At 44.6% G+C, this 285,437-nt stretch overlaps 6 protein-coding genes, 1 long non-coding RNA gene and 1 other non-coding gene across 21 annotated transcripts; 5 read left to right on the forward strand and 3 right to left on the reverse strand.

Annotated features, from left to right (window-relative positions):
- Window positions 1-1,121: 1,121 nt before the first annotated feature.
- On the reverse strand, window positions 1,122-32,633 carry LDLR (low density lipoprotein receptor). Its single transcript, XM_020791576.3, has 18 exons — window positions 32,286-32,633; window positions 22,336-22,458; window positions 20,498-20,620; window positions 19,483-19,851; window positions 18,146-18,268; window positions 17,445-17,567; window positions 16,693-16,812; window positions 15,536-15,661; window positions 13,358-13,529; window positions 12,015-12,242; window positions 9,975-10,093; window positions 9,686-9,825; window positions 8,901-9,042; window positions 8,495-8,647; window positions 8,096-8,305; window positions 6,664-6,741; window positions 6,195-6,352; window positions 1,122-4,926 (listed from the first exon to the last, which is right to left on the reverse strand). The coding sequence occupies exons 1-18, from the start codon at window positions 32,371-32,373 to the stop codon at window positions 4,891-4,893; spliced, it is 2,631 nt and encodes an 876-aa protein (XP_020647235.2). The 5' UTR covers window positions 32,374-32,633; the 3' UTR covers window positions 1,122-4,890.
- A 10,959-nt stretch (window positions 32,634-43,592) lies between these two features.
- On the forward strand, window positions 43,593-59,584 carry LOC144587141 (uncharacterized). The gene is made up of 2 exons (XR_013542332.1): window positions 43,593-51,154; window positions 53,778-59,584. It is a non-coding gene; the product is annotated as an uncharacterized LOC144587141 (long non-coding RNA).
- A 14,142-nt stretch (window positions 59,585-73,726) lies between these two features.
- RASAL3 (RAS protein activator like 3) lies at window positions 73,727-112,635 on the reverse strand. 6 transcript variants are annotated; one of them, XM_020791659.3, is made up of 19 exons: window positions 111,141-112,635; window positions 108,998-109,418; window positions 97,175-97,323; window positions 95,342-95,408; window positions 93,547-93,644; window positions 92,448-92,536; window positions 90,248-90,353; window positions 88,787-88,885; window positions 87,765-88,337; window positions 87,074-87,218; window positions 85,139-85,283; window positions 84,049-84,285; window positions 82,371-82,572; window positions 81,496-81,599; window positions 80,736-81,030; window positions 78,570-78,692; window positions 76,549-76,748; window positions 75,995-76,070; window positions 73,727-75,636 (listed from the first exon to the last, which is right to left on the reverse strand). In XM_020791659.3, the coding sequence occupies exons 2-19, from the start codon at window positions 109,416-109,418 to the stop codon at window positions 75,481-75,483; spliced, it is 3,285 nt and encodes a 1,094-aa protein (XP_020647318.3). In that variant the 5' UTR covers window positions 111,141-112,635; the 3' UTR covers window positions 73,727-75,480. The 6 variants fall into 6 exon arrangements, with proteins under 6 accessions (XP_020647318.3, XP_078242775.1, XP_078242777.1 ...); XM_078386649.1 differs by having other exon boundaries at window positions 95,324-95,408; XM_078386651.1 differs by lacking the exon at window positions 111,141-112,635 and adding an exon at window positions 110,203-111,095 and having other exon boundaries at window positions 95,324-95,408.
- A 9,924-nt stretch (window positions 112,636-122,559) lies between these two features.
- On the reverse strand, window positions 122,560-136,470 carry PGLYRP2 (peptidoglycan recognition protein 2). The gene is made up of 4 exons (XM_020791667.3): window positions 133,120-136,470; window positions 129,340-130,236; window positions 128,240-128,450; window positions 122,560-125,971 (listed from the first exon to the last, which is right to left on the reverse strand). The coding sequence occupies exons 1-4, from the start codon at window positions 133,178-133,180 to the stop codon at window positions 125,632-125,634; spliced, it is 1,509 nt and encodes a 502-aa protein (XP_020647326.3). The 5' UTR covers window positions 133,181-136,470; the 3' UTR covers window positions 122,560-125,631.
- A 20,849-nt stretch (window positions 136,471-157,319) lies between these two features.
- On the forward strand, window positions 157,320-186,981 carry LOC110078023 (ultra-long-chain fatty acid omega-hydroxylase). Of its 2 annotated transcripts, none has more exons than XM_020791721.3 (13): window positions 157,320-157,523; window positions 160,167-160,392; window positions 161,729-161,873; window positions 171,171-171,224; window positions 172,463-172,590; window positions 175,406-175,527; window positions 178,038-178,305; window positions 178,891-178,957; window positions 179,861-179,990; window positions 180,615-180,748; window positions 181,560-181,624; window positions 184,409-184,491; window positions 186,557-186,981. In XM_020791721.3, the coding sequence occupies exons 1-13, from the start codon at window positions 157,441-157,443 to the stop codon at window positions 186,732-186,734; spliced, it is 1,683 nt and encodes a 560-aa protein (XP_020647380.3). In that variant the 5' UTR covers window positions 157,320-157,440; the 3' UTR covers window positions 186,735-186,981. The 2 variants fall into 2 exon arrangements, with proteins under 2 accessions (XP_020647380.3, XP_020647381.3); XM_020791722.3 differs by lacking the exon at window positions 157,320-157,523 and adding an exon at window positions 157,563-157,765.
- A 7,852-nt stretch (window positions 186,982-194,833) lies between these two features.
- Window positions 194,834-212,876, forward strand: MCOLN1 (mucolipin TRP cation channel 1). Its single transcript, XM_072991619.2, has 15 exons — window positions 194,834-194,982; window positions 198,224-198,339; window positions 198,585-198,802; window positions 200,930-201,097; window positions 201,189-201,345; window positions 202,567-202,684; window positions 204,946-205,042; window positions 205,195-205,294; window positions 206,203-206,309; window positions 207,382-207,531; window positions 207,666-207,767; window positions 208,086-208,208; window positions 209,774-209,980; window positions 210,238-210,368; window positions 210,779-212,876. Exons 2-15 carry the CDS (start codon window positions 198,336-198,338, stop codon window positions 210,813-210,815), a joined length of 1,719 nt encoding a protein of 572 aa, XP_072847720.2. The 5' UTR covers window positions 194,834-194,982; window positions 198,224-198,335; the 3' UTR covers window positions 210,816-212,876.
- LOC140705161 (U1 spliceosomal RNA) lies at window positions 203,466-203,633 on the forward strand. Its single transcript, XR_012084655.2, has one exon. It is a non-coding gene; the product is annotated as a U1 spliceosomal RNA (small nuclear RNA).
- Window positions 212,877-219,109: 6,233 nt separating the features above from the next.
- On the forward strand, window positions 219,110-280,928 carry PNPLA6 (patatin like domain 6, lysophospholipase). 8 transcript variants are annotated; one of them, XM_072991624.2, is made up of 37 exons: window positions 219,143-219,258; window positions 228,894-228,975; window positions 229,747-229,815; window positions 233,648-233,735; window positions 233,857-233,939; window positions 234,908-235,002; window positions 236,644-236,784; window positions 241,262-241,421; window positions 241,710-241,790; window positions 242,939-243,067; window positions 243,941-244,021; window positions 244,279-244,429; window positions 245,582-245,665; window positions 245,767-245,861; window positions 246,402-246,593; window positions 247,141-247,218; window positions 248,923-249,128; window positions 249,793-249,924; window positions 250,329-250,452; window positions 251,306-251,419; window positions 252,208-252,283; window positions 252,464-252,604; window positions 252,692-252,755; window positions 253,873-254,041; window positions 254,977-255,159; window positions 255,672-255,790; window positions 256,213-256,369; window positions 257,267-257,383; window positions 258,723-258,792; window positions 262,474-262,590; window positions 263,110-263,226; window positions 269,238-269,386; window positions 270,991-271,143; window positions 272,122-272,238; window positions 273,062-273,158; window positions 273,943-274,058; window positions 278,382-280,928. In XM_072991624.2, the coding sequence occupies exons 1-37, from the start codon at window positions 219,158-219,160 to the stop codon at window positions 278,457-278,459; spliced, it is 4,326 nt and encodes a 1,441-aa protein (XP_072847725.2). In that variant the 5' UTR covers window positions 219,143-219,157; the 3' UTR covers window positions 278,460-280,928. The 8 variants fall into 8 exon arrangements, with proteins under 8 accessions (XP_078242785.1, XP_072847725.2, XP_078242781.1 ...); XM_072991623.2 differs by having other exon boundaries at window positions 219,144-219,262; XM_078386655.1 differs by lacking the exon at window positions 263,110-263,226.
- Window positions 280,929-285,437: the final 4,509 nt, after the last annotated feature.

A 285,437-nucleotide genomic window follows, 5' to 3' on the forward strand; every position in this document is an offset into this window, starting at 1 on the left:
ATGCCCCTTTTCAGTTTAGCTCTGGCCTCTTTATACTGTAGTACATCACCAGAATGAAAAGCAGCATTTCTGGCTTTTAATAAAAGGCGCACTTCTCTATTTAGCCAAGACTTGTTATTAGAAAACACTCGTACTTGTCTGGTGGTGGTAACAACATTGATGCAGTTTTTTATATAAAACAGTACTGTCGAGGCATAAGTATCAACATTGTCCTCCTCAAACAGTGCCCAATCAGTGCTCCTAAAGCAATCTTGAAGTTGCTCAGATGCATCCACTGGCCACACTTGCATTTCTCTAATTGATGGTCTGATTCTTTTAACAAGAGGTCTGTATGATGGAATCAAAAACAGAGATATATGATCTGACTGTCTCAAGCTAGGCAATGGCTTCGTCTTATATCCATGCATGATGTTACTATATACCTGATCCAAGGTATTTTCCCCTCTAGTTGGACAGTCCACATACTGATAAAAGTTAGGAAGGACTGTCTTTAAATTGGCTTGATTGAAATCACCTGCTACCACCAGCACTCCATCTGGGTAGGCCTGCTGCTGTTTGCTGGTAGCAGTTAACAAACAACTCAAAGCTGTGGTTGTGTTAGCATCAGGAGGTATATATATTGCTGTTATTATAACAACATTAAACTCACGAGGCAGGTAAAAGGGGCGGCATTTCACTGCCAAATACTCCAAATCAGGAGAACAGTGAATGTCCATTATTTTAACATCTGTGCTCATTGTTTGTGTAAACACAAACCCCTCCACCTCTGCTCTTCCCAGATTCAACAGACCTGTCTGCTCGATGTACTCTGCGTCCTTGTAGTTCAAGTTGTAAGCCAAGTACAGTACTCTGACAGCATGGAGTCCATGGAGATTGGCAGCACAGATCAAGTGGTCCTGCAGAGCAGCATTGCCTGCATAGTCAGGTTGCCAAGGTGCAGTCTCATGATGGCTGAAATCCAGTAGTGCATCACAACTAGAGTAAGCCCACCGAATCAACGGCACTTTCACATCCAATCCCCTTGATTCAATGGGCCCACTTTAGTTGCAACTTACTATTGGATTGCAGCCAGTGAATTAACAGTCCTTTAGCACTAGAGGGGAAAAAGCGACAGAAACATGTTTGGTGTACTGAAATATTTATTACATGTAGTCATAATCCAAAGAAAGATCCCAGCTTTTAACAGAGAACTTTAAAAAGATATTTTAGAGTTGACACCTCTCCTTTACTTTTCAAATGATCTGCATCATTCAGTTTTGGCAACTGGTTCAGCAGAATTTTTTCCCCTTAATGACTATTAGCCAGAAACAAAATTTCAATTTGGACATTAAAATGTTTCACCTCGATTCTTTTGCATCAACAAACCAGGGCAAAGCAAGAGCCTAAAGGAAGCAAGAAATGGACTTCCTGGAGTCAGAGATTGTCCTACCACTCCCCTAGGTGCTGAGGACCTTGCCCACAACATCGCTATACAATGGCTATGGCTCCTTTCCCTGCCTTCCCCCCCACCTTGTGGACAAATAATGTTCCACGAGCTTTTAAAGAAACAAAAGAAAAGCAGAGCAAAACTCTGCACCTTAAAAGATGCACTGAGATTTTCAAATACTTCCCGAAAGGTAACTAAGCTGGTTGTCCCCTTCTAATTTCAGTACACGTCATTCATTATGAATTCTATACTACTAATTCTCCTGTGATTCATTCCTGGGAAGATGCACACACCCCTTACAGGTCCCACCACTGGACCCCCCTAGAGTAAAGCAGCTGCAAGAGCAAGATGCTAAAAGCAAAATGCAGCTCTCGTTGCCTCTCTCAGCCACATTTTCCTTTCCAAATAGCACCCATTAATACTTGTACTGAAATGAGGTTTCCTGCAGCAGGGTTTCAGAAGCCGATAGACTACAAGCAGAGGCAAGCCTGTTGAAGTCATGAGGGTTTTTCTGTTTATTTTATTTTTGAGAAGGTCCAGTTGCACCCCAGCCAGGGACTTCCCCAAACCATTCTTTCTCTTCCAGTGAGGGAAAAGGCATTAAAAGCCACTTAAGCCAAGAGTAAACAGGAAAGGGATGTAGGTGCCACCTAATAAATACATTGGCCTACAGTAGCTCACTCGCTTCTGTCATCTTTACAGGTTAAAAACATGCTGACCCTTCTTTCAGATAAGGCCCCTGTGCCAAGTTTACATCTATAAAAAGGAACCTGGAGTCTATTTTGAGACACACACACTTTTCATTCTACGTCATTGAAAAGAACAAGAGAAGCAATGGGCTAGTCTTTCCTTAAGAACATTCTACATATGCTTAAGGCATGCCAATATATTAACATATAGAATTTTGTACAGCTTTATGACCAGCCTGTGCTTTTCCAATCAAGACAGCCACATACAATTCTGTTACAGTGATGCAAACCTGAGTTTTTTTTTAATTATTCCACAATGCAACAACAAAAGGGAGAAAAGAGACAAGGATAGCAAATAATTTCAAGCCCGCTCAGTGGCAATCCATCCTTACTGAATTGGCAGAAACATGTTCTGTGTGAGCAGATGATAAACACTGCTACACTATAACCAGTAAGCAATGCTGTGAAGAAAATGAGAGTCTAAGGGAAATACACTCCCCAGCATTTTGTCTATATGCATTAACAATATAAAACAGAAAAGACTAATTCTTCTTTTGGCTTCAGCTTCACATCCTTTAGACCCTGTTGTTAAAAGTACCACTAAGAGCAGCAATTAGATACACTTTATTAATCAAAGTATCAATATTGGTGAGGAAATCCAAATAGCTTGATGTAGCCGTGTATAAAACATTCTACTGTAGAAGTACACTTTGAGAGGTGTATGATTTACACTGAATTCACAGTAAGGCTTACTACAGATTAAGACTGCTCTTCTTAATTAATCTCAGTTGATCTGCCCCAATACATCCACACACATAAAACACACTTTTGCCCATCCATGTTTTCTTTATACATAAAGAGCAAATAAAAGGCATCATGAGAAAGCAAGCGCAATTGAAAAAAAAGCCAAATTACCAACCGCAAGAATATAAACTTATAAATAAATAAATCATATTTTATGAACATATGTACAAATAGACAAGGCAACCTTTTGTGCAAAGGAAATATATATGTATATATATATACCTCAACATTGTACATTATTTACACACTCTGCAATAGAAGACAAAGGTTGGACTCTTTCACAGCTTCAGGCTGAAAGGTTCCGAGTGCTTTTCCTTGGTATTTTAGTGGTTTGCCCCTCAATGGAAGGGGATTAAGGTATGCCAGGCCAGGAACACTTAGGTTTTGTTATTAAATATATATATGTATATATTTGGTGTTGAGAAAGAAAAGAGTGAGAGAGGATCAGTGGAAACTAGTCATTCATCAGAGTGTATTGACCAAGTCTGAGCTACAATAACTATTTTGAATTTTACACCCTGATTCTAATTCTTCATAAACTAAGGAGTCCTTAATTGAGAGTACTTAAAAAGCAGCAAATGATTACCCCTATAGAAAACCCACCCGAGGGGCTGAAGTGCATGTTAATTAGCATGTTAATTCAGGTGTTCCTGAAATGATTCAGGTCATTTCAGGAACACCTGGCAACCCAGCACTTCCATCCACGGAAAGGTTAAAAGGTTATCACATGCAAATTATTTCTGCCCAAAGTGTCAAATCAGTTTTCCAGCGGGAGGGCGAGGGACAGAGAAGCCAAGGAGATTTTCCTTTGCACCACTCTTCCCCACAAAAAAAGAGAGGCCTCCATTATTAAAAGAAGGCAAAATAGGGGTATAAAAGCTTGGAGACAGAAGAAGCTGTAAAAGATACCTGGCATAAGGAAATGCAGTATAAGGCAACTGTAAACCTGTGATCTGGAACCTGGAGGAGAATGGCTTCAATTTCCTGGTTTCCTGGCCAGCCCAATCTGCAGCCCTTTGTCAACCTGCACTCAAAGGCACAAACAGGGCATTGAGTAAAAAGCATGGCTTCCTCTCCCCCTTACAGCCAGCCTGATTTCTCATTGGTTTGTTTTCTCTGTTTCTTTCTTCTTTCGCCTTCTTTGCTCAAGTGGCCAGAGAGGCAAAGAAAAGAATCAAGTGCAAATACAGTTATTCGAGGTTACAGCTACACAGAACAGGAATGGACCAAGACATGGGGATCAAACAAAAAGTGACCAGAGGGTAGGTGGGTTTGGAAAGGTAAAGAAGAAGGCTCCACAACAGAAGCAGGTTTGTTTTTTTCCTTTGGAAGTTTGAGGACAAAGTCACTGTTTCCTGTTCATGGCACCAAAGACGGCAATCGGCTTCCAACGCTGCTTTGTTGTGGTTTGCGCTGAAGGGCCCCCAAAGCGATGGGGCCAAGGCGAAATTGGGGCTCTCTCCTCACCTAATGCTCCAGTAAGTACCCCTTGGTCTTCCAAGCTGCCTTTGTGCCTGCCTGCCGGTCTGTCTTTTAAATAGAGCAAAGGACAGTTTGCGGCAAGAATCCCCTTCAAGACACCGAAACATGAATCCAGAGTACAGCCATCTCCTCTTTGTCAAATTCTTAACTCTCCTTCATGTGTAAGAAAAGGGTGATCCTGCCAAGATTAAGGAGGAGGACGAGACCCAAGCAGACGTGTCACTGGATACAAAAATAAATATACACAAATATAAAAACTCATCATGATGGGGTCATGCTTCACTTGCTCGGTCCTGTGAAGACAGCAGCTGACCAATGCACTTTTTCTTTTTTTTTTTTAAAGGTGGAGGAGGGAAAAAACGTCCATCAAGTTGTTCAGAAAGTGATGTTGGACGGCTGAGGAGAACGTGATGTCAGGACATGGATGTTCTCCTTCCAGGAAATAAGCAGCTTAGTCTGGAGAAAGGCACCTCAGGTGCTGAAGTGAGATCATGCTGCATCATCCTCCAGGCTGACCATTTGTCTCTGTACAAAAATAAATAAATAAATAAATAAATAAATAAATAAATAAATAAATAAATAAATAAATAAAGGAAGGAAGGAAGGAAGGAAGGAAGGAAGGAAGGAAGGAAGGAAGGAAGGATCAGTGGAATTGCTGTGCAAGTCCTGGTTTCTGTAGCAAAGTTCTCTCTGCAGCCTTTGTAAGACTGAATAGAATCCCGTAGTGTTGCAGTAATTTTAAGAAAATGTAAATCATTCTCAAGTCATCATTTTGGCTACATGACATCATCACTGAGGGAAACACCAAAGTGAAATTAGAATAACAGACACTGTCAAAGTAAACTAACTTCCATTTCCCTTTGGTGAGGCTGTCCCACAGCAAAATCTATTTGCTCCCATAATGACTTGCTTCTACTAAAAATAAATGTTTAAAATGAAATGGGGCTATGGTGTCAATTTATTGAGGTTCCTAAGCTGTTCTGAATAAATGCAAAAGAGAACAGGTGAGAGGAATTTTTGAGATCCTATTTTGAATCTCACTGGATCTCCATATAGACAAAAAGGTCTGTCTACAAATATTCAGCACAACCCTATTTTTACAGAGAACCTTTAAAACAACTGCACAGCTCATTTCTACAATTACAGAAAAAGATGCCCAGCATTTATTTGGAGTCATGAATTTAAGTACACCCGTTTGTTTCCCTATTTAATCAAGAGTACTTCTGGGCCACTACGAGCCACCCAATGGGAACACTTCCTTCTCTTGGGGATGTTCCAGCAAAGACAGAAGCAAGCTCAGAAACGGAGCAAAACTGTGATTTTTCAGGGTGGGGGAGAGAAACTACTGTCATCTTAGATACCTAGTCTGTTTCAAAATGTCTTAACAGTTACCTCAAACTCTGGATACTTGACAGCTCATGCCCTTTTAGGTGTTCCACTGAACAGACAGTCCTACCAAGCACAGTAATGAGAGCAGGAGGGGTTCCCTTCACTCGCAGGATGGCAGTGCTTACACAAGCAAGACACTCCCACAGAACTATGCTGGCTGGACTCCCTCCTCAGTAGAAACTCTACAGGATACTGGCCACTCTGTTTGCACAAACTATTTCCTGGCAGTGCTTATCCCAAGATACCCCCAAAATATTAAAGCAATCTCCAATGGAGGGGGGGGGAAGACAGCATGGGGGGGAGGAGGAGGCAGGAGTCTCCTGGGTGTTTCAAAACACTGTCGAGTCTCACTCTCCCAGCACTGAAGACACCCAGGATTCCCTTCCTCTTGGGCGACAGCTTACCGATGGATAGGTGTATCCTTCCTGACTTCGGCAAATGTGGATCTCATCCTCAGTTGTTTTCTGATAGACAGGATTGTCAAAGTTGATGCTGTTGGTGTTCTTGAGGCGCCAGTTCTTCCAAACAAGGAAAGCCCCAAAAGAGACTAAGCAAATCACCACTGGAAAAAAAGAGAAATCCCCATAGACAAAGCAATATTTTAATCAGCCTATCACAGCAACTGAGAGGAACATAAAGTTTGCCACAAAATACAGAAACTAGAATTTTGCTGTTAAGTGAATAATGCTGAATTTTTTAAAAAATGCAACAGTGTGCCTTATTTATTATACTACGATAATATGGTTGAACTCAAGGGCACCCTGAACAGAAAAGCATTATTTTAGCCATTAACTGATACTACTAGTGTTGGATGATGGAGAAAATCCCCTTCCTATCCCCACTGCCTACAACATTGCCTTGAAGAAAACTTACCCAGGGGTAAAACAATTGAGAGTGCTCGTGGGCCACCGTGTTTTTCCTCGCCTCTTTCTGCAGCAATACCGTTTGAAGCTGAGGAGGGAGAAAAAAAAACACAGTCAAATTGGAACTGTCTGCCATCCCACTAACAAATCACAGTAACACAGTGAGTTGACTGTTATACAAAAAGAGAGGTTAACAACCTGTAACTCTGGAACTTCGAGTGGTCATCCATGAATCCGCACAAATGGATAAGGTCTGCACCTGTGCAGGAATCCTCAAAACTTTCTAGAACTTTCAAGTCATGCATTCGCTAGGACATTCCCTCCTAGTGAGCATGCTTCGCTCATCTAAAGAGTCCCTTAATCACAGAGTGCTAGTGAGCGTTTCACTTCAAGGGTATGGAGCATGTGTTCCAAGTCCGAAGAACAATGTTTTAAGGGAAAGAAATTTGTGATGAGTAGTGGCCAGAGGCTCGAAGGGTTAGATGAGTCAAATGGCAGAGTATGAGCTGTAGAGACCACTGCAGGGTTGGAGGTTTCGGGGGGAGACCGAATGTTCCTTAGCCTTATGAGTCTTGCGCAGGTGCAGACTTAACCCAGTCGTGTGCATTCAGAGACCATGAAAACGAAGAATCTCTTATGCTCTTAATCTTTGAAAATCCATGCTACAGAGTAGGAGTCAACATCATTTTGCACAATTTGCATTAACCTTGGAATTTTATTCAATTGGCATAAAAACTGTATTCATACTCTTCTTGAGAGTGCTCTAGAATTTCTCACTCTGTTGCAAGGCATGGAGAATAATCTTTTGGTGCCTCATCTTACCATGGAAAGACAAGTGTGCACTGATATGTCATCGATCGCCTTGAGAACACCTCAACTGAGTACTAGAGATGTGGGTATTTATATTCAAATATGAGTATCCCCCCACAGGTGCAGATAACGAGAGTCCAGCCCCCTGGGGCCAGATGGACCACTCACCTGTCCACCACTGCTTCAGAGATCATGATGGATTAGCCACTATTCAACCTGGCAGAGAGGCTCATCCTCCCACCTTCTGCCAGGAGTGGCTAATCCATCGCAAGCTCTGGAGCGACGGAGTTCGGAGCCTGCAGCAGCAGTAGAATTGTGAGTGGTCGGTCTGGCCCAGGGGTGGGGGCAGACCCTGGTTATCTGCACCTGTAGGAGTATATTCGTAATCGAATACCCCATCTCTACTGAGTACCATTCAAAGTTTGATGTGAATGTCTGACAACAGTTGCTGCCATACAGCAGGGCAGACAAAAAAAACCCAATGAACAGAAGAACAAAATTCTGGAGTCACAACTACCCACCCAATACGTTTCCCTTAACAGGGTAGGCGCTTAGGTAAACAGAAATCTAAACAGCAACACCTCATTGAAGGGCAACACCAAGACTGTCTGTCTCCCATGAAAGCCCCTCACCTTGCTGGGAGAGGGTGACCACTGGCAGTGTGGTATGTTCAGGGATGCCAGGAGTGGGTTTATTCAGCACAGTTGTGGCTGCAGCAGGTGGATGTTCAGGTGCCTGCCTTTGACGACCACTGGCTGTAGAAAGCAGCAACAAAGGTGTGGTTCTTCTGATGGATTCTGAGGTTGTGGCAGTAACAGATGTTGTAGTGTTAGAGACGGCACCTGTCAGGTGGAGAGGACAACAGATCAATGCCTGTATCAAAGTGAGCATACTGAGTTTTCAAAAGCAGGAGTAGGCACCTGTTTTGACACACACATCACACCTGAAGCCACCCACCCCAGTCCCAACCCAACACTTGGCCCTCCCTGTACTATACTAGAATGCTAGCTTTCTCAATTTTCTGTCCATACCTGTGATGCAACCTTTCATGCCTGCATCCAGGTGCATGCCATCTGGACAGGCACAGGTGTATTTGGCAGAGTGGAGAGTGATTTGGGGGGCAGGAAGGCACAGATATTGGCAGCCTCCATTACGGACACCATCTTTTTCACACCAATTCTCTCCTGTAAAGGCAGAACAAGAAGCTCATCTTCAAAAAGTAGATCTGGAAATTTCACTGGCATCAAAGTATGAAACATTAAAGGCCTACTAGGATTTAATGATTAACTTCTTCTAACACTTGTTTTCTGTCCAAAGGTTGTGTTTGAAAGTGCCCCAAGTGCCACCTTTGGGCTTGTACTGCAAAAGGGAAAAGGTATGGGAAAGGAAGAGGGGAAACCTGCCTAGAGGTGGTAAGATGGAGACAAGAAGAGGTACCTTTTGGCTGCTGCACGGAGTGGAACAGAACCAAATCCTCCGGTGAAAATAGATCCTGCGCTACCTTGACAACATCTGAGCCAGTCAACCGGTTGGCACTGTAAATCGCTTCATTTATGACATCTGTCCAGAATACCTTGTCCTGGGTGAAAAGTCAAGGTTTGGAAGAGTGAGAGCCTGGCTTATTGCTTTATCCCATCCAAAAGCAGCTAGAGTGTCACTCAGCAGCCATCAGAGTCTTTGCATGAGTCTTTTGTTTAAAGAGGAAAATACAGAAGAAAAACCCCTGGGTATCCCACAAGGGGCATAAGGGAAACAGCAACATTCCCACATGCCTCCTCAAAACAGGCAACACAACCTATTGCTTAAAAGCTAGACAAGCACGGAACAAATTACTTTTTAAGCATAATGTTCTGAGCCCTCCTGAAGTGCTCTGATTCTTGAAGGCTCCGAGTGTCTGCAGTTTAAATCCTGCTAATTTTCTACTGAAGCTGGTAGCAGCGGTTTGCAAGTAACCAGGCAAAAGGAAAGGTTAGACTCAAGGGTTCAGAAGATTCAGATCCACTTCCCTCCACCCAAAGAAAGCAGTTGTTGGGGGGGAGACAAACAAAAACAGTTCCTTGATTTGTTTTAGGTGGGGGTGGGGCGAGCTTTAGCAACAAATAGAAAAAAGATGGTTCAAAAACCCGAGTCATTCGCCGTTGTAACGCCTCTCTGAAGCGATAGCTCCCAACTATGTGGCATCCCCATAATACATGACCATACCATTCATGTTCCTGCCTCACCTCAAAGACTGTGATGCCAAAAGGATGAGTCAATGTCTCCTCATTCACAAGGATGGTCTTCCTGTTTCTCCCATTCACACTAATGCTGGAGACAGAATGATACTTGGAGTCTACCCAGTAGAGGCGCTGGTTGACCAGATCTAGCACAGAAGGAGATGTCTCAGAGCACCATACAGCAGACAATCGTATAAGTTGCAAGGAAGTCAGCAGAAGCCCAAGACAGAGGGCAGAACTCATAAGCTAAGGGTTATGCTATACAGCAGGCTCTCTCCAGCCACAAAGGACTTACCAAGTGCTATTCCATTAGGCCACTGAATGCCTTCTGTCACTAGCGCAAAGCTGTCAACTCCATTCAGGCCACTTTTGGCAATTTTAGCTGACATCCCCCAGTCAGTCCAGTACATGAACCTAAGAACAGGAGACAGGAACATGCACAAAACACAAGGAGAAGCTCAGTTTAAGCCAAATGTGACAGAAGACAGAATTGTGATGTTTGAAAATCAGCATGGCCAATAACCACTGCCAGATCCTCAGAGCTACACAGAAAGCTGTGTTATAGCTATACCATATTTTCTCTCCACTAACTGGTAGGCCAGATGCTGAGACAGGGGTCTCTCCCAGGCTCACCTGGAGATGCCAGGGGACCTTCTGGATAAGAAGCATCCCTTCTACCCTTGTAGTGATGGGTCCTTCCTCTTAACAATTCTTGTTACCAACCCTCAGCCAAAAGCCCACTTGAGAAGTCAACCTTGTTCACCAAGGTTGGAAGCAATGGCTAGAATCCTATTGGCCTTTGTGTAAGGTTTGCATATGTTACCCCAGCTAGTAGTGGCTAACATATAAGTTACTGGAAGGCATCTTAGTTGTGCAGTCAGGTGTGTGTCTACGCACACGACCAAGATGTGTTCTGGCACTTCATCCATTAGCTGTGCCAAGTTACATAAGCCTTGGGTGAAAACCAAGAGGATTCTGGACATTATGTTACAAATACTTGCAACATGTTAACGGTTTGAAACAAGGGGTATAACAATGTTCCTTTCTGCAAGTAAGGAATGGTAATATTTAGTAGTACAGTGGTGCCTCGCTTAACGATTTTAATTGGTTTCAAAAAAACCATCGCTATGTGAAAACATCGTTAAGCAAAACACCATTTCCCATAGAGATGCATTGAAAACCGGATAATCCATTCCAATTGGAACGGATTACCATCCTTAAGCGAAAATCCCCATAGGAAAAAACGTTAAGCGAAACCCACTGAAATGCATTGAAGCCTATTTCAATGGGGAAAAAAATTCACAAAAAATTCAAAAAGACTCAGAACCTAGCCAAATTAAGTTAACGAAGGTTTTATTAGGTGCACTAACGATTCCAAGCATTTTAAACATTTTTTAAACATTTTAGAATATTTTAAAAATAGCAAAAACAGGGCTGTAAAAAAAACGTTAAGCGAAACAAGGGGACCTAAAACTGTCGTCGTTAAGTGAAGCATGGTCCCGAAATCGTTAAGCGAAAATCGCCCATAGGGAAAATCGTTAAGTGAAGCACAAAATCGCTCTGAAAAAGCCATCGTTAAGTGAATTTTTCGTTGTACGAAGCAATTGTTAAGCGAGGCACCACTGTACAGTTGTTGCCTCGCATAGCGATTGCTCCGTATAGCGATGAAATCGCTTTGCGATAGACTTTTTGCCATTGCAAGAGCGATCGCTTTGTGATGGCCCCTATGGGGAAATTTCGCTTTGCGATGATCGCAGGGAAGCGATCATCGCAAAGCCCCCATTTTCAGCCAGCTGATCGGCAGTTCCAAAATGGCCACCAGGTAAACAAAATGGCTGCCCGCTGTTTTGCCTCGCTTTAGAGGCACCGAAAATGGCCGCCGCAATGGAGGATTTTCGCATAAGGTTAGTTTTTAAGCCCATAGGAACGCATTAAACACATTTTAATGCGTTTCTATGGGTTTTTTTAAATTGCTTAGCGATGAAATCACTTAGCAGCGATTTTTGCTGCACTGATTAACATCGCTAAACGAGGCACCACTGTATTTTTGAATGCAACAAGGCATATTCACTATTTACTTTTTCTTGTCCCCCCAACATACATAGATAAGAATAACGTAAAGAGTATGGTTAAAAAGAGAAGCCTACAGATGGATCAATTAATTTTGTTAGGGTCTCCTAGAAATAGTGGCTTTCCCTGCTCTGGCTCCTTCAACACATCTTGTTTGACTTTTCTAGAAGCTGCAACTGAAACACAAGGCACTTTTGCACATACAGGATAGTATCCTTACACTTGTTCAACCACATTTTAGAGAGGGTGAGGTAAAGACACATACCCATTGACTGGATCCACCACAATGGCACGCGGCTTGGCACCAACTTCCCTGATCAGTGTCTTCCTCTTTGAGCCTTCACTGCTGGCCACAGAGATGGTGCCCAGGCCAGAGTCAGTCCAATAGAGGTTGTTGTGCACCCAGTCCACAGCTAAGCCATCGGGGTGTCTGATGCCACTGCTAATCACAGTGGTGTGGTGAGAATGGTTGTGAGCCACAGCTATTGGGGTGCTGTCAGCAAGAGACAAAGAGAGAAGCCCCAATGAAAGGAATGCAGGGGGCAGGCAGAGTCGCGGGGTGGATGAGCCGATGTCATTCTTCAGCTCTTCCTTTCTTTAAAATATTTTAACACACTGCTCTCCTTAAAAAGGACTCAAGGCAACTTATATCATTAAAAATGCAACATTCAAAAGCTAAAAACAGTAAGGATACAAATACTAAAAAAGATCAAACAAGTATCACACTAAAAAATGATCATCGAAACCTACCCCCAAACTGCATTCAAAGCAGTAAGACACAACAAACCATTTAAGAATCCCACACAGGCAGCCAGTCACTGAGGGGGGAAGCTTGCCTGAAGAGAAAGGTCTTTGTCTGCTTGTGGAAGGACAGCAAGGATGGGACCCGTCTGGCCTCCTGAGGGAGGGAGTTCCAGAGTCTGGGAGCAGCAACAGAGAAGGCCCTCTCCTGTGTCCCCAACCAAGCGCACCAAGAGAAAGACCATCACCTGATGATCTGAACACCTGAGCTGGCTCACAGTGGGAGACATGATCTTTGAGATAGCTTTGACCCAGGCTGTTTAGGGCTTTATAGATTTCTGATAGAACAAGTGCCTGACTCAATGCTTAGGTTACCTAGGCAAAAAAAGACTCCTTTTTAAAATGCTAGTCAGAGCCAATGCCCCACTGTGGCTGTGTAGCCCCGAGATAACTCCCCAACGTTCCCATTACCCAGAGGGAAGCCGTGGTCAAGAGGGCAAAGACCGGCCCGCAGCCACCTCCAGGCATTTGGATCTGCGCTGACCCTGCTGAAATCACTTGTCTTGCATGGCCATGCTCTGGAAAGACTCACTAGGATGCCCACAATCCACAGGAATGTGCTGAGAGGAGACTCCGCTTGCTGATCTGCCACTGAATGAATGCAGGATTCACAACTATCTACAGAACCACTTTGGGTCATTTCCCTTTTCTAATACGTTAAATATGGTTCTGGAGTCAGCCAAGCTCTCAACAGGGGGGTTACTCAGTGACACACACACTCTCTCTCTCTCTCTCTCTCACACACACACACACACACCCGTGGCAAGGAAGGAAGCCCAAGTACTTCAACACAGACACTGTGCTTACCTGAAGATCTTCTTCTGAGAGCTGTCTGACCAGTAGATTTTGTTGTTGGCTATTTCCATATCCAATGCCACAGCATTTTTCAGTTTGGGGATCAGGCTGGTGTACTCGCTGTGGTCTAGGGTCATCTTCCTGACCTCATGGCGATTGGTAAAGAAGAGGTATGGCACAGTGCCTGGGAAAGGGGGAAGGAAAGGGGCACTGAGAATCGGAGGCCTCCTGGCACTTCCTTTCAATTCAAGGCCACAACGCTTAGGCCTCCAGCCCAAAGAATGGCACTGTGATTCAAACCTGTCCTCCCCCAGCCCAAAGATGTTTTCAAGGTTTTATAAGTGACAGAAAGTTAGTAAGACCCAATACGGTTTTTAATCATCATCATCACACAGCACATGAATAGAGAGAGTGCACACAAGGTAGGGTGGAATAATGTAATTGCTTGCAATGAAGACGAAGGCATCAGGGGTCCCACCTAAAGCCCTTCACATAATGAAAAACAGGTGCCAAGCAGTTACTGTGCATCAAGGTAAGATTCACAGTGTACTCTTGGAAGTCATATTTGAGGCACCACTAAATGAAGAACAACAAAGCATACAATATTCCTTAACTGTCCTGAGTCTTTTAGGTGCCAGGTAAGGAGCAGGTTGGAGTTGATGTGGGTCACAGTGATATGGCTGTTTCTACACCGATGGCTGTCGAAATCGAGCTGGATAGAACAACTGGTTGATTGGCAGTTCCAGTTTGTCCAGTTGGGCAAATAGCAACCCGGTGAGAGTGCTGAATGCGGGTCTGAGCCTCTCCCAAGCAAAAAAAGACACTTGGCGTGGCTGTCGGAGAGTGGTATTTTGTTATTACAGACCACGCAGTACTTAAACAGGCCCAAAGGGGCCATGAATAGGAGAAAAATAATTTGAGGAGTAAAAACGATGATTAGGGGGTGCTGTGGCCAGAGGCCGAGTGCAGTAAAAAAGAAAAAAATCTCTGATAATGAATTTGATCTAAAAGTTTAAAGGAAAAAAGACTGATAACAGGAAGGAATCAAGAGTAAATTCTCTTTCTCTTTTACTCACAGAAGCAGAACTATGAGGCTCTCAATGTGGTGGTTGAAAGAAACTGAAAGGGGAGCCTTGTTGCCAAGGTACTTATACGAGGGGGGAGGGGCCTTATTCTAATGTGTTTTTTGCTACCGCAGAAGTTCTAAAACATTACGATGAGGCTCTGCACACGCGTAGATCACCCAGGGTGTGATTCAAAGAGGCCATGAAGAATATGAAATATGCTACATTATAAACAATAAATTTAAGATGGCTACTCAAAGGATGTGTTTGAAGAGAACCAACGTGATTTTCTCCTCTCAAAAGCTGGGTATATCAGAGGTGCGGGAACTTTCGGCCTTCCAAATATTTTGGATGAAAATGGCTCAGGTAACTATCACTGGCCCTGCTCATGGAATTTGTGGGCCAAAGTATCTGGGAGGTAAAACGTTCTCACTTATGCTATATTAAAAGTCTGAAGCCCAGTGATGAATATAAGTGGATTTTTTTTTTCAAATACACTGCTGTTTTATTTTAAAAGAGATGGTCCCATTTTTGTTTTTTTAAATATTTGACTTTATGTGATCTCATATTACGTCACTGATGAAAACATTTGTGTCAACGCACATCTGGCTTATCCTGCAGTACATTTTGTAGGTTTGCTTATATGCTGTTAAAGGCATTGTTAGTTCATGCACAGAGTTTGCTTTTTCCTTATACAATGAATTGAGAACATGGAAATCTAGCATCTTAAAACTGGTACCCAAGAAGATGGAGTAAGGAAGATCTTGCTTCCATGCTATTACAATTTAAAATAGTGTGTTTCCCCCTTAATTAGGCAAATACAAGAGAGGCAAAACAGTGGCTACAGCTGTCCCAACACTTTGCAGAGAACATCTAAACCCTCCCCATCTCAGACCGATGCAGTCTGTCTGGCAGTGCCATGCACAGACCAACAGTGTTGTTCAACCCAGCCTTTGATACAAAGCAGTACTATTCTTCCTAAGCAACCATTCTGCTGTGCAGTTTGTGTGAAGGGAAGTGTGAAGGGCAACTGAGAAATGAAAAAGCAGAACAGTCACCAAGAGTTCTTGATTACTCTGACGACTGATAACAGAAGCGTAATGAGAGGCAGGCACCCTCCACTTACCAATAGCTTTGCATGCCTTGGTAGTTGGGTCCATCTGATAGCCTTCCTTACATTCACATTTATAGCTTCCTTCCAGGTTGACACAAATTTGGCTACAAGTATCAGGGTTGAGACACTCGTTGATATCTATAAAACCAAGAGAATATCATTTAAGCCCCTGAGGGGGGGAAAAGAGCTGTCTTTTCACAGTCTACACATTTTGCTTTGCACATTAAAAATTGTTAAAGGATCCTTGTTAGGCTTGAGACTCATAAATGGCACCTCACCGAACGAACAGAAATTAGACATGTCCCTATATTGGGTTTGCCACTCTACCCTATTCAGGCTTCTCCTTCCCTCTTTCTCACAGTTGCCAACACCCACCAGAAACATTAGCTCTCAAAACGCTTATGAAAGACTTCCTGTGACAACATGACAGGGTGGGAAATACTTGATGCAATTTAGGAGCCAGATCACATAATTCCATGTTAAAAACTGTGAAGAAATAAATCCTCCACGGGAAGGTAACCAAGTCCCCTTTCACAACCTCCTCCTCCGCTGTCCATGCTGTCTAGGGATGATGGAACCTGTAGTCCAACATCTCTAAAAGACACCAGTTGGGTAAAGGTTTTCAGTCTACCATGAATTTCCAGGAGACAAAGCTCTGTCAGAGAGAAGGAATGTGCTTCCACAACCACAACTCCCCAGATAGTCCCCCTATTTTGAACCTGTGATTCAGTGCTTCAGCAGATCAGGCCCATAGGCATCTCACAAGCAATCCAGATTTTGCACCCTGCCTCTTCCCTCAGGTGCCCACTCAGAGGAGGCAGCAGGGCAGGGAAGCCCGCAGCGCTGCTTCTCACGGGACAACTACAGGAGGTGGAATGTGGAATCTGGATTGTCTGCGCAACATCAGAGGGCCTGATCCACCAAATCACACCAAAGCACTGAACTCATCATGGCAGTCCCAGGTGGGCAGATCCAGCCAGGACAGCATTTGAAAATTACACTGCTTGAGTGAGTCTATATGACAATCATGAGATCCAACAGAGGTAACTAACCCAGCAACCCTACCCTGGCCTACTTTAACTTCCAATAAAATGACAGAAAAGTGAACTCATTAGAGATACATTAAATCAAAAATAATACATCAATAAAAATAGAATTCAGCCATTTACCTTCACATTTTCTTTGGTCAATAAGCTGGAATCCCTCTGGGCATAAGCACTCATATCCAATTTTGAGGTCATTACATATGTGGGAGCAGCCACCTTTGTTGCCCAAACATTCGTTTGTTCCTGGAAGGAGGTAACCCAAAAGGGCATGGTGCCATTAGCCTCAGAAAAAAAAAATAACTTTCAAGGACTTTTTATGGTTTTTATCATTACATTGTTGCATTTTGTGGTTTTTTTGTGGTCTTTGAGGGCAACCTGAAAGGGTTTTCCACAAAACGCAATTTATCTTTTATTTAAATACATAACTAAAGGGCCTAATCTAGAACCTCTCCTCACCAACTGTGGCTAGTTAGGCAGCTGCTAATCAGAATTAAAAACCTTATCTTGCTAGTGCTTTATAACCTCTAGTCTGTTTAAATGATGTCTTATCACTACAGTAGAACCTGAGACTGTGGCTTGTCTCTGGGTTGCTTCCCCAGTTTCTTCTGATAAAGCGAGAGCTGATGTAGCAGGCAGAAGACTGAAACCAATCTTCTGCCTGTTATAGGCAGTATGGCTTAGTATGAAGGACTGGCTTTATTCAGAAGAATTTTATATACTATCACATCATGCATAAATCCTAAACAAATATGCAGTTTCTGCTTCTTATTTTAATTACACAATCACCTGCTATATCCTGGTTGTGCTGAATGACAAAATATTACAATGCAAATGCAACAGCACACTATAGTTAAAACAGAACTAGAAATTCTTACGGCACTCCTTGAGAGGCTCATCAGACCAATCCCTGCAGTCTTTCAGTCCATTGCAGACTTTGTCCATTGTGATACATTCCCCAGAACGGCACTTAAATATGTTTGGTCCTTCGCAGGTTGTCACTATCAAAAGTAGAATAAAGTATTGCTTTAAGTCTTTGCAACCTTTTGAACTGACTTTCCATTTAGTTGTTTTAGAAATGTGCTACACAACCAAAATCAGGCTATGACAATACTAAGATGAAGGAAGCAGGGCATTTAATTCATAAACCTGCTCTGTGCTTTTTTTTTTTAATCATCCTAATTCCAAGCCACTATGGATCACAGGACAGTGTACATGTTTTTTTAACAAGCAGATTTCAAATCACTGAAGAACAAATCAAAGATTTAACTGTGCCAACAAACATTAAAGTGACTTTAAAAGGTCCAGACACATAAAAATATCTTGATCTGGGGAGGGGGGGGGAACAAGGCTGGTGGGGAAAGAATACAGAACTGGGACCACCCCCACCTTCTTTTAGGAGGACTGCAAAGCCTTTTTCAAATGCATAATGCACTTATCCAAGTGAAGTAACCCGGAGAAAAGCCCTTGTGATCTTAGCACATGACAGAACTCTATGCCCTACCTGTTCTAACAATGCCAACAAGCTTTCAGTCTAATGCATACTCGGTGCCCCACAAAGTCAGCACACGATGCTCACCATTGATACAGCCAACCTCATCACTCATGTCTTTGCAATCGCTCTCCTTGTTGCACTGCAGGCTCCCATGGATGCAGGTCCCATCATTACACTGAAATTCATCTGGGCGGCAGGTCACCTTGGCTAAACAGAAAGGAAAGCCATTTAGAGACAAGACATCTCAGCAGCCGGTCTGAACATGCACAGTCCAAAGCTTAATGATAACAACAGGATCTGGCTGAGTGGAGAATGAGCCTATACCTCCCACTCTCCTGCACAACCTATGAATCAGCGGCCCTTCCAATAGTTTGCAGTAAACAGAAAGCTGCAAAGTATCATCACAGCATTATTAATGCCCCAAAGGGCAAAGAGAGAGATTCTCAATCCCTTCAAAGCAAAGTGAAGCCTGGAAAACCAGCATCCCTCCAGATGCCACTGGACGTCAGTCCCCACAATGCCTGGCAGCCAACCAGCCAGCCTGGCAAATGGTGCAGAACAAGGGGAGAGTTGTGTTTCATCAAAATCTAAAAGCTCAAAGGCTCCCTTAGCTCTCTGCTTAGTGTCCAGCACTGGAGTCAAAGAACTGAAGGGTAACTAACCCTTGCTGAAAAGCTACCGTACCCTTGTAAAAGAGTTAGCAGCAGGTTGGCTGCATCTGGTGCCACTTCACTTTGGCCAAAAATGCAACCAATGGTCTTTGATGAGCTCAACTGTTCCTCAACTCTGAAATAATAGCAACAGTCAGACCTACAAATGTTGCCTCGATAATCCTACAGGAAACTGCTCTAAGGCACTCTAAAACACTACAAACTTCAACAGCCGATACATAGGTATACTGGCTAAGAGACTGAGGACTGCACTGAAAAATTCCTTGTTTGAATCTCATTTCTGTTATGAACTCGGTGGGCTGTCTCAGACATGCCACTTCAGCCTCTTCATCCGCAAGGTAGGAAAGATACTGAACCTGCCCCACGTGCCCTATTACCCTTACAAAAGTATATTATGGATTCACTGTTTTGAATACTCAAAAAAACGTACAATACCTGCCTTGAGGACACTATCTGTCTAACATAAAGTGAATCCTACATGTTCTTTTCAAAAGAGAGACTTAGCCACCTCTCTCTAGATAGTTTGTTTCAACTTCTTTCTCCTTTTGAGAAGTGCTGCTTTAAATTTTTGAGAAAGGAAAAAACCACCAAGCAAACCCAAAAGGCTTTTAGCCCATTCTTTACCCCTAATGGCTCCCAGTGCAAAGATGTACCTAGTTTTCCACCCTTCAAGAGAGACCTGAGATAGGCCCACCCTACCTCCCCAAGAGAGACAGCCACCTGTGCACACCACACTTCTAGTGAACTTACCACACTTTGCCTCATCTGATTTGTCCTTACAGTCAAAGCTACCATCACACTGCCAACGCTGGTGGATGCACTCGCCGCTCCCACAGCGGAACTCCAACGAGGAACAAGGACTGGCCCCATCTCGGTCTCCACAGAGCTCAGGGGATTCATCCGACCCATCCTTACAGTCCTGATCAGCGTCACAGGCCCAGAGTTTGGGAATGCACTCCGAGCTGTTGCAGTGAAACATCTCAGGGTTGCAGGTGGGGGGAGAACACTTGGCTTCGTCACTCCCGTCCTCACAGTCACGGTCCTCATCACAGACAAAATCCAGAGAAATACAGTTCCCATTGGCGCACTGGAACTCACTGTCAGCGCAAGGCTTAGGGGCTGCAAGAACAAAGGACAAGAGAAGAAGTCACATTCCCCTGCCTGCAAGACGGCACACCAAGACAAACTTTCCATAAGCAGTTTTGAGCTCGTGGATGTTGATTTCATGTCGCTTTGGGCTGGCAGCTAAGAATCTGCAGCTACAAATATCACATTTTCTCAGCCACCTCCATACCAGGAGAACAAAATGTTTACATTGCTGCATCTCTCACCTTAGAAAGTGACTAAGCAAAGCTAACCCAAGCTTTTAAAATGGAATCCCGCAGGGCATACTAAAAAGTCGTGTTCTTGAGCAAGTTAAAACAAAACAAAACAAAACAAAACACACACACACACACACACACTAAGCCCAACAACAACAACACAATCTTTCAAGGAGAATACTTGCAGGAATGGGGCATAAAAAATAAGATTCTCCTATTTGCTACTTAGATTACTGGGCACAAGGAGTGCTCCAAAGGAACTGTGTAGGTTATTGATTCAATTACATTTAATTAGTTCACGCAGAGAAGCCAGCCAATTATCTCAAATTTCAAGCGTTCTTACAGAACCAGCTTTTCGCAGTGCTGAGCTCCAAAATTGAACTGATCAAGTTTGATTTTGTGTCTGACCCCAAATCCACTCTGTCCCATATCGCCTGACTTACGGCAATCCTTTTCATCAGAACCATTTTCACAATCCTCTTGGAAGTCACATCGCCAGGACATATCGATGCAACGATTAATGCGCCCACCACAGCTGAACTGATTTGGATCACAGGTCACAGATCCTGGGAGAAAGAAAATCCAACATTAAAATGCCACCTCAGCATCTTCACAGGCATTTAACAGGGGCTCTGTGCTGGCTCACTCAAGAGACATTTACTTGGAGCATTTGCGGCACAGAACTGACATCTGTCGCACAGAGCAGCCTCTGCCAGGAGCAGTCATTTTGCCTCCTCTTGGGCACTCTGCGCTCGATGGCTCAGCACACAAACACTGTGTGAAAGACAGGAGGCCAGAGGGCAAGCCGAGGTTGGAAGAAACAGTGACTGCCTGATGGCTGCTGCTCCGTATCACTCCACCTCTATACTATGGTGCACAAATAAGAGCAACCGACAAGAAGGTGGTGAGCTCACCTGAAGGAGAGGGAAAGGGTCTTACAACGGGAAGCAATAGGTCTCAGGCCTAAGCAGAAAGAGATCGCCTACTGGACCACTCTTTCTCTTTTTACCAAAGCCTCAAGTGGGAAACCATTTCGCTACTTGTCAGGGTTTCTGCATCCCTCTTTCAGGAATTTTAAAACTTACACACAGAGACATTCAATCCATCTCCACAGTATCACCTGACGGAGAACCACCTGTGGTAAGAACTACCTAATCATGTTTTGCTGCTCACAAGGCTTCCACACAAAGCACTTAATAAAATTTGGGCTCTCTGCTCCCTGCTCTGGCCCCAGCAGTTGGGCGATGCAAAAAACAAAAACCAGAGGGTCTTGTGGAATTCTGAAGAACACCATCATCATGCATGGATTATCTGGAATCTAACAATACATAAAATGCCAACTGAAGTCTTGTTGCTTAGAATAGTGAGTCACACTAAAGTAGGCCCAATGAATCCGTGCAGGTTTGCAAGTCATCTCCTCTGAAAGATCTTGGGAGAAAGTTTCAATTATTCATGGGCATACTCTAGGTTGCAACCTACGTTGCTAAAGTTAAGTCACAACTACAGTAGGCCCACCTGATTCAATGGAATTTACATGGGCGTAATCTAGGGCAACTTATGCTAACGAACAGGATTTCAGCCACTGTATAAGTCTTTAGGGTACTAAAAACATTCTTTTATTTATGCAATAACAGGTTGACATGGCAAGCCACTGGAAACTGATCTAATTCTGAATGGCTGCTCTGTGCAGTCGCAAAACCTCAACTGTGAGAATCACAGTATACCATAAAGAAAAAATAGTTGTCTCTTGACAAGAACATGCAGTCCATGACTTCTCTCAAAGACCAGAAATCATGCTTGTTCATAATGTAGCAAGAGTTCGTTGATTAGATTTCTCTAAAAGCCTGGTCTTTAGCACTAATTACTATACTCCACATGCACAACTGCAAGGTTGATACACTTTTTTATAAAGTTGTTTCCAAGCAAAGCTCATGTATCCTATACAAAACTAATAGAAGTTGATGGGTTTCTTTCCACACGTCAAGATGCTCACTTTCAGCCAACAGTGAGCCTCCCAACGACCACACTTGCAAAGCAAGCAGCTGCTCTGCAACAAGGCATGTTCTCTCCCGCCTGTATCCCATGGGGCCATGCAAAAGACCACTCAATAGAATTGTAAGGTTGGAGCATCATTTAACAGACTATGAGAAAAAGCATTAGTTGTAACAATGCTCTGGAAAACTCTTTATGTATTCACATTTGCATAGATGCTTGCATATAACTCCTTCACGTATGACAATGGGGTGGAAGCAAGGAGAAAAGGAAAGGCTGGCCAACTTACTGCAAGCATCTGTAGATTCATCGGTGCCGTCTTCACATTCAGCTCTGCCATCACAAATCCATCGGTAAGGGATGCACTGTCCACTTCCACACTGGAACTCGTTTCTTCCACATTTAGCCTCGCCTGCAGAACACAAAACAACATAAGCAAATGAATCCCTTATATCACAACGCCAGACTTAAATAATGCAACTACATCACATTTGTCTTCAGTTAACAAGATGGTGATTTTACTCACTTCAGTATTTAGATCATGTATCTTTTAGAATTCATTTTAAGGAGACTTGCCTAGGTATGACTCTGAGGATGTTCTTAGCACCAAAGTAGACACAGATGTAGGTGTCACTGAGGTAACCTGAGTTCTTCTGAATTGTTCCTCAACACACATACTTAGGGGGGCATGCACACACCTGAAAGCCTAAGATGATGTTTGATAACCTAAGCAAGATATGTCTTCTATGGCTGGTCGACCACTATACACTAATCTTTTTGATTTTGCTGCCATTAACAGAAAAACCAAAGGGAAGTTAAAACACTCTTCCTTCCTTGGTGACTGGTCTTCCTGCCAATTCTACCCCAACAAGGCTTCATAGAAAGCTGAAAGAGTAATAAGAAGCTGATTTCTCACCAGCCAAAATGCCTCTGTGCCGAGACCAGTTTTGGGTTAGGCATGAACTGCGGGGATAGTCACAAAGTCTGTTCCCTAGAGTCTTTTTCAACACCTGGGCTCAGACTTGGAGCTTCCTATTCCTGAAGAGACAAAGTACTTGTTGTACCAGGTCTGCTCCCTCACTGCCATTAACCACTGACAGCATCCCACATGTATGCCTTAGAGAGGACTGGAGGGGGTTGTTCCCAATGTCGCTGGATTGCAACTCTCATCACCAGTTCACACCAGCTCTGGTGTAAGAGCAGTTCCTGATAAAAGGCTGCAATCTGGTATTAACATGAACAGTCAAGAACTATAGAGCTGCTCTTCCATGTGCTAAATGTAATCACAGCCAGAAGTCTATGGCCATTTGCAGACTGATAGGCATGTACAACACCATTACAAAACCAAGTGATCTAATTTATTTGAGAAATGGACAAGACACTTGGCCGCCATTAAAATACCTTTGAAAAGTGTAACTTTCAGAACTATGAAAATTCCCACCTTAGCAAAATATAAAATGTTAGGTGCCACCAAGTTGCTTTCAACTTAGGGCGATCCCAGTAAGGTTTTCAAAATATTAAGATATTCAGGAGGTGATTTGCCAAGCCCCTAATCCAACCCAGTGAGCTTCCATAGCAAGTGTGAGGATGTGTACCTAAATCTCCCACATCCTAGTGTCCACACCCTATCTTCTATATACCACAGTGACTCTCCTATTGCTTAATATACTGAATTTGGTTATGTCCTTCCTGCAGCTTCTGCATAGAAGAGAAAGTAAGGAAGCAGCACAAACATGGGCTGACTTTTTTAAAATGGGCTTGTATCGCAGCTATAATTGTAACTTTTCAAAAACGATATGGTTTAAACTGAAATACCAGCCTCATGCACACAAAATATCTAAAAATATTGTCATTTTATGGAAGGCTCCTTTTCTTCTTGAAAAAATGAAATGGTGAACAACTTTCTTCATCAACCATCACCCAGCATACCGTGTTTTCCTGAAAATAAAACAGGGTCTTATCTTAATTTTTGCTCCAAGAAATGCAGTATTTTCAGGGGATGTTTTTTTTTTCATGTACAACAATCTACATTTATTCAAATACAGTCATGTCTTCTTCTGGTTGCTGCACAATGGTGGAGGGTGCGGTTTCACTTATCTAGGGCTTATTTTTGGGGTAGGGCTTACATTACGAGCACCCTGAAAAATCATACTAGGGCCTATTTTCTTATTTTTGGGGAAACAGGGTAGCAGTTTTATATATTACAACTTTAACTGGAATATGAGACTAGCAAGTAAAAATGCTAAAATCTCAGATGTCAATATATCTGCATTTCACAAGAATCATCAGCTGACTCCAAATAAATGACCCTACATTTTATATTAATATTTTATGCACAAGTATAAGAGGTACCATATTTTCAGCTCTAAGTTATTATGTGTGACTCTATAAAGCAAAGTTAATGTCTGTACATGAGCACAAATATTTACTTCATATCTTGGAGAAACACTATTTTGCTTCCTATTTTGTCCCATTTCTAGAAATGTTGGGATCTTTTTTAGAGACCAAACTGATATATACTTAACTAAGAAACAGAATTGATTCTGTGCAAATGCTTTCCAAATGAGAAAAAACTGGATGCACGTTATTTTTAAGTTATTTTTCTAAGCATCCCGTCCATGTGGATACTTTGTCTCTAAACAGACAAGTGTAAAATGCAAAAAGTTTTATGAGGTCCACAAGTTAAAGGTTTTGCCTTCTGCCTTTGAGTTCCTACAAACCGATATGTTGTAACTGTTGGATCAATTAGTTGAAACGCCTAATTGATCAAGGAACAGGCAACATTTTGAAAACAGAATAAAGATTTTTTTAAAAAATTCCTCTATTGCAACTTCAATCTATCCACACTGCAAAAAGGTTAAGTTAAATTAAGTTTTAGTCAAGCTACAAGGGATTTTCCTTGATCCAACTTACGGCCAACCGTTCCCAGAACGCACCACTTTCCCCACCAAGCTGTTTTGTGGAGTTGTGGTTTCTTTTTGTTTTGTTTTTTTAAAAAACTTTTCATGATTCTGCTTTTTTTCCCAGAGAGAAGAAACACGTTCAAGGTTATCTATCAGTGTCAACCACGCAAGCTGCAAGGAGGAGCTCGAGTCACACCACGGCCTCTCCTCTGCATTGCTATTCGCACAGAAAGATAATCAACTGAGAAATGGGAGGTCCCAACACAGTCTTTCAGATTATTTGCACAAGGCTCCACTTAGCAAATGGAAACCACTATCAGGCGATTTAACCATGGCAATATGATTCATCCTAGAAGGACAAATAAGGATATCCTCTCCATGAGTAGCACATACTATAATACAGCAACACCCTGTTCCTTATCCCGCCTCTCCCCTTTTATACCGTAACAGAAGCATCAGTGGTATGAAATTCAAGAACCCATGATATCACATGATTTTTGCCTTAAACAGACAGACAGACAGACAGACAGACACACACACACACACACACACACAGGTTTGTGCTACTTTGGGTTGCCTGTATCACATGCACTCAATTCTTTTTCTGCTCTTATTTCTCTCTAAAGGTCAAATGCAGCCTAATTCCAAAAATACTTTCAAGTTTATGTATTCCATAAAGATGCCTATATATTTACTGACATTATTGCAAATAGGCATTATTTATAATTGTCTGCAAGCATTGAAATGTTTCAGAAGTGTAGCTTAGCTGGCAGTCTTCCTAGTTTAATCATTGGTGATATCTTTAGGAACTTGTATAAAATGTTACTTATTAACTATGTAAATATAATAATTTCAGTACAACCGTGATTAACAATTTTTATAAAAGGAAAAGAGAGCTAGCCATTAGAAGCAAGTCTAGCACTGTGTGCTAGAAAGCTCACTGATACAACAGAGCACTGTCTGAAAGTAAACTTAACTAAAATCAGCATTATATTGCCAAAAATGACAAGTAACTACAGGTTCTGAAACTCTCACTATGCTAAAATAAGTGGAAGTGTGCCTTTTACTCTCCAGATAAGAACAGGTTTAGATTACACAGAAGCCAAATTGCAGCCCAAAATAAATTCCCCCCAGGTCACAACAGTTGTATAGCTGAAACAATTTTTCACAAAATGCAAATTGGACACCATTCTGGTTACAACAGAGAAACAGGACTGGAAGCCATAGAATTATGGTGCCTGAAGGGGCATGTAAGGCCATTAAGCTCAAATCCCTGCTCGGTGTAGGAATCCAAATCAAAGCAGATCTGAGAGACGGTTGCCTAACTTTCTTTTCTACGCCTCCAGTGCTCACCACTTCCCAAAGTACTGCTCTAACAAGTGAGAGGTTTTTCCTGTTATTCAGCTGAAATCTGATTTCCTGTAGCTTGAGCCCAATATTATGTGCCCTGCACTCTGGGATGCTTGAGAACAAATCCTGCCCCTCCTCTGTATGACTTACCTTTCAAGTACAGTGGTGCCTCACTTAACGGGCGCTCCGCTTAGCGACGAAATCGCGTAGCGACGACTTTTTCGCAGCGTTTTTGCACTTTGTTTAGTGATGGTCCCTATGGGCAATTTTTGCTTAGCAATGGCTGGGACCATGCTTCGCATAGCGATTAAATTTTGGGTCCCCTGTTTCGCTTAACGATGGTTTAAACAGCCTCATGTTTGCTGTTTTTAAAATGTTTTTCTGTTATTTATAAAGTTTACTGTTTAAAATGTTTGAAACCATAAAGTGCACTTAATAAACCCTTTGTTAACCAAATTTGATGACTTTGTTCTGACTTTTTAAATTTGTTGTTGTATTTTCCCCCATTGAGATGCATTGAATAGGTTTCAATGCATTTCAATTGGGGAACCATGTTTTGCTTAGCGATGTTTCCTATGGCGATTTTCGCTTAAGGACGGCAATTTGTTCCTATTGGAAAGGATTATCCGGTTTTCAATGCATTTCAATGGGAAACCGCGTTTCGCTTAGCGATGAAATCCCTTAGCAGTGATTTTTTTGGAACTAATTAACATCGCTAAGCGAGGCACCACTGTATTCGAAAAGTGCTACCATATCTTTCCCATCTTGTTTTTTTCAAGTCTGCACATGCCCAGGTCTTTCCTCAAAAGGCTTGGTTTCCAATCCCCTGATCATCCTTGTTGCCCTCCTCTGAACTTGTTTCAGTTTGTTGGCAGCCTTCTTAAACTACAGAATCAAAACACAGCGCTTAAGATGAGGCCTAACCAGTGCAAAATAGAAGGGAACTAGTACCTCACAGGATTTTGAGATTATACATCTGTTAACGCACACTAAAATACCATCCGCCTTATTTGCAGTCCATTACAACATTGCTTCATATTCAGCCTATGATCTACAACAATTTGGAGACCCTTCTCAAATGTAGTATTACTGAGCCAAGTCCCCCCCACCTTGAAACTGTGCATTTGGGTTTATTTTTCTTTTCTTTCTTTCTTTTCGCAGTCCAGTGCTCAAGCCTATGAAGATCTTTCTGAATTTTGTTTCTGTCTTCCAGGGTATTTGCTATTCCACCCAATTTTGAGGACCCCTTCATCCAAGTAATTAATAAATATGTTGAAGAGCAAGCACCAAGCCCAGGACTGAGCCTTGTGGTGCCCACTTGTTATCTCCTTCCAGCTTGAGAAGGAGCCATTGACTCTCTGAGTACTATTCTGTAACCAACTGTGTATCTATCTACCTGATAGTTGTTCCATCCTACCTATACCTAGTTAGTTTGCTACTCAGACTATAATGAATGGGGCACTTTGTTAAAAGTTTGGCTGAAGTCAAGACACATTATGTCTACAACATAATAGACAGCGGTTCTGAAAGTTCTTCAGCCAGTTCCTTCAATACTCAATGCAGTTCATTAATCCCTAGGGATCTGAACCAGTTCAACCAAAGTAATAAGGTATTCCCTGACTTTTTGTTTATCAGTCTCAAGTTGCAATCCTTTCCCCTCCACTTGTATTTATACATTTTCCTGGAGGGTCATACGTTGCTTTTTGGGAGAAGCACAAGCTAAAGTAGGAATTAAGCACTTCTGCTTTTTCTTCCTTGTCTGTTATTTTTCCATCCCCAATGAGTAGCTGAGCGCTATTTCTTTTCCAAAAAGAAGAGCCTGAGATTATCAGAAAAACTGCAAAAGTAGCCACAGACTTTCTGTAGGAAAACAACACATGAAGCAAAAGGAATAATTTATAGAAGTGCTCTGCGCAACTACAGTAACAGAGTCATCTTCTCTTTAACCAGTACAGTGAGCTGAATAAGTGAAACAGTTTAGCAAGCAAAAGGAGATCAAAGGCAGAAAGATGACAATGCTTCAATTTTTCTGTATGACACAATGATTCAAAATTGATTTAGATTAGGTTAAAGATTAGCACAGTCTATTGGAGGAAACCACTTCTTTATGAAAGTTGAAAACAGTGCATAAAATACAGAATCTATTTGAAAGTACAGCATGGAGGGAAAAAATCTTCATTTGCTTAGATTTGAGAGGTGAAACACAACATAATGCTCTTGAAAAATACATGGAGAAGCCACCTGCACCATCCCACCTTCCACTTTCTGTTGCACAAGGCTAGAAACTTATTAGGCAGACAAATGATAGGATCAGCTAGTACGATGCCAAATGCAATTCTGCAGATTTAAGATGCCTTATGAAATTATTAGGGCTTCTATTACAGTCCTTTTTGTTTATATTATTATTAGGCATGCACAGCCTTCACAACTATAAATTATGATTCTGGGGCAATCCATGTCTGCTCATGATTCCTAGAAATCTGACTGTGCAGTGGCATGACACAAGGAGCGATACTGAACAAGAGCAAACATTTTCAGCAGAAAATGTTTTCCATTGTCTGGTACACACCCTAGTCCAAGCTTACTGTCTTGCTCAGACTATAATGAATCACCCAATCAGAATTTAGAAGCCATCATTGGAGTGTCAGCTCAAAGTGCACCTAATCCTCCTTGATGGAGTGTCAGCGTTGATGGAGTTGCATCATGATGGCCTGACTCTAACCGTGCTTGTTCAGAAGAGACTTACTTCTAAGTGAATCCAGTTAGCTTCACAGTCTTACAGAGTTCATATCAATGCACAGTCACATCAAAGCTAGCATAAAGTGTAAACTTAAAGCTTACTCCATGAACAAGCAATTGGCCATGGAATGCTTCAAGTGCAACAACATAAGTTAACCTCAAATATTTCTAGTTGTCTTCCCCATCAGTCAACACAATACTGAAGGTGGCTACTTACTCCATGACCAAAGAAAAAGGGAGTAAAAGAAATACCATCCACAAAAATATGAGAAAGTAGAGGGACAACTATGGCCAGCTTGATCTGTGTGCCAATCAGCTGCTCACAATGGGCAAGCAACTTCAAGTTCTCCTTATGTTCTCTCTTTTCCTGAAACAGCACTCAGGTCAGATCTTCCTTCCTTCAAAAGGGTGAATGTTCTCAAGTAAAATAAGATCCACAATGTAAAAACATCATGAAGGCTGTCTCCAAGAGATGGGACACAGCCTTACCCCCTTTGAAGTCCAAAGACTGCATCATGAGATTTAATCAGGACCTACTAAATGGCTTGACTTTATCAACTGGCCATTTTCTCCTTCCTCTTCATGGAAAAGAAAATAAGGTCTGTTCCTTAAAAGCTGGTAGAACCAAAGCAACAGGTGACAGATTAGGGTGTGGAAAAATAATTTATCTTGGACAATTAATATGCAACTTGTATGTAAGTACAGAAATACAAGATTTAATTCTCATGCTTGCAGACAATCCATGACAGAGCAAAACAGAGAACCAAAGCTCTGAGCACACGATACAAATGTGTGCCACTCAAACACCCTTTTACAGGCATGGAACAACAGTATTTTTAAACAAGAGGAAAGCAAAATTAGAAATTAGGAGTTATTCGATGAAACCTTATTTGGTGAAGGATTTCCAGAAAACTGACGACACCACTCTGGTACACGAAAAACAAATTCTGGTGCTATTATTAATAGCTTAAGAGGAAATAGTGTTCACAACTCTTGCCTTCAACAAAATGCTAAGGAAACTGTGCCCTATGGCTGCAGCTTAACTCTTTTTAGAGATTATAAAATGGGCATCAAATAAAGCACACCCGATTATCAATCCAAAAAGGTCAAGAGCCTCCTTTTGTAAACATGACTGAAGTTCACTTTAGTCTAGTAGTCTGTTTAAAGCAAATACCTTTGACTTTGTTTTAGTTGCTTTTACTGTCCAAAGGACAAAATAAAATACACAGCTGTAGCAATCGCTCCATCATTAATGCCTATGTAATACAACATATTTTCACTTTAAAATATGAATGTGCAAGAGACATAACTTTGCATAAGGATTCTAGAATGCACTACTACTAGCTAGGTCCCTCAGACTTGAGTAGAGCAGTTTTTGTTTATTTTTAAAAGGCAGTGTTAACTAAATGTTTTAGACAAGTTTCCCATTTTTACCACAAAATCCACATGTGAGAATATTTGAAAGTTGTGCTGTCTTTATCAAGAAATTTTATTTTAACATTTATCTCCTGTCACAAGAAAACACACAGAAATATGCTGGAATTTCAGATTGGCCAAAGTGAATCTTAAGGAAGAATTGATTGGCAATTGGGCTGTAAGTCAGGACCACAAAATAAGCAAGCTAAAAAAACAAATATTTCAGATCAAAGGGACTTTAGCACATGTTCAATAACAGCAGAGTCTTCTAAATCAAAGAATGTGGGTGTTCCTTCCACAATCGCCTATTGGTTGCTGTCAGAGAATGAGCAGATGGCCCGTTTCCTGCACAAGCCAATAGATAAGCCGAGTGTGGCCGGAAGGGCTGGCAATAGGCGTGACCAGAGCAGTGGTTGGAAGGATTCAGTGCCGCCACACAGAAAAAAGGTACCTCTTCTACAATCTTCCAGACCAGCTTCCTTTAAACCTCTCTGGTGTCCGAGGCTGCCCATCCAACACGCTCCTTGAATGATTCCTTCTCCCATCACTCCAGGTGCAATATTCAATACGGTTAATAGCACAAATAATAAATTTCAAGCATTCTGAAATATACACTCAAAGCAAGGCGCCTTTGCCTCATCCAGTTCCCCTTCAAGTTAGATAGGATAGATAGATACTGAAAGAGGGTGATCAAAAGATGCCAACGAGCCAAGGGGTGGCTTTATTCTCTAGCACCACACCCACCAAGGGGTTTTGCACAACTTCAGCCAAAGGGCACTGAGCCTACACTTTTCCCTGTCTTATCATCCCAGCGGCCCAGGATCAAGCCGCCCTAACAAGAGTTTCCCAAGTCCAGGCCCGTCCCGTCCCCCACACACACCTTTTCCGGTTCTGGCTGCTCCTTCCTACCCCTTCGCGGCCCCCGCGGGAGTCTCGGGGCGCCTGCGACTAAGAGATCCCCGCTTCCTGAGGCGTCAGCTGGGAGGGAAGAAATCGGCACCTGTCCTGGCCCGAGTGGGAGGAAGGCGTGAGCAGCTTTTCCTCTCGACCCCCTTTAGGGCCAAAATGAAAAGAGCCGGAGAATCCCCGGGGATTCCTCTCCCCCCCCCCCGGCCCGCCCTGCGGCATCCAGGAGCACTTGACTCGGGCGGGTCCGAGGGCGTCTCTCTCTTCACGACAGCCGCCTCTTCCACTCCCCCTCCATCTTCGGGAGGGAAGGGACCCTCTGTCTCTCCCCCTACTCACTCTCTCACACATACACACACACACACACACACACACTCTGCGCTCAGTTTCAGTCTGCAACTCCTGGAGGCCGAGCCTCTGAGATCGGGAGAGTTTATCATCCTGCAAGGAAGCGCCGTGGCAGAGAAAGGGACCCTTCCCGGCCCAGGAGGGGCGTGAGCTGCTCCCTCCGGTGCCCGGGCAAGGGCGGGGTGGCCAAGCCCTCTCTCTCGGCCGTGGGGGGGGGGGACCGGGCTCTGGGTGCTAAACCGCGAAAGGCCACTACCGCCCCAGTAAGAGGAGAGGAAAGGTCCGAAAAGGAAGTCCAACTTCGAGGTCCGGGGGGGGGGGCGCCGGGTGTTTTTTAGGAAAGGGGGGGCGCCTCGCACCGGGCGCCCCAGGCCGAGTATTTGTTCAGGGAAACACCCTCTTCTCCCTCGCTCGCAGGACGCCGGCAGAGCCAAGGGCGCGAACTTCCGAAGACGGGACCGGGAAGGCAACTCAATCTCCCGCCGCCCCCCCTCTTTTCCAGAAGGAGCGCCCAGAGGTCGGGATGCCGCGCCTCCCCGACCCCGAACCCCCCCCCCCCCCAGTCTCTCGCCCTTACCGTTCCCCGCAGCCGGGCTGAGAAGGTGGCCGAGGGCGAGCGCCACCCACGTGGCGAGCACTCCTGCTCCGAGTCCCCTTCGGCTCATGGCTGGCTGGCTGGCACCGTCGCAGCTCGCTTCTCCCTCCGGTCGGTCTGTCCCCGAGGTGGGTGGGTGGGGGGGCGGCTGGCCAAATACTCCGGGGCACGAGACCGCGCGCGCGCGTAAAAAAAAAAAGAGGCAAGTTGGGCGAGGGCGGCAAGTGTCTGTTTGGGGCTCTCTCGCGCCTAACTGTCTGAGTGAGCGCACCCGGCGGCCGCCAGCTTCATGTGGAGGATTCCCTCGCGCTCCTCCCTCTCCCGGCAAGCCGAGGGGAGGGGCTTCCTATGGGGTGATTTTCAAACCTCCCCACATCAGAGAGGGGGGAGGAGGAGCTACAAACGCATGATGTGACGTCGGCGATTTAACCCTTGCCGCCCCCCACCCCACCCCGCCGACCTTTTTTTTTTTAAATGTGTTTGTGTTTTTTTTGTTTTCAAGGTGTACGCCCTTTGACGCCTCAAGAATGGGGCCAAGGCGCCGCCGGGCTGGGCTGGGCTGGGCAGCAGAGTGTGGTTCCCCTTCTCCGGATGGACGGGCGCTGGCGAGGCAGGGGCAGGGGCAGGACTTTGCCGACCCCTCCCCAAAACGTCCGCGGCTCCAAAACCGCCAAGCCCGGTGGCGTGATGAGGGGTCCCGGGGGAGGGTGCTTGAAACGCTGGGAGCGGGTGTCGTGCCTAATGCACGTATGAATGGCCGATTTCTCGTGTCGGCGGCGGGCTTCGGGGGGGGGAGAAAAAGCACTGGGCGGGTGTCCTTAGGGGCTCTACGAGAGAGGAGGGCAAAAATACACCCACCCCACCCGCTCTCTTGAGGCTGCTCTCCCGCCTTCCAGGGCGGGAAGATAGAAAGGGGGAGCAGACCTGAAAACCTGCCATTGGCAACCCCCGCGGACCCCCCCCACTATCCTCGCGGGGGTCCCTTGGTGAGGGGAGGAAACGTGGAGCCTCGGCACCGGGTCGCCTTACCAAAGCCTCTTACCGCTCCTTAAAGGCTCCCGGGGGGCACTTTATTGTGGCATGAAAGTGGCTAGTTCGGAAGGGGCAAGCAAGGGGGTCTCCCGGTTCGTTTCGCAACGGCCGACGTAACAACACGCTTTCGCCGAGGCCCCTTTGTAACAACATCCTGACCCACGATGGCCATTTCCTTCCCTGTCGGTCGTGATGCCCTGTGAATGCCCTGCCTTGCCCTGCCCTGCCCTGCCCCTCCCGACTTCCGTGGGGTTTGTTCGTCGATGGTGGCCTCGCCCGTAGAGCCGTCAGAAAGGAGAAGAGTGCAGATGTCGTGTTTCAGGAAATAAACACAAGGCATTTTTAAGCTAAAAGTCACACAAACACACCCCAAAAGAAAGCTTTTTCGCCTTCCTCAAAAAGAAATTCACCCTTTATAAAGTGATGGGATGTGTACATTCGGGCAAAGTGTCCCTAAAGGGAAAATACGAGGCTTAGGGATCCCTCATCCTGCATCGCTAAATGCCTACAGCTGATGAGTGAGGAGGGCAGGGCAGGTTCAACGGTCCTCAAGGGATTTCACGCAGACTACATCCCGACTGGGTTCACTGTGACTGATAAATCATTATTCTGATCGGGACCTACACAGAGGTGGTTCTTTTCGCTTTGACAGGCTGGGGAGGAAAACGGATGTGGGAGGTGGTTGTGCTTTAGCCTTGCAGAGTGTTGTGTTAGAAAACATATTGCAGAAAACTTTGTTCCAGTAAGGGACTCATCAAGCTCTCTGCTTCATCATGACACTTCCAAACTAGCAAGAAAGGACAGCTCAGTGTGGTTTCTGACACTTAGTAGTTCCCTATTGGGCAATGTCTCAGTGTTCTGGGGTGTGTGTGTGTGGGATTTATGTTGTGCCTAGTGCTGTGATGGCATGCTTCACTGATGTGCCTCATGAGTTGCACCACCTCTGTGAAGGGACATCCTCTTCCTGAGCAGATCCTCATTTGTACTTCTCCTCTGCCTGGCTAATTTCCTCCACTCCACTTGCTTCACCCTATTGCAGCGAAATTCTGCTATGAGGTCTGGGACTTTCATAAAAATTTTGGACTACAGTTTATAGAAACCCGCAGGGATTATCTTTCCACCCCCGACAACATTCTAGGGGCTTTAGCAAAAAAAAAAAAAAAAAAGTATTTTTAATCACCTATAGCTGAGAAATAATGGCTCTGTCTCAGCTACGCTGAGGAAATGGTGGGTGGGGCTAAGCTCTGTGGGAGCTGCAAGGCATTAGGAGTCTGGTAGTTTTCCGAGAGGCACCTACAGTACCTATCCCAAGCATAATGGGCAGAGGCCTTCATGTTTCTGGCTGGGGGGATTTCTGGCTGGGGGGATTTCTGCAGACCTCAGGGAGCTGTAGTATAAAAGAAATACAAAAGTCCCATGCCTGTCTTCTGTTTCATGCTCAATGTGACTACATCTCCAGTACAAATGTACTGTTATTCTTTCTCCTTGGCACTGACAGTGTGTGATGTCATGACAACATACTGATAAAGGAACATGAAAACCATGAATGACCTTGGAATGACACAGCATAAAGTTCTCCCCTAGAACCATATTACAAATAAGTTGTTTTTCATCCCTGTCCGTTTTCCTCACTGTCCAGTTTTCACATCCATACGTAGTACCGGGGAATACCTTGGTGTAAGATTGTCTTTGCTGTGGTCTCCATTGACACATCTTTCCATTTTCAGATCTTTTCTAGTTCCTTCATAGCTGCCTTTCAGAGTATCAGTATTCTAATTTCTTGGTTGCAATCTCCATTTGGATTGATGATTGAATCAAGCTATGCAAAACACTTAACAATATCTTAAAAATTCACCTTTATATGACACCTTAGCTGATGAGAAACCATTGTGTTTTTCCATGTCTGTTTTTACTGTAATTTCTTGTTTGGAGTATAGGTTACAGATCAGGACAATCAAATTTTGAAATGCACCCATCTCTAATTTAGGTGATTCATAGCTTTTCATAATTCACTCAGTCAAAGGGTTTGCTGTCATCTATAAATAAAGCATTTAAACGGTCGGAGACCGCAAAATAAAGATTGATTGATTGATAGATAAATAAATAAATAAAGTACAGGCTTACTTATTTTTGAAATTCTTTGATGTACTCCAGTAGCCAACATATATTTCCTATCTGATCTCTAGCTCCACTTCCCTTTCTGAATCCAGCTTGAACTTCAGAAACTTCTCACTCCATATGCAGTAAGTGTTCTTGTTGCAGAGCCTTGAGCATCACTCTGATTGCATGGGAAATTAATGCAATATTCTTATGGTTGCTGCAATCTTCATTGTCACATTTTTTGGAGATTCAGGCATAGCCTTAGTGGGGAAGAGTGTGGCAGGAGGTTGACTACCTTTCACCCTCTCCCACCCCCCTTCCCACCACCGCTCCCTGCCCCCACTACAAAGAATCCTGAAACAGCCTCCCATGCCAAACAAGGAAAGACACTGATTGGGCTACCAACCACCTCCCCACCCAGAAGCAAAAGAGGACAGGGGTTCTTTATCTTTTACAGTGGTATAGGAAAGGGATTTTCAGAACGTGTAACGTCTTCTACAAGCTGCACCTGCTTAATTTCCCTTTTCTGTATAACTGTTGAAGGTTCAGGAGCCCCATCCTCTTTTGTATGTGGACATCCCAATCCATATGGCATTCACTGTGTGTGTGTGTTTCTGTGTGAGAGGGAGGGAGGAAGACACGGAAAGAGACAAGCTCAACCTGTATTTAAAACCTGAGCATACAATTCTGTTGTTCAAAGGTCTGGTGACTTGTACCATAGAAGAGGATCTTTGTGGTAAACCATGCATATGTTGCAAATGTTTTGCACTTCCCATCTTGAATGTGATAGGATGTCACGACACGTATCTAACGCATTTGATTACTTTCTACACTGTAAGCTCATGCCCCCAAATCATTCAAACTGTGATAAAGCTGTTATCTGCTTGCTTTTTCCACATCCTCCAAAGGGTTTGGATAGCAGCTTTAAGATTCCAGATGTTGCTGCTCCTACTTCTTATAGAACAGGCAACACACATGTTGACATTTCACCGGTGGCACACTTCTATATACTGTTCATAGTCCTGCTTTCCTCTGCTTCCTCTCTCACACACCATTAGTGTACATGATAGAAGATTTGTTCCTATATGCTGTCTGTGGTGTAAATGTACAGGTACTCTGCTACTACACTGGCTTCTGACTGTGACTGAGAATACAATCCTCAGTCACAGTCTGTTCTTAGAGCTACTTAGCTAGAATACTTTGGAATGCTCTAGCTAAGCAGCCTTAAGAACAGTAGTGTAGTATATCTAGCACACATGGGTTCAGGATGTTTGTATCATTTGCAGCCACTCATTCAGATTTCCTTCCTCCCCTCTGCAGTCCTCCAGAGGGAGGGGGTTTAAAAATAAGGTTTCTAGGTAATAATGTATTGCCAGGAGCTATACCTAGGCACTGTAGGTTAAACCACAGAAGCCTCTGTGCTGCAAGGTCAGAAGACCAGCAGTCGTGAGATCAAATCCACGTGACTGAGTGAGCTCCCATTGCTTCTCCCAGCTCCTGCCAACCTAGCAATTCGAAAGCATGTAAAAATGCGAGTAGATAAATAGGTACCACCTCGGTGCAAAGGTAATGGCGGCGTTCTGTGTCTAGTCTCACTGGCCACGTGACCACGGAAACTGTCTTCGGACAAACGGTGGCTGTACGGCTTGGAAACGGGGATGAGCACCGTGCCCTAAAGTCAGACATGACTGGACTAAATGTCAAGGGAAACCTTTGCCCTTTACTTTTATTCCTGTTGCACTGCAAAATAATAATAATAATAATAATAATAATAATAATAATAATAATAATAATAATAATAATAATAATAATAATCATCATCATCATCATCATCATCATCATCATCATCATCATCATCATCATCATCATCATCATAATGGTGAGGCTTACTCTAGAACAGGCCAATAAGATCCATTACCTTTACAAAAGACTTGCTTCTGGTGGAGAGGAAAACTGCTAGAACTCATTGGTTGATATGGACCAGTGCAGCTGCCCTACATTTTTGACTCGCCTTGGGAATATGGCTGTTAGGGTTGTCATAATGAATGCTTCTGTCTCAAAATTTTCCACTACCTATCTGCTTAAAAAAGGATGTAGCAAACTGACACTTACATGAGCAAAACTCTTCCCAAAACCAGAGGTGCACTACACTGTCATGGATACTCTGCTAGTGAAGTTGTGTAGATGGAAGAGGCAAACACTGGGCATGGGATGGGTATGATCTGGATGTGAGAGAATTACACTTGATCCTGCATCTGAATGTTGGTTACGACATGTCCAGAGAAAGACTAAAACTTTACCCCAGATCTAGAAATGGTATAAATCATTTCCCTCTCACTAAAGCTACTCAGAGAGGCAAAGACTTTTGAGAAAAATATCTTCCACCAGCATTCAGGATGTGAAAATCAGCACCCAAATACGTTTACCAAAATATACGTAGATTCTACACAGGCCAAAAAGGCAGGTGAGATGGCAGGGAATGGGGGCTACACGCCTCTGGTATGACATTGCACATGCTTATAGCAGACAAAAAAGGAAGTATATTATCAGGATACAATGAAGACAATGGGCTTTTCACAAGAAGGAGAGTGACCTGCTCTTAAAAGGGGCCCTTGCAATTAACATTAATATTAAGGGACTCTGCAGAATATGGGCTCCTGGGAATATTGCCAATACTTCTCTCCACACAACCCTTCCGACAGTTCTGCTGTGTTCTTAACAGCAGACATCAGCAGGCAATACTTAACAGGATGGAAACCAATAATTACCTGCTAATGACACCACATGGAGCAGCTATTAAAGACACAGCTGCTGGAGTTAGTTCAAAAGTTGGCAGCACAAGGCTTATTTAACCCAGATCTCTGTTTGATGTAACACAATTCCTTCAGATCTGTCCTGCAGGGATTCTCGGCAAAAACACCCGATACCCTCTCCACCCAGTACCCGAGGTGGTGCAACAGAGAGCGCTTGCCCCATACACATAAGCAAGGGCAGGGAGAGAGTGACAGATGCAACCATTGCAAATGAGCTTGTCCTCTTGTTGGGTTTGTTCAACTTTCTTGACACCTCCTGTCCGCATGATACAAGACTGAAACCAGTATCAGTGGAGCCAAAGTGGGGACAAATAACCTTGCTTTCTGTTTGTTTGGGCTTTTTTAATACCATCAGCAACGGTGCTGTATTTTTGTGTTCCACGTTGCTCTGATTTACACCAACGCGTAATCTATGCTCGTTGACCAGAAGATGCTGAGTTGAACTAGTGATATTGCGATGTAACAAATAGATTGAGAAGGAGGGGTTTGATACACCGGTTATCATTGTGATAAGAGAGATATGGGAAGATGGAGAGATGGAATAAGAGGAGGCAGGAGAACCTGGGAGAGCTAGAGCAGAAAGAACAGGCATGGGGGAGGGCATTATGGGTTGGAAGTTTGGTGCTGAGGGACAATTCCTCGCATGCGTGGAGAGGATACACCAGAAATCCCAGCACATTCAGCAACAAATACCCACCAACATTTGGACACAAATGCTGGGATGGCAGTCAGTCACTAAAGAAACTGGAACAGCCCAGAATGATATGGGACCGTGGCACTGTGTGGACAAGGCCAGTGTAGCCATTCTCTCCCCCATCCCTTTGGAATAGAGAGGGGCATTGACCAGTTCCTCCCAGTTTGTAAAGGCCGCAGCACAGGAGCTGCTGCTCCCTTCCCCAGCCTCCTCTAGCTCAAACAGCCACTCACCAGGCCCAGCTTGCTAGTTTTTCCCACCTCCTTGGCTCATCTCCCAGTCACGAACAAGAGCACAGACTTCTCTGCCCCCTGCCTTTTGTCTGAGTAAGAGATCAGTCAAGAGGGCGGGACAGAGAAGCCCGAGCTATTGCAGGGACTGGAAGATCAGTTGAGGAGGTGCGGGAAACTTGCACAATGGGCCTGGTGAGTGGCTAATTGAACCAGCGTGGCCAGTTGCTTCACCTGCCTGTAGCTGATCTGGCTGAGAGATTTTGGAAGCCATAGCCACCCCCCCCCCCAATGAAGTAACATTCTGAAATTCTGACTGAAGTGCAAGTAGAGTAGGGTGACCACACGAGAAAGGGGTCCAGGGCTGTTGTACATTTAATAGGGAATGTCAGCAGGCATCTTCCTATTAAAGGTATAGAAGCCCTGTCTGCCTTTTGATGCATCCACTCAAAGCAAAAGCAGCACAGGTTGCTGATTCAGAAAGTCATGTTTTTGTACTTCCCTCCACAACAATAAGGTTGATCATACAGAGTCTTAGATCTGGTCAAGGCCACTGACTCATCTTCACATCACTGAAAGCCTTGGTGTGCAAAGTAAGGATTGGTTCAATCCCCCTTCCCTAGACCTTGAATTGTTTGTCTTGTTTTCTGAATAAGCTGTTTCCAAAATTACTGCAGTTAAGGAAAATACGTCATTGTGAGTAACACAGGGAAATCAAAGTGTTGTAAATCTCCATTTATAAATGCCTTTCTCATTGAAGTTTCATTTACTCAACCCCAGCTATAAAAAAGTCTGTATATAATTCAAGTTATGCTTCAATATTTTATATTTGGTTCCCCCCACAAACACACTTTATTTTTAAGCATATCTATCCCACCACAGGACGGTTTATGGTGATGACTGCACATTAGCCCTTTTCCCAGTCTGTGCCCAAATAAGGATACACAGACAGTTGCATGTGCCAGCTTTTGCCCTTCTGGAGGCATGATATCTACAAAACAACATGTTCCTGCAAATGGAGAAAATACAAACAGCTGTAACATGGACAGTGTCATTAATTTTGGGAGCATATTTTCCTTCTGTCCATAGTGGAGATGGAAAAATTCTAAAACATCTCCATTTTTTCTGGGGGGAGAGGGGAACAAGGGGAAAAACATTTGTTTCTCAAAAACTTCCATTTGTTCCAGGAAGGAAAAAAATGTTTTTCCCTGTTTTTTTCCTGGAAAAAAAGGATTTAAAAAAACCAGGGAAAAAGGTGTTTTTTTCCTCAGGAAAAATGGAATTTTTTGGAAATTTTACACCTCTAGCCCTTAGACACCCTTCTAACTATTGCACAAAGTCCCATAGGCAGTGGAATTTGCAGAATGATGATTTTTTTAAAAGGTGGAAGGAGGAAGGAGGAAAGACAGACCCTAGAGCACTAAGACTAACCTAGCAAATCAAAGAACACTCAGGAGGCATACAGGCATTCATCCACAATCTCTCTCACACACTGAATTCTAGAAGTAAGCTATTTAGTAAACTAATAAACTAGATAAGGAAAGAAAAAAAGAAAACAATAGAACCTGAATCCGATCTAGCATTGATGACACAGGTCTCTCAATTTACTATGCAAAACGGCAGGTAGTAGAGTGGGAGCAAACAGATATATAGCATTTGGTCTATTCAGTCTGAGCTCTCCCGGGTGCATCAGTGGCTGGAGTGTCCAGGAGCGATCTCGGGCTGGCCTCCTCCCCATGGAGGCGTCGCTTTGGCTTGTGGGCAACCAGTGGCTCCTTGTTCCACCTTGTCACCTCTCACAATTATACATGTCCTCCTGATTCAGTCTGATCTTCCACAGTTGTCCAAAGATACGCCTACTTAAAACATATCATAAGGCAATGTCCAACATTTTAAATCACAAAAATTAGTTCAATACATGGGAACTGGGATTCTGTTCAAAGCAGTATAAAAGCAACCCGCTGAAAGTGGCAAGAGGGCAGGATTGGACTAAACCATCTCTTAGGAGAAAGAAATGCCTAGATTTGTAGATGCAAGCAGCATCTCCAGAGATGAAAATGATCTTCAGACGCTCACAAAAAGAGACTGAAAGAGTGAGGGCTGAGAAGATTTCCTGAAAAGAGAGCAAAGCTAGGATGCAGTGGTGTCGCTTTGCAGCTTGCGTACAAGGTGGTGAGTTTGTAAGTTAGAGAATGGTTGGCTTTTTTCTTTTGGCAGCAGAGATGACTGACCACTAGCCAGACATGGCTCTAGCCTGCCCTTTCTTGTTTCTCGCCATTTTAGGTGTTGCAATGAGACTTTATCCCTGGGGCTGTCCGTTTGCAACCTGGAGATGAAGAAAGTCCAGTTTCTCAGGGTGGGCCCTTTCATCAGCCCATCTTCTCCCCCATTCTGGTATGTGGAGGGTTGCTTGGTGGAGGAGAAGTGGGCCAAAGGAGAAGTACCCATTTGCCTCACACTTCTCCGGCCATCCTAAAGGTTCAGAGGGATTATCACCTCCTGGCTAACAAACCTACGCAGCATATCTGCAGATGGACTTAGGAAATAGGATTGAGGAGTCGCAGTTGAGTTTTCCCCTCAAAGAAACATGCTACTGTATAAATTAAAAGTTAGGTTGCTAAGAAAGAGCTGAAGTGAGTACTGGAGGCACAAAGAAATCAGGACCCAAGGTGGAACTGGAGTGGCCAGATGCCAAAGAGGACAGGGCTCCTCTTGTACCTTTAATAGTTCTGTAGGAGAGGGACTTTTACCAGGCATAGTTTCTCTCCTGCAGGTTTTGTCTGTTGGAAACTGTCCCTTCTGCACCATCATTAAAAGTAGAGGATCCCAATTCTCTTTGCATCTGGCCACTCCAGGAAGAATCACAACTCTTGACAAAAATCCTGTGTGTGGGACCAGGAAATGAATGGAGCTGTGAGCCAATAGCTGAAAAGAAGCGCACAGGCAACAGAATCTAGGTTTCTGTGGCCAAAAAAGTCAAGGAGGCTTAGATTTGGAACATCTGAACAGAGAAATTACATTGAAATGAAATTAAGATATAAAATTAAAAGGAGGTGAAATAACCAACATAGCAAAATGAGGAAGTAACTTGTTTGTAGTTGAGAGGCATCTTAAATATTTTAACTACTTTTTATATTTATTTTGGTTTTGGGGGGGGAAGTATGAAAAGCTACGCTTTCCCCATTAGGTCACAACCCCCAGCGAACTGCAGCCTCTGAGAGACCAGGTTGGAAAATGGCCCTGACATTTCTGATGTTTCCATTCCTCCTCTGAGAGTAGAGGGTCCTGTTCTTTTAAGACTGACAAATTATGCCTGGTGTTGCTTTCCCTCTCTTTCCAACACTATGAAGAGAGTACAAAGGCCTTGGGGCCCCAATCCCTTCTGTGCAACAAGGGTCGGAATTAAAGGTGTCCTCTCAAGGTCTGGGCAAAAGCACAAAGTCAAGCCTTTCCCAGCCTGGTTCCTTCAAAATGCGTGCAACTACCATTCCCGTAATATATTTATTTATTTCATATGCTGTTCTTCTCTCCAAAGAGACCCAGAATGGCAAACAACACAAAAACAACATACCATATAGTGTATGTATGGAATAATAGAACAATTCACATACATGATGAAATGCAATAAACAGTTTTATCTTACATACATCCCCAGCCAACATAGCAGTAGCAGTTGTGGTAATTAGGTTGCATGAAGTTGGTGTAAAGGGTGTGTGTGGGTGTCAAAGTGCACAGAAGAGCTGATCCCCACAGATTACTTTGAACTAACTCCACTGGGAGAAGCCGCCTGCAACTCTCCGCAGCTGTGTAGCCTATAACTGCTATTAGCCTTAGCCAGGATAACCAGCAGGGAGTTGCGGTCCTCAACTGTAGACTTTCAGTGTGGTGTAGTGAATAGAGTAAAGAACTAGGATTCTGGAGACCTGGTTTCAAATCCCTGCTCAGCCATGGAACTCACCAGGGAAGGTGGAACTGATAAATCCACTCCTTAAATATCTCACTTACCTTGAATGCCCAACTAGAATCCCCATAGGTCAGTTTTGACTTGATAGCACAGAACAACAGCAACAGTCCTCAAAAACCTCTGAAGGGCTAGAGTTGCCCACCTTTGAAACAGATGCTGTGAAACAAGATGACCCCATGAAACACAGGAGAAGGCTCCTGTGCCTTCGTTGTGGAGTGGACTCTTTCCACAGAGTCAGGGAGTCATGCAGTCCCCTCTTTTGCATAGCAACGGAAGTTAAAGGCTGCTCTCTTGTTCATGTAGCCACTCTTCTGAGAACAGGGATCTCAGGAGGACACTCTTGATGGGCTCACTGAGTGGGCAGGCCACCGTAATGGCACTGCGGCTTCCTTAATAATAATTTTGATTGTGGCCGCAGTGGCAGTGGCCATCTTGAGGGGATGAAAATGAATTTATTTTATTTTATTTTATTTATTTTATTTTATTTTATTTTATTTTATTTTATTTCTACCCCACCCATCTAGACCAAAGGTCTACTCTGGGTGGTATTACAGATTTAAAAACAGTTAAACCAATAAACATGCACTATAAATCCAAGATGGTAAGGTGGGAACTTAAGATACAGCAGGAGGGATAGCCTGCCCAAATAGCCAGGTCTTGAGTTTGCTTCCGAAGACACCCAGAGAGGGTGAAGGTGCCATCGCCAAAGATTGGGGGTGGTGGTGGGGTGGAGGAAACCAGTTCAAACTTTTTTCCTGAGCCCTTAACAGTGGCCAGATTTCAGATAACAGCAGCGTCTACTTGTCAGCTTGGAACTATGTTATTATCTGCTAAAGGGGACAAATCAAATAGCTATTAAAGCCACAAGTATGGGACTTAATTCAAACCTTGGTAACACAAGGCAAAGGATAGCCCAGATCTTCATCTGGTGTAAGATCACTCCTTCAGATCTTGAATCAAATGGCTAGCTCCCATTTTAAAGGGGCTTTTGAACAGAAAAAGGTTCTGAAAAGGTTTGGCGAAAGATGAGTTTAAGCCGCATGCCTTCCTTTTATTTGGTAGCCTCTGTTGTTGTTGTTTTTTTCTGAGGAGTCTGCTTTCACTAAAACTCCAACATTAAAATTCTCTCTGTAGGCCACATCAAAGTCAGGGAGTGGGGCAGGGTGTGTTTAGCCTCCAGGTGTGGCTGGACTGCAATTCCCATCATTCCTCACCACTAGCTGCCTTGGCTAGGGCTGATGGGAGCTGTGATTCAACAACCTCCGGAGGCATGCACACCAATCACCAGGCTTTATTTTCTCAAGAGATGGAGACAGAGTTGTCCAGCTGTATGCCCCAAGTCGGGGCATCTGGTTCCCAGAGTGAGGCTCAGCGGGTCATCTATGACTGGCTGAATGGGTTTCAAGCGTGTCATCCACAGTAGCAACCGTTTCAGTCCTTCTGTTCCCTTTCATTAGAATGCTTGAATATCAGCACTGCAGGTTTCATCACTATTCCTGTAGGCGTAACATTGTGCCACCTTCAAGAGCGCCATCAACTTCTAAAGGAGCATAAGGTTCTGACAAAATTCTGCTTCTCTGTGGCTTCGCCGTAAACCCCAAATGCTTCCCCTGTTTCACAGCTGCTGCCAGGCTGCCACGACAGCAGAATGTCACGGCAATGCAGAGATGCTGCTGTGCCAGCCTACCTAAGTTCATCACTGTATTTTTGTATTGCACAGACTTTTGGGTTTTAGCAGCAATCCTATGGGCTTCTGTCACTGCACCAAATCCTCAGGGTATATACGTACCCACTGGATTGCTCCCTATCAGTATCTCCATGGAAAAGTTTCGATTTTTCATATTTTCTTTTCTTCCTTAGTTGATCTCCTGTGGTTTGAAGACAAGAGATGGAATAAGTGATAAGGAAAAACAAAGGCATTACCACTCCATCATGTAATCCTCTGGATTCTCTGTAAGATTAGCAGGACACATTGAATGTGACGGCACGTTAAAGATCATCTCTGGAATCTTAGTCAGTTTCGGTGACCACCTGGTTACACAAATACCCCTGCATTTCCCCCTCAGCTTTGCCAAGCATACTTGGAGAGTTCAAAACATCCCTTAGGGTGTGTCTGTGTGAGTTTTATTTTTCCAGTGCTACCTCCCAGACGCATCCAGGTAGCGGGTGGCAGTCTGTAACTGGGATACCATGTCATAATCTTGCGGTCCCCACCCTTCCATTCTATTGCAAGGCCATTGGTACCGTATGAAAAGGATCCCCCATCCCCAGTCATGCTTGCAATATGTGGCAAGACACCAGAACAAATACAGATCTCATCAGTTTTACTGCTTACCATACAGAGTGGATTGTTTCCTCATAAATACATTCCTTGGCAGCAGGCACAACATCTGACTTCAGCTTGGTAATGTGTGGGGGAGCCATTCCTGGGCAGCATGTCTCCTTTTGCAACTCCCACATCAGCCAGCTCAAGCCAGAGGCTGGAGACACACACACACCCCGCCACTTATCACTGGAGCTATTCAGGCAGACATAGTCCCACCACTTGCAGCTTGAAAACAGAGTAACGAAGTTCAATGTGACAGCCTATTAGCTAGTTGAAGAGTACTGTCACCCTCTTCCCTGCCCCATCTTGTCTTCCTCTGGCTAAACCGGTTGTTTGCTCATGTTTTTTTTCTTTCTTTATTCATGTCAGAGTGTTGCACAATTTAAAATTATGGATGTATATGAAATATGGGTAAAATTACAAACAAATTAAAATGTTAAGATAATTAGACTGTTTTTGACCAGAAGCAGGCTATTTCAATAGTGTTACCTTGGCCATTTGCTAGATCTTTATTTTTATTTTTAGTATATGTGGCAGGGCATATATTGTATGCACATAAGTGCTACATTGATTGGATTTCTCCACAGTCTCAGAAAATTTGTCTTCTGTCCAAGTAGCTCCATTTCACTTGACTATTCTTTAATCTTCCTGCAGTATTTTGCTTCAAAGTCTATTAAGTGACATCCAGATGGTCCAGCTAGAGTCACGCTTCAACAGTCATCCATTCAGCAAGGTGTGTTGTTTTTGTTCACCATAGGTTTAGTTTAGTCTCTTTTGGTTTAATATTTAGAGCTTGAGATGTGCACAGAAAACTTTTCCTCAATTTGAGTCATCATCTAGGGGGTTGGTGTCCGTGAAGTAGATGGGCTTGGTGTTGTATCACCTTATTCCCTTCATTATTTGCTAGTACCTCCTGACATATGTCTAGAGGGGCAATACCAGTCAAATAACAGCCTTTTAAAATGTGAGTATGTTTTAGACAGCCGGTAATAATCCTGCATGATTCCTTAAGAGCTACAACCACTTGTTTGGCATGTGCTGTTTTATATCATATGGCACTAGCATATTCTCCTGTGGAGTAGCACAGGGAAAAAGCTGTTGTTCCTATTGTTTGTGGGAATGCACTCCAATCTGACCCAGGAGGCAACCTTCTGTTTGGTATTTAGATAATTTTTTAGGTCAGGGTTTGATCCAGAGCAATGCCAAATATTTTTGTTCCAAAATCTTGCCTTCCCAGCTGACTCAGGGCTTCCTCTCTGTTCCAAAATCCTGCCTTCTCAGCTAACTTGGAGCTTCCTGTCCAGAAGGCACAGTTCTGTGTTTTTAAAGGGGTTGGTGTCAACTGGTTGTTTTTATAGTACAAGGAATACAAGGAAACATCTTTTAAAGCAGAGGTCAGCTGGTGCTTGATGGTCTCAGTGGTTTTCCCCTGGACTGTCAAGGCAAGATCATCAGCATAGATGAAAACTCCTGGAATACGAGAATGTTGATCAATGATTTCTATAAATCTTAAAAAGTAATGGTGCCAGGATGCTACCCTGCAGGACACCACAATTCCTTTGATTTCTCCAGCAACTGGGCCTCCCTTGAATTTCAGCAGAGAAAATCCTTCACTTCCAGAAGCTGTAAACTTACTGATGAGCAAAGGTGAAAGTGCATAGAGAAAGTGCATTCTCTCTCTCTCTCTCATAAAAGTGGAACCTGGGGTCAACAAATGAAGCTCAGTGGTGGAAGATCCTGGACAGATAAAAGGAAAGACTTATTTCCACAGGAGCTAATTGTTAAATGATGGAATTCTCTACCATGAATGAAAAGAGCTTTAAAAAGAGGATGAGACAAATCCATGGAGGATAAGATTATTACTGGCTAGTAGTCAAGATGGTATATACCCAGTGTGTGTGTATGTCTCTCTGTCTCTCTGTCTCTCTCTCTCTCTCTCCTGATGCCCAAGGCAGTAAGGAGCACAAAGACAATGAGAAAAGAAGAAGCTGCAGCTGCTGCTATAATCATGATCTTCATTTCTTCCATGAACACAATGCTGGGCTCAACAGGTGTTTAGTCTGATCTGTCATGGCTGTCTGTATGTTCATATTGAACTGCGTGCTGGCAAATAAATTTGCATGCTTAGAATTGTATCTGGAATTTGCCACATTGGAAAGAAGTGTTGACAGACACTGAGTCTGGAAAGCACAAGAGGGATCGGTGACAGAAGAATCGACTGTACACCATCAACACTCAATCTGCAGGATGCTCCATGTGTTGTGTTCTACTACGTGTCCTACTGTCTAGTGATGCCAGTTTTAATTCATTTTCAGTTATATTTTGTCTACACACAGAGGCAAGATTCACCTTCAAGTTCTTCATAGTTCTTATGAAATTCTGCTCCTCGTGGAGCAATGCAGCTTCCAGTTCTTCCAAAGTTCCCAACTAAGGACACTGAACATTTTCCTATTTCTTTGTAAAATGTCTCTCCAGGCCTTACAATCTTTCACTGCCTAGCCTTCAGACTGATACCAAGGGCACCCCTTGCCCTGTCAGACAAGCGCTGTTTTACAACACAAGGCAGTAGAATGTATCCGAACACTATGGTAAACCCACTGCTGTGCAGTCACTCCAACTTCACTCTTCTCCTCTCGGACCTTGTGTGGCCACGAAAAGGCTTCTTAGAGTGAACGTAATGAGAACGTGGAGTAGGAAGAAGCCCTGCAGTTCAACGGAACAATTGCCCAGCCAGATAAATTTTTACCAAGTTATCCTGATGACCAATAATCTACTTTGCTAGTCTAGAAGTATCTTTTAAGAAGCAAAATAAATGAAAGTTGTCTAGGAAAGTTTGATGTCTTGAGTTCCTCGTTAAAATGTGGATGTGTTACTCCTTTGTCTTTTTTGCTTAGTGAGGAGCACTTGTTATGCTGATTTAGGGAAGTTGTTTTTTGGGGGGTTTTTTCATTTACTACAACTCTCAAAATCCCTCCCCCCCCCCGGGCAGCATGACCACTTAAGCATATAATGCTTTGAGAAGTATGTATTGCTGGACACGTTATAAAAGAGGAGATGGAGGAGACCAAGGAAGAGTAATTTTGGGTGGGAGTTCTCTACAGAAATATCTAAAGCAAAATAAAAGTTCTGTTTTACTCTGTTATGTGCTTGTATAGAAAAAGCTACACGTTCCAGCTCTAAATGGTGTGAGAAAACATTGTTCTGCAGAAGAAGGAATGCACTGTCTAGGACAGGAATTCAAACATGCCCACAGTAGCAGCATGCCTGCTTCACAAGTCAATCCAGCGCTTTGTCCTTATGAATGTTCCCCTATATGGGATGGGCTGTCGTGATGTCTTACAGGTGGAAGACAGCAAAGGTTAGGAGAGAGCCTGAACTGCTTCTAGGCCAGATGGTTGTAGAAACACTGTAGATATAACAGGAATGTTGATGAATGGGCCCAGAATCCAGGTAAAACCCAAATAACTTCAGAGCCTATGGAAGGCTCATTGCCATCCCACGGTGAGTCCCCATCCCACCCCCGCCAAGCCCTGCACCAACCCCGTCTGGGCGTGTGCAACAAAAGCCCCAGTAGTCACAACACTGATGCTCTTTTCCCAGCCTTTCTTCAAACAGCACAGAATCCAAGTGTGTGCGCCAGTTGTTTCTCTCCCCCAAATCCCACCTAAGAAATGTGTTAGTGCTTCACATTAAATGAGTCAAGGCTGGCACCAGCTTGGGAATGGAACCCCTACTCATAATCCTTGAAAGAGAACTCTCCTTCTCAATGCTTAAGAGGGACAACCGTCTCACAACCAGGGACCTTCTCCTGGGGATTGGGTGCTCCTGTGTATTGCATGGGGACTGACTGTCATGTGAATCAGACCTGCAGAAATGTCTGCGGTTCCGGCACCACCGTTCTTCAAGGATCACATCCATATATACATATAGATCAAGAGTCTTTTCCCTTCAGGACTCTCATCAGTAGGCCTGCTTAAATCATTATTGCATGCCTCATTAAATCAGCTGAAATATCAGGGCTTACTACCTCAGTATTTCCCTCCAAGACTTGTTTTGCCTCTTTGGACTTCTTAATTGCAAAAACAAGTGTTGACCTCTTCATTTCTGATTTTCAGAAAGAACCACAAAGAATATGAAAAGAAGCCCTTTGCAGAGTTGCCACTTTCTGAAAGTCAGGGGAATGGATGTTAGTCAAGGAAAGTCAGGGAAATTGGTTGGAAATCACTGAAAGTCAGGAGAATTGTGACTTTATTAAATAGTTGATTTCTTATACAGTATGTTGGTGCAACAGGATATTTTCCGGGCAGGTGGAGCACAGAAGTAACACTCTTCTTTGGACTGTCCAAGCTCTCCCTCTTTCCCAGTTTTCTCTCTCTTGTTCCAGCAACCATCCCAATGTCTTTATTGAGCTCTGTCCTTGCGCAAGAGGGACAAGGGGGTAGCATTTGAAAAATCTGGCTCAGCTTTCTTTCAGCTTCTCTTCTGAAAATCGGTTATGAAAACAAACGCAAAAGAACCGATGCTGTTGATGAGGGTGCATCCTCTTCAAAGCAAAATGAAGCTCCCCCCCCCCCGTCATCTTAAAAAGTGTTGTCCTTCTAGCAAGGAATATCTGTCATGAGAAATTTTAAATAAATATTTGATGCATTTTAGGGTTTTAAATCTTGAAACATGTCCTGGTGGTCCACGCCAACAAAAGATATTTAAAGGAGACCCATGCACTGCAGGAATAGGCAATTAAAATACATTTTAGAATCTTCTAAATAACAACTAGAGCATTTAAAATTGGCAGCAATCTTTAATGTTTTGGCTATAGCAAATTAGTAAATATTAAATAAGATGGGTTCCATAGGTGGCATATATTGAAATGCCTGCTGAAAGAACCAAGTACCCAACAAGGAGACCAGATGAATGCCAGATGATGGCTGAGTGCAGAGGTGAGGAGCGACTGCAGAGAAGGCCCGATTTCCTGTTTTTTTCTTTGCCGACCTCTCTCTGAATCAACATCCTCAGCCGTCCTGCCTCTGAGCAGCCCCAGCTGGGAATACGCGTTCTGCCAGGTACTGTGGTCCCAAGCTTTATAGGTTAGCACCATTACTTTGAAGCTGGGACAGAAACAAGCAGGTAACCAGTGTAAGGTGGCCAGAACTGGGGAGACATACTGGGTATCTATTGGCTCCCCTTGGCAACCTGGCTGCCATGCTCCAGACCTGCTGTGGTTTGTGCTGCAAAATTTACTTCTCGGTTGTCATTATCATTCCTGGGGTGGAATGATAATTGCAACCAATTTCTGGAGCGGGGGGGGGAGGGGCAGGGAGCGAGTATCTTCCTTCAGCAGCATCTGCTAAATGATAACAGCTTCAGCCAGCATGCACAGGCTCCCGTTCCTAATGGTGCAAAGATTATGGTGAAATCTTAGGACCTGCCACCCACCCCCAACTATTTTGTATGTGTTATTGATTTTTATCTGACATCTGGACACAAGTCCTCAGAGGAAAGGAAGCTTGATTTGTCTCAACCTGCCCCTACTTTCTGTTTGCGTCCAGAGTTCAACTTGTCTTTATTTATTTACACACAATCAAAGATAGGCCTGTCACTGCGTTGGCCATATTTTGCAGTTGCCATTGGGCATATGAAGTCTGCAGGAGGCTGAGGAGCAGCTATAAATTCAGAAGGAGCCTCTCTCCCTCAGGTAAGCCCTGGAGTTTTTTCCCCCCTTTCTTCAGCAGTAGCACTTGGATGGCCACTGACTTCTTTTAAGATCTGTTTCCAATAAAACAAGGTTCACTTCATTCCAAAAACTGTTGTCCCATTCCCTGGGAAAACCCAAACCTGTGAGGGGTGTTTTCTGGGGTGGGTGAGTGGGGAGACTTTAAAGATGCTCTGCTCAAGATCCCCTTGCATGGATATTCGTAGATGTAGGCATTTAAACACTTTAATTCCACCCTGTAGCTTAAGATCTGAAAGTGGGTCGAATCAGTAAAGCAATCTTAAATCAAATTAACAAAACCAAACAATAACCTGCCCTACAAGAGACCCAAAGCAAATGATAACAGAGCCTCAAACCCTCAGTGAACAACCAACTTTTAGTATAGGACCAAAAGGAGGCATTTGGGACCCCATTAGCCTGCAGCAAGACAGCAAGCTCAGCTGCTACAGCCAAGAGGGCCCTCTCCTGTGTCTCCAGATGCTTCGTGAGTCCCAATGATGAGGCACGGAGGATAGTCTCCATTCTTTATAATCAGGCTGGTATGTATAGGGAGCAATGTTACCCTGGAGTTCATAAGATTTCTACACAACGATCCAGGCAACACGGTATTTACTGGATGTTGTATTAGCTGCAGCATCTGTGATACCTTCAAAGACAGGCATTAATATATGGAATCCAACAACTATGGTTAGGTTTTTGTTACATGGCTGGGGCTTCCTGCAACTGTGAGCAGCTTTTGACTCGGAGATATCACTCAGACGTTGGGTCTAGAATTCCTCCCTTTCTTAAACCTGAAACTTAGATAACAGTGTGCTGGACTGGGATAGTTTGGACTTCCTTTCTTCAGTCAAAGCCAGAAGCAAGCAAGCAAGCAAGCAAGCTAGTTAGCTAGCTAGCTAGCTAGTTAATTAGTTAGTTAGCTAACTAACTAACTAATTAGCTTGCAAAATAAAATATTTTTACCCCACCTTTCTCCTTAAAAAGGACACAAGGTGACTTACATAACTGAAGGACAATACTGTATTTAAAGCCAAAAACAAGTGTACAACAGTGGCTTTCATCATTAAAAGATGATTTTACATGATTAAGAGACAATATTAAAGCTAAAAGAAGAAGCATGCAGATATTAAAAAGGAACAAATACCACTCTGAGAGACGGTAAACAGAAGTAGCACAAGTAGTAGAAGTAGTAGACATTGCTGAATAAGAAAGAAAAGATCTCTCTGGTGTTCCTACCGTGTTCTTTTCTACTTTATAAAGTGTGGGTTTGGGTGTAGGCGAGTGTGCCCGCATGCACCTTGTGCGTACAGGGCCAAGGAAGAAGTGGGTATGCATGTGTACCACATTTTTTTCAGGCTGGTAGTAGAAACAAGCTCTCCGTGCTTGTCAAAGCAGTCGTGTCCATGTTGAGCCCACTGCCACCCTGGTGTTTGGGTGCCCATTCAGACTGACACCCTTCTGGAAGAGGATGGCTAAGCAACAGAAAAAGCCATTGCGCATGCTGATCCCTTGTGATTTGAAGCTAAGAAGGTTTGGGCCTAATTAGTACTTAGATGGGAGACCGCCAGAGACTAGGAAGGGCGTGCAACAAGAGTTAGGACTGGAGTCTGCCCGACTGTGGAGAATCATGGCTACCAGACCAAATGGGCAGTCGTGTTCCAGATGGCACAATGGCCTTCACTCATTATACAGCAGCTTCCCGTATTCCTATGAAGAGACACTTTAAAAAGGGAAGCTACTCACCAAGCTTGGATGAACAATCAGCTGCTTCCCAACTTCCTGTATAAGAGTGGGAGAAGGAGGGAGTCTCTGTTTGCATCTTGTTGCCCTGCGTGATGTAATGAGTAAGTAAGGGGCCTGTAAGCATGACCCCCACACACACTGTAACCACCATTGGGCTGTGCATTTATAGATAATCTGGTTTCAAAATGATGTGACAGTATAATCTGGTTCTATGAGCTGCATCATGAGCGGGCTACAAAGTTGTAAGGTGAAGAGAGAGGATATGATGGAGACATTGATTGTAATGGTTGATCCCCCTTCAGTGCACTGTTTCATTAGAACGCAACCATAAACTTTAATAGAACAATGTAGTCGATGAAAGGTCATGGCACAGTGCATTTCCTTGTGTTTTAATGTGTCATGGGACTCTGTTGGTTTTTCAGCTCACACAGGTCAGCTCATCAGAGAGCGGGAGCAGCTTCAGCCCCATTGGGCTCTGCGCTGCTCCTCCGCCAAAGTTCCCTTTGGGAGCCATATACCACTAGGCTTGAGTCAAGATTTCTCCTTTTGCAAGTAAAGATTCAAATAAACTGAACAGAGAAATACTGGAAGAGAATTCACAGAAATGAAGTTGGCTCCCACCCACCCCCACCCTGCCACAGTCCTTGGGAAGCTGGCAAACATCCTTTCCACATTTTGTTTTGCCCTTGATTACCATTACAGGGACTTTGCTTGCGTTCCCAACGACCTTCAGCCGACTATATTGGGGCCACGGCCGTGTTCATATGAATGCAACTGGACAGCTTGAGATACATCTGAAAGATTATCCAGAGGAAAGATAATTTTGTCTCCTGTTTTTTGTTTGTTTGTTTTTTGTTTTGAGAAATCACTTTCCTGAACCAGATGCCACCAGGTTTTGTTTCTCCGTGGAAGAGTTGTGTTCATCGATGCCATGCGAGAACAGAAATATTGCAGAAGAACATGTCAAAACAAGATGCCTTGCAAAGAGACAGAGAGAGTGTAACAATCATCTAAATACACAGATTCTTGTCTTCCCTCGTTTTCTCTTGCCACCATTCTCAAATAATGGCCTCTACATTAGGACCACTTCCCCAAAGGGATGGTTTCACACAAAGGCAGTGAAGTTCAAAAACTGATTTCCACACAGATAGCTTTGGTTTGGAAATCCCCCATGTAACTGTTGTTATTCACAGGAACCCTTCATCTTTTCTCAAGCAGGCCTGTCAGGTCCAAAGAGCAAGGGAAGAAGTGCTCCATCTTCAACCCTTCTCTGAGGGTAGGCCTCTCATCCAACATTCTCTCTAAGCCGCGGGGCCGGAAAGCGCGCCGGAAAATTAGAGGACTGTTGGTCTCATCTCAAGATGACCATCTGGCCTCCGTCCCATTTCCTCAGTCATAAGGAAGACTCTGAACACTTTCTGGGTGTTAGAGGCCAGAGCAATGGAGAGGGCAAAAAATACATTATTATTTATTGTTGAGGTGAGAAGTGTTTTGCCTTAGGACATAACCATATCCAAGGCAAACGGTCACCCACGAGGAGTCCCTTGGGCAGCAAAGGTGACTCTCCATTCCCTTACTTTGCTTTCAACTTAGTCAAAGGAATCAAAAAAGGAAAGAAAAGGAAGTTCTGACATAATGACAAACATAATGACAAAATATATAGGAAACTACAGAGCAGTCAACTGATGTCAGGGAAATGTTGGAATGGATTACTAAGTGTTTAGTAAGTGCATTGCTTATATATTTATATATGTTATTTACTTGACACCTTTCTCCCCATAGAAGATTCAAGGCGGATCACAGTCAATAAAACTATGCAATGATTACCATTAAAAGCACCACAAAAACAACAATTAAAAATAACATATAACAATATCAAAAACACAACAGAACAATATTAAAACTTTTTTAAAAAACATGTCTAAATTCAATAAATATAACATTCCTTAACCCCCTTATTGTTTAAAATGCTTGCCTGAAATGGTAGTTCCTTGCCTGACCAAAGAATGGACATCTGTTGACAATGCATTTCAAGGCCTGGAAGCAACCACTGAGAAGACTGCCTCTCATGTCCTCACCAAACAGTTCTGTGGAGGTGGTAGGACTGAGAGAAGGGCCACCTCAGAAGATCAAAAGCCAAGGAGACTCATATAGGATAATGTAGTCTGGGCCCAAGCCAGATAGATCTTTATAGAACATAACAAACACTTTGAATTGGACCCAGAAATATACTGGCAATCAGTGAAACTGTTTTAACAAGGGAATGATATGCAACATGTAACTAAAGCAAGGTGTGCTGCTTATATACCACTCCACAGCACTTAAAGCACTGGTTTACAAGTTAATTATGCAGGCTATGCATCCCCCACACACACACACACACAGCGAGCTGGGTCCACATTTTACCAACCTCAGAAGGATGGAAAGCTGAATGAACCTTGAGCTGGCCGCCTGGGATTGAACCCCAAGTCATGAGCACAGTTTTGTCTGCAGTACAGCTGCTTAAGCACTGAGCCACAAGGCTGTTTACCTGTAACTAGTAACAACCAACAGTCTAGCTGTAGCATTTTGAACCAGGTGAAGTTTTTGAACACTCTTCAAAGGCAGCCTCACATGAAATATGTTGCAATAATCCAGTTGGGGTGTAAATAAAGCACATATCACTGTAGCATGATCAGACATCTCAAGGAACAGGCATAGCTGGAGCACCAGCTTTAACTGTGCATATGTACTACCTGGCCACTGCCAAGACCTGTGCATGTTGGCTCAGGGTTGAATTAAGGAGCACACCCAAACTGATGATTGAATTAAGGAGCACTTAATCTAAATCAAAGCAGGTCTGACAGATGGTGATCCAATTTTCTCCTGACTGCCTCCATCATTGGAGCACTCAGCACCTCCCATGGTAATTGGTTCCATTGTCATACTGTTCTACCAGTTAAGACATTTTTCTTGATTCAGCCAAAATCTGGCTTCCTGTAGCTTGGTAGCCATTACATACCCTCCTCCCATTATACTATTTGTGTCTCCCAATCCTGTATCTCCCCCATTTACTGTAGTTGTAATGGCTGCTCTCTGTTCCTCCTCAGCATTTCCACTTCTTTGAAAACACAGACCTCACTTCAGCAGACAAAGTTTGGCCAGGTGCATGCCAGTCTCTTCCTCCTCCTCCTCTCTCACCCAATGTGTCTGGTGCTCAGCCTTGCAACTCCCAAAAGCAAGAATGGTTTGTCAGGAATAAATCATGCAAGACTGACTTTATCTTCTTCTGCTTTTTTACCAGGTTAGTAGCTAAAATGCAGTGGGCACAGCACATCTGGATTTTAGCAAAGCGTATGATGAGCTTTTCCATTAAATCCCCATTGAATAGATGGGGAAAAAGTGGACTGAATGATAATGTAGTTAGACAGGTCCACAGCTGACTGAGTAACTGAACTCAGTGGCTCAAGCATCCTTTGGTCAAGGGATTTTCACACGTTTTTTCACCTCCAGCCCTCTCTCTGAGGCCCTGTGTTGTACCACATGTTTATAAATGGCGTGGATGTGAGTGCAGAAGGGGCTCCTTTTCATATCTTCATATTCCACTGAGTTGGGAGGGAGAGACAAGACCATAGAAGACAGGATCCAGATTAACAGGCTGGATCCCTGGGCTGTAATTAAGAAACTGAGATACAACAGAGATACATGTCAAGTCTTACATCAGCATACCAAAAAAAAAAACCAAAAAAAAAAAAACACCTAATCATAAATATAGGATGGAGACACCAGGCTTGGCAGAAGATCATATGAGAAGGACCAAGGGTATTAGTGCCTAGAAGCTGAACACAGGCCAGCAAGGAAGATTATGAATGTGGAAAGATTATGAATATGGAAATATTATTAATATCATTGTAGGCTGCACTAACAAGAACACTGACAAGTTAGAGCTTGTCCAGAGAAGAGCAACCAGAGTGATGAAAACTAAGTCCTGTGAGAACCACTTGAAAGAACTGGGAAGACATAAGGATAGCTTTCAAATACGTGAAAGGTCATCATGCACCAGATGAAGAAGACTTGTTCTCTGTTGTTCTCTACAGCAGTGGTCCCCAACCTTGGGCCTCCGGATGTTCTTGGACTTCAATTCCCAGAAATCCTGGCCAGCAGAGCTGGTGGTGAAGGCTTCTGGGAGTTATAGTCCAAGAACATCTGGAGGCCCAAGGTTGGGGACCACTGCTCTACAGGGTAGGGCCAGAATTAGGTGGTGGAAATTTCAGGGAAGCAGATCTTGGCTACACATCAGGAGGAACGTTGCAAAAGTGAATGCTACTTAGTGAAGTGGTGAGTTCTCCTTTGTTGAAAGTATTAAAGCAGAGGCCATGTGGCTGTCCAGCAGGGATGCTGGTATTGTACCCTGTACTGCAGCGCCTTCACTGGTAGAGGGCTGGGCCAGTTAAAGGGTCAGCAACATGCAGACTGCACACATTTCTCTGCCATTTTTTTTCCAGTAGCCTCCAGGGTCCTGCTTCCTTGTTTTTCTTTTAGAAAAGTCACTTCCGCATTCACACCAGGACCCTGAGCCTTATCAGCTGTTGAGGGTTTCTATGAGGTTTCCAGCAGTGCCAACTGGCTCCTTGAAAAGGCATGCTATCTCAACAGCTCCCCTACCTGCCGCTTTGGCTGAAGGTAAACGTAAAAGGGGCGCCTTGGTGGTGGTGGTGCAAGTGTGCCTCTCTGGCACTGAGCTATGGCTCACTCCTGGGTTGGATGATCTCCAAAATCCTTTCCAGCTCTGATTCTAATGCACTTCCAAATGCACACACACACACTTAAATACACAAAAAAGAGCTACTGTAACAACCTAATATCTATCTATGTACGAACCATAATACTGAAGTCAGCCTATGCTCTGGAGTTGAGTTGCTGTTGTTTAGTCGTTCAGTCGTCTATCTCCGGACTAGATCAGTCGGAAAGCTCTTTAATCTCTCTAGATTGAAAGCAAAGACCAAAGTCCAACTGAAATGCATGCGGGACTTCCTCTTCGCAGATGATGCAGCCATCGTTGCCCACTCTGCTGAAGACCTCCAACAACTCATGAATCGTTTCAGCAAGGCCTGCCAAGACTTTGGACTAACAATCAGCCTGAAGAAAACACAAGTCATGGGCCAGGGTGTGGACTCACCTCCCTCTATTACCATCTCCACACATGAATTGGAGGTTGTTCATGACTTTGTGTACCTTGGCTCAACCATCTCTGACACCCTCTCTCTAGATGTCGAGCTGGATAAACGCATTGGCAAAGCAGCTACCATGTTCTCTAGACTCTCAAAGAGAGTATGGCTCAGTAAGAAGCTGACGACACATACCAAGATCCAGGTCTATAGATCCTGTGTCCTGAGCACACTCCTGTACTGCAGTGAGTCCTGGACCCTTTGTGCCTGGCAGGAGAGGAAGCTGAACATCTTCCATATGCGTTGCCTCTGACGGATTTTTGGTATCACCTGGCAGGACAAAGTTCCAAATGTAGTCCTAGAACGAGCTGGAATTTTCAGCATGCATACATTACTGAAACAGCGACGTCTGCGTTGGCTTGGGGACGTCGTGAGAATGGCTGATGGTCAGATTCCAAAGGATCTCCTGTATTGAGAATTAGTGTAGGGAAAGCGCCCCAGAGGGAGACCACAACTGCGATACAAGGACATCTGCAAGCGAGATCTGAAGGCCTTAGGAATAGACCTCAACAGATGGGAAACCCTGACATCTGAGCGTTCAGCCTTGAGGCAAGCGTTACATCACGGTCTCTCCCAATTCGAAGAGACCCTTGTCCAGCAGGCCGAGGCAAAGAGGAAGTCACAAAAGCAGCAAAACCAGGGAACTGGACAGGGGACAGATTGGATTTGTCTTCAGTGTGGAAGAGATTGTCACTCTCGAATTGGCCTCCTCAGCCACACTAGACGCTGTTCCAAGTCCTCCATACAGAGCACATTACCATAGTCTTTCGAGACTGAAGGATGCCTACATGTCCGACTCTTCGTGACCCTATCGCTTTCCTCCCAAGAAGCAGGTGTCTTTTAATTTCGTGGCTGCTGTCACCATCTGCAGTGATCATGGAGCCCAAGAAAGTAAAATCTGTCACTGCCTCCAAATCTTCCCCTTCTATTTGTCAGGAGGTGATGGAACCAGTGGCCATGATCTTAGTGGGGTTTTTTTATGTTCAGCTTCAGACAATTTTTTGCACTCTCCTCTTTTGCTCTCATTAAGAGGTTCTTTAATTCCTCCTCACTTTCTGCCATCAGAGTGGTATCATCTGCATATCTCAAGTTGTTGATATTTCTTTCAGCAGTCTTAATTCCGGCTTGGGATTCATCCAGTCCCACCTTTCACATGATGTATTCTGCATATGAGTTAAATAAGCAGGGAGACAATATGCAAGGGAGATAGGGAAAGTTACAGAATAGTGAATGCGGACTTCCAAAGAATAGCAAGGAGAGACAAGAGGGCCTTCTTAAATGAACAGTGCAAAGATATAGAGGAAAATAATAGAAAGGGAAAACCAGAGACCAGTTCAGAGACACAAATTAAAAGACGCCTGCTTCTTGGGAGGAAAGCGATGACAAACCTAGACAGTATCTTAAAAAGCAGAGACATCCCCTTGCTGACAAAGGTCCTCATAGTCAAAGCTATGGTTTTTCCAGTAGTGATATATGGAAGTGAGACCTGGACCATAAAGAAGGCTGACCACCAAAGAATTGATGCTTTTGATTTGTGGTGCTGGAGGAGGCCTTTGAGAGTCCCCTGGACTGCAAGGAGAACAAACCTATGAATTCTGAAGGAAATCAACCCTGAGTGCTCACTGGAAGGACAGATCCTCAAGCTGAGGCTCCAATAATTTGGCCATCTCATTTGAAGAGAAGACTCCCTGGAAAAGACCCTGATATTGGGAAAGTGTGAAGGCAAGAGGAAAAAGGGACGTCAGAGGATGAGATGGTTGGATAGTGACATTGAAGCGACCAACATGATTTTGACCAAACTCCAGGAGGCAGTGAGAACAGGTGGGCCTGGCATGCTCGGGTCGATGGGGTCACGAAGAGTTGGACAGGACTTAACGACTAAACAAGAAGAAGAAGTCTTTTTAAAAGTTGGTGGGCTAAAATCAGTTTTTAAAATGAAGTCATAGTCCTGACTTTTGTTCTCTTATCTCTTATCTTTCTTAACTCTCTAATTCCTAATTCTTTAACAGTCAGGACAGTTGTGGGCAATAGTGGGAAGAGATGGGGTTTTGTCACTAATAAAATGCACATACGTAAAGCTTTTCTGGAGGCATTGTTTCTCTCTCTAAGCTATAATCACCAATTATCTGAAGGGCTTCCATTCCACCAGAAGCAGAGAATGCTTTGATTCACACTGTAGTATCTTCTTCTCCAGGAAACATATCTTTTCTGATCTTGGCTTCCTGACAAATTCTTCCACTGGAAGAAAGAGAAGCTTTTACTCTGTGCCTAGACTGATCCTGAGTCATGTGAAAGCAATGTGATTGTGTATCCTTTCTCATAGCTTTCTCTCTATTCATTAAATACAGTTACAAGGTTTGGTGGTGATTTTCAAAACTGGGAAATATTACCTTTTGGGGTTGAAATTCTCACAACTGCCAGCAGGTAACTTTCCCAAGCTTTGGTAAGTTTCAAGAGGGAACATCTAGAGATGTACGCTGCGTGATGTAATCTTGAAACGTTCCAAATCAACTTTGATGATGAATGTGATTAGTGCCAAGGTAACAGCACAAACGTCTTACAATCTTACAATAACAGCAGAAACATCTTGCAATGGTCTAGTGCAGAGCAAGACAGAACCTCAAGCCTAATGTCAATTCCCCATTGGTCGATCTCTCTGGATATGCTTATGGTAGCGAAGCAATAATTTGGGGATAGAGTTTGTTACCTTAGGTCAGAGATAAGAATGGCCTTTGTCCTATTGTTTAAACACTGGTTGTGTTCAGTACACGTACAAGAGCCCTAAATCTTTTTCCTTGTAACTCACTAGGCAGGGAGGAATAAGGGGAAAGAGCCAGACAGAATGATGTGGCAGGGAGCAAGAGAAGGGGGTGGTCTTGCCGACTGGTGGCTGCCTATGCCCTCCTTCACTGTCAGCTTCTGTCATTAACTCCTTGTGTCAAATTATCTCAGAGCGGATGAAGTCCTTCACAGAAGGAAGCTTGCCCTCCTCCCACCATCTACAACCACCATCAAAGCTGTATCATCAAAGCTCTGCTCAATATTGAATATTGTGCCAACACCCTTTTTTTTCCTGGGCATTCACTGAACAGGTATAATTCGTGGCTTTAATAATAGCCTTTGAACGGCAGAGCTGGAAGGGACCCTGTGGATCATCATGTCCAGCTCTTGTCAAGGAGGCTCAGTGGGGAACTGAACTCCCAACCTCTGGCACCACATCCAGATGCCTAAACCCCTGGGCTTTTAAGTTAGTATCATGCCCAGAACTGGAACAAAACATTTTGATGCCTGAGACGGAGCAGCAGATGGCTCTCAACCAACTCCAGGAGCATAGTCTCCAAACTCAGCCAAGATCCTGTGGGTATAAAATAGAAAATTGCACAAGAACCTCTCCCTATTCCTGGCAGTAAAAAATAATTGATTGGTTGTTTGGTTGTGTGGTTGGTTGGTTGGTTGGTTGGTTAAACTTATACCCTGTCCATCTAGTGGACAAGCCACTATTCTGGGCAGCTACAAAGAAAGTAACGTAAATGTACAAGTGAAATTTTCAATAATAAACATGCAAAAAAAAAAATCCAAAAACTACTCTGTCTAACAAGGATTACTAAAGCTCAAGATGGTGAATCTAAAACAACTGGATCAAGGATTAGAGAATGGACCATCATCATAGGGCTGTCACAAAATAATATCAGAATTAAAATTTTAAAAGAAGCAAAGATTTCAAAGGCCTGGGTAAAGGGCCAGGTTTTCATTTGTATCCTGAAGCTCTGGAGGGTGAGGCCTGTCACACCTCCGCTGGGAGAGGGTTCCAAAATGAGGCAGCCTCTACCAAGAAGGCCTGGTTTCTGGTTGACAACTCCCACGCCTCCTTTGGAGTGGCCACCCACAACATGAAAGACCGGGAGGTGTGGGTGGGATGGGAGGTCAACCTGAGAGAGAGGCTCTCCAACAGGTAGCAAGGTCCTAAACCATAATGGGCATTATAATTGACCACCTGCACTTTGACTTTGGCCAGGAAGCATACTGGCATCCAGGACAGGCTGAATATGGTCAAATTTAGATGTATCCCTGACCAACCTGGCTGTAACTTGCTGAAGCTTCCAAATCAGCCCCATATAGAGTGCACTGCAATAGTCAATCCTTGCGTGAACCAGTGTTATTAGGGACCTCCTGTTAAGAAAGGGGAAGAGGTGTGCCATCTGCCTTAGAGGTCATGGCCAAGATCTGATTTTTCATTGAGAGAGCCAGGTCTAAAAGGACACCCAAATTACAGACCCAGTCTTTCAGGGTGTGTGTGAGTCCATCAAGATCAGGTAACAAACCCCCTAACCAATCAGGATGCCCTCCTAACAACAGGATAGCTGTCTCCTCAGGATTCAACTTCAGCCTGTTAGCTCTCATCCAGTCCATAACTGTAGCCAGACGACACTCCAGGGTCTATACTGCTTTCCTCCCTGAAGAGGAAAAAGAGAGATAGACTTGGTTGGTTTGACCTATTGGGAAATTTTCATTTCAGATTGTTTTCCAGGATATACTTTTCTACACAAAGTTGATATCACAATACAGATGTTGTGGCTTGTTTTTATGACTCCTCAAAGTTTATCAAATTTGCAGATGACACAAAATTAGGTGGAATAGGTAATGCCTTGGAACAGTTAATACCCTGGAAGAATAAAATTCATAAAGAGCTTGATATGCTTGAGCACTGTGGTTAAAAACAACAGAATGAAATGTAACATGGATGACTGTAAAGTTCTACATCTGAAGGGGGGGAACAAAAATGCAGCTACAAGATGGGGAATACAGGGTTCAATGATACTATGAGTGAAAAGGATCTTAGAATTGTTGTAGATCAAAAGCTGAATATGAGCCAACAGTGCAATGTGGCTGCAAAAAAAGGTAAGTGCAATTTTAGGCTGCATTAACAGAAGTACTGTATAGTCACATCCTGAGAGGCGTTAGTCCTCCTCTATTCTTCACTTGTTAGTCCACAGCTCGAGTAGTGTGTCCAATTCTGGACACACTTTAAGAAGGATGCCAATAAACTGCAGCAAGTTCAGTGAAGGGCAACAAAGATGGCCAGGGGACTGGAAATCAAGCAGTTTGAGAAGACTGAAAGAACTGGGCATGTTCAGCCTTAAGAAGGCTGAGAGGAGATATGAGGGCACTTTTCAAGTATTTGAAAGATTGTCTTAGAAGGTCTGTTCTCGATTAGCCCAGAGTGCACAACATGTAATAAAGAGGCTCAAGTTATAGTAAGCCACATTTGGGCTGAATATTAGGGCGGGGGGATGTCTTAACTGTTAGAGCGGTACCACAGTGGAACCAATTATAATGGGACCTAGTGACCACTCCCAACGCTGGAGGCATCCAAGAGAAGACTGGACTACCATCTGTCAGATCTTCGTTGATCTGGATTCCTGTCATTAGTGGGGGGGGGTTAAGACTCCATGGCCCTAGGGGCTCCTTCCAACTCGAAAAACTCTTATGCTTCTGAGCTTTGCCTTAGCCATGGCGCTAAGCAAGCCCAACCCCACAGCCAGAGAGCTCTTCATCCCACAAGGCAAACGGAAAGACCCCCTTCTCCACTTTTACAGGGAAAGTCATTCTCCATGTGGGAATAAATGGAGGATGCTTTCTCTCTTCTTTTTTTCTTTGTACTTCATTTTTCATTCCCCCCCCATCTTGAAGCTTTTACTATTTAATGTAATAATTCTTTTATCATTATCATTATCATTATCATTATCATTATTATTATTATTGTATTATGATTTTGTAAGCCGCCTAGAGTGGTCATCTCGACCGGATAGGTGGGATATAAATAGAATAAATAAATAAAATAAAATTGAACGCCTTTCTCCAAGCAACAGCCATTACCCGCACCGAACAAAAGGCACCCGCCCAGGGCCAAGCCCATCGGCGGTCAACGAGACCTTGGCTTTAAAGGGCCACTCCCCCCCCCCCCCGTCCCATCCAGACCGGCCGAAACCCTCCCTGATACGTAACGTTGGTCCAATCGGATCAATCAGACCACTCGGCGGCCCCGCCCCTCGCTCTAGCTGTAAAGTGGCAGAAGGGGAGGGAGGGGGGAAGAGGAGGATGCGGAGAATGCGTGGAATTAAGCCCCGCCCCTTCCTCCAGGCGCCGCGGGTGTGGCGGGCGGCGGCCTCATGCACCTCGGAGGGTCGTGGTGTGGGAAGTCACGGTACGAGGAAGGGCGCCCGTGTGAGTGGGCAGGTTAGAGCAGCAGAGTTAGGCGATGCCCAAGGCGGGGGGGGGTTTGCCCTTCGGCAGATCGGACCCCCCCCCCCCGGGCTGTCTTTTCAGAGTTCGTGCGCTTCTGCCACACACAAGCTAGTTATCAAAAATATGCCTTTTTCTTCTCGGTGATTTACACACCCCCTTCCTTTATGCATGGCCAACAGTACTAACAGTATTCTTTAAAAACCTTAAATCCACCTTAAAAGCGTATTCATTTGAAGTCGTTTTACACACCAAGATCCGTCCGAAACTATGGCAGGTTTGAAAGCTCATAGGCGATGGAGACTCTGTGCCTTCCTTGGGCAGAAACTTCTGCAATGGAGGGCCTGCTGGAAAGCCCCGTCTTTGCAAATATGGACTGAATTTCAGGACCCAGTTTCCCTCCAGATTTCTGACGCTAGGCAAACTTAACAGAAGGAGGCGGTCTTTCAAATGGTCCAAACCTCTCTGGGGCACTGGAAATGAAAACCAGCAACTTGTCCAGAAGAAACAACCAGAAACCAGCACAACTGGTTCAAGACTGGTCATAATATGATCTCTGGAGCAGGTCTGCTTACTGCATTTTGCACTGGCTGTAACTTCCAAACACTTTTCACAAGCAGCCTCACATACAGCCCATTATAGTTGTCTAATTCGGAGGGTAACAGAGACACTGTTGCCAACTCCAACTTTTAAGGGTACACCAGCTGATGTAAAGCAAGGCACTTAAAGACGCATGGCATCAAACTATGACTTCAGAGTGATCAAATGGGCATGTAAGATCCCATTTTGGGACCATATTCTGCCTGTCCTGGACAGTTTGCACTGGCTGCCAGTATGCTTCCTGGCCAAATTCAAAATGCTGGTGTTCACATATAATGCCCATTATGGTTTTTTACTACCTGTTGGAGAACCTATGATGATGGTCTATTCTCTAATCCTTGATCCAGTTGTTTTAGCTTCACCATCTTGAGCTTTAGTAATCCTTGTTAGACAGGGCAGTTTTTGGATTTTTTCACATGTTTATTATTGAAAATTTCACTCGTACATTTACATTACTTTCTTTGTAGCTGCCCAGAATAGTGGCTTGTCCACTAGATGGACAGGGTATAAGTTTAACCAAACAACCAAACAACCAAACAACCAACCAATCATTTTCTACTGCCAGGAATAGGGAGAGGTTCTTGTGCAATTTTCTATTTTATACCCACAGGATCTTGGCTGAGTTTGGAGACTATGCTCCTGGAGTTGGTTGAGAGCCATCTGCTGCTCCATCTCAGGCAGCAAAATGTTTTGTTTCAGTTCTGGGCACGATACTAACTTAAAAGCCCAGGGGTTTAGGCATCTGGGTGTGGTGCCAGAGGTTGGGAGTTCAGTTCCCCACTGAGCCTCCTTGACAAGAGCTGGACATGATGATCGACAGGGTCCCTTCCAGCTCTGCTGTTCAAAGGCTATTATTAAAGCAGCGAATTATACCTGTTCAGTAAATGCCCAGGAAAAAAAGGGTGTTGGCACAACAAATTAGGCATCGCAATAGTTGCTTGAGGATGATGGTAGTTATGCTGTAGCGCACATTGATAGTATCCCATCCCTACCCTGGCAATTGCTGTGCTTCAATATTGAGCAGAGCTTTGATGATATAGTTTTGATGGTGGTTGTAGATGGTGGGAGGAAGACAACCTTCCTTCTGTGAAGGACTTCATTCGCTCTGAGATAATTTGTCACAAGGAGTAAATGACAGAAGCTGACAGTGCAGGGGGCCACAGGCAGCCACCAGTCGGCAAGACCACCCCCTTCTCTTTCTCCCTGCCACATCATTCTGTCTGTCTCTTTCCCCTTATTCCTCCCTGCCTAGTGAGTTACAAGGAAAAAGGTTTAGGGCTCTTGTATGGGCACTGAACACAACCAGTGTTTTCAGAATAGGTGAAAGGGCATTCTTACCTCTGACCTAAGGTAACAAACTAGGCATGTACGTACCTCTATCCCCAAATTATTGCTTCGCTACCATGAGGATATCCAGAGAATTTGACCAATGGGGAATTGACATTAGGCTTGAGGTTCTGTCTTGCTCTGCACTAGACCATTGCAAGATGTTTCTGCTGTTATTGTAAGATTGTAAAACGTTTGTGCTGTTACCTTGGCACTAATCACATTAATCATCAAAGTTGATTTGGAACGTTTCAAGATTACATCACCCAGCGTATATCTCTAGATGTTCCCTCTTGAAACTTACCAAAGCTTGGGAAAGTTACCTGATGGCAGTTGTGGGAATTTCAACCCCGAAAGGTAATATTTCCCAGTTTTGAAAATCACCACCAAACCTTGTAACTGTATTTAATGAGAGAAAGCTATGAGAAAGGATACGCCATCACATTGCTTTCACATGACTCAGGATCAGTCTATGCACAGAGTAAAAGCTTCTCTTTCTTCCAGTGGAAGAATTTGTCAGGAAGCCAAGATCAGAAAAGATATGTTTCCTGTAGAAGAAGATACTACAGTGTGAATCAAAGCATTCTCTGCCTCTGGTGGGGTGGAAGCCCTTCAGATAATTGGTGATTATAGCTTAGAGAGAGAAACAATACCTCCAGAAAAGCTTTGTTGTTGTTGCTTAGTCGTTAAGTCGTGTCCGACTCTTCGTGACCCATGGACCAGAGCACGCCAGGCCCTTCTGTCTTCTACGGCTTCCCAGAGTTGGGTCAAATTCATGTTGGTCGCTTCGATGACACTGTCCATCCATCTCGTCCTCTGTCATACCCTTCTCCTCTTGCCTTCACACTTTCCCAGCATCAAGGTCTTTTCCAAGGAGTCTTCTCTTCTCATGGGATGGCCAAAGTATTGGAGCCTCAACTTCAGGATCTGTCCTTCCAGTGAGCACTCAGGCTTGATTTCCTTCAAGATGGATAGATTTGTTCTCCTTGCAGTCCCGGGGACTCTCAAGAGTCTCCTCTAGCACAACAATTCAAAAGCATCAATTCTTTGGTGGTCACCCTTCTTTTTGGTCCAGCTCTCACTTCCATATATCACTACTGGAAAAACCATAGCTTTGACTATGCGGACCTTTGTCGGCAAGGTGATGTCTCTGCTCTTTAAGGTGCCATCTAGGTTTGTCATCACTTTCCTCTGAAGAAGCATAGCTTTGACTATGCGGACCTTTGTCGGCAAGGTGATGTCTCTGCTCTTTAAGGTGCCATCTAGGTTTGTCATCACTTTCCTCTGAAGAAGCAGGTATCTTTTAATTTTATGGCTGCTGTCACCATCTGCAGCAATCATGGAGCCCAAGAAAGTAAAATCTGTCATTGCCTCCATATCTTCCCCTTGTATTTGCCAGGAGGTGGCGGGACCAGTGGCCATGATCTTAGTTTTTTTGATGTTGACGTTCAGACCGTTTTTTGCACTCCTCTTTCACCCTCATTACAAGGTTCTTTAGTTCCTCCTCACTTTCTGCCATCAGAGTGGTATCTTCTGCATATCGGAAGTTGTTGATATGTCTTCCAGCAATCTTAATTCCGGCTTGGGATTCATCCAGTCCAGCCTTTCTCATGATGTATTCTGCATATGAGTTAAATAAGCAGGGAGACAATATACAGCCTTGTCGTACTCCTTTCCCAATTTTGAACCAATCAGTTGTTCCATATCCAGTTCTAACTGTTGCTTCCTGTCCCACATATAAATTTCTCAGGAGATAGATAAGGTGGTCAGGCACTCCCATTTCTTTAAGGACTTGCCATAGTTTGCTGTGGTCCACACAGTCAAAGGCTTTTGCGTAGTCAATGAAACAGATGTTTTTTCTGGAACTCTCTGGCTTTCTCCATAATCCAGCACATGTTAACAATTTTTTCTCTAGTTCCTCTGCTCCTTTGAAGTCCAGCTTGTACTTCTGGGAGTTCTCGGTCCACATACTGCTGAAGCCTATCTTGTAGGATTTTTAGCATAACCTTGCTAGCATGTGAGATGAGTGCAATTGTACAGTAGTTGGAGGATTCTTTGGCACTGCCCTTCTTTGGGATTGGGATGTAAACTGATCTTTTCCAATCTTGCTGGCATATTGAGTATAGCACCTTAACAGTGTCATATTTTAAGATTTTAATAGTTTGACTGGAATGCCATCATCTCCACTGGCCTTGTTGTTAGACAAGCTTTCTAAGGCCCACTTGACTTAACTCTCCAGAATGTCTGGCTCAAGGTCAGCCACCACACTATCTGGGTTGTCCGGGATATCCAGATCTTTCTGGTATCATTCCTCTGTGTATTCTTGCCACCTCTTCTTGATGTCTTCTGCTTCTGTGAGGTCCCTACTATTTTTGTCCTTTATCATTTACATCTTTGCACAAAATGTTCCTTTAATAGCTCCAATTTTCTTGAACAGATCTCTGGCTCTTCCCTTTCTATTATTTTCCTCTATTTCTTTGCACTGTTCATATAAGAACGCACTCTTGTCTCTCCTTGCTATTCTTTGGAAATCTGCATTCAGTTTTCTGTAACTTTCCCTATCTCCTTTGCATTTTGTTTCCTTTCTCTTCTCTGCTACTTGTAAGGCCTCACTGGACAGCCACTTTGCTTTCTTGCATTTCCTTTTCTTTGGGATGGTTTTTGTTGCTGCCTCCTGTACAGTGTTACAAGCCTCTATCCATAGTTCTTCAGGCACTCTGTCCACCAAATCTAGTTCCTTAAATCTGTTCTTCACTTACCCTTCACGGACTGCTGCCTTGTCGTGGCGAAGGGTCTTTGGTAATTCAGAGAAGCTATGGGCTATGCCGTGCAGGGACACCCAAGACAGGCAGGTCATAGTGGAATGTTTTGATTAAATGTGATCCACCTGGAGCAGGAACTGGCAAGCCACTCCAGTATCTTTGCCAAGAAAACCCCATGAACAGAAACAAAAGGCTAAGGGATAGACAGTACCAAATGTTTAAAAAAAGAAAAAGGAAGCCACTTGAGGGGCTTCCAGGCAAGGCTGCTGTAGGACCTTGCCTTGTTTGGAAATTTTTACAGGGTGGTCTAAATGATATCTTTTTCTGGTTTCCTGTTATATCTGGCAAAGTGGGCTGCAATCCACGAAAGCTTTTTCTAATAAGATTGACCGATCTTGTAAGGTGCTACAAGGCACTGTGGATTTTGCAGCAGCAAATAACGCAGCTCTCCCCACTGTTTTCCACTCACTTTTGTTTGTTTTCTAAACTACAAAGTAATCTGCTCAGGAGGCTAAGACCTAGGAGCTGCACAATGCCTGGTAGCACTTAACAGCTGGCAGCATCCTTAGAGAGATTAAATGTGGCTTGGCAGCATTGACTCATCTGGGAAGGTGCCAAGCCTTTCAGCCCCTGACAGATTTGCCAACACTGGAGAGAAATAGTAAAGGATTACTTCATCCAAAAGTCATGGAGGGGTGGGAAGGAGGGCCTGGCGTGCTCTGGTCCATGGGGTCACGAAGAGTTGGAAGAGACTTAATAACTAAATAACAACAGGGAAGGAGTATTTCCTGCTTTGGTTCTCCTTCCTTTAGACCAGTGGTTCTTAACCTTTGTTACTTGGATGTTTTTGAACTGCAACTCCCAGAAACCCCAGCCAGCACAGTTGGTGGTGAAGGCTTCTGGGAGTTGCAGTCCAAAACTCCTGAATAACCCAAGGTTACGAACCAGTGCTTTAGACTGTATGTAATATATAGGCAGTCATACAGATTTTCCCCATGTTGCACACAGAGCTTTCTTATACAACCCATATTCTCTGAGTCTTTCAGGAAGTTCAGAATATGAAATACAATGGCTGGGATTCTACTTGTTACACTTGTCACTGTAATGCCAGGAATGTACTTTCAGCAGTGAATTGACATATGTTGTCTGTGTAAAGATTTCCTGGACCACACAGTTTTATGTCTCTCTGTATGAGGGGAATGACTACACTTAGGTACTTAACTTATGGCAATTGGCAATTGAAGGTTATGCTGCTGTGGAACTATATGACAGGATTGTAGCCAGTATTATTTATTTTCCAGTATGACAAACCGCCCAGGGACCTTGTGAGCCGCCCAGGGACCTTTGGGTAGAGTGGGCGGCATATAAATTAAATAAATAAATATAAATTAAAATAAATAAACCATATTGTGGAGGAGAAAAAAAATACAAAACAAGAACACAGAGGAAAACAGCTGAGCTAAAATATATAGACCTGCTGGGCACCAATCTCAGAGACTGAATATCAGCCAGGGTTTCTTAAGCCATTGCCAAATGTGATAATTATTTTGTTTTCTACTATTATTTTCCTTCCCAATTCACCTTTTCAGAACAAGGTTCATAAAGTACATCATTCTCTAGCTGTTTCCTTTTGCTGTTTCCAGAACCAATCTCCAAAAGAAATGAATACCAAACTGGAGCCTAAATAATTACTAGGCATGAAATGCAATCAAACACCACTGTCCCTTCATCTTAGAGCCATGCATGAATGTTTTACCGCGTAGTCTCTGTATTCTGACTCTTATGTCCAAAAAAGTAGACATTTCCCACAAAAGCTTAAATTAAAATATAACCATCTTTAAGGTGCCACAATGTCTTTTTGGCTTTTGTTTCGTTTCATATTCATGGCATATGCTATTATATGTCATCGCTAAAAGGTTTTTATCAGTCAAACCCAAAGGCAGCTGAAGCAGTGAATGAGTGAATCATAATGTTAATGAAATCTGAATTTAAACAAATCCGAAGTCTTCTTCTCAGTTACCAATTAAAATGAATATGCAGTGGTTTCAGCAAAGGAAGGGGTATGTATTCTGTTTGTTCCATTTCAGCAGAGCATCTGTACTGCAAAGCTAGCAGGCTTTGTCCTTTTTCTACATTTGATGCTGTGTTTGAACGCTGAAGGTTAAAGCAGTAGTTATATCTTCCTTTGAATGGAAGGTAAAAAGGCAAAGCCTGCTGATCTTTTCCTATAAAAGGATGTCAAAGAAGAAACTCCCTGAACCAAGACTTTAGCAGAGCCAGCCTGCCTAGCCTTGGGCAACTGGCGCAGCCCCAGGGCTGGCCCAGAAGAAAGGAATGGGAAACCCTTCCTCAGTCTCCTCTACCTGGAAAACCCTGGAAAGGGTCATCATGGTAAGTCAGAATTGACTTGATAGCATGTGCTTATATTACCTTTCTTAGAACCTGGGCTCCCCCTGGTGTCCAGAAGGGGCTTTGTGTGACACAGTTTGGGCACATTGGTTCCGCACCTAGCCTAAGAGCCCTGGTGGATTAGACCACAGTTCCCATACTAACCACCATAGGGGAAGCCCATTAGCAGGATGAGAAGGGCAAGATCCCTTTCCTGCTCGTATTGACCAGCAACTGGTAAACAGCAGCACACAACTTCTGAGACTGCGGGAAAACACTGTGGTCGTTCATGACTAGTAAGTAGGTACGAATCGCCCCCAGCTTCCATGAATTTGTTCAGTCTCCTTTTGAAGCTTTCCGATCTGAGGGACATCATATCTTTGTGGGGTGCCAATTTACCTTGCTCTAGCCCTGTACTGCATGAAGACTTTCCTCCTTGCACCTGCCCCAAATTTCTCACCATTCAGATTCAAGGGATGATCCTGTTGGGTTCTAGTATTGCTGAAGAAGAAGAAACATGTTCCCTTTTCCTCTTTCTCCTCATCCCATGTCTTCTTCTTCTTCTTCTTCTTCTTCTTCTTCTTCTTCTTCTTCGTAGTAGTAGTAGTAGTAGTAGTAGTAGTAGTAGTAGTAGTAGTAGTAGTAGTAGTAGTAGTAGTGTTAATCTTAGAACTGCGGAGCTGGGAGAGACCCTGTGGATCATGGAGTCCAGCGCCTGCTAAGGAGGCCCAGCCTCTGGCTCTGCAGCCAGAACCACCTAAACCCCTCAGCTGCCCAGCAGTTGCCTCAGTCCTGTCTCTCCAAGTCGTCCCCCCCCCCGTCCTGAGCTGAACAGTCCCAAATGTTGCAGTATTCCATGGCAGAGAAGTCCTTCCAGCAGGTTGACCCTTTGGGTTGCTCTCTTCTGCACCTTTCCTAGCTTGACAGTATCTCCGCTGAAGTCCATTGACCAGCTCTTTATGTAGTATGTCGAGGAGGTTTGCACCACAGATTTATATGCAATAGGTTGGCAGAGTTATTTGAGTCCAGTTCCTTTTCTAATTGTTCAGTGTGGAGTTTTGCCCCCTTTTTACAGCAATGTTTTCATTATTTTATCTCATTTATTTAGATTTCTGCCCCACCCATCTAGACCAAAGGTCTACTCTGGACGGCAGAGTATTATTCCACCACAATCCCAAGATCCTTTGGCGAAGCCCTTTCTGAATCAATCAGGGCCCATTACAGATGTCAACAGCATATATGTGAATTGGAGAGAACCCAGTCTTCCACAGATGGACATCTCTTTACGCATGCTCACTCTGAAACACACATGCACCTCCATGAAGTTTGGGGGGAAAATCATATTGGTAAAGGATGACATAAAAAGAGGGTCACCTTTAAGTGAGGACTGGACAATTTCATAGAGCAGTTACTAGGCATGCTGGATCCAAACTCCCTCCAGGACCAGAGGCGAGATGCCTTTATATGTCAGCTGCTGGGAAGCTTGACATAATTTTGCTGGTAGACTTCCTAGAGGCACCTGCTTGGCCATGGTGCAAAGGAGATGCTGGACCAGAGAGAGGTCTTTGGTCTCATTTAGACACTGGATTCTTCAGTACGTTCTCAATTATTACGCTTTACAGCTGGGCTTGGTCACAGGGCTGGGCATTTTTGAAAGAGCTCCTGAACTTAAAAAGACCTTCATGATGACTGCATTTGAAGGACCAATGAGCCTGTGGCAAAAAGGTTGCACACACATTTTGTGGGAAATGGAATAATGAGCAATGCTTCATTATGAATTGAACACCCCTACAATAACTCCCTCTTTCCTAGCTCTCGAACCAAGCTGGACAAAGGCCACCTTAAAACTGCATTAGCAGTCAATTTGTGACCAACAGCCCCTTGTTCTGCAAATCTTACCATGACCCCTTGACAGAGGGCCTTTATTGTCACTGGGGTGTTTCCCCCCTAAGGCCCCATTTATTTAATCCCACCCATCCACCAAAGAAACACAGAGATGAGTTTTTTTAAAAAATTCTTTTTTCTGTTTTTTGATGTTTAAAATGCGTAGGCACTAAGAAAACATTACACTCTGTGGCAAATTAATTTGAAGCCTAATATATTTAGCACCTCCACCCTGCATCTGCACAACTTTGGACAGGCACTGGATGGGAGCTGGTATTTTTCTGGGGTGGAGATCCCAACTGTAGGGTGGGACACAGGTTAGAAATACTAAGCAGGAGAGAGAAAAGGCATCTGAAACACAACAGAAGACATCAGTGAAGAGTAGGGATTCTACCCCCTGCTTACAATTGATTCACACACACACACACACACACACACACACACACACACACACACACACACACACAGAGAGAGAGAGAGAGAGAGAGAGAGAGAGAGAGAGAGAGAGAGAGAGAGAGATCTTCTGGTCATCTCCCTGCCCACCCTGTGAGGCTCTGATAGGAAGTGACCCTCACTGAGAGAGAAACGCAGAAGCAGAGGATGTGCAGGAAGATACCCACTAGGCAAAGAGGTGTTCCACATCCTCCCCTATATTCCCATTCATGCACACACACATATTAGGTGTGGCTTGAGCCTCTGTTCAATGCATGGGAAGAAATCCTGAAAATTTGGGGAAATAGTTACGAGAAACCATTGATCTCAGAATAGGGCTGGCCGATGGAAACAGATAAGCCATTAGACAAAAAGGGTCAAAATGGATGTTTACCACATACAGTACTTAGAAGCAGTGCATTTGTTTGTCTTAACATATGCTTTCCTTCTGTATGTTGTACTGCAACACACTTGAGCTTGTAATTAATTGGTCTTTAGAAAGTAAACAGTGGCTTAATGGAAATCTGATGATTGAGGTGTGCCTTTAGGAGGACGTCCCACGGCCAGAAGAAAAATGGACTAATAGTGAGGCACAGACAATCTCCTCAATAATTTGTTTGGCCTCCAGGGCCTGATCAGATGGGCATTTGTCCCACGTTTTGGTGCGCTGCGGGAGCGGATTACGTCACTCTTTTTCCCACCAATCAGACAATCTGATCACTAGAGTGGACCAGTTTGCCCGTGCCTACCCATGCCTTTTTGAGCCCCATCAGGGATTTACACTTTTTCCCTTGTGCAGTTTGGTGCCCTCTAGTGTGGTCTGTCTCCAGTATGTGCAATTGCTGGGAACAGATCAAAATCAATTTGTAGAGCTGTCAAAGCTGCCCAGGCTCCTTCTACTCTCAGTTTCTGCTATTGTGGTTTAACAAATAGGATATCAGCACATTGAACACTTACCTTGCTCTCAGCTCTTTTTTTTTTTTTTTTTTGCCTGTTCCAGGCCATAACTGATGCACACAACCACGTAAATGTTCAAAAATATTTTTTTTCCTTTGCCTTTGTGTGAAGTGCCAATTAAAACCATGGCTGTGGAGTTTCTACATCAGCACTACATATAAGGCAAAGAAAAAAAAAATCAATTTAATCTAAGTGATTCAACACATCAGGAATGATTTACGGGGAATCACTTCCTCTGCTCCTCTGCAGAGCACTGGGTTGTGTTTTTTTTTTAAAGAGAAGCAGGGGAAGTGTTCAATTTGCCAATATCCTGAAGAGGCTGACTTATTTAGCCACTTCATGATACCAGAAAAAGGGTTTCTTGAGGTCAGTGTGCTATTTGGATATAAGGACTGCACCATGGCATTCGACCCCAAATGACCCTTATTTAGACCACCTCAGTCCACATCAAAAGGGCCAGTGGGTTTGCACCCTCTGTTTCAGGAAGAGCTGGGGTGAAAGCAGCAGCAATGGCTGTGTAGCACAGGAGTAATTAAGGCACAGGGGAATGGCAGGGAGAGCCCGGTGGCGCTCGCCCTTGAAAGACCCATCAGAGCAGTGCACAGAAGAGTCCCTGGGGAGAGGCAGAGCCTAAGGAATGGTGGAAGACTCAATGCATCATTGGAGGCTTCTCCAAAAACAGTGGTGGCTTTCCTGCCTGTAAAGATCCTCAAGGACCCGGAACAGATGCCCCTGCTTTCCATGTGGAGATTTAAAGAAAACTTGACTAGGCTTCCTCCCCATTCTCAGTCCTATTTACCCACACAGGCCCTGAGAATTCATGCTGCAGTAAACTGAACGGCTTCTCTCGACGTCCCAGCATGTGGCTTACAGCGCGGAGAAGTTGGTCATAGTCCTTCTCCATTCCAGACAGACGGCGCTCCTGAAAGACCGACATGAGAGGTTTAGTTGCTTAAGCACCATGCATGGTACATTGCAAAAAAATCAAGCAGTAGGGAAATGGCTTGCTCAGTGGCATGCTATATAAACCACCCGGTAGCCATTTTGTAGCTTGCCTAGTGGCTCCCCTCTCACCAGAGTGAAGTGGGGTTTGTGTGTGAGTGTGGGCATGTGTTTCTGAGTGTGAGAAAAGTGAGAAACAGATTGCCGTTTGGTTTATTCATCAACATGAGGCACAACCGCTGTAAGTAGGCTTGTGAGTGCCCCCTTCTACTGTCCTAAGCCTCTCTCAAACATTTCCCATTTCTTCTTCTCCCCACAGCCGCTGAGACAGTCCTTACCAGACGACTGGCCTTCTCCTCGGTGGTGCGAAGTTTCTCGTGATCCTTCTTCCAGCTGGCCTCTGCACCAGAGACTCTGGAATGGAAGAGGAGCCAGCCTGCTTTACATCTTGTTTCGGGGGTTCCCACAGCACACACACTCCATGCCACTGATTTACTGCCCCCCCTGGCCTGTCACCATCACTCAGCCTTGGCCCACCCCCTGCAAGGCCTCAAAAGGATTTATGGTACAAAGCAGTGGTCTCCAACCTTGGGCCTCCAGATGTTCTTGGACTTCAACTCCCAGAAGCCTTCACCACCACCTCTGCTGGCCAGGATTTCTGGGAGTTGAAGTCCAAGAACATCTGGAGGCCCAAGGTTGGGGACCACTTTAAAGGATGCAATAAAAAGGATGAGGGTTGGGCTTGACTCAGGCAGGAGGGGGGCTTGCTCTTCCGGCACCCAGATGGAAGGAGCTCCAAGATGTCAGAGCTCACCCCTCCACACTCTTCCCACCAAAGCAGGGAGAAATGAATCATAGGAAGCAGCTTCCAGGAGCTCCTGGGCTCACTTACCTACTGCTTAGCTGCACAAGGCCGCTCTCTGCCTCCTCCAGCCTCTTGCAGAGCATCTCTCCTTGCTCATGAAACCGGGTCTGCTCTTCCAGGAGCATTTGATTCCGGGCCCTCAGTTTCTCCAGTTCTTCTTGAAACAGTGTCTGCTTCTCCTTAGTTGTTGTCAGCTCCGCCTGCAGCTCTTCCATTTGCCTCCCGTACTGTGCAGCAAACAAGGTCGGTGGTTAGAGCCGCTGGAGACCGACTGGCAACCGGGAAGTCTCGGTGTGGGTTGCCCTCCCTAGAGGCTGGGAAAGGGAAAGAGGCCAAAGAGGCAGGACAGGCACCTCTAGCTGAAGAAGGGGAGCAGCTGCCCTGTAAGAATCCTAGAGAGGCACCAGGAAGGGCCTGCTTGGAGCCCCTTTCCTTCCAAATGAGGAAGGTGCCCGGTTCTGGTGCTTCAAGAACCTGTTCCTGTCCTCAGTCCCCCTGAACCCTCCTACCAATGCACGCTGTACTCAGCAATAACTATTTGCTCTGCCCCAAGTCCTCATTTTTGTCTCAGGAAGCTCCTGTTCTGTCACATGGATAAACCACTAGGACAGTGGTGGCGAACCTTTTTGTGCTTGCATGCCCAAATTTGGGGGGGGGGGGGGCGAACAGTGAGTGGCGTGCCACCGCCGCAATAGCCTGACCTGGAAGACCGGAACCGGAAGTAGAGGTTTAAGGGGAAATCATGGCGACGAACCCGGACCTGGAAGTGGCAGTAGAAGGGGGAATCCTGGCTGCAGCCACCTCATGAGGTTTGGCTGTGCGGGGGGTGGGGTGGGGGGAAGTAGCGGCCTATGGCTTGCGTGCCAGAAGAAAGGGCTCCACGTGCCAACTGTGGCCCGCGTGCCATAGGTTCGCCATCACTGCACTAGGAGGAGTCTGAGTTGCATCCAGTTTTCAACTCAGTGAATATATTTCAGGGTCAGGAATGAGAAACATTCCCCACAAGAAACTTGGTGATGCACAATATTTTCCATCAAATATTCATAAAATATTGTGCAGGGTATGACAACATTAACAAATGATGTAGGAAACGCTCCAGGATTGGGATAGTCTGATTCTTATTGATTTCCGCGGACTACATGATATGCAAGTCAGTATGGATTAGCCTCTTCCTACTTTGTTCTTCTGCCACTGAGGCTTCCACATTCCTTCCAACAACGTGATCGCTTGAGTCGATGCAATGGGTGACCAGAAGCTGGCTCTCTCTCAGCTTCCGCGTTTAAGGTGGAGAGAGAGAAACAAAGGGGCACTCGTGGGACCATCTGTTCCCCTCAACTGAGCATCCCATTGTCTCAAATTTTTTTTTTAAAAATGTATTGTACCAAGACTAGTGTGCTAGAGCAGCTGAAGATCAAGGGGGGGGGGCAACAAGAGGAGGAAATGGGCAGCCAGCCCTTGTCTGTATCTTGTTAAGGTAGCTCTGTGATAGCTGTGCCTTCTGTAAATCCGGAGAGCTGCAGTAAAGAAGCTTTAACAGGATGCTAAGAAGTGCAGACTGGCAACTTCCTCTGCTCTCTTAAAACAAATTTATCCCTGAGAATTTACCTAGGGAAGCCCGTGTTCCTGGGTACAACTTCAGAGCAGATCACTTTCCCCCCTTTTTTTCCCCTGCTGTGAAAGTGTACTCTTAAAGGGATATGAATAGAAGTAGCAGAATTGTTCTCTATAGACAGGCATTTTCCAAAATTGAAATAAACCCCAATAAGCTTTTAGAAAAATAAAAACAATCTGATGTCAGGGGACTATCTGAATGTTCACTTAGAACTATTGCCTCATAAAAGTTTCATTTTAAACAAGCATATTATAGGCCTCATTCACTCTGAGGGGGGAAAAATATAGAACTGCAACTCTGTTTCATGGGCAAATGGGCATAAGGACTAACCTCTTAATGAACATATTTTGATCTTAGCCTCTTCTAAAGTCTCCACAACAAATGCAGTGGGAGTGGTGACCATTCAGGTCCTTCTCAGGAGGGAATTCTCCATTACCTGTTCCAGTGGTTGCATGGCATACAGGCCACTCTGTGTCACCGCCTCCTCCTCAGAGTGTCGTAGCCATGGCACAGTAGGTTTCCGCGGCAATGATGCAAACGGGCGGAGGTTTGAACATCCCTAAAACACAGGCAACTTTACTGGGGGAGAGCTGAGGAGGCCCTTCAACCACAGAGATGGTAGGCGCTTAACAGACCCCGGTCTAGCCCAACCCTCTTCCGTAGCTGAATATACGACCAAAAAAACAGAATGTCTCTGTCGGGCAGCCACAACAAGGCGAGGAGGACACCTTTCTAGGGAGCTTGGTTTTATGCCTGTGAGGTAGAAAAGGAAGAGTGGATAGCTTGATGTGTCAGGTCTTTCTTAGGGTGCAGAAAACAGATGCAAAGGTTCTAGATTCAATCCCTGGCATCTCTAGCTAGACTGAAAAAAAGATTCCTGCCTGAATCCCTGTAGACTCAGAGCCCCTACCAAGCTGGACCCCCTCCTCCTTGTCAGGCAAATACCTTCCTTTTCAAGCAGGCTTTGAAGCAATGGGGGAGAGGTTTCAGGAATGCTATATTTATTGAATTTAGAGATTTTAAAATGCTTTAAAAGTGTTCGTGTTTTAAGGGGTGGTTTCAATGTTGATAAATGTTTCATTTTTAAAACATGGTTCTTATGGTGTTTTAAACTGTGATCACTGTAGAGTTTTAATTGCTCACGAGCTGCCTTAAGTCCCCAATGGAGAGAAAGGTGGCATGTAAATAACATGAATGAATGAATGAATGAATGAATGAATGAATGAATGAATGAATGAATGAATGAATGAATGAATGAATGAATGAATGAATGAATGAATGGTGTTCTACTTTCCTTGTGGACTTGAGTGACACTTCTCAGCCGGAGCTGGAGACAGTACCAAAACAACAACCCAACAACAGGAGTAACAAGGCAGAGAGCATGGTGCTATCCTAAGCAAAAGACGTCACCATGATTATGTAACAACCTTCAAACTGCACTCTCTCTACAGCCCTGTGAAGAGATTAAAAACCTTGGGGGAAGCTGAAAAATGAAATCAATCTTCTGGACTTTTCTGTGTGCCTGTGCCTTTATGAGAACATAAACTTTCACAGAGATGGCTTGTTCACACCTCTTCCATATCTTCTCTGGCAGAATTGCTCTGTGTGTGTGTGTGTGGGGGGGGGGGGTTTCAAAGAAGGACTGAGCTCAGGAAGACTTTACAGCAGAACCTAACACCTCAAAACTTTACCTTTATATATTAGACACTCACTGTTTATATCTATGAGTTAGGTGTGCTTCTCTGCAAGAGGGTATCCAGATTTTAAAGCTGGGAAGGAAGCATGTAAGAATGATTTAAGCCCTTTAAGAGTAATTATGTGATGTTCAGCCCAGGTGTTAATAGTCCATTCATTTGCATAAAAGAGAATTGAGAATCTGAGTCTTTTTGAAACTCAGTAGAGCTTTAGGGAGGTCATGTTTCATTTTGCAGTGCTAGAGTTACTCACAAAGAGACCTGCCATATATGGCATGTGGTGGGGAACACAGGGTGGTGTCACCCTAGATTTACTCCATCGTTCTAGTTAGGTGAGATAGATAGTGTGAATTAGTCTTTGCTGTTTTCTGGTGTGTTTCTCTTTTGTATGCTCTAATCCTGTAACCACAATTTGCTTTGGTATCTGGAACTATTTTCCTTTTTTAAAAAAAATTAACCTCCACCCCAACCTCTCACTTTTCCTTTTTAAAATAAACTAAAACCCCATTCAAGCTAGTGTCTGGAAAGTGACTGAGAGGGGAGATGTGATACCAATTTCCCAACCTTTAGTCCTTGTCAAGCTACTGAAATAGATGGGAGATGATGGCAGCCTATCACAATTTTTTATATAGAACCTCTGTAGCACATGCTGCCTCAGATGCCGAAGGCATGTTGAAGGGTGAAGAGATCCCAGCTAGAACTCATAGTTTCCCCCTGCATGCTCTCTCTGGATGCTCCCATTCAGAAAAATCAGGAGGCAGAGTGGCTATAGTGAAGAGTCTGGCCAGTGGATTCTGTAACAAGCCCATACAAGCAGATTGTGGGCCTTACACCCCGTCCAGAGCACTGAAGCTTGCATCTAAATCCATGACTGAAGGGTTGGGAGCCCAGCCTATGGCCCAAATTACCTGGGAAGCCCTGCTGTCACCCCCATCTGGGAAGGACATGCCTGGTTCAGGCTTACTGTCCATGACATGTTCTGTGCTCCTCTGCTTTTGTAGACGCCGGGCTGCCTTGCTCTGTATTGGGACGCTCTGTGTGCGATGCACTTTGCTCCTGGTTTTGACTGGGTGCAAAGGGGCCAGTGGCTCTTCCTTGCCTCGGCCCTTTTGAATGCTGGTCATGGACTGACTCTTGATGAGAGGGCTGTGTTTGTCCAGCTCTCTGGGAGGCACAAATCCTGGCTTCTGGTTTTCTGTCTGCCTGGAACACAAAGATGGGTGGGACAGGGAAAGCAGTCAGCTCCTGAAAACACCCATTTTGTGAGTGCGGAGGGAGCTGTCAAAATCGTCTAGCGAAAATCAGTTTGTGGAGCAGGGACCAAACATTGTCCAGCGAAATTCCCCCATAGGAATTACTGTTTTGCGCATCACTACAGCGATTGCAAAAAGTCAATGTCTAGCGAAAAAGCTGTCATGCGCGGTAACTGTCTAGCAAGGCACCACTGTACGTATACGGTATATTTTAGTCATTTTGAAGGTTGCATTGGGAAGAAGGTGTGCTAGAAATGAAATGAAAGGTGGCCAGTTCAATCCCGAGTGTGATCCAAATCCAGCTGCTGCATTTTCTAGAAGGCTGACTTTCTTCCTCCTCCCAAATGCTGGCGCCTCCCACTCCGCCATTCGTCCCTATGCACAAACTGGAACCACAGATGCAGTTGCTCCTTACCTCTCCTCTGTGTTTGGCTCAAGTCGAACAGAGACAGGTACCGGCGTTCCCTCTTGGATGGCGCGGAGGATGGTGGGCAGAGGCTCCAGTTTCTCCTTTGTCCGCTTATGGGCATGGAGCAGAAAGAATCAATGTAAAGTTCCTTCTTTGGTTGCGAGGGGGAGACAGCAAATGGGCTCTGTGTCCCTGGCCAGGCTGGCCCTCGGAGGTGTGCTTCCCCTTTGGCCAGTGGGCGCAGAGGCTCCCACTCACAGCCTGACCCGCTGTGTTTGACTACCGCTACAGTTCAGGCAGACGCATTTGTGTGCACGTCCCTCATCTCATTCTAAAAATGCCTCTTGCCTTGTGCAAATTCGCGAAACCATTATCAGCAAACGACAGTATAAGTATTATTGCAAAAAAAAAAGTGCTCTAAGCCCTAAACCCAATAACCATCTGCTTTTACCCCTGCCCTGCTGAACACAACCAACGCCTCCCCTCCCATGTCTGCCTAGTTCTCAACCAGGCCCCATGTTGTTTCCTTTGCCAAGCCCCACTCCAAGGGAACTCTTCTCCTCCAGACTGAACTCAATAATAACAGCACTGGCCAAGGAGTTAGCAGCACCCGATGCTGTGAAGGAAACAGTGGAAGTTGTTGAGCTGAGCTGCAAGGCAGCCAAATGTATGGGATCCCAGTCAGCTCCCAGGAACCTTGTGGTTAGACTTGGAAACAGGCAAGCCCCCTGATTACTCGGGCCCCCTTCCTTCAAATTGCATCCCAGTCATAAAAAGCCCTCTGGTGTCTTGCCATTGGGGGGATTGGGGGGGGGAAATACGAGACGGGAAAGGCAGAAAATCAACGGGTGGTGACACACATGGACAGACGGAAGTTGTACCTCTTCCAGGGAAGAGAAAATGTTACACAGCAAGGAGTGCAGGATGGACAGTTCCAGGGCGAGGTCAATGGAGTCCTCGTAGGCAGCCATATGGATGGCACTGCCAGGGCTCGAGACACTGGTGAGGAACGACTTCATGGTGCCCCAGTTGCGCTCCAGAAACTCATTCATGAAGCTCATGTAGGCCTCCTTCTCTCCAAACCTGTAGGAAACCAAATGCCAGGGTAATGTCACCGTGTCCAGTATCACTGGGGCCTGGGGAATCACGTGCTAGCTACCAGAGTTCACAAGGGTTGCGGATCAAAGGTGGGAACGACACCATTTCTGTAGAGCCCTAAGCCCTACATGTACACCAAAACTTTTGATCTTCCTGCCCTGGCAAATCCATTAGCCCCAGAGAATCAATCCGGCACCAGTGACTGTTATGAAAAACCAGAGCTGTTGTCTTCCCTCATGATGGGCAGTTTGTTGACGGAGGAGGTACCACCAGGTAAGGACCACCAAATCTCTTCACCACCCTGCTTTTAAGCTGCAACCCCAGGCCACTCAGCCTAGAGTGGTTCATACACTAGTTCATACACTGTTGTCAGAAACCGCAACACTTCTGTCAGAGCACACCTGGGCTCATCCTGCCCACTTCCTGAAATTGCAAAAGGATCACAGTGGAACTTCAACCTCTGGACTTCAGCCCAGGGGTCGAAGTTCCGCTGTGTTCGAGTCACAGAAGTGCTGAGACGTTTTGCACATGCTCAACCTCTAAGAATGGGTCCCTGCACAAGAGCTATTAAGAAGGATCAGGCCAAAAGTTAATCTGACCCACCATTCTGTTCCCTCTGTTTGGAGAGAAGGAACCCCCCCCCCACCTCCCAGACAGCCTAGAAGCAATCCTACTCACCCCCTCAGCTTTCCCAGCCTCTGGGCAAGATAATAAACCTCACTGAAGGGAATGAAATGCCAAATGGTCATGTATGGCCCTCTGCCAGGGTGAATTAGTCTTTAATCCCATTTTAAAGCCATAGAAAAGCTGCTCTGAGGACCAATGTAAAGAATACTGCACAGCACTTGTTCCTGTTTTGTTACCTGTGCACTAAATCCTTGGCTTTGCTGGCAAATGGATGGGATTAGTAACTTTTTATCATGATTATCCTCTTTATCACTACCATCAGAATTGCTGAAAATAACATATGGAGGACCTCAAACAAAAATCAGACCCTATTTCCATCCTGCAAAAGGGGAAGTTGATAATTAGAGGGGATAAAGTACAGAGACCTTGTCCCACTTACAAATAACTCCCCCATCACAACAAACATTAACCAAGTTCTTAGTTTGATATTTCTAACATGAGTAGAGTGAGATGGTTCTGTATATTCAAATTCTGTTATGCCAAAGAAACGAATACATATTTGTTTCTGTTTATTTTAAAAGTTTTTTTTAAAAAAATGACCAAAAAAGCCTTTTAAATGAAGTGAATAAACCTCTGAGGAAAAGTATAATGACCCTTACCTGCCATGTGTTCTGTGCATACAGAGAAACCTATGCCAACCAACTGATGCCAGTATTCTGAATACAAATCTGCCAAGTTTCCTTGAAGAACCGCCTGCAACAGTTTCCCAAGGCAAAGCCAAGAATGACATCAAGCCACTTTTCCTGGGCACAGCCAGGAACCCCAATTACTTACGTAGTGAAGTTGGCCAGATTCTGGATAACTTTGGCCACCAGGGTGAGCGTGCGGGAGGTGGTGTCATCTGGGAATGCCTGGGTGAGGCCAAAGAGGCTGGGGGACATGATGGCCGGGCAGAGGAAGCGCAAGAAGAGGGAAGCCGAGATGAGCCGCCGGCCAATATTGGCTTTGCCCCGCAACTGGCACGCCTCCTGCCAATTAGCGAAGACCTCACTGAGCTCTGCTGGAAAGGAGCTGCAAAGAGACAGACGAGGAAGATGAGAGAGCCGGCCTGAAAAAAAAAGCTTCATGGTGCAATGCGCTGGGGAGTGATCCAAAATCAAGCCACAAACATATCGGAGCAGTAAAATAACAGACTCAAAAAAAAAAAGGCCTCCTGGCTACTGTGGCGGTCCACTGCAAGGACTTGCCCGCAGCTAGTGAAGGGAAAGGAAATGAGCTGCCCCGGTCTCTGACACCCAAGCCTCTGCCAGCAGATAAATGCCCTCCACTCCCCCGACCTCTTCCCAGGAGTGCTGCAAGGAAGACCAGAGAAAGCAGGGGCAGCAGCTGCCCTCCCAGAGCCATGGGGCCAGGGCTCTGCTGAGCTGCTTTTGTGAATGCTGTTCCCAAGGGGGTCCTCAGAGTCGAGGCCAGGGAAACCTCAAAGCCTGTCCTTCCCATCGTGCCTGGTTTCTGAGGACTCCCGAGAACTGTGGTCCATCAAAAGGGGCCCAGTCTTCTGGAAGCCCCACCACTGCCGCCGCCTCTTCTGGTGTGCTGTAGGAAGACGTGATGAAGGGAGGCATGATTGCTGAGCTCAATAGGGATGGCATTTGCTTCCGACTGCAAGCAGACTTTGGTTGCCCCTAAGGCTGAAGCCCTGACGCCTCAGAGAGAGAGCCCATACTCAGATGGAGCACTGCTGTTGGCCTTTTGCTTTCGGCTGTAGGGTTAGGGTTAGGGAGGGAATGCTCTTTCCTGGGTGGGATTTTCCTGGCCCAGCCGTGCAGAAATGAAAAGCCCAGCTCTCCTCATCAGAGGGAAAGCACAGAGACACCCAGTGGGGAGAGATCGCCTAGTGCCCCCCCCCACTCGATACACTCACAGGGTGGAGTCCGCAATCTTTTGAAAGACCTCTTCGCAGAGACGCTGCAGGCTGCTGCGGTTGTTCTCTAGGTCACACGGTGCGCATTTGCTGGGATCCACTTCGCAGCTGTCCTCCGAAGGGCACAGCCGAGCGACGGTCTCGCCTGCAACACAACCCCACGCGCTTGAGCTGCAGCCAAGCTCCAGCAAGCTACTTGTGGACTGCAATGTGGTCCTCACAATTCTGGGTCAGATCAAAGGCGCCTTTTCAGCGTGGCCCTGTCTCCAGCAGGAAGCACATCTAGATCCTATTGAGGCTTGTTAGGCTTCCATGGAGATGCTCTAGATCAGTGGTGTCGAACTGTGGCCCTCCAGATGTTCTTGGCCTTCAATTCCCAGAAATCCTGGCCAGCAGAGGTGGTGGTGAAGGCTTCTGGGAGTTGAAGTCCAAGAACATCTGGAGGGCCACAGTTCGACACCACTGCTCTAGATACACTACACCAAAACCCATGGATCTATCTATGGAGCCAGCTTGCCATTAGATTGTTTTCTCAGGTGGCGGACAAGCTGGCTATGCAAGTGCATGTCTTCCTTCTGTGGCTGCTGCCGCCATCGCTGCCTCAACACCACCCCTTCTGCTTTTTTTATTTTATTTTATTTTATTTCTTCTTTCCTTATCCTACCCCATCTTGGTAACCCTTTCTTAAATTAATTGTTTTTAACTAATATAGTAATTGTATTTTTTATGATTATATATATTTTAATATTGATATATTTTATGTTGTAAGCTGCCCCAAGTAGACATGGTCTAGAGGGGTGGGGTATAAATGTAATAAATAAATAAATAAATTTGGAGAGCTGTGCCTGAGGACAGCTCTCCAACGCCTCTGGGCTGCCAAGCCAGAGAGGCGGAGACATCCCTCCCCTTTTCAATGGATGCATCAGTGCCTTCACACCTTTCCCTGCCTGCACCCTGCCACTAAAGAAGGATGAGTCAGTATTTAGCCCGAGTTCTCATGCTTACAGAAACTGCGACTTTTAATACACCCCTTCGACCATCTCCAGTTTTAACTGGACCTTCAGACTCAATTGCTCAATTGTTCTTTAAAAGATAACTCTTTTTAAACCACAGCCATCTGGACTGATTGCAAAGAGGAAGAAAGTAGTTAAAGACCTCCTTTCTCAGAAGGACACTGACTAAACAAGAGGCAGTTACTAGGAGCGAACAGGAAGGAATTAACCGAAGAGACCGTATCTCAAAGAAGCTTCAGTAATAAAACCACATGTGAATGACCTGCGCAGCAATAGTTAAAACTATGGCATCGGGTTTCTGGGTAAAACTCGAGTGAATGAAAGGAATGAAAAGGGTGGGTGGAGGACAAAATATTTTTGACCCTTTCGAATCCACGTTGGTTTCTGTGTGAACTTTTATGGATCAAAATCCACTTCTCCAGACACATCATCAGAGTTTCCTTGGAAACCTGTTCTTACAGAGTTACATTTAGGCCAGAATAAAAGTGCTGTGCCCACTTACAGCTCTTTCTGCTGAAAATTAAATGCATTTTCTATGGTCATGGGCTGTAGTTTATAAGAGCAAGTCATACCAAAAAGTAGTTCTAGTGTGGCTACTTTGCCTGCCCCATGCTCTCTCACCATCAGCTACAATGGCTGGGAATTCTGGAAACGATAGAAGGGAGGCCATGAATACTGTCATTCTCAGAAATCAAGATTTCTTCTGGACGATGCCATTCTGGCCATCAATATGTCCATCAGCAGATGACTGCACCGGTTAGTTTATGAAGTCAGTGATGTGGACTCTGGAGTGGCCTTCAGCTGCAGGGATCGTGATACTTTTTATGGCAGCAACATAGCAACAACAAAGCAGTGGGGCAGGGGAAAAAAGTCTAATGGGTTCTGCCCAGAGACCCAACCAGTTGACTGCCACTCAGCTTACCCAGTGTGGCCAGGAGGTATGGCCCTCCTACCAGCTTCATATATTCATCGATGGCCTTGGTGGCAAGGGTGTTCTCGCGGAAGATCAATGCTTCCCGCTCATCAAAGCGGTCCAGCTCTGCCACTCCCAAGTCAATGAGAAAGTCCTGCAAGGTGGGAGGGGAAAAGAAGAGTCAGGGAAGGAAGCCCTGCCCTGACTTGAGAGTCCAGCGACATTATACCCTTGGCACACTTCTGGGAGAGGTGCTCCCTCCACGGGCGAGAGATGCCTCTTTGTTGTATCTTGCATTTAGATGCTTTGCTTTATGAATAATAAGCATGGACTTAGAGTGAAAAGTAGATTTTTGTAATTCTGATCGCTGAGGCATGTATCACCGAGAAAATCCCATTGTGAGAGGGAAAATGTCTCAATGGGGTGGGGGTTGCAAACCTCCCTCAATATCTAGTTTGACCCCAGAGAGCCCCCATTGTGATCCAGGCCTCCAACATTCACAGTGGACAAGGGCAGACAAAACAGAGTTAGTCTCTCCGTTGGCCTGCTTTCTGAGAGTTGGAAGGGTCCTCCTGCAGGGCCAAACAGAAGGAAAGCAGCAGAACCGACACGAGAGCAACTGTTCAAGGGGACAACCCGTATGTTGCAAGTGCACCGTGAGCAACAACCCAGGCCCTCCTTCCCAGCCTAATGTTTCTACCTTGGCTTTGCCTGTGCTTTGCAACACGCGCACCAGGACACTGGTCAGCTCCTCCTTGTCCCTGGCACTGAGGCTGGGCTCCAATCCAGCACACAGCTCCCGATAGTGGAAGGTGAGATACTCAGCAAACTCTTTGTATCGGACAATGGGCAGCACGTGGATGTTACAGTAACGTCCTCGTAGCCGGAGGGCGGGAGCGTGCAGCTTGTCCCTGCCCAAGGGATACCACTTCTCCAGGGGCTGGCGGACATTAGCCAGCTCCTTTAGCAGGAGGGCCAGGATGGCCACGGGAGTGCCTCCCTTGGGCAGCAGCTGCTTCTGCTGCTGCTGCTGCTGCTGTCCGTCCTCCTCCTGCACCAGGCAGATCTGCAGTTCCATGGCCGGGGGCAGAGTCTTCAAGTCAAAGTGCTCTCCCCAGAAGATAGTGCCTGTGGGGCTGGCTGGTTTAGAGGTAGTGCGAGCATACAAGGTCCCGTCCAGTTGCAGTTCACAGAGATAGCGCTTCCTGGGAGACAGGTCGCGGGCTTCGTACACCCAAAGACTCAGCATGCGTTCGGTCCGTTCACAATTGTCCTGAGGAGAAGGTTAGGAAATTGCATGTCGGGCAAGGCAAGGAAGAGCGGGGCATGAGACCATCAGGCCATAGAATGGAGCAGCTGTGAGAGACAGGGGGTAGGTTAATGGAAGAGAGAGAAAGAGAGAGGAGATAAAGGCCAAGGCAGAAGGAGGATCAAAAACATAAATGCCAGTGGAGAAAGGGAACAGGCAAACTGGTGAGATTTCAGGAAGGAATTCAGGGCCGGCCTTTGCCTTTAAGCAGATATCAACTCCCTTGAGATATTCCAGCAAGAATGCTTCACAGGAGTGCAGACTCAGAGTAGAGGGCAGAGGGCAGGGTAGGTGGAATCATATAGAAAAGGGGGCAAAATAAAAATGAACTTGGTTGGTGGGAGGAGTGAAAGGGCAGTCAGGGTTGCTGGCCGCAGCTCCTCAGTTACAGACTTGAACGTTGCTGCTCTTACCATACTGGGCTGAACAGCTCGGCGCCAGTCTTCCATCCAGCGACTCCTCTCAGCAGCAGAAGCACACCTGAAGCATCGCCGTCCACCAGCACTCAACACCTGAGAGAGGGAAGAACATAGCTCAGGATGGCCCTTATGCCGGCCTTCCATTTGCTGTGACTGACCTTGTCCTTTGACCACGGAAACAAAGGAGAGACAACAAGGAGGAGGAAGGGTTGAGACCCAGTCATAAACTAGAACAACATGGCTATACGGCTTCCTCTTACCAAGGATTACCAAACGAGCGCACCGGCTGCGCTTGTTCCTGATGAGGCCTGACCTGGCCATGGCGGCACATGCCTCAGTTACATCCTGGCTGGATTACTGTCATGCACTCTGTGTGGGTCTGCCCCTGGAAAGTGTTTGGAAACTACGGTGGATCAAACATGCTGCAGCTGCTGTGTTATAACTAGAACAGGTTATAGGGATCACATAACCCCCTGTTACAGCAGGCCCACTGGTTGCTGATCCATTTCAGGGCACAATACAAAGTGCTGGTTTTGTACTGTACTCTAAAGCCCTAAACAGTCTGGGTCCAAGCCATCTCAAAAACTGCATCTCTTTTTATGAGCCTGCTGAAGTGCTAAGATCATCAGGGGAGGTCTTTCTCTTGGTCCCACCAACTTTTCCAGGTATGTTGATGAGTAAACGGGAGAGGGCTTTCTCTGTTGCTGCTCCCAAACTGTGGAACTCCCTCCCATGGGGGGCCAGGCGGGCTCCAGCTTTGCTGCCCTTCTGCCAGCAGGCGAAGACAGGCCTTCCCATAGGGAGTGGCTGTCTGAGAGGGTTTTTTAAATGTACTGTTGTGTCTTGTTGCTTTGTATCTGTTTTTGTTGTTGGTTTTGTGTATTGTTTTAGTATGGTATTTGTTTGATTCTTTTGTATTATTTGTATACTTACTGTTTAAAATATTGTCTTCTACTGATGTAAACCTTTTTTGGGTTCTTTTTAAGGTGAAAGGTGTAGTAAAATATTTTGAAAGACAGGCAACTTCCTCCGCTCTTGAACCCTAGGTCTTTTAGGGGATCCTCCCCTTCTTTTACAGGAAGTCTTTCTTTCCTTTCATAGAAGCCTGGTCCCAATAGAAGAGCTTCTCACAGCCCTTCCTGTAACCAGAACACCCTTATGAGCAAAGGTAAGAGCAGATGAATGAACTGTAAACTCAGGACAACTTGGGAAGGCTGGGAAGCAGGGTTTCCGCCCCCCACATCTTGGACCAGCTGAGGAAGAAGAGAGAAGAGCCCTTGAAGGCACACCGAAGCCATTCTTTTGCCAACAGGGTTGGAGGAACACCGTTGGATGGTTAAGGGAGTGTAGCTTTCAGTCTGACTTGAGCCCCAGCATCTTTTTGTTTCTAAAAGGTCTGCTGTGTGGGGGGGGGATGATGGCATCTTAGTTCAAGGGTCATCAAGAAGTCCTTACCTCAAAGCAATATCTCTCTCCCAGAAGGCTGCTGTGAAGTGGGCGGATCAAGATGTCCTTCTCATTGTCCAAGTCCAGGAGGACAGTCGGGCCAGGCAGGGCCTCCCTTAACAAAGGGACAGAGGGGCCAGGATAGTATAGGAGCACACAGAGCATATGGACATCCCAATCCATCTAGCACAGGCCCAGCAGCAACATTACCATGTATTTTCAAAAGGCGGCTTGTCATTTTTTGCCTTTATTGCTTTAAAAGTTTGCCCCACATCCAATTTCTTAACTTTGTCCCCATAACTTCCTATCTCCCAGGTTTTAATATCTCTGGACTGATCATGCAGCTTAGCAGCAGCCTCTGACTGAAGACGTTGTCAAAGGCTTGCCTCTACTTTAGCTTCTAACGCTCCACAGTGAGGGAAATATGAAGTCGCAGGGCATTTGGGTTTCCCCAGGTCTATTCATGTTAACCGGTCACACAGGAAGGAAGAAACTGGCAAACCAGGCTTGTTTGCAGCTTGTTGAAGTAACCTTGCAAGAGGCAAAGTTACAGGAGAACTACTTCATATGCTATAAACAAAGGCCGAGTGGCAATTTCTTCCTCTCATTCTTTATTTCTTTCTCTTTTTTGGAAGGTGTCTAGGTGCCCTAGTGCAACAGCACTGGCAACAAGCTGTTTAAAAACAAAAGCCGTATTTCCTTCCCACAGCCACCACGCCTTCACATCAACCATAGCACTCACTTTTCTGCCTTGGTTCAAGCGATCACATTGTCCAAACCAATGTGAATAATTCCACTGTGCTAAAAAGTATAAGCCCCAGCAGTGGAGGGGAAAAAACTACGGGTGGTGGTGGGAAAACTGGGCTGAGTCACATTTGCCTTTATGTCATGTGGGCAACATACAAAAATGTGAATCAAACTGTCCCAAATCCTTAGCATTCCCTGCATTTTTGGTCAGTGTATTCACAGCCTCTGTCTCATGTCCTGTTACCTTCCTACAGGGCAAACTCAGAAATGGATGGGACCTCAGAAGATGGTCCTTTTGGAATTCAAGAGGAATCAGTGAATATTGAAAATCTACCTTGTTCTGATTTAAATGTGTAGATCATTATGAGCTATACGTTTTTTCTGAAATATATTACCATCCCACACTTGATTGTCTTGATGAGTAACACATACTCTTGACAAGAGGCTAATGTTAGGACAGAATAAGGAGAAAGAAAATGGTTTGCCATTGGCAAATGTGTCAAGACAAAAATATTTTTATTATCTCCTTATCAGTTCAATTTATATGACAAACATATAATATGAAAAGCTAAGTTCCAATTAGATGAATGAAGACTGAAAAGTGGCAGAAGAAACATCAGTAATTTAAAATATGCAGATATGTCATTGCAGATGAATATTGCAAGAAAAAGCAACAACTTGAAATCACTACAGATGAAATTTAAAGGAAAGGGTGCAAAAATAGCATTGTAACTGAGCCTTAAGGAGACAAAAGTCATGATTACAAAAGAATTACATAATTCTAATCTTGATAATGAAAACATCTGAACTGCTAAAGCTTTTCTGTATCTAAGTTTAATTGTTAGTCCAAGTGGAGACTATAGCCAAGAAATCAGAAGAAGACTGCGACTCAGAAGGGGAACAATGAAGGAATTACAGTAGAAACAATCCTCAGGTCTAAAGATATGTCACTGGAGACCAAGGCCAAGGTCATCCATACAGATGTGATGTATAGATCACATATACAGATGTAAAAATTGGACAATGAAGAACATTGGTGGGGTAAAAATGGATTCATCCTAAATGCAGTGTTGGTGGAAAGCTTTATGGACCACCAGGAAGGCAAATAAATGGACTTTAGACCAGTTAAATTTGAAATCGAATTAGAAGTCAAAATTATAAAATGAAGCTCACTGTTGAGCAGGGCTGATGACAGCTGCAGCTTAACGAGTTCTGAAATGCCCCCACTTTCCCTCTTTTATCGTAAATGAAGAAAAGTCTGAACAACTTTAAGAAAACAGAAGATGAAACTGTATGTCCATATCCTTATAGTCAGGATGGAAACCTTGTGAGATATTAACAGGGAGGAGAAGGAATGGCGCTACCACAACTCAAGCAGTGCATTTCAATTATGGAGTCAATAATGAGGGAGGATAGAGAAATCGTTAGAAGCCTCGGTTCCGACCAGGCTTCAGAGCCTTACCTGTCACCATTTACAGCAAGTTCCACTGTGGCCTCCGACTTGCCCTGGACCTTTCCCTTCCGGTCTCTGATCCGTCTCCACAGCATCCCCTGGAGAATCAAAACAGTAACAGAGGAGGCGGTCTTGCTGTGGCAAAGCAACCTCTTTTGACACAGCAGGTCAAGGAAGGGTCACTGGAAGGAGCCACAGATCCCCAAAGTGGAGCTTCGCCAAGGTACACGGGCTCCTCCAGCTCTTCATAGCCTCACCCTGAACAAGGCAGACCATACATTCCCAGAGGCTGAGAGCAAAAAGGCGATCAAGCCACACTCTTTTAAACCTTCAGCAATGGAGTCCAATGACTTCCACATGGAAGCCAAGCCACATGCTAAAAAAGAAGGGACAACAGCTCCCCACACAGCACACCACTGCTAAATACTCAGACTCTTTCCTGCAGCCATCATCATTGGGGAAGGGACCAAGGAAGAGGGGGAAGGGGAGGGATGCTTCCTATCAGGACAGCCAGAACTGAAACAAGGCTGGAAAAACAGCTGCAAACACTACTACTTTTTACTGCAGAAAAGATGGTGTTTTGAATGCAGTTGTTCTGAATCACATGATATCCTGGTTTTTTTCCTCTCTCATAATTCTTCCCTGTTGCAGTGAAAGGCAGCCTCTGGGCCTCTAGAGGTTTTTGAACTACAACTTGGAATATAGTCAAGCACCATGGGTCATGCAGGCTGAGGCATCCGGAGGATCCAATGTTCCACATGCCTGCTCTACTCTGCGAGGGGCCCCAGTCAAGCACCAGCCATTGGACTTACGAAGCTCCTTCTACCAAGCCATGGCATTCACAGTTTATCTAGCCTGGACTGGCCATACGCTCTGGCAGATACTTGCAGGTGTTCTGAGTGCCAAGCCTGAGCCATCAGAGCAGAGTCTGGAAGAGTTACCTTTTGGGGGCTGTAGCCAGAATCTCTCGCCAGCTGTGCTCCTTGAGAGCTGAAATCCAGGAGCAACGTTCCCAACCAGAGAGAATCTCCTTGGCCCTCCCCTCTGACTGCCCATCCCTCTGTTAAGCACCCCCCTGAACTGGCAAGAGGCAAAAGGGCTTTTGTACCTTGACATTGCTCAGCTGCTTCCCAGAGGATGCCTCCTGGAAGGGCCTTTTTTCAGGGGTCTGAGAGTCTACAAAGTTTCGTCCCTCGATGGTCATTTCTGTTCAAAACAAAGGGAATGGAGAATATGACAGCGGAGTGTCCCAGGAGTGTGCCAAATGCGCAGGCAATTCCTGGAAGCCGGGGCAAGTGGACCAGCACACACTGACCCATGTGACTCACTGCCACCTCTCTACCCTGGGCGGCAGGTAGCCTTTGCCGGCTGAGACCAGTCTTATGGAAGCCAAAGCCCAGATTCCATGGGCGAGAGGTTTTAAGGAAACATCTCCTCATGTTAAGGAGAACTGGGCCCAACACTCTCTCATGAAAGGGTCGCATGGGGCCAAACCGCCTCTTCTGGGTACATCCCAACGGGCTGCTGAAGGACCAGCTTTCTAGTGGCTGGCAGGACTTTGTGTCTAGTGCTCTGATTGTATGGCTTCCAGGTTTAGAATTGTTTCGCATTAGTCATGGGAGGGGGAATCCCTCGGCGTGGGACTAGACAGCGCTGGGATGAACATAATGGGTCACAGGGGGGAAAAAGACAACAAACCTGACAGGGCATGGAAAGCCTGGGCCTGCTGGCAATGGAATCAATTGGATCAATAGCAAAAGTGCAAGGGGGTGGGGGTGGGGAAAGCCTGCAACGTCTTTGCAGCTGTGGAATTGGTATCAGGCCCGCTCCATGGGCAGTCATGAGATGCACATTCTGCATCTGGAAATGACACACACCCTCAGCTGGCTCTTTGTCTTACAACAAGCTTGCCTTCGGCACATTAGCTTTCCTTGGTTTTATAACCGGTCAGTTTTGAGATAGGAGAGCTTTGTTTGCACCTCTGGGTCTTTCTGTCATGTAGACACTTAAGAGCCTGGAGGGATTTTATAAACTTCCTAGAATCATGGGCCCTGTCACTTGCTGCCCTCTAGTGGTAGGCAGACCCTGCATGCCAAGGTCTTTAACAGCTAGAATCGTACTCGTTTTTTTCAGCTTGCCTTGAGCCAACCTGGGTGGCCTTGGGGCAAACTGTACGGCCCTAGGTTGCCCTCACAAGAAGGGAAAGGTGAACTGCTTCTGAGCATTTTCTACCTGGACAACCTTGGGCAGGGTCACTATAAGCTGGAATCAACTTGACAGCAATTATTATTATTATTATTATTATTATTATTATTATTATTATTATTATTATTATTATTATTATTATTATTATTATTATTATTATTATTATTATTGTTGTTGTTGTTGTTGTTGTTGTTGTTGTTGTTGTTGTTGTTGTTGTTGTTGTTGTTGTTAAGTGCAATGGTGCAAGTCACAAGACCCAATTGCCACTGGTTAATGAATCACTGCTTGTATTCCACAATGTGCACAAGCCACGTTCATTGGCACACCACGAAGAATACAAGTGGCAGCATGTTAGCCAGCAGCCATTCGCATTTGTGATTTCTACCACTGCACAAATAACCAATGGAATTCCAGCCGCTTTGTTTATAGGTGAGTGTATATGCAGTGTTGCTACAGCCAACAGAGGAAGGTGTCCTAATCCAGCAGCTCTGCATTAGAGAGATATTTGAAGTGGAGAAGGCAATTCTGTAACGTCAAAACAATGCACCTGAGCTACCAGCACAGAGCTCTTGGGAGAATAAAGCAGAGAGGAGGGCAGCCATATATGCTACCCTGAGCTCCCTGGAAGGAAAACAGGCTATAAATATAGGTAGCAGATGAAGAGCACTTTCAGGACTCACCACCGTCCCTCAGGCTACCTGATGGATAGAGTAAACTCATCTCTGAAACGCAGCTCCCAGTCCGTTTCCGATGTTGGAGCAGACCCTGAAACAACATACAAAGTTTCATGGAGGGGTTTGTTTATGACTATTGTAGTTTAACTTACTCTCTTCCCCATTCTGCCCATTCTGCCGTACTTCAGCCTGTGACACGGTCCAGAGCAGCTCTTGAAGAAGACGCTGCACTAGGCTGTGCCTAGTGCAACAGCAAGAGACAAACGTTGTGCCCCTGAAAGCCTAGCCGCTATATTTTAATGTGAGCTTTTGTGGATTGAGGGATGTGGTGGCGCTGTGGGCTAAACCGCAGAAGCCTGTGCTACAGGGTCAGACGACCAAGCAGTCCTAAGATCGAATCCATGCGACGGAGTGAGCGCCCGTTGCTTGTCCCAGCTCCTGCCAACCTAGCAGTTTGAAAGCATGCAAATGCGAGTAGATAAATAGGGACCACCTCGGTGGGAAGGTAACAGCGTTCCGTGTCTAAGTCGCACTGGCCATGTGACCACGGAAGATTGTCTTCGGACAAACGCTGGCTCTATGGCTTGGAAATGGGGATGAGCACCACACCCTAGAAGTCGAACACGACTGGACAAAAATGGTCAAGGGGAACCTTTACCTTTACCTTTGTGGATTGAGTCCAAGGGAATGAACTTGTTCTATGAAATCTCATATTAGAATACAGCTGTTAGTCTTTCAGGTGCCACAATGTTTATTCTTTACTGATTTGATTGTGGGTTTTGCATGGTATTGTTTTGTCTTATAGCCTGGAACAGCACTCATACCAGAGAAAGGAGGGGGGAGGAAAGGCCAGCAGAGTTCTTGCCACCCATTCTGGAAACTCTGAGAAGGAATCTTTAGCAGCATCTGACAAATTAATACTAATACTCCGCTCGACTCTGGAACAAATTGCCCGTAGAGATCCGCCTGACTCCCTCTCTGAGTGTCTTTAGAAGTAAACTCGAGACATGGCCATTTAGACAGGCTTTCCCTCCTGCTGTATTTTAATATCTACACTTTTACATCTTGGATTTTTGCATGTTCATTGGTTTTATTGTTTTTAAATTTTGTAATGCTGCCCAGAGTAGTCTATCTGTCTAGATGGGTGGGGTATAAATCTAAATAAATAAATATATACAGTGGTGCCTCGCTTAATGAGCACACCGTTTAACGATGAATCCGCATAGCGATCTGTTTTTTCAGATCGCTAATGCGATCGCATTGCGATGTTTTCAATGGCAAAACAGCGCATTGCTTACCGATCTTCGCATTGCGATGTTTTTTTGAACAGCTGATCGGCGGTTCCAAAATGGCCACTGGACACCCAAAATGGCTGCCGCAACAATTTTCACGCCCTGCCCTCGCTTACCGAGGGCGCGAAAATGGCGGCGCTATGGAGGAACTTCGCTGAATGGTGAGTTTTGGGCCCCATAGGAACGCATTAAATGAAGTTTAATGCATTCCTACGGGGCTTTTTGATCCGTTTAGCGATGTTTCTGCATAGCGACGATTAATCCGGAACGGATTAACGTCGCTATGCGGGGCACCATTGTAAATAAATAAATAAATACATAAATAAATAAATAAATAAATAAATAAATGTTGGCTGTAACTACTCCCATCAGAGTCAGGCACCCACAGCCAGTATTTTCTTTAAAAAGAGCTGACCTCACCAGGCATTAAGCCTGAAAAGAAGATGGCATGTCCTTGGCATATTCTGTGACCTGGCTGGATGTGAATCCCCAGAGGGATTCCGCCCCCCCCACCTCCATATTCACCTTCCCTCCCATAGTTCTGAATGCCAGACATTAGCCCCACCTCTTCCTCTCTGCTCAGGACCACCAGCTGTCGATCCAGCAGAGACACGCTGGAAACATCCCAGATGTGAGCATCAGGGGTTGCACCTGGAGCCGCACCTGGAGTCACACCTGGAGTCAGTCGTGTCAGCTGAGCAGCAGAATCACCACCTGCAGAAAGAAATGTGGAGGCATGGTGGGAGATCCATGGAGAAACGTTCAGACCCGGAACACGTGTCCTACATCTTTGAATATGTGGATAATACTTTTCCTGCCCAATAAATAAACACAGGACATCCCTGTGCCCTTCCCTTTTCTGCTAGATCATGGCTCTAATGGTATTTCTTCTCACTCTGTTTCCTGCTTCCCCTCACCCTTCCACTGGCTCTCTCGTGATCCATGCTAGGTGTCCAAGAAGAAGAGATTCCTGCTGTCCCTCCCTGTCACACGCCCATTCATGTCTCTTGGCAGCATCCCATAGGGTGGAACGTCTGAAACAGGGGTTGCTTTGTAGCAAAAGGCTGTAGGAGTGGGGTGTGATACGTCTGTTGACAATCTGCTCATTCCGTCAACGTGGCACAAGAACATGGTGACAGCAAAGAAGACTTACAGAGGTCATTAACTCAGTGAAATGGAGGCGTGTTTACTGAAGGCTTCCTTAGAGATGGCATGGTAAATGTCTGGGTTTTTTCCCCCCATGCTCATTGTCCTTGCTTGTGAGGCGTTATAGCATGGGTGAAAAACCTGCCATTCTTCAGAGGTTAACTGGAGTGCATCCCCCATCAGTCTCAACCACCAAGGTCATGAGAACGGCAGTCCAACAACTTTGAAGAGTCATCTATTCCCCACCTTCCCCAACGGCTTGGATTATGTGAGCTGAACCGTGGGCAGGTGGAGAACCCACACTGGTTGGCTCCTGGAGCTTAGCAACATTATCAGGGGCTGCCGATGAACCAGATACTCTTTGGCCTACGGCAGGAGACGTATTGCCAGCAACAGGTCAGTCTGGGACATGGGCTGGCACAGCCACACTTGCGAAATAAAGAAGAGGAATGAAGAAGATATATGCGCCAGGAGGGTCAACCATACCATTAAGCAGAGAGGGGCAGCTATCTCAAGGAGCAGATTTTGAATGTAATGGAGGGGCACTAAAATTGTTAACTAATCAATTTATTCTCATTGTATTTTTATTGGGGTATTTGTGTGGAGGGGGGGATTTTGGATTCCCTGCCTCATGTACCAAAATAATTTGCCGTATTTTGAGTGCTTTGCGCATCTACGTAGACATGGGGCATCATTTGCTGCCCGAACTCAGGGAGTAAAATGTTTGGGGGCAGCCCTAGCTGTGAGCACTGGAAAGTCATGTTGGCGGACTCCTTGTCTGCTAATGATAGCAACTATATTCCCCCTACCAGAAATTACTACAAGGAGAGGCCAGAGGAGGAAGCAGAAGGTGGCTGCCAAACCTCTCCAGGCCCTGTGGTGAATCCTGCCTGCACATGTATGTTTTGTGTGCAGACAAAGAAAATTGAAATCGATGGAGCCACCAAAAAGCAAAAGGTGGTAGCTTCCACCCTCATCTCTGGACATATCCAGGACTGCGACAAAGCTTGCGCTTCACGTGTCTGCCTGCACTGACACTCAAATAAGCAAGGACAAATCTTTGAAGGTCATATCTGCCCCTATGAGCAATTCACCCACCCTCTCGCTTGAGTAACACTTGGTAAATACTTGACTATATAATGATCCCAAACAAAATGTTCATATAACATAATCTGAGTTTAGCCAGATTGGGTGCAATTAGGAAAGGGGCATGGGAAGGAAACCAACTTTCTCCCAAGGCAGAAACACATCCACGGGGCTCAGAGTAACATTTGAACGTAACACTTGCACAGATTGGCTGACTTTGTGAAACACCCATGTTATTTTAGGATTGATCCAGAAGGAGCTCAGCTTCTGCTTCCTCTGGGCGTGGCTGGGGTGTGAAGGAGAGAGGGGCTGACCAGGATGTGTGTCCAAACAGCACAACAATAATTCATTTGCTTCTCCTTTAGGAAATCTTTGAAATTCCTCTATAAAAATTTCAGAACTTACAGTAACTTCCCTGCTGAAACTTTGCTTCTGGGGCTTTTGTTTTTCCTCGTCATATTTCTGGGCTAATTGACATTTCAGATCAGGAGCCTCAGATGAGGAAATTAACTTCCCATTGACCAAAAAAAAAAAAAAAAAACCAAGGCAGGGAAGAAGGTGCAGAATTCCTTGCCTTGTTGGAATGGCATAAAAAAAAGAAAAGAAAAGAAAACAAAGCACAAAAACAAAACAAAACCAACCAAAACACCCAAAAAGCCCAAACAGTGCAAAATCCAGTACTTTTACAACAACCTTTGTCCCACATGGAAGCTCCCTCAGTCTGCTTTAATTGGTTCCATATATTCTGAGTTTTGTCAAAATAGGGGCATTTATTTCTGGTAAAATGCAGTGTAGGGACAAGAGAAAAGGAATGACAGGACATTCAAGCAAAGTCACAGGGCGAATGTTTTAGGGTAAATACAGCAATATTTTGGTTGGTCAGTTGGTTGGAAATATTTTTAGCAGATGGCTTAAAGGTTTTTATGTATTTGACTGTGGGAGTTGGGAGTTCAATTCCCCACTGTATCTCGTGTGAGTAGCAACAGCCTGTATGGTCTTGGACAAGCTGCACAGTCACAGGATAGCCCAAAAGGAAAGAAACGGGAAACCTATGTACAGTATTCTGTTACACAGAAGACCCTGGAAAGGGTCACAATGAGTCAGCATTGACGTTGATGACTGATATTTCTCCTTAAAAAGGACCCAAGGTGACTTACATCATTAAAAGACAATATTTAAAAACTAGAAACAGTAAGTATACCAATATTTAAGAAGAATCAAACAAATACCATACTGAAAATGGTAAACAAGATCAACATTAAAAACAGATTCAAAGAAACAAAGCACAACTACTGTACTTTAAAAAAACCCTTTCCAGACAGTCAATCTCAAAGGGAAAGCCTGTCTGAAGAGAAAATATACTATTTAAAGTAACTAGGATAGTGGAAGAATAGAAGGCACTAGGCACCTTGGCCTCTCCTAGTTTTCCATAAAGTACTTCTTGCGTGTTGTTGTTCTTTGATCATTTTCTCTTAGAATCTAAGGCTGAGATCATTTCTTCCTTTTTCAAACTTCCTTGTAATTTAGTTATTTTGTTCTCCTTCTTTTGTAGTGGAGGACCAGCCATGGAGGTGCCTCCACGTCAGCGGTCAGCACACTTGCACACATGGAGTCTACTAGGTTTAGTGTCTTCTAGATCTGGGCCCTTCTAGGTTTTAACCTGTTTTATCCTAAATTGATTTATTGGAACAAGGAAAGTAAAAAATTTTCACCCCGGTTTATGTTACTATGAGAATGTGAAGTCCTAGTTCATAAGTATAGCTTCATCTTTACTGGCTTGCTGCACTCTGCTCACAGAATAATCATAACGTCTTATCAGTGTTGCATAAGGATGTGATAATTGGACCACCAGAGAAGAAAAGAAGATCTGCCAAATACAGGGCCTCTTTCATTTGTCTCTCTGGCCATTTGAGGCAACTTTTATAAACACAGACACTGGCCAAACACTTCATAATACACCTCCAATGCTACGTGTCCTGAAACACATTGGCTGAAATACAGTAGTAAGTCACAACTAGAGTAGGTATATTGAATCAGTGGGGATATATGATGAGTCAACACCTATGTAAATTCTAGGGACTCAGTGAGCCTACTCTAGCTGTGATTTACTACTGGATTTCAGCCAATGTTATATGCTCTACTTATTCCGATCCAGTTCTCCATCTCCCTGCCCCTATTCTGACATGTTACCGCTACATAGATTTGGTCTTGACAAATCCCAGTTTTGCTCAGGATGTCTGTTTCACATGCTTATTTTCAGCCCTGACCTTAGAGATCAAAGCTCATCCTCATATAGTAGGAATGATAAAGAAAAGTACTGTATCTTTTGAGAACTCAGTTACAGTGCTACCTTTGTGCAGCACCTTTGTACAAAAGTGTGCATGATTTAAATACTATCTTAATTGATCTTAAAATACTATTCACCGTAAATGAAATCCAGCGGGGCTGTGTAGTCTAGACACTAAAAAGACATCACATTCTGGGTTACAAAACTATTGGATTCTGTGCCTAGTCCTGCATTCCCTTGTTTTCTCTATATTTACATATAATCACAGTAGCTAGTCAAGGAACATTTTGCATAATTTCTAAGCAGGACAAGTTCTCATAGTTCATTATAGCTCATCTGGCATTTTGGACACCAATGCTCAAAAAGCATTTTGCCTAAAGGAAGAATATGAAAAGGAGAAGATGGCAAAGAATCTAGAAGTGAAGCAGAATAATATAGGCAGGAGGAATAAAGAACACTAAGCCTCCTAATCAGAATGGATAAAGGATCTCAGAAGGTAGAGAAATAGCCATTGTTCATTTATTTCTTGACAACATGTATGTTCCACTTTATTCTGCCACTGAGAACAAAATAAGCAGAAACCAAGGAGATCACGATTTCAAGAAATAAATAGAAGATTCCTCAAGTGGTGGGTTCGATCCTTGCATCCAAATGGCATACAGATCTCAATCAACCCTATGTGGTCTGCAGTAGCCTGTTATCAATTTGCCATTGTCATGAAGTGGATTCCGAAGAGAGACTGTTCACATTATTGGCAGATTAAAAACACTTCCTCAGAAGGGCCAAGGAAGTGAAAAGAAATTGTGTGCATTGCAGCACCAAGTATGCCTTGCCTAATACCCATACCTAACTTGTAGTATACATACCTAATGCTGTTTTTAAAATGATGCAGTGCATATTCGCTGCTCTAATATGCACTTTTTTTTTGGTTCATTCCCAGCAATCACATGTGCTGGAAAGGGAGGGAAACAGGGTGCTCCCACCCACACCAAAATTGTTTGATTCATTGATTGACTGATTGATTTATTGATATACCACCTCATTAGTGCTGAAGCACTATTCTTGACAGTTTACAGAGAGTTAAAACAAACTACACAGAGCTAAATACATCATAAATAGCAAAAATATAGTCTAAAAACTTAAATAAGGGTGCAACCAATTTTCAGAGCGAGGCAAGACTGGAGGCCAAAAAAAGTAGAAGCCCCTGACAGGAGCCAGAAATATACTCTGAGGACAAGCTGGTTCACTCGGGCAAAGATGTCATCTGATCATCAAATCACAGAATCATAACTGAGTTGGAAGGGACCTATAAGGCCATTGAGTCTAACCCCCAGCTCAAAGCAGGAATTCAAATCAAAACAGATCCGGCAAATGGTTGTCTAGTTTTCTCTTGAATGCCTCCAGTGTTGGAGCACTCACCACCTCCTGAGGTAATTGGTTCCATTGTCATACTACTCTAGCAGTTAAGAGGATCGTCCACTCTGGGATGATCAAGAAGAACACCATCTTTAGGAGCAAACTAGCCCATCTCTGCAGCAGACCAAATAGCAGGCTAAATGCCTGTGTAGTCACCCTCTGATTTAAATTAATTTGTAATCAGATTAAGTTTTCTTTTAAATCAGAGCTCCTAAAACAGCTTCACGGTGTCCATAAAATGCAGCAGGAGGCTTAGAAAGGTCTTTTTGCCTTCCTATCTGCTTCCCTCTCATAGAAGAGTCGGTCCCACATAGGCATTGTCATGCTATTCAATAATTTTATTGAAGTAGATCTGCATTACAAAGAATCAGCATAGACTGAAGGCTTAAAACTGTCCCGTCCTGTAGCTTGTCCTGTTGGAAATGGTTAGCTCTTTCATAAATCAGGTAGAGAGTTGTTAAGACTTTGGGTCCTACTAGCAAGATACATTAATTTTCTGGGTTGCTGGTTACACCACTAATGACAGCAATAATGGGTACTGTTCAACACCATAACCTGTCTCTCCTAAGAAGCTGACTTTCACTGATCTTGGATTCAGACAGATACATGCTCTCCTAATGACATCTCATTAGGAGAGCAAGATGCTCGCTCTCTTAGGCTGTTCTCACTGCAATGAACTCTGCACACATGCTCTAGAAGCCAAGATCTTTCTCCAGCAAGTAAAAACATATGAGCAAAGATTGACTATGGGTTTTAATTTGGAATTCTGTATGTATGACTGCTATATTCTTCACCTTCTCTTTTGCTTTCCCTCCAAATAAAGTCCTTGTTATATGTGATCATTTGATTGCATAGTTTTAAAAGGGAACTTCTCGTTAATATCTTTCACACGTGCAGGACTGGAATATTGGAATATTCCAGGAGATATTGTTGTATCATTTTGAAACCTGGGCAAGAAATCTCAAAGCACAATCCCTTTTAATTTTGCATCCCAAAGCTGGGCTGAAAGGAGAGGCCTTTGACATAATGATTTAGAACTCTACAAAAGAACAGGCTCGCATGTTTAAGCATGGATTAACCTGTGGCGACAACCTATAAGTAATTTGAGAGCAACTGTATTCTTGTAAGAAGGAGCCCACTAGTAGGTGACAACATCCTTTTCGTCCAAAACCATAAAACTAGGCAGCTACAAGATGATATTATAAAGCCACCAGGAGGTGCTGATGGGTTTTAGAGCTGTGAATGATAGACTTGTGAGTTCTCATTAAAGCTGTAAACAAGGGGCAACAACATGCAATGGGTGACATGGGCCTTTGCAGCCTCCCATCCCTACTTCCAGCAAGCACCAGCAAGAAATTTGCTGTTGCCATACATGCGCAAACACATATGCAGCCTCCTTTCATAGTGAAAGTAATGACAGGCTTTTTATTCTGCTAGTTAGCAGGTGGCTATGCCATATGTTTGCAGCGCCTGCATTGGAGGAGGGACCTGTGGTGGAAGTACTCGATTTTTGGCAGTGGCAGCAGTGGTACAGCCTCGAAGAGTTGGACAGGATGTAGCCTCGGACACTGGGAAGCCTTGCTTTAATCAGCGCTGGGCTAGAGGTTCTTCTTGCTTCAGCTCAGGCTTCTTCCCCAAGGCCGAGTGGCACAGATACTCATCAGAGACTTGAGCATTCATAAGCCCAGTATTTTATGCAAAAAAACCAGAAAGAGCCAATTTGGCTTCATCACACAAGCACCGTATTACTATTAAAAATAGACACTGCTGTGAGGAGAGGTGGGTGGGAAGGAGGTGGTCGGAAGAACCTCTGCAGCTGCGCTGGAAAATCTGCCCATGTGCGTCTGCGTTCTTGGTAGACATTAACGTAAGCGATTGCTCAGGAAGTCTTCAGGCGCTAGTTCTGCGACAGTCTGGCAACTAGTCTAGAAATGACTTGAACCATCTCTCAAATTATTCATTTCCTATTTGAACAGATCTACAACACTCAACATCATTAGCATCATGATAACTGCAAACCAGAGTTAACAGGAAAGCATCTCAGAAGCAACCTTCTTTATCTAGAATACTTTCTTCCAAAATGGAGAGCCAATTGTGGAAACCCAGAGCACAAGCACTGATGATGCCTGGGTGGACTGCCTTTTGAGGCAGGCTGAGAAGGAGGCATGTCAACGGTGTAGTGCTCTCACGATGCTGTAGGTATGCTGCACGCTATGGGAGGGCATCATATACATTACCAACTCCTTTCATAATCACTTGTGTGTCAATAGCAATTATTTTGCATTACATATTTTGTGTCTTGCAAAAGTGGAAAGGCTGTAATATTTTGTGAGCTGTCCACATGAGATTTCAACCACTGGCCTTCTGGTTTACAGCTCAGTCCGGTCATCACAACGCTATCTATGCTCTCAATACATTGAGATTTCCAAACTTCACTAATGGCATTCTTTTATTTCTGCTAATTTCTCAATTACAAACAGTAGACAAAAACGGATCTGAATGACTGATTCCCCCTTCCCAAGGGTAGCCTTCCCTTCTCTTATCATAAGCCATCTAAGGCTCTTTTTCTCTTATTCTGAAATCCAAGTCTCCCAAAAAAGAGCAAAATTGCAAAGCAGTCCCCTTGACAAGCATTGCAAATCTCAAATTCTGCACGCAAGTGTCACTGATCAGTCTCAGAAATCATTTACTACTGATAGGTACACCTGCTGAAAGGGCTGGCAAAGGCCATAATGGCAGCCCAGCTGGCACTGTGGCAATAAAGAGAGTAACAGCACCTCTTCTAAGACAGTGGTCCCCAAACTTGGGCCTCCAGATGTTCTTGGACTACAACTCCCAGAAGCCTTCACCACCACCTCTGCTGGCCAGGATTTCTGGGAGCTGAAGTCCAAGAACAGCTGGAGGCCCAAGGTTGGGGACCACTGGAAGGTACAGTACATCTATCTATTAAGCAGCCCTGACAAACAATGTAACAGAGAAGAGATTTTTATAGAAAGAAAGAACATTTGAGGCAAAGCTATTTGGCCTCAATTTGAAAAAGAATAGTTAAAAGCACCCTCCCCCCCCATAGGAGTTATACAATGGGAGAGGTTATCACTCATCACTAACTGTGTTTTAAATTTAAACAATATAAAATACGTGACACCTACACTCACACCCAGGTCTCATGCAACCACATTCCACAAAAGTGTTCCTTTGAGGTAAGATGTGTGGGAAGACAAATGCAGATTTAGGGAACATTAAGACCGCAGGTGGACAGCGAATTTCTCACAAAGAGTGGCAGCTGAACCCATCGCTGGCAGAACACTGGGAGAGCACAAGATCAACATGGTTTTCCATGAACATTTTGTGGTCCAGCTGGACAATGAAAACAAACCATATGTCTGATAAGTGACTTGGTGCATGCGCTCGTAGTCTCAAGATTAGACCACTGCAACGCGCTCTACGTGGGGCTACCTTTGAGGCTGCTGCGGAAACTACAGGTGGTGAAGAATGCGGCGGCCAGGTTACTTAGTGGAGGGAAAAAATACCAACACATTTCACCCACACTGGCCGCACTGCATTGGCTGCCCATCCGATTCCGCATCGACTTCAAAGTGTTGATGCTCACGTACAAAGCCCTAAACGGCTTAGGGTCTCGATACTTGGTGGAACGCCTACTCCCACCAAGGTCTACCCGTGTCACTCGTGCGAGCCAAGAGGTGAGGCTGAGGAGCCTAACGCTGAAGGAAGCCCGGAAGGAAAAGACAAGAAATCGGGCCTTCTCGGCGGTGGCTCCTCGCCTCTGGAACAATCTACCTCCTGAGATTCGCGGGGCTCCCTCGCTGGGTATCTTTAAGAAACAATTAAAGACATGGATGTTTCAGCAGGCCTTCCCATCAAATAATTCCTGACGCCTTTCCTCTCTTCTTTCTTTATTTTTATTGTTTCTCTCACTCTATGTATTGCTTTTATTATTTAAATTGTTTATATATTTTCATTGTATTTTTATGATTGTTAGCCGCCTAGAGTGGTCCTGACCCGATCAGATAGGCGGGATATAAATGAAATAAATAAAATAAATAAATAAATTGTGAAGGTCAGGTCTTTTCCCCCAAGCACCCTGAAGGGTTCTCCCAGATATTATTCATTGATGGTATAAACAGTCAGAGTCAACTGGAGTTTCATTTGCAGCTCAAGAGCTGAACTGAACCAGAGAGACCACACTCCATAAAAACTAAAGATATTAGAGATCAAGAGTTCTGTTGAGTTCAGTAAAGGTCTCAACAGGCCAGGATCACCATCCTACCCTAAATACACCACCTCATCTAGTTTTGGAAGCTCACTGTGGCCACACCTGGTTATTCATGGACAGAACAGCACAAGGGAATCCCAGGAATCTCCAGCTTAGACTGAGAAAGAATTCTGCCTGAAACTATGGAGGATCATTGCTGCCAGCCAGAGTGGACAATACCAGGCTAGATGGACCCCACAGTCTGAGCCAGTCTAAGGCTGCCTCTCTGTTCCTGGCCTGCAATCAACTCTTTTAGCCGAACTCGCCCAGCAGCAAATCTGTCTGGAACCCAAGGTATTGATTTAGAGACCAAAGGTGACCGACATCTAGTCCACAGGCTGCATGCAAACGTTGGAGGTCAAAATGTAGCAACTCTCCCTGACAGGGCCCCCATAACCTCAAAAAATTGTCAAAAAGGTTTTCAGAAGGCTTGAAAAGAGCCCTCTAGGGATGTGTGGAATTTTGTAATGTTTGGATACTATTATTTCCTGAAATGAGCAGGAAGAGAGGAATAGAGCTTTTGAGATCTTGGGGAACACTATGACAGTACAGTGGGGTCTCTACTTAAGAACGTCTCTACTTAAGAACAATCCAACAAGAACAGCTCCATTTGCTAAATTTTGCTTCTACTTGAGAACAGAAATCCAAGATAAGAACAGGAAAAAAAACCTTTCCTGCTCTTTTTTTAAACTTAGGTCATCTTAGGTTAAGAAAAATTCTCCCCCTAGTGGTAGAGTACGTATTAACCAGCTTTGCATTAGTTCCTATGGGAACTAATGCTTCAATGTACGAACACACATCTACATAACAAAAAAACAGCCAGAATGGATTAACTGGTTTTCAGTCCATTCCTATGGGAAATTTTGCTTCAACTTAAGAACGTTTCAACTTAAGAACACCATTCCAAAATGGATTAAGTTCTTAAGTAGAGGCTCCACTGTAGTTTCTATGGACGGAAAAGAGCAGATACAGATTAAATGGTTTTCAATGCATTCCTATGGGAAATGCAGATTCAACATAAGAACTTTTCAACTTGAGAACCAACTTCCAATACGGATTAAGTTCTTAAGTAGAGACCCCACTTGTACAGGCACCGTCTCACAAGCACAACATTCAGAATGTCTATCCCCACCCTAGTTCCTTTAGCATAATAACCTAACTAAAACTCTGCTTCAGGTTCTGTGGTGGATATTGAAGCAATGGCCAGGTGGACAACAGAAAAGTATGAGGCTGTCTCCACGGGTGTTCAGGCATCTGTTTGGTCTGCTGCAGGGATGGCTAGTTTGCTCCTAAAGACAGTCGCATATTGCGCCTCTACCCATCCTCAAGCGAGCCTAATAAGCCCATAATAGCCCACTCCAAAAGAGGTCCTGTAAAAAAAGCTCTATGTCTCGAACCATCACCATGTCCCATACAGATAAGTTTAGTACTTAAACCCGACTAATTTGGTTACTTCTGGAGAATGGAAAGATGAAAAATTATTTTAACAGTGAAATATAACAGCAACTTGGGTCCGTTGTTGGAAGAAATGTGGCATACTAATACAATTAAAACTAATTAAACTAATAACACTAAAACTAACAACAACCAGCAATTTTTGAATGGCCTTGGAACTGTACGACTGACCAATTAATTTTACAGAGTACATTTCCATTCCTTTTAAATAACATATTTTAGAACAGTTTAGGGGTGAATTAGCGCAGGAAAAAAAATCCAAATACCATCACATTAATAAAGTATGCAAATTAAACATATTTCCATACAATCTACTTGTGGAAGGTACAAGAGAAGGAGATCCGCAGAACACTAAAATCCAGTCCTTTCCGTATCCTTGCACCAGTTGCTGGGGTTTTACATAGCACAGCCTGCCTATTTTCAAAACACATATTAACCAAAAGGCCTGGAACTTTGCTTTAAAAAGGGAAAAAATGTGAAGGGCACCGTGTTGCTTTGGGTACTGAATTCAACGCCAGGTACTACATTCTGCATATACAGTTGGATTGTGGGTATACGGAACATACCTCCAATCCTATTCTACAAGAGTAGAAATAAAACAATATGTTTACAAGTTTTATCAGTTTCTTAAATGGTAACTAGCCCTGCCTTGGGGTTTAGTTTTGAGCACAGCGGCATCCCTGTTGGATCCATCGCAAGACTGCTGTGGTTCAGCGTTGTCCTACCTTTGGTTACTTCCAGGGTTTCTTGTTCTGACCGGGCAGCCCTCTCCTGGTTCTTCCTGTGGGACATGGAGCGTAGATACTTCCTTAGACTCAGCTTACTGCTTCCCTCGTGGGCCTTGGGCATCTTGGCAGGAGTGCTGAAAGCTCTTTGGAACACAGACCTCTTAGTGGCAGCTCTGCTGTCTTGAGAGGCTGTCGGAGGTGGCTGTTCATGGCTGGGCTGAGGAAGTTCACTCTCTGGCACGCTTTGCGCTCGCTTCCACTTCTGCAGTTTGCCCCTGCGCCGACCGCTCTCTGATCCGTGGTGATTGGGACCCAGCTCCGTCTCCTTCTCCCCATTCTGTAGAACTGTCTGCCACTTGTAGGATCTCAACAAGAATGGGTCCTCTGCTCCCGAACTACGTTTCTGGGGATCCTCCATCTGTGAAGCAAGAAAAAAATGAGAGGGTTTCAGAAAAGGATATTAAATAACAATGATATTAAGAGCCTCATAGCTCATGCAAGATTTCACGACACCTGCAGCCAACTCAGCAGCAACCCCTACTACTGCCTAACCTCTTTCCTGCCTCGGCAATTCGACCAATGCTATGTGGTCAGGAATCCATCTCCTGAACACCAAGGAGACCAAGAAAGACCTGCCTTCCAGGCCATGGAAGAATGCCATCTCCCCTTCTATCTGTCCATCCACCCTAGGACCCAGAAGACAGGCTTTTTGCTGTCAAGGAACATCCTTTTCTCAGAGGCAGAGCTGTGTGGCAGCAGTAACACATCTATACCTTGACCCTATCCGTTCGAGGAGCACACCTGGGGGAGCTTTGCCCATGAAAGATGCTAAACTGTGCAAGCTAGTTCTTCATGTAAAAGCTAGCCAGCCGAGGCTCCAGTGCTTTTAACAGCAGAAACAGAAAATGTGTGGGCAACTCCAGCTGCACTGTTTTCCAGTCACATACCCAAACATTTCCTACGTCGAAAGAGCTTGCACCGGAGAGCTGCTGCAGATGTGACTGGCAGACCTAGTGCTTCCAAGCCTGAAAAGCGAGGGAGTGTCGTATCATGGGAACTCTCTTGCCTCTTCTGAAATCACCACGGGCTCTTCTTCGAAACCTTGCAGGCCATGGCCTAGCTCCAAAGATCCATGGGTGGAGCATTGTGGGGTTGGCCTCTTGAGCAACCGGCTCTATCCTGGCACACAGAACCTGTCTTACCACATCTCTTATGCACTGGGAAACTCCTGAAAACCTTCTGAGAAGAGGAGCTCACTTCTGTTGAGAGTGCTGGAGAGATTATGGGTACCAGTATTTCATTTCCTGCCCTCTCAACTGGTGTGGGGGTTGTTTACAGCCAGACGGCTAACCACATATCCCCTCTGGGTTTGCAAGAGGCTCACTCCTGCAGACAAAAAAAATCTTCATTTAGGGCTAGAAATGGGAGTAGGAGTCTCATCGTCGGCACATGTTCTTGAAACTGTAGGAGAAGCATGGCTGAAAAAACACCTGCTGAGCAAAACGTTTTGGGGTATCTCCGTGCAAGATCTTGCTTCATGTCAGTTGCGTTTTGCTGACTCTGTGTTGCATAGCAGAACAGGGAATGTACTGAGGTTGGATGGCGAAGAACAGTGTAAAACCACCACCACCACCACCAGCAAGAATGCAACAGGCTTTTTATTCTGGAAACGGTTTCTGCACTACTAGGTGCCTGCTAAAAGTCTAAAACCAGGTTGCTCACAAATGGGCATGTCCTTAATTCTCAACCAGCAGAGAAGTGGAAGAAGGCCTCCACTGGAGAACATGCTTGTCCTCCAAATCCTTGGGATCTTCTACTTGGGCTTGCCTAGTGACGCCAACCCAGGTGCCTAAAGTTCCTCTCAGAAGCATGGAATGACAGAAAGCCCCATTGGGTATGCAGGTGCTAAGCCAAAAAGATTGGGTTTGAACTCTTACCCACCCTTCCCTTGCACTATTCCATCACCCTCTAGTCTTGGCCCTCCATGCTTCAGCCCAATGAACGCCCAGCTCTAAGGCAGCAAAGGGCCACAGAGATGCTCCCCTTGCTTCAGCTCTCCCTTCCTCATCAGCCCTCCTGCAAGGCGTCCCAACAACACGGCTCCCCCTCTGCCGAGACCCAGAGCCCTCTACACAATTACCTTGGCTTCCTCCTGTGCTTCTTCTCACCCTACTCTGTCTTCGCCACCTCTCTGTCTGACTGATTTCCTCTCCTGCTTGTGGCCTGTGCTGTGCAAGTCCCATGTGATCTGCAGCAAGATGATAATCTCACCTCACCCTTCCTGAGCAACACCGTGGCTGCCTCTTGCAGTGTGGGTGGCTGAAGCCATATTCATTCTCTCTCTCTCTCTCTGTTCTCCTCTCACTGGAATGGAAGGTGCCACTCTTCTGTTCAAACACAGGCTCAGGCTATGCAGGCTAAGCCAAACCTCTTACATAGTGGAGCCACTGTGCTATAGGAGACTATATACACATTTCACACCAGTGCTTTCTTTTCCCGGTTAAGACTCACTGGAAAAAGGCAATAATACTGGGGGGAAAGGAAGGTGGCAGGACAAGAGGGAGACCAAACAGGAGATGTGTGTCAGCAGCAACAAAAAGCATCTTAGAAATCAAACAAATTTACTTCAGCCTGAACTTTCATGGATTTGCAATCCACCTCTTCAGATGCATCTGAGGAAGTGGACTGTAAACCAGGAAAGGCTATGCTGAATAGTTGATGGTCTTTATGGCAATACAATTCTTTTTTGTTTTTAGTTTTATTATGTGTATTGAAACAGACTAACACGACTACCTCATTGAAACTGCTAGTCTGAGATGGATTGACTCAGTAAAGGAAGCCACAGCTTTTAGTCTGCAACACGTGAGCAGGGCTGTTCATGAGAGGATCTACTGGAAGACATTCACCCTTTGGGTTGCCATAGGTTGGTACATAACACCATGCAACAGGTGATACTTTTGGGTATTAATAGTTAGAGCATGTTTTGTTTTGTTTTCCTTATTCATTGATTTTTAATGAATGAAAACAAAAGAAATACGTTAAGTAGAGAGATAGAGGAAGCCTGCACAATCTGAGCAGGCTCCCACCTTTTTGGGAACAAGGTAGGACACTTGTACAATAAGAGCCGTTTTTAGAATCACCTGAGCTCTTTCAAGAACTACCAGTCCCGGAATGCCTTGTGATAGGAAGAAGATGGCTGATGGAAGGGACAAAGCATTCAGGAAGAAGAAATCAAAATGAAATTTAAAGTGTACAGAATAATGCTTCTACCAGAACCTTTAGATTTAGATTAGATTAGGCATCCTTCAGTCCATACAGAGGTATGGTAACGTGCTCTGTATGGAGGACTTGGAACAGCGTCTAGTGTGGCTAAGAAGGCCAATTCAAGAGTGACAGTCCCTTCCACACTGAAGACAAATACAATCCGTCCCCTGTCCAGCTCCCTGATTTTGCTGCTTCCGGGACTGCCTCTTTGCCTCAGCCTGCTGTACAAGGGACTCTTCAAATTGGGAGAGGCCATGATGCACCGCCTGCTTCCAGGCTGAACGCTCAGATGTCAAGGTTTTCCATCTGTTCAGGTCCATTCCTAAGGCCTTCAGATCCCGCTTGCAGATATCCTTGTATTGCAGCTGTGGTCTCCCTCTGGGGTGATTTCCCTGCACCAATTCTTCATATAACTTTTGGAATCTGACCATCAACCATTCTCACGACATGCCCGAGCCAGCGTAGACGTCTATCAGGACCAAGCAAATACAACATTGTTAAGCCAGCAGGCCTTTGCATGATCCTTTTTAGAATGTTATGTTACATAAAAATTGGCTGTAGCATGGGAGCATGATGTAAAATCCCCAGTGTGATCATGATGGCATTTTGGAATTACGAAAGAAATTTTAGTTCTTGATCCATGAGATTATGTGCATGTAAAATGTGACGTTATTAATTATCATCTTGATGGGTGAGATTTGGAAAGGGTGTTGGCTACTTATATTAGTGTATGGAAAGATCAATATGGCAGAAAACACTTCTGCAAGTTGAATCTCTGCAGCTATTTAATTTGGGTTGCCATATTACCTGTTTAGTCAACGGTTACCTTTATTTTAGCCAAGCACCCAGTGCCTGTTTAGAGAATCAGCTGGCTCAGATTAAAGATACAATCAGGTGCAATAAGGAGAGCATTTATTATTTTGTCCACTGCAGGAATGGACTGGTTCACTTCTTTTTCCAGTGATTAGATGACATACCATATTTTTCCGTGTATAAGCCTATATTTTTATCTATAATCTTTAGACTAAAAATTGAGGGTTGTCTTATACACAGAAGTAACCTGAGGAGAGAACAAAAACAAGTGGAGGGGAAAGCAGGGATCAAAGCGATTCTGCAGCGCTTTTATCCCTTTCCCCCTACACTTGCTAAGCCCCACTTAGATTTCTTAATTTTGGATTAGAAAAGTGTGTGGGGGGTGTCTTATACATGGGGGTGTCTTATACACAGAAAAATATGATAATTGCTGGATCAAGCCAGCCTTTCCCCAGAGCATTCCTGCCGCAACATTTCTGGATCCCTGTCAGGGGCTACTACTTTTTTTGGTACAGGTAGGATCACTCAATTTTCATTCATTTCCGGCATGTGTGATCGCTGGGGTTGAACCAAAGTGAGCTTCCTGGTTTAATTTCCCAGCTGGTTTCAATACCGTGTTTTCCCAAAAATAAGACAGGGCCTTGTATTAATTTTTGCTCCAAAAAACGCATCAGGGCTTATTTTCAGGTGGTGTTTTATCTTTTTCATGTACAACAATCTACATTTATTCAAATACAGTCATGTCATCTTCTTCTGGTTGCTGCACAATGGTGGAAAGCGGGGTTTCACTTAACTGGGGCTTATTTTGGGGGTAAGGCTTATATTATGAGCATCCTGAAAAATCATACTAGGGTTTATTTTTGGGGAAACAGGGTATCACCATGTCATTAGTGGATTAAACAGACATGTTAACTACTTAATGATATGGGGAAACTGGGAAATTCAATAGGGAAATTCAAAACTTCCTTCCTCTGCTCTCCCATGAAGCAAAGGGAGGAAGCAAAAAAAATTTTTTTAACCGGTTCAGGCAGTGTTGATGCACTGCATCACTTGGATAATTTTTTTAAAAAAAATTGAGTCTTCCTCCCAGAAGAGCACCCAAAATCCAATGAAACAAAAAAAGGAGGAGGGAACAGGAAGTGGCAAGGATGGAGCTTGACTTCAGACACAATGACTCATGAGGAAGCCCTCACTGTGGGCAGTGAGGCTTCCGCTCAAAGCGAAAGAGAGCGAGTGGGATACCAGCTTTGATCCGGCCTTGTTATGGCTCTGTTTTAGCTGGGCTGTTAACAGAGGAGTAAAACCCATAGAAATACAGTGGGGTAGAATTCTGCCGAAACAGGTCATGGGGGGGGGGAAATGCCATCATTTCCTCACAAGTGTGACCTTCACCCCACCTCAGCCCACCTTGGGGTGCAGCTTTATCTGGGCAGAGGCACAAATGATGCTACAAAGGAAGGCAGCTGAGTTCAGTCAGGCCCAGCTCAACCATCAGCAGCCTGGGACAGCTCACCATCTTCCAGCCCAGAATTGAGTGGTTGAGGGAGGTAGGCCTGATCTCCCCCTGCTGGGCTGCTTCCTGTCTCCTTAAGCTTAGCTTGGCTAGCTGTGCCAGTGTAATACCCACCTGACACCAGCAACCCTTGCAAGCCTCAGTTTTCAAAGGAGCAGGCTCAAATAGAGGTGCTCGAAGCGAGTATGCCATTTGAATCCAAGGATCATACGGCCTACTGGGCCTCTACCTGATATCAAGCGACCCTATTTGGCCCACTCCAGCTCAACCTATATGTAGACAAGCCCTTATGACTCTCTCCCAATTCATGGGTAAATGTTGCCCTTGTGAGGTGGCTTGCTCCCAGCTGGTCTGCAGACAGCAGACATCTTGTTGTAAAGCTGCCTGCAAAAAAACTGCACAGAAAGCAATGGAATGAGAGGAATGAACGCTGCCGGCTGTTGAAACCAAACCAGCGAAACCAGCTGGGTGGCGGGTGGTAGTTAGGAATACACTTTCTGTTGAGGAGAAATGGCAAAGAATGTTACTTCCTAGTTATCATAAAAAATTATCTGAAATACCTTGTTTCCCCGAAAATAAGACCTAACCTGAAAATAAGCCCTAGTCGTATGAATTTTCAGGATGCTTGTAATATAAGTCCTACCCCCAAAATAAGCCCCAGTTAACTGAAACCCTGCCCTCCACCATTGTGCAGCAACCAGAAGAAGATGGCATGACTGTATTTGACTAAATGTAGATTGTTGTACATGAAAAATAAAAAATAAAACATCCCCTGAAAATAAGCCCTGATGTGTGTTTTTTGGAGCAAAAATTAATATAAGACCCTGTCTTATTTTTGGGGAAACACGTAGCACCTTCTCTCCCCCCACCCCAATTTCTAAAGTTTCCCCTTAATTTTCCTCCACATAATCCTCCTTGTAGAAGATTCCTGCAGTATTGGGGACAAAATACTATTATATTTGTTCATATGTGCTAACAAAATACTAGATTGTACTTACATGGCTCACCTTTTCTTATTTTATTTTTAAAGGAGCTCGGTATGGTAGCTATGTTACCAAGGCCAAACAGTAAGCTTTTTGACAAAGCTGGAATTTTTACTTTGGTCTGATGCATTAGACTATACCATTTCAGTTCTCATATCAGTGATCTCTAAATGATGTCATGGCTGAAATATATTGGAGAAAACAAAGCAACAATAAATCATCCTACTTTACATACAATATAAACCTCGTGACTTGAACTTGGAGAACTGGAATATTATAATCCTGTAAATATTTTAATTTTTCACAGGCATACAGCACCAAATTGTAAGAAGAACAATTCTAATCAGGAAAATAGGATAAGAAGGGGCTTAATTTTTACCTCCCTGGCCATTTTCGTGACCAAAGGGATATTCTTTTAAAAAAAACACCCTCCAGTTTATGTATGTGAAATGTTATGCTTTTGTACCCATGATTCAAAAAGCCATGGAAAGGCACAATATTGCTCACGTTTCCAGCACGAAAAGGGAGGATTAAGTTTTATTTTTTAAAAAATAGTTGTTTGTAAACCATCTGCCTGAACATCTCTGAATTTGGCACAGAGCAAGAGTTGACTGCTACCTCTGTGCCAAATGTGGTGCTAATTTGAGATACCGTTTCAAAGTTATACGTTTCTGTTTGGAGTGCCTCCCTTTTTTTAGTTGCTTTGTAGGATGCTGAACTGTGCTGTTGCACGATATCAATTGCTGCACTCGTGTGCAGCAATAATACACTGTCACCATCACATGAAAGAATAGTATAAAGCCTGAAACATTTCTTCAAGATTCCTCTAATAATGCCTTGAAATGCCTCTAAAACTAACTTTTTTAAGTACCGTATTTTTCGCTCCATAAGACGCTCCTTTCCATAAGACGCACTATTTTTTTAGGAGAAGAAAACAGGAAAATATAATCTGTTTTCTTCGCTTCATAAGACGCACAGACTTTCCACCCCCCTGTTTTGTGGGGGGAAAGTGCGTCTTATGGTGCAAAAAATATGGTAATTAGGTGAAAAATGTGGGTTACTCATTACTCGCAGCTACTATAGTTACTATATTAGAGGTAACTGCATTACGTACAACTATTTGCTTCTAAGCCCTGCCCTAGACATGTGGGACTTAAAGCAGCTGCCCAAGGGCCTCTGCTCTTAGCTGTGCCCACCTCACCACTGTAAGCACTTTTGTTATTGCTGTTGCACAAAAGGAAAGCCAATGACTTTTCTGTAAAGCAGAGCACCAGGCCTTTAGCCAAAGGGTGGGAAATGTGCAGGGTTTTTTTGTTTTTGAGACTTGTGGCGAATGTCTGGCTGCTTCTGGTTCTGAGTGTTTAAACAACCCATGCATTTCTGAGGTATGCAGCTTATGGCTCTTGTCATTGCCACAGGGCTCCACCACAACATGACAGAGAGAAGAGTGTCAGGGAGTTAGAGGACTGAAATGGGAACCGTCTGGTTAGGCTTTAGCAAACCCCTGGAGCCTGCCCACACTCATGCTTCACGGACACACGCTGGATGGCATCGACATGGGGGACACCTGCTTTTGTCTGCTGCATTTTGAACTTTGCCTTCCTGTTGCTGCTCCTGCCGTTTCTGCTGTAGAAACCCCGGCTCGAGGGCAAAAGAAGTCGAATGGCTCTCAGTTCTATGCACTTTTATGTCGGGAATGGAGTACCATTTGCCTCTCCGTCTCAGGCAGCAAAGTATCCTGGGCTCCGCTTGGGTGGCAGCTGTATCTGAGTCTCGTGGCCCCCGGCTGCAGCCGCTTGAAAGCAGTGCAAATCATGAGTCGCCTTCTTGGCACAGCTTTCAGGATCGGGTGTTTCTTTAAACATTTGATGGCAGGTGGTTAAAGTTACACTTAGCCAAGCAGCGAGAAGCCTGTGATCAGCACCATTGGCACAGCCTTCCGAAAATCTATCCTGGCTTCATGTTCAAAGTGTCATTGCATGGCTGCCATAATTGTTGGAATGCAAAATTTTCTGCACACTCAAAGAATGGCATTTCTTAAAGCCTTGTTTGCCTGCAAACCACATCCTCTGGTCTACAAGCCCACTTGCGCATATCAAATAAAATAATGGCAGGGGTCAGTGTAACTCTGATGAGGCAAAGGCCCCTGTATCATTTATAAGCCTTCACCACATGGAATGTATCAGCTAGGATTATCTGTTCTCTGAGACTGCTGGGGAAGCCACTAACAAAGAGTGCGGCACCTTTGCCAGAAGGCACAGGCACCTCCTGCCAACCCTATGGATCTCCTCCAACCCCCAGGAAAGCAGGCCTTGGCATGAGATGACACAAGGAAGGAAGCAGAATGCTCTCAGCTGCTCTCCACAACGATCACAGAGATACTTCAAAATGAGTTCAGTTCAGCGATAAAGACATGTCTTTCACCCCTCGGCGGAATGCACTGCATGGTTAATTCACGTTGTGGTTTCTCAAAATAGCTATGCTGTCTTATTTCCTCTAACAACTTTAGTGCTGAGATTAAGAAAGCAACCTGCTTGCTCCCAGCACAAGTTGGTGGGGCAAAACTTTAAACACCCTTTTCTCAGCCTTCAAATTGGCAACTACTAGACCAGGGGTGTCCAACCTTTCACATTCCCTGGGCCACGTTAGAAGATGAAAATTTGGTTTGGGCTGCATGGGGGGGGTTAGCCCTAGCCGTCCTCCGCAGCCCCGCTCCAAGTGCACTTACCGGCAGCTGGATCTCAGACAGCAGAGGCTGCCAGCTTCAACTCCGGCAGCATTATGGGGCTGGGAGGGGGTCCACCTATTGACGGGGATGGCGCAATGGAGTCACACAGCCCCCTTCTCCCCTCTTGCTCCTTCCTTCCTTCCCTCCCCCCCACTGTTGTGACGTGCCCCAGCTGCATTCCAGCAGTGTAACTTGAAACTTTGGTATTTCTTTAAAAATAAAAAATTGCACTGGGCCGCATTACAAGCCGACCTGGGCCGCATGTGGCCCTCGGGCCGCAGGTTGGACAAGCCTGTACTAGACAAAGGGATAAAAACGTTTTTAGATCTGTCAGTAGACTAGTATTTATTTTTTTAAAAAAAAACTTTTGGAAACATAGTGATTTCTTTATTTGTTCATTTTGTTACATTGGTAAAGAAGCAAACATTCATACATAACTAAGGAGAAATCCAGCAACACCATTCATTACAAAGTAGGCACAGAAGCACAATCCCATCTCATCCCCTCCAGAGAAGCAAAGGCTGGTTGTCATGGATATTAGAGCGGGAAAGGGGGGTTAATATTACTTTCTGGGGGTTAATATTGCCAGTTTTCAGAAAAAGAATACATTTCAAGAATTAAAAAGAGTTGAGAAAAGTTACTGATAAAACCAGCTGAGAGATCCTGAGATTTATTTATTGTTGTTGTTGTTGTTGTTGTTGTTGTTGTTGTTGTTGTTGTTTCTTACTTGCCTTCCTAGAGGATTTAAGGTGGCTTAAAATATTAAAACATCCAATATTTATACAGTACTTTTAAAAGTATAATAAATTACTATAATGTTAAAAAAGCTATTAAAAGCACTGTCCTATTAAAACTAGCGCCTAAAATAGTTCAAAACAATTCTGAAAGCATATTAAAAATATTTTTAAAATGCAACCTGTTCTCTCACAGGCAGCCCATTTAAAAAAGAAAAGCCCACCTGAGGAGAAAAGTCTTTGCCAGCTAGCTGAGGGAGAGCAAAGAGGGGACCAGCCTGATCTTCCATGGAGAGGGGTTCTGCAGTATGGGAGCAGCAACAGAGAAGGCCCTCTCCCACGTACCCACCAAATGCACCTGTGAAGGTGGTGGGACCAAGAGAAAGGCCTCTTCTGATGATCTTAAAACCTGAGCTGGCTCATTTAGGGAGACACTGTACCTTTTCTTCAGGTAGCTTGGACTATACAGTAATCATTTGAATTGTACCTGGGAATAGGCCAGGTAGGACAGTAATTTAAAATACTGGAAGATCAAGAGTCGTGTTGTCAAAACTGCTGTTCAAAAAATTACCCATGTGTGACATTGCAACTGACCTAGAAGACTTCTAGTAAAAGTCTTGTCAGATCTACTCAAAACTAAATCTTATCCAGTTTTCCCTATGTAGAATGTGGAGCAGCATGGTGGATTTACCCACTCTGTTAGCAGAGGAATGAAGAAGTGAGTCTTTGATGTTGTGGGGGAGGTTGCTGAGACTGGCAACAGTGCTGCTAGAGTAGACGAAAGGGGAAAATAGCAATTGGATTTTTAACAACTCTTGCTCCTGTTCGGGTTCACTAGATGTTTTAACAATGGGTGGTGATACAACAGAGGACAGGCTGGAAAGTGTGAACTCCCAGAGAAAGATATCAGTGATGCCTCACCTGATATCAGCTAATCAGATTCACTGAGGGATTTTTAAACTGCCAGCAAGAACTGCCTTTATCTCCCTTTTGGTTGTTCCTGTCTCTTTAGCTGGTCATTTGGGAGAGTAGATTGTAGGACAATGGAAGCAGTGAGTAGAATCAGAGTGTAATGAGCTAGTTTTCGTCAAGGATTTTCATTCTGCTTGGATATGCTCCTTATCCCAAAATGATTGCATGTATTCTCTTGCTTCTTGTACCGTGTCTGGTTTTTTAGGCTTTAAGTGATGTGTCCTGTGTTGTTGTTGTTTTAAACCTTGCATTAATTTTTGCTTTAAATGTATTGTAACTTTTTCCCCTTACAATGTAATAAAGTTCATCTCCTTCTTAGATAGGATCTGGCCTGCCCACCCATCTGCTTGATTCCCCACTTAAGCAAGGGAAAAGGAAGAGGTGGCAACTACTCACTCAAAGTTGTCGTTTTTGGAAGAGGTAACTGTGCTACATATCAGGCAAAATCCAAAAGGGAAAACAAGACAAGACAAAAACATGTGGCACCTTAAAAACTATTACATTTTAATATGAGAAGTGGATGGGATCCACAAAAGCTCACATTAAAATATAAGATTCAGTCTTTAAGATGCCATATGTTTTTACGTTTTTATCTTGTTTTGTTTTGTTTTGTTTTTCCTTCGGGATTTTGCCTGATGTACTGATTCAAAGTGATATAAAAGTAAGCTCCACTTTCAGATCTTCATAGAGGCTAGCCAGGGCTTAAGTTTTACAAAAGCCTGCCTGTAAATGAACATGTGGTTGGTTGGCAGTGTGCTACCCAATTTCTGTGAAAAGAAATTATTGTTTCCCAAAATGGGTTTTAACTCACTGACCACACCGGTGAGTAAGCTCAGCTGGAAGCTATAGTTAAGAACAAGTGATGTTCTGCCAGTTTCTCATTCCAATCTGTCTTATAGTAGCTTGTTACTGCCCTTGTCCTGTAAATGTGTGTGTGTTTTTTCACCTCATTGTATAAGTAATGTTAAAAAATGCCTGACGTAAATTATTTTCTTTTAAAATCTCCTTTTTTTGCTACAAGAGCCACTTTGGAAACAGTGAGAAGAGTGTCCTTGAGTCTCTGTCTCATGGATCTGAGCAGATGCTTACAGCCATAATTTTGTGAAAGGTCAGGGATAAGAATGTAATTGTCACATATAGTACTTTCTGCATACAGTTTTCTTCTGATCCCAATGCTTACCACTGAACCCTCGGTCATGGTTTTTCTGGGAGTGTGGTATACAAAGGTAGTTGCTCCATTCACACAACAATCTGCTGTGTGAGTGGTTCGACATTTGACATTTGAAAAGAGAGCTTAAGGATGTCCCTAGTCCCTCATTATGTAAGTTGGTTTCAACCCTTTCGGTTTCAACCTTTGTGCTCTCAGGCTGCACAACAAAGATAAAGCAGAAGTGTACTGGTGCTGCATTATGTTGGGCACCCAACAGGATTCTGTCCAGAGACATTCTGGATTACACTGCATGCCTCCGAAGAAGTGACCTACATTCCATGAACTCTCATGCTAAAGACGTTCACTCTTTAGTGCCACAGGACTGTTGCTCTTTTTTTTTTTCCTAATAAATTCTAAATTTTCAGAAAACAGCTTTGTTACTGTATGTCCACTTTATTTTAGAAGTGAAGTAAGAAAGACTTGTTTTGTTTGTTATGTGCCTTTAAGTCAGAACTGACTACTAGACACCCCAATAGGCTTCCAGGATATATGAGATAGTTAAGGAGTGGTTTCCCCGGTTCCACTCCCCCAGTGAGCTTCCATGACTCAGCAGGATTCAAATCCAGGGCTCCTGGGGCCTTGTCTGTCACTTTATCTGCACACCAGGTATCGAGAAAGACTTAATGGTGCATAAACCATGGAAGGTTTAGTAGGTTGATAGTTGATACATAATTATAATGATTTACACATTTCAGGAGAAATGCTTTTTATATGTCTACAATTCACCCTGTTTTTATCCATGAGACACAGAGAAGCAAGAAACTGCTGGATGGTGTGGTAGAGCATGAAAACTCTCCTTCAGATCCACCCACCACCATGCTGTCCTTGTAGTCAAAGTGGTTGACATACCAACATCAAAACTGTTTTTCCTTTCTATGTGTAGCAGGACATAGCACACTGTTTTGTACCAGTGCTGTAAAATGTAAATCTGACACAGTGGATGTTTAATGGGCATGTCCTTTATGACATCTCTAGTGATACACAGTGGACTTTTGATGAGCATGTTGTATGACATCTCCTGAGACAGGATCATCTTCTGGAGTGCAAAAAAAACCCCATGTTTAACAAATCCTTTTTAATTATTATTTTGTAATGAGATTAAAACAAGAGAACAAAATGGCTGAGTGCTAAACTCTTTACTCTTACTGACCGAGTGATGATTCTATAGCATCACACATCAGATCATGTTAAAACTGTTGCAGAGTTTCGAATTTTGGTTAAATTCTTTTAGCTGCACACCAGAAGTGCAGGGACTAGCAGAGCAGCTTCAAGTTCAGTTTCATCCCTTTTCCTCATCAACTAGCGGTTACAGTCTCAATAACTCACTCTGAGGCATTGGAGAAAGAATATAAAGGTGTCATTTACTTACAATTGAAGAAATCACATAGCAGACTAAGAACAAACTGACTGCTTGCAACAACAGGCCTCAACAGACTAACTGACTGCTTTGACTGACTCCAACAGACAAAGGGGGGGGGGGACATTTGCAGAAAAGTGTGGCTCTCCTTGAATTCAGAGGCAGTGAAGGAACCATTGGTTAGCCCTGTTAGAGATTGACAGTCACCCCAGCCCATAAAGGCCCTTCCTGGCATCACCTACTAGAGGCAGCATGCGAGGCTGCAATAACTCCAACAGAAACAAAATTAAAAGGGGTAATATTTTAATTTTTATGTAAACTGGCAAACTTGCTCTCATTAACCTGGTAGGCTACAAGGAAGTAATCATTTTAGTGCTAGACCTGCGGTAAAACATATTTTTAACACAAGGGCTTGGCAGGAATAAATAAAAGGAAGTACTTGATTGTTCTCAAAATTGTAGTTTGAAATGGCTGGTTTTATGATCAGAAGGGGGTGCACGGAGGGGGCAGCAAATATGCTGGGAGAGTGTGTGAAAAGGGCAGAGGGTTAGGGTGGAGAGGTTGACAGAGAAGAGGGTTGGGAGAAACGGATGAGGCATTATGAGAAAATATTGCTGTTTTTATCATCCGTGTGGACAAGGACATCAGAGCATCCTGGAATGAAAAAACCTTGAGTGTATGGCTGTGTAGTGCAAATAGGACCATTATGAACCACAAATACAGGGATTGTACAGTAAGGTGTTTCAAATCACTATGTCTAGATTAGTCCTTGCTTCTCAGTTAATGTGCGTTTATGTGACACTGGCACAAGCATGGGAAAGGGCTGGCCTTGGGGTCAATCCGGTCTTAAACATTTGCAGAGGTGCATTTCCTAGGCCTGTCGACCCTGCAACCCCGCTTTGTTTTTCTTTCAAAATTGAGCAAGCAGGTTGTTTCTGTTTTCCTTGCTCGGTCCTCTCTGTGGGCGAGCTCAAAGGGAGATGGTAACCAAACAGGGAGAAAGCACCATTGGCCATTTTGCCCAAAGGGCTACTGAAAAAGAGATAGTAGGGACCCCTTCGACTTTACAGTGTGCTCTATTTTGTTATAGCTTAACTTCCTTTCTTTCCCCTGTACATTCAAACTTCTCACTTCCCTTTCCCTGTTCTTTTTTTTTCCTTTTAAAAATGTTTAAACAATCAGTAAATCAGATATGGAAGTGGTGACGGTGAATGGTTTTCTGTGAAAGACAAAGGGATGGACAGACTAGTTCCCTGAAGGGAATGGCAGAGGAAGAAAACCAGGGGACATGAACGCCTTTCGTCATCAGCAGCTGTAAAATTGGGAAGGAAGGTTAAAAAAAAAACACCCCACATTTTCTGTAAATAATAACAACAGTAGAAAGACAGTATTGGGGGGGGGAAGGAGACCCCAGTGAATCCTGAGGCTGACAGAGCACCATTTCTTATTGTGTTTCTGCTGTCAGGTGTGCAACAGACTTTTCCACACACTTGAGGAGAAATATACTAATTTCTCTCAACATGGCCTCTCTCTCACACTAATGGGCGAAGCTTAGCTGTGTAGGAGATAAAAGGGCAAGCCCGAACTTTTGCCTCCACTTTAAGGAGGAAAGGAAGCCCAGAAAAAATGTTTCAACCCAGAGAAAAGTAGTTAATGAGCTCCCTTGGTTAATTTTTTTTTTATAAGCCAGTAGCCCTCTTCCTTTCTGTCTCTGACAGGAAGAAAGGAATTCCCCTTTTTAAAACTGAGCTTCTTTTAATCATGGCTTTATCTTGCCCCCTCATGTGACATTATACAGTACACCGGAGCCCAAGCTCAACAACCTGGTGCTACAGAGTGCATGTTTTATTTGTCCCATCATTTCTTCTGAGGTGGGGAAACCTAACTATTTCTTCTTTTTTATGTATATTGAAATAATCCCTAAAAAAGGTAAAGAAAAAAAAATCAAGGGTATCAATAATTAGAGCGTCTTCCTCATGGGAGCGAAAGAGAGGCTACTCAGTAGATAATCATTACAGTAATTTCCCAAGTGCAATCAACAGAAAGAAATGGCTTGTACAATGTTTGAAAAGGGGAACGATTTGATGACCTTTGGGAAGATACTTTGCTGGTGAATAAACATTATGGGGAAATGAGCCGTACTTTTGCTTAGGCTGAGAATTACAGGGGTGCCTCACTAGACGATAATCCGTTCCACTGAAATTGCTGTTTAGCGAAATCATTGTCTAGCGAAAAGCATTTCGCCATTGGAATGCATTGAAACCTGTTTAATGCGTTCCAATGGGGAAGAATCGTCGTTGTCTAGCGAAGATCGGCCATAGGAAAGCCGCTTTGTGAACCGCCGATCAGCTGTTTAAATCACTGTCTTGCGAAGCTTAGGTCCTGAAAACACCCGTTTTGCGAGCGCGGAGGGAGCTGTCAAAATCGTCATCTAGCAAAAATTGGTTTGCAAAGCAGGGACCAAACATTGTCCAGCGAAATTCCCCCATAGGAATCACTGTTTTGCGAATCACTATAGCGATCGCAAAAAGTCAATATCTAGTGAAAAAACTGTCATGCGGGGTAACTGTCTAGCAAGGCACCACTGTACTTTTTTTTTAGAGAGAACAGGAAGAAGGACATAAGCAGGTGCCTTTTAAAACAGGCAGAGTAGATCAACATTCTGCCTTTGGTTGCCTTTAGCATTGTACAAAAACGTGCCATAGGAGCTCAAGGAGCCATCTTGCCTAAACGGTTAGCTGCATAAAAATTGGGGCTAGCCACTGGCTTTCTGCAGTCTTGTGCCTCCAAATGTCTTCCCCCACTCCTTTCAGTAACCCCCCCGATAAATGCCCCCAACATTGTTCCATACATCTCTGCCCAACCACATACTTTTAAATCAAGGAATATCCTGGCAGAATTTTGTAATTTATTTCATCCCAAGAAGTGTCATTTGGCTGTTGGTTCTTTGCAAATGCTGCCCCCTGGTGTTCATCTGGAGGACTGGTGGCACTCTCCCATTTTGTAGGATGATGTAGTAGACCGTTCTTTCTTGTATTTGAGGCTCCATGCTGTATATTACACACAGTGGCGAACACCATGGTTCAGGAAACACCTCACCCTGAAATCTTTCCATGTTTCTATCTCTTCAAAGAGTCTGTCTCCTGGGCATGAGGTGGTCAGTACCATCTGACGGTGTCCATGGATGGTGTAGTTGGCATGCAGCTTTGAGCCCCTCACTGCACACCGCAAGAAATTGTTCTTCATCAATTCCAGGTCATAGGCACCTGGGAGGGCCTTCATGTAGTTCCCAATGAAGCTGACGCCATAGCCTTTGCTGTTGTAGCCCAGAGTATGAGCACCAACCCAATGCCAACCTCGTCCTTGGTAGACGTACCCGTCGCCGCCGATAACAAAACTGCAGGAATAAAAAATGAATGTTGAAGGAAAGATTGTGGTGGAAATGGCTAGTGGGATTTATTTTATTACGTTTACTCTGGATTTTGGAACAAAGATTTTTCTCTGGGGAAAAATAAAGATTTATCATCTGATCATGGAAGGATGTATGATTTCGCTGACTTTATTTTTTTCAAATGAACAGGGCTTTTTGTAGATTAATTTCTCAGGTTACCTCTTTCACAGAAAGTAGCAAGACACCTTCCACTACAATGAGACGTGGCAGCTAATTGCCTTTAAAGTATATTTCCTGAAAAAAAAAGAACAATCTAGAATTTATAATTTTGTGCTGAGAAAGCAGACCTAACTATTTTTTAAAATAAACTGAGAGCCAAACTATACATTACAAAGACCACATTGTGTCCCTTCATTTGGGAAGATGTTAATATCTGAGAAATCAGTCTCGTAAGCAACATCTGCTCTAGCTCCCGAAAACCAGCCACAAAACAAAGCGAACAAGCTTGAAATGAAAAAATCTGCTGTGAAACAACTATTTTAGCACCCTAGATTCTCTCTTCTGGATCTTATTGTTCAGGGCACAGAGGTGGAGTCAAACTCCACTGGACCCAAGGAGAACTACTGCTAGGTATGATTTTTCACTGCTGCATGGGAATGGATAAAACAGTACTTTTTCCTATTAGCAAGAATTAAATTAGAATTTTTTAAACACTGTAAAGCAGGCTTGTCCAACCTGCGGCCCGAGGGCCGCATGCGGCCCAGGTCGGTTCATAATGCGGCCCAGTGCAATTTTTTATTTTTAAAGAAATTCCAAAGTTTCAATTTACACTGCCAGCACTTGCAGCCGGAATGCGGCTGGGGCACGTCACAACGGTAGGGAGGGAGAGAGGGAAGGAAGGAAGGAAGGGAGGGAGGGAGGGAGGGAGGGAGGAAGGAGCAGGAGGGGAGGGGAGAGGGGGGCTACGTGACTGCATTTATTTATTTATTTATCTATTTATTTATTTATTTATTGCGCCATCCCCGTCAATAGGTGGACCCCCTCCGGGCCCCATAATGCCACCGGAGTTGAAGCTTGCACCCTCTGCTGTCTGAGATCGCAGCTGCCGGTAAGCGCGCTTGGAGCGGGGCTGTGGAGGATGGCTAGGGCTGCGCCCCCATGCGGCCCAAACCAAATTTATGTGCGGCCCAAACCAAATTTTCATCTTCTAATGTGGCCCAGGGAAGGTGAAAGGTTGGACACCCCTGCTGTAAAGTTTTGCTTTTGAAAAACATGTTTCCATAAGACACAACTTTCCCACACAAAGCAGAAGGTTCTTTGCATGCACACAAAAATGCTACCATAGAATTTTTCACTAAAGTCTTGAAGTGTGAAAAATGCACAAAAGGTTTGTGTATTATTCTATTCTACTTTAATATTGTAGTGCAATGACTGTGCCATAAACATATTGATAACTCTATAGCGCTAGAGAAAGTTGCAGTTTTCTTTACCCATTAAATGTTTTGTTTTTCAGTGAGCTCACATCTGCAACTAAAGTGGTAGTGTCCAGATTAGAGATGTGTGCTTCGTATTCATAACCAGGCAACAAATATAAAGCACAGCAGCACAGCTGCCACTGTGGTCCAGTCCCACCTCCCAGCTCGGTTCACTTACTGGGCTCTTCGGTGTGCATGCGTCCAACAGTGACAACTTATAGGTTTTAAAAAGTAATCATGCAAGTGATTCTAACTGATTTGTAGGCCATCTCATATATATATATATATATCAAACACACACACACACACACATATATATATATGAAACTTTTATGGGGAAGAAAATGGAAGAGGTGTTTCTTTCAGGGTACATGATTCATGTACTTCTCTTGCTTTCCAGAAAAGAGCCTCTGAAACATTATTAACAGAAGAGGGCTACAAGTACGGTAAGTTTTATATTCTTTTGTGTTTACTACTTCCATGTAGCCATCCCTTCATCCTGTTGTGTGTAAAATCACCTGGGCAGTGCCTACAGTGGCCCAAGTGGAGAGCCAAGAAAGAAGGATATCTGCCTTTCAGGCAATGTGTCCCTTCTTCCTTCACCTTGGAGGGGAGCCCTTCTGTCTGATGGGAGGAGGCTCAAGCAAAGCAGGACAGACAGTGTGAACAGGAGGAAGGGAGAGAAGAGAGTAAAAGGGAGGAGGAGGAGGAGGCGACAGCGGTGGTGGAAGTGTCAGGTCAGTGATGGTTGTCCTCACTGGCCAGAGAGGACCTGAAATAGCTAGATTGCACTGCTCACCTGTAGCCAATGTCATCCCAGCCGCGGATATCCTGGTGGAATCGCTGCATGGAGCGCATGTCCGCTGTACATGCTGAGAAGGTTTGGCATGGCTTTGAAGGGGTGCTTGTATGGTGGATGTATACAAAGTGTAAGGGCAGCTTGAGCTGGGTTGGTGTTCCTTTGTAGGGCCGAGCCCCCCACATGCAACGAGGGATGACTGCAGGACACTCTGGGGTGGGGTGGGGGAAGGATGGAGAAAAACACACAGGTTGAGGAGCAGAACAGCACACCCCCACACCCCTGCCTAGCATAGATGCAAACATGGCCAAACGCTCCATTGGAGCACAGCATTCAGGTCAGATCTAACTGCATACAATTGCTGAGAGGTGTGGAAGGAGCCCCATGCAGGGCACAGAGGGGCTTTTCTCTGCATGCATTTCGAGTTTAAACTCTACATTGGTGGGATTCTAGGGTGGGTTGGTTTTTGTTTTGTTTTGTTTTGTTTTTGACTATTATATACTACATTCACAGTAGCGTCTATGGTTCAGGAGCAGATCAAAAAGTGTTTGCTTGCATCCCAGACGTGCCATTGTTAAGGGAGACCTGCTGGGCACAGCTGTTCTCAGTTGCCCATGTATAGGAGCAAGGAGTGTCTTCCAAACATATAGACACTGTTTCCACATGGCAAGTATTTTCGTGTGGGGTGTCCTATCTCATGCTGTGCTCTGAGCTCTACTGCAGAAGAACCAGAAGTGAGATATTATTATGATGGAGTGTAAAGATGGCAAGCATAATGGGATCAGGCCTTGTGGCATCATCTTTTCTTGATCCCTTTTACTGCGCTTCTTCCTTTGCGTTTTGTGTTCCCTTTCTTCACCAATCTCTCTGCGTTCCATCTAATGAACTGAGAACTTGGGGACAAGTACTCATATATCTGTTACCAGTGCAGCTACTGTCAGCTATCCTGAGTTCTAGATTAGAACGGACTGCACGTCTAAATGTGGTTTGTTTTGAATCAGTGCAGTGCCAGAGTGGGGTGAGGACACGGCAATCGCTCCAAGCCCTTAAAAGGCAGCCAAAAATAAAAAATAATAAACAAAATCAAGAGTGAGACATACCTACATACAATGCCATGAACTCTTCCGCAGCCTGCCTTGCAAGTAATGACACTTCTTCACTCGTCATGTTTTCAAAGAGGGATGCAGTTTCATTCTGCTGTTGAAGTAGCTGCAGGGAACTCTCCACTTGCTCTCTCAGCTTCGCCTCGTTCACCAGAGCTGCAAAGTTTTTCCTTCGGAAGTTGCTCCGCAACTGGTTTTCTCCCTCCACACCTTCTTCACCATAGTAATCATTCAGCAGGGCACTGAGGTTGGATGGTAGGCCAGCTTTTTCTGCCACATAAAAGCCCAGAATAAGGCCATCCATGGCACCGTTGATAAAAGCATCCGTAAAATGTGACGGAGGACCCATCAAAGTGAACGTATGGGGTGCTGAGAGGTTATCCCAGCAGCCGTTGGGACCTAGGGCTACCTGGCTCTGTTTAGCGTGAAAGAGGAGAAAGGACATGGCGAGGTCCATGGCGATTGTTGTGGCAAAGAGGGGGTCTAATGCGAGGTGAGGCTTTAAATGAGAGCTGTTTGAGGGGCCAGTGTCCAAAGCCATGGCCAACCACGGCCTCTCCTGCTTCTTCTTGGATCCATTTGCTATTCCAACAAGAAGGGGCCGGGGTGAAATTGTAGTGCCATCAGGAGCCAACACCACTCCATGTTCTACCAGTGAGCCATCAACTGTCTGATTCTCCAGGCGCTTGAGGAAAGTCTTCTGCTCCTGGCTCAAGAAAGGCAAATCCAAGGGCATCAAAGTCATTGGGCCAGGAAAGAACTGGCACTTCTTACTTCCACAATATGCCAGCTCCTGGAAAAGGTCAACCACAGTCACATTTGGGGTGTCTTTCAGAAAGAATTCCAGATCTTCCAGAATTCCAACCACTGAGTCCATGTGGAATGTCAGATTACCTGAAAAGGGCAGGGTGGAAAGATCACTCTGGCTTCTGGCAAGTAGGCAATGTGATAGATCAGGCAAAAGACAAATTCTTAAAGAAAGCATGCTGCTTATATACCACCCCTTAGTGCTTAAAGCTGTCTCTGGTTGGTTTACAATTTATTCATGCAGGCTACACACTGCAGCCCCCGCTCCCCCAGCAAGCTGAGTATTCAATTTACCGACCTTAGAAGAATAGAAGTCTCAGGCAACCTCAAGCTACCTGAGACCGCGATTGATCTCAGGTTGTAAACAGAATCTTTGCTGCCGTATTGCAGTATAACCACTGCGCTACAAGGCTCCAACAACATTTGAGGCTAAATTCTTATGTGGAGTGTACAGATGACAAGTGCTTGGAGCACAAACAGCTTTCTGGCATATGAGGCTTGTTTGCAATGATTTCAGCCCTATTCTTATTCTGTCAGGTACCTGAGGGTGAAAAATATGATGAGCTACCATGTAGAAAAAAATGAACGTAAGTGTGTATGTGTGAAATTCCTGGTAGTTTGAATGATGTATACACCGCAGGCCTGGTGAAGTATGGCCCCAGTGGATAAAACTAAAAGCATTAGCAAAGAAATTTCATTCCCCTATACCATTTTTTTGGAGGGGGGGGAGAATATGAGATGTCTCAGCTCAAATATATCCTTTCCAAAATGATGAATTTCCCTATTGGGTCTCTCTTAGGATACAGCAAACAAAATCAATCAATATTTAAAACTTGCTAAATGCCAGAAATATTCAGGTCCAGAGGAAACCATGTAAACAAATATTTATTTAACAGCAAGTGGTATAGCCCTTCCTATATTCTCTGATTGTAACTACAGTCCTAATTTATAAAGCCAATGCTGAGGGAAAATATGAGCTGCAGTCCAGCAGTGTCTGGAGAGCCATATAGTCCCCGGCCCCATTTTAAAAGAGAAAACTGGATTGCCTTTCTCTATTTTAAAAGTAAAAATAGTACATGTGTTTCAAAAAATAGGGTACATAGGATAATTTTCTCCTGCTTTCCAAAGCCACAGTCATTTAGCCCGTAGTAACCTTGATTCACTTCACAAATATATGCCGTTCAATTGCCCTTAATAGGACAGAGGCTACAGACATATTCTCATTTATCTGGGAGTATGTCCCAGACAAGAGGCTTTTGAAATATTTCAAATATCTTTTTTGAAAGATCCACTGGTTGCTGGAGCATGGGATGGGAGAAATATGGATCCAGATAAACTGGAAGCTGTAAAGCGAAAAATTGAATATATAAAACATTGAGGTGCTGGGTGCCGGCAAACTACAATGGAATGGAACAGGATATTTTCCGCCAAACAACTACAAATTGTTCTGCTCTGGAAATGACAATTCCAGAAGAAATGGTAAAAGGTAAAGGTAAAGGTTCCCCTTGACAATTTTTGTCCAGTCGTGTTCAACTCTAGCGAGCGTCGCTCATCCCCGTTTCCAAGCCATAGAGCCAGCGTTTGTCCGAAGACAATCTTCCGCGGTCACATGGCCAGTGCAACTTAGACACGGAACGCTGTTACCTTCCCACCGAGGTGGTCCCTATTTATCTACTCATATTTGCATGCTTTTGAACCGCTAGGTTGGCGGGAGCTGGGACCAGCGACGGGCGCTCACTCCGTTGCGTGGATTCGATCTTACAGCTGAAGATCTACAAACCTTACAGCACAGAGGCTTTTGCGGTTTAACCCGCAGCACCACCACATCCCTTGAGAATAAATGGAGTGGCTCTAATACTGAGGCAAGGCATGGGGCAGACAGTTAGGGTCTATAGCACAAGATCTGACCGAATAATGTCAATCACATCCTGTGGAAAACCTATCAACATAACCATAATTCAAGTCTATGCTCCAACTAGCAATGCTGAAGAAGATGAAACTGAAAGTTTTTATGAGTTGCTGGATAACTCAGTGACTCAGAGTGTGGAGCCACAGGTTAAGAGTTCAGTTCCCTGCTATACCTCCTTGACAGGGCCTGGACTTGATCATTCATAAGGTCCCTTCCAGCTCTGCAGTTCCAAGAATGTTGTTGTTGTTGTTAATTCAGGAGGAAATTAATCACGTACCAAACCAAAACATGCTTATAATCAAGCTTGACTAGGATGCAAAAGTAGGGAACAAAGCAGAACCAAATGTTGTTGGAAAAATTGGCATAGGGGACAGAAATGGAGCAGGAGAACAATGTATAGAATTCTGCGAAGCCAACAATCTGTTTCTTGCAAATATATGCGTCAAACAACCAAACAGATGGCTGTACATGTGGACATAACCGGATGGCCAATCTAAAAAGCAGATAGACAAACCTTCCCAGAACTCATCTACACCTTAATGTCCTGTCCAGCTCTGGGTCTGAACGGATGACACGTTTGTCCTGCCCTGCTCTAAACCAGCAGAGTAACCCAATGCCAGTTAGCTGTGATCATAAGGGAGACTGAATCAGCCTGTATACCTGACGAGAAATGTTGTGTGTAGTCAAACGAAGCCCCCAACCCTTGCAATTAGGGATAGCTGGACCAGCACAGGGAGGGGACTGAGATAAAGAGAGAGGGAGGGAAAGAGAAAGGAAAAGAATGTCACTCTGTTTTTGGTGAGGCCGAGTCATGTGCAAGCCATGGAATTTTTCCTACAGTGCTAGAACCAGATTTCTCTGGTCTTACCAGAGCAGGAAACTTGGACTCTTGCGATCTCAAATATCATCCCCCCACCACCTCTGTTCCTATCTCTGCTGCTCTGTCCACCTGTTCTTTTCAAGTGCACTTGTTTATCCCCCAGGAAGCTTGATTAACCCCATTTGACCTGGTCCTCAGGCAAATAACCCACACTCAAGAGAGGGTGCTGATCATGCCTTACCCACTCTGGCCACAGAGGCACAAAAAAGTGCAGGCAGGAGTCCCAGCCCGATCAGGAACATCTTGTCAGCAAGGTGAAGAACGGCCTCTGATAGTGGAGCCAGCTGGCACCTGCGACTGGCAGGGAGAGAGGGAGGGGAAAGCAAAAAAACAAATCAATGACAAGGGGGATGGGCCACTACAGGAGGCCTGAAGGCCAATGGGGAAGGGAGGAGGAGACCTGTGCAGAGCATCTCCCCCCCCATACACACATACAAACACACTATCATGAGTGAGGAAGCCCGTTGGTAAGCAAAAGAACTGGAACCCCGAGGAGCCTCCTCCTTTGAGCAGCAGTTGTGCACACACTGCCTTTTCAGATACTTGCAGGTAGGGTTGTAGAACAATAGCGGAAGGCAATTCTATTGGTCCTGCCATGCAAATCAGGCTTTCAGGTTCTCATAGCATCTGAAGCGGAATATGCAAAACTGACATTGTTGCTCTGTCAGACACTTGGCTTGCTTTGCTGCAATAGATCTGTGAATATACTAGCGTGGTGTTGGTGTACACAAACATTGCCAAAGAGTACTCTACTGTTGGACCTGTTTTCATTCTATTTGGGTGAGAAAAGATACGTTCTTAACCACATGGGACTGCTCTCTAGCTTTACTCCTCTACATTCACTGGAAAAACACTAGACGGGTATTAAATAATGTTATTGTTGTTCAGGAGTGCAGTAACATTAATGTGCAGCACAGCAAATCGACATTCTACATGGCAATTCAAAAAATGGGGGTAGCCCAAATTAATAAATTATAATGCATTAGCGAAGGCTTATAACTTTGAAACTGGAATTCAGAATTTGGCACAGATGTAGCAGACAGTCTGTTCTTCCTCTGTGTGAAATTTGGGGGAGTTCGGGCAAAGGGTTTTTGACTTACGTTTTTTTTTTAAGTAAGTGTTCTCCCATGTGGAAACATGCGACCCTAAACATTATCTTCTTTAAAATAGCTCATACAAATTGAAAAGACCAATCTTGCTTGTCTCGAAAGGGAATGTTTTGTCCCACCCGCTTTTTAACATTTTGAAAGAAACCAGGCTGAAGGGGCTGAAATATTTATCCCAAAAGCCCACAAAAAACAGAAACGCTTTTCAAAAGGGAAAAAACAACCACACAGACCGAAATTGGGTGCAACTGGCTTGCCAGAAAGAGGACTCCATAGTGGATACATTGTTGCAGGATCATGAGTCTCCAAGGGAGATGTTTGGAGAGCAATGAGATATCACAGAAACAGTCAAAAGATGGGTTGGTGGTGTGGTTTTTTTTCCCTTTTTTTTTTTTTTTGAAGAGTTAAAAAAACCCAGACTTGCTTAAAAAAATAATGGAGTGACAGTCCTCCAAAAAGGGGAGCATTTTGCCATACGAATCCAGAGAATTAGCATACAATTTTGGAAGGCATGTTGCTGCTGCTGCTGCTGCTGCAGTTTTCATTTAAGCACTCTCTGGGTGCTTTATGTTTGCAACATAATTATGCAAGGAACACCTTGGCCCCCAGGGAGATGGTACTCATTTTACTGACCTCAGAAGGATGGAAGGCTGAGTCAGTCTTGAGCCGGCTACCTGAACCCAATGGGATCAGGTCATGAGCAGAGTCTTGACTCAGTACTTCTGCAGCATTTCTGAATTACAAAAGCAGTTTTTCTGAGTGCTTTCAGTAAACATTCTCTCAGGGTTTCTGAGACGAGGCTCCCGACACAAGTCTTCAAAGGGGAAATCAACACCAGATTGGGGCTATCTGAACATTTGACTCTGTCAGGCAGACCCAAATAACTGACTTTCAGGGGGGAAACTTTTTAACTCCTTTCTAGCCATTAAAGGATTCTGTGTCAGCCTGTAAAAATATTTTAAAAGATACTGAAAATTCAGAAGCTCACTCGTTTAAACTGTGAAATTACAATTTTTCGCTTTGAAGCTGGGAATGGTCTTACTCGATGTTAACAGATATCCTATATCCTGTCATACCTTCAATCATTTTACCTGTCTCGTCATTATACAATTGATAATTAAGACACCAATGATGTTATATGCCATCATGTCAATATGTGGTGATTGTATGAGTTGTGTTAGGCTGTTCTCTCTCCTTGTTGCTCCCATTCTTAACAATATTGTATTTTCCATTAAGTTGTCTCAGGTCTTGCAAACTAACAGCTGTGTCTTCCTATACTGAAAGAAGGATATTAGGTCTTCTTTTCTTCATACTCCCCCCCCCAAGTCACTTGCCCCAGCAATATTGTTTTTTCCAATCAGGTCTTTATTGTCATTTTATGTACATGGTAAGACAGACTCAGTTTACTCATTTTTGCTCTAGTGAGAGTTTAGGCTTGGCTTGGCTTGGCTTGAGTACCCAATTTTTTTTCTGGCTTTCTGTGGTATCTGTAAAGCTCTCCTCCAACACCAGATTTCAAATGAGTTGATTTTTTAACTCCATCTTTCTTCACTGTCATTCTTTCACATAACATGGATGTTTTTGATATTGGTTTCCAGTGACAATCTTTGCTAACTCCCAGCTCTCCCTTCTATTATGTCAAAAGGTATGGGGATATCTTTTAGAAAACATGCGTGCAGCATATTTGTAGAGCTTTTGTTATGATATAGCTTTTCTTCCTCAGCTTGCCTAACTCAAAGAAAGAGTTTGGAAATTGGAAGATAGCTTTCAACTCTGGATTCTGCAGAGCAGGCATGGTTACATCAGTTTACCTTAGAGGCTCAAGGGTGTCTATGTTTCATTCACTCACACTTTTGCTTCACCATTACATTAAGTTCAAAACAACCCTTCAAAATATTTTGGCAGAGAGAGACAACAGCCACATCCCAACTGTTCTTGCTTTGTCTTCCTCCAACAACCATGGCACAGATCATGTGCTCATCTTCTGGAGTCCTCTATCACTGGGTATGAGCACATGAGGGAAGTTTCTGTTGGAATTTGTGTGTAATGCAGGTAAACTTAAACTTCCATTTTAAAAAGCCAGGAAATTCAGTTGTTCCAAAAGAAAGAAAGAAAAGAAAAGAAAACAACTCCAGTTTGTGAATGTGGGATATTGTGCTTTTTTGCCCATGATTCAAAACTCCAAGAGATGGCCCAATATTGCTGCACAATATCATGCTCACATTGCCAGCAGGGGAAAGGATGCCGAGCTTTACATACCAAAGGACAGCCTGAATGTTAGCAACATTGATGAAGGAACAACTTAATAAAGGAAAAGCAAATATAGCAAGTCAAGATGGTTTACAGCAGGGATCCCCAACCCCCGGTCCACGGCCTGGTGCTGGTCCGTGGGCTTCCTGGAACTGGGCTGCAGAGACGGATATCCATCCCCACCCCCACCCCCACACATGGTGGGCATGTCATGCTTGTGGAGAGGTGTGTCACGTTCGCAAAAGGCATGTCGTGCCCGTGCACATGTGTACAAGCACGACACTCCCACCCATGGGCGTGACATGCCCACCCGCGAACGCAGGGGTGTCCCCGCAACCCACACACACAGAGCCTGCACCCCCCCAACCAGTCCAGGGTCTCCAAAAGATTGGGGACTGCTGGTCTACAGGATGCCCTCTTGTGCTCACTACCTTTCACAAAGTGACACCAAGCAAGGGAAGATCCCAAGCTGATTCCTTTTTTCATCAGTTAACCACTTCTCATTCAGACACAAAGCAATTATCCTGTGTGTGTGTGTGTGTGTGTGTGTGTGTGTGTGTGTGTGTGTGTGTGTGTGTGTGTGTGTGTGTGTGTGTTTTGGACACTAAGGGGCAGCTTGTGGTAGAATCTGGACAGGACACCCCAAAATGTGAGTGTGTCTCCTTGGCTTCACACAAGAGCTACCTTGGCTTTATGCCAACCCTTCATTCTAGACACACCATTTGATGGCCTCAGCTAGTACTAATGGAACTGCCCCACCAGCAGCTTCCCTTCCACCAAGCATCTGATAGAGGGATTTATCCTCCGACTCCACGTAAGAAAGCAGTCGTTCAAAAAAGATGAGTTCGACTATATCTTCTGGATATATTTTTTTTTGAAACTCTGCCATATCCTACCTCATTCTCCCAGGGAACATTGCAGGTTAACATGGTAACAAAATAGAAGAACTAATACATTTGTGTACATTGGACTAAATCCATGGACTTCTTTTGTTAGCTACTGAATGGAACAAGAGAATATACCGCAATGCATATGCTGTAACAATGTGTTTTCTGTAGTGTTTTGTCTCTTGTCTTTTTTAAACTTTGCAAGGATCCACAAAGGCTTAATAGCAGCATGTTTTCTAAGAACTTCATGACTCAGATCCATATTGTAGTAAAGCTATTAAAATTAATGGGGCTTACATTAATCATGACTCTCATTATTGAGTTGAATCTCATTAATTGAAATATGTCTATGTCTCTGGATCCAACAATATTTTAATTTACTTTGAAGCGAAATGAATGAAATGTGCCAGAGAAAGAATTGCCTAAATGTGTTCTTATTGTTGTTATGTGTTGTCAAGTTGCTTCCAATGTATGGCAATCTTAAAAACATTTTCAATGTACAGTACGTGAGATTTTTCAAGAAATGTTTTACCGCTGCAATCTCCAAGCAAATTTCCATGGCTGAAGAACAATCCAGGTCTTCTAGGGCCTAGTTTGATCTTCTGTCCACTATATCTCACTGGCTCTCTTTTTAAGAAAGATCTAAATATGATTTGATAACAAATATGAACCAATTTCCCCCTTCTCTTGATTTTCCTTCCTTTCATTCTATCTAAATTCTGCTGTTCTGAGATTTCACCAGACATGGCCTATGAATTTCCAAGACAGGCCAAAATCCTGTTGCATAAGTTACACCTGCAGTAGGGTGATGATGTCACTGGCACTGGACAATTTTTACTAATTAAAGATTTCCTATTTCTTTCCTGTGGCTTTTATAATTCCTGTATAATTAGTTTCATGCTTGCAAGCCATGAGAGTCCTGGGATGGAATCAGCAAGTCTTTAACTACCAAAAATCTTTCCCCCTGCTTTTAACATTATCACTGTTCCACGGGCAAAATTTACACAACAGGATTTCAACCAATATCTCATAAGGCCCAGAAATTTGCCTTTTAATACAAAGTATATTCTCTTCTGTGGTGCAATGGTAAATGCTTACAATACAAAGAGAATATATATTATTTGAATAAGAATATTTGTTCTTATTTGTTATAATACATGCTGCTTGTTGGATGGAGGGATAGTTGCTCGGTTTGGTTTGGGTTTTTTGGACAGCATCTCCAGCCTTTGTGGTATTTCTCCCTCTTAAGCTCAAGGTAGAGTACCCGGGGTGGTGTAGTGTCTACTCTAGTAATGGACTAGGACTAAGGATACCTGGATTTGACTCCCCAGCTCTGCCATGGGAACGCACTGTGTAGAACTGGCAATACAACTCTTTAAATGCCTCACTTCAAAAACTCTATTAGGGTAGCAATAAGTCAGCTCTGACTTGACAGCACATAGCAAGGCTCAAGGTGTTTTTTGTTTGGCCTGCTGGCACATTCTCTGAGACAATAACGTATCACAAACTAGAATTCTACTAAACTATGAATTGTTGGAGGAAAGGTTGTGTGCTGGCTCCTGCTGTCAGACTTAGGGCTGCCAGGTCTCAGGTCATCAGCTGAAGTTTCAGGGAACTGCTAATTCACAGTGGGTCCACTCACTCTAAGATGGCAGCTGAGCTCACTGGTTGAGTACAAAGGTGTTTCCTGAGACAATTCTGTGCTTTTATAAGGACTCCTCCATGTGACAAAGATGTGATCCTTAACCTGAACATCTCTGGGAGTGGGATGCTGCTAATCTGGCAGTCCTGTGCCTTATCTCTTCAGAGGCAGCGAGAGTGGTTAAACAAATTGTGTGGACCAAGGTTTATTTCTCAAGCTTGGCAGGAGTTGCCACCAGGTTTAAATACCATATGAAACAAATCATGGACCATTAGATTTCAGTTTCTTTGGTCCCTCCTGTTGGAAGCAGAAGCAATCAAGGAACGGGATCCAATATATTGATTCATCTGCTGTAAGCCCAGGTTCACACAGAAATCCAGAATTTAAAAATGTACAAAGGTGTCCATACTGCGGATTAGACATTTATCTGGATCAGTACATGGCAGCTGTACAAGGCGTGCGGCCATGCACAATTTTACACAGATTTTCCAGTAGCTAATTTATAGCAGTTGCCTAAGAAGATCCATGGGCAATGTCAAAAAGAGAGAATTCATTCTGAACTAGCTTGTTTGAAATACTGTACAGGTGGTCTCTCTTGGCCAGGACACTGCTACGTACCTTCTGAATTGTGTGCAACCTCCTTTTTCTTCTCCCTTTGAAAAGGCAGAACCTAGCTACAGGTTTGCCTCAAGTCAAGGCAGTATTTGAAGTCCCAGGAATCACTATGTTTCTCCAAGTCTCTCTGTGGCAAGACACAGTTCAAGTTAAGTGGTGCTGGAGGAGGACAAAGTCTAGTTTTTATTGCACGCGGTGACTTTTAGTTCCTAGCACCCGTCTCCTCACTCCCGGCTGGTACTCACTAGTTTAGTGCAAAGGTGCCTATATATTGCAGAAATATTTGTTTAGGGGGTGGTGCTGGAAATCTGCAGGGTCTATCTCTCTCCTTCTCAGTCTCTCTCTCACTGTCACAAAGAGAAACACACATGTATATATTACTTTCCAGTTGTTACACCAGCGGCTCACTCCTTGTCTGAGGCTTGGGCCCAGGGTTATTCCAGAGGTTTTACAGAATCAGAAACGGCTCATTTGACAGCCTTACTTGGCTGTTACTTCCTATCCCATATTCTGCCCCCTAAACATCCAGCAAAGGTATTGGGACAGTTCTTTGAGATCACCTAGACCCTGGGCCAGAGTTACCATCAATATATATGTGACATCCAGTTCTATTTCTCCTTTCCCCCAAAAACTGAGTGACGCGGTAATGGGAATTCTAAATGTTGCTTAGATGGGATAATTTATAGCTATTAATGAATGGCTCACCTACCAGCTGAGAGCCGATAAGTCTGTCCTGATTGAGGATGAGGGGTTGTACTCTCCTCAAAGAACAGGCTTACAATTTGTATATGTTCCTTATTCCATCATTGGTACAAGAAATAGAGAGCGCCTCTGTTGCTTGGAATGCCTTCAATCAGCTTAGGTGGTGGAAATAAGGATGTTGTTTTTTGCATTCCATTTTTCTGAAGAGAAGAAAGCAAATGGGGTTGGGGGGCTTAGAGCCAGAAAGGGAAAGCTTACAGAATGCTTTTCCTCTGAGAGGATAGTGGCCAAAGTAAGGCCAGCAAATACAGTGGGGTCTTGACTTGAGAATTTAATCCGTATTGGAAGGCAGTTCTCAAGTCAAAAAGTTCTCAAGTCAAATCTGCATTTCCCATAGGAATGCATTGAAAACCATTTGATCCGTATCTGCTCTTTTCCGTCCATAGACACTAATGGGAGGCTGCTATTCCGCCTTCGACCACTAGAGGGGGATATTTTGTTTCTTTTTTTCTTAGGTCAAGAAAGGTTCAGGGAAGGCAGGGAAAATACAGTCCAGGCAATACAGTACCAGGCAGTCCGAAGACTGTCTCCCAATCCACTCTCTAAACGCTGGGAGGAGTGAGGAAGCAGACAGGCACCCTTTTCACTGGCCAACAGTTAACTGAAAGTTCACATTTTGCACTTTCCCTGCCTCCCACGTGGGTTTTTTCAGTTTGTAACGCAAATCTAAGTATGTAAGTCAAGTCAATATTTTCCTATGAGAGCGGTTTGTAAGTCAAAATGTTCCTAACTCAAGCCGTTCTTAAGTCAAGACCCCTCTGTACATGGACAGATCACCTTACGCTGTTAGAGAGGAGAATGAGACAGGCCGGCATGCAGGCAAACAGACAGGCTCTCTTGAAACACGGCCATCGTCAAAGTCCTCTCAGTAGCGCCAGGAGAAGAACGAGAACACTTACCTCTATCCTGCAAGAAAATGGATGTCCTGGTGCTGCCACCTCTTTGAGTTTTGAGGGACCTTTTATAATTCCCTGTAGCTGCCTGGCATTACACAAGTGACTTCCCCGTTCTCATGACAGATGTGGTTCTCCTTGTCTCTGTGCCACTTGCAAACCTGCTTGGCTCTGTCAGTGTTAAGTGAGCCACCCGGCCCCATGGAACTGAGGAATTCCCAGCACTCCCCTTTGATCTCATTGACCCTGTTGGGGAGATCCCCTGGCTGCTCAAAACAAGAATCTGGCACTGTTCTGCTGTGAAACCCATTACTGACACCAGGAACTGAAGAGATTATGGGATCACAGAAATGTACACATCCCTCTGAAGCGGATAAATCGGGCCAGCAGGGTGGTGGTGGGGTTTCATTCCCTGTACATCTTCATATTGTCATAAATCATACCAGATATGTTAGTGGATATAACTCTCTTTATGTTCTGATACTGGGCTTATCCCCCAATATTTCTGTGTGAGGGAGTTCGGCTCAAACCCTTGCCTTCCTAGACCTTTTGTATGTTTTCCTGTCTAGCACAGGAGTACTGCTTTTCACACAGTGTAGAAATGATTCTATTAAATGATTTTATTATATTTGTTTCAAGTCCCCAAAACTAAAACAACACAGAAATCTTATTGTATTCAGAGAGGGGAAATATTTACCCCGTGCAGAGCATGTGTGAAAGGAAACTCACTGCCACTTCAATGGCTCATTACTTCATAGAAAAGACAGGCTACGGGGGGAGGGGGCAGCTGAGTGTATAGCAATAAACGAACTCTGACAGAATTATGCGGCTCCCTAAGACATGAACTTTATTTGCAGGTGCCCCCCCCTTTGACAAGGAATTCCAAAATACAGGTCACACACACAAAAAGGGGATTCAATGTCTTTTCTTAACATTCCATGGGTGGGGCATAATAGAACTTTAAATTTGTGTTAAGCCCCTAAGGATGGAAGAGTTTAAGAAGCTTTCCACTTGAAATGTTGAATTACATCAGTGGAAGAAGCCAGCGAGATGGTCCTTTAGGGATCCATTGAAGGGAAGATTCCTAAATTGTTGTATGCCAGAACATTAGACAAATGTATCTCTGGAAAATGAAGTTAAACAACATTTATCTTAGCCTATTGGGGACAGATCCTAATTAGATCAGAACGCCATTAAATTAATGGTACACATGTAAGTTTTGATTTAATGAATCCCATTTGTCAAGTGGGTCTACTATAGTTGGGATTAACAATTGGATTTAGACTGGGGTTTTGCTTCCCCTTGTGAGCTTTAGCAGTTCTCGCAGTATTTAATTCAGCAGCAAAAAACTAGGCTTAAGGTTTTGTATGAGCTTTGCCATCATATGCAAGTTTAGACCTCTTAAAAAGATTTTTTAAAAACTCTGAACAATAATGGCTCAGATCCTGATATCCATGAACAGAAGAAAGAATGGACAGAATAGCTGCTTCTCACCTGTCTTCACCACTGGCAAATGAAAGATCTGTCATCACTCCTATTCTATACACATCTCAATAGGACTGATACAGTACATTTATCAATGCAGGTATTTCTACACAATTGTTACTGTATATGAGATTGAACTAACTGTGGTATTTATGAAGATAATAAACATGTGAGTGTAAATGTGGTTATCACATACATATTCACTGCAAGCATTGTCTGTTTATTTGTACATGTGAGTTAGACAGTACAGGTTAATTACCACAAATACAGCTGTTACCTCTGCTGACATGGTGATACTGGAGACCAGACACTCTAACTGTTGGAGTTTGTGCTTTTTTCATTGGTAACTAGATCTATATTGGCTGAGAGCAGAGAACCTTGCAAGATTGAAGGCATATTGCCTTGGGAGACATGTTATATTGTTTCCTGAATTCTGAAAGTATAAATTACAGCCTCAGGTATAACCTAGCTCTGTATGTCTATAAACACACTATACATGATCGTTAAGCTATTCTCAACTCGTAACATTGACTTGGCCTCAGCCCACCTACCTTTCTTCCTTCTTTTCCCCAAACTGGCCACACGTCTTCTGAGCAGATGCTGCATGGCTTCTGTGATTGATACTGCACTTAGCACATTTTTTAAAAGTCCTAAATAAAGTTTTTTAAAGGACTAAGAGTACAAATACGCACTGTGTGGTTACATACATCACAGTGTTTTCAGCAATTTATATTGGATTTCTGGTCTTTAGTGTTCAGAAATGTAGGAGCCCTTATTTAATGTAGGGCACTATGAGGAAATAAACAAGGAGCAGGATATGCAGGCTTAGATGTGTGGTAAGAACGGAAAGCCCCAGAATGCATGGGTGGAGAGGGCAGAAGTCAAGAAAGATGGAGTGATGTTGCAAACAGGAATTGCGAAGGTTAAAAGAAATGCTGAGAGGATTAACAGATTTTTCTAAACTGATTGCTACAGAATCCAAGCTTTGGCCTTACATGATAAATTTCTTACTATATTGCAGAGGAGAGGCAATTTGAAAAGCCAAATGTCCCTTGTCTACACAATAACTACAAGCAAACAAAAATCTTATTCATTTATTGATTGTCCTACTTTTCTGCCTTGCAAGGATCGAAGATGGCTGTCAATTGCTGAAAGACTAACCATGCCTTCTGTACGGCAATGAAAGACAATTTAGTAAGATCCTATTTAATTGCAAGGAAGTTCCACTAGGATGTGGCTAACAAACATCTAGTTCATGTGTGTGAGTAAAGAAGCAATGCCTCCAGTATAGATCCTCAGAATTCTCCATTCTTTCCCATTCTGCTCACCTGTACGAACATTTTTCATTAAAAAAAATTCATACAATTTCGCCTGTAACAAAATTATAACCAATTTTCACCCCATAACATGACATGGAAACTTGGCCATCATGGGTCTCTCTGATAAAAAAAAATTCTGCCCAAATTTGTATTGGTTGCTGGACCAGTGCGTCTGTCAATACCCTCAGAGAAGTTTAAAAGGGTTCTAGAAGATGGATGGTGCACCCTTCCCTTTGCAAAAGCCACATTTTCCTTGGCAGAAATTATTTTTTTCCACATCAAACCCTTGCCCTTCCACACATGGAAGCCTCACTAATGGTTCACACCAATTTCCCTAGACAAAGAAAAATTAGTCCAGAGACAAGTCTGCATATGCTGCCACGAGGGGGCTCTAGAAATATATTCTCTGCCTAGCATAAGCAGAAAGAGGAACCTTTGGTCTAAATTAAATGGAGCAGGAGTTCCCTTTCCCTCCCCCTCTTCTCCCCTGCAGTCCTTCAAAGCTGTTCCAGAGGGAGGGGCACTCGTGAAAGACTGCGGGAGAAAAGAGGAATACACTGTGCTCTCAGTGTCAAAGGGCACGTTTGACATTTTATTTATCTCTCCCTTTCCCGGAAACAAAACCCTTCCAGGGTGGCATGCAAGGAGTACAAAGACATATTCATACAATCACAATGTACATATGTATTTATAATGTAAATCCAAGGAATTTGAGGAAGTGTACACAACTGTCTTCCTCCCCATTTTATCTCCACAGCTACTCGGTGAGGTCAATCAGGCTGAGAGTGACGGGGCTTCAGATGAATCTCAAGGTTCATTGGGAATTAGAGGCAGGGTCTCTCCTGCTCCCATCCAGCATCTAATCATAACCAGTTATAGAAATGTAACTGCCCAAAAGAATCGTTCTTACATTGAAGGTGAAGGTAGGAAGCCATGGGAAAGGAGGAGGAAAAGACGAGCAGGAGCAGGCTTGGAGGTAATCTTGGCCTCCCTCCCTTTCTTTCCTAGAAAGCTTGAGGGAGGGCACCTACATGTCACTTAAACAGAGGACAAACAAGGACACTGTTGTTTTTTTTAAAAAAAAGTACATACACTGATTTATATGTACAGGTGCAAGCTCAGGACTGATGTTTTTGGCTTAGGTTTCTGGCTGCAGAGCCAGAGGCGGGGAATTCAATTTCCCACTGGGTCTCCTTGAGTGAGGCTGGACTTCATGATCTATAGGATCTTTCAGCTCTGCATTTCAAAGGTTATTATTAGTAGCAGCAGCAGTTTTCGTTTAGTCGTTTAGTCGTGTCCGACTCTTTGTGACCCCATGGACCAGAGCACGCCAGGCCCTCCTATCTTCCACTGCCTCCCGGAGTTGTGTCAAATTCATGTTGGTTGCTTCGCAGACACTGTCCAGCCATCTCATCCTCGGTCGTCCCCTTCTCCTCTTGCCATCACACTTTCCCAACATCAGGGTCTTTTCCAGGGAGTCTTTTCTTCTCATTAGATGGCCAAAGTACTGGAGCCTCAGCTTCAGGATCTGTCCTTCCAGGGAGCACTCAGGGTTGATTTCCTTTAGAATTGATAGGTTTGTTCCCCTTGCAGTCCAGGGGATTCTCAAGAGTCTCCTCCAGCACCACAATTCAAAGGCATCAGTTCTTCGGCGGGCTGCTTTGTTTATGGTCCAGCTCTCACTTCCATACATCACTGCAGGAAAAACCATAGCTTTGACTATTCGGACTTTTGTTGGCAAGGTGATGTCTCTGCTTTTTAAGGTGCTGTCAAGATTTGTCATCGCTTTCCTCCCAAGAAGCAGGCGTCTTTTAATTTCGTGGCTGCTGTCTCCATCTGCAGTGATCACGGAGCCCAGGAAAATAAAATCTGTCATTGCCTATAGACTTCATGATCTATAGGATCTTTCAGCTCTGCAGTTCAAAGGTTATTATTAGTAGCAGCAGCAGTAGTAGTTAATTAAAATTACAGTACTGTGCATCTCAAGGAGAAGAAAATGGGAACCCAGAAGTAAGGGGGGGGGCAAATGAACATGTTTTTACTTGCTCTATTGGCAACCACTTGACAAAAAAACCCCATGATTTTTAAGTGGCTCATTGGGAGGTTAATTAAACAATACATCTTGTAAAAGTGGGCATTCCCTATAAAAAATTGTGTAAGGTATTTGTAGAATTATGAAATAAATAAAACAATTTACTAGACAGTTAATTTTTTGTTGAGGTGGAAGGTCAAACTTTGAATTATGAATTCAAAATCTGAAATAATTATGCACCTGGAACTGCAGAAAATGACATTTCTGGTTTAATTTGGAAATATCCAAATACTTGGAACGAAGCAGGTTTTTAATTACTGCAGAGGAAGAAAGATGCACACTCTTACGGAATTCTATAGAGCTGTACCGTTGTTGAATCAGGACCACAACACCTTCAAAAGTGTTCTAGTTGTGATATCACAGGAAACTACACACAATTGAGTTGAACTGGCTGTATTCCTGACAGATTGCTCCGAGATCATGTGGCTCATAAAAGGAAGTTTTGAAAAGAGAAGGCACTAGTGTTTACAGCAGCAGAAAAAGCTTTTATTCATGACAAAGGGAACTCTTTATTTCAAACCATATGGTTTGCTTAATATTTGGAAACAACCTACTGAATTGTAGGGAACCAACTTATAAAACAATAATATTTGTGTCCTGTGCAGCTGATTCCAACTTAGGGTGACTCTCCCACAGTTTCTAGGAATACAGGACACAGAAGTGGTTTACCAGTCTGGGGAACTGTCAGATTACGCGGCTTATCCATGGGCCACAGAGATGGTAAGGCATGAGATCCTGTCAGACACACATATAACCGTATCAGCTCTGGGTGATCTCCCCTTGAGAAATATAGCCAGTATTTGAACTTGTCATTTCTGGCTCCACAATTAATCACTCCAACCCAGAAAGCTATACGTACCAGCGGTCAAGTAACCTCTAGCAAAACTGTGATTAATAAGCGAAAGGTATCATATCAAGAATATGCAACTTGATACTGATGTTTTCTTTCTAATTAATTGTTGGCAAATGTTCAGCCAATTTATAGCCCAATAAGATCCAGAAATATCTGACTACTGTAGGAAAGTGGGAATATAAAAAATCCCTTGTATGCAGAAGGTTCGATATTCTGATTAAAAAGCATTATAAAATTAATCTCATAGGTTGGAGTCCAAAAACAAATGGCACAATCCTGTTATCTGGAAACTCGGGAAAGCACCACAACTCCCCTAGATTTTCATTAGATCCTCTTTACAAACTACAGGTAGTCTTAGTCATCTAATATCATAATCACCTTGTAGCAAAATTACTGCCAACTTCCTGTATATTTAATCAGTAAACTTCTTTGCACAAAAATAGGTTGAATTAGATTACTCAAGGTGAAGAAAGATTTGGAGAAGTAGTAGAACCAATGGCCAAGATTCTGTTGCTTAGTGTAGTAAATCACACTAGAGTATGCCCATTGAATAAATGGGCATTGAGTCAACTCCTTCATAGGTTCCATTGATTTAAATGAGCCTGCTGTAGTTGGGACTTACTTTGGCATATTTGTGTATTTATATTTATTAAAACATTTCCAACCTGCCCAATATCAAGAGATGTCAGGGTGGGTTACAGGACAGATACATAGGATTCTCCCCAAAGAGTGGAAAGCATTGTGTCGACAGTTGAGCATCTCCTAAGCAATGGCGTGCAGCTGGCTAATTTTTTCTATCCAGAAGCATTGCACTGTAAACTTGCTGATGAGCAAAGCAACCCAACAATCTTCTTTTAGGACCACAAATTACAGTAATTTATATTAATCTAGAAGGCATCTCTTCATCTAAAGAGGAACTCTTAGTTTCACTTTGCAACAGATAGAAATGTGACATCCTTTGTGTCCATGAAACTCAGAGCACTTGGTTAGCATTCTGCCTCCTAACAAAAGATCACAGTCTAATCAAAATGATTGGTGTTCTATTTCAGAGCTGAAGATTCTTTGTTGAATTTCAAGGGAGGAATAGTTGCTGGAGAAACCAAAGGAATGATCTGGCACAGGGTAGTCACCATAAGAACATAAGAAGAGCCCTGCTTCCTTGATCAGGCCAAGATTCAAATCCCCTTTTAAAGGCATCTAAGGGAGATGCCATCACCACATCCTGTGGCAAGGAGTTCCACAGACTAATAACACACTGGGTAAATAAATAGTTTATTTTTCTGTTCTCACTCTCCCAAACACTCAATTTCAGTGGATGTCCCCTGGTTCTGGTATTGTGTGAGAGGAAAAAGAGCTTCCCTCTATCCAATTTATCCATCCCATACTTCTCACTATAGCCTTTCCTCATAAGGGAGATGCCCCAGCACAGTCATCATTTTGGTCGCTGTCCTCTGCACCTTTTCCAGTTGCAGTCTTTTTTGAGGTGTGGTGACCAGAACTGTACACAATACTCCAGGTGCAGCATTGCCAGCGTTTTGTATAATGGCTTTATTATGTTGGGTGTTTTATTTTCAATCCCCTTTTTAAGGATAGCTAGCATGGAATTGCCCTTCTTCTCTGCCGCCACACACAGGGTTGACATTTTCATCAAGTTGTCCACCAGCACAACAGAATCTCTTTCCTGATCCATCACGGACAGCTCAAAACTCATTAGCTGATAAAGTTTTGTATTCGCGAAGGCTTTCACGGCCGGGATCTAATGGTTGTTGTGGATTTTTTGGGCTTCTTGGCCGTGTTCTGAAGGTGGTTCTTCCTAACGTTTCGCCAGTCTCTGTTTGCTGTCCTCTGAAGATGCCGGCCACAGAGACTGGCGAAACGTTAGGAAGAACCACCTTCAGAACACGGCCAAGAAGCCCGAAAAACCCACAACAACCAATAAAGTTTTGATTTTTTTTTTTTTGCCCCAATGTGCATTAGTTTACATTTTCTTATACTGAAATGCATTTGCCATTTTGCCACCCATTCTCCCAGTTTGGAGCTCCTTCTGGAGCTCTTCACAATCCCTTCTGGTCTTTACCACCCGGAAAAGTTTTGTGTCATCGTCTCCAGGTCATTTATGAACAGGTTGAAATGCACCGGTCCCAGGACACATCCCTGGGGCAGACCGCTCTTCACCTCTCTCCATTGTGAAAATTGCCTATTGACACCTACTCTGTGTTTCCTGGTTCTTAGCCAATTCTCAATCCATAAAAGGACTGTGGAGTTTTTTCAGCAGCCTTTGGTGAGGGACCACATCAAATGCCTTCTGAAAATCCAGATAGACAATATCGGCTGGTTTGCCCACATCCATATGCCTGCTGAGCTTTTCAAAGAATTCTAAAAGGTTTGTGAGGCAAGACTTACGCATACAGAAGCCATGCTGATCTTCTCTCAGCAAGGCTTATTCTTCTATGTGTTTTGAGGTTTTATCTTAGATGAGGCTTTCTACCATCTTCCCTGGAACAGATGTTTGGCTAACTGGCTTGTAATTTCCTGGGGGGGGGTCCTTCCCTTTTTAAAGATTGACGTGACATGTGCTGTCCTCTTAGGGTGTCCTCTGGCACTTTGGCCGTTTCAAGGGACAAATTGTATATTTTAGTTGAGAGATCAGCGATTTCATCTCTTAGTTCCTTAAAAACCCTTGGGTGGATCCCATCTGGGCCTGGTGACTTATTGATCTTCAATTTATCGATTAGGTCTAAATCATCCTCTCTTTTAACCACCATTGCTTTTTAATATTTACACAAATGGTCAACCAACATTCCCATACTCTAGAAGTTTCATCTATGCTGATGATCTTGTTTTGGCAGTCCAGAGAAAACCTTTGAGGCCATTGAGCGCCAGCTTACCTCTGTATTAGAGCTTTCATTATATTATAGAAAAAATCAGCCTACACTAAATCCTTTGAAAACTTATGTCTGTGACTTCCACTTAAAGAACAAAGAAGCAGAGAGGAAGCCCTGAGTTAGCTGGGAAGGCAAGATTTTAGAACATTACCTCATCCCAAGTATCCCAACATTACCTCATCCCTGACCTACAAAAAAATTGCCTAAACACCAATAGAAGATTGCCACCAGAAAGAACTAACTTAGGAAATTGGCTGAGTCAAATTAAGGTGTACAGCCACAAACAGTAAGAACAACAGCTTTGTCCCTGTATTACTCCAGAGCAAAATACGCTGGTGCTATACGGTATAAATCAGCACATGCCAAACAAGTGGATGTAGCTCTTAATGAATCATGCAAGATTATTACTGGCTGCCTGAAACTTATCCAAACTGAAAACGTTTAGCTGGCATTGCCCCTCCAGAAATACATCTAGAGGTTCTAGAAATTAACAAACAAAAGACGGTAATACAACATCAGACTCATCCACTACATGGACACCAACCCCCCTTGGCTACAGCTAAAATTGAGGTCAAAGTTTTCTGCACACCTCTCAAGCTCTAAATATTAAACCAGAAGAGGTTCTAAGTTAGTTAAACAGTTTAAATACTTTTCAAGTGTTTCAAACGTATTTAAACACTTTAAAAAGACTTGATAGATAAAATAAATAAAAACAGACTGCAGGATTAAGTATTCAAACATTAATTGTTGAATGCCCAAGTGAACCACCAGGTTTTAATCCTATGCTAACATAAAGAGAGTGTTGTGCCCAGTCAGGCTTCCTGTGGGGTGGGGGGAGCCATTCTACAACTGAGGCTCTACAGGGGAGAAAGCCCTTTTCCATGTCTCCATGTGACATACTGGCTGAAATCCTGTCCACGCAAGTTCTGCAGCATAAGGCTGATGTCATCAGCCAAGGCAATTTTTTTGACATTAAGCATCTCTTCCACTACAAAGCCCCTGTGGGCCATGAGCAATCCCTTTCCTTGGCAGGAACCTATGGGGTCCAGGGATGGAAGGGGGAAGTCCTTTAATAACCAAAAATTTAAAAAATGTCATTGACATACATCATAGACTACATACACTATGCCGTGTAAGACCAGGAAAGTGCCGTCTCTAAGAAGGGCTGCATAGTCTCTCCTAACTAGGTTTAATAGCAAAGACAACCAGGAAGGCTTAGGCATTTTCCACAATGAGAATATCTTAACAGGGCATTGTCTGTTAGGGTCATTCACCCAACCCATCACCGTATGTGAAGGAGTCTTAGGGGAGAGTGTTCTGTCACCTGAAGATAAAGGCAAGGAGGGCGTGGGGGGGGGAACGGAGAGTGAGCAAGGACAAGAGGACTAGATAGAGAACACGGCTACAGAGGCAAAAAAAAAAAGAGAGAGAAAAAGACGGGAAGTTTGAAGTGAGCTTGGTGGAGGAACGTGAGGGAGCGAGAGGGGTGGAGCAAGAGTTGTCCGTTTGGGAGGAAAGTATAAGTAGCCAGGCAGAACGCTGATTCGAGGTAGAACTAGAGCTGTGGGAGGGGAAGAAGGAGATAGAGAGGCTGAGGGAGTACAAGAGGGTGAAGACACAAGAGCTACTGAGGGACTTCCCTAACCTAAAACTAGGAGGGCTTCTTCCAGACCCTATGCCCAAAGACAGTAGGGAAGTGAAATATGAGACTCTTGAATGGTCCGTAGTGGTCTTTCCCAAGAACAAAGGACCCAGACGACAGGTAATACGACCAGACGCATGGCATAACAGCCCTCCGTTGGAAGGTGATTGGGCAAGGCATCCATGCTGTGGCACCATTTGCGCAGTACAGATCGCACCTCTGAGGAAGCCGTCAGATGCTGAGAGATTTGGCCCAGCACCCCTCTAATTTCAGCTGATGGGAGACCTGATTATGTGATGGACAGTTATGGCTTGTTGCCCGAGTTGGGTTTCTTTGACCCAGTGATGAACAACGTTGACCTTCCTGTTGTTAATAAACATGAAGTTCTTAAGGTTAAGAAGACATCTCCTGTGGTATTTGCCACGCAAAATGAGGAGTTGCCAAAATTTGAAACTGAACCCATTCACACCGTCCAAGATCTGAGCTCTCATGTGAGTTCCAGCACCTGCTCCTGCTTCAGTCCTCCACTTCTCTCCCAGAAATTCTGAAGGGGGCCTATAGTCTCTTCAACCCACACTTTTACTTACGATGGGTGATGTTATTTCCTTGGTCCTGGACTCTCAACCAACGACTGTGGAAACACCACTGTTCTATGAACTCACAAGGCCCTCGTTTCTTCCCCCAGGCAGGTGACCACTTTGGTGCAGACCCAGCACTGGAACTTCTATACTCTTGGTCTCTCTTGAGAGTATGGGGCCCCAACTTCTCTTAGCTGTCTTGCAGAGGCCACGGCTGGTCATACATCTTAGGCTGGATCAGCTTCTTTTGCGGGACCAGGTGTTTAAGCTCCCTCCCTCTCTCTCTTCCCAATGGTATGCTTGGATCCATCCACGGTCCTCCTGTTTGAGCATGGTCTTGTTCTTCTTGTAAATTAACAGTTTAAGACAATTAAAAAAAAAAACACTGACCTGTAATTCTGAATCCATTGATGAAAATATTAAAAGAACAAAGGGGAAATTGTGCAAAATTTATTCTCTGTTAGTGAGAGGGATATATAAGTATCATTACACAGAAGTGCATTGTATGAGGGGGTTACCTTGGCACCCCTGGTGGGCTGTCTGGCCACATCCCCACAAGCCCAGGGAAGTTCAGAAGGAAGAGGGTCTCCCAGGCAGTTACAGGAAGCACAGCCACATCTGGAGGAAGGGCTGCAGCCTAATGCAGAGCAGCTGGAGGGGAAAGTGACTGCAGGGATAAAGGGGCTGGAGTCAGAGGACTCAGAGCGGTCGTAATCATCACTGGAGGAGGAGACATGGAGGGAAATGGTCAAGGTGTGGGACGCCCTCTCCTGTGCCTCCATGGAGATACAAGGTGGGGTAGAGACCCTGTGGGGCCACCTCCTCCCACCCAACCCATTTAGCTGTGGAAGGGGCTGGGGACCTGGGGACCCTACATTGCTTTGGTGCCCTTGTTGCCTGATGGGAGCCGCCACACCCATCCTAACCCACCCGCGGTGCCGGAAGTGCAAGTGCCAACAGGAGCAGCAAAGAAGGCTCTGTGAGGAATGACTCCATGGGCCTCAGTCCCCTTCACCCAGCTCTACCAGCCCTCCTTAAAAGGACTGTGACCTGGACCAGGTCTCATTCGCCCTTTCCCCCCTTTTGCTGGACCTGGACTTTCAGTGGCTCCAGTAAAGTCAGCTGGAACCCCAGTTGAACAGACTGTATCCAGGGAGTTAGTACCAGAAACTCAACTCCCTGGGGGGGGGGCATGGGAGAAGGGACACTTGGTGCAAGTGATGCTCCATTAACGAAAGCTGTCAAGATTCAAAGATCCAAACTGCAAGTCGTCGAGTCTCCTTGGCTACTGGGCACCCAGGAGGTGGGGCCAGAGGCACTCACAACATATTCTGATCCTGCAGCAAGTTTGGCTTGTGTCTTAGGCCATGCTTGCTTGTGCTTGGGCAACTAAGTGAAGAGAACATGACATCCTTCCTGTTCGGATTGAGGCTGAAGCAAGCAACCTTACGTCTCGCTCTCTCAGCCTACTTCTATGCCTCTCTGTCCCTAGACCCTGGTCAATATTTTCATGGATTCCCTTGGACTCAGTCTCCCAGAGGGTTTTCAATGTCCAGCTACATCAACCTTGGCCATATGAAACATTTGTAAGGTCCCCACTAAACAAGTAAGGGCATACACCTTCATTGAGGACATCACAGTAAGGGGAGGGGCCTCAGCTGGATAGTGTTTGTTTTTTGTCCAATTATTCCTCATGCCCTCTCATTCCTATTGGCCAGTCTGCTAGTCAGTCATTTATGACACTGAGGTAGGGCTATTTGCATCTGAAAGGTCTCATGACTGATGGTTATGGCTACACACAGGTAACAGATGGTAAAGTTGTGGTTAGCTTAGGATTCCCATTTAAGAAAAAGGTACCAGGGTGAAGATCAGGGAACACACGTTCAGTAAGGTGGTAAAGGTAAAGGTTCCCCTTGACAATTTTTGTCCAGTCGTGTTCGACTCTAGGGGGCGGTGCTCATCCCCATTTCCAAGCCATAGAGCCAGCGTTTGTCTGAAGACAGTCTTCTGTGGTCACATGGCCAGTGCGACTTAGACACGGAACGCTGTTACCTTCCCACCGAGGTGGTCCCTATTTATCTACTTGCATTTGCATGCTTTCGAACCGCTAGGTTGGCGGGAGCTGGGACAAGCGATGGGAGCTCACTCCGTCACGTGGATTCGATCTTACGACTGCTTGGTCTTCTGACCCTGCAGCACAGTAAGGTGACCCAGCACAAAAAGAAACCCAAAGACTCGCCCTATTACTCTTTTTCTGATTTTTCACTGGCTAGTAAGTGCTTGGAAGTCCATGCAGTGCCCCGCCATGATCATGGATTTTTCTGTCTCAAACAAGGGGGATCTTTTCTTCCTGTGGTAAGAATCCCAGTTTTTTACCCCCAAAACGAATCACAATGTAGGCAGACATTCCACCTTATGAAGCTATGATTTTACTTGGTAGCTCATTTCCTTGCAGCCTCAAGGTTATGATTTGCTTGTACTAACTATGTGGTCCATTTTGCCTTCGTGAAAAAAATACAGGGACTTCCCGATAAGCATGAGCAAAGGACAGAACAATAAAGGAAACTATGGTTCCTAAAATATGAAGTTGGCCTCACGAGAACTAATTATGGCTTTGCTTGCCCCAAGATTGATGCCCCAAGATCACTGCGACTACTGGGATTGGTGTGGCCTCGTCTAGGATGTAAAGCCTACACTGATTAGGATTTTATAAGTACGTTCAATAAATATTCCATCCTCATTCTCTCCTCAACGTTCTGTTGTGAAGGACCTCTCCCTTTTCTTGAGAGGAAAACATGATTCCGAATAGCACTTGCTGGAGAACGTGAGTGGGAGAGTATGTTTGCCCTCCTGCCCTGCTCGTGGGCTTCCCATAAAGGTTGGCCTTTATGGGAAGACAATGCTGCACTAGAGAGGATTTTGCTTTCTTCCCAGAGGAATCTTCTTAGGGTCTTACGGTGAACCCTGAATTGAGCGCTGTTTGGCCTACAGTATTGACATAGCTTATGTAAGAAACAAACCTACATTATAGTCAAGGGGTCATTATCCCTTCTGTTGCCCATGCCGACCTCCAGCAAGATAACCGTATTCTCCAGCACTTGTTTTTAAACACTGAAATAGCATCGCACGCACACTGCCTTGAACTTTTATGCTTACTCCAAAGCCTTATGCAATTTCAAATTGGCAGAAGGGGGGCCCACTCTAGTAAAAAGGGTTGCTGCCAAGTTTGTTGGCGTTGAGCCTTCCTCATCTAGTTGAAGCATCTTCCTCATTAGGAAAGAGAGATTGAAGTTGACACTGCTGGACTTGTCCTAAAATGACAGCAGGACTTCTGGGGAAAAAATGAATGCATACACTACATTTTCTCTAACCAAGGGCCTGTTTAGCCCAGTAACCCAATCAGATGCTTAGGTAGACATAAGATCATGGTGCCGTCTCACCCATATTCCCAGCAACTGGTATTCAGAGGCACTGGGGTATGGTATAGACACCTTAACTATGTCAAATTAACAGGACTGCTCTTTTTCCCCCCACCAGAGTGGACTGCAGAGTCTGGAGTAGCTGTACCAAGTGGCTGAACAGAACCTGAACCCCTTTTGGTATTCTGCTGCTTCACGTTTCCTTGGAGTTAAAGGAAGTCACTCACTACAGGCGTGTTTTGGAATGTGGAGAAAACACAGCTTGCATAAATAGGAAAAATGGTAACTCCACCCCTGGACTTTATCCCAGCCACCGGAGGTCAAACCTCAAGGAAGCGGCCTGGTGATCTCTTACCCTCAGACACCAGCCTTGTTGATGCCGCCTCAGTTCTGCCCATGTCCTGCTCAGAGGAAGACTCCTCTTCCTCCACTCCTTCCAGTTCCCCCACAGTTCCTACGCTCAAGAGCATGAATTCAACTCCTACACAAAGCGGTAGCTCCACAGCCGGCTCCCTCAGTGATGATGCTATTAGCTTGAAGACAGTAAGCAGCCTGGAAGCCGAGCCTTCGGGCCAAAAGGCTAAGCCACAGGAGTCTTCCTTGCACCTTCCTTCATCTAAAAGAGAGAGAGGAGGAGGCTGTGTCCTTCCTCATTTTCCTGAGGATCTAATTCCACCAGCCAGGCTGCCTTGTCCAAGGGCCTCAATGTCTGCAACTCTAGGGGCTGCCTGCTGCACACGACCCAGCATGCTTCCTGAGTGTGAACAATCCGCCTGCAAGCCACATCTTTTGCAGACCTTTGAACCTTTTGGCTTCAGCCAGGGGAAAAGGCAGGTGGGAAAGAGGAAAAAAAATATACAGCAGAAGCTCTCCAGCATGGAGGCTAGGCTGAAAGCTGTGCAGGAACAGCAAACACGGTGGCTGCAGGAGCTTGCCCCCGCTGTGTGGTATGTTCATTCAGAGCTTGCCAACATCAGCCAGAGCTTGAACAGGCTAGTGCAACTTTTTGAATCATCGGCACTGGCCTTTCCGCAATTTCAGGAGAAAGCAGCAGGCAAAGCAGAGGGGAAGAAGGCAGGAGGCAGTCAAGAGATCCATTCGGCCATACCCTGTCACCTGTGCCGGCGACTTTAAAGAGAACTATTAGCTTGTGGGGACTCCAAGCTCAGATCCTTGTGTATCCAGGGTGGTCTCAACCATATGCAGAATAACAGATGCAAAACTCTTGCCTGTGTTTTTGAGAGTGTCACTTGTATCTTAGATCTCATCCTCTAGGAAGGAGCTTTTTCAACAAGAAAAAATGCAAGGAAAACAGGGAGAAGGTTGAAGTTCCACACAGAGATGTCTCATTTTCAGTAAGATTTAGAGCCACCATCCAGTACTGGAGGAGAATGGGAGCCAGGTCTTGATTTGGCTGCACACCCAACTCCACCAAGCAGCACATCCACCCATATACTGTATGGAGAAGCCACTAGAGTCAGGTGAAGGGAAGTCTTCCTCTGTGTACTGAGGAAGGCTGGGAAGGAGCCATGTCTTTTGGCTGACATGTGTGGCATTGGTTCTTGCCAGGCGATACTAGAAAACATGGGAGCTGCTCCCCTGCCACCAAGGGTAACTTATAAAGTGGAAAAGAATATTTCCAGCACGGAGGATTCTTAGCTCCAGCTGGCAGTCTTCTAGGTGAGGCTGAACACCCATTGATTTTGCTGGACATTTAGTCCCACAACACTGCAAGAACCACTTTCCCACGCCTGAGTTAAGGGGTCCTTAGTGGGGAATTAACATAAATCTGGGTGCCTGTTCTGTGGAACTTGGAATCTCGATTGTATGAGACCGTCTCCAATCAGGCGCGCTTCCAAAGAATTGCAACCTTTCCACCCACACCCACACCCACACCCACATCTACAGGACACAGGAACAGCGGGGAGGGACGCCCTTGAAACTGCTCTGACGGGAAAGGAGACTAAAGACTTCGTCAGCCAGAGGGGGGCAGAAGCACCTCACTTTTGCTCCCCTCGGCAAAGGCAGCGCGGGGCGGGGCGGGGCGACGAGCAATAACTGGCCCCAGAAGTGAATGGGCTCCGGCGGTTCGGAGGCTCCTGTCACCTGTAAGGCCGCCAGAGGAGAGACGGCGTGGGCGAGCGCTTGTCCGGCCAGGTAAGGACGGGCTTCCTTTCACAAGCGGCTCTGTTCGACCTGCGGTGGGTCTATATGGTAGGAGCAGCTGAAGTTTTGGCGCCGCCCCCGCTCACCGCCGCCGCCACCACCAGGCACGTGTTCTGGTCGGTTCTTTCTGCAAGAGACACATTTGCCGGATTCGGCGCTCAGCATTTGTGGGGTGAGGGGTGCTTTGCCCCGAGGGCGGAGCGCCAGCGTGTTTCTGGCCCCGTCCCTGTCAGGTCCGCTTTGATTTGGATTCCTGCATTGAGGAAGGGGTTTGGACTCGATGGCCTTAGAGGTCCCCTTCCAACTCCATGATTCTCCTAATTATTCCCGGGCTATTTTTCCGGCAGCCGCGGCTTCGGCTGCCCCTCTTCTACCCAAACCCCGATGCTGCTGGTGGTCCAAGTCCTCCTTCGCCGCCTCCTGGGCGGCCGCCACCGCGTTCCGCTCCCATGCTGCTGCTTCCAGTTTCCCCCTGGCGTTGCTGGCCGGCGCCCGAGCAGCTGGAGCCTTGCAGGTTGCCCCGCGCCCGGGGCCTGCGATCGCCAGACCGGGTTGAGGGAAAGGCGACGATTGATTTGGGTCCCGAGGCTGGGTTTTTGGCGCCCTGAAGTTGCGAGAACGGGCGACCTTTTGAGGCCTGCTGGACTCTTTCCCGAGGCTGTGGGCAGTGTGGAAGATGGACAGGAAAGGGGGGAAAAATCAAAATCAGCCTAATCAGATAAAGCATCTAAAGTGATTTGGGGACTGTACAGGTTTGTGATTTGTTCTGCTGCTGGAAGATGCCAATAGAGCCTAGAAAGTTACTTAAAAGTTACTTTTAAAAAGTAATTCCTTCCTACTTCTCACAGTTCATTGGTTAGAAAAAGAATGTAGGATTGATAAAGGAGTCATAAAACACCTGTTAAAATTCTTTTTAAAATATCCTTTAAAAGTAACTAAACATTGTTACCATTTATATCATGTGTTATGTGTTGCGGGCAATTTCGTAGCATTTTGAGTAATATCAGATAAGAGTTTTATCCTTGTTTCCCTATATAAAGCAAAATTATACCCTGTAGTGTAGGACACCTTCAGCCTGGCCACAACCAAAGCTACAAATTTGTTACAAAGGAGGAATTATTTATTTTATTTATTTATTACTTTGATTTATTCTGTCTCATTACTGTTGAAGCACTATTCTGGGTGGTTTACAGACAGTTAAAACAAATTACACACAACTAAGCACTTGTGACCTAAAGTTCACATCACTGGAAGCATGTTCTTATACAATGTGACAATGTTTGCATCCTTCATGTCCTGTGGTACTCCACCTTCCCTCCAGCAAAGACAGAATATTTCATACAGCTCAGTGGTGATGATCTCTTTACAACACTTCAGCACTTCAACAGGAATGTTATCCTTCCCAGGTCCTTGCCGAATGTGAGGGAATCCGAAGCAGCTTTTATTTCGGCTAAAGTTAGTTCGCTGTCCAACTCTTCCAAGACAGGCAGGAACTCAATGTTACTTAATACCTTTTCAGTTACTACACTCTCCCTGGAATATAGCTCAGAGTAGTGCTGCACCCAGCATTCCATCTGCTATGCTCAGTCCTGGATGATCACGGCTGTAGCAGTCTTCAAAGGAGCAGATTTCTTCTGTATTGGACCTAAAGCCTGCTTGAAACCATCATACATAACATTGATGTTACCTGTGTCTGTATCTGAGAGCCGAGCTGAAGCCAATAATCGTTAGAACATCTCCTGGCAGCCTGTTGGACTTTGCTACCAGCAACTCGAAGAGCCTGCAAATTGTACTCACTAGGACAGGCTTTGTATGCTGCTAGAGCTCTCCTCTAGCAAATATGCACAAATATACTGTATATGTGTCAGAGAAAGCTGACAAGGAACCAAATGGCAGTTGTTTGTTGAACACTATAAAGCTGAAGAGGGAGGAGTACTGTACACAGTCATGGAATGAGCTTCCTTCTGAACAGATGATTGTAGGATTGCTCCGTATCTAAATGTCTTCAGGATCAATGTTACATGCTAGCTGGAGGGGGGGGGCTCAATTTCTTTTAATATACAAGTCCCAGGGAGTTCATGATGTAGGGGGAAAAACAAGGTAGTCCTCCTCATAACACATTATGTTTATTAACTTAATACATTAAAATGCTATCTTCTTATTGACTTATAGCCAATCATTGAGTGGGTGGATTTAAAGAACCTACTTCCCTGGCTGCTCTTCTAGTGATGATCTTAATTTCCAGGACTGCTTATTCATTATTTAAAACAATTTAAAAATGAGATGGAGGGAAATACCTGGTGTGTCCCAGATAGTTTGAAGCTTCTTCTTCCACTTACATGAGGACAGCCTGCACTATTGGGGAAACTGGAAATCAAGCTGGGGGTGGAATTCACTTGCTCTCTAAAGCTTTTGGTTCATCGGCTGACACTGTCAAACAATGCCTACTCCATTGTCAAGGTGACTGGAATATTTTGCCTACTGGACAAGAACATCAACTAATGGGAAGGAAGAGTCACTCCCCATGGCCAGTCATGGGTCAAGCAGGGACTTGTCTCAGCCCCTCTCTTTTTCTAAGTTCATTGTGCCTCTTCGGGGATTCTAACACCATCCTCTTGCCTTCTCCTTTTCCAGAATGTTGTTGGGCCTCACGGACTGCGTGCTAGAGCTACTAGCACTGGAAAAGACCCCATTCCGGACCTTGGCTATCTCCAGTCTATGCCTTTCCTTGCTGGCTTTGTTCCTCCATCTCCTCTGGAGGACCTTGGGCTCCTGCTACCGTTTTTATGTCAACAGTCAGAGACTGCGCTGTTTCCAAGAACCTCCGCGCCCAAACTGGCTTCTGAGGCATTTACACCTCGTGAGTGCAGCCACTGAGTCGAACCCAAGGGTTGGTCTGAGGAAGGGAGGGCCTGGCTTTGCTGAGGGAACAGAAAGTCAAAGCCATCATGATGAGGGGGGTGGGATTGCTTCTCACAAATGCTTTCCCCACTCTCCACACCATGCAAGTACATGTAGGGTAGCCACATCAAAAAGGAAAGCAGAGCTCCTCTATCTTTAATAGTTGGAGTGGAGAGGGCAAATCTAGCCTGTCATGTACCTGTCCAGACAACTCTTAAAGGCGGAGGGGGCCGAGCTTCTTTTTTTCCTGTCTCCCTCTTCCCAAAAGGTGTCCCGGGATACCTGTGTCATGTTTCATTTCCTGTGGGAAGCTACACAGCACAGCAAACCCTCTCTCAGTTTGTTTCCCCATCCTCATTTTCTCCTGGCCAAAGCATGTTGTGCCAGAACAGGCTGTGCCTGAGGCTTAATTTCTGTGGAAGGCCAGTTTGCCCGGCAGTCCGTAGAAGCCAAGAATAGAGCAGCTGACGAACCAGCGCCGTGTATTATGTTGAGCACTGAAACTGTGATTGGGGACCAAGACCTGAACTGCCTTCAGCCCTTTTTGCCTCTCTGTGATTCTGATTGCAGTGGCCATCTCTGGCACTCCTGATTTGCAAATGGTTGTGGGGGTGCGTGTTTGGAATTCCAGGTGGGGACAAAGGGACAAAAAGCTACCAAGTCATGCTCCTGATCCGCCTCTGTCCCCCCCAACCCCACTGCTTTGATGGAGATTCATCTTGTCTAAACCTGTTAAGCATGCTGGGGCTGACAACTTGGCAAACATAAAGCCCTTCAATTATTTACACTTTTTTCTAGTATTTTTTTCTGCAATTAGATCCAGGGCCGCTTAATACTTTCTGCAAGGGTATAAACGTCATCCCCCATACTTTCAGGACAGCCCCCTCCCATATATGCTGGGAAGTAACTGCATTCTCAACCAATGCCTTTAGTGCCTCTTGGCAGAGCTTGGAGGAGAGGTTACTATTTAGACTCCATCCCCGAGCATCTCCTAGTCATCCTTCCTGTGTCTCTGTTATGACTCCCACTAGAATGAGATTTCACCAGACCCAGACATGTCTGCTTGCAACGTAACGTCCAGAACCCAAGTGCAGCTTTAAAGACTTCTTTTACCAGATGCATGTTAAACCCCAGCCTGCTTAACCAGCTTTTTAAAAATTGACTCTCCAGCAAAGCAGTGGGGTGGGGACACATCCTGGTCAGCACCCATTCCCACCTGAATGTCCCACTGGCCATGGCACTATACCCTCCCATGAGCACCATCACCATCACTCACTTGCACCTGTCATTTGCAGGTTGACACCAACGAGGAGGGAATGGTTGAAGTGGTCCGGCTGGTAAACACCCTCTCCCCTGCATTTCTGACATGGATGGGGCCCTTCCTGCCTTTTGTGAGCTTGGTTCACCCTGATTATATCAAGCCAGTTTTGACAGCTTCAGGTACGGTACTTGATTGATTGATTGATTGATTGATTGATTGATTGATTGATTGAGTGAGTGAGTGAGTGAGTGATTGATTGATTGATTGATTGATTGATTGATTGATTGATTGATTGATTGATTGATTGATTGATTTGACATATACTGCCCACCCGGCCTGTGGTCACTCTGGGCGGTTCACAACACAAAAGTAACATAAACAAAATCATATAATACAACTCAATCATAAAATAAAATGCAACCGTTTTGAATATTATAAAGTGTATTCCAAAGTACCTAGGTCTAAAATACATTCTAAAATGCCTAGACATTTAAAGTGGTAATAGTCAATAACATCGGCTATTGGCTTTGAATATCAAAGGAGGAACTAAATTTAATTAATTAATGAGTTTCATTCATTGCATTTACTTTTGCGTCGTTCCTTGTGGTGCAGTGGTTAAACTGCAGTACTGCAGAGAGGACTCTGCTCACGACCTGAGTTCAGTCCTGGGCTCAGGTACCCGGCTCAAGGTTAACTTCGTTTTCTATCCTTCTGAGGTCAGTCCATTGAATACCCAGTTTGCTGGGAGGAGGGCAGTGGGGAGCCTGCATAATTAAATGGTAAACCACCCAGAGAGTGCTTCAAGCACTATGGGGTGATATATAAGCAGCACACTTTAGTTTAGGCCAGCCAACGCTGCTGTCCTCTCTCATTTTTAATTGCTACAACAAGGAAACCTGAGAGAGAGAGTGGTTGGCACAAATCCAGCAAGGCTCATGGCTCAGTGGCCACTGAAGCTTAAGTCCCCCAAGCCCCCCTTCCAGGTCTTTTAGCCACTCTTGTCATCCCAGTGGTTCTAGCTTCCTCATCTTGGGACAAGAGAATGAGTTGCCATGTATGACGTTAACTCCAGAGAGGAGGAGTCTGGGAGCAAAGAATGGCTCTGGGATATTGCTCTTGGTTTTCCCTTCTTCCTTCAGCTCGTTCTTTTGCTGCCTGACTGTTTTCTGGTTATCTCTGTGTATAAGCTGTAATGTTCAGTGGTACAGTATTTGTCAAGCCGTCATTTATCCAACATGCCCTTTAGGGACCTCCTTCTCAAATTTCTAAGATATGATAACTACTCAGAACTTTGCCCGTGATTCAGCAGTGGGTCCTGACTTGTTAACCGATGGCAAGCTGTAACAGGCAAGGCAGGGAGTGAGGCTCGAATCACCTTTAGCCTCATTACAGGTTAGTGCTGCTTCACGCATACATGTGATGCGGAGGCATTGTAAGTCCAGAGAGCGTTTCACTCCATTTGAATGTCACATTATAAGCTTGATAGGAACAGGAGCCACTTTCAGCCTCATGTGTGCAAAATGCCTTCAGAGTGCCAAGGTCACAAAGCAAGGACACGCTTCGCCAGGACTGACTCCTGAAACTAGAAATCTCTCAGAGGTTTTGAAGGATGGTGGGAGAAGCCAAAACTTTGGCTCAAGCTCAACATGGGCACCTCATTTGTTCTGTGAGCAGAGAAGCACACTACGCTGTGTATCAGCTCTTGCCATACCTGCTGTCTCTAGTCTGGTAAAAGCACGGCAAAAGAGTGCTTCCTTTTCTGCAGGTAACAGTTGAAAGCTTACTGCCACTTATTTTCCTCACACATGGATTGAAGCTATAGATTTCCGAGAGGCTCGAGTTGGGCAAAAGGCTAAGCTGGCCTCTTTGCTATAACTCAGTCTTGTCCTAGGCAAAGACCACTGAGGAAGGAATGCAGGATGTGGAACATCTGGTTGCCCAGTACGGCCATGCTTGTGTCTGGTGGCTTGGGCCCTTGATTCCTGTTTTGAGACTTTTCCACCCAGATGCCGTTGCTCCTGTGCTCCAGCAATCAGGTAGATGGAGGCAGAGAATATATACTGTATACATATATATATCTCTCCCTCTTATTCCCTCCCTCCCTCCCTCCCTCCCTGCCTCTCTCCCCCCCCCTCTCTCTCTGTGTGCATGTGCACAGGGAACAAAAAAGGCTTGCTTATTAGGCTGCAATAGTGAAGCCAAACAAAGAAGGTCTGACATCTCATGATTGCTAGGACTCTTCCCAGGTAGCAGAGTCTACAGAAGTATCTCATTATTAGCCCTCTTTCTTCTCCTTTCCCTGGACTCATAAGGAGGATCCATCTTTTGGAAGCAAAGTACCATGAACTCCAGTTTAAATTTGGCCCAGGCAGACTAAAATACAGCCTAGAGTTAAGTTCCTTGGTTGGGAAACTAGGGTGTGGTGTCCATATTCATCCCCCAGAAGTATCTTCTGGCAGAGTCAGGTCCATAAGTACAGTTGTCTTGTTCAGTTGTTTGGGAGAGTAAAATAGCTTTGAGGCCCCAATACCTTCCATCTTGAGAACAGAATGTTGGAGGACTGTTGTCGCCAGTGGCTCATGCTGGCCAGGGGATTCTGATAGCTGTAGCCCAAGAAAGTAACCTCTTCATGTTCTTCTGCCAATACCAGTACCATCAATGGCAGCTCCGACAGGGAAGGTCCATTAGATGGGCACATGCAAAAGAGAGTGGGGCCCCTTGCACCTGTGACAATGGGGCCAGAAGAAGGATTGTCAGCCGCAGGTGTGGTTTGTTTGATGAGCTACATCAGCTGACACTCCATTTCCCATGCAACTGGGGTAATCCAAAGAGACCCTTATGCATCCTAGTGGTTAGAGTCCACCATGTTGTGATAAAACACAGAGCCTCCAGGAAAGCTTGTCAAGGAGTGTTTGGGCTGCTGCTTAGCATGTGCCCCTAAGGAAGTGTACTGCATTGCAGCTGGAGAGCTTATTTTCAGGCAAATATGGTCATCATGTAAGGGAAGCATGGAAGGAGTTACTTGCCTTTTCTGGTAGAAGGAAGAAGAACTTAGTCAAGAGGGAGGAGAGAGGGAGCTAAGCCCTGTTAGCCCTCTTCAGAGCTTGGAATAATTGGTGGCCATGTTGCCCTCCCTCTGTGGAGGTTCTGGAACTTTTCCTCTGCTCATCCTCAACTGAACTGTCTTGCAGTATAATTGTTCCACTGCAATAAATGGGCAAAATATGTATTACTATGAGAGTGGAAGAAAATACTTGTAAGTGCTAGGAGCAGAGCTGCTGTGAACGTGGTGTCTTTCTCAATGGGAGATGCCCCTTCTTTTTGTGAAATTGGTTGTTGGCCTGAATTGTAACTATTTACTCTTCCACAGAACTGCATGTTGTCCTTGAGTGAAATATTAATCACGTGTGGGGCACTGTCGAAAACACTCCTTAAAATAATTCACTGACCTTGAAACCCTGTTAAGGTTGCTATAAGTGGGATGCAACTTGACAGCACATAATGACAACTGTGATAATAAAGAAGGTTGAACTGCTATATTTCGGTGCTTTGGGGTTGTTGAATGCTCCTAGTCATCACCTGTGAACGGATTTAGACAGTGTACCCTTTGGGTGTCTTCCCATAATTCTGGTGGAGTCTCTCCTACTATACACCTGTGTGTATCTCCCATGTGGTGAGAAGACCCTCTCTTTTCTCACACTCTTTCTGCATGTACCCCAACATATATGTTTGTCATTATGTGGGCTGGGTGTTGTTTTCGACAGAAAGGAAATATTAACACTGAATTGTTTGAAAAATAAGAAGAAATAAAATGAGCTTTACATATATATAAAGCTCATTTTATTTCTTCTTATATATTTTTGTTTTTGTCTTGTCTTGTTTTGTTTTTGTCTGACATGCTTGCAAAGGCCAACACAGCTACTTCTTTGAAAACATCATATATATATATATGAGAGATATTTTCAAAGAAGTAGCTGTGTTGGCCTGTGCAAGCATGTCAGAAAAAAACAAAATTAAAAGAAGATAACAGATAAACAATGTTTTCTAATATTTATCGTTTATTTTTATATGCTCACATATATGATTGATTGATTGATTGATTGATTGACTGACTGACTGACTGACTGACTGACTGACTGACTGACTGACTGACTGACTGACTGACTGACTTACTTACTTACTTACTTACTTACTTACTGTATTTAATATCCCGCCTATCTGGTTGGTTAAGACCACTCTAGGCGGCTAACAGAATAAAATAGAACAGTGCACATATATAAAACAATTTTACATAAAAATAAACATAATGGAATAGACAAATAGAAGGATGAAAGAGGGCATCAGGGATTGACTGGAGGGAAGGCCTGCCGAAACATCCATGTTTTAAGTTGATTTTTAAAGGTACCCCGTGAGGGAGCTACACGAATCTCAGGAGGTAGGTTGTTCCAGAGGCGAGGAGCCACCACCGAGAAGGCCCGATTTCTTGTCTTTTCCTTCCGGGCCTCCTTCGGCGTAAAAACGAATCCCAAGGTTGCACTATCATACTGCCCTAACAGTTAAGAAGTTTTTTTCTGATGTTCGGCCAAAATCTGGTTTCCTGTAATCTGAGCCTTTTATTGTGTATCCTGCACTCTGGGATGATAGAGAACAGGTCCTGCCCTTCCTCTGTATGACTACATTTCAAGTATTTGAAAAGTATCCTCATATTTCCTCTCAGTCTTCTTTTCTCAAGGCTAAATACACCCATTTCTTTCAGTTTTTCCTCGTAGGGCTTGATTTCCAGTTCCCTGATAATCCCAGTTGCCTTCCTCTGAACCTCTTCTAGTTTGTTGGCATCATTCTTAAAGTGCAGGGTCCAGAAATGGAGACAGTGCTCAAGATGAGGCCTAACCAATGCCAAATAGAAGGGGACTAGTACCTCATGGGATATGAAAACTATACTTGTGTTAATGCAGCTTGAAACAGCATTTTTCTTTTTTGCAGCCACAAGACTCTGCCGGTTCATATTCAGTTTGTGATCTACAACAATTCCAAGATCCTTCTCATTTGCAATATTACCAAGCCAACTATCCCCCATCATGTCACTGTGCATTTGATTTTTTCTTCTTGTAGGTGTAGTTTTATTCAGTTGTGTTCAGCCCCATGTTCAAGCCTTTTTGAATTTTGTTCCTGTCTTCCAAGGTACTAGCTATTTCACCCAATTCTGTGTCATTCCCAAATTTGATAAATATTCCCTCCACCCCCTCATCCATGTCATTAATTAAAATGTTGAAGAGCACTGGGGCCAGGACTGAGCCTTGGGGTACTTCATTTTTACCTCCTCAGTTTCAGAAGGATCCATTGATAAGCATTCTCTGAGTATGATTCTGTAACCAATTGTGTATTCACCTTACAGTTGTTCTGTCCAGCCCACATCTAGTTAGCTTGCTAATCAGAATATCATGGGGCACTTTGTCAAAGGCTTTTCTGAAGTCAAGATATATTATGTCTACAGCATTCCCACCATCTACCAGGGAGGTTACCTGATGAAAAAATGAGATAAGATTAGTCTGGAAGGATTTGTTCTTGACAAATTGATGTTGGCTTCTGGTTGTTACTGCATTGTTTTCAGGGTGCTTGCAGAGTGACTGCTTTATAATCTGCTCCAGAGTTTTCTATGGGATTGATGTCTGGCTGACTGATCTGAAGTTCCCTGGTTCCTCTTTTTTGTGTCCTTTCGTAAGATAGGGACAATGTTAGTCCTTCTCTAGACCTCGGGCACTTCACCCGTCCTCCATGATTTCAAGAAAATAATAGACTAGAGTTCTGAGATCTCTTCAGCCTGTTTCTTCAATATCCATGGATGTGATTCATCTGGCCCTGAGGATTTGAATTCATTCAAAGTAATAAGATAGTCTTTATTTGTTTTTCAATCTCAAGCTGCAATCCTATCCCCTCTCTTTGTATTTCATATTTGACTGGAGGGTCATATGCTATCTTTTGGGACAAGACCAAGCTAAAGTAGGGATTGAGCACTTCTGCTGCCTTTTTTTTCACCTCTTATCATTTTCCACTGAGTAGCTGAACCACTGTTTCTTTTTGCTATGCACATACCTGAAAAATGCTCTTTTTTGTGGCATTTAGCATCTCTTGCTAAGCTCAGCACATTCTCAGCTTTTGCCTTCCTAATGCCATCCCTGCAATTCTTTGTTACTTGTCTGTACTCTTCCTTTGTAGTCTGGCCTTTCTTCTACTTCCTATGCATGTCCTTCTTTGTTTTCAGGTCCTCTCTGAGTTTTTTGTTGTGAAGCCACATTAGTCTTTTTTTTTCTTGTTGGAATTGTTTGTAGCTGTGCCTTTAGAATTTCCCTTTTTAAAAACTCCCACCCATCTCTGACTCCTTTTCTTGTTAGGACCTCCTGCCATGGGACCTTACCTATCATTGTTCTGAATTTATTAGCATTGGCTTTCCCCTAAAATCCAGTACATACCTGTGAATCCACTCTGCTTTGAAATCAAAAACTAAGGTAAAACATGGTTACTTTCCCCCACAATTCCTCTTGCTAGCACTTCTTCCACCAAGTCATCTCTATTAGTTATAACCAATTCAAGGACAGGAAGTATCCACTTCCTGGGACACAGAAGTACAAAGGTGAGGATACAGATAATAGACAAAGTCACAATGGTTCGTTAACACAGGAATGGGATGATTAAGCTGTTAAATACTTCATTTAACAGGTCCTGGCCAGGGCAATAGCTGTAGATCAGAGGAACTTGATTGGCATAGGTGTGATAAGAAATGTTTCTGGGACAAAGGTTGGAGTCTATCAGAGAAGATAACTTTTGTGTTATGTTATGTTATGTTATGTAGTGTCAAATCCATACTGATTTATAGCAACCTTAATAGGGCTTTCAAGGTAAATAAGATATAAAGAATGGTTTAATCAGTTCCACAGTTCCAGTGAGCATCCATGGCGAGCTAGGGATTTGAACCCAGGCCCCATGAATATCAATATGACTTCCTTTCCTGATCCTTTCCCCTTTTCCTTTCCAGAACATTGTTTCCAAGGGAGACAACTTTTTGTACTGTACCTAGCTAGCTCCGGGGATGTGGTGGCGCTGCGAGCTAAACCGCAGAAGCCTTTGTGTGCTGCAGGGTCAGAAGATCAGCAGTTGTAAGATCGAATCCACGTGACGGAGTGAGCTCCTGTCACTTTGTCCCAGCTCCTCACCAACCTAGCAGTTCGAAAGCATGTAAATGCGAGTAGATAAATAGGTACCACCTCGGTGGGAAGATAAAACAGCGTTCCCCAGTCACGCTGGCCACGTTGCAACGGAAACTGTCTTCGGACAAGCGCTAGCTCTACGGCTTGAAAACGGGATGAGCACCGCCCCCTAGAGTCGGACGGGACTGGACTGAAAATGTCAAGGGGAACTTTTACCTTTAGCTCCTGGAACCATGACCAAATCATGGTTAGAAAACAGCAGGTCTTTTTCAAATGTCTCTTTAGCTAATAAGTAACGAGTCTTTTGATCTTAGCACCTCTGAACCTTGAAACCAATAGAGATATAAAATGCTTGTTGATAGAAGATAAATGAGTCATGCTCCTGACAACCAACATATCTTTGTCCTCCTGCTGCCTTTCCCTTGCTTCTGAACATCTTTCACTGATGATACCTACAATTCTCTTCGTTAAAATGTCAACATTCTGCAAGACTTCAGTAGGTGTACATTGCACACTTTTTTTGCTAAAATCATGTAGCTATCAGTCAATAATAAAAGTTGATCTTTCTTTTAAATTTGGTCTCCTATACACTCTTGATTATCTCCACCCTCATCATGGCTCTCCCCCCCTTCTCCCAGCTCCTCCTCTTGTTCTATGGCTTTTCTCAGGGTCTGCAATGAACTTCTGCCCTGTCTATCTGAACGGAGATTTTACATGTTTTTCACTTTTGCAGTCACCTCCCAGTCCCAGCTATGCCATAAATGTTCCCTTTGATAAAAGGTGCTTATGATGACTGGCTCACCTCCTTATGAAAACCTTTCTGCTTTCTTGGAGCATCATAGAAAAAAGAAGAAGATGATCAGTCCCAGCCAAGGAGACTGAATTGGCTCAAGAAACTACACAGGCTTAGCTTCCAAGTAAAAACGTTAATAAAACAATGAAAGATCAAGCTTTTGACAAGGAAAACAAGTCCTGTCACCATCAGAATTACAAACGGCATACTAATTATATTACATACGAGGGTATATACTCAATGTGATTACAACACAAAACATTCCAGGTACTGCTTAATGAACTTTTTGCTGTTCTGATGAGATCAATTATAAGAAGGCATGAGTCAATAAATCTTTGCCCTTCTTCCCGGTTAACCACATTGTATTTTTCACACATATTTCTAAAGATTCCCTTATCAATCTCAAATTTCAAGAGTGTGACCGAAACAGCTTTTTTGTTTCATTAAATTAGATACTTTGCCCGGTTTCCCAGCCGTGTTTTACTAAGGCTCCTTATATTTGTGAGATGGAGGGTTGCAAACAGCAGATAGGAGAGTCTCCTTCAATGGTACTTCAGCAATGGTTATCATCCTAGCTGGGAGAAACCACAATGGACATGAGCTACACTCTTGGCACTTGTTTTTCACTCCTTGGGTTTGTGTGTATGTGAATGTGTAGGAAGATGGGAGGAAGGGTTGAGACATTAATTCCCCATCTTTCTCCTTGAAGGGTCTCAAGGATAGGCTTCCTTGGAGTTCAAGCCATTGCAGCATACTTGGTAAAGGTAAAGGTAAAGGTTCCCCTTGACAATTTTTGTCCAGTCGTGTTCGACTCTAGGGGGCGGTGCTCATCCCCGTTTCCAAGCCATAGAGCCAGCGTTCGTCCGAAGACAATCTTCCGTGGTCACAGGGCCAGTGCGACTTAGACACGGAACGCTGTTACCTTCCCACCGAGGTGGTCCCTATTTATCTACTCGCATTTGCATGCTTTCGAACTGCTCGGTTGGCGGGAGCTGGGACAAGCGACGCGCGCTCACTCCGTCGCGTGGATTCGATCTTACGACTGCTTGGTCTTCTGACCCTGCACAGCACAGGCTTCTGCGGTTTAGCCCGCAGCGCCACCACGTCCCGCAGCATACTTGACAAGTTGTAAAATCAGTTCATTCCTATATTTTAATGACCCGGGGACCTCCTGGCCTGCTTGGCCTTCAAACAACACTTTCCACAAATGTTTGTGTCCCCACTCTCTTGCAAGACTGCTACACAAGGGATCAATCAGACTAAAGTGTTTGGAGGTGGTGAAGCATTCTGGAAGATTTTCAAGATTTGGACAAAAAAGTCTTACTGAGGAGTTCAAGTGTCCCTTAAAGGCACTTTAAAATGAAAGGAGTCTTGTCTTTTCAAAGGTCTGCAGATCAGAACTGCCTGTTTTGTTCTGTTATATTTTCCCTAAAAAAGGAGCAGAGTGAATGGTTTCTCTGTATTTCTCATCCCTGCAGCTGCTATTGCTCCCAAGGACAAGGTCTTCTATGGCTTTTTGAAGCCCTGGCTCGGTAAGACAACTCTCTTTTAATATGTATATAACAAAGTTGTACTTTAAATACTAGGTATTCTTTGGATGGTTAACAATATAAGTTTTAGAACCATACAAATTTAAACAAAAATGTAAAAGTGGTGAATAAAGTTGCTCAGTCTCTTGTTCTCATTGTCCATATTAGGAATGGGCACTTGCACGAGCAATTTTTCTTCGTTTCCTGAAGTAGGCATCTCACACTTGGTTCTGCAACTGGTTGTGTGGTGGACTCTCCGGAAAATGGAGAAAAACACTTCTGTAGTTCTCATCTATTGACAGAAATTGAACAAGATACTAGCCTGAGAAAAATGAAAGAATTGTCTCGAAAAACATTAATGCAGCAGAGCTAAAAGCACTGGAAGGTCTTTAGAGTGCCTGGGGGAAAAGAGAAATCTTTACTTGGTGCAAGAAATACCCTCGGTCAACAGGCCAATGTCTCTGATCTTCTGTTGCTGACAATGGAATGGTCTTTGATAGAGGCCAGCTGCAGTATAAACTGGAAATGGGGCAAAGAAACAGTTACGAATCAATAATGCTAACAACAGAAAAGTGGGATGTTACATGGATGGACCGGGACTTACATAGGTTGATGATTCCAGCATGATTCAGCCTGGAATCTTCTCCCTTTCAAATAACAATAAACTGATTTGACCTGAAGGAGGTTACAAGTGGTGGCTTTGGTACCTATATAACGGAATGGTTAAAGCAAAATAATAATAATAATAATAATAATAATAATAATAATAATAATAATAATAATAATAATAATAATAATAATAATAATAATAATAATAATAATAATAATAATAATAATAGAAGAAGAAGAAGAAGAAGAAGAAGAAGAAGAAGAAGAAGAAGAAGAAGCTCCAGACTCCACCCAGATTCTGCAGTATATCTTAGTGTCTAAAGTATACAGTAACACTAGACCTGTTTAAGTGTTAAGCCTGAAACCATGGAGAGCTGTAATCATGGTGGGGGAGATGTGCATGCACACAAGCCATGTCCCTGACATTCCCACACCATCTGACATAAGGCAGACATTTGGGGGTTTACCACAATGGTCTGCAGAGATACTTATAAGCACATAATGTTGGTAGACAAACAAAATAAGCGCTGTGCATGGTGGGCATTTTTGTTCTAGCTACATTGGTTAGTAATGTCTTGGACATAAATTCTATGCGAAGATTAACTAGCTGCAACCATTTCTTCTTGTCGCAGGAGATGGACTTCTTGTGAGCGGTGGGAAGAAGTGGGCACGACATCGACGCATGCTTACTCCTGCCTTTCATTTTGATATTCTGAAGCCTTACATTAAAATCTTCCAACAGAGCACAGATATCATGCATGTGAGTTCCTTCTCAATGCCATGCTATCTGCAAAGGTGTCCCCATTTCATTCCACATGATATTGTAGGGTTGGGTGAGCTAAATGTGCACGTGCATCCTCCATGTAAGTGAACGTAATATTATGTAATATGTATTTCTGAGACTTAGGTTGTGGATATGCTCTCAACCTCCATCCCCACCCATCAATTATCCCATGGCAGCATTTTTTACATCTGAAAAAAATGTTCCATCTTTCAGATTATGAGTTCACAACCTTTGTAATTGCTGCAGCTTCAAAACCTGGCCAGGAAGCTGCCTTATACTGGGCTGAACTGCTGCTCAGTATTGTCAACTCTGAGTAGCACCAATAACACAACAGGATTTCAAGCAGGACTATGCCCTAAACCAGTGATGGTGAACCTTTTTGAGCCTGAGTGCCCAAACTGCAACACAAGATCAACTTCTTTATTTCAAAGTGCCAGATAGATTTAGATTAGGCTTCAGTCTCAAGAGAGTATGGTAATGTACTCTGTATGGATGACTTGGAACAGCGTCTAGTGTGGCTGAGAAGGCCAATCTGAGAGTGACAATCCCTTCCACACTGAAGACAAATACAAGCTGTCCCCTGTCCAGTTTCCTGGTGGGTAACAACAGCTGCATCATCAGCGAAGAGGAAGTCCCACATGCATTTCAGCTGGACTTTGGTCTTCGCTCTCAATCTAGAAAGATTAAAGAGCTTTCCATCTGATCTAGTCTGGAAATAGACACCTTCTGTTGCAGTTCCCAAAGTGTGCTTCAGCATGATAGCAAAAAAGATCCCAAACAGGGTTGGCGTGACAGCCATATTTCACTCCGCTTTGAATGTCAAAGGGATCTGATGTTGAGCCATCAAAAACTACAGTGCCCTTCATTTCCTCATGAAAGGACCTGATGATGTTAAGGAGTCGAGGTGGCCATCCAATCTTGAGAAGTATTTAAAAAAGGCCGTCCCTGCTCACCAAATCAAAGGCCTTTGTGAGATCTGTGAAGGCCACAAAGAGTGGCTGTTGTTGTTTCCTACATTTTTCCTGCAACTGTTCCTGCACTGCAAGAATTAAATGATTGTGGGGTTTTTTTCTCCTATGGGTGGTATTAACAAAGAAATACTTACCAATCACCCATTGGGCTAGACCGGCAATGGTTGCCATTGCACCCCTCCACTGGACCACTGCACCAGCAGAGGGGAGTGCCAAAATCCAGGATCGGAGGATTGGTATTTCTCGATGGCGACCTATGGCTCGCATGCCCACTGAGAGGGCTCTTTGTGCCGACTGTGGCATGTGTGCCATAGGTTTGCCATTGCTGCCCTAGACCAACCCTGGGCCCAACCATTCCTCGTTTCCCAAATTGGGTAGAATCAGGTGTGTTAAGAATACTGTCGGAGTGTGCACTTCCAAATGCAATCAGCATTTTGTGCAAATTTCTGTGCTGCATAGTATATAGGCAGTCAGGGTGCACTGACATTATAGACAAACATACATCTTAAAAGATTCAAGGGTTGAAAAGAGACACGCACAGAGAGAGAGAGAGGTTGAATGAATAGTAACGATATTAAGAGTCTCTTGGGCATAAGAGGACATAAACTGTACTTGCATAAGATCCCTTATAACAGGATAGATCAACAGATAACAAGCAACATCTTCCTTATTTATGAGCTATTTTGAATTGTGGCGTGGTGAGGGAACGGACTAGCAATTAAAATGGAGGAATTGCAGATAATTTACTTTTAAATGAATAGCAGATTACGAATTACGTACAGGGTAGATAAATGCAGTAGGCAATACTGAAATAACCCAAGTCTCATATTTTATCATACAAAGGTATATATTTTGGCCAAATTCAATTGCCAGTTCTACTTAGAGTAGAGCCAGTTGCTGAATATTGAATCAACACTTATGTAAATCCCATTGCTTTAGTGTGAGGAGTTCCAATTGGCTCCAGGTTTTCAGGAATTCAGTTCCTGTCAATAATTCAACATGTAGAGAAAATAGGTGGCACTGTGAAGATTACATTGGATAAAGCTGAAAGGGGTCACTTTTCTGGGTGAAACCTTTAAAACAACCCTTCTATCTAAATGCAATCTGATCCCAGTCACTCCAGCCCTCTCTGAAAACAGAATAGCCCTGCAGCTGGACCAAAAATGTCCAGACAGGACAGATCAAAATTAGGTTGGTTTGCGATCTTGCATGTATTGTCCGGTTGCTAACAAATAGCTAGAATCAGTCCATGTGGTAAGTGCTCCAAAAAGCAAGCTCAGTGATCATCTGTCCCCAGCATCTGTTGGCTATAACTAAGCTTCTCTGCTATTTAACCTATCCCAAACTACAGGTGCTAGATCTTCTGCTCTTTAAACACCAAGTGCCAAAAGGAGTCACATGCAAATACCCTATGGTTTGGAGAGATGGACTTGCTAGATATCATGATAATCTGTCACGATGAACTAAACCAGATTTTGGCTGAGATCATAAAATTAAGCTTGCATACCTATTACAATTTAAATTCAGAATTATAAAAAAAATAACAATACAAGAGAAATTCTACCTTCAGCTCTTCCTTACAAGCGTCTCTTTCCCTCTATTGTAGTGTGAACTAACATAATCTTTTCCTCTCCTTCTTTGCTCACACAAATATCAACCAGCTGTTCCCCCCTGGGCTGATATCCCTTGAACTTTATGAGTACCCTACTACCACATTGTCTAGTTTTCACTCTGTTCCATTTGTTGAGTTCTAGCAACATTAATTCTAGCCTTATGTTGCTCATCCTCTCTCTCTCTTTTTTTTTCCCTTTTCTTTTCAGGCCAAATGGCGCAGGCTTACCTCAGCAGGGCCTGCCTGCCTTGACATGTTTGAACAGATCAGCCTCATGACTCTGGACAGCTTGCAGAAATGTGTCTTCAGCTATAACAGCAACTGTCAAGAGTGAGTAAATCAGCAGAGGGAGTAAACCTAGGAGCAGGGTGCTTCCCGGATTCCTTACGGCCCAGCATCAGGGAGTACCACAATGTCTTTATCTTTTGTTTCTTGGAGTAGGGTAGTTCCAGAACTGTAAATCCCAAAGAGAGTAAGGGAGTGAATAGATGCAATGTTGAAATGAAGTTTTCAGTGCTTATGCCCTTAACACTTTGTATTGGCCAAAATTATGATAATTCATATGGAGATGTTTAATTATTCCGAGAGGTTATATTACAAGTGTCTAAATAGCAAAGGGTCAGATTAGGTGCAGTTCTTCTCATAGTATATCACACCCTCCTCTATCAATGTAACCATCCTCTTTCCTGCCAGCCGCCCTTTTTTGTTCAGTCTATGAAGTGACCTAGCAGTGAACTGAAACAACTGTTGCTCAGTTACGGCTGCATCACTCACCTGACTTGGAATGTGGTTACACATTCCAGGTTAATAAGAACCACTACTGAAATGATCTTAGCATAATTAAAAACAATTTAAAATAAGGTGATTACATGACTGTGACGTTTACCCACGTGGCCCCTGCTTGTTTCACCAAACACAGAGCTCACGTGAGTATCCCAACACATCCTTTATCTCACCGCCACTAGTTGATCTCTGTCAACACCCTTTAATTAGAAAGACTGGGGTCCAAGCTGAGTAAAACGTTGAATAACACAGGTTTATTGATTACAGTTTGCTTAAACAGGTTCTTCACAGACTTTAATGTATTCATTAGATTGGTAATAACTTGTTAACTCTCTTCGTTCTCTATCAGTTCCACACTCCTAGCTGCCTCCTTTAACTCCTAACTCTGCCACCCTACCTAACTACCACAAACTAACTTCTACTTCAGACTCTCATCTCTGACTCTGACTGAACTCCCTAAAACTGCTCCTTCTCTCTCTGACTCACCCCCTCCCTTCTGGTTTCTCTGACTCCGCCTCAGCTCCCATTGGTGTATGCAACTAATGGCCTACATGAGCCAAAGCAGGATGATCACCACAATGACATAAAGGGAAGCATAGATTTGTTTGAAATTGTGTGTGTCAAGGGGAGGGTGGAATCTGAAGCATGGCATTTTACTGTGCTGGCAGAGGGCTGCTTATTTTAGCACAGTTAGAAAATCAAAGCATTTTGGCATTGTGAATGCCTCTGTAGAAGCAAACTGCCTCCCAGAACCACGCCCACTCTGGCAGTAGGGGTGGTGAAAAGATACTGCTGGGAAGTAAGACAGGAAGTGAGGGAAAATGTATTAGCCAGCAAAGTGGGGAAGGGAAAAATTGTTCCTTCTTTTAGGAACATCTAGGCTTATGAAGAAAGAGGGAACAATTTTCCCCATCACAAGTGGGAAGCAACTAAGCCCACCCAAATCAGCCTACTTTTCCTTTTGTCTTTTCAGAGTCAAAAGCTAGGGCTGCCTGTCAGCTTTTTTAGTTGACTGGGAAAGTTTCCTGGGATAATAAGCACACAGGTTTGTCTCTTCCCCTTGTGATTAAATAGCGAGTGAAGAAAAGTAAGGATGCTGCCCTTGTCCCTCATGAATACAAATTTGCCGTGCTTGTGGCTCTGTGTTTAATGCCCTGAATGTGGCTCTGAGTTACCACTGCATCCCTTGCCTGAATGATGGAAAAATGGCAGAAGGAATGGTGAGAAACAGCACTACACAAAGTGGGGCAAATGTCTGTTCTGTCTTGTCACACTGTTTGGCATATGCCAGCCGCAAAGCAAGACACAGGCAGTGGTGAAGAGGTGGAAAGTGGCCAGTGGTTGTTCTCAGAGGTGTGCTTGTGGCAATCCCATCTTGAACGTCCACCTTAGATGTTCCCTTGCTTCACACAGCAGGAACCAGAAATGCCTTCACCCACCCGCTAGCGTAATGGCAACACGAGGCTCTTTACAAGACCCAACTTTCACTTGAATCTGCATATAAAATCTACCACCTCAGATTCTGCTTATGTATCTCTCTGTTGTTGTTGTTGTTGTTGTTGTTGTTGTTGTTGTTGTTGTTGTTGTTGTTGTTGTTGTTGTTGTTGTTGTTGTTGTTGTTTAAGCTTGGCTTAAAGAATACTCCATTTTTACATAAATTACAAGTATATGGCATTATTTATGGTACTCAACTTATTCATCACTGATCATACTCATGTTTTATATACTCTTTCTAAAAACAATGAATATTGAATAACACTTTTAAGTATTAAAGACATCAGTGTACCTTTCTCTCCTCACACACGCACTGTCTTCTTAAATAAGAGCAGGTCTCATTCAAGTAAACATGAAAATAAGCTCCTTGGCTTGTTTACTTGCAAGTAAGGCCCACTCAGCACAATTAGACTTACTACTGAATAAACACATATGGTTACATCTGGACTATTGCATTCTCTAGTTTAGTATTTCCAAGAACAGGTGTTCCTAGATTCCCAGGACAGCTTTGGTTAGGACTCCTTCTCATGTTTTCTTTGACCGGTGGATTGGTTCTCTTCCAGGAAGCCAAGTGACTATATTGCAGCCATCATATTGCTCAGCTCCCTTGTCGTCCGGCGTCAGCGTCACCCACTCCACCATTTGGATTGGCTCTACTACCTGACAGCTGACGGCCGCCGCTTTCGCGATGCTTGTGACACTGTCCACCATTTCACAGCCAACGTGATCCAGCAGCGACGTCTGGCACTTAATCAACTGGGACATGATGCCTGGCTCAAATCAAAGCAGGGCAAAACTGTGGACTTCATTGATGTCCTTTTGCTGGCAAAGGTGCTTTGTACAAGAGTGGCAAGGACAGGGAGGGAGGGGGTGGCTTCTAGGTTTGGGCCAGAAATCCTCCATGGGAACATGCTTTGTTAGACTGTCACCAACTTGTGCAGAAAGCTTGGTAAATGCCATTGACTCTGCATAAGGCAGAACCTCTGGACTTCAGGGAAGGCTATGCCCGTGATAAGTGACATAGAGTAGGGGTCCTCAATCCCCGGTCCATGGCCCGGTGTCGGTCTGTGGCCTTTGCAGGACTAGGCCGTGGAGACAGGTCTCCTGCCCCCCCACTTCCTCCCCACACACATGCACGGTTGCTCTGCTCACCCACGAGTGCGCCATGCCCATCCGCACATGCGCAAGCGTGCCACACCCACCCACAAGCGCGGGGGGTGCCCTGCTTACCTGCGCTGGACCCGCCCCCCAACTGGTCCGCAGTTCAGAAAAGGTTGGGGACCACTGGTAGAGGACCCGGGGGTTGCAGTGGAGTAAAAGCAGAAGCTGTGTGAGAATCTGGTCCATTAAAAAGGTGCTGATCGCCATTGATAGATGCCAGAGAGTTGTAGCAAATATCTGGCTTTGTGCTTGCAGGATGAAGATGGACAACATTTGGCTGATGAAGACATTGCTGCTGAGGCAGATACCTTCATGTTTGAGGGTAAGGCACCTGGTTTGGATGAGGGCAGTCACTGTCCCTCATGACTACTGACATGTCAACCATGGCCACAGAGAGATGAGCGATTGGATGAGACTAGCATCATGGAAGCTGGAGATAGATGCTGCTGCTCAATCTAGGCTATCATCAGTGCAAAGAAGGAGGAAGAAAACTGTGCTCCTCTGTCCAGTTTTTGCAATTCCTGTTATAGCCACATTCCTTTTAACCTGGGAATGTTTCAACATGGGCTTAGATTCTGTTTTGATACCTTCTGAGCAATCACAGAAATAACAGTTCTGATGTATTATTAAAAGACAAGTTCCCCATTCTTTAGTAACACAGATCCATGAGTGAGCATAATTGATCCATAACTGATTTTTATGGAATTTGATGAGATTTTCTGATTTTCCTAAAAGTTGAAAATTATAAATTCCAACAGGAAAAAAAAGAGGCAGCTATGTGTGTGCAAAAGGTAGATACATATTTCAGTTGCAGAATGTGATATTATAGGTGAAAATAAAATAAAAAGTAAAAGTAAAAAAACACAAAAATATGGTGTCACCTTAAAAGCTAATTTTTAAATATATTATTTCATATAATTTCATATATGTATAATATATTTCACATACATACATACATACATACATACATACATACATACATACATACATACATACATACATACATACATACATACATAATTTATATAATATGAGCTTTCATGGACAAATCCACTTCGTCAGACAGAATGTGATATTGTGGTTCATAAAAGTAGCACAAGATGGATAGAGTGACCTTTAAGTACTGTGGTTCCAGTGGGGATCGAGATGAGGAAGCAGGTATTCTGCACACCTCTTCTATGTAACTCTTCTTTCTCTCTCTCTCTCTCTCTCTCTCCCACTCCAGGCCATGACACTACAGCTAGCGGCTTGTCCTGGGTGCTGTACAATCTAGCTCGACACCCCAAATATCAAGACCAGTGCCGGGAGGAGATCAGGGATCTGTTGCAGGGCCGGGATGTGGAGGAGATTGAATGGTGATGGACTGGGGCAATGAAGAGGGCTGGAAGTTGGAAATAATCCTAGTTATAAGGGATTAATATTTTTCCATGAGCATACAGAGGTGTACACTGGACAATATAAGCTAAGAGAGAGCTTGGTAAAGTTAAATAATTAATTGAGTTTGGGTTTTTTCCCCCCAAAAAACTCCTTGAATCTTCCAACCATCTTCATGGAGTGCTGACTAGGAGATTCTGGGAGTTATTATCCAAACAAGTAATTTCTCCAAGCTCTCCTCTATGTATTTCAGTTTTACCTAATGAAAGATGAGCCTGTACGACCTGATCTGTTACCTGGTTCATGTCAGTTCTGCATTTATTTAATCATATGTTCATGAAGCACAACGCCTGCCTCACTGCATGAATATTTTTTAACAGCCTGGATCCTCCAATCAAATTAAGGCTGTTGCCCATTCCCCTTTCATCTTCACAACCACCTTGTATGGTAGATCTGTCTTAAGGCTCCGTTCTCCTGCCCTGCCCGCTGTTAGGGAGCAGGGCCCCCAGCGTGCTGACTTCCTGAGACCAACCACACTAATACCGCTGTGCCCTGCAGTCATGACAAACAGAAAGTCTGAGGTTGTTTCTCCTTTCTCTCCTCAGGGAAGACCTCTCCCGGATGCCCTTCACCACCATGTGTATTAAAGAGAGCTTGCGCCTCCACCCACCAGTCACAGTCATTTCTCGACGCTGCACTGAGGATATAAAGCTACCTGATGGGCGGGTTATCCCCAAAGGTATCAGTCCCTCCGGAAAGGACCAGGATGCATCCCATACAGTGTGATGTCATTTCCCCCTTCCCTGGTAGCTGAAGAGGCTGGTCCCTCTTTTTTATACCCTAAGAGCATCAAGCAGCAGCCTCAGGCAGAAGGTCCTTCTGCAATACTGTGATGCTTTTCCACGCTTAGGATATAAGTTAAAGTTTCTAGCTGTCCTCAGAAGTCTTAAGAAAGTTGATTTTTTTCTCTTTTTATACTAGTAGTACTTTAATGTATGTAATTACATCTCTTTTTCTTTGTAAACATTTTTCTGCACATTCTTTCACTCCAGATTAATTGTATATCATCATATTGATAGCAATTCACATCTTATCTTTCCTCCAATTAGCGCCGAGCTGTCTTTCACACCTCTTTATCCTCACAACAAGCTTGAGAGGTAGGTCAGATGGAGAGGCTGGCCCCAAATCACTCAAGGAGTTTTATGGCTCACTGTCAGGTAGAGCACCTATCCAGTCAGATATCACCTCTCAAAGTCATGTTTGGGGGGGAAAATAAAGGAAAAATATATTCTTAGTAAGCACGATTGTGGTTCTAAAAGTGATCACAAGACTTTTTTTAAAAAAAAAAACTTGTATCAAGGTCCTGACTGAACATTTTAGGAGACCTGTGGATGCTGGTCCTTTACCCACTTCTCTTTTTGGTAAAATACCAAAAAGTATCAGACGTGACATCATTCCTGCAGTCTTTTCCTTGTCCTGCCACTCCGTGTTATTGGCTGTCACTTGAAAGAGCAGAGAAATGCAAACATTCATTACTCTTTCATCCACAGGGAACATTTGTCTCATCAGTATCTTCGGAACCCATCACAATCCTGTGGTCTGGCCAGACCCTGAGGTATTGCTTTCTGTTCTTCAGGATTTAAAGTGTCTTTCCACTCCTCTTGCGAGCACTGGAGTCACAGCACTGTAGGAATTGTTATAGGCTCCTCTCTTCTCCTAAAGCAGTGTTGACACATAACTTGATGTGCTGTTTATTTTATTTCTAAATTTATATTGTGCTTTGTGTTCACCGAGAATCCCAAAGCAGCCAATAAGATGTCTATTTATACAAAATAGTTCAGGTATATCAAACACAATGAAAAGATAGGATGAGGAACAACAAGAACCCTTATACAGCCCCCCCAATAGTAGGGAAGGAGGGGAATGTTTTTGGATGTTGTAAGATAAGAAATCTCTGTAAACAGCTCAATATCTGTTGGATACTGAGCTGTGCAACTCAGGATGTGACTACATGGTAGGGAAAATAAAGTTTGATCTGCTGTGTATTTGCAGTCTATTAAATTGAGTTTACCTGCATGAATCGCTATAGCTATCCAGATGACAGTTTCCAAGACTCAGCAGGTCAAAGGCAGAGATGTGTCCTAAGGTGCTAACAAGGTGCTAACTGACAATTTCTGCCTCTCCCTTTTGGTTATTTAATTCTCCTGAGCACCCTAGCAATGGTGTGTTCCAGCACTGAATTAAAACCATTTTGTTCTTAAAATAAAGTGTATAGAGACTAGAGGCACCGAGTTTAGAGGAACTGGCACCCCCACAAGTGCCCCTTTGTATTGGAGTAGCCAATCATTTTGGGCAGAAAGTGGGGGGGAAAGCCAAGTCAAACTGATCAGAACAAATAAAGCAACCTCTGCCAGCTGAAGAGAAAAAAAGACCATTCACCGCTTAAAAAACAATTCCACCATTGGTTTCTCCATGAACTTTATGCTGTGTTTGAATTCAGATCTTTGTATGGCCAACCCAATGTAAACTACAGGGTAAATGGCCAGTGAAGTCAACCTCATCAGTGTACAACAGACGAATCTATGGAAATTTCTTAACTTGAGGCAATTCCTGTTGAAAAGTTAACACTGATTAACTGTGAAACAGGATTTCAGCTGTTGACTCACAAGACTGCATTGAATACAATTGTTTCGTTGCTGTTTATTGGTTCATATTTTTTGCCAATCATTTTGTTTTGTGCCTTGTGTGTTGAATTTCAGAACAGCAAGATGTAAAATTTACAGTGTAAATGCAAGGTCTAGGTTATTATTTCTTGTAGTTTGGCTGGTTTCCTCTAGTCTGGAGTACTGTAACTATGGAGTTTGCCCCCCAAAATCTTCATCTGAGCAAGCGTTTATACTTAAAGATACCATGAAACAACAAGCTACAACCATAGGTGAACAACAAATCACAAGCAGCTCATTGGGAGCTCAGTCAGAAACGTCTTGTTTTTTCTGTCTGCCTGGAAGTGCAGTAAGAAAGGAAGGTGCTATGCACTGGGCAGTGAGTAAAAGATGGACTGAGAGATCTGTCTGACTTGGTGGATCACCAAGGGCAAATCTCTGCCCCTCCCCTGCAGTCTCAAAGAGAAGGTAAGAAAACGTCCCCTTGGGGCAAGATTCATGTGACATCTTGCTTTCACCTCAAATAGAAGAAGAATTGGCTTTATGGCTTTACAAGAACCTTGATTCTTGTTTCAGAAGTAGATTTCTTTTGCTATGCAAATTCAAGGCCATGTGCCCATGCCCTGAATTGCTAGATCGTTCTTCCTTTCATCCGTTGCCTGCTGAGTGCTTTTGCCTGGAAGCATCTACACCGGCCCCTTTGTTGTGAGCAGTGTAGACCTGCCGGAGCCCATCAAGCTATGTGTCAATACCACTTTAGGACAAGAGAGGAATCTATAACAGCCCCTGCAGTGTTGGGACTTCGGTGCTCACCAGAGGAGTAGTTCAAACAGGGCTGCATGAGCTTGGAGGGAGAAGTGATATCCCATTTGGTATGATCCTCGCATTTATTAAGCTGCTTCTTGATCCCAGGAATTCAAACTGGAAGGAGCCTTGGCTTTCACAACTGCAAGGCTGAATTTTAGTTCATTCCCAGTGATTATATGGGCTAAAGGTTCCCCTTGACATTTAGTCCACTTGTGTCCGACTCTAGGGCGCGGTGCTCATCCCCGTCTCCAAGCCGTAAAGCCGGCGTTTGTCCAAAGACAATTTCTGTGGTCACCTGGCCAGTGCAACTAGACATGGAATGTCATTACCTTCCCACTGAGGTGGTGCCTGTTTATCTACTCACATTTTTACATGCTTTCAAACGGCTAGGTTGGCGGGAGCTGGGACAAGCGACAGGAGCTCACTCCGTCTCGTGGATTCGATCTTATGACTGCTGGTCTTCTGACATTGCAGTACAGAGGCTTCTGTGGTCTAACCTGCAGCACCACCACGTCCCTTATTATTACATGGGCTAGGAATGGACTAAAGGAGAGCACACCAACCCACACTAAAAAAAGTAGCAGCCCCTGTCAAGGGCTTTAAAAGGTGCAAGGTGGGGTGCCCTGGGAGCAAATCGGTCCGCTTGTTGTGTGGTTGCCGGGGGAAAAAGCAAACCAATCCACCCCTGCAATGCACTAAACAATGGGACGACTGTGCCTGTCTGAATAAATCCAAAGTGGGAAGTTTCTTTTTGTGTAGCTTCCATGGCGTTTCACAAATGAAATACTTGTCATAGTACTTTCCTTTCACGTACCTATCACGGTAATATTTTGCTGTTCAGTTCCTCTCCGCCTGGTACCGAGATATTCCAGCCCGCTGACATTTTTGTAAATGCAGCCAATCCTTGCCAACTGTTCTTATTCTTATAGGTCTATAATCCATACCGCTTTGATCCTGCGAACTTGAAGCAGCAGTCTCCCTTGGCCTTTGTGCCCTTCTCAGCAGGACCAAGGTACGCAAGAACCCATGCGCCTCCCCGACTCTGATAGAGACCATTCTTAACTTCTTAGCCCTTTAGTATGGTGACCTACATTGCTTTCCTTTAAAAAAAAAACTGCAGCTATACACACTGCATGCTGTTCCAGGGTTGTACTTCTGAAGAACATTTGTGCAGTTAAAAAATTATTTATTTACACTTAGTTTTCTTCCCTTTACGAAAGATATTGCCTGCAACTCCCATTGTTGTCCTTCCTAAATTTATTGACAGTGTTTAAAAAAGGTTGTATGAAGTTTGTCAGTTTTATGATAAGGGTAGTAATGCCACACAAATCTAATACGACATTTTCAACATAGATACTATTAGGGCAAACAAATAAAAAACATTTGTGCCTGAAAATGTCATCACAACACAGCAGCAACTATGCTCCACAGTAAAAACAGGTTCTTGAAGCTAGTTAGAAATTCTGCTAACTATACCAAGAAGAAAAAATGTTGAGCTTCAAGGAAGGAAGGCTATCCCAATTATTCATCGCAGAGAAGTTGAATACTGCACACCAGACTTCAAGCAGGCAGCTGCAAAGTATGAGTTCTCAGCTTTTCTAAGTTTGAGATTAAGTAGGCACAAAATATAGGTCATAATATTGATATTGATCAATGGTTACGAATATGGCAAAATAATATAACGCTCACAAAATCGGTTAATTTTAAGGAGAACATATACAAGATGTTTTATAGGTGGCATATGACTCCAGAAAAATTGTCAAAGATGTATACAGATGTATCAAATGTCTGCTGGAAATGTGAAGCACATGTGGGAAGCTATTATCATATGTGGTGGACTTGTAGAGTAGCGAAACAATATTGGATAGGAGTGCATACTGTGTTACAGCAAATATTGCTTTGTTAGGTTCCATTAAGCCCGGAACTGTTTTTATTGAATATGATACCAGATAATATAGATAAAGCAAAGAAGTGTATATTTATATATATAGTCACCGCAGCCAGAATTCTTTATGCCAAAAATTGGAAAAGTCCAGTGGTACCGAAAAAAGAAGATCTTATGGAGAAGATAAGGGAAACGGCAGAAATGGACATCCTATCAGAAGTGATGAAGGACTGTCCCTTACAAAAGGCAATTGAAAGATGGGACTTATTTTACAAATGGTTAGAGTCACTAGACAATGCTTGAATAACAAGAGCAAAATGTGAACTAAAATCTGGAAGGCAGAAAATAGTAGAAAAGCAGAATTTGAATTTTGATATTGCAATATGAATAGAATAGATGCTAGCATATTTTGTTTCTTCTTGCCTTCACAACCCCAACCCCTTTTTCCCCTCATACCCCATATTACCTTCTGTACCCCATACCTTAACCCAAGTTATTAAAACAATTCAAAAAATAAAAAAAACATGTACACACACAGTAATGACAAGCTCATATCATTATCCAGTTGTGAGTACTCCTGAAAAGCAATCTTGTACGACAGAGCCTTATGCTGAGAATCATGTGGCCTAGCCCTATAGGACATGTGATTTGGCAAGCCCCCAGTTGCCACGCTGCAAAAAGAAAATTGAACACAAAATGGAGAACTCTATCCTCAGCAGCCTCTAGGGCAGTGGTCCCCAACCTTGGGCCTCCAGAGGTTCTTGGACTTCAACTCTCAGAAATTCTGGCCAACAGAGTTGGTGGTGAAGGCTTCTGGGAGTTGTAGTCCAAGAACATCTGGAGGCCCAAGGTTGGGGACCCCTGCGTCTAGGGGACACCGTTTTCTGTTTTCATGATATTTCAGGCATCCTCCCTCCATGTTCTTGAAGGCATAAAATAGCCTCCCTACAGTGTGTAGTCACACAAGTTCACCGGTTGCCCACACGTACTCCAGATTCAGAGCTAGAAGATGCGAGGTGGCCTTCCTTTAGGACTCATCTTCCCTTGAGACTAATAGCCAGCCTTGTCTGTTCCTCCTCCAAAGCTTCTCTTCTTAGTAAAACATCAGGCCAACCTTATCTCTTCTTCATGCTGAGGTGTTGGGAAGGAATGTTTTGCCTCACTAAAACTGGCCCCTCTCTCCCCCTTGCAGGAACTGCATTGGGCAGAACTTCGCCATGTCAGAGCTGAAGGTGACCCTAGCCCTGACGTTGCTGCGATTTGTTGTACGGCTAGATGAGAGCCAGCCGGTGCGGCGTAAACCAGAACTAATCCTGCGGGCAGAGAATGGGTTGCAACTGCAGGTGGAGCCACTGCGTGCCACGCCTTGATGAGGAGCCACGTGGTCACAAACACCTGTGCCTTGAAATTTCTGATCATTCCAATCATTTCTGGAATGTGCAGAGAGATATGGTGGTCAGAAAAGCTCTCTGGGTCAAGTGAATAGGAGAAAAGGGCTATATTGCGTCCGCATCAACTGTTCTTCCACCATGATGTCTTCTTTGCCATTCTGTCTTGGCATTATGAAACACAAAAAGAGATATTGTGAGATTAAAGCATGACATACTTTGACCACCATATGTGGTTTGACATCGTTTTATGTCGTGATTGTACTCGCTATGTAGTGGTAGCCTGAGGTCTCCAGTCTAACTGTGAGCCTCTGTTTTCTGTCTTGAAAAGGAACACTTAAGGGAAATAGACCAAAACATGTTTTTGCCTCATCTCCCCCTCCACCCAGTGATTCTTCCAAGTTAAACATTTGACTATATAAAAAGAATATTAATGATCCCAAAGATTTTTCTTAAATATGGCTGTCTTGGCATGATGACAAGGTTCCCCTTAAAAGACTTTGGCTCTATCAGAAGATCAAGATGCCAAAGGGGTAGCTCACAATTTTTATATCATGTGCAAATTCTAAAGATAATTCTTGTCTGTGAAAATAAAAACAGGCTGCTTTCTTAGGAGCTACAGTAATTTGGGGGGTTTCTGTATGACCCGAGGTATAAGCAAAATGCATGCAATGGACTCTGTAGCCAACAGGGTAACTGACTGTAATACGTTTTACAATATTGTGCATTGTACTAAATGGACAAAAACCCAAGTTCACAAAATGCAGACTTCTTCTGACAAATTTCATAGTCTTCTGATGAGGTTGAATTTTTCTGGAAGGCCAGTCAGGTTTTATACTGCTAATAATGATTTATTTCCCTAGCATAATAAGGATTTATTTCTCTAACTACAATTAGATTTCTAGCATTGGATTTTGCTGTAGGTTTTTTTACACCACGAGTAAAAAGGGGGTACTTGGAACAGGTACAGATAGATATTTCATTGTGACATGATGTGGCATGCTGATCTCATATGAGAAGATGTCTAAGAAAAAAATTAACTAATAATATGGGCTTTCCCCTTCACGGCTTGCTGCCTTGTCGTGGCAAAGGGGCCTGAGTACTTCAGAGAAGCTATGGGCTATGCTGTGCAGGGACGGACAGGTCATTGTGGAGAGTTCTGACTAAACACAATCCAGCTGGAGCAGGAACTGGCAAGCCACTCCAATATGAAAAGACAAGAAAACTCCATGGACAGAAACAAAAGGCTGAAAGATATGATTCTGTAAGATGAGCCCCTCAGGTCAGAAGGCATCCAACATGCTACTGAGGAAGAGTGGAGGACAAGTACAAGTAGCTCCAGAGCTAATGAAGTAGTTGGGACAAAGCCGAAAGGATGCTCAGCTGCGGACGTGCCTGGAAGTGAAAGGAAAGTCCGATGCTGCAAAGAAAATACTGCATAGGAACCTGGAATGTAAGATCTATGAACCTTAGTAAGCTGGATGTGGTCAAACAGGAGATGGCAAGAATAAACATTGACATCTTGGGCATCAGTGAACTAAAATGGATGGGAATGGGAGAATTCAATTCAGACGATTATCATATCTACTATTGTGCATGGGACGTGGTGGCACTGTGGGTTAAACCGCAGAAGCCTGTGCTGCAGGGTCAGAAGACCAAGCAGTCGTAAGATCGAATCCACGTGACGGAATGAGCGCTCGTCGCTTGTCCCAGCTCCCGCCAACCTAGTGGTTGGAAAGCATGCAAATGCAAGTAGATAAATAGGGAACACCTCGGTGGGAAGGTAACAGCGTTCCGTGTCTAAGTCGCACTGGCGATGTGACCATGGAAGATTGTCTTTGGACAAAACGCTGGCTTTATGGCTTGGAAACGGGGATGAGCACCGCCCCCTAGAGTCGAACACGACTGGACAAAAATTGTCAAGGGGAACTTTGACCTTTACCTTTACTATTGTGCATAAGAATCCCATAGAAGAAATGGAGTAGCCCTCATAGTCAATAAAAGAGTATGAAAAGCTGTACTAGATATAATCTCAAAAATGATAGAATGATTTCAATACAAATCCAAGGCAGACCTTTCAGCATCAGAGTAATCCAAGTTTATGCACCAACCACCAATGCTGAAGAGGCTGAAATTGACCAGTTCTATGAAGACTTACAACACCTTCTAGAACTGACACCAAAGATACATGTTCTTCTCATTATAGGGGACTGGAATGCTAAAGTAGGGAGTCAAGAGATAAAAGGAACAACAAGGTCTTGGAGTTCAAAATGAAGTAGGACAAAGGCTAATAGAGTTTTGTCAAGAGAACAAGCTGGTCATCACAAACACTCTTTTCCAACAACACAAGAGATGACTCTACACATGGACATCACCAGATGGACAATACCAAAATCAGATTGATTATATTCTCTGCAGCCAAAGATGGAGAAGCTCTATACAGTCAGCAAAAACAAGACCTAGAGCTGATTGTGGCTCTGATCATCAGCTTCTTATAGCAAAACTCAAGCTTAAACAGAAGAAAGTAGGAAAAACCATTGGGCTACTCAGGTATAATCTAAACCAAATCCTGTGTGAACAGCCAGTGGAAGTGAAGAACAGATTTAAGGAACTCGATTTAGTGAACAGAGTGCCTGAAGAACTATAGATGGGTCCACGGGGGTCATGAACAGTCGGACACAACTTAACAACTAAACAACAACAAAAATACGGGTTTTGGAAATTAAAAAGAGGAAGACCAAAAAATGTATGTTTGTTCCAAAACCTCACAAGTATTGGGGCCAGATATAAATTCAAGACAGAAATCTCAACTTCCGCTGCCAGACCTGGTGAGAATATAGAATTCAGCTTAGAAAGTTCAGTTTTGAAAGAATCCATGAAGCATGCGATTCAATGGTTGAGCAACATCCCAAATACATTCACAGAGGCCATAGGGACTGTAGTAGAAGCTGGGAGGCAGAGGCACTGAGGCTAAACTCAGCTAGATCTTGGCTTACATCTCCCAGGGGAGGCATGTAGACTGAGATCAGAACTGGAAGGGACCCTACGGATCATCAAGTGCATCCCCTGTCAAGGAAGCACAGAGGGGAATTGAACTCTCAACCTCTGGTTCCACAGCCAGATGCCTTCAACCACTGATCTATCCAGCAATTCCCATAGATAGTGAGGCCCAGTGCCATGCAGGAAGCATCTTTGCCTCCAAGGGGCATTGAATACCACTTAGTCTGCTTCCCAGTACAGTTAACATGCTCACGAAGAGGTAAATATGGAGAGCTAGGTGTGGGCGGGAAAAATGTCCCTCTAAGACTGCAGTCTTTAATAAGGAGGCGGAGGAGCCTGGAAAGGGTACACTGGGTAGAAGTGTGAAAGAGATCCCTTGTGGCTGTGCACATATTGCAGAAGACATATTGTCTGGCGACGGAGTTGCTTGCAATACAGTACTTGGGACTGAAATTTCCCTATTTCTTGCAAGTTTCCTGTCTCTGGCCAGACTGCTTGCTGGACCTTCATCCTTTCTGCTAGGGAATGTGGAGCAGCAACATCTGACCCAAAGCGAACAGTTACCAACCATGTTTGTCCTCAGATTAGGGGCAAGCAATTACAGCACCTAGCTGTGGGTAATAAACAAGAACCTGCAGTGTATTGGAGTATGGGTCTCATGTCTCAAAATAATTTTTATACTGGTCCAGCTGTCACCTGGACTAACAAGGACCATGTCAAGATCTAAAAATTGGGCCACAGTCAAAAAGTCAGCTACTGTCTCCCTGTGAAACATATGCTACCATCCAGCAGAAACACAGTAATACTATCAGTGACGGCCAGTGCCATCAGGTGAGCTCAGATGTGAAGCAACCTTGCCTGCCAGGAACTCATGCTGGACCAAGATATTAAGCCAGGAGCTCCAAAAAAGGCCGCTCCAGAACACGAGTAAGGGATACATAAGAGTACAGTAGGACACAAGAAATAGTCAGAAAAAAGATGAGGAGGAGATTGGGCACCTAGAATATTAATCACTGTCAAGACCTAGAAAAACCAGGGTGGAGGTCAAGGCTATGTGCACCAGCAATTATGATGTTGCCGTGAGTGACTCCATTTTTTGTTCCACCGAATGACCCAGGAGATGTAGGCTCTTGGCTGCTCATGACCCCCTCCTCATGAATGTTCTGATAGATAAGGATGCTGCTGAATGCACTGATTAATAATACTGGATAGAACTAGCTTCTGCTTTTCTTTTTTTAACTTTTTGCTTGCTTGTAGCCTTGAACAACTGCTGGCTTTTGTTGATAAGGTAGTCATGGAAATGTATCTTCTGCAGCAAACAAAAAGGTATACAGGTTTAGGTGAAAAAAAATCCTTTAAACACGCTGAGCCCACTTGCAAGTGAATAAAATGGACTCTCTTGACCCCTGAGGTTTTGGTGCTTTATTTTGACAGATGAGCCACTTAATTGGCAACAATGAGAAAGGAGTACAACATAATAATTTGCTAAAGTGAGTACCCCAAGGGTTTGATATTGCCTAGCCCTCGATAATTAAGTAGAATCCTAGAATCATGGAGTTGGAAGGAGCTTCTAAGGCCATTGAGTCCAACCCTCTGCTCAGTGCAGGAATCCAAATCAAAATATATCTGACAGAAAACTGGGGCAGCTTAATTTTCTCCAGAGTTCCTCCAGCTTTGGAGCACTCTCCGCCTCCTTGCTTAGTCCAATAATTTTACTTTTCCCTGACAACGATTTAATTGGTGCCAACTCTACTTGAGTCCAATGTACTCTTCTGGGGCTCCTCCTCCTCGTTAAAAGATCACAGAGTGTTAAAAGGACAGCTCTTTGGCATGGAACTTAGCACCCCATCGTTTAAAAGCAAACAATTTAGCAACCTTTTACCTTCTCAAATGATTTAGTTGAATGAGTCTTGAAGAGAATTTCAGCATTTGAGGGGAAAATATCTATCTCAAATGCAGGTAATTTATCCTACTCTTGAAATGTAGGAATAATTAGGTAATTGTGGCTTCCTGTAAGAATTTATTCTGTTGATTTTTTTCTTTTTTAAAATTAAAACACATTTATACAAATGTGTTTTTAAACATGCCCTGCACAGAGTTTGGAGACAGGTTGTATAAGGAACACATTAAAATTAAATTAATTACTTGTTGAACAATACCATCAATCTGATTTGGGTCCAACAGGAAAAAAGCTGGCTTCACTTCATCCATGGATAATATTTTTAAAATGATATTGTTTGTCTGGAGTAAAACCATAAAGTAGGAGTCTGTGAAGGGTGAAGCCAGGATGAATAGCATAAACCTTCTCTTAAAGTTCTCTGTAGACATGAAAAGACTAAAGGTTTCCCCCTTGACATTTTTAGTCCAGTCGTGTCCGACTCTAGGGGACGGTGCTCATCCCGTTTTCAAGCCGTAGAGCCAGCGCTTGTCTGAAGACAGTTTCCATTGTCATTTGGCCAGCGCGACTTAGAGCCGGAACACTGCTTACCTTCCCACCGAGATGGTACCTATTTATCTACTTCCATTTACATGCTTTTGAACTGCTAGGTTGGCGAGGAGCTGGAACAAAGCGACGAGCAGGCCTAGTTGAACTGGTCCTCCCATGGATATCTGAAAATTTGAAATGACCATGAAAAAGTGAAAAACAATACCTGTTGGTGGAAGAATTTTTTAAAAAAAAATTGCAGAAGCTGTGTATGCATATTGTTATACTGTACTCGTGAATTTCAAACTCACAGAATTTAGCTACTTTTGAATCCAGTTCATTATTGCCATCCCTATGGTGGCTGCAGATTGGCTGGACTGAAGGAAATTAAATAAATATATGAAATGAACACGAAAAGAAGTGGGTTACCTGGAGCAGTTTTGTAGTTACAAAATGAAAAACAGCCACTCTGTTTTGCTTTTACATGTTTATTAATAATTTATTCATTACATGTACAATGCTGTGAAGTAGGCATCCTTCAGTCTTGAGAGACTATGGTAACGTGCTCTGGAGGTCTTGGAACAGCGTCTAGTGTGGCTGAGAAGGCCAATTCGAGAGTGACAATCCCTTCAACACTGAAGACAAATACAATCTGTCCCCTGTTCAGCTCCCTGATTTTGCTGGCTTTGGGACTGCCTCTTTGCAGTTCATTTATTAATTTATAATGTGATAATTTATTCATTACACGTACAATGCGCCTTTCCACTAAAAAGTAGTGTTGCATAACAAGAAAAACGAATTAAAACAATCATTGTGGCTTCCGTTGTTATGCGTTAGCCTTGCATGGTGCTATAGGCCTCTTCATTTTCTGCACATGTAAGTTCCCAATCACTAATGACTTCATTTAATTTCTGTCAGCAGATATCAAGCACCCTTGACATTTAGTCCAGTCGTGTCCGACTCTAGGGTGCGGTGCTCATCCCCGTCTCCAAGCCGTAGAGCCAGCGTTTGTCCGTAGACAGTTTCTGTGATCACGTGGCCAGTGTGACTAGACACAGAAGGCCATTATCTTCCCACTGTGGTGGTACCTGTGATTAGGGTTCGTTGGAAGTCTGGAGCAGTTCCTCCTTTTTGGCAGGAAATCACCACTGAGCCTCTTTTGAAAGATCAACAGGTTTATTTGCTTTAACACTTGGTGATTCCACAACAACTTCTATAGCATCAAAACAACTAATTGTCCATAATGTGATGATGAAAATTCCAACTGTAAATTAGGAAAGTTTATTGAGGGGCTGATCCAAACTGCTCCTAGTCTGTAGGCTTCCCCAATGGAAGCACTCCACACCGCGCATATCGTGCTACAACAAGGATGTCTGGCCCAGTCTCCCTCTTGCAGGGTTGACTGAAGGTGGGACCCGGTCTGATTACCTTCCTCCAATGACCTTGTCCTCGGGGAAAGACCACAACTGTCTATTCTTGCAGCTCTGTTACTAATCCTTTCTCCTTCTTTATCTCCGGGTCTGGCAATAATCCTCCAACCTTTAAGTTAGGAAAGTCCTCCAATAACCCGTGCGTTTTCCCATATCTGAGCTCGCCGTCTTTAGTTTCTCTCTTCCTTTCCTCCTCCCTCGTTGTCGCCGTTCTCTGTATACTGAAAACTCTCCTCCCTTTATGATCTTTTATATTCTGTTCCCACACTGCCAATTAACTCCTCCTCCTTTTCCCCTTTTCCTTCCTCTACCAAACAGATGTTGACCTTTTCCTCTTTCCCCTTTGATTCTTTTCCTTCTCTTTCTTCCACCATCAATTCTTCCCTTTCTATTACTTCTCTCCCGTATCTCTCCCTCTTTCTCCAACATCTCTATTTGAGGGGATGGCTCACTCTGTTCTTTCTCTTTTTTCCTATCTCTCCTTCACAGTACTTATTTATCTACTCGCATTTACATGCTTTTGAACTGCTAGGTTGGCAGGAGCTGGGACAGGCGAGGGGAGCTCACTCCATCGCCTGGATTCGATCTTACGACGGCTCGTCTTCTGACCTTGCAGCTCGTCTTCTGACCTTGCGGTTTAACCTGCAGCGCCACCACATCCCACACGATATCAAGTACGGTTGGCACCAATTAAATACTTGTGTCAGTGAAAGATAAAATTACTGGGCTGGACCAGGAGGTGCTGGGGGAAATCAGGAGAAAATTGTGCAACCATCTATCAGACCCCCTTTGATTTGGATTCCTGCACTGAGCAGAAGGGGGTTGGACTCGATGACCTCAGGAGACCCCTTCCAACTTTCATGATTCTGTGATTCTGTTTCATTATCTAAGCAATTTCAAACCATTGGGGTAGTCCATTTATTAAATTATTATTCTGATGTTTCACTTATTTCTCAACAATGCCAGTGCATGTCGCTTTTGCCTCTATCCTGGTAAAGCACACAAGGCCATAGTAAAAAAAAAAAAAAGCATAGCTCTAACCATGCCGCAAGTCTCTTCCTTCTGTGAATCTGACTAAAGGTGTCAAAGGTTTTGGTTTTAACGAAAGGAGAAAAGAAGACACGGAAACTGAGCAGGCCATCCCTAGTGTAGAAACCATAAGCGCCGGACTACTCTACCACTTTTCCTAACTCTACGCGCTCTCCTCCTTCCCTCCCTCCCACCTTCCCTCCCACTGCGCATGTCCGGGCCCGCGGCATCCCCGCCGTTCCTGGTCTTAAGACCGGATGTTTCGGGTCTCTTGTTTATACTTCGGAGCCGGCCGCGGAGGCTTCTCTGCTGGCAGCGCCGGGTCGATGGGGGGGTCCCCCCGAAGGTAAGCGAGGGGCACGCGCACCCCGGGGCCCAGAAGGTCGTCCCGTCCTTTGCCTTCTTGGGGCTCAGGGCGAAGAAGAGTGGCAAGGGTGCCCACCCGGAGGAAGGGACAGAGAGTGGAGCTTCCTCCCTCCTTTTCCTCCTCCTCCTGCTCCCTGGTTGTTTACAATGCAAGCCCCGTCTGTTTGTTTTGTTTGTGTGTTTGTGTGTGTGTGGTGCCCTCAAATCAGAACCGGCTTAAAGGGCTTTCAAGGTAGGCGAGCCATTTCAGGAGCGAATTCAGCAGCGTCGCCACCTCACCGTCAGCTTCCTTGGCCGAGCAGGGATTCGAACCCAGACCCCCTCCCCGGAGTCCTAGTCCTTGCAGCGCAGCGTTCTCCAATACTGGACAAACCTTCTCTTTTTAGCCACCCTTCTGGGGCTCCTCTTCCATGGACAAGCGCCTCCTTCATGAGATGCTTGCTTACCTGAGGTGTGGGCACCATGTCTTGTCTTCATCATTCTGCAATAACAGCCGGGGTGAGTGTGTGGAGTCGTGGTTGCTGCCTGTAGTGAGAGTGATCTCCCCCCTTTGCCCCCACTCAGTGGCCTGAGGGCATAGCTTCCTTTCCCCACTATTCACAGCCCTTAAGGAAAAAGCTGCCTGAGAAAGGCTGAGACCCCCCCACACACCTGGGAGTGAGGAGGCTGGGTGTGCATGTCAGGGGTGTGGGAGCCCTAGAGGTTAAATAATGTGGAAATGTTTGAAGATTTATCACAGTCCTACTGAGGCACACTTCTGTGTGTGTGTGTGTGTGTGTGTGTGTGTGTGTGTGTGTGTGTGTGTGTGTGTGTGTGTGTGTGTGTGTGTGTGTGTGTGTGTGTGTGTGTGTGTGTGTGTGTGTGTGTGTGTGTGTGTGTACGTACGTGTGTACGTACGTACGTACGTATGTACGTACGTACGTACGATGTGTCATCAAATCATTTGTGACTTATGGCAAACCTTTCCAGGATTTTCCAGGTAGAGAGTACTCGGAAGTAGTTTACCATTCTCTTTTTCTGGGGGCACCTTGAGACTGTGCAGTTGGCTGTTCAAGGCCACACGGACTGGCTCTTATTGCAGGAGGCAGAGTGGGAATTGAACTCCCACCCTCGTGGATAGCTAAACCACTGAGCTATCCAGCCCAGAAAATCCATTCAAATGAATAAGATGGAATCATTAAGGGTGCATGCAGTCGACCTCAGATATGAACAAGTTTAACAAGATCACTTGAGTAAAGTGAATGTATTCCAACATAGAGATTGTTACTGTTTTGCAATAAGTTGAGCATTCTCAGGTTTGCTTGAGACCAATTCTACAGTGTCTAGTCCTCATTTTCTCCCGACAATGATCAAATTTATCTCCCCGGATGTTGTTGTTACATGCCATCAGTACTCTTATACTCTGCTCTCTTTCTTTTCTTCTTTCCTCTCCCTGCCTTGGGTTCTTCTTTTTGTTATCATTCAGGATCCAAATGGGATCCCAACGCACCCATTCCATGGTTGGGATTGCTCAACTGTCTTGGAAGAAAGTCAGTCCACTGCTATGAGTGGCATCCTAGTACAGAACAGTCTGTGGCATGGGAAGAGTACACTAGTTCAGGGGCATACTTACTGATGCTTGACCTTCCAAACAGCTTTTTAGTTATTTGGGCTAGCAAGACAGCCTACAATAAAAATCTATTGAAATGTGCACAGCTTCTCTAGTTTTTAACAATAAATGGAACTTCTGCTACTATAGATTGTTGCTAGACAAGAATGTTACTAAAATTCTTTGTTCGAGGAGTAAAAGACGGAGGAAGTGTGATGGGGATGGTATCCCTGTTGGTTCTGCTGCTTTCTCAGTGGCTTTCAATACCATCAATCATAGTATCCTTTGGATGGGGATTGTGGGCACTGTTTTACAGTGGCTCTGGTCCTTCCTGAATAAGAGATCTCAGAATTTGATGCTGGGGGATTCCTGTTCAACACCATTGCCTCTTTCCTGTGGGGTTTCTCAGGGTTTGGTTTTGTCTCCCGTGTCATTTAACATTTATATGAAGTTGCTGGGAGTAGTTGTCTAGAGTTTGAGGATTCTGCCTCACCAGTATGGGATGACACTCAACTCTATTTCTCCTTTCCATCTAAATCTGAGGAAGTTGTTTTGGCTCTAGATCAGTGTGTGGTATCCATAATGGACTGGATGAGGGCAAATAAACTGAAACTTAATCCAGACAAGGTGGAGGCGTTCCTGGTGAGTTGAAAGGCAGATCAAGGAATAAAGATGCAATCTTGTGCTGGATGGGGTTGCACTCCTTCTAAAAACACAGGTGTGCAGCTTGGCGGTTTCCTTTAATCTCTGAGCCTGAATGCCCAGGTTTTGGCGGTGGCCAGGAGTGCATTTACACAATTAAAACTAGTGTGCCAACAGCCAGTGACGCCTGTTCCTGAAAAGGTCTGTCCTGGCAACATATGCCTTAATTTTTTTTGGGTGGGAGGGGGAGTCACAGAGGAGGAGAAATGAGTAAGTAAAACTTAATATAGGGGTGCAGTTGCTTGAGAAACAGTATGCTGTATAGTGTTTAGAAAGGTCTATGCTTGAGACAGTGTTTAAGACCTGGTTGGACACAAAGCTTCCAAAATGAACTTGGCCTGGTCAGTATTTTCTCAAGTTCATCAACCTTCCAAGGTTATGGTGATAAAATGGGGGAGATGGGACCGTATGGGAAGTATGCAGCTGTAACTGATTAATAACAGCTAAATCATCACTGGAGTTTAGGAACCGTCCCGCCCTCACAGACTTTCAGAGGGGACATATTTTGTATTTTTATACAAACCTTGGGTATGTAGGCTGTTATGCAGTGGACCTTGGTTTTAGCAACATGTGGTGCTTTTCATTTCTTTGTTCAGTGTGCTGAACTTTGTGTCTGCTGGTCAGCACTTTAGTTCCTGTTGACAGTTTCCCCTTTGGGCTGGCAGATGGAAACACACAGTTGTATTGCAAGAATGTTCGTTTCCTTGCTGATTTGCAGCAGTGCTTCTTATATCCCTCTCCTCACTCTCTGTAAGAGAGTCGTCCAGATACTGTACTGCCTTGTTTTTGCCTTGGAATAGTGTAAACCACTAAAGAAATCATTTTGGGGGTAGAGCCTGTCTTGGCTGCTCAGTCATCCTAGAGTTGATGTGGTTAGCGGTTACAGTCACTTGAAAGACATTAGCTCATGTTGTGTTTTGCCTGTTTTTAGGTTCTTGCTGACCTAACATGTGCTTCGGAGGGGACCAAGAAGTACAAAGAAGCCACTGAGCTGGTCTTGTGAGAGAGAAGTCCGATAATTGCTGACTTCGCTGAGCTGCAAAATGGGTGAGGAGGAGGGAAGCCCCTGTGAACATTGCAAAGTCTGCATTTAAGTGTTGGTTTGTCTGATTTTCTGTCAGAAGGGTATAAATAGCCAGGGATAATACTACTTGAGTCGCAGATATGATTCACTCCCTTAGCCTGGCTTGATCACACTATGCTCTAGATTGCAGCAATATGCTCAGAGAGCATTTCACACACACCCTTTTTTTGAGGTTGGAGCTGTGAAGATAATTTTTCTCTCCCCACAGAGACACAGAAGCTGTTGACCCCAGTGACTGGCTATGGGTCTCAGGATGGAGATACAAGATCTGGCTTAGGCCCTGCTTCCTTTCAGCCAGAAGAAGAGGAACTCCGCAGGCGCCTCAAGTACTTCTTTATGAGCCCCTGTGACAAGTTCCGTGCCAAAGGCAGGAAGCCATTCAAGCTGGTTCTTCAAGTGGTCAAGATCTTAATTGTCACCATCCAGGTATGTCAGGAGGCTTCAGAGCAAAGGTTGAGAGGGTCAGGATGACCGCTGGTTCCCCATCCCAGTAGAGAGTAAGGAAGAAGCGACCTACAGAAGGCTATAACAGACTAGATTTTTAAAATCTGCACTCTACCCACAGTCTGCAGAACCTGTAGACTATGTAATTATCAGGCTGTGTTCTGGTTAATATTTACTCAAGACAATTAACTATGTGGATTTTAATTACTTAAAGAAGCTTAGCCGCCTAGAGTGGTCCTCGCTTGACCAGATAGGCGGGATATAAATAAAATAAATAAATAAATAAATGAGAGAGACCTGTGAAGAAACTGCCCAGAGTGGCCTTGGCTGCTCTCTCTCTCTCTCTCTTTGTGTGTGTGTGTGTGTGTGAGAGAGAGAGAGAATAAATAAATAAAGATTGATTGATTGATTGATTCTGGCTTTAACAAAAAGATCCCGCATATAAGCAATATTCTCTGGAGAAACGGTGATGTGGGAGAGACACTCAAGCCTGTTTAGAAATAGAAAGGCCTCTCTCCATATTTTTCATGAAATGTATAAGGCTATGGCTGATAGGAGAATCAAGGGGCATGCTTTAAAGTCTGCCATTGGGGAGCCCGTTTCCACAGGGCAAAGATCTGGTTGTGGACTATGCTAGAAGTAGTCATGTCGAGTTTGCTTTGGGTACTGTACAGCCAATGATGAAGCTGCTTGATAGAGAAGAATATCTGTCTGGCAAGTTAAGAGTTTTCAGGGGACTCAAATGATGCTGTTTTCCATATCTTAAAACATAATCTTGTGCGTAGTTAAGCATACCCAACTCCCTTTTTTCCCCTCAGTAAGCTGGGACAGACCTAATTATGCATGAAGTGGACATTTAGCAGAGTAAGATTGGCTAAGGGAATGAAGTACCATTTGTAGAGGGAGAAAAAGATTCTGTCCTCCAGGAGCAGCAGATAGAGCTGTTCACTAATTGTTGAGTCACACAGACCACTGATTTGTTTACCCCTCTTTAGACTGATTCATTGTCAAAGCTGGAGACACTTACATCAGCCCAAGACAACAGTTATCTCAGATTCTTCGTATCACTTTTGCTGTTAAATTGATCAGACACAGTTGTTACTGAAGCTCTTGTTGTTCTTCCTGTCACTGGTTTGGGCCAAGCCCTACTAGCCTCAAGACAATATAAACAAAGTCATTGATCATGAGTTCACTCACAACCTTTCTTTTTTCTGGTCAAAAAGCCTGGGCCTCTTCTACGATAGTAGATCCAGAATCTGATGCTTGAATTTCTGAAGTCGGGGTCTTCTCAACAAGTATAAGAATGGACTGGAAGTGCTTCCGGACACAGGACTCCAAGCATTATCAATCAAAGAGCCAATTCTGGTTCTAATTCATCTAAACAGAGTTTCTGTAAAACAAAATAGGCAGGAAAAAACCTTGGGGAAACATGGAAGTTCACAAGGAAATGAGAACGTCTGTAGCGTTGATAACATGTATCATAGAAACCCTATCTGGGAGCACCCTATAGTACATCTCACTCCAGAGAAATGGGGTTTAAACTGTTAAGGTAACTAGTTCTGAGACTGCCCAACACAATTCATTTCTGTTCTTGATATAAAGACTAAAACACCACCTGGAGCAACTAAATCTACAAAAAACAAAGCAAACACATACAGTGGACCCTTGACTTACAGACGGCTCAACTTACAGACTTTTCGAGTTACAGACTTCTCTGGCTACAAAATTTAGGTTCGACTTGCAGCTGGAGAATCGACCTAAGGACCAGAAAAAAACCAAAATGGCACAAAAATGGTTTTCGATGCATTGTAGGTCAATGGAGACTCGACTTACAGACTTTTTGACCTGCAGCCACCGTTCCAATACGGATTAATTACGTAAGTAGAGGGTCCACTGTACACCATTCAAAAACAGGCCCTAGATGAAAGAGCACTGCATGTACTTTTCCAAAGGTAGCTCTCCTTTTTCTTGGCCGTTGATCCCCTTTGCCTAGTGAGATCTGCTTCAGAAACAGAGGAGAGCACACGGTGAGATTGGCACTGCAGCTTGCACTAAAGGTCTTGCATTCTCTTCAGTTGAATTTGTGCTCTCTGCTTTCCATTCCTACAGCTTGTACTTTTTGGGCTCAGCAATCAGATGGTGGTAACTTTCAAAGAAGAGAACACAATTACATTCAAACACCTCTTCCTGAAGGACTATGCAGATGGATCAGATGAGACTCACGCGGTCTATACCCAGGCAGATGTCTACGACCACATCTTCTATGCAGTGGACAAGGTGAGGAGGGACCCAGCAAGTGTGTGGTTTGGGAGCCTATGTGAAGGAGATGGGACTAACTAGTATTGCCTTGGCCACTTTCCTTTTGCAGTACTTGGCCATTCCAAATGAAACAATCGGACGTTATGCCTATGTGCGCACGCACAGTGCTAACCAGTCGGCACTCATGCTCTGCCAGCAATACTACCGCAAAGGGAGTATTGACCCAGCCAATGACACCTTCAACATTGACCCCAAGGTCATCACAGGTAAGTGCTTTTGCAGGGGTACCTTTGCTGTCCTGGGGATAAAAAGGATGCTTAAAGCCCATTTGGCTATATGTGGCTCACACTGAAGCTTAAAGGAGAGGCAGGATTTTTTCTCTCTGTAGTGTGGCACAGCCATCTTTAAGGTCCAGGTCTTGCTGCATTCAGTTCCTCTTTCTTCAACTGTCCTGTTTCTCAGATTTCTGAGCCACTTTTTTTACATTTTATTTTTAACAAAGGGTGACAGAAAGGAAAAAGGGATTGAGGTTAAGGGGGGAAAAGGAGAAACAATGACATACTAACATCCATTCTATACATATTGCCATATCAAAATTCCAGATTACTCTTTTTACTATTTTCTGCCTTCCAGATTTAAGTTCTCATTTCGATGTATGCTTTTCATACGATGTCTGTTGACTCAATCCATTTATAGAATAAATCCCATCTTTCAGTTGCCTTTTGTAAAGGATAGTCCTTCATCACTTCTGATAAAATGTCCATTTCCGCTGTTTCCCATATCTTCTCTATAAAATCTTCTTGTTTCGGTACCGTCAGACTTTTCCAATTTTTGGCATAAAGAATTCTGGCTGCAGTGACTATGTATATAACTATATAATCCTTTGTCTTATCTATGTTATCAGGTATCATACTCAATAAAAACAGTTCTGGGATTAATGGCATCTTACAAAGCAATATTGGTTGCCACACAGCATGTACTCTTTTCCAATACTGTTTCGCTGCTCTACATGACCACCACATATGATAATAGCTTCCCACAAGTGCTTCACATTTTCAACACACATTTGATACATCTGTATACATCTTCAACAATTTTTCTGGAGTCATATTCCACCTATAAAACATCTTATATATATTCTCCTTAGATGTCTGAGCCACTTCATTCATAATTGATTTGCTGCATAGGCTGTGGGAAGTGGTCTTGCATAGGGAGGGTGTTTGGGCCTGGATTGTCTTTATAGTTTGGCATAGATTTACAGAGCTTGGGAAAGGAATCCCCTAGTAAGCATAGCTGGCTGACTTGCCAGAAAATGTTTTCCAAGCTCTCCCTTGGAATATATGGCATGCATACTTCCATTGCGATGGATATTGCAGAACTGTTTTTGACTCTTCTCCCTCCCTTCTGCACACTTACTCATACTACAACCTGCTGAATGTGGGAGGGCATGGAAGCTGTTCCAGGAGCAATGTCTCTTTTCTCTGTAGAGTGCCTCGGTGTGGATCCCCCAAAGAGGAAACCAACTCCAGTGGATCTTGAGGAATACATTTCAGAGATCTCAGAGCCAAACCCCAGCTACAAGAACTTTACTCTCAAGTTTTACAAGTAAGTAGAGGTATTTTCTTGATACAGTGGTGCCTCGCAAGATGATTTTAATTCGTTCCATGGAAATCGCTGTCTTGCAAAAATATCATCTTGTGAAACCCAGTTCCCCATTGGAATGCATTGAAATCTATTTAATGTGTTCCAATTGGGGGAAAAATCACTGTCTTGCAAAAATTGACCATAGAAGACGTCATCTTGCAAAACACAGTTCCCCATACCATATCGGGGAAAAGCAATCCCCTCACCTGCACTGCCTTTGGAAATGCAGTGGGTCTCAGATGGCCATCCCCCTCTTTCTTTCTCTAGCAAAGAAAGAGGGTGAAAGGAATCAAAGCAGCCCCCTGGCTCCTAATAATGGTGACTCCTTTTGCCCTGATCCTTTACCACAGGGGAGAAAAAGAGGAAGAATGCAATATAAGACATCACCAGGACTTGTTCCCTTTGCAATAGATCCTGATGAGGAGGAAAAGAGATGAAAAGGAATCTAGAAAAACCAGGGAAATCATAAGGGCAATCCCCCATTAACACAAAGTATGCAGTTGAGTTCCCCACATTTTGCCAGAGGCCAAGAGAGCTCCTCAGTGTTTTGGGGTGCCCTGCGGGACCCCCATCAGGGGCTAGGTGTTCCTCCCACAATCCTCTAGTGCCCAGGTATTATGCTATACCCAAGGCAGGACTGGGGCTCTGCAGCCCTGCACTGAGTGGGAGGTGCAGCCAGGGGGTCACCATGCCTTGGGGGGTCAGGGGACAGAAGGGGGTATGAGTTGCAAGGGCCATTCCAACTCATACCTTGCAGGGGAAATACCATGTCATAAAAGTGGTTTTTTTCCAGGGGGAGGCTCATCTGTTGCACTTTAGGTATGCTGCTGATCCCTGTGATTTCCCCAAATGTGGGGAGCTCAGCTACATAATTTGTGTTAATGGGGGATTGTGTTTGTGATTTCCCTGGTGTTTTTACAATCTCTTTTCTCTTTGGTTCCTGGCTGTTTTCACTGTCTTCTACCATTTAAATATGCAGCCATAGCCCCATTGGTGATGCTTTGCAAGATGGTTTTTTTCTCCCATTGAAACACATTAATTATATAAGACCTACTTTTTTATCCCAAAAAAAGTGGGGGAGAAGGTATATGCTTCTGGCTTTCCAGGAGGCAGACCCTGGAAAGCCAGCAGCATATACTTTCTCCCCCACTTTTTTGGGATAAACAGTAGGTTTTATGTAATTACAGTGGTGCCTCGCTTAACGAGCGCACCGTTTAATGACGAATCCACATAGCGATCTGTTTTTTCAGATCGCTAATGCGATCGCATTGCGATGTTTTCAATGGCAAAACATCGCATTGCGATGATCAGTAAGTGTTTCGCTTACCGATCTTTGCATTGCGATGTTTTTTTAAACAGCTGATCGGCTGTTCCAAAATAGCCGCCGGATGCCCAAAATGGCCACCGCAACCATTTTCGCGCCCTGCCCTCGCTTACCGAGGGTGCGAAAATGGCGGTGCTGTGGAGGAACTTCGCTGAACGGTGAGTTTGGGGCCCCATAGGAACGCATTAAACAAAGTTTAATGCGTACCTATGGGGTTTTTTTGATCCGTTTAGCGATGTTTTTGCATAGCGACGATTAATCTGGAACGGATTAACGTCGCTATGTGGGGCACCACTGTAATGTGTTCCAATGGGGCGGGGTAACTGTCTTGTGAAACAGGGTTAAAAAAAAAACAGGGTAAAAAAAAGTCTTGCAAGGCAAGGACCCAAACATTGTCCAGTGAAAATCGCCCATAGGAACAATTGTTTTGCGAAGTGCAACATCGCTCAAAAAAAGTCGTCTAGCTAGGCATCACTGTATTTGTGAAACATTGGTGGGAACCTCTCTGTCTCAGAAGTCATAGAGAGCAAAGCTTTCCTTTATAAAAGTTTTCCTCCAACGCTATTTTTAAATCATTGACACCCCATCCCTTCCTTAATTGGTTTTAAGGGACATTGCAATGTTTTTCATCTTCACAAATCTTAAGGTTTCTGTCTTCTAGTCTTACACTTATCAATGATATGTTGTGTTTACTTCTGTACTCACCGTTTCCTTGATCCTAAATAGCCCCCTTACTGTATTATCACTGCTACATTTGCAGTTGTTACCCATCTCTTTTTCTGAGCTGAAATAGCGAAGCTCCTTTGAAAGAAGCTTTCTCCTCTGCCTGGCATAATCAGGCTGTTATGTAAGTTAATGAAAGGTTATGATGGAGCGTTCTACACCTTGTCTCTTGCAGGCTCATTAATGTCACCATCCAGTTCAAGCTGAAAGCCATCAACATTCAAACAATAATCAACAATGAGATTCCAGACTGCTACACTTTTTCTATCACAGTGAGTGCCCCTGTCTTAGGAGGGCAGAGCCTCTGCCAGAGCCTCTCATTTGCCATCTTGACTGGCAGACCCAGAGTGTCTTGGGCTTCTGCCAGGCTGGCCAGTGAAATTCTACCTGGTTTCTCATGGACCTTATATTCCTACTCTTCTAGATCACGTTTGACAACAAAGCACACAGTGGCCGAGTGAAGATCCACTTGGACAACAAAGTGGACATCCAGGAATGCAAAGACCCGAGTGTCTATGGCAAAGGTAGCAATGGGACACCTACACATAGGCACAGAGAGAGAGAGAGAGATGGCACACATGCAGACTTTTTGGAAAGTGACATCCTCCATTAGGAGTGAGGAGAACCTCAAACAGTGTCAATAGTCTCTTTGGTTTAAAGGACATTTGGTTCTATAAAACTATTGTATTTGAAGGTGCGGCAGGCAAAGGACCTACCTTCAGCACAGTTCAGTTGTTTTAAAATGGACTTTTAATCTGACTGGGTGATGATTCTCCCTTAATTGAGGGTTTTTTAAAAAAGTTGCCTTATATTTTTAGTCTGAGTGTTTGTAGCCAAACTTTTTTTTATTCATTTTACTCTTAGACACTTTGGCTCCTGTTTTTGATAGAAGTGCAGGGTACAAATTAAGTCAAAGCCCAAACAGAGGGCCGCTTGCTCAATACATGTGTCTCTCTCTCTGCTTCTCTGTTGCTGACAATGATGGATGCTGTATGACATTTGTGAACCCACAAAGCTTTGCCTTTTGTGATAGCCCCCCCCCTTAAGTGGTTCTAAAAGCCATTCAAATGATCCAGACATCTCTCTCCTGGATGGTTTGGCTGAGTTAGGTGTAATTATTCTAACCGTTAACAACCCAGGCTGTTTTCTCCTCTGCACCAGTTTCTTTTTTTCTCCCCCTGCGTGCTCACTTTTTGTGAGCCACCTTGCTCCCCTTCTGATGACTTCATTTCTCATAAAAAATAAAATGGCTTCTTTCGTGCAGCATCCCTTCTGCTGTCCAGTTGCTCTTTTCTGTTGCACCCTCTGTACACGTTGATCAAGGCAACTCAAGTGTGCAACATCTTTGGGTAGGGAGAGGGTAATTACACTTGTTCACTGCAGTGACTTGTATATTCCCCAAACTCATCTCTGTCCTCCTCCTTTCTCATAGGAGACAACCATTTCCGGATGTTCTTTGATGTGGTTGTGCTCCTCGTCTGCGTGCTGTCCTTCGTCTTGTGTTCCCGCTCAATCATAAGGGGGCTTCTGCTGCAGCTTGTGAGCACTGCTTTGATGGGCACCTCTGTTTCTGGGCAGGGGGGTGTTTCCTGGTACCAGATAGGAAAAGGCAGCATCTTTGCTCCTGAGTAGCTCCAGTAAAGGGGAGAAGCCCAAAGATCTCTTCAAGATCCTAGGGGAAACAGATAAATAAGGGGGTGGTGGTATTTGTAGGCTTGGACCCCATACATTTCAGAGCCTGGCTAGACCAGAGTGCCTCTGCTGTAATACATTATGTTTAGCTTCCTTTTTTCCACTTCCTCATTCTCCCTTCTGATGGTGCTCCCCCATCCCCGTGCTTGGTGCTGCATAAACACATGGAAAGAGGAAGGATTTGAAGAGTGTGTGGAAATCACACATCACACCCCTTCAACACAATGATGCGCACACACATTTATTTAAGAGAAGAAGATATGTCCTGTTACGATGGGCCTGAGCCAGAGGGAGAGACAGAAAAATGAGGTGTTAATTATCATACATGACCTCACTAAAATCAATACAGGGACAAATTGCAGGTAAATCTGACCATATCTAAAGCAGCTCACCAGTTGAACATAGTTTTCAGCCGTTAACATTCTAAGGTCATAGTAGGTTTGAGAGGATGACTGCTTTTACTTTGCTCTAAGCTTTCATTGTTGTATTCTCTTCTTCCAATGGTCACTTTTCCCCCCTGAAGAGAGATTAGGAGTTGCTGCATTTTTCCCCTCTGGGGTAGAGATAGCCTGTGACAAACAAATAGTGTCCAGTTCAAGCTCAGGCCCCTGGTAGGGTACACTTGGCCATTTAATGGCTGTTCACCTCCTTATATGGGTCTGTTTTAGGCCTGAAATTGATGCACAGAATGGCCTATAGTCTCTCCAGAGATGCCTAACAAGATGTGAACCATCAGTGTTGGGAAGTAGCGAAGTAGTCCAAATCTCAAGTCCATTGATGATTTTGACAGCTTAAGGAGTATTAACCCAGTTCTCTGGAGCAAAGGAAGAAGGCAGGAGAGCGATTAAGGAAGGGACTTGGGTAAATGGTTCAGGAAGTTTTGTGTTTGGAACTAAGTTGGCCTTTTCTTTGCATACAGGAGTTCGGCCAGTTCTTCCAGCGCCGCTACAACCAAAATATCTGCTTTTCGGACCGCATGGAGTTTGTGAACGGCTGGTACATCTTGCTGGTGATGAGCGACATCTTGACTATCTCTGGGACTGTCATGAAGATTGGGATTGAGTCTAAGGTAAGAAACTGTCCAGGCGGGTGATGGACATCGAAAAGGGTTTAGTGCCTAGGTTGCAGAGTGCACCTTGCCCCCCCCCCCCGTATCTTTTGTTGCCAAAGAGCAGCCGTGCTTAACATGTTGTTTGTTTGCAGAACTTCGCCAACTATGATGTGTGTGGCATCCTCTTGGGCACCTCAACGCTCTTGGTCTGGGTTGGAGTCATGCGCTACCTCAGCTTCTTCCAAAAGTACAATGTGAGCGCAGTGCCTTTCTTTTCTTCCCTCCCTCCCTTATCATGACATGTGCCTCTGTAAGAAAAGCACAAACCTGAGATGATTCCTCTGCTTCCTCTTTTTAAAAAATGGAACCTGGGATTCTTGTAGTGATAGAACCCTTAGCAAATTTTGCAGCTTCATTTATTGCATACCTAGTGCAGGCCTACAGCTGCCGGCCCTTGTTACTGTGTATTATTGGTGGTTTGACAGAAGCTGCACAGCAGGTTGGAACTTGAACTTGGCTCCCTCAGGTTCTGCTTTTCCTGGCTGAAGTTTTCTTGGTCTGTTTCTCTCCAGATCCTCATTGTCACTATGCGGGTTGCCTTCCCCAATGTCATCCGCTTCTGTTGCTGTGTGGCAGTCATCTACCTGGGCTACTGCTTCTGTGGCTGGATTGTGCTGGGACCCTACCATGTTAAGGTATGTGGAAGAGGCAGAGTGGTATGCTGGACCTGGTACAGAAGGTGAAGCAGTGATGGTGTCACTGGTGTCCACACAGAGAAAGCAGTGGACATTCTCAAAATAACACACATCTTAGTTCGGTCAGGGCAGAATTGCTCATATCTTTGGAGAGTTTACACAGCAAATGATCAAAATTTGTCTTGTTTGACATATTAATGGCTGCTTACACTGCTTGGTTGCCAACCCATTAAATTCCAAAGAGAAAAAATGAATTAATTGGTTCTAACTGAGCGTTATAGAGTGGAGGTTTCTAGCTCTGGTTGTAAATGAGAATCTTGCCTGTCTGAAATGTGATAAAGATGCTGTGGCTAGAGTTGGAAGTATGGATGAGGACTGAGTGAGCAACCCTGGACTCTAGCCTGTTGATGGAACTGTCACAATACTGGCTGTGACGAACAGGACTCTGACCATGATACTATACTTAGTGCCTGCCTGAGCATTATGATCATCAGGGGAGGCCTTTCTCTTGGTCCCATCACCCTCACAGGTGTGCTTGGTGGGGACACAGGAGAAAGCCTTCTCTGTTGCTGCTCCCAGACTCTGGAACTCCCTCCCACGGGAAGCTAGGTTGGCCCCTTCTTGCTTTTCTTCTGCAAGCTGGCAAAGATCTTTCTCTTCAGACAGGTTTTTCCTTAATGGCCGGTGGTGTGAGAGATGTTTTAAATGGATTGTTCTGTCCAATATTTTAAATGTGTTTTAATACTGATTTTATTTACCATTTTAACATAATTCTTTGTTTTAATTCTTTTTTATTATTATTCATATAGTTGTTGTAGGTTTTTTGGGCTGTTTGGCCATGTCCCGAAGGTTTTTCTTCCTAATGTTTCGCCAGTCTCTGTGGCTGGTATCTTCAGAGGACAGCACTCTGAAACACTCTGCTGTCCTCTGAAGATGCCCGCCACAGAGACTGGCAAAACATTAGGAAGAATAACCTTTGGAACACGGCCAAACAGCCCGAAAAACCTACAACAACCATCAGATCCCGACCGTGCAAGCCTTTGAGAATACATTATTCATATACATTATTCATACACTGTTTTTAGCTTTTAAATAATAGTTATGTAAGCCATCTTGGGTCCTTTTAAAGGAGAAAGGCTGAATGAATGAATGAATGAATGAATGAATGAATGAACGAATGAACGAATGAACGAACGAACGAACGAACGAATGAATGAATGAATGAAGCAGGATTCAAGGTGGCTCGCAACATGAATTAAAACCATTCTAAGCTGTAATATTAAAATAGAATCAAAACATATTAAAAACAAGAGCTAAATTAAGGCAATTTGAGAAGAAGTAAAAGCCCATGATGAAAAGTGCATCTCCCACCCCTTTAAAAGGCCTTTCCTGAGTGACTTTGTTTTCAGCCAGTCAGTGATCAAAGCTAGTCCAAATAGAAAGGTGTTCGCCAAGGAAGGGCAGGAGGCAGGAAGACACCTTAGCCTTCCTGGTTCTGCTGATTGCTTCTTGTGACTCCAGATTTGAGGTTCCTCATCCTCCCTTCCCTGCCCTTTTTGTTACAGTTCCGCACGCTCTCCATGGTGTCAGAGTGCCTTTTCTCCCTAATCAATGGAGACGACATGTTTGTGACCTTTGCCTCCATGCAGCAGAGCAGCTACTTGGTGTGGCTTTTCAGCCAGCTCTATCTGTACACCTTCATCAGTCTCTTCATCTACATGGTGCTCAGCCTCTTCATTGCTCTCATCACTGGCTCCTATGAGACCATCAAGGTTAGTCCTGCCGGGAGCTTCGAGCCCCCTGCTCTAGAACAAGAGCTTAACAACTAAGTCTTCTTTTTTCACTCCCCAAATTGGAGAGAAAGGGAGACTTTTGGGAACTGCAGAAGTGGTGTTGGGGGCCCAAGTGATTCCCACCCATCATGCTGATTGCTTTAAGTTGTGTTCTGTCCTTTGGAAAGCTGGCGGGAACACTAGGCCAGCTGGCCACAGATGCCCCATGTGATCGCTTCTGTCTCTTGTTCTTCCAGCATCAGTGTGAGGGAGAAGCCACCGTCACACTGCTCCATGCCTATATAGCAGAGTGCAAGGACAGTCCCAAATCGGGCAAGTTCCGCAGGGAGAGTACTTCCTCATGCTCCATCTTCTGCTGCTGTGAGCGGTAAGTCTGTAAAGTCAGGGACTGGAGTCACTGCCCATGCCTCCAGCAGTTTTCTTTGGGTTCAAGCAGTTTCAGTGGAACGCCTCCATGTTTGCTCCAGAAAGGGAGTTCCGGCATGCTTGCTCGCTCTCTGATCCAGGGCTTAGGAAATGTGCCTGTCAGATTTTTGTACCACCCTTTTAGCAAACCAATTATTTGTTCCAGTTATTTGGATTATAACTTTGCTGCATGCTTGAGTCATTGCCCATTTCTCCCTACAACTTTTTTTACAGGTAGTCAAGTCATTTCTAACTTACCTCTCCCAAGCTCTACCTTTGCTTAGGTGCCCACATGGCCTTTGTTATGGGGAGGGGGACAGGTTTGGGCAAAGCTTGATGGATCTTTTCTTTTCTCCCCCCCCCCCCCAACAGAACCCCACTGCAGGAGAATGTGCTGGTGGTGAATTGAAAATGAAGGGCTGCCTTCTCTTCCTTGTCGGTGGGCTGCCTGGATGTGGCCTGTTCTGTGACTGAGGAAAGCAGTTGCCGCTCATGTTGCCTTCGAATGCCAGTTCCACGGAGAGCTGCATCAAGAGACACCAGGGGATGGGAGGGATGGGAGAGGGAGTTTTAAAAACAACCAGCCTTTAGTTGGGCAGTATTGGACAATGCTGAAATTGCTGCTGTGTGTACCACCATTCTCAGGCTGTGTGGGCTGAGAGGTTTGCTAAAGATCTGCAGCGAAGAATGCAGTTTTTAAAGGTTTATTTTTAGAAGAAAACAAGACTTGCATAGAGACATGTGGAAAAAATAAGTCAAGGCAAAACTCTAAATGTGGCATTTGAGGGGCCTTCAAGGTATGCAGATTGCCTATCGGTGCTCTATTTGCTTCAGAACGATGGACACAAAGGTTTTCCTCTCTTAGCTGAGGTCCAAATGGAACATGTTCCTAAAATATTAGTTTGATAAATGACAAGAATGTGGCAGGTTTGGGATGATGTGGAATGAAAATTAACAAAGCCCTTTATTTATTGGTGGGTGGGCGGACTGCTTTTAAGTACTAAGCTGAAAGACAAGGTCTCTCAAGCCTCATGACTCACTCTTGAATTCAGCTAGAGTACCCGTGCTTTCTTCTACTACCCAGTTTTGAAGATGTCTCCTTCAGATAACCTGGTTTAGAAAGAATCCTGTTCTAGATTAAGCAGCCATGCCAGCCTAGCACTGGTACATTTCTTTCTATCCTACAGGTGTTAATGCTGGCCAGTTCCTCTGGCAGGAACAACTGGACTCAGCATGGCTTATTTTTTAATCATGTACTGATAAATCACTTTCCCTTCCTCACACTTTGTCCCAGATGCCACAGTGGAAGATTGTGGCATATTCAGTGTTCAAGCATAGAAGGAAAAGATGGGCACCCTTGGATGGATTGTGAGTGTGGGTTGGCCAATACTGGTGGTTCCACCCACCCACCCCAGCATCTACCATGGATCTTTTTTAAGGAGGATAGACTGTACCGCCTTCGGAAGGTGCAAGCATGGAATTGACAGCAAAGCATGGAAATAGAGCTTTGGTACAAAGACGTCACAATTCTCACTGCCTCCCTGGGATTTTTTGGCTCCTCATCTGGGCCTGTCCCAGAGCTAACCCTGGGCAAAAATGCAATCCTCTGGCTATTGTCAGACTACAGCTCCCATAATCCATAGCAAGCGTAGCCCGTGGTGAGGAATGTGAAATGGGGGCGGAGGGCTGGAACTGAACAGCATATGGAGGACAGGACTTTGCCCATCCATCTCTGCTGTAGGTGAATCCTGGGGCTGGCCTTAGCTTGAAGCACTTGAGCCCCTCTAGATATTATCTGGACACAATTCCTCCCTTCTCCTTGTGCCTTTTTCAGAAATAAGCTCCGTTCCAGAGGATGAGAGGCATTTTGAGAGTTCAGATGCAGAAATGTCTGTGCCCTAGGTTTAGGATTTGCCTTACTGGGACAGGATGTTCATTTCTGCTAGATGAACGTTAGGTGGCCAAAATGCTCTATCAGTTGACCACAAATATTGCTAAATAATGGCCAATTATTTTTAAGACGTTAATTTTGTAGAAATAGAACAAAAGGCGTTGACCTAGCTACTTCTGTTGTTGGGACAATTTATGAAATGATTATGTGCAATTCTGAACTACTGAAATCGGTTATTTATAGCTAACAGTGTTATTCAGATATACTGTAAAAGTATGAGAAAAATAGTGAAGAGGTTAAACAGTTCCTTTTATCCAGAACAAGGTTGGTCCAAGCAGTTACAAATGTGTGTGTGTGTTTCCACTGTTCTGCATTGTTGTATCCCCATTCTCCCTTTATCTGATGACAACACTATCTACCGTTGGGCAGACATCAGTCTTTTCCCTAACCCATTTTAACCCAATTGCAAATATTGCCCCTCAAATGTCAAAGGATGGTATTGGCTATTCAAACATACTCACTTCCCATAACTGGCCTGAAAAATAAGAGGAACATTGGAAATAAACATTGATATGTTAACTTGTTGCTTTCTTCAGAACACTGCCAGAAACAGTCTCTCAATGCTTAGTGAGGTATCTGAGGAGAAATTGAAAGCTTATACTTTTGCTCAGGCCTTTTTATATTGTAGCATGGTGGAGTGGGCTGGGAATGGAAGTAAGAAAGTCTGTGTAGAGATTCTTCAAAAGATAGAGGTTTACATTTTGAAACATTAGGAATAGTTTTAAGTTCTTTGCACTTTGAAATTTAGATTTGGACTTTGGGAGACTAGTATTACACTAAGTGCACTATTACCCATTTTAACCTTTTGTGTTGGGGGAAATGTAGAATCACATTCTATTTTTATACAGGGCTAAATGCTTGTATATAATACACTAATTTTGGCAGTTCATTCAGTGGAACAGTTTAACATTTTAACGCTGATAGACATGTAAAGTTCTAACTTCTGCCGTCCTATTTCTTTAGAGTTTTAAAAGGTTTTTTTTTAAAAAAAAAATAAGCTTGGTGGGATGTGTTTCAATAACAAACTGTACCCTCTTAGATTTTGGGGGCAGTGATGTGTAATTTTGAGGCAAAATATTGAAGGGAGTTTGCAGCCATCCAAAAAAAAAGTTTTTCCCCCAGGGGGTGAGTTTTGAGACTGCTCCCAAAAGGAGAATACATTACGTCTATCTGGAAAACCCTGGAAAGGGTCATTGTAAGTGAATTGGCTGGATGGCACATTATTATTATGTTCTCTGAAACTCTTAAGACAGCAAAAAAATGCAGAAAGCTAAGCTGGTAAGGAAGCAGGAAGGGCTTATTTTCAAGTTACAGAGTCAGCATTTAGTTAACGGAATGAAGATTAAATGGTTAGGGGAGGTGAACCTGTTTCTCTTCAGATGATGTTGGACCCCATCATCTTTGACCACTGACCATTCTCATGGGGCATTGGCTCATGGGACCTGGAATCTAACTTCATGAGTTCTCATGGCTTGCACCTCATGAATTTTACTGAAGTGGGATGTACAGTGCCATGCTGTACCATACTGAGCTGCTTTCAGAGGGTGGGGAAGATCTCTCATGCAACCAGGGGAGGCTTGTGTAAAGGAGAAATTCAATGTTCCAGCTGTCAGCATTCTTCCAGAAACTTCATGAAGTGTATTCTGTGCTGTCAAGTTGGTACTGACTTGTAGCACCCCTAGAAGGGCTTTCAAGGTAAGTGAGATATTTATGAAGTAGTTGTACCAGTTCCACTCCTCCAGTTTCCGTGGCTGAGTGAGGTTTGAACCGTTCTCCAGAGTCCTAGTCAGTTACTCTATACACTACACATTGGAAACCTTCAAGAAGTAGGACAGCAGAAATTGAAGCCTCAGAGGACAAAGAGAGCATGGGCAAATATGAGTCCCATTTGTCTAAGGGAGATGAAGAGATGGGAACAGAAACAAGGCCAGCATTCCAAGGCACCCTCCTTGGAAATAGCTCAACACTAGAGAAAGGCAAGTTGAGTGCTACAAATCCCTGTAGGCTTGACAGTTCAGCCTTTGTGGGAGATGGTATGAAAGTTGGTTTCTCACATGCTATCTGTTCTGTCTTTCAAGATTCTGGATAGCTCAGTGGTTTAGGTCTCTGGCCATGGAGCCAGAGGTTGAGAGTTCAACCCCCCACTCTGGCTCCATGACAACGGCTGGACCCTATGATCCATAGGGCCCCTTCTGGCTCTCCAGTTCCAAGATGATGACTATGATGATTCCTGGAATCCCTTATAATCTGGATTGCCTGATGAGTGCACCTCTGACTGCTCCCTGTTGTGAATGTGTTTGATTTATTAAAATGAACAGCTTGACCTATTGACTTGGAAAAGAACTGTCTTGGACAACACAGTTTCAGCACTTGCTGCCTATAACCCCAGCATTTAACATGATTCATGAGAGCAATGTCCTAGTACCAGGCTAGGTACCAGGCATAAACAAACTTAAGCTGTGACGCATTGCAGAAGCCATTGAACCATCCTTACAATTAATAATAAGCAGTCCATACATTCTTCTTTCATCATTTGAGTAAGCTGTGCAAGCGGTTCATGCAGGCTACAAAATAATTCAAAGTGGCAGCTAATTTCATCTGTCTCCGTATGTTGGCAAAATGGCAGGGGAAAGAGGAGAGAGAAACCTTTCCCTTCCAACCCCTTTAATTTTGCCTGAATGAACTTATTACCAATTACTGGTGGCTGAATTGTGAAAAGTACTAAACTTAAAGAGTTTGAAGTTGTGCACATATGTAATCTTTTTTGAACAAGCATGTTTGTGTGTTGTATGCATCTCTACTGATTTTAAGTTATTCTGTACATAAAAACAGCTCCCATTATTTTCACAATGCAGCCATTTAAACAGGCTCCTTTGGCTCCCAATGCTCTGCTGGGTTTTGTGGTACAAAAGGAACAGGTTTAGCAACTTTTTTTTTTTAAAAAAAAAGATGAAAGTATTTAATTCTTGGCAAGTGCCAAGGTACATTAAGCCTAACCATGTACCTTAATTTTCTTCTGTACATATTAACTTGGGTGAGCAATGTGTACCCCAACATTTGTTGTTGAATTGCAAGTTCTACCAGCACTGCCTAGCATTGTTATTGTTATGTGCCTTCAAGTTCTCTGCCTTCTAGCGATCCTATCAATGAGTGCTCTCTGAAATGTCCTACCTTTAGCTGCCCTGCTCAGCTCTTGTACATGCAAGCCTGTGGGTTCCTTTTGGGAGCTGATCCATCTTGTATTTGGTCTTCCTCTTTCCCTGTTGCCTTCCACATTTTCTTCCCTTCTTATAATGTGCCCCAAATATGACAGCCTCAGATTCATCTTTTTTGCTTCCAGAGATAGTTTAGACTTGAATTGCTCTAGTGCTGGCTTGTTTGTCTTTCTGGCAAGTCCAGGGTACCTGCAAAGCTCTCCTCTATCACCATACTTCAAACAAATCATTTTTTTCCTGCCAGTTTTCACACCCATACATGGTGATTGGAAATACAGGAATGTGGACGATTTTGATCATGGCTTCCAATGACGTATCCTTATTCTTTACACTTCATGACATCTTCTAGCTCCCTCATTGCTTTCCTTTGTGTTCTGATTTCTTGGCTACAGTTTCCATTTGGATCTATGATTGAGCCAAGATACACAAAATCACTATTTCAACTTCATTATCATGAAAGTTGTGTAGTTTTTCTATAGTCATGCTATTTGTCTTAACATTCAGCTGCAATCTTTCTTCTTTCACTTTCCATTATTTTCAAGTCATTGCTGCTTTTGGCCAGTAAGATGGTGTTACAGTATCTGCATATCCCGAATAACAGAAGTTTCTTCCACCTATTTTCATTATGGTATGTTCCATGTACAGATTACACAGATAAGGAGATAAAATGCACCTCTGTCTGACATACTTCCCTGTAGGAAACCATTCTGTCTCCCCCGTAACCATTCTTCTTCCGTAGCTTCTTATCCACAACACAAGTTATGCATCAGGACAATAAAGTGCTGAGGCACACCCATTTCTTTCAGAAGACCCCAAAGTTTCTCATGATCTACACAAAGGATTTGCTGTACTCTATAAAGCATAGATAAATCTTCTGAAGTTCTTTAGTGCTTGCCAGTAGATACTGTATTTGAAATGTAATTTTAAGTGACCCTTTTTGAAATCCAGCTTGGACATCAAGCATTTCTAGCTAGCATGTTGTTGTTGTTTAGTCGTTAAGTCATGTCTGGCTCTTTGTGACCCCCATGGACCAGAGGACGCCAGGCCCTCCTGTCTTCCACTGCCTCCCGGAGTTGGGTCAAATTCATGTTGGTAGCTTCGATGACACTGTCCAACCATCTCATCCTCTGTCATCCCCTTCTCCTCTTGCCTTCACACTTTCCCAACATCAGGGTCTTTTCAGGGAGTCTTCTCTTTTCATGAGATGACCAAAGTATTGGAGCCTCAGCTTCAGGATCTCCTTCCAGTGAGCACTCAGGGTTGATTTCCTTCAAAACGGATAGGTTTGTTCTCTTTGCAGTCCAGGGGACTCTCAAGAGTCACCTCCAGCCCCACAATTCAAAAGCATAAATTCTTCGGCAGTCAGCCTTCTTTATGGTCCAGCTCTCACTTCCCTACATCGCTACTGGAAAAACCATAGCTTTGACTATGCGGACCTTTGTCGGCAAGCCGATGTCTCTGCTTTTTAAAATGCTTTCTAGGTTTATCATCGCTTTTCTCCCAAGAAGCAGTCGTCTTTTAATTTCATGGCTGCTGTCATCGTCTGCAGTGATCATGGAGCCCAAGAAAGTAAAATCTCTCACTGCCTCCATATCTTCCCCTTCTATTTACCAGGAGGTGATGGGACCAGTGGCCATGATCTTAGTTTTTTTTGATGTGGAGCTTCAGACCATTTTTTGTGCTCTCCTCTTTCACCCTCATTAAGAGGTTCTTTAATTCCTCCTCACTTTCTGCCATCAGAATGGTATCATCTGAATATCGGAGGCTGTTGATATTTCTTCCAGCAATCTTAATTCCCTGCTTGGGATTCCTCCAGTCCAGCCTTATGCCTGATGTAATTTGCATATAAGTTAAATAAGCAGAAAGACAATGTACAGCCTTGTCGTACTCCTTTCCCAATTTTGAACCAATCAGTCGTTCCATATCCAGTTCTAACTGTTGCTTCCTGTCCCACATATAGATTTCTCAGGATAGATAAGGTGGTCAGGCACTCCCATTTCTTTAAGGACCTACCATAGTTTGCTGTGGTCCACATAGTCAAAGCAGAAGATGATGTTTTTCTGGAACTCTCTAGCTTTCTCCATAATCCAGCAAATGTTAGCAATTTGGTCTCTAGTTCCTTTGCCCCTTCAAAATCCAGCTTGTACTTCTGTGAGTTCTCGGTCCAAAAACTGCTGAAGCCTACCTTGTAGGATTTTGAGCATAACCTTGCTAGCGTGTGAAATGAGTGCAATTGTACAGTAGTTGGAGCATTCTTTGGCACTGCCCTTCTTTGGGATTGGGATGTAAACTGATCTTTTCCAATCCTCTGGCCACTGGTGAGTTTTCCAAACTTACTGGCATATTAAGTGTAGCACCTTAACAGTGTCATCTTTTAAGATTTTAAAGAGTTCCACTGGAATGCCATCACCTCCACTGGCCTTGTTGTTAGACAAGCTTTCTAAAGCCCACTTGACCTCACTCTCCAGGATGTCTGGCTCAAGGTCAGCAACCACACTATCTGGGTTGACCGGGACATTCTAGTATAACGTATTCCCTTGTGTATTCTTGCCACCTCTTCTTGATGTCTTCTGCTTCTGTTAGGTCCCTACCATTTTCGTCCTTAATCATGTCCATCTTTGCAGAAAATGTTCCTTTAATATCTCCAATTTTCTTGAACAGATCTCTGGTTTTTCCCTTTCTATTATTTTCCTCTATATTTTTGCACTGTTCATTTAAAAAGATCCTCTTGTCTCTCCTTGCTATTCTTTGGAAATTTGCATTAAATTTTCTATAACTTTCCCTATCTAGCATAACCAATAATAAAAGATGACGGGAGTTGCAATCCACCATTGGGAAGGTTGCACCTCGCCTGCTTTTGGTGTAAATGGCTGCTTTGCACTTCTACGGTATCAGGGCGAATAACTGCTCTGTTTAAAACCTGTGTGATTAAATCTGGGCTGCTGCAAGCACCGTGATGTGTTCAAACTGTGTGGTTTTGCGAGCCACCTAGAGCTCTAAAAAAGTCATGGAAAAGAAGCCAATGCTGAATTTGGCGTCGGTCTTGGTGGCAACATCGGTGTGGCTGGCGGACAGGGCTGCTGCCGCCACCACACCCTATCGTATATAGTCAACCGGAACGCCTCTTTGGCCTAGGAGGAGCTGGGGCTCCGCTGGGAGAGACGCAAATGATGCAGCAGAGCGGGAGGCCGGTAATGAGGAGGCCCGTTTCCCCTTCCCTTTCCCTAGCCGCCTCAGCAGAGCTGAGGGAGGAAAGCTGCTCCCGCTCTCTTTAAGTGCACGCGCGGCCGCCAAGGATGGGCTGGACTACGTGGTCGCACTCTGCACACGCTCAGAGGCACGCGTCAAATGCCCACCACCACCGCCTAAGCCCGCCCGTGGCAAGGCAGGCCGAGTCCTTCTGTGACGCAGAACCGAAGCTCTTTTAGCCGCCTGAGGCGGCGCCCGCCCCTCCCCGCCCTCTCGTCCCCTCTCAGGCGATTCGGAAGCTGGAGCCCCCGCGCCTCTGGTTACCCCGGCAACCCAGCCCCGCCCCACTCCCCGCCGCAGGCCGGCGGTCGGCTCCGAGTCCGTGGGCGCGGCGTGATGACGTCATTTGTATCGGCGGCGCCGCCGAGGAAAAGAGGCGGACGGAAAGCGGCATGGGCTTCAGAGGGCCGCGGTGGAGCTCGGGGAAAACAGCGGCGGTGGGTGAGTCTGAGTGGGGTGGAAGATGGGGGGCGGCAGAGGAGGACGGAGTGCCCGTCGATACGGTTCAGCCGTTCCGCTTGCATGGAAGTAGGATACCTGGCGAGAGTGCCTCTGGGCATGTGTGGAGTGCCGACTTCTTCGTAGCCAGAAATAGCTGCTTTAATAGCTTAGGAGCCAAGGGTATAACAAGGAGGCTTGAGTCCCAGCTCTTCTTTTGTGGAGAATGAAACCCCACTGAGGCAGAAGAGGGATATGGGAGACTCCTTGGATGAGAGGGAAGGAAGGGAGGGAGCAGCTGAGAACACCCCAGACTGGGGGACTAGGTGCCAACGTTTAAGGCACCAGGGCAGGACAGATGCCACCCCCACCCTGTATCACAATCCTGGACTTTTGCCCCTTTTCCCACCCGTTCTCTGTTAAGCCTTTAGGGCAGTGTGAAAGTGCTTGCTTCAGAGGAAGGCCTGCCAGTTTGTTTTTTTTTTTCCAGAAGATGGCACATTAGTAAAGCATCTCTAGGGCCACACAGTAGCTGAGGCAGAAATGAAGACCTGTCCTGGGTAGAGCTAAATTTGGCCGCCACTCCCTACTGGTCTCTCCATTGCTTACATTGGTGTGCTGTATGCGGTGCTGTACTGTGTGCAGGTGTGGCTATGTTCTCTCTTCAGGTTTACTAGGGAGCATCCTGTGAGTAGAGAGGATAGACAGAATAAGAAGAGAGAGAGAGCTTAAGATGTGGCAAAAAGGGTCTGTTACAGAATATATATTCATGGAACTTACTCTTTCAGGTAAGGAAAGAAGTCAAGATGAGTAGGCCAGGAGACACAAGGGCAAGGTTGCAGTAACAGAAGCAAGGAACTTCAGTATGACTGACCGACCACATGAAGCTCAAGGAAGGATAGTTTTATGGTCCTGTTAAGTGCTTGGAGGAGGGGTCTTGCTGGCCAATCCTAGCCCACTTCTAACAATCAAATGTGTGCCATCCAATGAGTGTGGTGGTGTCAGTGGGCCTCAGCAAGACTTTTCCACCAACGCACAAGCAAGTATTTCAAGCAGTCTGCGTTGCTTAACAACCTGGATCCATTTCTGCAACACGTGCTGCTACTCAGCCAAGTTCAAGGTCATCTGTATATAATCAAAGCAGGTCATCTTTAACAAGAATTGGCTTCACTGTGACAATGAGGACCGGCCTAAATGCATGGATATCCAAACAGGTTGTCATGAGGGGACCGGTAAGAAGCGTGGTGGAAATAAATGGGTGGCCATATGAAAAAGTTTTGTGTCATTGAGTAGATGTTGAGAAAGATGAACTTGCGGGGAAGGTGACAGAGATGGCTTTTGGAACTGGAAGCAAACTCATGCTGGGAAGGTCATTGGAACCCTGCTTTCCATCCCATTTTCAGTGGCTGTTCAATGTGGTTTTTTTACTGACCTAAACAGATAAACAGAAGACGGGAAGGCCCACTTCCATAGTCCTCGAATACTGTGCAGAAACTATCTATACACTTACTGTATTTACATATGTGTGTGTGTATAGAGAGATATGTATATATAGAGATGTATATGTATATATGCTTGTGTGTGTGTGTGTGTGTGTGTGTGTGTGTGTGTGTGTGTGTGTGTGTGTATGCACTGTCTCGTTTCTTTCCACATAAATATGAATAATATATTGTTACCAGAATGTCTGTTTCTGTTAACTCTTGTGCAGTTATTTCTGAGTTGATCTCTGGTTTTCTCTGTTTAAAAAGTGTTAATTGTCATTAACTGACAGGTATTAAAACTGTAGTTAATATGAAATATTTGTATAAGTTGTCTTTGTTTGCTTTACACAATCTATTCTTCTTCCTCTAGCAATAGGGAAGGGCAAGGATTCTTAAATCTTTTAATTTTGGAGATTGAAGCTCTTTAATTAATTCCTGCAATACAGTCTGTTCTGTCTGATCCCAATTATTGTGCCCCTCCCATCTACAATAATTTGTCAAGAGGTTTGGCTTCATATCTGAGTAGAGACAAAGGATTTCTATCACATTCTTTACCCTAAGTTGACTCATCTATACAAGACTGTCTGCATAACCATTCAGCTGCTCTTAGCCACTGTTAAGGCAAAGACTACTGTTCATACCTTTTGCATTTTAATCTCCTGTCTTGATAAAACCTCAGCCCACTCTGATAGATGTGTAGTTCTCTCTCCACTTAAGCAGTACTTAATACACCTGATGAACTGCAGTCTGTGAAAGCTTATGAAAAATAAGATTTGTTAATCCTTAAGGTGCCATATGTTTCTATGATGTTTTTATTGCAAGAGGCTAGTATGACTATCCCCAATCCTCTCTCTCTCTCTCTCTCTTTCTCTGTGTGTGTATGTGTGTGTGTGTGTGAGTGAGAGAGAGAGATCCTTGTGGACAGGGTCTGGTTAAGTATGATACTGCTCCCACTTTCTTTCAGTGCATGCCCTACTGCCTAGCTCATGTTACTGGAGCGCCTGTGACATAGAAGGTACCAGCTTCCCTGTGGCCTTCACTTATGTGGAGCACTGCAGGACTTGTCTCTGTATTATCTTGGAGTACACTATTGGTGAATCCTAAAAGGTCTGGCTAAATCACCCCAAAATTTGCCAGGCTAACAATTTTCTAAATTGTTTTAGCAGTGCTGCATGTGTAGCTTTGCTCATAGGAACATGGGAGATGGGTTGGAGAAGTAGCAGTAGTGCTGTTAAAAGTGCTAGTGTGTAGCTGCTCCTAATGCTGACATATAAAGCCCTGAACAGTTTGAGACCTCAGTACTTGTTGGAGCGCCTCTCCCTGAGAACAAGCACCTTTACCGCTTGCACCTCCCAGGCTTTGATGCTGTGGGTTTCCACCTTGATGGAGGCCAAAATGTCCAAGACCAGAGGTGTGGCCTTATCAGTGGTGCTGCATCTTTGTGGAATGTGCTACCTGTGGAGGTGTCCCAGGCGCCTACCGTCTGGACTTTTAGAAAGCATGTTAAAACTCAGCTGAGTTGCCCAAATTACATGTCGGTCCTGTTATCGACACTACATTTGAAGGACATTAGTAAATTGGAGTGCAGCAGAGAGCAGCTAGAATTGAGTGGTGGGGTGCTGGAGGGGTCTGAAAACTACATTCAGAAAGAATTAGGTGTTCTTAGCTTGAGGAAGAGAGAATGAATGGGAGACTTTATAAAGGTAGTGGCCTTCAAATATCTGAAAGGCTGTCATGCAATAGGTGGGACAGAATACAGTAGTGTGCTCAGGACAAGACTACATTGGGGGATGGAAATGTCAGGGAAGTAGATTTTAGCTAAACATTAGGAGAAATTTCCTAAGATTGGGTTTTATTGAGCAATGAACTGGCTGCCTTAAGAGCGAGCGAGTTCTTTTTTGCAAGAGGTTGTGAGGGTTCAAGTGTAACCTCAGGCTTGTTGGACACAAATACCAAATGCTCAGTTTTTTTAAAAACAGAACTAGGATTTATTGGAACATCAAACAAAGAAGTATCAACATCAAACTTGTCAGTGTTCTTTTCTCTCGTTGCCAATGGGTTGAATGAGGGTGTCGATAAATCTTGTAGGAAGGGGTTATAACCAGGGTCGTACCAGGGACCCTTGACGAAAGGGTTTGTCTCAACCTGGTCTCTACTGTCAGCGTCCACCTCAGTCAGGGGTTGTGTCTCCTCGTCTCTTCCCTCCTGGTCAAAGGGGTCGACTCCCTCGGCATAGGGGTCCCAAGGTCCTGTAAATAGATCCTCCGGCAAGCCTCCTCCAGACGCCATGCTCGCCTTTCGCGTTCTTCTCTTTCCACCACTTCCTTTTCCTCTCTTAAACACCTCTGCCACTCTTTGGCTTTGGACTCTCCCCAATATGACGGCTTGGGAGATAACCCCCTCCTTCTCCTATAATCAGCCTCTTCCCGAGGCACTCTTACTTTCTTGCACCTCCCTGTCCAGGGATCTTCCACCCATATCAATCCCCAGCCCCCAGGTATGGTGTCTCGTTCTCCTTTTATATCCCCATGTCCCGCCTCTACTAACGGTCTTTCCCTCTCTCTCGTTCCCGCCTTTTCTGCTTCTGTCTGAGTGGCCACCGAGAGTCTCGCCAAACCCCGTTCCAGTTCACGGATGTCTATTCCCTGGTGCCTGACCACGACGCGGGGAGTTGTAGTCTCTGTTTGAGTCTCCTTTTACTTCCTAAGGGAGGACGACACTCTGGCGAGAGCTTTTATCGCCTCGCCTCTGGTCTCACAGAGGTATTTAAGCATAGGCTGGAAAGTCATTCCTTGTTGTGGCATCCTGCATTGAGCAGAGTTTGACTAGATGATCTTGAAAGACCCATTCCAGATTTGTGATACTAAGGCAAAACTTTGGCAGTGGAAAATTGTCTGAGTCTTGTGACTGGTTGCCCTGTAGAAACGTGTGCAGCCCTTGGAGACGTCAGAATCTGTTAATATCTGTAGGCCATCAAAGAAGATTAAACTTTAAAAGCTTGAATTCTTCTCCGTGTTTTCTTCAGTGGACTTTCTGTCCTTAAAATAACTGAATGTCCCAGCTCCACCCCCAACTAGTCCAGATAGAAGGAAGATGATAGATAAGGAGAACAGTTTGCATTCCCTACCCAATCCCCAGGGCTGTTGGCCTCAATCTCTGCCAAGTTTGACATTAACATGCATTCTCATCATGGATCTCATGGGTTCTTTTTAAGAAGAAAGACAGGATAAAAATACTTTTAAATAAATAAGTAAATTCAATAAATCAGTTCCATGGCTTTCAGTTATTTGTACCTAAAGTAAATCTAGTTTTTTGCTCCATTGCTTTTCAGAGTAGAGTTTAATTTGCTGAATTGATTACATCTACCAGGACGATTTCAGTGAAGGATATAATTTATTCAAAAAGAAATGACTAAACAAGGAGGAGGGGGGGATACCATTATATGTTAAGAATCTGTACACTTGTGATGAGATCCATGACAGAACAGAGAGAATTGGGGTGGAAGTCAAAGAACACCAGTTTTCTACAAATGGTTAATTTTATTTTATTTGTTACTGCAAAATTACTTTATGCTGACAGTTTATGGTGTGTATGAATGCAGGTCTAATAGCACAGTCTACATTCACTCAGAACAGTATATTCACTGTGTCCAGTGGGGTTTGCGTGTAGATGAACGTGGAGCACATTGCAGCCAAGTAGCCCTGGTTGCCTCAGCATCGACTTGTATTAAGGTTTACTGTGTAGGTGGACCAGAATCAGGAAATCAAAAAATTGAGTTGCTCTTTCTTGTGTTGCTGCTTTTGCATATGTTGAGCAATTCCGGAGAAGCACTTAATGAATTCCTGTTCATTAACAAATTTGACCCTGTTTTCTGGGACATGGTTAAAGCATGCAGGTTGTTCCTTTTAATTATAAAACTTAAAAGCCTCTCAAATTTGGTGTGTAACGTCTTGACAAACAATTCTGTGCTTTGATAGTCCAGCAGATATTGGATTGTGTACAGCATCTCAGTTTATAGCACCCCAGTTGCTGCTGTTGTTTTCCTGTTTTGTCATCTTGGCAATTTGATGTAATCCTTGTGGCTTTTCCCTTATAGTTCTAGCCAGTGTGGTCATCATTATGAGGTGGTAAGCAGCTTCTGTCCATCTCTTTGTGCCTTGAAGCCTCTGTCTAAGATTGACTGTTGATAAGAAAGGATGTTTCTGTGTGCAGAGTGCATTAGGAAGTTGCAAATGTTGTGATCTGTGAGTGTGAAGAAACAACTACTGCAAAAAAAAAAAAAAAAAAAAACACAGGCAGGGGGACAAGACGCTTTTCCTGGCCAAAGCCACAGTGTGTGACTTCTGCAATTTGGCCTCCTCATAATAGAAGATAATCACTGCGGTGGACCTTGGAAGCTGTGAAAGGTTTGACAAATACTGACACTTAGGCAAAGCTTCCAGCTCCCAAATTTGCTCCAGGGCTGGCAGTTTTGCATACTTGGGAATATTTCCACACTATAAATATTTGTGTAGGCATTTGTTTATTTATATATTTTCAGTGGTTTAGTCATCTGATCTCAGAGCCAGAGGGTGGGAGTTTGAGTCCCCACTGTGTCTCCTTTGAGTAGAGCCAGCCTGTGTAGCCTTGGGCGAGCTTCACGATCCCAGGATGCCCCCAGAAGAAAGGAATGGTAACTGCTTTTGAGTACGCTCTACCTAGAAAACCCTGGAAAAGGTTGCATTGACTTGACAGCACATGATGATGATGATGTGTTTTTTTAGTGGAGGCAGAGTGGGGGCCAGATCCTATTAACGTACTTATTCTAACTTCAGTTCCTTGAATCTCTCAGCCAAGAAAACTGGTACCCATGCATGCTAGGGTTGGGGTTCTGGCAGCTGTACGGGTCCAAAACAGGCACCATCTCCAAGCTGCATTAAGGGCCCAGAGTCAGTAGGGAGAGAGGGACGTTCTGGTTATGTCTCTATTCCAAGTTGTTATCGGTAAGTGGGCAGGATGTTTTTTCTCACAGTGTAGCTCTTCTCATTTCTTCTAGTATCTATTATGTGGAGTGTCCTTGACACGCCAGGTCGTGTAGGTGGAATCTACCTGCTATCATCCTATCTCACCTTCCCCACCCTGTACCTGACCTGAACATTTCATGAAGTGTAGAAAGGGGCTCTAGCTGCAGGATGTAGGTGGATGGCTCAGGAGGTTGGCTTTTGAAATATGACGCTGTAGGTGTACTTACTGAATAGGCTGTATTGGCAAAGAGAGCTGAGCTTCTTGAGTACAAAGATGGACAGACTTCAGCCTTGCAGGAATTACTTGAGAACAACAACAACAAAAAAACCCTTGGACTTTCAGGATTTACTAATTGCTTTTCACTTATGCTAATTTTTGGAAAGGTGGCTTACGTAACAGAAGGGCAAATTAACAGGATAAAATAGTTCTTAAAACAAGACTGCCGGAGAGAAGGCACAGTTCTTAAAAGCTGGTTTTCATCTTCACTACCCATCTGAGCACAGGCAAAGGGCTCACCTCATAAGAAGATTCCACTCTAAATCATGGGCAACACAGTCTAAAACAACCCCTTTCCAACTGGCCACCTACCATATTTCCAAATGGCAGGATTCAGAGGAGAACCTTTAGGCGAAACAGATCTCCTGGGTAGGCTTGCATGGAAAGATGTGCTTCTTCAGATAACTCTGGGTTGAAGAGTTGGAATTCCAATACTACATAACTGCGAGTGCAGAGTGCACTGCAGGAAGTTTAGTGTGATGATACGGCCTGGAAGGGTGCCTCCATTCATAACCACTGCAGCTGCTTTCTGGAGAAAGCAGAAAGTTCAGGTTGTTTTTGAGAACATGAAAAACAAGCAGAAGTGAAGCCCAGGAGTTGTCAGGGTCTTCCTATTGTTTAGATTAAACATCCTTTTCTTGTTGAAGAATTTGCCCTCCAACCCATGCCTAGTACCAGACAGTTCAAAGCAGCCATATTTTCCTAACACTGGTGGTTGGAGAAACGTGAGAGAGTGTGAGACGGTACTCGCTTTCCTCTGCATAGTGATGATGTCCTGGCCTAGATCTCTGGATGATCAATCCTAACCACTTTGTGTAGGAGATCAAACAAAACTTTGTAGCACCTCTTCAGCTTTTGAGAACAGGCTAGGTTTACTTGATCTATTTGTTTCCTCTAACTAACTAGACTACAGTGGGAGACTTTTGGCCCTCTGCATATGTGACTAGACCACATGGCAGCAGCTGTTGTGACATGGGAAGCGCATGAGCCACTTGTCTGTAAGACGTTTCCACTCATAGATGTCTGCGGGGGCAAGACAAGTAACTTTCAGAGAACTAGCAGAGTCCCATGCCTACTACCAAGCCCCTATTCAGCAGATCACACATGCTGACACCAAGCCCCATTCAGCAAACCAACATTAAGATTCCAGGCCTGTGGCTGGTACCTGTATCACCGACAGGATGGATCGAAACTCCTTGGGGAAACCTAGAATGAATGGATGGCAAGATTAGTTCTCCCATTATTGCTGAAAGTGCCTCATGGGTAGCAGTCCTGATCACAGGTTGGGGAAGGCTGGCACAGGTTTGCCAGAAGAGTGGTCTAAACTAGGCTATATAGACCCCAAACAACACCTGTCCGCTGGCACTCACCCAGATCTGTAGCTGAGTGGCAGTCCTGACTTGCACACCTTTATATTTCTGCTGAAATCTTTGGAGAAAGGGAACTGCAAAACCTTTGGTGGGGCCAGGCTATATCTGAGAGTTTCACAACAGAATGTGTACAGGTGAGGGCTGCCTGGGATTGACGGTCTCCCATTTCCATCCGGGTGACTACAGCGGACTTGGTTCCATAGGGAGACCACTGTGGGAACAGGGCATTAAACCATCCTGAGAAATTGTGAATGGCACTGGGCGAGAAGCATAATTTGGACTGGATCTGATAATGATGCCAGTATGGAGGAAGTGATACGCTGCATGGCAATCTGAAAAAGATTACAGTATTTAGACCCATGCAATGGGATTTCTTTGTTGTGAAAGGCTTATCTTCTTAGTTTTATCTTTCATCCTGCCTGCCTTTATCTCTTACTGCTGTACTCCTTTCTGAGTCATGAATGAACTGCTGGATAGTTTATCCATGACTCAGAATGAATTAGTGCCAGAGGTTGGGAGTTTGATTCACTGCTGTGCCTCCTTGACGGGCTGTTCTGAGGTGATAACCTGATTCTGCCTCAAGTCTTTCTGAGTTGTGATCTTCCCCCACGAGCTAAAGAAGGCCTCAGCGGCCTTCCTCTTCCTCTTCTGGGGTCCCCGGGTCCTTTTTGCCCCTTGGGGCACCTGCATTCGATTCATTTCAGTAATTGGTCACAAAAATGTTCTTGTCTGTCAGTTCTGGCAGCCTTAGTTGTTAGCCCAGTTGCCACCACAGTGAGCCAGTGGCAAGACGCTTGCACACCTGCTGGCTGCTGTAGATGTGGGGACCCTTTACAGTACTCCATAAAGCAATAAATATTTTTCAAAGTACTAAATTATATTCGCGAAGGCTTTCACGACCGGGATCTAATGGTTGGGTGAGGACAGCAACCAGAGCACAGGTTGCTGTCCTCTGAAGATGCCGGCCACAGAGACTGGCGAAACGTCAGGAAGAACAACCTTTAGAACACGGCCAAAGAGCCCGAAAAACCCACAACAACCATAAGTGCCTAAATTGTCATTGTCAAGGAATGAAAACAGATGATTCACAAGATAATCCTTGTGGCCTGTGGTATAAAACTCATTGCTCCTCCTCTGCCCTGTTGTTTCAGCACTCGCAACACAGCACAAATCTCTCTCTAAACCCAAGCAAGATTCCTCCTTTACAATTCAGAGATGCCACCCCCACAACTAGAAAAGTAAATAAAATACCCACTTACACCACAAAACAAGTGAAGTTATCCCTCGCCAAGTTACAGCCATAATGCCGTATAGTTATAGCTTCATTACTGGAGAAAAGGAATGAATAGCAAGTTTTTTGTAACTAGTTACAAAATTTCCAGCTAGTTTTAATCCAGAATTTGAGCAACATAGAAAAATGATCAATGTATGGGATTTTTTGTTTGTTTTAATTTTTATTTTTATAGTCTTGGAGAATAACTGTATTTCTCTCCCTGTTTGTAGGATTCTTAATGGATTGGGGCTGGAAGGACAGTTGATAGCCATCATGGGGCAGAGTGAATCGGAGCCGCAGGAGGAGCAAGAGGTAGGAGCCTTGCTGCTTCTCACTATCCATGAGCGGCTACTGCTGTCCCATTTGAACCCATGGCTGAGTATCCATTCTTCCTCTGTCTCCTCTTCCACAGAGCCGTTTAGCGCATCAGTGTCTGTGCCTTGCGATGTTTCCCTTGCAGTTCATTGTGCACCTTGCTTAACTCTCCAGACAGACAGCTGTTCTCTTCCATGGAGGGGCCCAGTTTTGTCTCTAAATATTAAATTGCATGCTTTGTCATGTTCCTTTTTAAGGCCATGGGCATTAATGGAACCTGATTGCTTTTGTAAGAAAAGTTTGTGCATGAATTGAATGAAAACTTGGAAACAACTGCTTGAAATGTGATCAGGGGCTTGCTGCATTGTGGCCTAGGCCAGTCATTCCCCGTCCAGGTGCCCTCAGGATGACTTGGAATATAACTCCCATTATCCCCATCCAAAATTGCCTTGTTGGCTGGGGATGATGAGAGATTTAGTTCAGTAGTATCTGGAAAGCAACAAAAAGGGGACGGCTGCTTCAGAAACTACTGTAACATAAGCCATTTCTAATCCAGGGTACAAGTGACAGCCCTCCTCGTGCTGTTAAACTGTAACTCCCCTCATTCCTTATTATTGACTGTGCTGGCTGGGGCAGATGAGAATCTCAGTCCACAGCTTTCATTGGATACTAGTTTCCAGCCCCAGCTCTAATATCTCCCTTTTGTTTCTGAGTGTTTCCCTCTCTGCTCCTCTCATTCAGTGCCTGCTGCTTTCTTTCCCATTGCAGGATGCAACCTTGACAGCTGTGCTTTCCAACATCAAGCTCTTTTTGGAGGATCAGCTCCAGACCAGCATGGTGAGGGGGGAGGGGAGAGAGAAGGCTTCAGATTTGGGATGGGATAACATGGGTGCTGCACAGCCATAAGAAATAGCTTCTTCTCCCATAACTGTGAAAGGGTTAGGGTGCTTTCTGCTAGCTTCTGCTGACAATTGGTCAGTTTGCATTGCTCTTGTTTGCATTGGTGCAAAACGGAGGAGAATGCCTGAGGAATATGTGGGTGGGATGGAGGAGTGCCTGCTTCTTTAATTTTTGGGAAGGTGATTATGCATTTTAGCTTCCTATTTTTTAAAAAACACTTTATAAGTGGATTCAGGAAGAAGCTGGCACCATATATGGGATTATAGGCCAAACCTGATTTGAGTTCCCATGTTGCCTGTTGGTCATATTTAGGTTTTTGAATCTAAACATTAAAAAGGTCAAATAAAAAAGCAGCCAATAAAGATGATAGATAATTCAGAAAATGCTTCAAAAACCACGGAACAAATAGCAGATTAAAACCCGGTTGATGTACTGATGAAAATGCAAATCCTGGATTTAAGGGTGTGTCTTGTTAGAGGTACAAAGAGAAGGGCTATGAGAGGTCTCACTGGAAAGAGCATTGGGTTCCAGACTCAAAAGGCCTCGTCTCTTACATCTCTGATGCCTGCCTGTTTCTAACAGGTTTTCATTATATACTTGTAGCTGCTGGCATATGGCTCCTTGAGTACTTGCTAGACAGCCCAAGACTGTTTAGTTCCGCCTTCCCAATACATACACAAAATGCTGAAAAGTAATAGACTGCCCCAGGAAGGAAGAAACAGCCTCCCTCTCCTTGGAAGGTTTGTTGCCTTTACAGTGAGAAAAGGGTCTCTCTTTCATCACATAATAGAGAAAAGTTATTGTTTCTCATCAGTAGTCACCAGAAGATAAGTGTTGTGCACAGAAAAAGAGGCTAATGGCATAATATATTTTCCTTGCCTGTAGAAGTTGGTAAACTTCACGGAGAAATTCTGTGGGCTCTTACACAAACCATAGGCTAGAGATTCCCCTAATTTAGTCTGGCCTTAGGTTTTTACATTTTGTTACCATCTCTCTCTCTCTCTCTAGCTGAAACATTATTATTTTTATTAGTCAGATAGATACCACCCCATGTTTTGCTAAGAGAATCAAATAGACTTTCCTCAAGGAGATGTTACAGGGGGCGTGGTGGCATTGTGGGTTAAACCACAGAAGCCTCTGTGCTGCAAGGTCGGAAGACCAGCAGTCATAAGATCGAATCCACGCGACGGAGTGAGCTCCCGTCGCTTGTCCCAGCTCCTGCCAACCTAGCAGTTTGAAAGCATGTAAAAATGCAAGTAGATAATTAGGTACCGCCACGGTGGGAAGGTAATGGCGTTGCATGTCTAGTCGCGATGGCCACGTGACCACAGAAACTGTCTACGGACAAACGCTGGCTCTATGGCTTGTAAACGGGGATGAGCACCGCACCCTAGAGTCAGACACGACTGGACTAAATGTCAAAGGGAACCTTTACCTTACCAAAGTGATGTTGGTACAGAAGCAGGCCTTTGTTTTGTTAAAGGAGACATGTCATATGACTGAGCAGCAAGGAGCACACCCTACCAATGAGGCAGTCTGCTTTGGACATTTCAGAAAGCCTTGCAAGGAAAAAGAAAAGAAAGCAAAGCAGAAACCTTTTAATTTTAATTATTTATTAGTTACATGTATTTTTCAGCTTTCCTCTAAGGCAGTCTATGCGTTTTTACTCCTCTGTGCTTTATCCGCATAGCAGTCCTGTGAGATAAATGAGGGTGTGGGAGAGAACAGCTGGATGAAACATGAGGCTTAAAGTAAATAATAAAGAATAAACATATCATTAGAACAAATAATGTACTCTAATGGAGTGTTATGGTTTTGTTCCTAACAACATTACAAACAAGAAATCTTTTATTATATGGGTCCACTGGATTCCTGCAGTTTCACAATGTCCTGTTTTGCATTTGTAAATAAAAGAATATACAAAAATTTTGTTCATAACCCCAGAAGGAAGGAGAACAGCATTTAAAGCACTTTATTTCAAATGTTAATAATCACAATGCAGTCCTAATTTATATATATGCTGGCTACATAAAGTTAGGATCATGCATAAACCTCTTCTGCCAGCAGTGAAGTGTATAAGTGTTTGGAGTGATCTCTGGACTCCTTTTGGGTATTGATTGTGCCTCTTAGAGATTTGCCAGCAGAGCAATCTGCTGGCAGAACAGGTCTCCTGGCAAATGTCGGTTGGCAAAAGACTCCTAAAAAGGAATGGCAAAGATGTAGGGTAAGGAAGAGCTGACTTATGCCACTTCAAAATCTTCTCCACACCAGGGGCATAGCTCCACCGTACTGTAAGACGGGCCAGAGCAAGAGTAGTCCTAAGTAATTTTCAGCATCCCATCAGCTAGGACTCACAGGGATGGTGACCTCACCTGAATTCATTGTAGTGTCAGCTGGCCTAGTGATTGCATTCTTAAACTGTAAGCGTCAAGCTAATTTTGATGGCATGGGAATTGGTGTGCATTTATATTTTTGCTCACTGTGAGTGAGACACTATCAAAATTGGTGGCTACATGGCTTATCTGCCTATTCCCTGTCATTTGTGTGGAGGGTTGCCATTGCTGTGGAGCATTAGCTTTGTTCCCTCTTGAACTTTGTCTCAGGATCTGTGCCCTGCAGTACATGTTGTTGAAGCAATCTGGAGCTGTACTCTTTTGCCTTAGAAGAGAGCTGGGTGACATGCACCCTATTGGCTGTTGTCGGACTGCCCACCCCGTGCTGTAGAAGAAAGCATTGATGGTCTCATGTTCTGGCTTGTTGTATCTGGGAATGAGCAAGTGCCTGCTTGCCTGCCTGAAAGCAGCCATAGGATGTTAGGGAAAACTGAACATCCTTAGGTCCAGTGCTATCTCCTGAGGCCCCTCGTCAATCCTGTGTGTTCCCAGCTCCCCTTTTGCTTTCACTCTAAGACTTGTGCAAACCCTTGTTTGTTAGGTGTAGCTAAGCCCTTAGGTCCCGGAGGGTTTCCTGGCCTGGCCCCCAAAAGCAAGCTTTCTCTTTCTGCTTCTTCCATCTCTCTTGGATTCAGAGAGCCTCAGAGGATACGTGATGTCTCCCTGTGGTGCAGTGTTTACAAATTCTACATTGGCACCAGGGTTTATTGGAAGACACATGTGGAAAACCCATTCTCTTTTTAACCAGAGAGGTGAATACAGTGCATTATATACCTGATCAACACTTTTGCAAGCAGTGGCTCATCCTGCCCTGAAAGCCCCACGTAGGTTGTTCTGGATTTTGGTTCTTCTGCAGAGAATAGCTCCACCTCCAGTCACTTTCCTTGCTTGACATGGGACATTTCTGGGGATGTTGGGCTAAGTCTCGCTGCTAAGCGAGGCTCTGTGGTTGATAACGATCCTCCTCACCTTTCAGACTCTTATTGTCTGGTATCTGTCAAGCTGTGGCCAGTTGCAAGGAGTACGACCGATAGCAGGCAGCAGATTGAGTCTTCTTGTTACTCAGACGAAAGGGAAGACGATGGTTGGGGCAGTTTTATTGTGTGGCCTGTTTGGCATCTCTGTGATCAACGGGTTTCTTGCAGCTCTGACAGCGTACCTGGTCCTTCCCCCACTTTTATGTCCAGGCCCCTGATTTAGTCCTCTCTTGTGTGCTGTGTCCTGACAAGTAGGAGCTCAGCTAAGCCACCCCTCTGCACAGAGAGAGTAGCACAGCCTTCAGTGTTGCCTGGAGTGAAGCACACAGACTGCTAGAGGGGGTTTCTTGTTCATCCTGGGCCACGTACCAACCAGACTTTTAACTCTTGCCCTCACAGGTCCTGGGGGTTATGATAGGAGTTGGGCTCTCTGTGCTGCTTGTTGCTGCCTTGGTCCTGATCCTGATCCGCCGGTTTCGCCTTCGGAGTAAGTTCACTTCTGGCTATTAGAAGCTTAGTGAATCCATGAGGCAAGATTTTTGTCTGATGGGAACATGACTTCCTGCTTTCCTGATCTTGTCATCAACAACATTTTATCTTCCCTGCAGAAGTTCAAACCCAGGAGCAGCCAAAGTATCGATTCCGCAAGCGAGACAAAGTGTTGTTTTATGGCCGGAAGATTATGCGCAAGGTAATGTGAAGAAGGGAAGAGCGCAGAGAATGGGCATGGGATGAATTGCTGGGCTGAGGAAAGTGCAACGTGGCATTTCAGTGGGTGGGTTCTGGTTTGAAGCGGGCTGATTTGCGCAGCATGACTTACTTGCCTGACTTTTGCTTATTTATAGAAATATCCTGGACAGTGGCAGGGGTTGTCCAGATTCTGGTTTTGGCTGAATCAGGATCTACGTCTGCCCACCTCCTGTTATTATTTGCCATATGGCTTCTGAATTGCCTAGCAAAGGAAAGAAAGACTCCCTGTTTCTCTGTAGAGCATTGCTTTTCGAAGGTGATCCTACAACCTTTAACGGTGGGAATCTCAGTGTGACTGAGATTGATTGTGAGGGTCATTTTGCAGATTTGCCAGCAGCCTGAGTCCACATTCTCAAGTGAGAGGGGAGGGCATGGCCCAGAAGGTTAATCTCTCTCAATTCCCCCCCCCCATCTCTGTCTCTCTCAATCTCTCTTTCTCCTCCTCCTTTCTTAACAGTCACTCCAGTGAATCTTTGCTAACTGAAAACTTGGTTTAACGAAGAAAGAATGAGTTAACCAAAAAAGCCCCCTTGTACATGATGTGTCCTGAATTTTCCAAATTCTCTTAAAAAATTGGTGGATATTAGGTGTCCTGGGGGGACTGTCAAAACATGATCGTTTTTCTCCACTTCTTGGGGAGTGTAACTGGGCCTTTTGAATAGAAGAATATTATTTTCCTAAACATTTAAAAAAACATTTTTAAAAAACATCATCCCCATTTCCACAGAGTGGAATGGGGATGATGAGAGGCTATCAAAATGTCCTGCATGTGGTTCAGTTGTTGCTCACCTTTGCTTTAAGGTGACTTGATCATGGTGAAGGATCACAGGAGAAAAAGAGTCTCCTCAAGCAAGTTTTAAGATGGGGTTATTTCATATTCTCTTTTAATTATCTCAATTTTCTTTGCAGGTTTCTCAGTCCACCTCCTCTCTTGTAGATACCACCATCTCTGCTTCTCGGCCGCGCATGAAGAAAAAGCTCAAAATGTTAAATATTGCAAAAAAGTAAGCAGATAAGCATCCGGAAGGGAGCCTGAGCAATTTCCTTGGAATTTGGGGGACCTGAGTGATGGAGAAGTGGACACAGATTCTGTGAAGAGGGCTAAGCTGCACTAAAGGAAGGACCCTTGGAAAAGGGCCATGCTCACCTTGGCAACTCCCAGGGAAAATTCCAGCATTTCTGCACTTAAACCCACCCCAGCGCTTGCCTGACAGATACCAAGAGAGGGGATCTGGCAGTTTCACATGTAAAGTGACATGTACATTTGGGAAAGTTCTGTAAATAATTGCCTAACTACTGATGTTTTAGAACCATATTTTACTATCAGAAGGAAGTATGAATAATTATTTACCTCTCTTGTTTTTATGAAACATTTGAAAGCTATAGATATGTTTCTTTCCCCTCTCCATACTTAAAAAAGCACATGCCAGGATCCTGTTGCTGAAATATGGAGTGGACGGGTCTTCTCCCATTCCAGCAGGTTCCCTGTCATCTGACTAGTCTTGCAACCAGTGTGAGAACAGGCAACAGGGAGCCTGCCAGGGCAGAGGATCACTTCTGTGATCTCTTCTCTATATTTAAATAAGATGAGGCTTATTTAAATGTGTATTCCCAGGTGGTTTTCTGGCCCCTATTGTAGAGAACACTGATGCTGACTTGGGATTCGGGTGAACATTCAAACAGCTGTGTAATCTCTGGCCTGTGGTTCTAATTCAACCCATAAATGTTTCAAATCTGGCCCATATTGGGCCTGAAGGTGGCCCTGCCACCTGCCCAAAGCATCACCCCTCAGTTGGTGAAGCAGTGGGTGGACAGTTCGAATCATGCTGTTATATCAAGTCTATAAGCTGTTCATCTCTGTCTCACTCACTGCTTCAATTGGAAAGGTGCATGGGGCAAAAGTATGAGCAAGGGAGTGATGGGAAGAAGTGCAAAACAAATGCAGCTGGATCATGGTGTTATGAAAGAGTCAAGCTAGACTATGTGATGAGCATGTAATTAGAAACAGTGTTCCCTCAAGTGTTAAAACTCATCTGTTTGTCATAGGGATGTGATTTTTCTCACCATTATATGTTGCATTTAGCCAGGATTTGTTTTGTAATTGATCACTGGAAAGTGAACCGAAAGTTCCTTTGCAGATGTGACTGCTGAAACATGCTTGTCTGAGAAAATGCTTGTTACTTGAAGGAAAATGTGTTATTTACAGGGAATATTCATTTCCTTTACCATCTGCTTTAAGAATAGATATGCTCGATTGCAAGCCCCTGCTTTTCCCATATGAGCAAGTTGACAATGAAGTGACACCAGATTCTCAGCTGAAATGGTGTCTGGAAAAGCTCCACTGGGGACTTTATCCAGGGAGCCAGTGATGCCAGACAACATGTTCGTGTTTCCTGAGAATAGTATGAAAGCTTTTAAAACATTAGCAAAGTAGGAGAAGGGACCTATTCTGGGTACATTTTTAGAAACTTAACGCAGAGGGAGGGTTGGTCTATTGGCTTGTCACTCTGTTGGGAGCAGGAGGGAGAGATGGCTTAAGCTTCCTCTTGAGTATGGGGATTTCTCTTTCCTTACAAGAGAAGGCTGACCCCCCTGCTAGATTAGCTGTCTTCAAACATGTCTCTGCCATTTCCCCCTGCGTACAGGATCCTGCGTATCAAGAAGGAGTTGCCAACTCTTCAACTGAAGGAACCACCCCCTTCTGTCCTGGAGGCTGATCTCACAGAATTTGATGTGGCCAACTCTCATCTCCCCTCAGAGGTGCTTTACATGCTAAAGAATGTGCGGTGAGTAGATGAGACTTAGTTCCGAATGTGGATGGAAGTTGATGAAAGCTGCAGGAAGTATTGAAAAAAAAATGAATTCAGTGGAACTTTCTTCTGAGTAGACATATATATTTTTAAAATTGCATTTTGAAAGTGAGGGGACATTTTATTCCCTTTTAATCACCTAGAGTAGAACACAAGGGTCGCTGAAAGTATATTGGTATACAGTGGTGCCTCGCATTACGATGTTAATTCGTTCCAGCAAAATCGCTGTAGAACGAAAAATCATAAAGCGAAATTTTAAAGCCCATAGAAACGCATTAAAACCCGATTAATGCGTTCCTATGGGCTCGAAACTCACCGTCCAGCGAAGATCCTCCATAGCGCGGCCATTTTCGTTGCCCGTGCAGCGAGGAATCCATCCCAGAAAAGAGCGGGGAGCTTTTTTTTTTTATCCCGGCAGCCATTTTGAAACCGTCGATCAGCTGGCCGAAAATCATTGTTTTGCGAGAATCGGTTTCTGAAGCAGGGAACCGATCATCGCAAAGCGAAATTCCCCCATAGGAAACATTGTTTTGCGATCGCTTTTGCGATTGCAAAAACTTCGTCGTAATACGATTTCGTCGTTAAACGGGGTGCTTGTCTTGCGAGGCACCACTGTATTGGTATACAGTAGTGCCCCGCATAGCGACGTTAATCCATTCCAGGATTAATGTCGCTATCCGGATTCTTCGCTATGCGGGAGGGGAAAACTCCGTTTAATGCGTTCCTGTTGGGGGAAAACTCACCGGTAAGCAAAGAATCCCGATCTGGCCGCCATTTTCGCCGCCTCGATAAGCGAGGTGCGAAAATGCTGTGGGCGACCATTTTCCCCCAGCTGGGCGGCGCTTGCTTCGGCTGTGGACGCCTCCCCGCAGATTGCACCGCCCAGCTGGGGGGAGAAGGTTCAGAGCCCCCACGGTGGACGCTTCCCCGGAAGGTGCTCTGAAGCCAGGCTTCAGAGCAACCTCCGGCGAAGCGTCCACCGTGGGCGCCCTGAACCTTCGCCGCCTTCTCCCCCCAGCTGGGCAGGGCTTGCCTCCAAGCACCGGCGGTGGACGCTTTCCCGGAGGTTGCTGTGAAGGCTGCGCCTCCCAGCTGGGCTGCGCTGCCTTCAGAGCAACCTCAGCCTCCACCAGCGGCGCTCGGAAGCAAGCCCCGCCTAGCTGCGGGGCTTGCCTCCGAGCATCGGTGGTGGATGCTTTCCCGGAGTTTGCTCTGAAGGCAGCACCGCCCATCTGGGCGGCGCTGCCTTCAGAGCAACCTCCGGGAAAGCATCCACCCCGGGGCTCGGAGGCAAGCCCTACCGAGCGCCGGTGGTGGACGCTTCCCTGGAGGTTGCTTTGAAGGCAGCACCGCCCAGATGGGCGGCGCTGCCTTCAGAGCAACCTCCAGGGAAGCGTCCACCGCCGGCGCTCGGAGGCAAGCACCGCCCAGCTGGGGGGAAATGGTGCCTATGGGGAAAAATTGCAAAGCGATTTTTCCCCATAGGGGCCATCGGTATGCGATCGCTTTTGTGCGGTGCATGACATGAGTTCAGAGGGGGATCCACAAACAGCTTGGACATAACTCCTGGGGATTTCATTTTCCCAGCTTAAGCTTCATCTGTGAACACCCAGCCATGATTCATTGAAATAGTCTGGGTCATTTGTCTCAGACCAGAAATAGACTTTAGAGGTAGCCCCTGTCTAGAAAAGGGGAATCCTTAACTAACAAAAGCATTTAAATGTCACGACATGAACATACCTTCCCTCTGGCAAGATCCAAATTAGCTTGCTTTGCGTGTTTGGTGAGATTAAGATCAAGTCTTCAGGATTTAAGAATGTGTTTCTTTGAAGTCTAGTTGCACAAGCCCATTAATATCAAAGGAAGGTGGTGTGTCTGATTTTGCAGGACGATTTCAGGATGGGTTTCAGTATGAACTTTACAGAAATTCTCCAAAGTGGGGATAATGCAAGTGGGAATCTGTTTAAATTCCAGATTAAACTTTAAATATAAAAGTTACGTTCCAACTTGTTTCTAAGAGTGAATGCATAGTTTAAGTTTAAATAAAATTTAACACAAGTTAGCTTCCTGTTACTTCCCCCCCCCACACACACACACACAGTCTGAAGGAAAATCTCAGCTGACTCATTCAGTTTATTTCTCTTACTGTTGAAATCTGCTTTTGATTGCTGGTTCCTATGGAACATCCATGGGGACGCTCTTGTTGCTTTTATGTTTGTGAGCCTCCCATAGCATCTTGTTGTCCCGTGCAAGATACAGGGTGTCGGACTAGAGGGGCCTTTATTCTGATCTAACAAGACTCGTATTACAGTTTTAGGTTCACTGAGCTGAGTGCCAGTGCTCCTAATTGTCTAAAGTGAGATCTGCCATGGAACGGGAGAACACAATTAAGATATAACAGATTTGGTTATGGATCTGATCGCAGATTCCCTGGAATACTCCACGCCACCTTAGTTTCCTTTTATACAGAAGCTAACATGGAATTTAGGATGACATCTGTTCCGGAGAGCAAACTGGGCTCTTGCAGTTTCCTTTTCCATCTCTCTTTTACATTCTGCATCATGGTGTTCTTACGACTGGGCTTTTGAGGTCTATATAGGAACACAGGGAAAATGCCTTCAGTGTATAGGTGCATCCCCTTCACTATTGTGTATGGCCTCTTCCCTGGCTGAAATTTGACACAGGCTGACCTGGATATGCCCGAGAGTGAACCAAGCTGGTACTTGGGTACTTGTTGCTTCCAGTCATGAGTGCTGTCATACATTGAGCAATGGTTCCCATTGAGCTTGAATTTCCCAGAGCAACATTTTATGAAAGGATTTGATGAAACAGCCTACCAAGCACGCACAGCTGCAATTAGACAAAGCAAGTGCCAGGCACAACGCAGGGATTCATTATGTGATGCTATTCCATTCTTCCTCCCTCCTGATTTGCCATTGCTTCACTCTGGATGGTTAGCATTCTGTGCACGCCCAGCATGCTTATTTTCACCTGTCTCCCATTTTTTGTGTTTGTGCAAACTTTAGGGGTTTTCTTATCTTGATGATTGTTTTTGTTATGCACTCTCAAATTGCTTCTGACTTTAGTGGTTCTAATAGGGCTTTCAAGGGATGTGAGATATCTAAGGAATGGCTTTATGAGTGCTACTCTTCCCACCCAGAATGTTCCCATGGCCAAGTGAGGGCTTGATCTCTGGTGTCCTCAAATACTAGTCTTTCAAACTCTCAGCTGCATCACACCGGCTCTGAATCTTGGTGATGCACATGTGTAATTGGATAGTGCAGTTTTTCCTGCTGAAGCAAAAGCATTTGCCTCTGAACATCAGAAATGAATGGCATAATAGACAAAAGTAACATACGAAGGAAATCTGCTTTAATTAGATCTTGGGCAGTAGAAGATGCATCCAACCACAGCTTAATGTTATGCTGTTAATATATTATCTGATGTTCCACATCATCAGAGTCCAAAGGTCTCCTCCTCCTCTCTTTTTTGTTATAGGTGACTTGGTTCTGGTTTGTTCCTCTTATGTTATCTTTATCTTATCTTATTCTGTTAGTAGCTAATAACCACCCAGGGTTTCAGGCTCATGTGGATAGTAAAGCAAATTACTCTGGGAGCCAGACTGCATAAATGTGTAGATCCCAAGTAAATTAAACATGTTTCTTAAACTAACCACATAGGTGAATTATTAGAGAGGAAAAAGCAACAAGAGGTACTAATAGATTCACACTAGGGGTAATGTCTGAATTGAATTTGGGTGTTGCCCACATTTGGGATCTTTATTTTCAACGGAACTTAGATGGGTTAGATGCAAAAATGAGTGGGTTTTAAAAATAGCTTTATTAGTTTTCTGCAAATGCTGCCACCTCACAGTAGCTTAAATAGCAAGTGGTAGACGGGCCATATAAATGTGAAGACGTCAGAGGGTTATTTGTGTATTTTCAAAGGCTCACATCCTGCATCTCATTCAAATGATCTTGAAAGATTGTACAGTTACAGAGCGATTGAATTTCTCTTCCGGCAGTGCCGTGGGCAGTAAAGAGGCCGAAGGTGTGATGCCTCTGGCCAGATCTCTGAAATTCCTACAGCTGTTATGGTTCCTGTAACTAGTTCTAGGAAGATGACCTGTCGTCCCCTCTAGGAGTGTGCTGGACGTAGGTCATGATGCTGTTGCATGAGTTGCGCCTGTGGCACAAGGGGATATTCTCAGTGATTAAAGACCATGGCTTACCTGATCCACAAATAATCTGTTTCCTTGTGTGGAAAGCATTGGAGCCACAGGGTGGAATGAGGGAGTCTTAGGTTACCAAAAACCTACCCTTGCCAGGGGTGCTGTTACCTCTCCCGATCTTGCATAAAAGAATTTTGGCCAATTGTGTGCTGCATTATGTCTTCGGCATATCGGCACAGTCAGATGAGCATGATGGGTGTCCTCTTACCTTCCTCCTCACAGTGTGCTGGGTCACTTTGAGAAGCCCTTGTTCTTGGAGCTCTGCAAACACATGACCTTCCAACAGTACCAGCAAGGCGAGTATGTCTTTCGCCCAGGTCAGCCTGACACCAGCATCTATGTGGTCCAGGATGGAAAACTGGAGCTCTTTCTGTCTGAACAGGTGAGAGATGGGGAGAGCTCAACGAGAGGTTGTATTATGCCCTGCCATGGGATCCGCTAAGCAAGGGGTGCAGATAGCCTGGTTCTTCTCCTAGCAGAGCTGCTGAAATGAACAGAGGCGGACAAGACCCCTGCCAAATTTGTGTCCAGCTCCCCAATCATTTCTGTGATTTGCATTGGAGATCTCAGTGGAGCTTCTTGAAGGGGATTTTTTTTAAGGGTGGGGAGACACTCCAGCTGATTTCTGTCCATGGCTGGCCACTCACAAGTTTCCATGTGTGTGATTCAGGATGGAAAAGAGACCCTCGTGAAGGAAGTGTTCCCAGGTGACAGCGTGCACAGCCTCCTCAGCATCCTGGACGTCATCACGGTAAGGCCCTCCTTCCAACCCAGGCTTGAGGTCTTTTGAGGCTTTCAGCAGTACTCGGGGTGGGGGTGGGGATCTCTCCGCCTTGGTTTTGGTTTTGCTTTCTTCCTGTCTTTCAGTCTTCAGTTAGTTTAATCACGTGCCTTCAACAGTTTGTATTTTTTTCACTCTGCAAAAATATGTGCCTCTTTTTTCCCTGTGCTTTTCTTCTAGTAAACTTACATACTGTGTGTGTGCGCGCGCGCATACACACACACACACACACACACACACACACACATTTTTGCAGTTGGTTTTTCCTAATACATTTTTATATCCTCTCCCCAATATACACATTTTGTATATGTTTTTGTATGCATATCACAAAATACAGAGAAGTCTGAACATAGAAAATGTAGCTTGATTTCTCATTCTGGTTTGGAAAAGTGTAAAACAGATAAGTTTGCAGTGAAATGCAGATTGGACGGACTTTTGTTCACAACCCTCCTTTCCTCCAATTCCCTCCGTTTCAGGTATTTCTGTTTGCCTGTCAGATTCAGTGAGATTCAATCAACCTGTCCTATTTCCTGTTTTGTGATTACCTTCTCAGCTTTTTCCCAGTGATCCCAACCAAAACATCACTTAGTGTCAAATAACACAATATGTTCAGTTCATAGTTTGAGCTGATAACATGTTCTCCCACGGCAAGATTCCTCACAGCTTTGTGTGTGAGCATTCAGACTTGCAAGCGAAGTCTGTGTTTACTTTCTCCGTGTTTTGGTTGACAAATTACTCAAGAAGTCAAGCTAATTTATTTGCAGAATGCAACAGTAGGACCGGCTTCTACTAAGGCAAGCAGATGTCTTTAATCACTTGAGAAAGTTGCCTTTCTAAATGTGGAGCACAGCGTGATACGTTGTTTGTCCCCATTTCTACTGCACAAATTGTGCTGTAGGGAGAACTACATCCCTTTAAGGGTTTAGCTTCTGACTTGAGTGAAGCTTTTGCTTCGCTAGAATGGTCCGTGTGGTATGGTATGAATTAATTATAGGGTTCTAAGAATGGGCACCTTGTGTAGTAGGTAAGTGCATCCTTCCTCGTTACTGATACTGTCTGTAGGAATTAATGTTTTTTTGTAGACCATTCAGATCTCTTGGATGTCTTCCCAACAGGGTCACCAAAGGCCATACCGGACAGTGTCTGCACGTGTGGCCGAGGACTCCACGGTGCTACGTCTGCCGGTGGAGGCCTTCTCCGCTGTCTTTGAGAAGTACCCTGAGAGCCTTGTCCGAGTCGTGCAGGTGAGCATCTCTGCCGGTCCTCTGCTGCACTTGTGCGTTTCCTCCCACATCCCCTGCCCTCTTGTCTGCATGTGAGTTGACTGGCCCCATGCATGCAATTCCTCAACATGCCCAGGGCTCCTGAGTATGTGCCACATTTGCACCACGGATCTTGCCAGGACTTTGAGCAGGACTTCCAATAGTGGGATGGTAGTCGTGGCTCCGTGGAGGTCCTTAGCTCTTCACTTGACTGGCAGGAATGAAAAACAATGTAGCAATACAAGCTTGCTTGTATTAACGTATTTGATAAGAAAACATTTTCTCTGCAGTATTTTCAAGTGTATTTGCATTTCAGAAAGCATGCAAGAAAAGTAAACCCATGAAAGCTGTAACTGCTGGAGCATTTTAACCCTATATATTTTCAGACATGCAAATACCTTTTAAATGTGCTTGATCTGGGAGAGAAATATGGGTTTCAGTCTTTTTTTCTAATGTAAGGTATTACATGTGGATGTAATACGATGTGGTAGAGAAGTGGTCTCCACTGGAACTAGTTCACACATCCAGTGAGGGCTGTGTGTATCTTTTGCCAGAGTACCCCAAGAGTTCTATTATCTGATGACAGTGGCCCCTCAACTAGAAGCAGAGCTAACCTGTTGCAGGATAGATTATAAGTAAATCTGAGACAAGCATGGGCCAAAAGCTTGTCCTGTAGGAAGTGAAAGACAGAGAGCTTTCTGTTCCCAGCATTTAGCATTTTCGTGGGTACCAGCAATATGCAAACAAGCTTTTACACATCTTGGGCCATATGCTGCTTCCAGACAGAACTTACATACCTGACACATCCCTGCTGCTACACAGACTTCAGTCTGTTGATTCTGCTTCCAATTTCAGATCATCATGGTACGCCTGCAGAGAGTCACCTTCTTGGCCTTGCACAACTATCTCGGCCTGACAAATGAGCTTTTCAGCCATGTGAGTTTTTGTCCGTATCATCCTACTCAAATCCACGAAGGATAACCCTTTCCCCAACCCCTCTGGAACTGTTTTCAGTGCTAGAGTTCAGCTCTGTAATGTTGGAAGTAACAATCAATAGTCCCTGAACATGTGTAAAGTGGACTTCTCTCACCTGTGATTAAGATTTAATATTTTTGGATAAAGAAGGTGGGAATGCCAAGCACTTCCCAAGTTCCCATCTGCCTGTCTGACCGACAGTCTTTATCATTTCCCAGGACATGCAGCCACTGCGTCTTTTCCCCCAGTCAAGCCACACTTCCCGTACCAGCCCTGTCCGGCATAGCAAGCGGGTCATTAGTGCCTCCTCTGTTGAAGATACCAAGGAGAGTGCTGGAAAGCAGCTAGATGTTTCCCCCAGGGACCAAGGTAAGAAGAGAGTCTGGCCAGGACCCTAGCTGACTTATAAATGGAAATCAGTGGATGAGATTACTTCTTTGCTATTGGGGCGTCTTGAGCTCCAGAAGACACAAACGTGTTCTGTCCCGCCTCTGATAATCTATCTTGAGAGTCAGAATGTCTACCCCCATATCTCCTCACCCCTATCAAGACACCCATGAACACGAATAGGGATTCTGAGTTGCTGGAACATGGGCAGCAGAGGGCGCAGAAGTGGCTGTGGAGGCCTCTCTGAACGAGAGAATTCCTGCCACTTCCCAGAGGAAGAGAAGGCATGGTGGGGGTGAAAGGTGACGACGACAGTAAAAGTTCCGGAAGCCAAACCATATAAAGAACAGCTGAAGAAACTGTGCATTTTTTAGGTTGGAGAAGAGAAGACAGAGGCAAAATATTAACCGTAAAGTCATGCTTCGTAGTACAGAAAAGGAGATTAAACGTTAGGAAGAACTTCTTGACAGGGGTAGCTGTTGAACAGTGCAGTGGATCACCTGGGAAGGTGATGAAGCAGAGATTGGATGGTCTTGTCAGGGATGCCTTAGCGTGGTTTTACTCTTTCAGCAGAGGGTTGGACTTAATGGTACTTGGGATCCCTTCCAGCTCCAGAAGTCTGTGACTATGTACACCTCATTGCCTGCCCTGGGAGGTACAACTTTTCCTCTCTGGGCTCTGTGCCTGCTAAACCTGTGCCACAGCCAGCCCTGTGGATTAATGCCCACTCTCAGCTAGCCCACAGTCCTTCCGTGTTGCTTGTAAGGGAAGCTCACAACTTGTCTTAGGCATGGATCCAGCTGTTCCTTCCTTTGGAAGTAAAGAAAGGCTGAAGCAGCAGACTTAATTATGACTGTTGGAACAAGCCTGTACAGATGTAGGAACTAGCCGTATCTGGGATGTGGCAAGGGCACATTTGATTTTTTTCCAAGCCATGGAAGGTGAAAACCTTCTCTTTAGGTACTTTAGTACTTTGGGCAGTGAGCACATTTAAGCCATCTGATCCACATATATAAAAAGGAGTCCATACACCAAGATGACATCATGAGGTATGGACTCCTTTTTATATACAGTATGTAGATCATATGACCATGTATTTCTGTGTCTATTGGGTGAATCTTATCATTCTTCCAGGTGACCCCTTGAAGCCAGGTTTACTGGAGCCCCCAGCTGCCCTGCCATTGAGTCGTTGCATCTCCATGCCAGTTGACATCTCAGGTGTGTTTTTCTTGGCTCCTTCTCCTTTCCCATGATGATCCATGACTGTGGTTTGCCAGCCTTCATGGTTATGGTGACCATCAGGTTTTTGCCTCACCTAGGGATCCAGAAGGGGCCCCGCTCAGACTTTGACATGGCCTATGAGCGAGGCCGCATCTCGGTGTCTCTTCAGGAAGAGGGCTCTGTCTTTTCCAGGGTAAGTCTCTGAATCAGATACCGTACAGTTGCCCATGGGATTATTCTTTTGGCCTGGGCACAGAGGGGATACAGCATCCCTAGAAGAGACATTTTGACCTGAAATTTGGTTGGAGGTCAGATGTGATTAAGAGGGGTAAAATTTGGGTTGCCCTAGAGGTTAACAAAGACGCTTGGGCTTGGTAGGAATCATACATGTGAGGTCTTCCTTTTGAACGTCTTCCATATGGACAAACCTTTTGGCCTTAAGAGCAGGGCATGAATATTCCAACCGTGATGCAAGGAATAGTGGTTGAAGCCACACACCCCAGATGACGTTTGAAACCTGACTCTGAGACCATCTCTCACAAATGTCTACCATCAGTTTTTGGACAGTTGTCTACAATCTTTCTGCACTATCTGTGAAATGGTGTTGCTTAGCCTGAAGAAGTGGGACTCCTCCACAAAATCTTGCAGTGTCTTTGATTTTTAGTGGTCCAATAAAAGGCATCGCTCACCTTTACATTTCCATAAATTTAGTCTCCTGTCCTGTCCTTGACAGTCAATCTCCCATGAGTCCCGTGATCGGAAGTCAGTGACCGTGGAAGAGCAGCCCTCTGGGATCTACCACTACAACTACTGCGAGGATGAGTCGGTGACTGGCGACTGTCCCTTTGGGCCCTATCAAGGCCGCCAAACCAGCGCCATCTTTGAGGCTGCCAAGAGAGAGCTGGTTAAGCTTATGAAAATTGAGGTAGGGGGGAATCTTGGTGTTCTTGAAGGAATCCCTCTTTCCTTTTCCTCAGAATAAAATGTGAAATGGATTGCTGCCCAGGCAGGAGGATTATTTTAATGTTCAGTCGCTAGAAAAGGAGCGAGACCTCTGTGGAAGTTTTGCAGGGCAGGGGAAGGAACAACCATACGCGGCTTCCCCTTCTAGTTAGTAAGAATCACTCAAAAGGCTGCTGGTGGTCAATGCTGGGGCTTTTACTTGTTTGTCTGTGATAATTCTAGACTTCTTTTTGTGACAAAGCCCCCTGTCTCTTGAAGGCTCCCCGGAATCCTACCTCCTTGCTCTTTCTGAATGACCGCTCTGCCTTGATTTCCAAGAGGAGTAGGTGCCCATGTGGCTCTTGGCTTGCAGAGAACCAGCCTGGGTTTAGAACTAGTCGCTGGCCTGGTGCCTGAGTCCTTCCTTTTCCATCTGTAGAGGGGCCTTGACTGTCATTCTAGGCATCTCACCTGGGTCACAATGGCTTCGTAACCTAGATGTGGTGCCCATTGCCATCTTTTCCTCGCAGGATCCCTCCCTGCTCAACAATCGAGTCTTGTTGCACCACGCCAAAGCTGGGACAGTGATTGCCCGCCAAGGAGACCAGGTAAGCGGTACGAATGACCTTCGCGTCAGTAAAGTAGTCTGACCCAGCAGGAAAGGGATGTGGCAGCTGTCAACAACCCCCCTGCTTCTAGTGTTTGAATAGTAATAAATGTACAGCATGAGGAAAGAGCACATGTAAACAGTGCAGGTCATGAAGGAAGTGGATCTGTTCTTTCTTGCTTGCTTGCTTGCTTGCTTTCTTACTTTCTTTCTTCCCTTCTTGCTTTCTTTCTTTCGGTACAAAATGGCTGCCTCTGCTTGTAGATGGAAACTTGTTGGCCATGTTTTAGGAAGAAAAATGCTCTCCCAATCTTTCCCTTCCATATGAACTTCTTTTTCCAGGATTAACATGTTCCAGTTCCTTCTGCTTCTTTTTATATAATTTTATTTGTAGAACCTGAATAATTATCTCTGTGTAGCAAGCAGGTTTTTAAAAAAGCCTTTGCTAGTTCCAGTGCATGATTTTAGGTATCTTAATTGCCTTTGGGAAGGGAGAAGGAAGGGCTAACTTTCCCTTCGCCATGCACTGTAAGGTCTCCCCCTTGAAAGGTCATTGTTGTGGGGTTGATAGGGACAATCAGCTGAAAAATCTCCATATCCTCAGGGAAGGGGGAAGTTTCTAGTTCTTTGTTGAATTCATTCATTGGTTGCTCCACCTGTTCGTCGAAATCAAACCACAGTTAGCAGGACTACTGAGATGAAGTGACCACGTAATTATGGACCACAGACATGTTACATGTTTAGGGTTGCTAAGAAGGTGAGAGGGTTGAATCCAGAATAGGGAAGGCAATCACGAAGTGTAGCATCTCATAAACCTGATGAAGCTACTAGATTAGCCATGCTAGGTACAATATGAAGAGTCCAGTCTTCCACCTTTCTTTGGTCAGCAAACCTGAATGTCTTCTTCTTTTCGGGAGGGGGGGCTGTGCTCTGGTTTTTAACGCAGGTCTAGCTTGACCACAAGCACCTGCAGCTGGAGAACTGGTGCACTGCACACCTGGTTCCTTATTGTACTCATTATGGTCCCCATTGTTTTTTCTTTTTCTTTTTTAAATCAGAAAAGCCAAATATGGCTGTCAAACTTAATGCTCACTCAAGAGTTAGCGTTTATCTCATGTATTCAGTAGCACAAATTCTTGTCCAGTTTATTGGAGACTCCACAGCAATTTATAGTTCTCTGTTTCGTTCAGATCTTGGAAATAATTACTTTTTACTGCAGCTTCCACAGCCGATGGCTAGCATAATCTTAGTTTCTAAAAAAATAGTTTTCAATACCCTGTTTTTGCTGCCACAAGTGTTGCTGCTGGAGTATAAATCACAGCTTCTTTTGAAGTATCTGATTATTTTAATCTAACGTTAGGGAAGGCTGAGAATTGTCTATCAAGAAAGAATGTTAAAATTGGGATAGGGAGTGGAATGCATATTGACCCAGAAAACATTTCTAACTCCCTTTCAAATGCCAGCTATTAAGTTTCTTACACCTTCAGTGAAATTGGCAATGTTTTCAGAATTTGAAATAGAAAGTTTCCTTAAATCTGAATACCATAGTAACGGCGTGTATTTCCAGGGTTCAGTTGAAGTTTTCAAGACTCTTATAGGAAGAGACAATGCTCGTGCATGCAGACTTTCTGCTTATATCTCTTTTCTCTGACCCAGCCAGCCAGCCCTGAGCCTGTTCCTCACATACGCTGATCTCTTTTGGTAGGATGTCAGTCTGCACTTTGTGCTCTGGGGCTGCCTGCATGTTTACCAGAGGATGATTGACAAGGCTGAAGATGTGTGCCTCTTCTTGACACAGCCTGGTGAGATGGTGGGCCAGCTAGCTGTACTCACAGGGGAGCCACTCATCTTTACCATCAAGGCCAACCGTGACTGTACTTTCCTCAAGATTTCCAAATCCGACTTTTATGAGTGAGTGACACTTCGGTGTGCATACATGTTCACACATGCTTGTCGTACGATACCTAGTTTCTCGTCCTACGTGCTATCTAGATACTTTGTCTGTCAGGATGATCCGTCCTTTCCCCTCTGCCTTGTAATCTGAGAAACCTCAGGTTTCTTGGGCAGAATAAAGGGGAAAGTCATGGCTTCATTTCTGTTAATGAACTAAAACTAGAGAGAAAGGGCTTCCATGACCATGGCATACATCCCCAATGTAATAAGGGTGTCCTGTGTTCTGAGTGGCTGTTTTTGAAGTAGCAAAACAGCCACTCAGAAATCAAAACTTTCACATGTTAACCCTGCTGGTTCATCTCTTTGAAAACAAGGATTGGACTAGAGTGGCTAGAACTGGTGCGTCTTCATGGGCACCTCTGGATGTAATGCATACGTGCATGGACAGCTTCCGACATATATTGGCTCTGCTGGAATCTCTGTGGGATCCCGCAGTTTACTAAAACAACAACAACAACAAAAATAACACAACAGCAACTGTATTGTTAGCTCTGATTCAGAATGCCTTTCCTGAGTATCAGTCGGAGATATTTCCTGACTGTGTCACTGGACATGCAGAGGTAGACCTACATGGTGCCAAGGATGGGCTTTGTCGTCAGCCTATGATTTCTCCCTCCTTCAGGATAATGCGGGAACAGCCAAGCGTGGTCCTGAACGTAGCTCATACTGTAGCCGCTCGAATGTCTCCATTTGTGAGACAAATGGATTTTGCTATTGACTGGATGGCAGTGGAGGCTGGGCGGGCTCTTTACAGGTAAGGAGGAGGTACTGTTTCCCCATTGGCCCTTTCTGTTTTATGCCTCCAGGTTCCCCCCCCCCCAATTCCTTTGCAAAAGCACTTCTTCTCCAACCACATTCTGGCTTGGGGGAAGGGAGGGTTCAGGGTCTGAGCTCATCCTCCAGACAGAATTGTGGGCCCTTCCTGTTGTTTCAGCCTACTCACTTCAGTCACAACGTGGAGGATGAGTGGAGAGACAGAAAGCTTAGCACTTGGACTCTTAAGGCGAAGAGGGACACTCTTCTAATAGAGCTAATATCTGAAGCATGAGCACAGATGAGAGCATGTTGTGGCACTTGCAGTGAAAAGCCATGTTGATGATGATCTTACAGAGCCCCCGCTGGAGGATTACCTTTCCTCTTCTTTTCCTTTACTCCCAGGCAGGGTGACAAATCTGACTGCACCTACATTGTGCTAAATGGGCGGCTACGTTCTGTGATCCAGAAGAGCAATGGCAAGAAGGAGCTAGTTGGAGAGTATGGGCGCGGTGACCTCATTGGAGTGGTGAGTCCTAGTAAGAGGGACAAAACCAGAACTGGCTCTCAGAGAGGGACGCTGGCCAACGAACCTGCATCACTCACCTGGATAACTGTGTTGCGGCATAAATGCCACCTGCTGTTGTCCCCAGGTGTTCACACTTTCCTCATCGTTCACAAGCCATAAGTTCAAAGACTTACTGCCATGGTGTGATTGGTAGTAAGAAGAATATGTAAGGCTAAAGTTCAGAGCAACAGGCAATTAAGGGGCAAAAAGCTCTGAGAGACAGGTTAGCTCCCCTTCTTAAGAGGGTTATAGATGCTGGCGTGGAGAGAATCCTTGTGCCCGCAAGAGCTGGCTGCTGAGAAGAGAGTCTTAATTTTCCCTAAGCTGCCCTGTTTTCCAATCTGGTCTGAAGTGTGGCAATACATTCGGAGTAGCTGGAAATATCAGACTTAGAGGCAGATCCTCTTGAGACGCTAAAATTATGCTGATGCCCATTGTGGTGTTCTTCTGTGGATTTGGGGTGTAATTCCTGGACACTATATGTTGGAGCCAAAGATTCACTATAGGAGATGAATCCTCCCCCCCCTCCCCGACCTCCCCTCTCTTCTCTGGGCTTAAGAGGCAGCGGTACCCTAGTTTAAGATGGACTCATGAGCTGCAGCATCACCTGCTAGCTCTGGCCCAGGCTTGAGAAAACTCACTAGCTGAGCACCTCTGCTTTTCCCTAGCCATGGTCTCTCCTAGATACCTTTGCTTTCCTCTGAAATAATATTGCCCAATGATTGCCCTAATATCATAGGGCATGCTAGGAGCCGTGAGGCGGAAGCTACTTGACATGAGCCGTCTGTGATCCGTAATGTGGTTTTGCCTTCAGGTAGAAGCCCTGACCCACCAAGTCCGAGCCACCACCGTTCATGCTGTGAGGGACACAGAGTTGGCTAAGCTCCCAGAAGGGACGCTCAGTAATATCAAACGACGTTATCCTCAGGTGGGTTGTCGGGAATTCAACATCTAGACTTAAGTTCTCTAGTGGGACCTGAATTTGCATCCTTGTGCTGTGTAGTCAGGTTGGGGATTTCTTTCACCACAGTTTAAGTCTTCATGTATTCGTATATGTATGTATACATATCATAGGTATCCTTCAGTCTCGAGAGACTATGGTAACATGCTCTGCATCGAGGAGTGTCCTCTCCAGAGCATGAAGCCTGGGTAAAAGTAATATGGAGGATAGGCTGTTACTCAAACAGCAGATCCCCCCTCTCCACATTGCTGAAATGGTCCAATGGAAAGGCAAGAGCCAATACAACTGGTTCCAGCGACGTCGCAGGAGCTGGCAGAATGACACGAACTGCCTCCGGGACTCCGGCTCCGGATTTTGCCTCGAGCTTAACTCCTGAAGCCTTTTCCATGAGTGAATATAGCCACAAGGCAGTGGAGGTTTGAAATCAGAGTTTTTCTTCTCCTAGATGGGCTGCCTTCCATGGTATACACATGAACACCCAATAAAAAGATGAAAACAAACAAGAGACCAAAAATGAGTCCTTAAGATGAGGCCTTTAAAACTTTGAACCTTAAGGGAAATGTGAGGGTGCGTCCTTCTCTGATGGCTCATGCTCTCGTCATCCCTCTAGCAGGCCCAGAAAGAGGGGCCCATAGTCTGCTTCAGCTGCCCTTTGGGGTGCCTTGCTGTGTGCCAACAAGCGATGTTAGGCGACAGATTCAGGGTTCTGCCTTTGTTTCCTCTTGACTCTCCAACCTGCTTCCGTCTTACAACAGGTGGTCACTCGCCTTATCCACCTGCTGAGTCAGAAGATCCTGGGCAACCTGCAGCAATTGCGCGGCCCCTTTCCAGGTAGGATTGCCTGCACTTCCCCTGCCTTCTCACACAGGGCACCAGAGAGAGCGTCCGTGCTTTTCCACATTGTGGCATTAAAGAGAAATGGGGTTTGAGCAGTGTGCCGAGTCTTGCTGCCAAGCATACAACGCCCAGGGCAAGGCTGAGCACTTCAGTGGCAACGTGTCTCTTGTGTAGGTTCCGGTCTTGGCATGGCCTCCAGCTCAGAGCTGACCAACCCAGCTAGTAACCTCTCGACGGTGGCGGTCCTTCCAGTGTGTACTGAAGTGCCAATGGCAGCTTTCACCCTGGAACTGAAGCATGCTCTGAACGCCATTGGTGAGCTCCGCTATCGACTCTCTCTCTTTTTTCTATTGTTTTGCACCGGCCTTTGCAGTCATGACCAGTGTTCTTCTGGTTTCACAGGCCCAACCCTGTTGCTCACCAGCGACATCATACGGGCTCGTCTCGGGGCATCAGCATTGGACAGGTAAGTGGGCATGTTGTATTTTCTGTGTCGTGAGCATGTGCATGACCGCAGAGTTTGTATTATTTATTCTATTTAAAAAAAATCTTTATATATTGCCCAACTGGCAAAGTCTGGGTTGTTTTACAAGTATATAAAAAAGGACAGTCAATGCAATCCAGATTGCAAAATCACAGGTTACCAACCTTGCTGTAAAAACAGTAAAATAGCAAAATGAAATGAAGATTTTAAAACATGTTAGAGAAGAGATCTATAACAATGAACTCATGCCTATTTAAAAAAATCCAAATAGTAGCAACCAACAGTAACTTAAGGACTGAATGTTTGCTGGAAGAAGGAGGCATTTGCCTGGAATCCGAGACGTATTGAAAAGGTTGCCCACAGATGGAACATTAATAGCCTACATCCAGAGTTGCCGCTAAGGTGTGCAGCTGTGCAAACGCTTGCCATGCCATGCAGCAACTTTCTCCAGCAAGAGCACTGAAGGGGTCAATGTCCTTGCGGCCACCCCCAGAGTCTATGGCCGAGGGGACTCCGTTGGACTGTGTGTACTCTCTGTAATAACATAGGGTGACTTATGGCATTCCAGATGTTTCTGGACTGCAGCTTCCATGATCCCGATCATTGTTAGTGGTAGCGAGGGATCGTGAGGGTTGTCCAGTCATGCTGCACAAGTTCAAAGGCGTGTTTGCACAAAGCATAGAAAGTTGCCCTATGAGAAATGAACCTCAGGCACAGTATGCGGTGGGATGTTGTACCTGTTCATGCGGTTTGCCTCTTCAGGTGTTGTGTTGTAAAGGATGGTGTTCCACTGTCTCAGGGCGGAAAAGACACACTCAAGAGGGGAAGGACACCAGGGAGCAGCTTGCCTAGTGACTGCTCATATCCCCTATAAAAGTGTACTGTTGAGCCTTTGGGAAGTGCAGTTTTAGGGTTGCTGGAGAGGCGTGCGGTGTGAATTTTTCAGAGTTATGAGAAACAGGAGGAAGAGAGAGATGTATGGCTGCTCTTCTGTACTCTCTTCACCCATCTTCTTCACTCACTCCCCTTCTTAAGTGCTGGAACTACAGAGGATACAATGGGGAAAAAATAATGTACTACTGCCTTTCTTTCCCTCCAGCATCCATGAATATCGACTGTCTGGCTGGCTGGCCCAGCAAGAGGATATCCATCGCATTGTGCTGTACCAGACTGATTATACCTTGACGCCCTGGACAGTACGCTGTATCCGCCAAGCTGACTGCATTCTCATTGTGGGCCTGGGAGACCAAGAACCCACGCTGGGTGAGGTAAAGAGTGCCATGTGAAAAAAACAACAACACAAAAAACACGAAAAACCCAACGTTGGGTCCTGGGAAATGAGACTCTTACCTCAAGGGGGTGGCTTGTTCTGGAGGTGGGGTAGAGAGCTAGATAGAGGGTTTCAGTTCTCTTGTCATGGAGCTGTGGATGTTGTTGTGTTAGATGGGAAGAGTTAGCAACTAGAAGGGATCAAACACCAACTAGTTTATTGGCTTGTTTGTGTTGTTCCTTGCTGCTCATGCAAACTGGCTGGCCTTCCTTATGTTGTCCAATTGTGGCTGGTCTTACAACAGGCTTAAACTGAAGTCTTGTTCTATCCGTCATGCCATGCAAAGCAAATGACATCATCAGCTGCTGTGATTTTTTTTTAGAAATAAAATATTTCAGGTTTCTGAAACATTTCCCAAATGTCCCGAGGCTCCTGTGGAATCGCTTTCATCATCAAGAAGCCATTTGGGGCTGTGGGCTGGTCGCAGAGTTTTTAATTACCAGAAATCGCTGTCCGCAGTAAAGTCATCCCACCAACAGAGATTTTCAGTATCAAAGCCTGTTGGCTGCAAGAGATTCCTGATGACGGGGAAGATTCATAGGGGGCCTTTAAAGACTTTGGGATTGGGGAGGAGGGACCAGAAATGTTTCATTTCTGAAAAGTTGCTACAGCTGATGACATCATCAGTGTTGCAGAGCATAACTTATGGAACAGGGTTTCGACTGCTGTGTCTTTCTTTCTTTCTTTCTTTCTTTCTTTCTTTCTTTCTTTCTTTCTTTCTTTCTTTCTTGGGCATGGTGGTGGCGAGGACTGGGCGAGAGGGTTGAAGGAGCAACTGGCTGATGGTCAGCCTTGCCTAGGCAGTGGTGCAAGCGAAGGCGGAGGGCTCAATTTTTTTGTCTCTCCTCCTTCCTTTCCCTTTTCTTTGTGCAGCTGGAGCAGATGCTGGAGAACACGGCCGTGCGTGCCCTGAAGCAGCTCATCCTTCTGCACCGGGAGGATGGTCCCAGCCCTGCCCGCACGGTTGAATGGCTCAACATGCGCAGCTGGTGCTCAGGACATCTGCACATCAAGTGTCCACGTAGGGTTTTTTCACGACGCAGCCCCAACAAGCTGGTACCAACTGCCTCTGTTCTGTTTCCCCCACCCCCACCCCCACCCCTCATTTACTTGTCCCTCTGGGCTCCTGTTTGCTGAGAGTCTGTCCCTCGGTTCCAGCCCTCCCCTTTGCCCAGTATGGTCATGATGTTGCTGCTTCCTCTGAGGCTTTACTCGAGTGATTCTTCTTCAGCTGGTGTCCATTCCTCTGTTTCTTTTTTCACTGAAGCCGTGCCTCTAGAGGCCTATTTTACCCGGACTCAGTGTTCCATTCACACTTCCAGCCTCCCTCCAGGCTTCTTTGTTTTGATGAAAAGGAGCAGCTTTATCTTGATTCCTTTTTAAGAAAAAAAAGGGGGGGGAGAGAAATAAATTGGAAAAGGGAAATTTTTGACCCGTGCCCCCAGTGACAGTCTCCTATGTTCACCATCCCCTCAACCGTTGTCACCCCACATAATCTCCCAGGCTGGTGGAGGAATTTCAGTGTCATCTTTCTGTCAACCTGACTCTCTTTCTTTCCTCTGCTCTAGAGAGAGATGTACGAGAAAGTTTTTGAGAAGAGTGCGGATCGCCACAGCGACTTCTCCCGTTTGGCCCGTGTCCTTACAGGCAACACAATTGCTTTGGTTCTGGGTGGTGGTGGGGCCAGGTAATTTCGTCCAAAGAATTCAGAGAATGTTTGTTGGGTGGTAGCAGAGTGCGACGCCTAGAACTCTTTGAGCAAAGAATATAAGAACTACGAGCCATCCCCTTGTAACCTTAAGCAGAAAGGGGCTTGGCACTCCCCCCCCATCACTTGCCAAACTCCTATATCTTAATGGGGAGAAGTACCTATCTTTCTCACCTTAGCAACATATATCTTTCAGTAGCACCTGTGTGGTTTAAGGCTCTGGGGTCCCTGAAGCCATAAGAACAGAAGACCCAAGCCAATGCCCTTGGTCATATGATGAGTGCAGGGAGGGAGGAGTCTAAATTTATTTCCAGTTGTTCTGTTCTTGAACCAGGTAGGAGTGGGACAACATTGGGCATTCGTGTGTTGAGGTTCAGACCTGGTGCTTTCCTTCCCTGCAGGGGCTGTTCTCACATCGGGGTGATCAAGGCCATGGAGGAAGCTGGTCTCCCCATTGACCTGATTGGTGGTACCTCAATTGGATCCTTCATTGGCGCCCTGTATGCTGAGGAGAGGAGTGCGGTGCGCACAAAGCAGCGAGCCAGAGAATGGGCCAAAGTGAGCAAGTAACTAATGAGGCAAAGTGAGGGTGGTGGGAATAGTGGGGAGCGACAGAAAGCAAAGGGAACAGATTAAACAGTTTAGGCTGCAGCTGCATCTACCCTTACATGGGAGCACATCTCATTTTGCTCCATGCAGATTTATACCTGAGTAGAGAGATATGGCCGTACATTGTTGCCTTGTAGAATTCAGAAAGGAAGTTGAGTTTTTGGTGAGGTTTCTAGTTGGTACCTTGTGCTTGGTATTTGTAAGGCGCCTTTGTGGTCTGCAGCTCACTTGCATCTCATGAGGTTGTTGCGATACAGAAGCACTTGCATCAAATAAAACTCATTCATCTCTAAAGTGCCACAAAATTGTTCTGGTAGTTTTGGAGGACGTAGTTGTGTTAGTCTGTGCAAGTCTATCAGGCAGAATCCAAAGAAACGAAACAAGACAAGACGAAGACATGTGGCACTTTAAAGGCTATTATATTTTAATGTAAGCTTTCGTGGACACATTGACTTTGTCAGACATTCTGTTTCCATATGTCTGATGATGCGAAAGCTTACGTTAAAATATAATAGTTAGTTTTCAAGGTGCCACATGGTTTTATCTTGTTTCTTTGGATTGTGCCTAATAGGCTTGCACAGACTAATACTGCTCCTGGTTTTCAGAGCAGTGTATTCCAAAGCCTGGGAGCAGCCACCAAGAAGGCCCTTTCTCATGTCCTCACCAAGCAAGCTTGGGATAGTGGTGGAACCAAGAGAAGGGCCTCCCTTAAGATCTTGCAGCGACACAATCCTTCAAATAGCCTGAATTTGCAGCAGATTTTATGACCTCTTGAGTCACCTCTTTGATTTTTTGCCGATTCCTGTCTGGTGTGCCATCCCACCTTCCTTCTCTATCCCTTCACAGAGCATGAATTCAGTGTTTGCCACTGTGCTGGACCTCACGTACCCCATAACCTCCATGTTCTCTGGCTCTGCCTTCAACACCAGCATCCACAAGGTTTTCCAGGACAAGCAAATCGAGGTATGCCTCCACTAGCTTCATTGTGATGGGGAGATCAATTTTGTCCCCCTGCCACTGGGAGCTGTGTGTTAGAGCTAAAACATTTGGGCTCAGGAGCCCTTGATGCCCAGTGAAAGACTGCACCCCTAGTCTGGCTTGCATAAGTGCAGAATTTAGGAACCGCTGGTTCAGAATCCATTGTTGAAGAAGATGATCATATATCTGTTGGCAGCAGATAGATGCTGTTAGGTGAAATTCCTGAAGCTGCACTAGAGCTTCAGTGCTCTGAATGTGCTATGTCTTCTCCCCAGAATGAGCAGAATTAGAGCACACTGTAGTAGCTGTATTCAGTCCTGAAAACTCGTGTAGAGTACGCATGGAGAGGAGTGCTCCATCTTGCTCCTTGTCCATCTCTAGTTTCATCGTGGTGTTACACATGGAAGTCAAAGACTGTGAAAACGTAGACTTTCCCCATCCATGGGGGATCTCCTTGAGTCTCATTTGTTGAACCTCACAGGCAGAAGGCTTGTTGCCTCCACCGACATGATAACCAAAGGGGCAGGGGCAGGGTGCTCCCCTGTTCACATGAACATGTTACATGGTGTTTCAATAGCCAAGGGCTGGGCTAAATTAGGTACAGTGGTGCCTCGCATTACAACGTTAATTCGTTCCAGCGAAATCGCTGTAGAATGAAAACGTAATGCGAAATTAAAAAGCCCATAGAAACGCATTAAAACCCGATTAATGAGTTCCTATGGGCTTGAAACTCACCGTCCAGCGAAGATCCTCCATAGCGCGGCCATTTTCGCTTCCCGTGCAGCGAGGAATCTGGCCCAGAAAAGAGCGGGGAGCCACTTTTTTTTACCCAGCGGCCATTTTGAAACCGCCAATCAGCTGGCTGAAAATTGTCGTTTCGCGAGAATCAGTTCCCCAACAGGGAACTGATCATCGCAAAGCGAAATTCCCCCATAGGAAACATCATTTTGCGATTGCAAAAAGTTCATTGTAATGCAATTTCGTTGTTAGTCGGGGCGCTCGTCTTGCGAGGCACCACTGTAACTGGGAAAATGTACGTAAGTTATTCAGACTCCAGGTTTTTCTCATCTGTGGATGTAGGACCTGAAAGGACGTGTGCAAAGTATGAGCAGAGTTTTGAAAACTGACCTTTTGGATCACAACGCCCACTATTCGCCATGAAACATGCTTCCATGTTGGCGGGACAATTTTAGAAGCTATTTCTTAAAAGGTCACTTTCTCCAGTGATTTTTTCCTCTTTGGGGCTTTCCCCATCCCTCCCCCCACCTCTTGCAGGTGGCGTCCCCTGACTGATCCCTGTTTCCTTCCCTTCTGTCTGCTGCAGGATCTGTGGCTCCCCTACTTTAACGTCACAACAGACATCACCGCCTCAGCCATGCGAGTCCATAAAGATGGTAAGTATGAACTTCCTTCTGCACCGAGGGCATGACTGAGCCCAAGGTTCATTGCACACTTCTCTCTGCTCCCAGCCTTGAAGTTCAGCTGTCGCCCGGGAGGTCTAGGAATTGAGCCCCTAAGAAGCCCAGAAGTGGCCGTCACCCCAACCTTCTGCCCCCCACCACACACACACACATACACACACACCCTAGGACCACCATATACATCCTCCAGTTTTTTTAAAAAAAAAAATTCCCAAGGCAGGAGGCAGTTTTGACTGCCCCAAATAGGTAAATGGGTTGGTGTGGCCTTTTTTAGGGGCAGCAGAAATGGGTGACATGTTCCTGGCAGCCACTAGAAGGTACAATGAGGCTTTTCCAGTTTAAAAAGAAAAAAGAGAATAATTTCAAGTGGGGCATAGAGGTGCATAAAAGGGTGGGCCTCTGTAGCCTCTAAAAGCCTATCTCCCCCCCCCCCCCGAATATAGGGAGAGGTTCCTGTTGTGCTGGGAAACATAAGACTGAGTGAACCAGCTGCAGCCGAAGAGCTATGGCTGCCCACTCAGAATCCAGTCCAGAATCCACTGCTTCCATATTTCAGTTTTCATTCCTCACCCGGCATCCTGGCCCATGGAGACCGCCCATGTTCCCATGTGGGGTTGTTAACACTCAGCCCGAAACACAGTGAGAAGTCTGGGATAAGGACCCTTTATTTCCAGGACAGCTGTCTCTTTCCCGAAAGAAGAGCTATGTAAACTGGCAGGGGACGTGGCCATATGGCAAGGGTTGGGTGCAGACAGAGTCTATAGAAATGGCCTAACCCTGCTCCCTTTGTGAACACTCAGATGAATGTAGCCCCCCGTAGACCCCCAAGTCTAGGCTCTCAAGCTGGAAGACTACATGGTTCTCCCTCCAATGAGAGAGAGTGTGTCTCTCTTGTTGCTCTGCACACCTGAGTACACACGAGGGTCTCAAGCCAGTGAGGTATCTAGACTTCCTGTCCAGGACTTCTGGCTGCAGCGTCTTCCCTGTTTACAGTCCAGGCAAAGTTCTGACGGACATTTGACCTCTCCCAAGATCCCGGCCAGGCCATTTATATTCCCACTCTCGTCTTTTGTCCAGAAGCCCTCACACAAGGGGCAAACCCTAAGGGCAGTTCCATAAAGATGAGGCCAGGCAGAAATTAGACAGGGTCTGCCTTAAGGTGGATGAATGGCAGGCTGGGAAGAGTTGGGAATATTTAAATAGCCACCCAAATCTGACTTAAGGTTTTGACGGCTAGCCCGTTTGTTTTTATTTATTTCTAGGCCTTGATTGCTACTGCGTAATTCACATTATACCTTTCTCCAAAACCAAGCCGAGAGGGTCAGAGTGATCCAGGGGATCCCCCATTTCCCTTTGGATGGGCCAATATCCCTGGCACTTAGTAGTTTCTCTCCCTTGGCAGAGCAAAGAGAGTGTGGCGTAATCCAAGGAACTCTCTGGATTGCTTGCCAAGACTCGGGTGGGCATCCTCAGCTAGCTTTGGGTCTGCTCTCCTTAGTAACATTTCTGCTATTCACTAAACCCACTAACTGTGCCTTTGCTTACTTGTGGAGCATCCAGGCTGCGGGGCTGGAGTTTTCATCCCTGCGTTTCAAGGGAGGCTGTGGGTGTCGCTGGTTGTTCCTGGAGCTTGCAAAAAAGTTACTTTTTTGGACGACAGCTTCCAGATCTGGGGAGCTGTTGTTCCAAACAATCCCTTTTCCAAGCTCTGTTCCTGATGGGTTCTATGAGGGGTGGAGAGGTAGACTTGCTCTAGCAAAAGGTGGTGAATGAATGGACTGTGAAATCATCTTCGGAGAGGGATGGATCATGTCCGAGGCAGAGGGGGCAGGAGGGGTGGGTTTTGCTGCATCCCTTCCTTGCCGCGCGGACTGTTGCAAGCATTAGACCTCACCTGGGACATTGTCAGCAGCCATGCCCATCTGTGGGGCAAGGACTGGGGAGGCTGTAACTGCCTGGCTTTCTTCTTCCTCTGCCCACTCTCCTGTCCTTCCTAACAGTGCTAACACCTTCTCCCCCCCACACACACCCCATCCCCTGGTAGCCAGGTTTTAAATACCTATCTCTTTGTATGTGTATGCATGCATTGTCATTTGTTGCAATGGAGCCACAGTGTCGAGGCTGGTGGAGGGAGGGCTTCACTGCACATTTGGTCTCACCTGCAGTTCATAGAGCAGAAGAGGTGGACAAAGTGCTGCCCTCCAGGGTACAATTCCTTCCAGCCATAGCCTGCTCAGCCAGAGGGCGTGGACTGCTAGGAACGGCAGTAGTTCAGCAATATTGGAAGGCCGCTCTTTTGTTGTGGAGAAATGCTGGGTGAAGGGATGTGCTCTGCACAACCGTCCTTCAGGTGTTTCGAGCTCCAGTGTTTTCTGTGAGTTGCTGCTCCTCTTGAGAACACACTTCTGGTCTCCTTCCATGGGGGCTTTTGTGGGTGGGATGTCAGGCAAGAAAGGCCCATTTCCAAAGCCTTGGATGGGTGGCAGTGGCCGCGGTGGTGCTGGTGGTCCCTGGTATGCAGAACGTCTGTTGCCAAAAGAACAAGAACACATTAAGGTGGCTTATCTCATTCCTCTTAGCATGTGTTTCCCACTGAAGCTATTTTGAAAGAATGGCTGGTCTTTCTTTCTTTCTTTCTTTCTTTCTTTCTTTTTCTTTCTTTCTTTCTTTTCTTTCCTTTTCTTCTTTCCTTCCTTCTTTCTTTCTTTCTTTCTTTCTTTCTTTCTTTCTTTCTTTCTTTCTTTCTTTCTTTCTTTCTTTCTTTCTTTCTTTCTTTCTCTGTCTGTCTGTCTGTCTGTCTCTCTCTCTCTCTCTCTCAACTCTCCTTCCTTTTAACAGGATTGTGCATCACAAGCTTCTGTCCCAAAATGACCTCCTCACTTTGAAACTCTCTGTCCTCTGGCTGTCTTGGCCCTTAATTGCTCATAAAGGGCCCCGCTGAGGACAGGGCTCCATGCCAGTTATGTGTGATACCCTGGTTCCTTTTACACACAGCATGGACTCCCCTCTTTCCCCAAAATTGAGGTTTCTCTCATTTCAGGCCTTTCGTCCTTGTGGTTGCAAAGCCATGGATTCTAAATGCCTCAGCCGTTTGGAAAGGGGTAGGTAGGAGACAAAGAGATCTTGGAAGGTTTTTGCTTCTACAAACTACAAGTCCCAGAACCGTCACTTAGGCTGGCCAAGGGATTCTGGGAGTTGTAGTCCCAAGACATAACTGTTCCAGATGCTGGAGACAGCTTAGTGGGAGAGGCTTCAGCTGTGCTGCATCACTAAGCCTGTGTGGTGGAGTTGAAGGGGATGGAGACGGTGAAAGCCTTGAGCCTGGTCTTGTACGCGGAGGCACCTGGCAGCCGCTCTTCATAACATCACCGTGTTGGGATGTAGGCAGAGTCAGAGGGGGGTGTTGCTGCTTCTGCCTGAAAGAAGGAACAAAATTGGAAAGGGCTGAATACCCACAGATAGGTATTGAACTCCCTGGAACTCCACTGAATCTTCCCGTTGTCCCTCTTTCTCCCACATGCACTATGTTTTTTCTGAAGCTTCTGTCATGATGTCATTTCCTGTCCGTTGCACCTTTCCTCTCCCCTCCCCTTCCCCGTGCTCTTCCCTCTCCCCCTTGCTCCTTTTGATTGAATCTCCATCTTCATCCGGCAGGCAGCGTGTGGCGCTACGTTCGGGCCAGTGCATCTTACACCCCCTATTTGCCTCCTATCTGCGACCCCAAGGACAGTCACTTGCTTGTGGATGGCTGCTATGTTAACAATGTCCCAGGTCAGCATTGCGTTCGCCTCACTCCTTTGGCTGGTGGACACTGGGGCACCTGTGGCTCGAGGGGACAGAGAAGGCCATCAGCAGGCCAGGGTGTTCTTGCCATTCTCCCTCCCTCCGAACCACTGTCATTCTTCTTCTTTTTTTCCCCCCGCTAAGCTGGGCATGACAGGCTTGGAGGTTGCAAGCCTGGCTCCTGCCCATAAGCACACCTTGCTCTGGCTGGCAATTCTGCATGACCCCGGAGAGCTCATGTGAAGCATCCTCTGGCATGATGAGCCAAGTGGGATTTGGAAGTGGGGAATTCCCAAGAGGTGTGGATGACCAGCTTTTTTTTGGGGGGGGGCGCCCTGGGAGGCAAGCGGCGGCCTCTTTCCTGGGCTGTCATGCAGAATTCCCCTGCCCGAGCAGGTGAGCAGGGCTGGGCCTGGGCTGCACCTCTCTCCATCCCTCTCTGAAGGGCTCGTTGCTGCTGTGGGTTTCTCTCTGCTCTTCTGACTGCATTTGTTCCCACACGGTTAGGCTCGCTGTGGCGGTATGTGCGAGCTAGCATGACCCTTTCCGGGTACCTACCGCCACTCTGCGACCCCAAGGACGGCAATTTACTGATGGACGGCGGCTACATCAACAACCTTCCAGGCAAGTACGGGCCAGTCATGCAGCCAGCAGGGCAGCCACCTGCGGCCGGAGGAGGAGGAGGGCTCTTGACCCCTCTCTGCCTGGCCTCGTGATGGCTTCTGCTGCTTCCATCCTATCATGTTACTGTCAAATGTGAACATTCAGTCTGTGGGAGAACATGAGAGGGGCTGAAAGGACAAGCACAATCCTCTCTTCTTGTGAAAATCAACAAGCAGCAAGAACTTTGAGACTTCCTTGTGGGGACTGCCAGTTGAACATCTTTGCAAGTCTAATGTAGGCTCATGTTGCAGTTTCCTCTGGTTGGTAGGGATTCTCATGCAAGAACAATGTGCCTGATACGAATCTCTTGCCAGGAGTGCCACGGTTAGTTATAAGAATCTCTTGCCAGGAGTGCAGCCTTTCACCAAGGGAAGGCAATAAACAGGGATGGCCACATTTCAGCCAGGGAAAGCCTGTTCCAACCCTTGATACAGAAAAGGTACGTCCCATAGCAGCAGGTATGCAGAACCATCCTGCTATCACTCTGTGCAGGCCATGTCTGCCTGGGAGTCAGATCTGAGTATGTTTGTGTAGGGCAGGTGGTCCTTCAGCTATCCTCTCCCCAGACTGTCACATACAGATAACAAAGAGCACTGTTGTTAACAGAAGGGCTTTGTAAACATCACTGTCATTGCAGGCTTTTTTTTTTTTTTTATAGTACTGCAGGTGCAGGAAAGGCTCATAAAACCTGTTATTCCTTTCTCACCTTAGTTCCCCTGTGCCTTTAATAATCACTTAAAAGGTCAAATTCACAGTGTGATTCAAAAGATGCAAAAACAGCCATGGGTCAGAAAAAAGGTGATTCATGCTGAAGGCTGTGTGAGAAGGTACCACCGGATGTGAAGAGAAATCACCAGGTTGTAACTTTCAGCTGTAGTCCAGCTAGCAAGTAATGCAGTTCACATGTTGGTGTCACACCAGCATGTGTTGGTGGTCCCGTTGCCGATGCAGTAAATATTGATTCACAGGAACTGACGACAGAACTATTGTTTTTAGCATGATAAGAGCTCTTTTTCAAGTAACTTCACAGCAGTAAATCCACACAATTAAGCTTCATAGCAATGCATCTTAGAAATAATTTCTGTGTATTGCTCAATGGGCTCATGATTTGCAGAAATGTAAGCAAAATCCTGCTGGATCAGACCCAAGACTTACATAATTCATTTTTTTGTTCCCATAGTTCTCCCAGTAGCACATAAATCCTAAGCATGCTTTTCTATTTTAAAAAGAGTATTTATAAAGCTTTTTTTTACTTAATAAAGGAATGACTAAATGATCTAAGAAAGTATTTGAAAATCAGGTATCCTACCAAAAGTGGAGGAGCAGGATGATTAAAGTCAGGTTTCACTTGGCTGGCACGGCTGCCTTTCACGTCCATTGAGAAGCCTTGTTCATACAGCAGTGAGAGAATTCGCTGTGAACTCTTCTTGTATCATGTCTCTTTTTATCTAGCGCTATCAGAGGAAAATGCAAGAAACCTCATAAGGTGAAGTTTGAAATTCTGAGAAATGAATGCCATCTAGAATGCTGACATATTTACTTGCTTCTATGTTCATATTATACTTCAAAACACAGTGTTATTATTTTATTCTGCAGCTAGGAAGCACAGTAATTGTCCTCCCAAGTTCATCTGCCATCCAGTTCCCATTTAGTATTCTCTGGAAAGTTGTGCCCTTGTTGAAATCATCAGTTCATGAATGAAAGCTGAACATCTTTAAGACCCACAAGGAAGAACAGGCCAGAAAAATCCCTGTAGAGGCGCCTGGGGCAGACTAAAGATAAGGCATTGCACGTTGCACATCAGATTTGATCCTTGGCTGTAACGTTAGGAGAATAAAGCCCTGATCAAAGTGTGGCTCTTCACTAAAATTGTTGCATGGGTTGTAGTTCAGAATTGGCCCTGCATGTTCACTCCAGTTCTTTGTTCCCTTGGGCATGGAAGCCTTGCAGTCTGCCGCCTCTGATCGAATTGCCGGCTGAAGGCCTCGCGGAATGGTTGTCCTGTGGGGATCAGGAACACTGTTCTCATCTTAAATGTCTCTCGCTCCTGCTGCTTCGTAGAGGTGTCAGCAATCACCAGGTGTACCATTGCCCTCTTTCTAGTTGTGTCTCATGCTCACTTGGTCTGAAAAAGACTTTTCCAGGACTCTTGGCTGCCTCTCACAGGGCCCTGTCAGGAGCATGGGATGGATTGCCATTTCAGGAAGATTTCCTCACGGATTGGCATTGTCTCTGGTCAGTCTGGGGCTCTGAAACAATTCAGAGGGAGGAGATGGGATGGACTCCATCATCTGCCTCTCCTTTGGAGTTTTTAAAAATGACCAATACCCATTGGAAGATGAGAAGGAGAGAGGAGAGCTGGGTGGGAGCTAAGATGACACGGGCATCATTGGGTCGAAAACTGGAGTGAGTTTGGGAATGAGAGTTCCGTTAAGGGCACTCTTACTATTCTCCCTGTAACAGTATGGGAAACGGAATTAACTTCCCTTATACCCATTCCATTATCCACTTTGCAGAGTTCTTGGTGCTCAAGGAGCTAAAAGGTGCAAGCAGAGTCTCATGTATTTCCACTTTCAGGGCTAATAGCAGGAGCAGGTCAAGTTGTTGGGGGGTTGGATTACAACTCCAGCATGCACCAGCCAGTTTAGGCTTTGGCCATGATGTCTATGGCATTTTGGAAGTGGTAGCCTTTAAAAAAGTAACTTTTCCCAGCTTTGCCCAGGTAGTGAGAGGGCAAGTATTGAATGAGGGGTACGGTGTGGTATTTAGACCCCTATTCCTTCATGCCACAAGGACAATGCGGATTTTGGAAAAGAAAAAGAGACTGCAGTAAATAAGTCTCTGGGCTCTCCTATGTAGCATTTAGTTTTGCCCCGAGTATTCCACCAGTGATAATTGCTAGGTTTCCTCTCAAGTAAAGCTGGTTGAAGTTTGCATTGCAGATGATCTTATGATGGGGTTCCTCCTCTTGCCCAGTGTCTGCACTGAAAGAAGCAGGTACAGTTGTGTTCAAAATTATTCAACCCCACTGAAATTGAATGTTTTGGCCATTTTGACATTGATTTTGATCATTCAGTCATCTTGCTTACATTTACATGAAAGAGGCACTTGTAGGTCAGAGAAATATAACCTTAAGTTTATAATGAAATAACCACAAATGTCTTTTCTGTGCTCACATCATTATTAGTTTTTATTCAACCCCCAAGTGACATTCAATTTTAGTACTTAGTACAACATCCTTTTACAGTTATAACAGCTTTTAAACGTGAAGCATAACTTGACACAAGTGTCTTGCAGCGATCTACGGGTATCTTCGCCCATTCTTCATGGGCAAAAGCCTCCAGTTCAGTCAAATTCTTAGGCTTGCGCACTGCAACTGCTTTCTTTAAGTCCCACCAGAGGTTCTCAATCGGATTTAAGTCTGGTGACTGCGATGGCCACTCCAAAATGTTCCAGCCTTTCCTCTGCAACCATGCTCTAGTGGACTTGGAGGTATGCTTGGGATCATTGTCCTGTTGAAAGGTCCAACGTCTCCCAAGCCTCAGGTGTGTGACGGACTGCATCACATTTTCATCCAATATCTCCTGGTACTGAAGAGAATTCATGGTACCTTGTACACGCTGAAGCTTCCCTGTACCTGCAGAAGCAAAACAGCCCCAAAGCATTATTGACCCTCCGCCATGCTTCACAGTAGGCAAGGTGTTCTTTTCATCATATGCCTTGTTCTTCCTCCTCCAAACATAGCATTGATCCATGGGCCCAAACAGTTCTAATTTTGTTTCATCAGTCCACAGAACACTATCCCACAACTTTTGTGGTTTGCCCACATGACTTTTGGCATACTGCAGTCGACTCTTCTTATTCTTGGGAGACAGCAAGGGGGTGCGGCTGGGGGTTCTGGCATGGAGACCTTCATTACGCAGTGTGCGCCTTATTGTCTGAGCTGAAACCTCTATACCCACATCTGACAAATCTTTTTTCAGTTCCTCAGCAGTCACACGGGGACTTTTCACCACTCTACACTTTAGGTAGCGCACAGCAGTCGAAGTCAGCATCTTCTTTCTTCCACGACCAGGTAGCATTTCAACAGTGCCCTTTGCCTTGAATTTGCGAATGATGCTTCCTATGGTGTCTCTTGGTATGTTTAACTTCTTTGCAATCTTCTTATAGCCATTGCCCTTCCTGTGAAGACAAATCACCTCTTCTCTTGTCTTCCTGGACCATTCTCTTGACTTCACCATGTTTGTAACCACACCAGTAAATGTCTAGAAGGAGCTGAGTATCACAGTCATTTTAAAGCTGCCTAATTGGTGCTTATTATGCTTGATTGGTGCTCGGTGACATCCACAGGTGTTTTCAGTACCTGATCGAAAACACCTGAATGAACCTCTCTTCTTCAGAGTGGTAGTCTTTAAGGGGTTGAATAATTGTGGCAATGAAGAAACCACAAAAGAAACATTTACTACTGTATTACATAAACAATTGATGTTATTTTAGTTGCATTTGGTTCTTTAAAACGTCCTTGTAGGATTTCATTCTGAATACAATTCCAAATGTACACTATAGTCCCTAAACCCCTTTACAGCATTGGGGGCTGAATAATTTTGAACACAACTGTATGTAAAGCAACAAAATCCTGATGATTTTGTTCAAACCAATCTTGGATGGGCCACAAGGCAAGCCCCGTTTCAGGAAGCACACCTTTACACCGCTGACCAATAAAATTGCTAGCCATCTCTGTTTACATGTTTGCTGTCTTGCGAAATGGCTGGGTTTTTTTTCTAACCTAAATCTGACTTCATTTAATATAGATCCATGCCTTCTATTCAGCGAAGCTTATGAACCCTTTTCCTTTTTCCTCAACCTTTTACACAACAGTAAAGACTGCCAGCTTATTCTCACTTTTTTCAAATCTTGCTGCTCAGTTGCGTCCTTTCTTTCTGTGATTTCTTCCTTCTAACTTTACCATTTGTGCCTTCCTTTAAACATTTTCCTCCAGACTTCTCAGCAGCCTTATTGACAAAGTGATACCGAACCCACAGCTTCTGAAGGCTGAGCTGAGAGGCTGTTCTTCCACAATGTGGTCTTGCTTTTGCAGCCAAAGGGTGCAACAGTATCCTACTGTTGACCCCATGTATGTCTTGTTACTCAGAACCCAGGTCACAAAAATCCATGCTCTGTGACCGAAACTGTTTCTGTTAAGTGTGCAGGAGGTCTGATGTACGGGAAACACCTTCCTTCTCTGTCCTTTCTCTGGCTTCTCATGGGCAACCAGGCACTGACCCCTAGTGATTTTAAGGTGCTCTCATGAATATAATAAAAATTCAAAAAGACACATTCTTTAATATGCAAATTCAGGATGCTCAATACAGTTCTGCACTAGGTCGTGGCTCAGCACATGCACATAAATGAATACATTCCAATGAATGTAAGTTAAAAACTTACATTCAGATCTCAAATGAAAAGTAGAGACCATGCACTCTTAGAAACCAAACTTGCTAAAAGAAGATGGCAAACTGTTAAATGTATATAATGAGCTTGCCTGTCTAGCTGGAGGTCTCTGTCTAAATGTTAAATGTCAGTTTTTGAGTAATCAACAGCGGCAAAGAAAGGTGGTGGGAATAATACCCAGCTGTCTGCTCTGGCATCTGTTTATTGCACAGATTTTTGTGTTTTTAATAGCTATTTGGTACAAAGACGTATGGCATAGGTGGGCCCATTAGTATTGCTGGTAAAAGCAAAAGGATGACTTTTGTGTTTACAAAGTTTGCACAACATACAATATATATACACCTAGCGAAGGTTCAGATGAACGGTAGTGCGTAAGGCAACTTCTGGTTTTGATGTTTTCATCCTTTGTCTGTTTGATTCTGTTGGCTTATTCTTGGTTGTGCTCCGTGGCTGTCGTTCCAGAACGTGCCTGTTGTTCCCAGCCTGTCCCTCTGAAGCATCTCTTTCTCCTCCCACTGTAGCTGATATTGCTCGCAACATGGGTGCCAAGACAGTCATTGCCATTGATGTGGGTAGCCAAGATGAAACTGATCTCTGCAACTATGGGGACAGCCTGTCCGGGTGGTGGTTGCTGTGGAAACGCCTCAACCCTTGGGCCGAGAAGGTCAAGGTCAGTCTCCCTTTCACACACAAATCCCCAGCACTGATAGAGAGTCTCTGCAGAAGGGCCTCAGGCTTCTGTTTACATCAACTGGGTGGGTTCTGTTCCTCAATACTTTCCTGTCACCTGCAAGGAAATATTTCTCTCCCATTTTCTCCAGAACCACTTTGTCCCTGGAAAATGTGATTCGACCTCCAGGTTATCTGCCTGTGGACCTACAGTGTGGAATATAGTTGCATGCATTGTCCAGAGCCCCTTGCTAGAAGGCGTTTATGAAATGGCACTGTTCTAGCCCTTCAGACCTATAACTAGTGATAGGAAAAGGAATTTGTTGGGTTTTCTTTTCCTACAAACATACTCAGTTTGCACTTCACAGGTCTTGAGACTAGGACAAAGTCATACATTTCTGTAGCTTGGGAAGGTTTTTTGGTGAAGAAGAAAAGCCCGCACTATATTACGCATGTAACACACAGCTGAGATGTGTGTGGTAGGAAAAAGTGCATAAGCATACTTTAGTAAGAAGAAAAAAGGAACATGTTTATGTACAGGTCAGTAAGAATGCGAATGAACAAAGTGTATATTTTGAAAAACTGAAGAAGGAGGCTGATGGAGAGCTGGATGTGAATTCCAGTGGGATTTTGAGCAACGGCATAAAATGAGAGTGACGATTATTGCAGCCCTACGTCCATTTTAAGTATAAATTTTTGCAAGCTATGCTTAGTCACTAAGACAATGACAGAAGCAAATTATGGCTAAACAAGTGCGCATGCGAAACAGAATAAAAATAGGTTTGTCCAGTGTGTTCCTGGCCTTGGGCTACATGCTTGACCTGCTTCCATTGTCCTTTGCCCAACTGAAATGGAGTAAAGTTTCTGGATGCCTAAACTGTGATCAACTCCCTACCCTAGTTTCCACTACGACCACCACCACTTGCTGGGACAGTCTGCTATCTAAGCCTTCCTAGCAGTACATTTCTGTCCCTAGAATGCCCCTGTTGCGTGTTGCTGCTAGTAGTAAAGTCTCTGACCTGTGATGCCACCCACACATAATGAAGGACTGTGTGACTGCTGTTAGGCAATCACTACCCAGCTTGCCCTTCCTTGTAAATTTCGCCATAACTTTTGTAGGAGGGGGAGGCAACCTGATGCCTTCTGATTAGTATGGACTACAAATCCCAGAATCCCCAGTCAGCATGCCCAGTGGCCAGAGACTGTGCCATCTGGAGGATGCGCCAGGTTATCTTCTACTGCTTTACAGTCTCATCTGAGGCAGTGCCATTGTTTTTGGCAGCTCAGTTGGGAGGGAAGAAAAAGAGTCCCCTGTGATCCTCTTCAGAGTCCCGCAGTGTCCCAGAATGGCACAATTCCCCTTTTCTATTATTTTTGGGCTGGTCTCCTGCTTTCAGCTGATGATTCAAGGAACAACGCCACCCTTCTTTCCAAGTGCCTGCCCACTGCATCTTGGTCTTCCTTCCTTCTCCCCTGACGTTTGTTATACCAGACAGTTCCTCGGTCTGCCCTAGGTCTGGGGGCATGGGCAGGGGAACTTACACACACACACAGACACATCCACATATCTCTCTGGAGCCCCCTGACTTTGCTCTTCCCTTCAAGGTGCCTGACATGGCAGAGATCCAGTCCCGCCTGGCCTACGTCTCTTGTGTGCGGCAGTTAGAGGTCGTGAAGAACAGCTCTTACTGCGAATACATTCGCCCTCCCATTGATCGCTTCAAAACCATGGACTTTGGCAAGTTCGACGAAATCTATGTGAGTCCTGAGGTTGCAACAGGATTGGTTCATAATAAAGATATTGGGGGGGGGGGGGATTGAAAGGGCTGCCCTTGGCAGAGGAGGAGCCTAATTCTGCTCATCTATAGAACCAGGAGGGACAGACTCTATGATCTACTGATCTCTATCCAAGACAGGCTGTTTCACCTGTTTTGGACAAGATTTCAGACAGCCTTCTTTTGAAAGCTTCTCTCTCATCCCTTCCCCTCCGGCCACATATTCCAGGATGAACTGGAATTATTCTCAGTGTTGAATCTTAACCTGGGACTGCCAGTTGGGGAGGCTGAGGATTCGCCAAGACTGGGGATTGCTTAGCCACCAAAATGAGAAGGCTCCATAGCACAGGGCTCACGTTTGGGGGCAGGGTTAAGGATGCCAGTGCTCATGGCTGTATGAAAACAGTGCCTTCTCCTCTAGAAGCCCCTTCTCCTAGTAATCAAGGTGTCTCAATAGAGTTTGCCCATTCACTTGTCCTTTCTTGTAGGTTCTAGGGCTAAGACCAAACACTGAAACAAATGCTGGTTTAAGGCCTAGATGGCCCAGCCAAGTCAGAAACTATGTGTCCTGTCTCCAACCTGGCCAGACCCCCACATGAGATACTTGACCGATTCAGACCTTTAAGCCTTCCCTAGTTTCTGGACTGCCCCTGGAGATACAGGGGAAAAGGGAGGTGTGGATACTGTGGCAACATCTTCCACAGGGAAACTTAAAATCCACCCTGAAACATGCTGCTAGTCTTACCATAACTTTTTTTTGGATTTGTTTGAAATCCCTTGACTTTTGTACAGAGGTAGGTCCTGAAATTTGCCCTGCGTTGTGTGAGAGGTGATACCTTAGTGGGAACTATAATCTCGGGTCTGGGTCTTGGGTCTGCTCCAGAATCCTAGAGGAACATGACTTTTTTAACTGGAGCCCAAGAGTACTGTGGGTGACCTTGCCTCTCCCCTTCTCCCGTAGGATGTTGGATACCAACATGGAAAAGTGGTGTTTGGTGGCTGGAGCCGAGGTGACATCATTGAAAAAATGGTTAAGGACCGTCACTCCGCAGACTTCTATGAGAGCAAACGCATGGATGTAAGTGTGGAACGGGAAGCAGAAGGGGAAGAATCAACTTTGCCTGGAGACTCTTTCCGCAGGCAGTTTCTGCAGCTAACTGGAAGGAGTACATATAAAACAATAGCAAAAGTGAGATTATACAAGGCTCCAGATATCCCAAAACAGCAGTAGGTTTACGGCACGTGAATAAGTTGGCCCCAGCCAACTGCCACAGCCAGAGGGCGTGTAGACTGAAAATTACACGCCAGCACCAATAGGTCGTTTGCTGCCTGTCTCTCCTGCTCTCCAGAATGTGGTGAGTAATTGAGCTGATCCTTTGCAGCTTCTAAAAAGGCCCAGGTTCACTTCCTGGCATTGCCCAATAGTGATAGGGAAGATACGGTGTCTGAAATCCTGGAGGGGCCTTGCCAGCCAGTCACTGTAGACAGATGGGTCAGGCCTTCAGCTAAGCTTCAAGCAGCACCTCATTTTTATGAGCTCCACAACTGTGGTTAATGTGTGAATCATGGTGATTCACGTTACTTCTCCATCTTAACGCATGATAAGACAGTGCTGCATAGTGTCTATTGAAGGTACACAAGATAGCTTGTGAAGCTAACCTGGTCCTTTGATACAGGACAGAGAAAGAACCCAGATAGCTCATTTAAAGAAGCAAGTGCTGTTTATTGGAAGAATCTATTGAAATCCAGGCCATTAGGGGACGAAGACTATCCAGAGCCTGGATTCTGCCGGCTTCTCCTTTCTGGGCATATCCAGCCCATTTCCTTCCGAGGTCTGTCTGTCTGTCTGTCTTGTTGGGAGTTCAACCTCAGCAGACCTGCCTCTTCCTTTCATTGCCCAGGTGCTGATGTGTCCCAGTGCAGGATTCACAGACCTGGCAGAGATTGTCTCTCGCATTGAGCCAGCCAAAAGCTACCTGTCAGACAGCTATGCTGATGGTGAGTATCCGTGCTTAAGCATACAGTTGGACCTATGGTCCCCCAGATGTTGATGGAGTCCAGTTCCCACCAGCCCTTGGCATCGTGCCCAGTAGCAAGGGATGATGGGACTAGCAATTTGTCAACATTGGGAGGGCCTCAGATTACCCTTTTGCCCCGAAAATAAGACCCAACCTGAAAATAAGCCCTAGTATGATTTTTCAGGATGTTCGTAATATAAGCCCTACCCCCAAAATAAGCCCCAGTTAAGTGAAACCCTGCCCTCCATCACTGTGCAGCAACCAGAATAAGATGACATGACTAAAATAAAACATCCCCTGAAAATAAGCCCTAATGCGTTTTTTGGAGCAAAAATTAATATAAGACCTTGTCTTATTTTCGGGGAAACACGTATTCACCCTGGCTTAGGCTTGATTTAGTTGTGAGAGACCAGGATTCAAGTCTCAGGTAAGTACTGGATTTGGTACGCATCTGAAGAAGTCTTTTGTGATCAGAATTCAACACAGCTGGTGCATAATTTCTGGATGCATTGTTACATTACAGTGCAGTCATTATTGTGCTTTTGCTTTCTCTCTCTCTCTCTCTCTCTCTCTCTGTTTTATTCTCTGTCTCTCACAGCTATCGATCCACTCATCCACTAGATGAGGTGGATCACAACTAGAAATGGGGAAAAAATTAAGTTAGAGAATTAGCTGTGGGTGATTGTCCTGAGGGGTGGAATCTGTTTTCGTGAAGAAATTAATATTTTTGAGGTTGATGAAATTTCTGTTTGCCTGTAAATCAGGAGAAGAGTCAGACTATCTGACTGAGTATGAAGAAGAGGGGATGGATGCTGTCCGAGAAGAAGAAGACCAGGAATTGCATTTTGCCTCAACAGAGCAAAATGGTGTATTTGAAACAGTAAGTTCCTAGCAATCTTAAGAGGGCCCTGCCCCAACTGAGGAGGGAAGGGGCTGGCCTGTTTTTCAGAACCTGAAAGCCTAGAGCAGTGGTTCCCAACCTTGGGTAATATACACTCGGATGATGGTTACTTTGGTCGGTTTTCCACAGAGTGTGACTGATATTATTCTGTCAGACTTTGCATTATAGTCCCTAACTGCCTGTGCTACATCTTGCTTCAGAGTCACTCCATCTCATCTGGGTTTGTCATTCCCAAAGTAAAACACTTTGTAGTTGTCTGGCTGAAGATGTCTCGTTCCAGTCGCCTTTAGTTCATTGATGCCAAGCACTGCAATGTTTATCTGTTGCATTTCTTGCATTGCAGTTCCCAGTTTTTCTCATGTGCTGTGCTCCAGTTCTATGCCTTGTGCAGCATTGGTCTACTAAATGTTAAAGGCATTTACCCTGGGCATTTAAATGGCTTGGAAACATTCTGTGCCTCCCTGTGGTATCCAGTGTGGTGTAGTGGGTAGAATAATGGATCCTGATTCGGAAGATGTGAGTTTGATTCCCAGGCTCTGCCTTTGAAACTCATTGGGGGTGGAGCTCTTTAAATGCCTCACTTTCACTTACCTTGAAAACCCTGTTAGGGTCGCTATGAGTGGGTTCTGACTTGACAGCACAGAACAACAGCAGCAGCCCCTGGAAAAGCAGCCTCCCAAAGAATGGCTGCAGCAGATAGATAGACTGGGAAGAGCTGCTGTCCAAGAGGTGGAGGCCTGGAAGCATCCCTGCCAGCAGGTCTACTGACTTGACCCTACAACAGTGGTCCCTAACCTTGGGCTTCCATGTGTTCTTGGACTACAACTCCCAGAAGCCTTCACCACCACCTCTGCTAGCCAGGATTGCTGGGAGTTGAAGTCCAAGAACTACTGGAGGCCCAAGGTTGGGGACCACTGCCCTAAAAGATTGGATCACCACTCATGAGCAAACCAAACATGTCTCGCCAAACCGACTCAGACATTGAGGAGGATCTTGTCACGAAGGTTCACGAGAAACAGTTTGTAGAAACGGAAACCAAATTTCTCCGGGAAAAAGAAAAAGGAAGATAGATTCAGAGAGATGTTAATGTTTCCAAAGCCCATCCATTTACTGTATTGATTAATATTCCCCTTCCAGTTCTGTTCTGAGTTAATACTCATTTTGCAAACAGCTTTCATTATGATAAGCTCTACTCAGCAAATTCCTCTTTGCCTCCTATGATGAGTATGAGGTTGGGATGAGGTGGGGTGGAGAAAATAGTGTGTTCCTAGTTTTTACTGCTGTCTAAAGGCCCCACTTGACTTGCTACCTTCCACTGGCTCAAGATAGATGGGCCCATAGTCGGTTTGGTGAAGAAGAATTAAACCTTCTCCCTCTTCCTCCTCCTCCATGCCAGAAGTTTCTTTATGGGATCAAAGAGGCATAAAAGGATTTTTACTCCAAGGAGGAGATGCTCCATGCAGACAGACAGGCTCTTGTTAATCATGGTATAGGAAGAAGGATACTTATCCCTCAAGGCCAGTGGTTTCCAACCTTTGGTAACCCAGGTGTTCTTGAGATGTAACTCCCAGAAACACCAGCCAGCACAGCTGGTAGTAAAGGCTTCTGGGAATTGTAGTTCAAGAGCACATTGAAAATCTTTTATGCACACATCCGAAAGAAAATTGATCACACATCAAAACAGGACATGCTGATTATCATAGGTGACTAGAATGCAAAAGAGGGAGAGCAAAGCAGAACCAAATGTTCAGAAGTTTGGCCTAGGGGACAAAAATTAAGCAGGAAGTTAACTCGTAGAGTTCTGCAACGCACACCATCTGTTTATTGCAAATAATATTGAAACTCTGCAATTGCTGCTCTGCTAAATATTCTGTAAGAAGATGTCTGCAAAAGAAAGTGCAGTTTCAAAGAAAGGAAAAAATGCGAATAAGCACCATGTATGTAATTACAAATGGACTACTGAGTATATCTTTGTTTTGAACATGGATGGATACATCTCAAAACTGCCTCAGTATTAAAGAAGTACAGTGTTAAGGGGCACTTTGAATCCTGTTGCAAGAGCTACTCAGTATATCAAGGAGAGGTGAGAATGAACAAGATAAGTTCTCTTTAAAAATAAATGGTTTTTCAGCAAAATAGTTTTCAAAAGCACATTGAGGAGAACCTGTTGACTATGAGGGCCAGCTATCATGTTGCTAAATGTATTGCTAAGAGTGGTAGGCCATTCACTGGTGGTAAATTGGTTGAAAAGTCCATGGTTAAAGCAGTGGGGAAAATGTGCCCTGCTAAGATATCTTGTGTTAGTTGTGTCAGTTTATCTGCATCTACAGTCACCAGGTGTGTTGAAGAACTAGAAGAACTGCATGGTCGAGGAAACAGTTTTGATCCCCCCCCCCCTTTGGCATCAGATGAGAGCAGTGACATTATAGACACTGTTCAACTACCAATATTGATCAGGGGGATGGATTCTAACTTCGAAATTACAGAAGAATTGTGTGTTCTGCAGAGTTTGAAAGGCCCTGCAACATGTTCTTGAAGGTGTGTGAATCAGAAGAAAATCACGGTCTAAGTTGGGATAGATTGAAAAGCATCACAACTGATGGTGCAAGAAATATGGCGGGAAGTAAAACTGGTGTAGTTGCAAGAATCAGTGCTTCACTGAACTAAAATTTGAGGACAGGAATTTACAATTCAGTGCTGAAAGACGCATCAAAGCACTGAATCTAAGGCAGGTGGAATTCCAGAACAGATTCACTGATTGCCATAAGCATTGCATCTTCCATTGAAGGAAGATGCAAGTACAGTGGTGCCCCGCTTGACGACGATAATCTGTTCTAGCAAAATCGCTGTAAAGCAAAATCGTTGTCAAGCAGAAAAAGAATACCCATTGGAATGCATTGAAAACTGGTCAATGCATTCCAGTGGGGGAAATACCTCATTGTCCAGTGAAGATTTCCCATAGAGAACCGCCGATCAGCTGTTCTAATTCACTGTAATGCAAAGCTTCCGTCCGGAAAGCAGCCTTTTGAGACGGGAGGGAAGCCATTTTGCGGAGGGAAGCCATCTTGCAAAGCCAGAAAAAACATTGTTTTGCAAACAAACGGTTCGCGAAGCAGGCTCCTAATCAACGTAATGTGGGGGGAAAAAAATTGGAACCACCATTTTGTCATCATCAAGCGATTTTGATGTCATGCGGGGTAATTGTCTAGCGGGGTACCACTGTAACTTTTTTCAGATGGAACTCATTGATTTGCAAGCCAGTAACCATCTCAGAGACTTTTATAAAGGAAATAGTGTGTTAGATTTCTATTCTGGTCTACCTGATATATTTACCAACCTAAAGCAATTTGCTACAGGCCTGTTCACAGTCTTTGGCACTACAGACATCTGTGAACAAACTTTTTGCAGGATGAAAATTTTGAAATCCAAGTGTTAGGAGCTCACGGTCTGCGAGCCACTCTTCGACCTGGCAGCAAGGCTCGTCCTCCCGCCTCCTGCCAGGAGTGGCTAATCCACCGTGAGCTCCGGAGCAATAGGAAGGGAGCGTGGAGCCCGCAGCAGCAACAGAAGATGAGTGGACAGTCCAGCCCCAGCGGGCTGGACTCTCGTGATGTCCACCTGTGCGGGGGTATTCGTATATGAATACCCGGATCTCTAGTCAAGACTTACGAATGAAGATTTACTTGGGTTCTTTTTAAGGAGGAGGCTGGGATAAAAATATTTTAAATAAACAAATAAAAATTTAAAGGTATCTGTCACAAACCTTGGTTTGGACATAAATGCCTTGGTTAACAGAAAACAGCCACAAAATCACACTCACTAGGTAAGCTTGTGCAGCTAGATAAAAGGATTCCACGGTAAAATGTTATTCCAAAATGGATCTCATTTGAGTTAACAGTTCTTTATTGACCTCTGAATGTTTACTTTTGATCTAAATCTGCAGGTTAATGATTTTGTTGCATTTTGATTTAAGATGTGGCTGTCTTTAGGCGCTGGGCACTCTAGTGCGGAACCCACATCCCAGAAGGTTGGGGACCCCTGCCCTGGAAGACATGAGATGTCCTTCTGAGTGAATTAAAAATTGGAAAAATTGTCTAAACCAGGGGGGTGGGGTAAGATGTGACCTGCAGGAAACACTTTGCCCCCATTCCTGTACAGCCCTTTGTCCAGTGGGCATTCTGTACATGGTTGGGCTCTGACTTTTGTATGCGGATTTGAACTAAGTGGCTTAATCTCTAACTGTCACGGTTCTCTACTAAAGGTGGTGTCTGGCTTACAGCAGCATTGTCTTTCTTCCTGTAGGATGAGGAAAAGAGCCTGCGACATCGTCGAGGGACCCCCCAGGAGCCTCCTGCCCCTCTAGCTACTTCCACCCCTTGAGGGGGTGCCGTTGCATTGCCTCTGGGACCATATTGTGCACTAACCCTGCAAGGTGTTATGTGAGAGGCGTGGCAAGGGGTCTCCCAGACCTCCTAATTCAACCTGTCACTGTCGGGCAAGCCCAGAAGTAAACCTCCAGGACCACCACCAGAACCTCCAGTGCACCCTTTAAGCTTTTCCTGCAACATCAGAAGATGACTTGGTGGGATTTTTACCTTCCGGCATGAACCAGGAACAAAGGGAAATATGGCACTGAGGGACCTGCCGGTGACAAGGCCCTGGGGGCTGCTACAGTGTAATTGGGGGGGGGGGTTGGGTTAGCCCCTTTGCAGTCCTAATGCTTTCAGGTCTGGTTTGTTTGCCAGGCAGGGCTACTGGGGCCATCGAAGGCGTGCTTAGTTCTTCCAAGCCACCCTTCTTCTCCAGCTCACTGCTGTTTGAAACAGCCCTGAAGTCCACGTGAGGGGAGAGGAGGGGAAACAGCACTTTACTTATGCTGCACTCCATGTTAGAAAGACATGGGGAGAAGATAACAGATGATGAATGAGCTGGAGTCGTGTCTCAGCTCGCTGTGAGAGGGCATTCCAATTACAAGGCCCAAAACAGAAGCGTCTGCTGCCTCCCTGCTCCTCGTTCAGCTCTTCCACGACGGGCTTAAGCACTTATGGGGGCACCACCTGCTCGAGGAGGTGCAGACGCCTGCGTTGTTCCTGTGTTGGCTAACGTATTCCTGCTTTGAGCTGAGCCCTAGTGTTCCTCGGCTTTTATGTTCTTAGGCAGCCAAAGGTTACAAACATGGGCCACATTGACTGTTCTATTTTTATTCTAAAAAATGAAAACATACCAAAAAACAAAAAAACACTGTTCTTATTGTTGTCTTATGATACTCAGGTTGGGGATTTCTGGCATTGTCCTCTCTACAGCACAGGGGTTGCAACCTGGTGCCCTCCTCCAGGTGGTTTGGACTGCACAGGAGTCCCTCAGCATGGGTCACGCTCAGTGTGGTTTAGGAGGCTGTCATTCAAACATCTGAGGGGCTCCCTGAGTGAGATATGCTGTGGATAATTCAAGCATCTCAATGTTTTCTTTCAAAGAGGCAGGAAAACCCAGCAAGCCTTTGTTTGCTCAGCATGCAGGCTCTAGTCATACAGCTTTCTTTTACAGAAAGAAGAAATAAGGTAGAATCCATTTAGCCAAAGAAAAGATCATCTAGAATGTGTGACATAAAGGAAAGCAGAGAGTTGTCATCTTCATTTCCCTGTCCGGGAATACTTCGACTGTGCAAGACCAGCTCTCTTCGTCCACAGCTCTGCAAGGGCCTCAGAGCCTTGAAGAGGTTTTGAAATTGTGTGAAAGCTTAAAACTCTCAGTAGGCTGTAAGGTAGCCCATTCTAAATTAGACTTGAGAGTAGCCACAACTGCAGTTGTTTTGTGACGTCCAGAGATTTCAGCTTTCACAGAACAAGGTCAACTTGCAAGGGAGAGAAGATGGTCCCCATGAACAGAATAACTGGTTGCATAAATTAATTAGTGCAACAAGAGGTTGGGCTGCAGTGACTGCTCCCTGGAGTAGAGTGACAAGTAATGAGCAACAGTGACCCCCCCCGTCAGTTGCAGTGTGAGCTGACACTAAGGTGTTGACTTGTGCCATGGCGTGTGTTCATTGAGATGCATTGCCAGAAGCACTCATCATGCTCTGTACAGAAAAAGAGTACTCGAGGTGATGTGCTGGTATACTAGCAGCACCATGCTGGATGTAACGGGAGGCTCCAAACCTGGGCAGGTACAAGGTTGTAAGGGAAACATTTTGCATCATTAGATTCCCTACCCATTTCCCTTTTCATGGTGACTGGGATCAGTGCAGCCCTTAGTTTCCCTGTTTATTACTGCAAGCTAAAGACAAAAGCTGAAGAATAGAAAATAATCATAGCCCTCCGTAGAGCTCAGAACTGTTTTTTTCAGAGAGGATGAGACAAATGTCTTTCAAGATGACAGGGAAGGGTCGCTTTAGTTGCAAAACAATTCAGAGCCACCTACCAAGGAGGAAATGACATTTTTAGCTGACCACATAGAGTGAGATAAAGTACAACCCATAAGGATATGGGTTTCTGCTCCTGTTTTGACAGCTAGCTGCATTGCTAGTCTAAAATGTGTATGTTGGAGGGAGATACTGGGTTTGTTTGTTTGTTTTTCAAACCAAGCATCACCTTCTGAATTGGATTCGGAAAACTGTTCCTTGTCATCCCCTTGTCACCTAGACACCATGATCAGTAAGGGGGCACCAGAACATTCAGTAGGACACACCACCTGCTCTGCCTGACATCGGAGAGGCTTTCCTCCATACCTCCATGCAGCCTTACTTACTCAGAGGTAGAGCTTCTGCCACCTCTCCACTTTTATTCAGCATAGTGGATGTCTGTGATGGAGTATCTGTTGCCGTCTGTGGAACTGAGAGATTCAAACAAAGCCCAAGTGCTAAAGGATAATCTGCCCCATTATTAACTGCAAGTCTTTGATACCTGCACAGACAACAGGCAGGTTACATTTGTCTAAGAAGGCAGGCTACATTTTGTCTGTGCTATAAAGCTTATTTTTTTAAAAAAAATACTAAATATTCCATTAAATTAACATAAGGCAGCATCAACTCACAGTGTTGCTTCCTTGGGCCCAATTTTATTAGAAAAATACCTGCAATCATTTCTAGGTAACATCATGAAGTGAAACAAGCATATACCTCTCACAGATCTGACTGACAGTATCTGACATACAAAGTGTGAGTGTCTGTCAGCTGTTGTCAAAAGCTCTTTTCCCTCTCTTGGCCAACTGAAAAAGGGAAGAGGAAATGTTCTTCCTAGTACCTTAAAGATCCCTGAATGATCCTGATAGGTTGAAAATGGCAACCTCACCACTGAGATCAAGACTACCTTTTTCCTGAGAGGAAGTCATTCCAATCCTTTCCTAGCACACTGTAAGCCTGATATATTAAAAAAAAATGATTATTTGTATTCTCAAAGGCTTTCATGGCCAGGACAAGACACTGCCTTGTCCACCTTCGGCAAGAAGACCAGAAAGATGGCTGACTGGTTCGAAGCCCATTCGGAGGAGTTAATGCCAGCCATTGAGGATAAGAGAAGAGCTCTAGCAGCATACAAAGCCTGTCCTAGCGAGTACAACCTGCAAGCTCTTCGAGCCGCTCGTAGCCAAGTCCAACAGGCTGCCAGGAGATGCTCCAATGACTACTGGCTTCAGCTTTCCTCTCAGATACAGATAGCAGCGGACACAGGTAACATCAAAGGAATGTATGATGGTATCAAGCAGGCCTTAGGTCCATTACAGAAGAAATCTGCTCCCTTGAAGTCTACTACAGGTGTGATCATCCAGGACCGAGCACAGCAGATGGAACGCTGGGTGCAGCACTACTCCGAGCTATATTCCAGAAAGAATGTAGTAACCGAAGAAGCATTAAATAACATTGAGTGCCTGCCTGTCTTGGAAGAGCTGGACAGCGAACCAACCCTAGCAGAAATAAATGCGGCCTTGGATTCCCTCACCTCTGGCAAGGCACCTGGAAGGGACAACATCCCTGTTGAAGTGCTGAAATGCGGTAAGGAGATCATCATCACCGAACTGTATGAAATCTTTTGTCTCTGCTGGAGGGAAGGTGGAGTACCACAGGACATGAAGGATGCAAACATTGTCACGTTGTACAAGAACAAAGGTGACAGGGGTGACTGCAATAACTACCGTGGTATCTCTCTTCTTAGCGTTGTAGGGAAGCTGCTTGCCCGTGTTGTGCTGAAGAGGCTCCAGGTGCTTGCAGACAGAGTCTATCCGGAATCACAGTGCGGATTTCGAGCAAATAGATCCACCACTGACATGGTATTCTCCCTCCGACAGTTGCAGGAGAAATGCAGGGAACAACAACAGCCACTCTTAGTGGCCTTCATAGACCTTACAAAAGCATTTGACTTGGTTAGCAGGGATGGCCTTTTCAAAATACTTCCCAAGATTGGATGTCCACCTCGTCTCCTTAACATCATCAGGTCCTTCCACGATGGAATGAAAGGCACTGTAGTTTTTGACGGCTCAACATCAGATCCCTTTGACATCCGAAGCGGAGTGAAACAGGGCTGTGTCCTCGCACCAACACTTTTTGGGATCTTTTTTGCTGTCATGCTGAAGCATGCCTTTGGAACTGCAACAGAAGGTGTCTATCTCCGGACTAGATCAGATGGAAAGCTCTTTAATCTCTCTAGATTGAGAGCAAAGACCAAAGTCCAGCTGAAATGCATGAGGGACTTCCTCTTTGCAGACGATGCAGCCATTGTTGCCCACTCTGCTGAAGACCTCCAACAACTCATGAACCGTTTCAGCAAGGCCTGCCAAGACTTTGGACTAACAATCAGCCTGAAGAAAACACAAGTCATGGGCCAGGGTGTGGACTCACCTCCCTCTATTACCATCTCCACACAAGAATTGGAGGTTGTTCATGACTTTGTGTACCTTGGCTCAACCATCTCTGACACCCTCTCTCTAGATGTCGAGCTGGATAAACGCATTGGGAAAGCAGCCACCATGTTCTCTAGACTCACAAAGAGAGTATGGCTCAATAAGAAACTGACAACACATACCAAGATCCAGGTCTATAGAGCCTGTGTCCTGAGCACACTCCTGTACTGCAGCGAGTCCTGGACCCTTTGTGCCCGGCAGGAGAGGAAGCTGAACACCTTCCATATGCGTTGCCTACGACGGATTTTTGGTATCACCTGGCAGGACAGAGTTCCAAATAGAGTAGTCCTAGAACGAGCTGGAATTTTCAGCATGCATACATTACTGAAACAGCGACGTCTACGCTGGCTTGGGCACGTTGTGAGAATGGCTGATGGTCGGATTCCAAAGGATCTCCTATATGGAGAATTAGTGCAGGGAAATCGCCCCAGAGGGAGACCACAGCTGCGATACAAGGATATCTGCAAGCGGGATCTGAAGGCCTTAGGAATAGACCTCAACAGATGGGAAACTCTGACATCTGATCGTTCAGCCTGGAGGCAGGCAGTGCATCACGGCCTCTCCCAATTTGAAGAGACCCTTGTCCAGCAGGCTGAGGCAAAGAGGAAGTCACAAAGGAAGCAAAACCAGGGAGCTGGACAGGGGACAGATTGGATTTGTCTCCAGTGTGGAAGGGATTGTCACTCTCGAATTGGCCTCCTCAGCCACACTAGACGCTGTTCCAAGTCCTCCATACAGAGCACGATACCATAGTCTTTCGAGACTGAAGGATGCCTACTACTACTCATGGCCAGGATCCAATGGTTGTTGTAGGTTTTCTGGGCTTTTGGCCATGTTCTGGAGGTTTTTCTTCCTAATGTTTCGCCAGTCTCTGTGGCCGGCATCTTCAGAGGACAGGAGCTAAAACTCTTGTGTTCTGGTGTAGTGTGTGGGATTGTGAGCATTAGTAACTGTGAGATCAGCTACAATCCCACACACTACACCAGAACACAGACAGAGCCATGGTCCTCTGAGATGACTTGGTTCGTTCGTTCGTTTAGTCGTGTCCGACTCTTCGTGACCCCATGGACCAGAGCACGCCAGGCCCTCCTATCTTCCACTGCCTTCCGGAGTTGGTACCCCTGTTTAAATCAAGGCATCACCCTGTGACACAGAAACATAAGGATAAATACGTCCAGGCCACAATCCTATTGTGTAGTTCTATGTGTGCAGTGGGAATGATGTCATGACCATTGGCAGATTTCTTTATCGATTTTGGAGTGTTCACAACAGGGTGACCAATTCAGTGAGTTATCAGTGCCATGTAAACACACACACTGTGCTGTGGGGCAACATAAGCAGGCCAAAATTTGAGGCACCAAAAGAACATCTGATTTCCACTCCTGACTCTTAAAAAAACAGTGGAGAAAAGATAAGGAAGGTCATGGAGTTAGGCTTTGAGGAAAGGACCAGACCTCTTGGTGGGTCTTTCTCTAGTGATAATATTAAACATGTGGGGAGGGGGGTTAATAGTTGCAGTAAGAGAGTCTGGTGCCTACCAACAGTACTTTGGAATGTATCCTGGTCAATAATTCCAAAATAATGTGGGCAAACAACTTGGTTGCCAGGACACAACACTTGTATTCATGGGTTGGATCTGCGTGAGAATGATGCCTGCCCCAAGGAAACATCTAGTGTGAGCTGTGGATGAAGCCACAACACACTGTATACTGCTATAACATGACCCTCCTAACATACGCTTATTTTAATCACAAATGAAATTGGATTAGGTTACAAGAAAAGGGGAAAGGACTGAGGAATGGAAGACCAATACGATCAAGGTGGTTTCTACTTCTCTCAAGAAGAACTGGTTATTTATAAAGTGGTCTGCAAAAGCAAATGTCAGCAATACATAAGCATAGGAAAGAAGAAACAACGTAATGCTTGAGAAGCTGAGGCATGGCCAGGCCAAAAAAAAAAGCAATACTTGGTGGCCAGGGAGATAATGCTCACATCCTGCCCAGGAAGTCTAGCCTTCAGTGTGAATATCACCACACAAATGGACAGAGGAAGGGAAAGGAGGCAGGAGAGAGAACGATAAGAGGCATCAGAGTGTGTGCTAAGCTGGCTGCTTCCTCCTTCTGTTCTGATTTCAGAGTTCGCTATCGGCAGCAAATGAACCGTGGGGCCGATTAGGCAAAGGAGGTTTCCTGTGCAGGCCCAGAACAGAACATACATATAAGAAACGGGGTTTTCTCTGTGCCTATGAAGCAGCAGGCATGAATGGACTGGATTGTTTCTAAGAACTTTATTACATCTGGGGAAAAAGGGGGAGTATGTAACATATTCAACAAGGTAATCTAAAATAAATCATCACAAAGAGACTGGTCAGTGGGCACAATTTAAAAATTGTAAAATGGTGTAAGAAATTAAAGGTTAAATGTGGGCGCTCTGGAAGCTCAACACAGCCAAACAGAATAACAATCCCTA

The sequence above is a fragment of the Pogona vitticeps genome, chromosome 2 (genome assembly GCF_051106095.1).
Source record: "Pogona vitticeps strain Pit_001003342236 chromosome 2, PviZW2.1, whole genome shotgun sequence".
Lineage (NCBI taxonomy): Eukaryota > Metazoa > Chordata > Lepidosauria > Squamata > Agamidae > Pogona > Pogona vitticeps.

Bases quoted from the DNA above. Each gene is read 5' to 3' on its own strand.
- LDLR (XM_020791576.3), bottom strand. From the start codon at position 32,373: ATGAGCCGAAGGGGACTCGGAGCAGGAGTGCTCGCCACGTGGGTGGCG. The intron at 16,813-17,444 runs GTAAGAATTTCT...ACCTCCTTCCAG, and splicing joins TGAGCCTCTCAAGGAGTGCC to GAACAAACGAATGTTTGGGC. The intron at 12,243-13,357 runs GTAAGCACAGTG...TCTTGCTGACAG, and splicing joins TCTCAGAAGAAGATCTTCAG to CACCCCAATAGCTGTGGCTC.
- RASAL3 (XM_078386649.1), bottom strand. From the start codon at position 109,418: ATGGAGGATCCCCAGAAACGTAGTTCGGGAGCAGAGGACCCATTCTTG. The intron at 90,354-92,447 runs GTAAGGCTCTGA...CCCTTTGTTAAG, and splicing joins CTTGCTGTAAATGGTGACAG to GGAGGCCCTGCCTGGCCCGA. The intron at 76,071-76,548 runs GTAAGTGAGCCC...CTTCCATTCCAG, and splicing joins CTTGTGCAGCTAAGCAGTAG to AGTCTCTGGTGCAGAGGCCA.
- PGLYRP2 (XM_020791667.3), bottom strand. From the start codon at position 133,180: ATGTTCCTGATCGGGCTGGGACTCCTGCCTGCACTTTTTTGTGCCTCT. The intron at 130,237-133,119 runs GTAAGGCATGAT...TGCCCTTTTCAG, and splicing joins TGCCTCTGTGGCCAGAGTGG to GTAATCTGACATTCCACATG. The intron at 125,972-128,239 runs GTGAGCAGTGCA...TTATTCCTGCAG, and splicing joins TGGGATGACATTGGCTACAG to TTTTGTTATCGGCGGCGACG.
- LOC110078023 (XM_020791722.3), top strand. From the start codon at position 157,578: ATGGTAGGAGCAGCTGAAGTTTTGGCGCCGCCCCCGCTCACCGCCGCC. The intron at 171,225-172,462 runs GTAAGACAACTC...TTCTTGTCGCAG, and splicing joins CTTTTTGAAGCCCTGGCTCG to GAGATGGACTTCTTGTGAGC. The intron at 178,306-178,890 runs GTGCTTTGTACA...TTGTGCTTGCAG, and splicing joins ATGTCCTTTTGCTGGCAAAG to GATGAAGATGGACAACATTT.
- MCOLN1 (XM_072991619.2), top strand. The intron at 202,685-204,945 runs GTAAGTAGAGGT...TGTCTCTTGCAG, and splicing joins TTTACTCTCAAGTTTTACAA to GCTCATTAATGTCACCATCC. The intron at 207,532-207,665 runs GTAAGAAACTGT...GTTTGTTTGCAG, and splicing joins AGATTGGGATTGAGTCTAAG to AACTTCGCCAACTATGATGT.
- PNPLA6 (XM_072991624.2), top strand. From the start codon at position 219,158: ATGACGTCATTTGTATCGGCGGCGCCGCCGAGGAAAAGAGGCGGACGG. The intron at 228,976-229,746 runs GTAGGAGCCTTG...TTCCCATTGCAG, and splicing joins AGCCGCAGGAGGAGCAAGAG to GATGCAACCTTGACAGCTGT. The intron at 241,791-242,938 runs GTAAGGCCCTCC...TCTTCCCAACAG, and splicing joins GCATCCTGGACGTCATCACG to GGTCACCAAAGGCCATACCG.